This window comes from Mchenga conophoros, linkage group LG15 (genome assembly GCF_057382185.1).
Source record: "Mchenga conophoros isolate Kocher_MC1m ecotype Shallow Benthic linkage group LG15, M_conophoros_male_GT1.1, whole genome shotgun sequence".
In the NCBI taxonomy this organism is placed as follows: Eukaryota; Metazoa; Chordata; class Actinopteri; order Cichliformes; family Cichlidae; genus Mchenga; species Mchenga conophoros.
Genome location: NC_140540.1, coordinates 7,039,001 through 7,327,358, shown reverse-complemented (window position 1 = coordinate 7,327,358; position 288,358 = coordinate 7,039,001). Strand labels below are relative to the sequence as shown.

General features: G+C 40.7%; 13 protein-coding genes and 1 pseudogene across 23 annotated transcripts in view; 7 read left to right on the top strand and 7 right to left on the bottom strand.

Moving 5' to 3' along the window:
* The window catches only part of LOC146557637 (inactive serine protease 35-like), a 1,989-nt gene extending 1,894 nt beyond the window's left edge, over positions 1 to 95 (bottom strand). Inside the window, exon 1 of the mRNA XM_085247513.1 lies at positions 1 to 95. This exon is cut by the window's left edge and continues 110 nt beyond it. Coding sequence (XP_085103639.1) covers positions 1 to 94 — 94 coding nt within the window. The 5' untranslated portion in view covers position 95.
* A 2,681-nt stretch (positions 96 to 2,776) lies between these two features.
* On the top strand, positions 2,777 to 3,760 carry LOC146557636 (leukotriene B4 receptor 1-like). The gene has a single exon (XM_085247689.1). It carries the CDS (start codon positions 2,777 to 2,779, stop codon positions 3,758 to 3,760), a length of 984 nt encoding a protein of 327 aa, XP_085103815.1.
* A 3,133-nt stretch (positions 3,761 to 6,893) lies between these two features.
* LOC146557635 (inactive serine protease 35-like) lies at positions 6,894 to 9,184 on the bottom strand. The gene is made up of 2 exons (XM_085247512.1): positions 8,930 to 9,184; positions 6,894 to 8,464 (listed from the first exon to the last, which is right to left on the bottom strand). The coding sequence occupies exons 1-2, from the start codon at positions 8,956 to 8,958 to the stop codon at positions 7,021 to 7,023; spliced, it is 1,473 nt and encodes a 490-aa protein (XP_085103638.1). The 5' UTR covers positions 8,959 to 9,184; the 3' UTR covers positions 6,894 to 7,020.
* Positions 9,185 to 9,860: 676 nt separating this feature from the next.
* On the top strand, positions 9,861 to 10,767 carry LOC146557634 (leukotriene B4 receptor 1-like; annotated as a pseudogene).
* A 24,007-nt stretch (positions 10,768 to 34,774) lies between these two features.
* Positions 34,775 to 41,280, top strand: LOC146557633 (terminal nucleotidyltransferase 5A-like). Its single transcript, XM_085246838.1, has 2 exons — positions 34,775 to 35,897; positions 36,837 to 41,280. Exons 1-2 carry the CDS (start codon positions 35,472 to 35,474, stop codon positions 37,650 to 37,652), a joined length of 1,242 nt encoding a protein of 413 aa, XP_085102964.1. The 5' UTR covers positions 34,775 to 35,471; the 3' UTR covers positions 37,653 to 41,280.
* Positions 41,281 to 84,959: 43,679 nt separating this feature from the next.
* LOC146557632 (very long chain fatty acid elongase 4-like) lies at positions 84,960 to 92,125 on the top strand. The gene is made up of 7 exons (XM_085248236.1): positions 84,960 to 85,242; positions 86,540 to 86,631; positions 87,225 to 87,412; positions 88,596 to 88,676; positions 89,813 to 89,984; positions 90,108 to 90,235; positions 91,758 to 92,125. The coding sequence occupies exons 2-7, from the start codon at positions 86,565 to 86,567 to the stop codon at positions 92,052 to 92,054; spliced, it is 933 nt and encodes a 310-aa protein (XP_085104362.1). The 5' UTR covers positions 84,960 to 85,242; positions 86,540 to 86,564; the 3' UTR covers positions 92,055 to 92,125.
* Positions 92,126 to 95,941: 3,816 nt separating this feature from the next.
* LOC146557631 (microtubule cross-linking factor 3-like) lies at positions 95,942 to 102,608 on the top strand. Of its 4 annotated transcripts, none has more exons than XM_085246793.1 (9): positions 95,942 to 96,037; positions 96,119 to 97,155; positions 97,729 to 97,953; positions 98,141 to 98,299; positions 98,615 to 98,683; positions 99,262 to 99,531; positions 99,607 to 99,993; positions 101,479 to 102,141; positions 102,479 to 102,608. In XM_085246793.1, the coding sequence occupies exons 2-9, from the start codon at positions 96,412 to 96,414 to the stop codon at positions 102,593 to 102,595; spliced, it is 2,634 nt and encodes an 877-aa protein (XP_085102919.1). In that variant the 5' UTR covers positions 95,942 to 96,037; positions 96,119 to 96,411; the 3' UTR covers positions 102,596 to 102,608. The 4 variants fall into 4 exon arrangements, with proteins under 4 accessions (XP_085102919.1, XP_085102921.1, XP_085102920.1 ...); XM_085246795.1 differs by having other exon boundaries at positions 101,479 to 102,167; positions 102,479 to 102,497; XM_085246794.1 differs by lacking the exon at positions 102,479 to 102,608 and adding an exon at positions 102,277 to 102,414 and having other exon boundaries at positions 95,944 to 96,037.
* Positions 102,609 to 105,767: 3,159 nt separating this feature from the next.
* LOC146557630 (uncharacterized) lies at positions 105,768 to 109,892 on the top strand. The gene is made up of 5 exons (XM_085246797.1): positions 105,768 to 105,921; positions 107,228 to 107,557; positions 107,960 to 108,039; positions 108,131 to 109,028; positions 109,131 to 109,892. Exons 1-5 carry the CDS (start codon positions 105,778 to 105,780, stop codon positions 109,386 to 109,388), a joined length of 1,710 nt encoding a protein of 569 aa, XP_085102923.1. The 5' UTR covers positions 105,768 to 105,777; the 3' UTR covers positions 109,389 to 109,892.
* Positions 109,893 to 118,726: 8,834 nt separating this feature from the next.
* LOC146557629 (E3 ubiquitin-protein ligase rnf146-like) lies at positions 118,727 to 122,046 on the bottom strand. The gene is made up of 2 exons (XM_085248294.1): positions 121,831 to 122,046; positions 118,727 to 121,254 (listed from the first exon to the last, which is right to left on the bottom strand). Exon 2 carries the CDS (start codon positions 121,251 to 121,253, stop codon positions 120,195 to 120,197), a length of 1,059 nt encoding a protein of 352 aa, XP_085104420.1. The 5' UTR covers position 121,254; positions 121,831 to 122,046; the 3' UTR covers positions 118,727 to 120,194.
* A 2,650-nt stretch (positions 122,047 to 124,696) lies between these two features.
* Positions 124,697 to 125,941, bottom strand: cenpw (centromere protein W). The gene is made up of 3 exons (XM_085248301.1): positions 125,740 to 125,941; positions 125,546 to 125,659; positions 124,697 to 124,901 (listed from the first exon to the last, which is right to left on the bottom strand). Exons 1-3 carry the CDS (start codon positions 125,824 to 125,826, stop codon positions 124,875 to 124,877), a joined length of 228 nt encoding a protein of 75 aa, XP_085104427.1. The 5' UTR covers positions 125,827 to 125,941; the 3' UTR covers positions 124,697 to 124,874.
* A 761-nt stretch (positions 125,942 to 126,702) lies between these two features.
* On the top strand, positions 126,703 to 129,925 carry hddc2 (HD domain containing 2). The gene is made up of 6 exons (XM_085248300.1): positions 126,703 to 126,812; positions 127,187 to 127,308; positions 127,565 to 127,667; positions 127,739 to 127,807; positions 127,884 to 128,022; positions 128,097 to 129,925. The coding sequence occupies exons 1-6, from the start codon at positions 126,735 to 126,737 to the stop codon at positions 128,252 to 128,254; spliced, it is 669 nt and encodes a 222-aa protein (XP_085104426.1). The 5' UTR covers positions 126,703 to 126,734; the 3' UTR covers positions 128,255 to 129,925.
* Positions 129,655 to 144,869, bottom strand: tpd52l1 (tpd52 like 1). Of its 5 annotated transcripts, XM_085248295.1 has the most exons (11): positions 144,718 to 144,869; positions 142,783 to 142,881; positions 141,483 to 141,686; positions 139,365 to 139,385; positions 138,193 to 138,308; positions 137,937 to 138,085; positions 135,801 to 135,902; positions 133,682 to 133,696; positions 133,100 to 133,138; positions 132,583 to 132,643; positions 129,655 to 131,423 (listed from the first exon to the last, which is right to left on the bottom strand). In XM_085248295.1, the coding sequence occupies exons 1-11, from the start codon at positions 144,734 to 144,736 to the stop codon at positions 131,301 to 131,303; spliced, it is 948 nt and encodes a 315-aa protein (XP_085104421.1). In that variant the 5' UTR covers positions 144,737 to 144,869; the 3' UTR covers positions 129,655 to 131,300. The 5 variants fall into 5 exon arrangements, with proteins under 5 accessions (XP_085104421.1, XP_085104423.1, XP_085104424.1 ...); XM_085248297.1 differs by lacking the exon at positions 142,783 to 142,881 and having other exon boundaries at positions 144,718 to 144,867; XM_085248298.1 differs by lacking the exon at positions 141,483 to 141,686 and having other exon boundaries at positions 144,718 to 144,866.
* Positions 144,870 to 145,811: 942 nt separating this feature from the next.
* On the bottom strand, positions 145,812 to 162,197 carry rnf217 (ring finger protein 217). Of its 2 annotated transcripts, none has more exons than XM_085247140.1 (7): positions 161,049 to 162,197; positions 156,001 to 156,222; positions 154,825 to 154,989; positions 153,933 to 154,030; positions 153,740 to 153,846; positions 151,408 to 151,479; positions 145,812 to 149,934 (listed from the first exon to the last, which is right to left on the bottom strand). In XM_085247140.1, exons 1-7 carry the CDS (start codon positions 162,015 to 162,017, stop codon positions 149,852 to 149,854), a joined length of 1,716 nt encoding a protein of 571 aa, XP_085103266.1. In that variant the 5' UTR covers positions 162,018 to 162,197; the 3' UTR covers positions 145,812 to 149,851. The 2 variants fall into 2 exon arrangements, with proteins under 2 accessions (XP_085103266.1, XP_085103268.1); XM_085247142.1 differs by having other exon boundaries at positions 153,740 to 153,843; positions 161,049 to 162,194.
* A 3,268-nt stretch (positions 162,198 to 165,465) lies between these two features.
* On the bottom strand, positions 165,466 to 274,787 carry nkain2 (sodium/potassium transporting ATPase interacting 2). Of its 3 annotated transcripts, XR_014888458.1 has the most exons (8): positions 273,339 to 274,783; positions 223,226 to 223,363; positions 221,446 to 221,526; positions 203,240 to 203,440; positions 188,591 to 188,651; positions 173,894 to 173,975; positions 168,537 to 169,412; positions 165,466 to 167,377 (listed from the first exon to the last, which is right to left on the bottom strand). XR_014888458.1 is itself a non-coding variant. In XM_085245795.1 (7 exons), exons 1-7 carry the CDS (start codon positions 273,390 to 273,392, stop codon positions 169,403 to 169,405), a joined length of 627 nt encoding a protein of 208 aa, XP_085101921.1. In that variant the 5' UTR covers positions 273,393 to 274,783; the 3' UTR covers positions 165,466 to 169,402. The 3 variants fall into 3 exon arrangements, 2 of the variants coding, with proteins under 2 accessions (XP_085101921.1, XP_085101923.1); XM_085245795.1 differs by having other exon boundaries at positions 165,466 to 169,412; XM_085245797.1 differs by lacking the exons at positions 165,466 to 167,377; positions 168,537 to 169,412 and having other exon boundaries at positions 173,890 to 173,975; positions 273,339 to 274,787.
* Positions 274,788 to 288,358: the final 13,571 nt, after the last annotated feature.

Genomic DNA, 288,358 nt, shown 5'->3' with positions numbered 1-288,358 from the left:
TGTGCACCTCGTTGCTCTCACTGTTGCCAAAAACACCAGAAGCTGAAAGTGCAGCTACACAGAGCAGCACACACTTCAAATGAGTCAGGGCCATCCCGCTGATAATACAGTAAAAAAAAAAAATATATTTGAGAGTTGGAGAGAAATACCAAAAGATTTTTACACTGAGGCTAGGAGTTAAATGACCAGCAGATGGCGCACAAGCTTTACGTATGAATTGAAAATAGCTCGGCAGCTAAATGTTTAAGATTTCACTTTAAATTAAAATGACATTTTAGTTAGTTATTTCCGTTAACTTTGAAAAATATTTCTAATCTAATCACGAAATATAATCATTACCTTTCCTATAAAACCGAAAACATATTTTCTGGATCCAAACTAATGTATTTATTGCAAAGTTAAGCAGGTCAATAACAAACAACGTGAAAGCTATGAAAATAAATCGACATAACCCGTAAATTTAAAAATATATACATTTTACAGATATTCTTAGGAAGGACATATTAATGTAAATAAGCTAATGTGACCTTTTCGTTGTTAGCGGCATGTAAAAAATGAAAAATATAAAACATTCCTACCTGCAGATAAAATAAATATATTGTCCTTACTGTGGATTTAAAAAAAACTCTCTCTATCCGAAATACTTCCCGCAGACTGCTTCCATCATTTGCTGAGCTCAAAGGAAAAAAAGAGGGGGATCGCAATGAGAGGCAGCGTGCAGGGTCCTCATAGGCATCCACATCCCACTCCGAAGTATAAAAAAAAAAAAAAGTCCGCACCAGGCATGCAGAGGGATGAACCAGCCCAGCAGCACGAAGGCTTTTGTATTTTTAGCAAGTGATGACATCACGTTTGAGGTCAAAGTTGCAGTCGTGTGGACACAGATTCCGGTTTATGTTGCTATTTCGTTCTTTTAGAACTGTATTTAAACATAAACATTTATTGCTCTTACATATAAATCAGCCTCGAGAAACTTTGAGTGTAGGTTTATGTGTGTGTGTGTGTGTGTGTGTGTGTGTGTGTGTGTGTGTGTGTGTGTGTGTGTGTATTAAATGTATTTCAAACGACCTATCAAAGTGTTTCTAGACATGAGTCCAGTGCAGCTCTTACCTGTAGTTTAACCCCTGCTGTTTATGTCAACAAAGACTCTGCTACAGGCAATTACAAGTTATTCCTATCCTATTAGTTGCTGCTACAGAGATTTTATTCTTGTGTTATTCTCATGTTTTGTCAACCTTTGTTTCTATGAAGTGTAACACCCATCCCACGTTCTATTGACAGGGGCCCTGGGTTCCTGTTGTTACTTTCCTATCGATACTCCCTTTTTAATGCTTATGGTATTAAATATGCAATAAAACTACACTATATAGAAATAAATCACACACAAGCAGGTCAATTATAAAGTTAACTCCACTTTAGTGAATGCTTAATTAACAACACAAAAGAAAATAAGTAAAATCAATAAAGTTTGTTAAACAATGGTAAGGTATCTACCTCAACAGAAACAAAATAATCAAATAATATTGTGGGCCCACACGCACTCTCACCAAACACACACACACCTCAAGTGCTACAGTCTTTCTGCTAGCGAACCCCTCGTTGCAGGCCTGAGTCGTGGCTCGGGTGCGTTGGGACCTAAAACAATATGGTCGCTTCACTTGTTGCCAAGCAGTAAAAATAAAAAGCACGTGCAAACAACAGTACTCACACCACCAGGCAGTTCAAGGGGATAGCGGGGAAACTGGGTCACGGCTACCAGCAGGCCGCGGCAGCAGCACTCACAGTCGCCGTTATGTGTTCACGTGCTCCCACGTGAACACATAACTTCAGCACACCAGCAGAAGGGACCTCTCTGACACGCCAGCAAGACGTCCGTCTCCTCCTACTGAATCACACAACCCCGATAAATGCCAGTTCACATGCGATAACATTCAATCTTAGCATTAGCTTATTAAATAAAAACAGAGCAGAACAAGAGCTTAGCGAATATGCTAGGCTACGCTAGCGGCTATGTTAGCAGTTGTGCTAGCGGCTAATCGCGGTTAGCAGTTAGCCCGTTTTACACAATAACATTGGGTACAAGTGTCAGACAAAATTCACACTTACCTCACAGTAGGGTACAACAGTTCTCGACTCCAGTTAACTATCCGTCAACCCGAAAATGCGTCTGTCGCCCTTCTATGAACTCTGCGTTCACTCGACACTGTTCAGCTCTCGTCTCTCTCGCTTCCTGCAGAGTGCACACGGCTCCCCACTTACTCCCACCCCTCTACCTGAGACTACTTCAGGGTTCACTGGAGCTGTAGTACATATCAATACCATACCAAAAATAATGACATAAACCTCAAAACACAAATGAAAAGGTTGTGCATTTAACTGACACACATCACATACTTTGCAGGCATTTGTATACATTCTTGAACACATTAAACATTTGCAATTAACTATCAATATTAATGAACAAATTTAAATAATGAGCTACTTATATAGCCAGGGCTACAGAAGTCAAAATAGCCTGACCAGTTCCGATGAAAGTGGAAAACATCCAGTTTTTTGACGTAAACGCTGAAAATCAGTTCTCAGTCTTTATACATGTGAAATCTATACTTCCTTGGTGTTGTTCCATCTGTTGTGACAATGTGATACTAAGGGATTAATCCTCATTTGCATTAGCATCACAGTTTCTTTGTTATTAGTTCCCCTTTGATTCATCAAAAGGTGAACACCTTCAACATTTATCATTATTAGTGCGTGCCACTCACACCAAGTTTCCAGCATGGCACAAGTCAACTCCACCACGGTTACTTCTAACATCTCTTCCTCTCCTGGATATTCAACTGGGACTGTCTGGTACTCCACCAATCTGGTTCCTGCAGTGGTGCTGTCCATCTGCTTCCTGCTGGGATTCCCTGGAAACATCGCTGTCATCATTCTCAAGCCAAACTGGGAGAACATGTCCAGTCTGAGCCAGAGTTTGATGCTGAGTCTGGCTGTGTCAGACCTGCTCTGCCTGGGTACCCTTCCATTGTGGATTTACTCTTTCCTCTATAGCTGGACCTTCAGCTTGGTGCCCTGCAAACTCATAACATATTTTGTGTATGGCAGTGTTTATGCCAGTCTGCTGACTGTGACGGTGCTCAGTGTCCAGCGATATCTTCAGGTTATTCACCTGCAGAGGAGTTTAAATCAGGTAAGAGCAAGGAAGCTGCTGCTTCCACTCTGGCTGTCTGCAATGACCCTGTCCACTCCTGCTTTACTAGCTCAACAGCTAGTTGAAGTATATCAGCAAAGGATATATTGCAGACCTCAGTACTCATCTGAGGGACAGAGGACGGCAGTACTGTTGACAGAGGCCCTTGTAGGATTTGTGTCCCTTTCGGTCATTGTTTTTTCATACATCAGTCTCTACAGAAAGGTGAATCGGGCAGCCTTTTTCAACAATCCACAGACCACAAAACTGATTACCAGCATCATTGTGACCTTTGTTGTCCTATGGGTCCCATATTTTGTTATCGATGTGCTGGGTGTGGCAGCCATTTTCCTAAAAAATGAGGCCCTGCTAACATTTTGTGAAGACAGCTGGAATACTGTTGGAGCACTAACATTTGTAAATGGTGCAGTCAATCCACTCCTGTATGCCTTTACTTCTGATCGTTTGTCCACAATGTGGCAAAAAATTGCTGAAAATTTAATACAGAAGTTCAGAATAGCTCAAACCCTGCCTGAGTCAAGAGATATCACTACAGAACCAGCATCTTAGAGATTTCCCTGCATGGCAGAGTTCAACCACACTGTTATATTACTAATATTATTATTATAATTATTAATAATAATAAGATAATAATAAGATAACATAATAAGATTATGTATAATGAATATTGTATCTTAAGTGAAGAGATCTCCTCTCTCCTGCTGATGCACACAGGGTGCAGTCCACTCTATCACAGAAAGCTGTTGATGATTGGTGGTTTAATAATAAACTATGAGGTTAAGCAACATCTCCTGTCAAATCGACTGTGTGCTAAACCTGCTAAACAGTGTGTGAATGTGTGTGTGAATGGGTGGATGACAGGTTGTGTAAAACGCTTTGGGGTCCTTAGGGACTAGAAAAGCGCTATACAAATACAGGCCATTTACCATTTAAACCTGATTTTTCCAAAACCAAATCAATGAGTTTTGCTGCCTAACCTAACCAACCACACTACCAATGCTGAAAGCAGCCAAAAAGCCCCAGTATACCCACCACAATGGTCGCTTTCCCCACTGCTGCAAACTCCCTTGTGTTGCAGGACAATTTTCACATCACATCCTGTGTCATGAGACACAATCCTTGCTGTGGTCTGGATCTTTGCACCTTGGCACAATGCGCTGCGGTTGGTTGAAGACACGAGTGCACAATCAAACCGTTCTTTACAGCCATTTTAATGACAATCCTGTTAACTATACCTTTAGATAATTTTAGGTGATGTATGAATAAAGTAAATGAAGTAATTTCCATGTTGCAAGTCATTTAAATTTTTTCATTGGCTTCATTGGCTTATATACTGTTACAGTGGTTAGCACTGTTGCCTCACAGCAAGAAAGTCCTGAGTTCAATTCTAACATGTTTTCCCTGTGTTTGGATGGGTTCTCTCCGGGGACTCCGGTTTCCTTCCCCAGTCCAAAGACATGCAGTTAGTGGGGATAGGTTAATTGGAAACTAAATTGCCTATAGGTGTGAATGTGAGTGCAAATGGTTGCCTGTGTCTATGTGTTAACCCTGCGACAAACCTGTCTGTACCCTGCCTCTTGCCCTAATCCGTTATTTTAAAAGACAGATCAAACATGTTTTTTATTTTGAGTGAAAACTGTAAAAAGTACTTTTTGTTATATCAAATCATATGTTTGAAAAATAGGCAAGTAGACTATAAAGTTTCGCACTGTTAGTACCTATCCTCTTTAGTCACTTTACTTTCTACCTCTAAGATATACTCCCAAAGTCAAAAACCAACAGGCTTAAAAACTCCTTTGTCCCACACGCCATCAGACTGTTTAACTCCTCACTGGAGGGGAGAGGAAGGAGAAACAGGGGGACAAGGGAGGGCGGGAAAAACTGAGTTGTAGGACTTTTCTACACGGTGCAATTTTTGCAATATTATTATTATTTTATTTTATTTTTTTGTCTCTTTCTTATATTTGACTGTGCAATAATCACTGTGCAATATACTCACTCAAATGAGCAATCCTATTTATCCATATTGCATATTCTGTATCTATATATGTGTATATGTGTATATATGGTGTATTTATGCTTATATCCTTACTCTCATTCCCCTTAATGTATCTGTAACATGCAACTTCTTTCGGTGCTTTGCTACTGGAAACTGAATTTCCCGAAGGCACCCACCCGAGGGATTAATAAAGTTTCATCTAATCTAATCTAATCTAATCTAAGATGTAACAAAGGCAGTGATTAATAGAGTGTGTACTGTGTCGCCCTTTGCTGGTGTTGAGTGGTACTGCATCATACAGTGCAACCGGTGAATCTGGTACTCTGAAGAGCTCCTTTCCTTGTTTCTGTTTGCATGTACAGTGAGTTCAAGTTAAGCTGGAAATCAAAGAAACAAGGAAGTTTTTTTGTTGTGTCTGTAATTAGAAAGGGGCCTCAGTTTATTTTGGGTGATTTGTGGTGAAGCAGAAATCAGTACACTGGTTCATGCTGCTGCTGAAGTCTAAAGAGCTCGAGTATATGCTGGATGTCCTGCATATTATTTCCAAGAAGTCACTGTATCTTTATCCAGTGTAGCATAACAAAATTTTGAAAGAAAAATAAAAGAAGTATAAAATGTGGATGAATATGAAATATGAAGGATACATCAATATATTGATCTCAGTGACCCTCGTGGCTCAGACTTGTCTGCTTTGGTTTGTATCAGAAATTTTATTTCATTTCTTTACAGAAAGAATTACACAAGAAAACGTGTTTGTTGCATCAACACTGTCAAAAATCATCAAAAGTACAGTAATAAAAAATCCATACATATGTTATGTAGACCAGTATTTCCTTAACAAGTACAACTAAAACCAACTTCTCTAAATAACCCAATAAATGGCTGAACAGGATACAGATCCAGAATCAGAGACAAATGCAGCAGTCTTCAACTCAAGGTTGGTCTGTCAAACTCTCATTGAAGAGAGAAGCTGATTTCAGATCATATTTTTTTCACATTTTTACAATTTATTAAAAGCTGCAGCTCTTTTAAACCCACAATCCTATTATATACAATTTAGAAATAGAAAAAACAACAACTGTTGCTAAAATTGAAATTAAAGTGACTTAAATAATAAAAAGAAAAGAAAACTCATCCACTCCTTGTCTGTGCTTAAGGTTCATGACTTCAGCCTTTGCAGTTAAAAGTTGCAGTTAAGTTTAAAGACATCACTATTATTCTAACCTCCAACCAGACTGTGGCAGTGGGATTGCATTATGGATCATGTAGGTATTATGTTTTCACATTATTTGATGAAGAATTCTTTTATGGAAATGTTTTACTGGAAACTCTGCTTCTTTTATATGTAAATCAGTATTGTGAATGTATCTGTAAAGAAAACATCCTCAAGTTTTCTTCTTTCTTCCTAGAATGATCTTAAGAACATCTAAAATTGGATACACTGAGAAATATTCAGCTCCATTCTGACATACTGCACTTTGAAGATGTGATTACTTTTAAAAATACTTCTACTAAAATGACTTTTGGGGGGGTGGGTTGTGGGGCTTGTCTATACAAAGCTTCTAAAGCTCTATTTTTTATATTTTTATATATATATATATATATATATATATATATATATATATATATATATATATATATATATATATATAATTTTTATTTATTTTTTTTAATCAAGGATTAATTGTTTAGCACCAATGAGACAGTTTTCTACAGGTTTTATACACAGTGTCCCTGATCTTTGAGTCCCTTTAAAGGTGTCTTCAGCTCTTTGCCTCTCACATACCCTCTGCTCTGTCTCTCTGTATCTTCAGACCTCTTTACAAAGACTTGGATCTCCATGGATCCAGTGGCAGATCTGGGCGTATTTAGGAGGTGTGATCCTCACTGCAACATTAAAGTCCCTCTGCTCACCCCCCTCCACCTTCACCCAATGATGGCCTGAAAACACTCCAATCACCCTCCTCTTCCACTTCCCCTTGCTGCCTGTGTGTCCCGCTTCCTGCCTGAGTCGGATGTAAACACCCGCCCCTGTAGCACCGGTCTGCGCGTCGCAGTGCTGATACATCAGATCATCAGACTCCTTTGCCACTGAGCAGAAGCGATAAACCACCCTCTCATCTCCGATACCGTCAGGCAGGTTTTTGTCAGCATCATAGCCTGAGAAGTGGATCCTTGTGAGGGGTGCAGTCGAGGGTGCTACTCCGAGCTCCATGTGCTTTTGCTTTACTGGTCGTTTCAGCTCCAGAAGGGCGTAGTCATAGTCGGGAGAAAGAGAATTAGTAGAGTTCTGGGTGTGGATCCATCCTTTAGGGATTTTTGTTTGCTTAACTCGAGTCCAGCGAAACACTGGTTCCTGTGTGGCCCCAGTACTGCGGCGGACACGATTGAGGCCTTTTCGTCTCCCTCTTCTCTCAGACTTTTTGTCTCCACCATCAGCTGTTCCCTCCTCAGCCCTTTTTCTCCCTCTACGTCTTCTACCTTCAACTCCCTTTCTCCCTCTCTCCCCAACTAAACTATTCATCTCCCCACCTCCATCCATTAGCTTCTCCTCTCCTTCCTTCTCACCTTTCTCAGCCCCTCCTTTCCTTCCTTGTCTTCTCCTCCCTCCTCTTCTCCTCCCCCCACTTCCTCTTGTAGTTTTCAGCTGTAACAAACCTACTCTAACCTTCCTGGCACCCTCCAGGTAGTCCCTACCATCATGGATGCAGTGTGCTGCTGTTAGCACATGTTTTGAAGATATCAGGACTCCAGAACAGCCCGTAGAGATGCGGACTGCAGCAGAGAACGGGTAGTTGGTGATGAAATGGGAGTCTGAGATCACAAAACGACCATCTGCTCCATAAACCTGCCGTTTCCTGCGGGGAAGACCTGTTGAATGTGCCGGTGGTCTTGTAGACATCTTGTTGATTCCCTGCAAACTCATGTCTGTATGTGTGCGAGTGCCATTTTCATACAGCGTCTCATATCCCAGATTTCTCTCTTGCTCAGTTTGGTCTACAGGTGGTAGGGTGCTTTGACATTCTATTCCACAGAGCATCTTTGCCGCTCTTCTTTCTAATTCTTCTTTTTCCTCTTCCTTCCCTGTGAACAAAGGTGTTCTTAAAAGTGCTGTGCGTGTGGCCACCAGCTCAGGAAGGCTCTGTCTGGTCCACCTGTGCACCTCGTTGCTCTCACTGTTGCCAAAAACACCAGAAGCTGAAAGTGCAGCTACACAGAGCAGCACACACTTCAAATGAGTCAGGGCCATCCCGCTGAAAATACAGTAAAAAATAAATAAATTTGAGAGTTGGAGAGAAATACCAAAAGATTTTTACACTGAGGCTAGGAGTTAAACGACCAGCAGATGGCGCACAAGCTTTACGTATGAATTGAAAATAGCTCGGCAGCTAAATGTTTAAGATTTCACTTTAAATTAAAATGACATGTTAGTTATTTCCGTTAACTTTGAAAAGTATTTCTAATCTAATCACGAAATATAATCATTACCTTTCCTATAAAACCGAAAACATATTTTTTGGATCCAAACTAATGTATTTATTGCAAAGTTAAGCAGGTCAATAACAAACAACGTGAAAGCTATGAAAATAAATCGGCATAACCCGTAAATTTAAAAATATATACATTTTACAGATATTCTTAGGAAGGACATATTAATGTAAATAAGCTAATGTGACCTTTTCGTTGTTAGCGGCATGAAAAATATAAAACATTCCTACCTGCAGATAAAATAAATAAGCACTCCCATTTAGCGTTGTCCTTACTGTGGATTTAAAAAAACTCTCTCTATCCGAAATACTTCCCGCAGACTGCTTCCATCATTTGCTGAGCTCAAAGGAAAAAAAAGAGGGGGATCGCAATGAGAGGCAGCGTGCAGGGTCCTCATAGGCATCCACATCCCACTCCGAAGTATAAAAAAAAAAGTCAGCACCAGGCATGCAGAGGGATGAACCAGCCCAGCAGCACGAAGGCTTTTGTATTTTTAGCAAGTGATGACATCATGTTTGAGGTCAAAGTTGCAGTCGTGTGGACACAGATTCCGGTTTATGTTGCTATTTCGTTCTTTTAGAACTGTATTTAAACATAAACATTTATTGCTCTTACATATAAATCAGCCTCGAGAAACTTTGAGTGTAGGTGTGTGTGTGTGTGTGTGTGTGTGTATTAAATGTATTTCAAACGACCTATCAAAGTGTTTCTAGACATGAGTCCAGTGCAGCTCTTACCTGTAGTTTAACCCCTGCTGTTTATGTCAACAAAGACTCTGCTACAGGCAATTACTCGTTATTCCTATCCTATTAGTTGCTGCTGCAGAGATTTTATTCTTGTGTTATTGTGTTATTCTCATGTTTTGTCAACCTTTGTTGACCTCTATGAAGTCAAAATAGCCTGACCAGTTCCGAGGAAAGTGGAAAACATCCAGTTCTATGACGTAAACGCTGAAAATTAGTTCTCAGTCTTTATACATGTGAAATCTATACTTCCTTGGTGTTGTTCCATCTGTTGTGACAATGTGATACTAAGGGATTAATCCTCATTTGCATTAGCATCACAGTTTCCTTGTTATTAGTTCCCCTTTGATTCCTCAAAAGGTGAACACCTTCAACATTTATCATTATTAGTGCGTGCCACTCACACCAAGTTTCCAGCATGGCACAAGTCAACTCCACCACGGTTACTTCTAACATCTCTTCCTCTCCTGGAGATTCACCTCATCCTTCTTTGGACTCCAGGAGTCTTGTTCCTGCAGTGGTGCTGTCCATCTGCTTTCTGCTGGGATTCCCTGGAAACATTGCTGTCATCGTTCTTAAGCCAAACTGGGAGAACATGTCCAGTCTGAGCCAGAGTTTGATGCTGAATCTGGCTGTGTCAGACCTGCTCTGCTTTGTTACCATTCCACTGTGGATTTACTATTTTCTCTATGGCTGGACCTTCAGCCTGGTAGCCTGCAAGCTCGTAACGTACATTGGGTACTGCAGCATTTATGCCGGTCTGCTGACTGTGACTGTGCTCAGTGTTCAGCGTTACCTTCAGGTGGTTCACCTACAGAGGAGTTTAAATCTAGTGAAAGCAAGGTTGCTGCTGGCTCCTCTCTGGCTGGCTTCGATGACCCTGTCCATCCCTGCTTTAGTGGTTCGATGGCTGGACAAAGATCAGCACTGGACACGTTGCAAACCTCACCTCCAAGGGTCAGAGGGTAGCTGTGGTGTTGACAGGACTCCTGGTAGGAGTTGTGTCATTTTCTGTCATGGCTTTTTCATACATCAGTCTCTACAGAAAGCTGAATCGAGCAGCCTTTTTCAACAATCCACAGACCACCAGACTGATTACCAGCATCATAGTGACTGTATTTGTCCTGTGGGTGCCATATCGTGCCATGAATGTGGTGGAGATTGCAGCTGTTTCCCTCGATAACAAATCCTTGTTAAAGTTTAGCAAGGACACCTGGAACGCTTTTGCCTCTGTAACATTTGTAAACAGTGCCGTAAATCCACTCCTTTATGCCTTTACTTCTAATCGTTTGTTCAGTCTTTGCCAAAAAATGCTGAACATTTAGTGGAGAAGTTCAGATTTCCCCAAAATCTGTCTAAGTCAACAGATGTCACTGAAGAAGCAGCACCTCAATGTTGAACATCTTTGGAGAATAATTTTTGCCCTGCTGATACTGGAAATTATATTTTGAGTCAAAATATCTCCTCTCTCCTTCTGATACGCACAGGGTCCTCTTTATTTGTCACAGGCAACTGTTGATGATTGGTGGTTTAATGATGAATTTCAAGGTTAAGCAACATCTCCCCTCAAATCAATCGTGCGCTGATTACATCTGGTCCTCAGCCAGAGCTTAAAAACACATGATTGTTGAAAAGGAATGAGGCAAACATTCAATAGAATCAAAGTACCTATCAAATTACATATAATTACAAAGAATTTCATCTGAAATTATAATGTAATCTCCATTAATCTGAGACAGCTGGGAAATTGAAGTAATCATATCAATGACAGTGACACCAGCTGATATCAACCATTCACTGGCTTGATGACAATCAAAGCAGTTTCTACATATTTTTAATTTTCTCATGTTGAGTTTGGGTGTTTTTGTGGACTTTATATCCATCAGCCAGTCAGAAGAAACAACAATTAATGAAAAGATTGAATAAATGTTTTCACTGGAGCTCCTTCATCAACAGGAACAGCCTTCTGTCTGTGATGTTACCAACAGAAAGGACAGAGAGAGTGCTGCTCTAATACAGCAAGCAGATGTGTGTAAACTCAATTATCCTTCCATTAACTCATCATTTCACTTTTATTTTGTTAATACATTTGTTTTTATTCATCGGCATTTTAAAATAGTATAAAAATAGGCACATTGTACCATGCCATTAAAAGCATATAAAGGGAATTTTAAAATTCAAAATGGTGAATGGTTTTACCAAAAGTGTAGTTATCACAGGAAGAGGAAGTACCTGTATGTTCTTCCTATTAAGAGTGGGAACACAATGAAAAATGATTTCTCCATAGCTTTAAATGTTCTGTAATAGTTTAAATGTTTATTAGAGAAAGTTTTGTGAATTCTGAATGTTTATATTTATCTAAGTTCATGAGGATTTGATGAGAACACTGAAAGCACCTTCATTTCTGTACTGTAAATGCAAAGCTAGCAGCTGGCTAGCTAGAGACCAACCCAGGTTCAGGTTACCTAACTCAACAATAAGGTAACATATTTCTCAAATACTATATAGTATCATTATGGGTACAGAAAAGTACTTAAATGATCTCCTATAATTCTCAATTGTATTTAATACTGATGTGATATATTTATAAATTAGCTCTAGTTTGTTCCAAAACCATTGCATAGTTTTAGTTCCACAGTTTATCATATTATACAAGAGTGTTACGCACACATATACTGTTACAAGGTAACTGTGTGTGTGTGTGTGTGTGTCCGCTTCATAGTAGTATATATAACCCACAGTTCAGCAAAGATGACTTCCAGAGAAATTGATTTGTATTTTTAAAGGGTTCACTTTGTTACTTCCACAGCATCTGTGATTATATTTGTGGAAATTCTCAATAAAACTCTGCATTGTTCTTCCACTGAAATGTTTCAGGATATTTGCACTGATATGTTTGATTAGCCAAGTCACCCTTTTTATGCTCTCAGGCTTTATGGACAGCTGTCTTGTTCAACCTGTAACCTCAGTACAAAACTCTGTCTAGACACTACTGGTAAATCCATCCCACCCAAAGAGTCAGGACTACTGCAGGAGAGAATGTGGTTGGTGATTCAGTATTTCCCCCAGCTGTTCCTTTGGGCCCAGGCGAGGTTTTCTCCTGCCTCTTGTAAGGAACAGAAGAAACTCTTTCCCATCCAAGTTTGACTTGTCTGGTCTCTGTGCACCCCTGCCAAGATGCTCATTAAAGATTTTCACAATGTGTAACACACACTTTTGGTAATCAAAAGGGGGTTTTCTGGACTGGCAAAGCAGGAAAACATACAAAGCTGAATCATTTTTAAACTTGGATGCAAAGTCTTGAATACAAAACAAAATGACAAAAGTTGATAACTAAACATATCTTGGCAAGAAGTCTGAGAACAGAAAAAACCAAACGATGTATAAAAAATAATAATATAACATTTATTTTAGTCAAAATAAATGTTTCAAGTCCTTTAACTCCTCACTGATCAATAATGCAAAGTTATAAAAAGTCAGCATCATCCGTCAGCTCTCCTAAAGAAAATACTGAAAAAAAATTAGGGAGGACCAAACAAACTTACTATTAAAAACCATTACAAGCTATTAAAAAAAATAAAGAAAACATCAAATTTAAATGTTATTACATGTTTGCTATTTTATTTCATCTAACTGGGACAGTTGCCGGGGGCCAGGTTCAGCTTATTGGTGTGGGCATCCACAGCAGTCCCAGTTTCTTATGTGAGTCAATTTTCTCATTGGGAAAATTTAATTCTCGCCCTTGACACATCTAAAGAGTCGCAGAAAAAGGCTTAAAGTGATGTAGTGACTACAGACTGCACAATATCAATGAAACTCAGTGATTTGTAACAACGAGAGGCAGAACAATTGTCAGCGATGCAAAGTGGGATCAGCTTTGATTGCTGAAGTGACTGCCCATAGGAGTGAATGATACCACTGATTGACAAGTTGTTTAACACATCACAGGTTTACCTTCATGATCAGAGCTTGAACATCCAATAGCAATTTAACCTTTAACTACAAAGCGATGAGAGCGGCTCACTTCATATATGGACAAAGCTTTGAAGGGGACATTACAATGATTCAAATGGGGCTAAAGTGATCCTCGACTTAAAGAGAATCATAAAGGACTATAAAGTGTGAAGACTGGTTCCTTCTTAGATCTCTCCATGCTACCATTTAACCCTTAAGTGCAAAACTAAGCCAGCTAGCTCCTGACTGTAGCAAGATCTTTCTAAAATAATATTTCTATTTTTAAACCGGATGATTAAATTAGTAGAAATAAGGAAACAAGCCATTGACACAAGGTCACAGTTCTCCATATGAAATTATCAAAATGTATTCAGTAAGTGGAGTCCAGTCTATGGGGAGCTAGAGATAACAGCATTTTATTGCCCTGGGACAATTGATGACTCACTGTTGCCTGCTCAGTGCTATCTTCTCACGCATCTCAGATTTGCTTTTCTTTCCCCCACATCCCTCAATTACTAATCTCTCCTCTGCTTTCCAGCCCTTTATTTAACTCTTCTTTCTTTTTGTCTTCAATTCCTCCGTCCCTGAACACCGTCTCTAGAGTCAACAAAACAAAAACAGCAGCCCCCTCTCCCAATAAGAAACTTGCTACAGCTGCCAGGAGAAGAGGTGAGGATAGAAACATGACTGAGGAAAAAGCAAAGAAGAGAAGAGGAGATGGTTTACCTTGGCTCACTCTGTGTCTCATAATAGAGCTTTTTTGTTTTCTGTCCAGCTGTAATTCTTAGTTTTAGTGGGAGACTGCAGTTAAATGGAAATCCCCCCCCACACACACAGCACCAATCTAAGAGATTTCAGGTTCAGTGTGACCTCTTGAGAAACATGAATCTGATAAAGTTTGTCTGAGATCTCCAGCTGTAAGCACAAATCAACAAAGTAAGGTAAATAGAGCGGCAGTAAACTGTTTGGATCTTGACAAAAAGGGTTTGGTTAGGAGAATAGGTTCGTGGGATGAAGCAGACAGAAGAAATGTCTTGCAAGGGTGTGTTTGTCTGTTTGGTTAATCCTTCATGTGCATACATGTCACCGGGTGAGTTAGACAGACATTCCAATTGGTTTGTTTAATAGGTATGAAACTGCTTGCACTGACAGCTATAATTATGCCATAACATGCCTACCAAATATGACCTTAAAATTTTTTGAGATAAATTCATATCATGTTTTCATATTTACCTTTTTTATTGTGGCTCAAACAATCTGACGGCGTCTTAGCTTTTTCTCAGCAGTGCAGAGCTTGAACTTCAATATTTTGTATGACCACCTTTAGCCTTCAACACAGTCTGAACTCTGGCAAATTCTAATGGTGCTTTTGTGCACTCATAATTCCATCACCTTTGACAAGATCCCCAACACCACCGGCTCAAATGAAGCCCCAAACCATGAAAGAGCCTCCACTGTCTGCAGCCATCTTTTACAGATGGCTGCAGACATTCACTGTTGTTCCAGTCTGTTGACCACTGCCTTATATTCTGATGACAATTTGAAATAAAAATGTCAGATTTAATTTATTAGTCGATGAGACCTGTGGCCATGTGGTCAAAGGTCATGACTTTCAGACCGAGTTCATCGACTGTATCTAGTTTTTAGGCCTGCCACTTTTCTTCAGTCCTCCACTTGTTCAGTTTCCTCAAACATTTTAAGGATGCACTACACACCAGAGATATACCAAGTGTTTTCCTAATAGCTCTGTGAGAATCACATTTTTGGTGAAGAAAAAAATAAAATTTTATGCCTGTAAAAATGTGTTATGTTTGGCATTTTTTGTCAGTTCAAATAAACAAGTCAGAACAAATTATTTGTTGTTGCTGTTAGCAAAAAGTACAGAAGGGTATCATTTCAAATCTTTAGAGTTGTCTGTTATGCGTAGGCACAAAACTGGTTCATCCTTTGCGTTAGGGGCAGGGATAGCTCAGTAAGTAGGGTGTTCACCCCATGAACTACCTACTAAGTTGGGGGTTCAAATCCACAGAACGGCTACCCTGAGGTACCCCTAAGCAAGGTACCGTCTCTACACACTGCTCCCCGGTGCTGGATTGGTGGCTGCCCACTGCTTCACTGAGTGAATGGGTTAAATGCAGAAGACTAATTTCCTACAGGATTCAGAATCAGAATCAGAAAGGGTTTTATTGCCAAATGTTGAGCAGGTTTACATTAGGAAATTGCTGCGGTGCTTAGTGCAAACATACTGTCATATAACGCTTAAATAGACATGAAAATAAAAATAAGAGTAAGAATTAAAAGTGCTTTAAAAGATTAATAATGTATACATTATTTAGGCGCTTTTTAATAGTGAATAATTCATAGCTCAGTGTTAAAAGGCTCAAAAAAAGCCCATGAAAAAAAATATCATTCCTCTGCAAATGTTAAGGTTCAAGAACTGGACTTAAAATGATTAAAACAGCAGCCAATGTCCAACTCCTGCTTTTAACTTTTAAAAGCAGGAGTTGGCAGTTTAATGGCCTTGTGTTTCACACTGTATTCTGTCTGTAAATATCAGCACATGTCACTGCTGGTGAAGAAGAATCTCCATGCAGATATACAGATGCATGCATTTGCGTATTCTGTATATTAAATGTATTATTTAAGCCAACCAAAGCTGTTGTTGTTGCATCATCTCCTATCACCATTACTTCGTTCACTTACTGATAGTATCAGCTCATACTGTACTGTGTGAAAGTCTTGCGCCTGCCCTCATTTCTTCATGACTTTCTTGTAATCTTGAAAGTGCTCTTGCGCAATAGTTCTCCAGGCTTTCTTGATGTCTTTAAACTGCAAAGATCAAGTATGATAAATACTTGCCAAAGAGGCTAAGCTGGAAGTCACCCTTCACAGCTCCAAGTCTTTGCAGACAAACCTGATACTGAGAAGTGCAAGTTTAGCACGTAAGAAAAAACTACATGATTAACTATATTTTTCCCCTTCATCAAGTATGCACCGCATGGAAATAACAGAGCAGAGCACTGTAACAATTCTTTCCAGAAATGTTTTGTTTTCATTAAAATGAGGCCTGGCATACTTTAAAAATCAATTCCCAATCTTCAGTGTGACTGTTTGAATCACGCTTATTTCACAGAAGTAAACAAACCTCCTGTAACTCAGAACGTTGGTGCAATGGACAGCTTAGCTCACATGTTTTTGTCTGCAATCTGCAGTCTCAGAGGAGAACGTGCCGAGGGAAGGGCTGTTCTGGACAAATAGGTGTATATTTTCTTGGCTCCACAAAGTTTAATGAGGGCTTAAAGGGAGGAGGGACAGTCTTTTCAAGCAGACACTAAATCCTTTTTTAACAAAAGGTTATGGAAGTTAACTGTTACGTGTCATGTTATGTATTAAGAAAAGGATCTGCATCTAAATTAATAATGTTCATTTTTATTTGATCCTATCTGACTCTATCCATCTCACCTTATCCCCACCATCCTCCTTTGTCACACCAACTCATTGCATGCCCTCCTGCAACAACTGCACCCCATTACACAGCTACAACCTCTTCATCAAATTTGCAGATGACACAACTGTAGTAGGTCACATCAGCAACAATGACGAGACCTACTACAGGAGTGAAGTGAGCCATCTGGCCAAGCCGTGCAGAGACAGCAACCTTTCCCTGAACGTGGAGCCGAATAAAGAGATCATTGTAGACTGTGAAAATCACTCGAACACAAAACACCAGGCGTTGGGGTCGGGAAACACCCATGCCTTCAAAGACTTCAAAGACAATGCTGAAGCTATCCAGGGACCAATGACACTTAGCCAAACGCAACATACTGAAAATCATGTAAATAAATTTGCTCGGTTGAAAATCACCCAGTGTTAGTGTTGTGATATTTTGATACCATGGTAGCATTTACAGGATATTGTTTTATAGTGATATTCACAGGCTGGTACCTCAAGGTTGAAAACACCACAGAGATTACTTCCTTACTCCCATCCTCCCTTCTTTATCTCTTAGAAAAGGGTTTGTTAAAGGCCAGGTGGTTTGTTTCAGAATTCACTAATGAAAGAACTCTGTATTCTATGTCTAGGAGTGTATTTCGCTGGGATAATCATAAATTGTAGCTGAACTGATAAACTATACAAAGGATACTTCTTTGCTCAGAGGGCAGGAAGACGCTTCCTTATTTGATCTGTACCAGTTTGAACTGAGAATCTGCTGACACACGAACCTTTTTCCTCTATATAAACTGTTGTCTGATGAATAAACCTTTGAGTTGATTTTGGGAAAGCAACCTGAAGCAGTCTGTGTTTCCTTGTTCTCCCAAGCTACTCCTGGCGCTGTAACTAACCTGCTGAACGGCATACCTGAGTGTTACTTTGAATAATTTTGAATCTTATAGGGTAAAGACAGAACTCTGCTTATAGGTGCCCATGCCTCGGAGGAAAACCCGATCCACGGATGACCCGGGACGGAGATTTCTTTCAGTTAGCGTTCTACGGTTAATGTATAAATTAATGCAATTTATCAAGTTTAAAATGACAGAAAAGTACTGTTATTATTTGGATTTTATTTGGGGATTTTATGTTAAAAATCCTTTATCTTTAATCCACATTTACTATAATAAAATAATATATCACACACAAAAAACAGGCAGAATACTTTTGTAAAATCAATAACTTGGTTGATAATTACAACAAACTATTGTTAAATTATGATTACGTCAGTATACACAGAGTCTTTAGATGTAATTTTATATAGAAATCTTGTATTTTAATCGATATTTACTTACTTATTTACTGTTAAAAAGATATTCTGGCATAAAGAAAAGTAACACTAAAAATATTATCTTTATTTATTTAATAATATCAGCACTTCTGCAATGCATTACTACAACTTCAGTTTGTTATAACTATCCTTCAAAAAAGTTTTTTTTTAATTAAAAGGAAAAAAAAAATACAATCTACTGCTGTTACAAGACCACTTCATAACTTCATATACATTTTCACATACTCAAAACTACACTGTGGTTGAATGGCAAGAGAGACATTATAATTTACTTTTGTCAATGGGATATTTTGCAGTTTAGTTTGTTTTTAATTCTACATCACAGTTCATTCTAAGTAAACATGCAAGAATTGTCTCTCTGAATTAACGTAAGGAACTTAACCGACATAATCACCTGCAGAAATGTTAAGATCAGTTACTTTGTGCAATAAAGACAATTCAACCTTTGTAAATTTTTGACATTTTTGTACACGGACAAAACAAACTCTGCCTCTCCTTTATCGTTATTTGAATTGAAAGCGACCTGAAATCCAAATAATTGTGACAACATGTGGTGATGTTTGAATCAGGAAACATCTGCGAAGCCTTTATGTCATGTCTCACTGCTATAATAAGCAAAGATCTCATAAACAGGCTGACATGTGCAGTTTCTGTCATCGTGTTAGCGCTCCAACAGGAGGAGGAGGATTTTGTTGTTCTGTTATTCTAAGTGTGTGTGTGTGTGTGTGTGTGTGTGTGTGTGTGTGTGTGTGTGTGTGTGTGTGTGTGTGTGTGTGTGTGTGTAAGCAACCATGTGTTGTGGGCCTTGAACTGGTTGTTTGTTTTGTACATGCTTTACATGTTTTCTCCATTCCAGCACAAATGTGTGGTGCATACTTAGCATTTATTCTGTCTTCCACAGTAAGGGTCACTTGTTTTTTTCTTTGCTCTTTTTCTTTATTCTGTCACTCAGCAATGTGCATTAGAAATCTGAGCACCATGTGTTTACCAATGGGACACAAAAGAAATTAAAACTAAAAAGCTGCGAAGTGATGCATGGCAAGATAGTGAGTACTTGCTGCAAACCAGGTTTGAGGATGACTTCTTTATGCTTGCATGAAATGCTCTCTTAGGCTTTTTGGCCTCTTGCTCTGTTAAGCTAAACAGTACCCATGTACTCCCCTTTGTCTCAGAGTTTCAAATTGCTCATGTTTCACTAAAAAATCTTCATGCTCTCCTTAGGCCTCTGTGGGTTCTCTTTGAGTACTCAGCCTTCTTCCCACAGTCCAAAGACATGCATTTCTAAAATGACTGCATGTATAAATGCAAAGGTGTGAATGATTGTCTGTCCCTTGGTGTTAGTCCTGCGACAGACCCCACCTCGCTCCCTCTGAATGCTGGGATAGAATCCACTTAGATCCTGAATTAGACACATGGGGAAAAAATGGCTGGATGGATGGTCACCAAGACATAAAACCTGTATCCATAGCATTGCTAGTGAAAGTTTGATTAAAAAAAACAAAATGCCTTACAAATTTAACCCCTTAAAGCCTGAAATAATTGCTAGAAAGCTTTTGAAAAATAAGAATCTTTGAAAATGGAGAGTTTATTAAACCACCAATAAACATCACCATATTGACAAATTTGTTCCCATTTATGACTTTTATTTCAGTTAATTTGCTACATCGGGCATTTTTTTAATCGCTTAAAATACATTTTGCAATTTATTTCTGCTGCTGATGAAATTGAAGTCTCAAAAACTCACAAAAGAAAAATTGGTGAAAATCATTTAATCATAAGATCACTTTCCCAAAAACGCTGTTTACGTAGCAGAAAACCTCCAGTGCCAACACACTGAGCCATTTACATGGACACAATACAGCCAAACAGAAACACCTGTCCAGATGTATTTATGGATTTTCTTTTTCCTGGAGGCACTTCCTTATGGTTTGTACTTTGTAACTTTGTAATTTGTTAATCTTAATGCGCACTTGCTAAAGGCCAATCTACACAAACCGATGCCCATGAAGAAGTTAGTTTCTGAGCCTGGTGTGCAGACTGACCTTCGGTCCTGCAGAGCACCACTGGGATAGATTGGAACGCTCTGTTTGAGCCAGGCCCTCTCACCTAAATTCAGCAGGCAACCTCACTGATTTTCTTGCTCATTTTTGATCAAACGACTACTTTAAAACTCACATGTGGGTGTAATATTCAGTGTTTGCATGCTTTTGGACACATATCTCTCTCTCTATTCTGTGGAAATAATGACTCTGCAAGTGTTTCCTAACAGCTGAAAAAGCTGATTAATTAAGCCTTTGTCACTAATTGCAACTCCTGACATCTTGGAAAAAAGAATCAGTGTATTATATTGATAGCAGATGCAATAATTGTATTCCATAAGAAACAAAATGTTGATTTGGAAAAATGGTGGTTAAAGTTTACTTAGTTCTATAGGTATTGCTCTTTGATTTTTACTGTGCAGAAGGCACGCTTTGTTAAACTGCATTTGCCTTCAGGGCGTGGTGCTAAATAACAGGTTGTAAGTAAGATAATGAAGATTTAGCACCTTGAAAAGTAATGCTACCTCATATCATTTATGCTATCAGTGTAAAGTGAGGACAATTATTCTCCACTGTAATCTCACTGCAGACAACACCCTCTGACTGATGGAGCTTTAGGACCAGGAAGTGGAGCGAATGACCTTTCCATCTTGCTTCTGTTTCAGTTGCAACAAAAAAGAGAGACTAACTAATCTGAACGTCTGTGGAAACAGTGCAGTTCATTTAAAGGTTTAAACCATGCCACATGTCTCTTTTATAACTTTATTAACAAGGCACTCCACTCGGGGAGGAATTGGCAAACCTATTGGTGACTATGAGTTGTGTTTACCAGCATGCAGACAGTGCGTGTGGAATCCATGGTGGTGATTGAACTGAGACAGGAGGTTGACTGCTGGTAGGTTTGCTTTTAATGGGGCTAGATTCTATCAATCTGACTTTAACTTAGTGTGTCTGGCATTTCCCCCAGTCCTGGGGCTTAGCATTGCTGTCAGACAATGCTATAAGCTTTCAGATCTTTCCACTTCTTAAAAAAAAAAAAAAAAAAGCCAGATTCACTGTTTCGGGTTGAGGCAGAAAACTTCACTCAGCCATGTGAGACAGTGGGAGGCGGCTTGGCGAAGCCGAGACTTCACACCAAATAGATAATGACACACAGTTAAATCATCCACCTCCCAGCTGTATGTTTATCTCTTCGGTCTTTATCATTTTTGTGTCTGTCTGGATCCATCTGTATGGAAAATATAGTTATTGTATCCAAGTAGCCAACACACAAACAACTGGCTCTAAACCCAGAGATTTTCACTCATCACTTGATTTTTATTCGCAATTTCTCTGTCCTTACACGACCTCTGTATGTCCTGTGCTCAGCTGCTTCAGTGTATGATTCTCTCAGTAATACTCTCACCTACAAACCCCTGCAGCTCGAGGAGGATGATATCGTACTTGTGTAACTATATATAAGTAATATGTAACCTTTGTGTGTGTTCTTACCTTTTAGATTTTAATTGAATTTGCATTTTTGTGCTTTTTTGTTTTGTTTGGGGGGGTTGGTTGTTGGTTTTTTTGCTTTTTGGAAGCAAAACATCACACGTTTTATATTTCATATTATGTCTTCTGGTTCCAATCCTAAACTTTCAACAGCCAAAACACACACACACACAAAACATAATAATAATAATTCCTGCTTTTAAAATGTAGAGTTTAACTGCTTTCTTTCGTGTGGACTGAAAACTGTATTATTTTTAATAAACTGGACAGAGAAACGAGAGTGAATTCATTGCTGTAGGTGGGAAAAAATCAAGCCAATGAATAATAATGCGTATTTCTGCATTCATTGACATCCATACTTAAACTGTAGATATCGCAAGCTTTTTAGTAAGAACAATATTAAAGTGAAATAATGTGCAGCTGCTGATTCTAATCTAACTTTTTATCTACTAGCCTTTGACACATTCCCATGATTGAGTTTCACAAAAACAGCAGCAGCCAGCTGGCAGGAAAGTTTGAGTGATTTAATTGTGCAATGCTGGTGTATTTCAGAGTGACCTGTCTTTCCTTAAGTGAATGCACTTTATGTCACTTTAATAATTTTGTATCTGTACAAAGCTGGGATGAGCTAATTATCTAATTCTCAGCACAGGATCCTTAAAATAGAAGTGGATTGGTGTTATATCAGCTGCTGGTGAAGGTATGGGTCCAACTCGGCTCAGTGTGCACACGCCAGCATCATTAGCTGATTACTTTTGATTAAAGACACATTTCTTATCACTCTGCTCTAAACAGGGAAGGTTCTGATTATAAACACACTGCAACAATTACAGGGAGTGCAGAATTATTAGGCAAATGAGTATTTTGTCCACATCATCCTCTTCATGCATGTTGTCTTACTCCAAGCTGTATAGGCTCAAAAGCCTACTACCAATTAAGCATATTAGGTGATGTGCATCTCTGTAATGAGAAGGGGTGTGGTCTAATGACATCAACACCCTATATCAGGTGTGCATAATTATTAGGCAACGTCCTTTCCTTTGGCAAAATGGGACAAAAGAAGGACTTGACAGGCTCAGAAAAGTCAAAAATAGTGAGATATCTTGCAGAGGGATGCAGCAGTCTCAAAATTGCAAAGCTTCTGAGCGTGATCATCGAACAATCAAGCGTTTCATTCAAAATAGTCAACAGGGTCGCAAGAAGCGTGTGGAAAAACCAAGGCGCAAAATAACTGCCCATGAACTGAGAAAAGTCAAGCGTGCAGCTGCCAAGATGCCACTTGCCACCAGTTTGGCCATATTTCAGAGCTGCAACATCACTGGAGTGCCCAAAAGCACAAGGTGTGCAATACTCAGAGACATGGCCAAGGTAAGAAAGGCTGAAAGACGACCACCACTGAACAAGACACACAAGCTGAAACGTCAAGACTGGGCCAAGAAATATCTCAAGACTGGTTTTTCTAAGGTTTTATGGACTGATGAAATGAGAGTGAGTCTTGATGGGCCAGATGGATGGGCCCGTGGCTGGATTGGTAAAGGGCAGAGAGCTCCAGTCCGACTCAGACGCCAGCAAGGTGGAGGTGGAGTACTGGTTTGGGCTGGTATCATAAAGATGAGCTTGTGGGGCCTTTTCGGGTTGAGGATGGAGTCAAGCTCAACTCCCAGTCCTACTGCCAGTTTCTGGAAGACACCTTCTTCAAGCAGTGGTACAGGAAGAAGTCTGCATCCTTCAAGAAAAACATGATTTTCATGCAGGACAATGCTCCATCACACGCGTCCAAGTACTCCACAGCGTGGCTGGCAAGAAAGGGTATAAAAGAAGAAAAACTAATGACATGGCCACCTTGTTCACCTGATCTGAACCCCATTGAGAACCTGTGGTCCATCATCAAATGTGAGATTTACAAGGAGGGAAAACAGTACACCTCTCTGAACAGTGTCTGGGAGGCTGTGGTTGCTGCTGCACGCAATGTTGATGGTGAACAGATCAAAACACTGACAGAATCCATGGATGGCAGGCTTTTGAGTGTTCTTGCAAAGAAAGGTGGCTATATTGGTCGCTGATTTGTTTTTGTTTTGTTTTTGAATGTCAGAAATGTATATTTGTGAATGTGGAGATGTTATATTGGTTTCACTGGTAAAAATAAATAATTGAAATGGGTATATATTTGTTTTTTGTTAAGTTGCCTAATAATTATGCACAGTAATAGTCACCTGCACACACAGATATCCCCCTAAAATAGCTAAAACTAAAAACTACTTCCAAAAACATTCAGCTTTGATATTAATGAGTTTTTTGGGTTCATTGAGAACATGGTTGTTGTTCAATAATAAAATTATTCCTCAAAAATACAACTTGCCTAATAATTCTGCACTCCCTGTATTGACGGAACAGCAAAGAGTACTTGTTATCTGAGTGCAGGAATGCACGTTCTCAACAGCAAAGAAAGAAATAGCTGAAAGACTTGATTATGAAGTGCAAATGATTGGTGAAATGTTAAAGTTTGGAAATGTTTTGACTGCGTTAGAAATAACAATGATACTATCAGATGAACATGCAGCTGCTTTAAGATTAAGACATGAACCACTGACATCTTTTATCACTATTTAGTGTCTGATTTTCAGAAAACAACAACTTTATTAATGGCACTGGCGGTTTGTCAATACTGGATAGTAGTGTGAAGGTTGTTGCTGAATTTATTAATTGATAGATTAAGACAAATTGCACAAAACTTCTATTTGTGATCAACACTGGTTTTCTTTTTGACCTCCGTTCTCTTTAGGCTATCCTGTTGGTAAAAGAATATCCTTGTTTTACTTCTAGCATGGCTGCAAATTCTTAGATTGCTGTCCAAAAATGCACATGGATCCGTGTGGCCTCAGCCAGCTGAGCCTGTGTGCCATGTGCAGCCCCAGCCCAATGAGTCTGAGTATTCAGAGCCTTCAGTAAGCCACACCCCGAGGATTCCAAGTGTAAAGACCCTCCAATGAGAGTGGGTCCTGTACAGCAACAATGTGAGTGTCCAGAGCCTTTGGTGAGTTCTGTGCAAACTCAGATGGAACCTGAGCCAGAAGGTCCCATATTTCCTGTGTCAGAGGGTCCTGCGTGTACCTTGCAATATCCGAGGCTCAAGAGTCCAAGTACCTAAACCCTTCAGTGGGAGTGGCTCCTGCACAGTCCTACCTTGAATGTCCAAAGCCTTCAGTGCGCTCTGCACAGTCCCAGCCCAAGAATTCCAAGTGTATGGACCCTAAAAGGGGAGTGGGTTCTCCACAGTCCCTGCCTGGGTGTCTAGAGCCTTCAGTGACTTCCCTGCTGCTGCAGCCTGACACTGATTTGGAAGGTTTCAAGCAGTCCAAAGCAGCCAGAGTCAGTCAAGGTCTGTCCCTAGCAGCCATAATATAAGACAGAAAGTCACATGTTGCCTTGATCAGGGGGTCCCGTGTTGCTTGAACCTGTTCCCCAAGTAGAATAGAATAGAATAGAATAGCCTTTATTGTCATTGTACAGAGTACAACGAAATTGGAGTGCCACTCCCTTGGTGCAAGTTTCAATAATAAATATAAATGTAAAATATAAAAAGTACAAAAAAAACAATCGTAAGTACTCAAACAATAGTATGTACAATATATACAGGATAGCAGCATTAATATAATGACAGTATGAATAGCAGCATAATATAATGACAGTGACGGTATGGAATAGGTTCAATTGTTTTTGTGCTTATTTACTACGGTGATAGCTCTGGGAAAGAAGCTATCCCTGAATCTGTTTGTCCTGGTTTTATGTGACCTGTACCGTCGGCCTGACGGTAATAGTTCAAACAGTTGGTTGCTGGGGTGAGAGTGGTCCTTGATGATATTGCCAGCTCTGCTGAGGTACCGAGAGTTTGCAGTGACCTCCAGGCTGGGCAGAGAGCAGCCAGTGATCTTCTGGGCTGTGTTGATGACCCTCTGCAGTACTTTCCTGTCTGCAGCTGAGCACCCTGCATACCATGTTGTTATGCCGTACGTTAGGATGCTCTCTATGGTGGCTCTGTAAAATGTCACCAGCAGCCTCTCCTCCAGGTTGTTCCTCCTGAGCACTCTCAGAAAGTGGAGACGCTGCTGGGCCTTTTTAACCACCGCTGTAGTATTTGCAGTCCAGGAGAGGTCATCAGATATCTGCACGCCCAGAAACCTCATGGAGTGTACCCTCTCCACACAGCTCCCGTGAATGTAAAGTGGGGCCGGGTCTGCTCTGCCCTTCCTGAAGTCCAAGATAAGTTCTTTAGTTTTCGTGGTGTTCAGTTGGAGGTTGTTAACTGAACACCACTCAGTCCTGCATCAGTACTCAGTACCTGCATCCAAAGTAGGCTGCTTCTGGCTATCTTCTTGCCTTTCAGGTTGGCCAACTTTTACCAAGCCTCCACATGGATCCCGTCTCCTACTTTGTCACTGTTTGCCCCTTCAGCCTCCTGATAAGTTCGTCGATGGCCAGACATCAAGCTCTCAGAAGATGGTTGTTTCTGTTGCTGACCACCAGTCCAGCCCCCAAACAATCTCAGCCTTCTCAGCCAGTCTCCAGTGCAACATTTTCACTCCCAGTCTCTTGTCTGATATCCAGAGAGTTCCACCTGCTCTCTTCCATCTCCAAGATGGCTTCCTGAATTATTCCTCTCTGCCCTAAACAGGAAAGGCTCTGATTACAAACAGACTGTAACAATTATTGAGGCAAAAGCAAAGAATACTTTTTGTTATCTGAGTCCAGGAATGCACATTTTTCAAGAGCAAAGAAAGAAATAGTTGAAAGAGTTGATTGTGAAATGTGATTGATCACTGAAATGTTGAATTCTGGCCATTTTTTCAGTGTATTAAAGATTACAAACATGCTGTCACATAAACACACAGCTGCTTTGAAATTGGGACATGAACCACAGACATCCTTTATCACTGTTACATTTAGTGTCAGATTTTCTGAAAACAACACTGGATGGTGGTGGGAAGGTTTTCAGCAATGTTTCTGAATCCAAAGACAAGAGCCAAAGAGTTGTTGCTCACTTTATCAAATAGACTGATTAAGAGAAACTGCAAAAACCTCCATCTGGCCCTGTGATCAATACTTTGGTAATCACTTTTGACCTCATTACCATCAAGATATTGTTTTCCTTAAAAGAACTTATACACCTCCACTCACCAGTCGCTTATTATTACTATTATTATTGCCTTAATTCTTAATGTCATAGATTCAACAAGGAGACATTTCTCAGATATTTTTATCCATATTGGCATGATAGCACACAGCTGATGCAGATTTGTCAGCTGCACATCCACGATATGAATCTCCTGTTCTCAAAGGCAGTTAATTTAGCTGAGATCTTGTGATTGGGGAGGCCATTTGGGTAGAGTTAACTCACTGTTGTGTTCAAGAAACCAGTTTGGCATGATGTGAACTTGTGACATGGAGTGATACCCTGCTGGAAGCAGCCATCAGACGCTGGGTGCCCTGTAGTCATAAAGCCATGGTCAGCCTTATGCACCCTCCTCTTCTCTCAGGTCATCTGATCAGCTACTCCTGCACATACCTAAAACTAAGCATAACCTCAGAGGGGACCGCCTGTGTGTTGAAGTTTCTAAAGTGTGGAACAATTCACCTCTGCACATTAGACAGGCCTCTTCTCTGTCTGTTTTTAAATGTCACTGGATATTTTCTCTCTTTTTCTAATACTCGATTTGGACTTCAGCCACAATGCGTACACATCTAAATGCACTGGGTTGCTGCCATGTTATTTGCTTATAAGATATTTACATTAAAAAGATGGAGTTATTTACAGTTTCAAATGAATAAAAGAGGGCATTAAAGGATTCTGAAGCATATGTATCAGTTTTACTTGCTGTGAAAAACACTTAGTTTCTTAATAAAATCTTGTGCTAACACCTGTGAGGAACAAACTGAGGCATCATGCCACATGTGTGTTATGTGGCTTGTTAAACCTGGATGAGGTCCCTCGGGTGTTTTGGATGTTCTTTTAATCAGAATTTTTCTGATACAATAAATACCTCTCTGAAGGACACAAAGAAAGGAAGGGAGAGTAGGCAGAAGATAAAAGTTGGCTCACAAGGAAGAGGAAAAGGTAGAGAAAAGCTCAAAGCAGAGACATGAGAAACCGCCCAGTATTAGTAAGAATGGAAAGCACTCCCATGTAAGGTAAATGAAAAGAGCTGTGTTGTGTGACATCAGGCTGGATGCTGAATGTGAGGCATTCATGTGGTCTGCAGGGGCTTTGGTTCTCTTTATCATTTATCCACCTCTGCTCATAATGTTTTGTTTATGCTTTCCAACCTCCTCTTCCCCACCCTTCTAAGACATCCAACTGCACGCTTTCTTCCCATCTCCTGCTCTGTATTTCACTCATGTATGTCTTCATCCAAGACCTCAATTACACACCAGAATGCATTTTTCTCTTTTTATCTTCCATTTACTGACCTGCTACCTCACATCTCCCACCACTGCTCTGCTCCGTGGGTGTGAGAAAAGTACACCTCACCCTGAATAAATCACTGCTCAGTCAAGACGTACTCAGAAGAGCAGAGGAGTGGATCTCCACCCTAAACCTTTCATGACAGAGCAAAGTGCCAAATGACTGACCGAGACACAAAATTACTGCCACATCACCTGCAGCTGCACTGAGATCTTCCCACTAAGAACCTCTTTGTTCCTCCGGAGCCCCCAACCAATAAGCCTCAACCTAACTTTGACTTTACATCGTCAATGTTGAGCCTATAAAGCAGACTGACTGCTATCAGCAGCAGGGTGTGACTGCACATGTGCGTTTGTTGTCCTCTTCTTTTTTTTCGATTTCCCCTCTGTATGAGATTTCAACATTCCCTGTCACTGATACTGGAGAAAAAGGGGTTTTCACGCGTAGTGGCAGCTAACCGGTTACAGATGCTTCAAAGTGAAGCTCAATGGAAATATCATTTTTCACTCAATTTTCACATGCACACGCAAGAAATCCTGACTTAAAGATGCTGCTGATCAAAAGCCTTAATTATCATCTGGGAAATATGCCCTCACAGATATCTCAAGGGAATTTCTTTCCTCCCACTTTTGCACAGTTTGTCCCCGTGAATCACGCTGCGGAGCCAAAACGGGGTTGATCCCAAGCATTCGCCTCTGCTGCACGTGCAACTAGTCGTCTGAGTCATCCGACCCACAGAAAAGCAGCAGACAAAGCTACCAAATAACGCTGACACAGGTCTCGTGTATCAAAGTTTAATTGGTTAGGAACAATATTAGAATCAAATGCAACACCAGCAGTGCTCACGCAGATTTCCCACAGCAGATACCCACAGTATCTAGAGCATCAGCACTATCTTAAACAGAACAAGTCACTCTGCACATATGATGCAAATGATGAACAGAGAGAAGAAGAGACGTGCTTCAAAAGATGGATGACTAATGCGCTTGATTGTGTCATAGCTGCGTGCATTTAATTAGTGCATTTCACTCAATCAGCTTTTAATAACGGAATCATCATACACCGCATGAAGGGATCAAATGACCTAACTTGACTCTTGAATGACACTGTTTACCGAGCACAGCTGTGCAATGTGTCTCTGTGCGTGCGGCTATGTGGGAAACTGAGAAACTGACACAGATACGCTTAACTTTAACTTGTAGAAAAGAGCGCCACCTACGGGGGGGTGAATAGAATTGCTGATTGAGTCTCAGATCAGCTCAGCCCGGGCTGTTTGTGGTGGTCCAGCAGATGGCGCTGTGGTACCTTGATGCTGCGTAAGCATGACCTTTGCTGGGATTTGTCAGGGGTTTTCCAGTTTCCTCATGAAAGTAGAAGAACAATGTGAGAAGGAGATCAACGCAAATTTATCAGACAAAGAGTGAGTTTCCTATATGTGTACTGCTTCTGATTGGTCCACTTTATGTCCAGTTTGGTTGCTGCTGACACTTCAGCGTGAGAATGATCAGTCACAAAAAAAGTAGATTTAAAGAAAAAAACATCAGGTACTTTTCTGTTTCCAAACTTTTTGGCTTGTGGCATTTTAATACAACGTAATGTTCTCTTATAATTTTCCGTTTGCATGTGAGGCCATGTAATCAATCTACAGAGGAGTTTAAAAACCTTTATGTCTCACATTTCTTTCTATATAGCTTCTATAATTCCTGACAGTAGAATTTACTCTGTGGCCCTATGATTAAACACGTTAACCTGGGAATATTCAACACATTCAGAGGCTGAATAAAGTGTATACTATAAAAATCATTAGTTCACTTTAGTGTACTACTGCACTGTGCACTGTGGAAACCACCGGTTTAGGGCGGTTTCTAACTAAAGTTGAACTGATGATCATTAACTGGAACTAATAAACCAAGTTTTGTTTTGTGTTTTTAGACTACCCGTGAAAGTTGTTTTAGGAAGGCTGGCCTCATGAGGTGTAAACTGCAACATGTTTGCATGTTGTCACTACTTCCAATTAATTTTAGTCTTTGGCTTCTAATGCACACAATTTTATGTTTATGAATGTGTGTGCAAGCGGTACAACTGTTTACACAGAAACCATCAGAGAAATTTGCTGTGGTATTAACATCTCCAACGACGGTATCATACAGGAAGCTGAGTCACAGATTGGGCGACTCACTTCCTGTTTATTTTATCAGAGCAGTCTTTTGGCCCTTGTTATGACAAGTCAAGAAAGCAGTCGGAAAAACTGCGGGGTGGTGGGCTATTCTGTGATTTTTGGGGGGCTGCACTAAAACATTCACCTGAGTTCAGCTCACAGACATTATTCATTTCATTTTTCCAAAAGCAAAGCAGGAGCCTTGTACAAAAAAAGTCTAATGTGGTCAATCAATTAATCTTTTTTTTCTTTCTTGAGCAATGCACGTCTGTGACACTGTGACACAGTCGATTGTGGTCGGCTTTTTAGTGTGTGTCGTTTTTTACTGATAAGAGAACACATCGTCTATAAGTTAAATTCAAAAATGGAAACTTTTAATCATGAAATCTCTTAATCTATAATCGTATGAAATGCATAAAAGGAGGGGAAAGGTTCATTGTGGTTTTACTGGTAGGGCTTCTTTTCAACAAATTCTTAAACTTGTTGTTAGCACAGTACCATGTGGAGGACCTTCTCCGAGTGCTGCGCTGCATGACTTACACTCCAGCAGTGCAATGAATCTCATTAGTGGCTGTGGAAGAGTTTAGCAGGGGGCTTACGCTACTGAGCATATTCTTTTAGGGTTGATTGAGGCCAACAGAGGTCACTTCAGAAGGTCAAGGTTAAAACTGATTGGAAATACTGCTGAGTTTTGTCTTTGTCGACATTAGCAGATACCCACTATACATCTACAGTGCTATATGTATGTGATCGGGCAATGGGCTAAAGACTGAGCGTTGCATGCCAAGTAGCAGAAACAGGGTGGCCTGCAATTGCATGATTGCATCACCGCCAGTGCTAAAGTGAAGTGTTTGTTAAAAGTTGTAACAGTTATTGTGGGCAAAACAACAGGAACTCATGCAAAATATTTCAGTAGGCCCTGATGTGACATAACAGACAAAAAATGTCATAGAAAATTGAATAAAACACTGAGATACAAGATTCTTTTTTGGTTTAGGAAGGCAAAGGAAGCTTTTTTATATATTTTACTTTTCAGTGACAGATTTAATTTAAGTGGTTCTTTTCGGATGAAGCACTTAAATTAAATTGCTGTTATTAAATACTTTGGTTTTTAAATAAAATGCTTTTCTACTGTTAACGTGCCTGGCAATTTAAATGTATTTCTATCTCTTGACAGGTCGTTTGAATTATAAAGACAACAAATATGACTTGTCTGTGAGGTTTCATGCCTTTGATATCTGGTAAATTGTTTAAAGTGTGGGATACAGGTGTCTTACTTTTGACTTCAGCTTTTTAAAGAAGCCTCAGCTCTAGTAAATAATTTTAGATTCTACTGCTTAACACATATATTATGCAATTGTTTTACTGGTCTGAAACATTTGGGATCCAACTGGGCTGCATATGGCCCATGAGCTAAAACGAGTTTGATGTAATTACAAATGACCCTAAAGCACCTCCCAATAAGCAGCGCCAACACTGAGGTTTTAATGTAGTGTTGATCCTGGCAAAAGAATAAATAAATACTCCAGGAAATAATCCTCATCATAAAAACTTGTATTATTCAATCTCTTTGGGGAACTATTTAGTTCTTTGTGCAAATGTACCAGAAAAAAAAGAAAGAAAAAACACACTGAAGTCACCAGAACTGATGGTGACACAAATAACAATTCAAGAACAAATGCAAACACTCTTGTCGCACATCACAAACTCTTCCCCCTAACTCCCATTCAATGAAGCATAAACAATGTTCAGTAGTGTTAAACGGTCAGTTAAGTACTGTGTGACAAAGTTTAGCTTGTAATTGCGTAATTAGTTTATTTGATAAATACTGTTGCCCTGCAGGCTTCCCGTAGCTCCATTTGCTCACCACAGAGACCATTTAGATAGCCGTACATATCCCTACACTTGACTTAGCTGCCCGTGTAGACAGTAGACTTTATGCCTGTTATCCTGTTACCTTATTATCTTGTTAGCCTAAAGTTTTTATGCCTGGCTGCCTGGGGAAGGTGTTGAATCTTGCAAATGTATTTTGGTTACTTTTGCCATTTTCACACGGTGCACTATAAATGCATATAGGTTTGAATACTTTCATTCAGCCTAGCAGTTTCATGCAGCCTGTGGTATTTTAGGAGATTCTCCAACACCCAGAAAACCAAAACAGCAAATATCCCAGATGGTTGGAGGTCTTTCATCAACATTAATACGCTTATTTTACTTATTTTTCTACACCCTGCTGCTATGTCTGCAGCTACTCACAGAACTGCCATCATAATTGTGCCAGGCTAATTTTCCTGTCAATGTGACCTTCAGCACAGGACAATGTCTCAATGTCTTACATCTGGAGGTGGTCAGCAGGCCTGCACGCTGCTAATACATGTGGGTTAAATGTGGAAATTTTTTTCGTTCTTTTTTTAATGGAAAATCTTTGAGATACTAAAATGATCCAGCATGCTATATATGAAAATAATAGAAGGTGTTAAGAGTGGGAGGAAGCGAGCGGATGGACATTCACCTAACTACTTCACTGTAATCTCTTAATGAACTTCCACGTGTAGTAATGGTAAAAACAGGAAAGGGGAAGAGGATGAGCAAAGAGCAGGAAAGGATAGAGGGACTGAAGACATAGTGGGTTAATAGGAAAACATGGAAACATTTCAAAAGAATATGCAGAAGATATGGAAAGATATTTTAAGTGTGATCAGAATCCTGGGTGCCGAGATTTCTTCATGTGTCTGCATCTGAATTTTTTAATAAAAAAAACTCTCTGATTCATTTACTGTCATGTTCCTGAATAGAAAGAGGGCACTGTGCAATAATAATTCACACATAAACAGATAGGTTACAATTTAGTGCACACCTCAAGATACTCTTGTGTGCATAAATTTGTTTCCATATATGGAGATAAGTTTAGCAGCCAGGCATGCGGTCTGTCTGAAATCCTGGATAGTCGTTAGACATCGGAAACCAATCCGGTGTCATCCACTTGGCAGGTCAAAGGTCAGGTAAGTAGTTGCTTCACAGTAAGCAGTAAGGCTTAAACTGAGCTAAATGGTGAATGGGGAAGTGAAGAGTGTGACTGACCTGCTGTTGTTATGTCTTAACCTACAGAGCTACGTACTGTATTTGCAGTGTGGAAATAATGGCACAGTATTTCCTGTAATGCAGCAGCAGCACTAATGCTGAAAGTTTTGCATTTGCACATAAATGTGATTCTTCCCGTATTATTTAAATGTTAAGTAGCTGCTGTTAATGCATCAACAATACAAAGAAGTGAAAGCAGCTGCCATATGCTTCACTGCATCAACGACTGACAATGATACTGAGGCGAATAGTTAAAGTAAACTTGATCTCAATGCTGCCTATCAGATTGTAAACTGACATGGATTATTCACTCGAGTCATATGTCGGACTTTAAAATAACAAATAGATATTAAACAGATACAAATATCTTATTTTTTTCTGTAAAATGTAGCGTTTTCATATTTACATCCCTCCCTTTTTCTGACAGATGGTATTGGATCTTTGCTTCAGTCTTACTCAAAACTTGGCTCACGGTTATCATCACGTTTCTCCTTCTTTTCGGTGTTTTAGCTTTTTGCGCATGCACAAAAACAATTCTTGGATAACAATACGTTCACCCTCATGTGTGAAAGTGCACTTGCTAACAGCGCATCTTCCTGTGTGTCGGTGTTAACGTGTGTGACACTGCACATAGAGGGTAATCTGCGATAAGCTGGTTTATGGGCTCGTCTGCAGTGACGCAGATATGCGCGCCCAGCTCCGCACTGACAGATTCTTTATGACAACTAACCCGAGAGACTGTGGCCCATACCCAAGCTGGACCGCAGTCAAGAACATGACCGACAACTTTCATCGCACATATATGCTTAAATTAAACATTCATGTTGGGGTTAAGAGGACAAATAAAACAGAAACTGTTGTTAAATTTGCGCATTAAATGTGGTTTCACGATGTGTGACTTTGGAGATAAGATGATAACTAGTGAAGAAAAAACAAACATCTCTAGAGAGGGTGCATGTGAAACCTCGCGTAGTAGTAAAATTGTAGTGTTTTATATTTGTGTAATTTACACAAATTTATCTGTTTGGAAGGTTGGAAAGAATTCTAAGTACCCGATTTTGATAACGTGCATAGATTTATGTCAAACTGAACAGGGGGAGCTGATACTGGACCAGTGAGACCAGGGTTCCCCTCTGCAGGAAGACAAGTGTAGGCTGGCTGCATCTCCGGAATGATGGGATTTTGAGTAAAAGTGACTGTTTGTGGATACGAATCCCCGATTTTGAAGGCTAGAACTTTAATTTAAAAGTTTTTATTCTTCTTTAGACACGCCTCAGCATTCGAGCTTGAAGCCACTGAAATTAACCATGGGAAGCGGAGGGGGTGGAGGGGGTGGTGTTAGTTGGTGTGGGCTGTCAATCAAACCGAGCCGCCCCATCGCTTCTCGGACTGGAAATGATCTGTTCACAACCTCTCCAGCAGCCGTGGAGTGGGACCTCCGTGCATCGCGCAGTATCAGCGAGCTCCAAAACGGCCAAAATGTAAAAGACAAACAGCAGTCGCTCACCGCTTTTGAAAAGTAGGTGGGGATCGGAAACACGCATTGTAAAAACAAAAAAACAAAAAAAAAAAAAAAAAACGGAGCGTAAAGTTGCTCAGCATGGATACGCAATAAGCTGTGCGTATCAAAAAGACAAAAAGCGAGTCAAAGAAGACAGAAGTAAAACTTCTCCAGTGGATTTTTCGGTTGAGATAGCTGCGTCAGAGCACTACTGGGACGTCGCGAAAAGCTGAAACGGAAAGAAAGAACCGACACAGCTGACACCCGCTGTCCAGAGGTTAGACACGGAGACGGATCGGAGCGCGCAGTCTGCCAGCGAAAGCTTGACAAGATCATGAACTGAATTTGTCTGGAGAAGCAGACTTTATGTAAGAAGTGGGGCAACGCCGCCCGACCTGTTCTCTTCGTCATGCGTAAAGACGTTTTGTCGTTCACGGTCTTGTTGGTGTGACAGAGTTCCGCTCCTAAGGGTAATTTCCACAGAACGCTGCCTCCGGCTAATGCCGCAGCTCCGGACGGAGTTAGTAGAAAGTTTTGCCGTTTACATCCTCCTCTACCTCCTGTCAACATGATCGAGAGCGCTGAGTGCGCTGCAGCTGACAGCTACTCGCACGGAGAGAGCATCAACCTCAGCGTGCTCAACTGGGAGCAAGTGCATCGGCTGGACACCATCCTCACGGGCTCCATCCCAATTCACGGGCGATGGAGCTTCCCGACCCTGGAGGTGAAGCCACGAGATATCGTCAAGGTGGTCCGAAGCCGCATGGAGGAGAAGCGGATACATGTTCGGGAGGTGCGGTTAAACGGATCGGCAGCCAGCTACGTCCTGCATGAGGACAGCGGTCTGGGATGGAAAGATCTGGACTTAATATTTTGCGCCGAGCTGAAAGGGGAGATGGAGTTTCAGATAGTGAAAGATATAGTGCTGGACTCACTTCTAGACTTCTTGCCCGAGGGGGTGAATAAAGAAAAGATCACACCAGTGACCTTAAAGGTAGTGTATGAAGAAATGTGACTCACAAACGGAGCAAATTATGATTCTTATGAGAACTGTGAAGCACTGGCGCATATAATGCAGAGCTTCAAAATTACTCAATTCCTGAATTATACATGAAGAAGAATTAGTTAAAATTTCTCAGTCATTGCATACATTTTAGATTTAATAATGCACCCAATTCTAATAAGTCTGAATATGTCAGTGCAGCATAGAGATATAAGCCTACAAATAGTAAAAAGGTTGGTTTCCAGTTCAAAGAGGATTCTGTCTAATCCAATTGGAGTCAGATCCACATTAATCAGTCGGCCCTCAGTTACCTGGATACCAAGGACTACCCAGGCTACTAATGGCCCACCAACAGATGTGATCAGCAAAACATGATGAGTAAAAGGCCAGACAGAGATTTTTATCAGGTGCACATTAATGTGGAGTTGTTGCTCAAACTATGGTCAAAACACATTATATCTCCATTGCTGACCCAGAATGCAGTCGTTCATCTGGTGAGCAGGTCACGGTCAGAAAAAGAAGTTTTTGGTAAACTTTTTGCAAGAACTTCACCTTACCACAGCTGTGAAAAGGACATGGGGGAGGAGGAGGAGTTGAGAGATTGTGAGAGAGGGTTTGAAGGAGGTCCTCGAGTTTTTGAATGATTTGAGCTGATATATACAATTAGTTACTCATCTTATAATGCAGTGCTTTTTGTAAGCCCTTAATGACACACAAATAAAAAAGGTAGAGGGCATATAGAATTCTAGTGTGGATATAAAGTGGGTATAAAACCCTTGTTGTCCACTCTCTTTGTTCCAACAGTGTCTTTAAGTTTTCACTGATGATTTCAGTGTGCTGGTTAAAGCCTGCAAAATATGACATTTACTTGAAGATCATGATTCCTATTGTGTAGAAACTTTTCATGTTTTACTTTGTGTCTGTTTGTAGGAGGCTTATGTGCAGAAGATGGTGAAGGTGTGTAACGACTCAGATCGCTGGAGTCTCATCTCACTGTCCAACAACCGTGGCAAGAACGTGGAGCTCAAGTTTGTGGACTCTCTTCGCCGGCAGTTTGAGTTCAGCGTGGACTCTTTCCAGATCCGCTTGGACTCGCTCCTCCTCTTTTACGAGTGCTCGGAGCACCCAATGGCTGCAACTTTCCACCCCACCATCCTTGGGGAAAGTGTCTATGGTGACTTCCCCACCGCCCTCGATCACCTGCGCAAGCGCCTCATCTGCACGAGGAGCCCCGAGGAGATACGCGGCGGGGGCTTGCTGAAGTACTGCCACCTGCTGGTTCGGGGTTTCCGTGCAGCTTCTGACACCGAGATGAAACTGCTGCAGCGCTACATGTGCTCGCGATTCTTCATAGACTTTCCTGATGTGAGTGAGCAGAGGAGAAAGCTGGAGTCCTATCTGCAGAACCACTTTGTAGACCTGGAGGACAGGAAGTATGACTACCTTGCCACGCTGTACAATGTGGTGCAAGAGAGCACTGTGTGCCTGATGGGCCACGAGAGGCGTCAGACACTCAGCCTCATCTCGTCGCTGGCCCTTCGGGTTCTGGTCCAGCAGAATGCCATACCCAATGCTGCCAATGTCACCTGCTTCTACCAGCCGGCTCCATATGTCTCTGATGGCAACTTCAGCAACTATTACGTAGCACAGGTTCAGCCTGTCTACTCATGCCCACCCTCTCCTCCTCAGCAGTACCTTGCTTCTTTGCAGCACCCCATGTACGCCACTTGGTTGCCCTGTAACTAAACCTTTTTTATGTCCATGCACCACTGTGTAAGTGCTGGGACTCCCACCCACTCATAAATCTCCTCCTTGAGAACGGAAGTTTGTGGAAAGGACAAAAGGAAAGCAAGAGATAAGATTGGGCAAGGAAGAAGAGAATCAAGGAAAGGCAAGAAAATGAAGACAAGGAATCAGGACCAAAGCAGCAAGAGAAAGAAATGTTTTTCCCCCCGGGTTAGGATGCCACAGCAGGAGGTGAGCACACAGGGAGAGATGCCAGTGAGTGGGGCTGGCCTGCCAGTTCGAGGGTTTGCTAGATCAAACCGTCGCTGAGGCTCTGAGTCATAAATAGCCTGGACAGGATAGTGTTCTGGTGTGTTGTGGGTTTTGACATGTGTAATAAGCACATCTTCTTCACATTGCAAACCAAAACATGAGATCACAAATGGCCACAAAGAGCAAAGAGCAGCAAAGGACGCAGAAGATGTTTTCATTCACATATTTACCGTCTGCACTGAGTTTGTGGGAGACTGGAACTTTGTTTTCAAAGAAAATTGCAAAAAAAGGAAGTGAGTACTGTTTACAACCCAAAGATCTGCTTTGTTACTCAAGTTTTTCTTTCTGAACTCTGACAACAACAAAAAAAAACAACAAAAAAACAAACAACAAAAAAAACCCAACAACAAAACAATGCATGCTTTATTTCTGTACAGGAATACATTTTTAAGTGCCTAGATAAAGCCTAAAGGGAAGAGTTGTTTTTTGTCATTCTTTATCTTAGAGTAGTATTGAATTGTCTCATGACATTTTCAAAATGATTATGAATGTACTGATGGTCAGAAAATTTACCAATGCTGACTAAGGTCTCTAACACTGAGGGAGGTATCGGACCACCTGATGTTTTTAACAGTGTTTGGTTCAAGATTATGCTCTTATCAGCAGTGCTGCTGGATAAGTACACATCCTGATTACCAAAGAGGAAGTACCAACATAATCTCATCATCTGTAGGAGGTGGGTGGCGAGAGTGTCTAAAAAATACTTATAAAAATATAATGCATGGTTATTTTAAAATGAGAGATGGGTTGCAAATTAGGGGGGCAGCACGGTGGCACGGTGGTTAGCACTGTTGCCGCACAGCAAGAAGGTCCTGAGTTCAATTCCAACATCAGGCCGGGGTCTTTCTGTGGGGAGTTTGCATGTTCTCCCCGTGTCTGCGTGGGTTCCCTCCGGGTACTCCGGCTTCCTCCCACCGTCCAAAGACATGCAGCTTGAGGGGATAGGTTAATTGGAAAATCCAAATTGCCATTAGGTGTGAATGTGCGAGTGAATGTGAGCGCGAATGGTTGTCTGTCCTTGTGTGTTGGCCCTGCGACAGACTGTTGACCTGTCCAGGGTGTACCCCGCCTCTCGCCCTATGACAGCTGGGATTGGCACCAGCACCCCCCGCGACCCTGAAAAGGATAAGCGGTAGCGGATGGATGGATGGATGGGTTGCAAATTAAGGTGAAGGAGTGTATAGCAACCTATTTCATGTGCAGGGTCAAATGTGACAGAAAGAAATGTATGCCCATTGTGCATTTCAAAATACAGTCTTATTAAAACACATTTTCATGTGTTTTTGTACACTTTGCCAGATGCAAACTGAAATGCAAATTAAAAGAATAGATTTTTCAGATGTACCACTCAAGCTTACTTAAAGGCACCCTGTGGAGTTTCTTTCTTTGTTTACACTATTTCCCTAAGGTCTAAAAAGCTGAAGTGAGTTCATGGCATGAAATCAGCTGCAGCAATCTCATCAGGGCGTAACTGTGAGAAATAGGTCAGGTCCAGCACTTTCACTTAAACTGGCCCACCACAATCATGTCACTCTCTACCCATCTTTGCGTTCCTCTGAATCTGTATATCAACTGTGATGCTCCCGTAAAACACTAAAAGTTTGTAGTGAGGAAAAGGGAATGAAGAACAAGCGAGAGGAACTGCACACTTCATAAAGGGGGCTCTGCAAAAATGCACGACTTTCTGCAGTGAATCCTAAAAAAATCCCAAATGACATCCTGTGTGTGGGAGGGAGAGAGGGAGAAAGTAGACAATAAACTGTAAAGCCAAGGAAAAGTCAGCTCCAAGAAGAGCAACAGCAAGCTCACTGCCTAAAAACGCTGTTAATGATAAACGCTGGCTAACAAAAAATAACCAAAACTTTCCACTGAGACAACTTATCAACATTTAAAGATGGTTTTAGCTCAACAGGGAGAAAATTAAATCTGGAGTTCTCTTCCTGTTAAAAGGGAGTTCTTCTTTTCCACTGTCACCAAGTGATTGCTCGCAGAGGATTGTCTGATCGGCGGGATTCTTGTGCATTCTTGCAATATGAAAATGCCTTGAAGTAAAGCCAAGTCAACTAGTGCTATATAAAACGCTGAATTAAATTAGCTTCTCCTTATTGCAAGTTTTTATTTCGTTTACTGTCCGGCTGTTGGGCCTCTTCTCACAGCACCTGCCACCACAATCATCTACTATGGCCCACAGGTCCTTAATTTGACAAACTTAGCATCTGTGTTTTGGCTTTCAGCTTTCTCCACAAGTGCCTTCCCTTTTACTCCTACCCATTTTGGCCAGCTTACTATTTTTCCTGACGTGTTGTTGAAAAACCGGTGCGTCCACCCAAATGCAAATGCTTATATTGGCTTACAGGAAAAGTGCCCATTCTGCCAGATGGCCAGCCCTGGACCTCATGCATGACATCACATGTATGCATGTTCTCATACACATGCACGATACAACCAAAGATTTTGCTCTATTAGAGCTCCTAAAATCAAACAAACTCTACAAGGTACCTTTGAGTAACAAACACATGTTTAACAGAAAGTTTTGAAACATGGGCGATCAGTTTTCAAAAAATTACACTGGAAAATTGTAAAAGATTTAAAACACTTTTAATTTATTTTTTTTTTTATCAAATGCATTAAGAAATTTTGTATGCAGTTCGAATGCATTTTGCCATAATGTATCTGCTTTAAAATAAAACAACATGTAACAGAAAAAGGGAACAATTGTGTTACAAGCTACAAGCTCTAAATTTGTCAAAGGAGTGGAAGTTGGTTTGTGTGTGCAAGGGTGTCGTAACAGAGCTCGGGCCCAGCAGAGGAGAACACAGTTAACAGCTGCTGAAATTTGTCTCAGTGAGGAAATAATGAGATAAGTAGAACTGAAAATGCACGGATATTTGAAAGGCATTAAAGCGTTTCGTCTGAGATTTAAAGTAGAGTTTTCATAACAATTGTGGAGTGACAGAGTACATTTCCAGTTTTTAACTGCATTCTGCACTTCACTCAGAATGTTCCCTCTCAAACAAGTCAGATCTTCTATTTTTCTATCGATCTCTATTTTTGTACACTTTGTGTTCAGACGAATTAGCAGACAAGGCTGTGTCACTGAATTTAAAGGTGCTTTTCTGTGTATTAGTTTTGGCTGATGGAGACCTGCTTTGGTGAATACAGTGGTTGAGATTTACATTTACACATGTTCATTGTACGTTCTGCTCTGAGCTGTTCCATGTGGATTTCTGTTGCTGTAAAGAGATTGTTTCATTGTTTTTCAGTGTTTTCAACAGCAATCCTGTTTGAACCTGAAAATAAACATCTGATGATTGTGTTCAAGTGCAGCAATTTCTTAATTAAAAGCAAAAGGAGCCCACTGGACATAAGATGTTTTAAGATTTTTCTTTCTTATCACAAACACTACCAGCCGCAGTAGCACTTTGCATGATGATTATTAGACGTTTCACCACCTTGAACTTTAGTTTAGCCGAGGTAAACGGCTCTGGCATTTGGATTTGGTGTCCAGGTTTTGACATTAAGAGAAAAGTCCTCATTAGGTCAATGCTCTGAAGTGCCCGCACATCCACACAAGTGCATGACTCTTGTTGCCAGCAAGTAACAGCTGAACGTGAAGGATTTCCCCTCAGTGAGACGTCACAGATGAGCGTCAACGAACGTCATCACACTGTTTGCCAAGCTAATTAGCTTTAAGTGAATCTGAAACGGCAAGCAGGTATCACGAATTTACAAACCTTACTACCAGCAGAGCCCAGGTCTCCAGGGACACATGGTAACTTGCTGAGTGGATTGGCTCCAGGTCTGCATCACTCTAATGCCCGCAAGCTTCAGCCTCCAGATGTCACTTTCCCTGCTGACAGTGGGGAAAAAACGTTACTCAACTCTGTCTTTCATCTTTTTCCTTTCTTCTGTCTCTCTACTTGGCACTCTGCTTATGTTTTCTCCTCTTTATCTTTTCCTTTTGCTTTCATGCCTGCTTTTGAAAAGATTTCGATGTGCATAACTACTGACTCTTCTATTTTGAGTCACTTGAGATTACAGCTCTCACTCTAGGTGTTTATTATTATTATGATAATTCTGTGTTCACTCATTTCCCTTCATCTCTGCCTCAGTTGGTCTCTTGGTGAATTTAAGCAGCAATGGATGAGCTATGGAAAGAAGAACAGGGCCACTGTTATCCCCTGTTAAGCGGGAGAGAGTGGACACTAAATATAGGCCCCCCTCTCAGCCACTGTAAGGACATTAGCCCATCTGCCAAAAGCTGATTAGCCTCCCTCCATAACCATGCACTCAGGGCTCTAGTGTGGCTGCTGTGGAGAGATTTACTGGCTATTGTGCTGCAACACGTACCTGCCTCATCCCGTCTTTTAGGTCACTCTCGCTTGAAAGAGGAAAAGAGAAGGAGTCCACTTCCTTATCAACGGGCTTAAAGAAAACAACAGATTGAGGCCTTTACTGTGTTGCACAACAAGGAAAATAGCGAACCCAATAACACCGTAAGCTTAGGAAGGGTGTTACTAGCGTGCTATAACAGAGCAGCTTGACAGGTGGGCTGAGCATAGGAAGTATGCCATGCAATTCTTTTGAAGGGAGTCACTGTTAGACTGCAGTAAGGAAAACAAATGCTCTAAAAACGAACTATTTTTGAAACTATCAAACATTGAGTCATTCAGATCTTTATAGTCTTTTCTTCTACAACGATATTTTAAATGAAGTGACAGCTGCCGGTCTCACTGCAGAGCATGAAATAGGAACCAAATGCCACCTCTTTGTTTCTATGCACGGATATTAATTTCCCTTTTTTAATAGCAGCATTTCTTGTATTCCAGTTGAAAGCATTTTTTGTGAATGCATGAAATGTTAATTAAAAATGAAAGCAAAAACAGTTCAACTCAGGTCCCTTCAAAAGCACTACAAACGGTGCCCATGAAAACAAATCAGTGAATTGCATTTAGTGACTATTGAACAACCCGGTGGGATAAAATGTCATAACTAGTTCATAAATTGCTGTTAGACTCTGTGTGGAGAATACTTGCCCTTGTGTTATTTCCTAACAGAAAGCAAGTCCCTCCTACAGCTTCTAATAAAGGCTAGAAACCATTAAAAGCACCGACCTGGCTGTCTCTGAACATATTAGAAGCCACTTTACAGCCCTCACAGAGACAAAGCAGAAGCTGTCATTCATTATGGAAGCAAGGACTGAAACAATAGCAATGCCTTTAGCTGACTAAAAATTACAATTTTGCTGTGTCAAATGACTATGTTAGCAACCCTTCTGTACCATGTGTTTCTTCAGTGTACAAAAGAGTTTGTACACTAAAATAAGAAGAAAAGAAAAAAACTCTGACAGCTGGCTCACTCTTAAATAAAATAGCCTTAAAAACTGGCATATGGCATATTTGACTTGCTTGTGACAACAGGGGCATGTCTAGATGGGGGCCATGGGGTGCCACAGAACATGACTACTAATACTTTTAAACCCCCCTCACCACCACCACTGAATGGATAGGAGAATGTAACTTGGTAATTCAAAATGCAGCTGCGCGTCTTTTAACAGGTACGAGAATTCATGAACACATAACTCCAATTTTAGCCAAATTACATTGGCTCCCTGTTAAATATCGTATAGATTTTAAAATTCTTTTGTTCACTTTTAATATTTTGAATAATTTAGCGCCCAGTTATCTTTCTGATTTACACCATTCATACAATCCCAACAGAGCACTTAGATCGTCCAACCACAGGCTCCTAGGACAACCTAGGACTCGAATGAAGTCGAGAGGCGACCGGGCCTTTGCATCCGTGGCACCCAGACTCTGGAATAACCTCCCCGTTCATATTCGCACTGCCAAGTCTATCCAGTCTTTTAAATTACGTCTTAAAACTTATTTTTTTACTTTGGCTTTTGATTCTGTCTAGTTGGCTGTTTTAGCTTGTTGCGTTGTTACCTATTGTTTGTTGTCCTCTTTTATTGTTTGTTTTAAATGTCTCATGTTTTTAGTGACTGTGAAGCACTATGGTCAACACTGTTGTTTTAATATGTGCTATATAAATAAATTTTGATTTGATTTGATTTGATTTAAATGGTTATATGATGTTACGACTTTATATGAGCTTATGATTCTATACAGCTATGTTTTGGATGCAAATACCTCAGTTTGTACTCTGTACCAGTTATTTGAAATATTTAGTTGCTTATTATTTTGGAGATAGGTTGCATTGTTATACATCAAGCTACTTAGCAATATAAAAAGCAGTATAAAGACATGCATACACATCAATGAATCAACAATTGAGAAATTACCATTTGACATAATGAGTATGTTTATTGCAGGCACTCTAAATATGCATCAAGTATAACAATATGAGCAGTGACAGTTGAAATAAATAGCACTGATTATATTCATCATTGCAACTGTTAGTGGGTGAGATTTATTAAGGAGCAAATGAAGTTTTGTCCTCAAAGTTGATGTGTTTAACACATCAACTAACAGATCAGCAGGAAAAATTTGCAAGCATAAGGTTTTGGGTGAGTTTGACAAGGGGCAAATTGTGATGGCTAGACGACTGGATCAGAGCATCTCCAAAACTGCAGCAGCTTTGGGTTGTTCCTGGTCTGCAGTGGTCAGTATCTATTAAAAGTGGTGCAAGGAAGGAACAGTGGTGAATCAGTGACATGGGTGCCCAGAGCTCACTGGTGCATGTGGAGAGCAAAGGCTGGTCTGTGTGGTTTGATTCAATAGACAAGCTACTGTAGCTCAAATTGCTTAAAGAGGTGATGCTGGTTCTGATAGAAAGGTGTAAGAATGCACAATGCATCACAGTTTGTTCCAGTCAGGAAGTGCGTGCCTACCCTTCTGCACTGCCAAAAGTGAAAACAATGAGCACGTGAGGATCACAACTGGACCACAGAGCAATGGAAGAAGGTGGCCTGGTCTGATTAATCATGTTTTCTTTTAGATTACATGAATGTCCTTGTGCGTGTGGTTCGCTTAGCTGGGTAACACCTGGCACCAGTATCCACCATGGGAAGAAGGAAACTGTGTTCACTGGGATAATGCACCCTGCCACAAAGCAAAGATATTTCAGATTTGAGGTGTTGACTTGGCCTCCAAATTCCTCAGATCTAAATTTGATCAAGCATCTGTGAGATGTGCTGGACAAACAAGACCAACCCACAAAAAGGCTGAAAGGCCTCACCTCTCAGCTTTTAGGACTTCAAGGAGCTGTTGCTAACACCTTGGTGCCAGATACCACAGCACACCTTCAGGGGTATGGTGGAGTCCATGCCTCGATGGATCAGCAACAGCAATAGAGGGACCAACACAATATTAAACAGGTAGTTATAATATTATGGCTAATTGGTGTATTTTTATGATGCAACTAGCTCACTATTAACCTATTTGAGTAGGATTATAATGCTTACTTAAGTAAAAAGTCATTTTGAATTTTCTCACTAGCAGTCAGAATCATTTCCTGCCTGGATGGACTTTGTCTCTAAACAACAAAATTCAGAGTTTTTGGTTTTTTTTCCTGTTTTTTTTTTTTTTTTTTCTTGAACAGAGCCTAGCTGTTTCTCAACTTCCACTCTTGGTCCTGCGTTGAGCTATTATATGAGAGTTCACATACAGATATTAAAATGGAGATATTTTCCACCTCTAACATCAAGCAAGAAAGTGAATAAATGTATTTTCACAATGTCAAACTGTTCCTTTAAGAAGCTGTAATCCAAGGTGACCTTATTAGTTCAAGATGCATGAGTAGGAGAGAGCAGCGGGAATCCCACATCTGTTCAAAAACGCCAAGCTATGAGCTGCCTTCAAAGATTAGACTTATGTTCAAAAAATACCACATCTATGAGTTAAAGAAGCGCCATCAAAGAAGCATAAAGAAAAAAATACATGTGGATTTATGTGTTCAGACAAGCGCTGACAGATTTGTTTACTACAGAGTTAGATATTACTCAGAGTCTAGGTAGATATAAAATGTCTCACCACACTCTTCTTTTCAGGCTCTCCAGGCTCTAATTCATATAGTGCGTATAGCTTAGCGCTAGCCACATTATAGTGAAGGTCATGTTGAGGGCAAGTAAACAGTGAGCCTCTTCAAGACATATGTTTCTAAATGAATACGATCTTTTTTTAACGGACACGTTAAATGTTTCAAAACAGTATGAAAAGGAATCGGGCTAAAGTGCGAACGTGGATGAAAGCCGAAACAAAGTCTTTTTCTTTAGTTTTCTGGTTTTAAAATGAATTATCTGTTGTTTAACTGAATTAATTGGTTTAGAAGACTTTTATTTGGCCCTGGAGTGGTTTAATGAACCGGTCTCTCCCCATTGTTATGCTCTCAGCCTCTTGTGTGAGTATTTTCACAGGAAAAGGTCAGACTGAGTCGAATTACTGTTGCCATCTTTAATTAATTTAGGTTTCACAAAAACAGGAAATGAATAGCACCAAAAGGTCTCTTAGCAGTTTCTAAAACACTGGTATTGTGGCTGCGCTGCTGACAGGAGGTTTTCATTGAATGAGAAGTCACACATGAAGACGACTTTATTTAGTTTAGCTGTTATGTGGAGGCAGCACAGGTGCAGATTTGAGACATATAAACAAGCAGTAATTTAAACAAATATGTAGTACATCAACTTTTTAAAAATATACAGAACTCAAGAAAGGAACTGCGTGTAACTGTTGCAGGTTTTGGGACCACGGAGTGACGTGAAAACAAATGAAGATGTGTGTGTAGGCATTCAAACACAGGCGCACACATGCACGCAGGTCTGGCAGGGTCATGTTGGAGACGAACCAGTTGGAGCTGCAGCAGGGCCGAGAGTCCATCCAGCTCAGCCCAGCTGGGGTCAGAGGTCACCCAGTAAATCAAACAACAGCCAGACTAGACTGTGAGAAACAACGATTTTTGAGTCCGTGCGCGTGTGAAAGAGAACAAGAGAGATAAAGCAGGATGAAGACGAGAAGAGTGTGTATGGGCACACGTGTCTGTGTTCGTGCATTCGCCCTGTCTGTCTGTGTATTTGTGTTACACGAAAACATGAACGAATGTCTAGCGTTCAGTGTCAGACATCTGGGGACGATGTTGCCTTTAGAGATTATGAATACCAGCCATAAGCAAAACTTGATCCCCTTGATTATTAGGCAACACAATAATAATAATTTAGATTTGTCGAACAAACGAACCACTGAGAGAATTTCCCGTGACATCAGATGCCAAACAGCTGGCTGGCTCAAGCACTAAATCAGATTCATCCCTGATCTTAAGTGTTTATGCCTGGTTGTGTAAATAACTTGGACTCCAGTGAAACACAAACTGATTCCTTGCAACGCAGAGATACTAAAGAGACAGAGAGAGTGAGACAAATTGGTGATTTTGCTGCATCAGTGAAAATAATTGGCTAGTTTTCCCAATAGAGGCCAGACATGCTTTTTTTAGAGAAAAATTATAAAACTTTCCATTGATGCACGGACTACTGGAGACTAAACAGCATAACCCTATAAAACAAATACCTTTAACAACTAATCAGTTCAGCTTTTCAACCTGTGGGGGAGTGCTAAGATTTTTCCTTAACTTGATCTTAGGAGTGGAAATCACCTGATGCACATTTAAGAAGTGGATGAATGTAAAACTGATATTGGGCACTATGATTATCTGCTGATCTCTTTTGCTCCAACAAATGCTGCAGCAGTTATTTAGGCCCAGTAAATAATGCTGTCAGGGATTATTTACATTTTTTGTATTTGTATATTTGGATGACATTTCGATTTTTTCCATGTACCCGGAGGGACACGGGCAGCACATCAGAAGAGCACATCAGAAGAGCACTTCAGAGTCTGGTTGAAAACAAGTTGTGTAACGGCTGTAAAATAAGAATTACATATGTCATTTGCTTATGGTCTGAAAGGTGGGCAGCTGAAGACCGATCCAGAGAAAATCTAAGCCCAGTCCTGACGTGTGCAAAAAAAAACAAAGGTTCTCAGCGGTTGCACATTTCTCCAAGAGGTTCATTGAAGTAAAATTCTATTTAAACTCGCCTAAATTGTCACTTGGTCTTCAGAAGCAGCTTTTAAGTGTCTCAAGGAGAAATTCACCTCTGCTCCTGTACTTGTTCAGCCTGATCCAAGCCTTCAGTTTATTGTGAAATTGATGATTCTGATGTCATTGTAGGGCAATGCTGTATCAGTGCTCTTTTCTTTCTTTCCTTATTCCAAGCTTAACTATGATGTAGGTAACAGACCTGCGGAAGAATGGGGGCACTGACTGAAGGAGGCCAAGCAACCTTTGGATGTTTGGACCGACCATAAGAACTTGGCGTAAATGAACCTATCGTCTGGCTAGGTTGGTTTTGTTTTTTGGTCAGTTTAGTTTTCTTCAAGGGATATGTCTCAGACTCCAAAGAAATCATCATTTCCCAGTACTATGTCTTGGGAAGCCTCACTTGGGATGTGCTCTGAATCCAGATTTGCAGCTAAATCAACTTTGTTGTTCAACCCACAGGTTGCAAATAAAATCTACGAACTGTTCCACGACAGTTTGGTCCACCTTTGAGTGTTTCTGTCTGTCCACAATCAGGACAGGACCAAAATCTCCTGATACTTTTCTCTCTTCATAATTGCATAAGATTCCCAACACCACTGGCTGAAATGTAACTCCAAACCATGACAGAGCCTCCACTGTGTTTTACAGATGACTGGTGACACTCGCTGTTATAAAGCCTGTTGTTTTCCTTTTTTAAGAATGTCTTTTTGACAGCCACCCTTCCACTGACACCAATTATGATGAAGCTTTGGTGAACACTAGACGGCTGCATGCATCTCTTTTTTTATGCTGGGATGGGTCATAGGTGAGTGTTTAGTGGCTTAAGAACAAAAAAAATAAAAAATGAAAATGTCAGGTTCAAGGACTGGAAAATCTTTGAAAGGTTTTCAGAAAGTTTGGAGAACTATTGCTCAAGAGTAAGTATGGTTTACTGGAGGCAAAACTTTAAGAAAAAAGGAGTGTCTCTAGACACTCTAGACTTTTGCATAGTACTGTAATATTCTCAATTATACAGTTAATTATAACATATTCACATCCCACGGTGTCAAATACTGACATTCTGTAAGTGATAAGTACAAGGTGTGCTTCAGTGGCAGTTCCTTGGTGGGTCAGCCATGGGTCTATGGGATTCAGAATTATAGCCGTTCAGTTTTAAAGGCCAACAAATAAAATCTACTTGTTAGATTAGTGTTTAGATAGTAGAATGTTATATTTTGTACTGACACACACCTCCACACTTGAAGATTGGAAAAGGACACATATGTGTTTAAATGGAACAGGTATTTCACAGGTATATGTATGTGTTGACTAAAGTGATGTCCGGCATTGACACCTCTGCATATCTATCAGATACCAGAGTCCTTGAAAAAAACGAGTGTGGCTAAATGTTCGGTATAATTATACTGAACCAAAATTAGTAGTTCATTTATAACTACCCATGGGTTTCTGTTTTTGTTATAAACTAAATTATGCATGAATAATTCATTTATTTGCCACAGAGGAATCCATTGAGTGCCTTATTGGAATCTGTGAGAGTTAAAAACGAATTGCAAAGGATTCGGCACATATTTTACACCGGATGAAACCCTCCCATTTATCCAGGGTTGGGACCGGCACTAAGAGTACACTCTACCTTATTATTCCCTCAGGTTGAGTTTGCGATTACTCCTGGAATCAAACCGATGATGTTCTGCATTTAATGAATTAACCACTAAACCACAGCAACATATTTGTTAGAGATTAATAAAGCCATTAATCAAAACACATTAAGGCTGTTGTACTTGAAATGGTTTCCCCCAGTCTGTACAAGAGACTGTGTTTGGCTGGTGTGGCCACAGACACAGTTACATTGTAATCACCAAGGCTGCAACAACTAGTCATGAGAGAGCCGCCTCCTCTGTCCTATAAAATAACATCTGGTGCATTGCTGTCTAAGACACACACCCACACTAACCTGCACAATGCACTACAATACCAATTAACTTGCAAGCAGTCGGAATGAGAAGTGAAGAAAAGACAGAGTACAATGAAAGTACATAGATGAAAAAACCATTAACTTGTCACATAAAGTATTACAGATGCATTACCATTTCACCACATGCCAACTCTGAAAGCACTACAGCTACAAAACAAGCTGCTAAGAGTCTAAAAAGTCGCCCGCTTCAAACGTTCAAGCCCGTCCTGATGAAATCAGTATAATTATAATCAACATTACTACATGCTGTGGGTGATTAGAAAAACATTCAAGCTCTTATCACTGGTGCAGTTGGTGCTGAAATATGCTTTGTTTTGGACCTAGATCCATGGCATTTTGAAAAATCACTTAGAGAATAATGCTTTCTTTGGAGCTTTCCCCAGACTGACTCCAGAACAACAGGTCTCAAACACATGTATGTGTGCAGTAGTGTTTCTGAAGTAATTAAAGTTTTCTTTAACCATAGAAAACCAAGGAAACGTTTTAGACTTATAATAAAGCCTACATGCAGACTTAGAATTCAGGGTCAAAGTGAGCATTTACTCAATTTAGGACGTTAAGATAGCCAGTTAAGCCTTCACAAGTACCATCATTCAAAATGTGTGTTTTGCCAATGTATGTGCACATTTGCACACATCTGCTTCTTTCTGTTTACGGCACCCAAGGAGGCAGTGAAAAGCTGTGATGGATATACCCCATATGGTGAAGTGCAGAAACAGAGAGCAGGCCTGAGAGATTACCCATTTGCTTTCTAAACACAGTTACCTGGATCAGCATGAGTGTGACTTTCTGCAGTGATGTGTGGGGGAAAAGGAGCTCAGATAACTCTGAGGTGAGCCCATATAAACATATGAAATATTACTACGCGTCAAAGTTTAATGTAAAAACATGACTTTTGCAGCATTCATTAAAAATGTTACTTTTTGTAAAAGAGTTTTCTAAAAGTCTACGTGATTAAGAAGCATAAGGTCTGCATTTCATCATTATGTTATATTATAAAACACTAGTTTGCGCTCTCCTCCTGCAGGAAAATAACAGGTATCATTTTATTTTCAGCAGTGATACTTCTGAAGGGTTCATTTGAAGCTAAATTTAAATCAGCAAGGTCCTAATTTATGTGTGTTTCTGTTTGTGTATCTCTTCCTTACTGCTTTGCTGTGTCTGTACCTCTGCATAAGTATGTATTATGACTCTGTGTGTGATTAAGGTGCTGAAATGCCAGTTGTGCACTCACATCCTGATAAAGGCATTATTGCTTTCCTCTTGTCTCCATCTTGGCCTGCTGCTAACAAGCCTGCGCTTACCTGGGGTGTAATGATAGTCATTATCACATTGTAACAGCAAACACACCTGCCAGCTCGCTGCTGGTGCCAAAAACACACCTGTATGTGGTTAAGTATAGCACTGTCACTATATAGGGAAATGGAAAGTTAAAACTGGCCTCAAGAATATGTAAGGTATGTGTGGCATGTTTAATTTTCCGGTTTACAGCATCATATATCATCAGCTCTGGCTGTGTGTGACACTGGTAATGTATGTGTTTCCTGAACATTCACTAAAATCGCTAATTATTTCTTCTTCTCTTCCTTGTAGAAATAAAAACGTGACAGAGGATACAGTGTTATAGCAACCATGTGAAGCAGGATTCTAATTAATCACAGAAACAGTCTTAGTCACAACAGATTGTCTCCACACAGCAAGTGTTTTGATGAGCGCCGCTGTTCAGAAAAGTCACAAGCAGACTGTCCAAGTCTGCAGACTTGGGGTTTATTGTTTCTAGCTACATAGCATTGTTCCTGTCCACAGTAATCCAAAACAAACTCATCCAAAGCTCTACAGCTTGGATAAGTCGCTATTTAAATTCAGCTGCTGCAGCAACACATTTGCAAATGACTTGAATGCATCTAACATCTGAAACATGAAAGCTTAAGATTTTTTATGTGACAAATAAATCTTTAGGGGTGATGCTAAGCACCGTGACATGCATTTAGGTAATGTAAAAGGTATTTGTGCTGTTTGACTCACGTTGTTAGACCCTTGTCAGATAAGTCCCACCAGCCTCAATAAACCCGAGTTTCTCCTTTCACAACATGGCCTGCTTCTCTTGGACTCCAAACACACACACAAAAAATAAATTTTTGTGCAAATAGACTTTTTGTGAAAACTGTATATCAGCCATTGCAAAACTTGTGAAATTATTTATGTATCGGTGTCTGATGATGCTCAGTCTCAGCTGCCATTTGATGACCTTGACGCGGGTACACCTGTGGAGCTTTCAATGAAGATCCGATTAAGATAAAACGTACACTGGGGACATAATTTTTCTTTCCTATTCCAGCTTCAGCCAGTGCATGTCACTTTTGCTCTTTTTTACATGCGTGCAGCCAACACAGCCTCAAAAGCCACTGATCAGTACTACTGGGAAACTAAAAACTTTCAGGTCCCAAAAATTCTTGTCCTTACCTACTGCTTCTGCATTTTCATAGGAATACAGCTTTTTTAAGTGATTAGATATTACCAAAGAATTCTCATTTCCAGAAATGGAAGTGAGTTGAAATGTTTTGCTTCAAATAAAGACTGAGAACAAAGAAAGCTGACATTATGTATTGGTGTATTGGGTTTGACTCTGAATGTCAACTTTAGCAATAATGCTAGACAGCATTAATGCAAAAGAAGCACTATTTATCATCGTGCTGTGAAAGTAGGTGAAATAGATTGATAAAGTCCCAGTAACCTAGGCCTAGGGACTAGTCAATGAGCCCATGGTAACCATAGGTCGCTAAGGAAAAATGTAAATTCCCTAACCGGTTAGCAAATGGGTGCTGGAGGTTCCTGGCAGTCACAACGCAAAATTGGTCCCAAAGAAGCATACAGTGCTGAACTGAAAACAGACAGTGACCTGAAATGGATAGTCTATCTGATATCCTGTGTTGGTGTTGTTCCTGCATCATCATAATAATGTTTGGCCTGGATAAACATTGCAACTGAAAAATAATGTGTGGAAGAAAAAATACCTTTGCTTATATAAAACTCTTTTCTGGAACCAATTGTAAGCATTCCAAGTGTTTTCTTCATTAATTTATACAGTATAATAAATATTATCAGGTTAGATTTGCTGTTAGCCATATTTAGGTTTCATGTGTTTGTTTGCTAGTTACTGTTTTTAATAGCATTACCTAACATCTTGGCTAATGCTAATTGAGTGCTTAGACAGTGTTTTGAGTTTTGGTCTTGTTGTCATTGTTTAGTTTTCCTGTGTCTGTTTCCTGTTTTATTGTGACAGTCTTTTCTCCCATGGGCGTTATGTTTAGTGTTACTTCCTCTCTTTTATTAGTCAGATTTGTTTCAGCTGTTTTTTCACCTGTTTCCAATCCTCTCATTACCTTGCCTATTTAAGCCCTAAGTTTATCTCTGTTCCTTGTCAAGTCGTCGTCAACTGCTCGTGTGTGCCCTGTTTAACGCAGTCATTTGTGTTTATTTCTCTCAGCTCCAGTAAAACATAGTATATTCCAAACCAGCCTGCGAGTCCTGCATTTTGGTCCCCTGTCTCTATTTTCTACACAGCTGAACGTGACATCCTGGACCAACACTGTTGTGATGATGCAGGAACAACACCAACATGGGGATATCAGATAATGCAGAAATGTGCCTGCTAAAACGTTAGCTGCAGTTGTGAGGCACAACTTTTAATTCGCAGGCAAACATTCATCATTTTGAGCTAGCGTTCAACTTTTTCAAGTTTCCCTGCGGCACAGCTAATAGTTAGCAAGTGTTTACAGATGAGCTGGCTTGTTCCATGCAAACTGTAGGCAGCCAACCACAGACAACTACACTTTACTAGAGACTAAAGCAATAGCCAGCAACCTCAAGCAAATAATTACCAACTGGTCAGGGAACACACATTTTTCCCAACTAGCCTCCGGATGTGTGTTTGATTTAAACCTAACAAAGCTCATCTTTGGCACTGTGTCTCCTTTTAGTGAGCAAGATAACTTATAAGTAAGGCTCATAGATGAAGAGGTAGAGTAGAGGTAGGCTGCAGGAACGTGACTAAGGGAGGAGACAGGATTAAATTAGCATGTTCAGAGATCTGTTCATAATGATTAGGCTGCAGAATTACAGTTAAAGATGTAATTACTAAATTTGTAATTTGAATCAGTATATGCATGTATATCCCAATACTGGGAGATGAATTACTCAGCAGACAGCGTTAGTCATTTCAGAATCAGCTAAAAGGATCATATATTAATCAAAGTCTAGCTAGAATGTCACTTGTCACTGTAGCAGGCTAATCTTGTCACCATCAATAGAGTTAGATTACAAGATAATATGCTGAATTAGCACTGGTTGAGAGAAGAGAAGAGAAGAGAAGAGAAGGGCTTATTTGTCAAAAAGAGATAAATGTACCTCCCATTTCCTGGTCTTTGGCAAGCGCTTGCATACATGTAAGTCGTGCAGTGCATGACCGTGTCTGTGTAACAGTGAGTCCTGTGTGCACATGTTGCTGCTACTGCAAGTGCACGTCCTCGATCATGTTTGCAGTGCAAACAAAATGTGTGAGTCGGCTGCTACGTTCCAATCCATAAATCATACAGGCAAGTTGAGTTTTTAAAGCTGCTTTACCTCCATATGAAGCTCAGATATTCAACGTGGAGAAAGATAAACATACCGAGAAGACATAAGGGAGGAATATGACATTTCTACATGACACTTATATTTTTTACTCACATGGACACTTTGAGGGTGAGTTTCACACTAGAAAACAGAACAAAAATGTCTTCATTCGTTTGTTGCTATGTCTGCAAAACAAATATTAAGCCTGGATTTATTAAGTTTCTCAGACCGTTAATTTGTCACAGAAGCTTACAGTGCCAATGTCAGTATTCTCTTTCTGGCCTGTCAGACAAACCAGTGGTTCTATTTCAGCCATCACCAATCTTCCTGATGGTTCCTGTAATATATTTGCTAGTGTTCAGTGTTGGCCAGTTGCAAACCAGATGTATCTGGTTGGGTTTTCTTTTGTTTTTTGTTTTATTTTTTGTTTTTTTAGAGCACTTACAGAAGACAAATCTTCAAAACAGAACAACTAACTGCATAATGATGTGTAATTCAATTGGAGTCAACTAAACTTTAGCCACGCTGTAACCACAATGGTCAGACAATATCCAGTCAACCATACACACCAACATGTTTACATTTCTATGAAGGGAAAAATTTAAATTACCCCCTGACCCCCCCCCCCCCCCCCCCCACACACACACACACACACACACACACACACATAAACACACACACCACTGCCTTGTTTCTTCTTCTTTTCCCCCCTCATTTTGCCTTTTTTCCCCTTCTCTTGTATTTTTGACTGTTTTTGGCATTTTAAATTTTGAATCCTTGGTGTTCCTGCATCATATAATAGGTGGTTTTGGTTAATCAAGGCTGGTTTAGTGATCTACGGAGAAGCTGTTTCTTCTTTATTTTGTTTTGGATCTTTTTTTCTTTTTTTTTACAGACATATGGCATGAATCTGAGGAAAGAACTGTGCTTGTTTTGTGCTGATCCAGTGTTCTCCTATGAAGAAGTGCCTAATGCTCGGAGAGGATCTTTTGTGGTTCGCTCCTGTTCAAAGGTGAAGTTTGAAGAGTTGTTGACCTTTGCTGCCCGTATTTTAGAAAGACTGAGAGTTTTTCTACAAAGAGAAAGGCTATGAAAATCAGTTCAATAAGTTCAAAAGCTTTTGGGCAAAGGTACAGTTTCTGTAGTTTAGCCTCTGTACACCATCACAGACGATTTTACATCAAATTATGAAGATGTGACTGAGGTACATGATCAATAAATATGAGTAAACTGGTTCCACTGGTCTGTGCTGTAACATTTCCTCCACCATATTTGCCAGATGCTATGGCATGCTTAGGATCAGGAGAGGTTCTTGCCAGGCACATGTCATTTCCAATGGGAGGGTCAATTGACCACTGTGACTTTTTGGATGGAGGACCTCTTGAGTTTTATTGTAGATAAACATCTTTAATAATGATTTCAGTCAAACCATGATTCTACCAGGGTGCATCTGGATTGTGTTTAAGATCTCCCACTGATCCTGACTTTTTATTTATTTATTTATTTATTTTTGCTTTTTGAGCCTGCTGCTTCTGTCTGACCGGGTCTGATCTGAGACCGTTTATGCAATAATTGGCAAAATAATGCTCTCAAACACCTCATCCCTGCCTGAATAACAGATGAGGTTTTTTTTATAAGTAAATCAAAAGTAAAAAGAAAACGACGGAATTTATTTCTCTGAATACAGAATGAGAGGAAAAGTAAACTCTATGTAAACTTTACATAGGCCACGCTCGGATAAAATTACCTCATTCATAATATGATCTTTTTTATTTGTTTATTCTTTTTTGTTAGATAAGCTGGTTCCCACCAGCTGATGGATGTGATCTTTTAAAAGTCCTATGCTAGTGAAGGGGAAGTCCGGCATTTTAGCTCACTGAGCTGCTTGTCTTTCTAATACCAGATTTATGCCCTTTGACTGTCGGTTCTTAACTGACCCCGGCAAAGGCTTTAAGGTCTAAGGTTAAAGGTGAGGGTACAACAAAAGGGGACATACTGCTGAGAGAAAAGTGTGTCAGCTTTCTCATGTCTTGACTGACTGGTTGAGCCGATTATTCATCATCATAAAGTTGTGAAATTCAGGTTGATTCAAGAGGGGCTGGTTGTGGAAGAGCTATCCTCGTGTGCATACATGCAGGCGTATTCTCGCATGTCACACTAGAGCTATGTTTACACACGAGGCCCATAATCTTAACATCCTCCAACCTGCTCAGTCTTTCCACCCCGTGACCTCTCTTTCACCTTCCTTCCCCTCATTTCATCACTTAATGAAGAGAAGAGAAGAGAAGAGAAGAGAAGAGAAGAGAAGAGAAGAGAAGAGAAGAGAAGAGAAGAGAAGAGAAGAGAAGAGAAGAGAAGAGAAGAGAAGAGAAGAGAAGAGAAGAGAAGGGCTTATTTGTCAAAAAGAGATAAATGTACCTCCCATTTCCTGGTCTTTGGCAAGCGCTTGCATACATGTAAGTCGTGCAGTGCATGACCGTGTCTGTGTAACAGTGAGTCCTGTGTGCACATGTTGCTGCTACTGCAAGTGCACGTCCTCGATCATGTTTGCAGTGCAAACAAAATGTGTGAGTCGGCTGCTACGTTCCAATCCATAAATCATACAGGCAAGTTGAGTTTTTAAAGCTGCTTGACCTCCATATGACCCCGTGACCTCTCTTTCACCTTCCTTCCCCTCATTTCATCACTTAATGTACCCCTTCCTGACTGACTGGCATTTTCACGCATAGAGACACCCACCTGTCAGCTGTGTGGTTTTCACATGACCCATCCTGTTATGTTAAAAGACAGCGACAGAACTCTGCAGCAGGGCAGCTCATGGTTTTACTCGCTTATCATAATGGCAACATCACAGTTTGGCGACTCAGACTGTAGTTTTTGTGTTTACATGTGAAAAATGAAACCAGTCAACATTTGTTGACACCCCTGCCTCAAATAAGATTTTTTGTCCAGTCACAGACAGTTAGGAAAGTACTCGAGGTCCTGATTGTGCAGGCAAACTTGTCGAAGAATTTTGTCCATATGTTTTTAGGAAATGACAAGTTTTTTTAAAGCTTTGCCTCTGCCACAGTGGAGTTTGAATCAAATTGTCAATATGCAATTGAAGTTCACATTTTCAGCTTTAATTTGGGACGGTTTACAAAAAGTTTTGCAGTGATTGTGAAGGAATTTAAAGCCATTTGGACAAACTATCCTTCCATCCATTCATTCTATTCCACTCGTCCTTATTAGGGTCACAGGAGGGCTGGAGCCTATCCCAGCTGCCATAAATTGAGAGGCGGGGTAAACCCTTGACAGGTCACTAACACAGAGAGACAGACAATTATTTGCATTCAAATTTACATCTACAGACCATTTAACCCAAAACCTCTAACTGCATGTATGTGAACAGTGAGAGGAAGCTGGAGCACCCGGAGAGAACCCATGTAGACTCCACACAAAGATCAAACTTGGGAAGCTCTTCCAGTGAGGTTGCAAGTGCTAACCACTGCGCCACAGCACTGCCTTAAAGAAACTAACATCATTTTAAATATAAGCACTAAATTTAACACTGGGATGGGATTTCCTTTGCAATTTGCAGCAACACAGCTCAGCTTATCACAGCATCCACACCAGGAATCTATTGGAGTTCAGACTTCTTTACTCGTGCTGCACTGCTACAGCCAATCTTAGGGTTCCCACATCTGCCAAATCCCACTTTAATTCTTGCTTACACTTTTTCTGTTACGGAGGCAAAATCACCTATCTTTTTTTTTTTTTTTTTTTTTTGGCCTGTCCCGTTTGGCTCTTTTGCCATCAGAATTATTGTCTAAAGGCGAAGAAAGATGCCCAACGGATTTTCTTTACCAAATTGACCATCCCAGCCTTGCCGTAATGGTCCATTTGATTCACCTTTTATTGTTTATTTTATTTTCACTTACTGAATACGGGACAGACTTGACTGGGGGAAAGAAGGGGAGAAAGAAAGAGGGAAAGAGAAACAGCTGAGAAGAGGGACGGGGGAGAAGGGCAAAAAACAAAAACCAACAGAATGGGCAGAGAGAAAAAAATGCATATATCAATCACCTGGGTCACCTGCTGAGAAAGAAAAAAGAAAACAAGCAGAAGAGAACAAGAGTAATAGAATAAACAACATCACAATGATATATGGGAATATGACAGTAAATACTAAATATTAAACATTATTGTGCAGCACGTAAGATCGACAGCACACAGTGTGCTTTGAGGTAGGAGCCAAAAAGGGTGTAGTTTGTGTGTGTGAGCACCCGTGTGTACACCTGTGAGCATGGACGCGCTTGTTTTTTTAAAAGGTTCCTTCATGTAATGATCTGCTAGAGGGTGTGGGGGGGCCACAGCCCTGTCCTCCAGGGCATGAAGCAGGTATGGAGGAGATCAAAACTCCAGACATCCAGAGGCCCCCAGAACACAAGAGACCAAGGAAGACCAACAGAGGGGCAGCCGCGCCACTGTCCCAGAAAGAGCTGAGGAGAGTCCCAGATGAGGGCTCACTCAGCAGCCGCGGAGCAGAAGCCAGGGGGGGTTGCAGTGACGCGCCCGTGAGCTCCGCCGGCAGCCAGCTGTGCCTGAGTGACCGAGCCCCAGGCCGAGAGGCCGGGGGCACCCCACCTCCGAAGTGGCCCGAGCGAGCCCCAGGCTCCAGGCCCCGATAAGCAGCCGCCAAGGAGTGAGCCGGTGTGTACCTGGACGCCCATCCCCAGACTCAAAGAACCACCAACGCACCGATGTCTGAGGGAGTCCGCCACCGGCAGAGGAAGTGGTGGTAGGGGGAGATAGGCCTCCAAACCTTGGAGGGCCTGAGATGTCCCCAGAGAGGTGGCGTCTGATACCCAACCTGACATATAGACACAGACATACAGGCACACACAGACACAAACATCCATTCCCACCCTCATGCTCTCATATGCACTTACTCCACACTCAACCAACGTGGAGACAGACATAAAGAGACGCTGTACACACGATCACACTCCCCAAGCGTACTCTATGAACCGGGTCTAGGTACCCTTGCCCCTGGAGGGGGGAACTGCACCCAGACCCAGGTGGTGTTACCCTTTTTCCCTGCGGTGGGGAGAAGCAGACCGCCCTGACTCCGCAAAATCACCTATCTAAGACTTAGGCAACTGCAAATAGAGCTGTTTATGTTCTACACAAAAGATGTTCAAGGTTGACACCTTCACTGGACTTACAATTTAGGTTAAAATTGTAAGTCCAGTGAAGTTTTTTTTTCGCATATATAAATATTATTTCATTAGGATATGAATATGGCATGAGCTGCAGTTAGCGGGTAGAACTGTCCTCTGCTTTTTTGCTTCTATGAATGCATGTCAGAGCCTGTGCTTATTCACTTTTACTTGAGTAAAGAATTTGAAACCATCGTTGTTTTTTAACACAAGTATCTGTATTTCTGTTCTGTACTTTTTCCATCCGTGCTGATCAAATATTTTGCTGTCATTTCAGCAGATAAAAAGAAAATCTATTACACTTGGCTAGTTAAGACTGAAGAAATTCAAACAGTATGGGTTTGTGTCAGCACGCAGCAATTTTTGTGCAGTAAGCACCCATGACCTCATTTATTTCTTCTTTGTTAAAGTGATTATTGTTGCTCGGTTAAAAGACCTCTTTTTAAATATTAGATCATAAATACTTGCTGTGGTTGAGCCAAGATTAGCTGACACTGCTGACAGTTTTTTTTATCCTAAAAGCTGGCCTCTTCCTCTGCTAGAGAAAAGGCCTTCCAAAACTGCAGTGAACATGACATAGAAAAAGGAAACATGGCCTTTTTGTCATGAGAGTTCTGAATGAAGTCGATGTTAAACTTTAAAGGATTTGTACTGCGAATAGACAGTCTAATCACTTTCATATTAGCCATGCAAAACGAGAAAGAAAAGAAAAGAAACACTAATCCGATTAGCAGCAGAGAAACAGCCAAATTCCTGACCTTCTCTGACCAAAACCTAAGTTTGTCAGCAGCCACTTGCAAGTATTGATATGGTCTCAAATGGCGAAAAGAAGTGGGTTGTATGGAAGCCCCAAACGCAATTTCATTGTTCTTGACAATGACAATAAATAAATAAATACTTAAATACTTAAATACTGAAAAGGAAGAAAGAGTTTCCAGGCTCATGGGACAAAAGACCTGGATCCCTGCTTTAGCAGGTCGCTCACAACACCCTGTGAATGCATGTGCGTCAGAGCGTGCACTCTATAAAACCCCATTCAGCCTGCTCCTCTCGGCCATCTGAACGCAGCTGGTGAGCAGATATGTGGGGACAGAGAGGAGAGAGAGAGGGGTTGACAGCAGGGATAAAGGTAATTCAGGGTGATACAGACTGAATTTATATAGAGAAACAAAAAGGAGACGTGAGGCAGGGTTCAAGTGACATCTGGAAATGGATACAGCTGCGTTTGAGACTTCGGCTTCCTGTCTAGTGTTTATGAAAGCTGTATTAGCATTGTGCATATCATTTAGCCTTATCGCTTAAAGAAAAACATGTTCTTCTCATCCTCAGGGGGGAGTAGATGTTGGAGAGTTGTCTATTAATACACAACATGAAAACTATAATGCTTTTTTATATAATGTATTTTTCCATCCCTCGCTCTGTTTATGCACATGTCATTTTATTTGGAGGAGAGAGAGTGTAACTGACATGACTGTGGCCTAATCCCTCAACAACAGTTCTCAAAGATACTGCAGAGCAAGAGATTTGACCAACAGCAAGCATTTCCTTTAAGGTCCAACAAAAACCCAACAAGGAATTAATTTCATAATGACATCACAAAACACACATAAATAAAAGTGAGCAAGTGAGGTGCTGCCAGCTGTAACCAGCTGTTTTGTGTGCGTGGGGGGGCACTGCTGTTGAAAATTTACCAAAAAAAAGTTTGAAAGAGATTATGAGTTCCTGCCTCTTAAGCTAAATGAATGAGATCACCGGAGAGGGGTGAAGGAGGGAGAGATGAGGGCGGCATTTATCAGAGAAATGAGATAATTTCGGGGATGATTCATCAATTAAAAAAACTGGTGCTGAAATCGTTGCTAAACCACTTTTCTCTTACAAAGACAGAAAAACATCACACCACCTCAGAAAAAAGCAGACATTTATGGTGTTATTAGAATTTACAGTACTACAATATGTTTGCTGGTTTTTTGTTTTTGGGGAGGGGGTTTGTACATCTTGTGTAAAGTGATTTACTGTTATCTGGTGAGAGTTTTAAACCTACCAAAGTGGTTCTTAAACATACAGCTTCGGCCGCAAAAATTCAGATAAATATATAAATCCTTGAAGACATTTTTATTTTAGTGCAGCTTTTCTGGAAAGTAATTTTTCACGTTTTGTTGCTTTAGTTTTCCCTGAATGGTCATTAAACTCTTTTACATGTTTAACATGTTTAGCAGGTTTAATGTTTCACTGGCAGGATTTAGAGCTATTAAAATAAAAGCCTGTGCTTTAAAAACAAGCATTTTCCAACTGAAATATGGAAAATAGCCGTACATAAAAACGCACATCCTGGCTCTCAGTTTTCATACAGTATGTATTATACATTCATGGGTGTCTTGCCTGACAAGAACATAGTGAAAGTTTTCTAATATAAAAAGCATTTATGTCATTTTTGAAGATTTAAACACACATGGCCTTATGTGTTCAAATGCTCATTAACATACAATCACATGTCAGCAACTCAATTTATTTAGATGTTTAGACATGGCCAAGACCACCAACTAACTAAGTTTAAACCAAGCATCAGAACGGGGAAGAAAGGTGATTTAAGTCACTCTGAACATGGCGCGGTTGTTGGTGCAAGACTTGGCTGGTATTTCAAAAAATGCTGATCTGCTGGGATTTTCTAAAATAATCATATCGATGGTTCACAGAGAACGGTCAAAAAAGAGAAAACATCCGGTGAACGGCAGTTCTGTGGGAGAAAATCCTATAGTTGATGCCAGTTGCCAAAGAGTGCTTCAAATAGAAAACAGCATCCATCCATTTTCTTCCCAATTTTAGGGTTTAAGGAGCCTATCCACTAACTAACCACTAATTACAACTAAGTTATGTAGAAGAGCATCTCTGAATGTATAACACGTCAAACCTTGATAGGCTACAGCGAGAGAAGACCACATCTAGTGACACTCCTGTCAGCTAAGAACAGGAAACTATGGCTACCTTTCAACCAGGCTCACACAAATTGGACAGTAGAGAATTGGAAAATCGTTGCCTGGTCTGATGAGTCTCATTTTCTGCTGCAGCATTTGATCGACAGGGTCAAAACTTGGTATAAAAAAATTCAAAGCATGAATCCATCCTGCCTTGTATCAACAGTTCAGGCTGGTGGTGGTGTTGTAATGATGTGGAGGATATTTTCTTATCACACTTTGGACCCCTTGAGTATTGCTACAGCCTACCTGAGTGTTGTTGGTGACCATGAACTGCAGGATAATGCACCATGTTACAAAGCTCAGAACATCTTAAAAAGAGTTTGGCTTTCTTGCACAAAACTTCCCTTTTCTTTAAATTATTTAGAGTTTCCAGTGGTAGCCACCAAAACAATTATTTGAAGCATACGAACAGATCAAGATCATAGTTTGGGCTAAAATAAAAAACACTGAATTGCTGAACAGATTTTAAAAGGAAGTCTTGAACCAGGTATCGGTTACATAGTATCCCATATCCGTTTAACTTTTTCCCCCTAGATAGTAAGTCAGATTAGCAGATGGCTTCTAAGACTGGTCTCAGATACAGAGCCTATTAGATAGCCTGTTAGGGCTGTGCACTTATGCATTATGGATCCAAGACATGGACCTTACTCAAAACTGACATGTGCAAACTGCAGGTAATCCAAAAAGTTGCCTTGGAAAAAATTTCGGGGTGTCCTTTCTAAACCACCTATGAAATAAGGTGGTATACTTGCAATGTGACAAGCAGTCACCTGCTGAAGATCAAATACAATGACTTTGATTGTTGGGTAACTTGTGCTGAATGAATGCAAATCGATGACCGTTCAAGATCCTATGGCGCAAAAGAAAAAATGGAGAAACCGCATCGAGGATAATATAAAACATCAACGAATGACCATTGAGGTGATACCGTAACCACTGATCACAGGAAACAGAAGGAAATCATAAACAACTCTGAGAATGCCCTCCTCTTCCAACTGCTAGGTAAAGGACAAAAAGATGCAACTAACATTTTGAATGCATAGCCTTGCTTTCTGTTTAAATCCCCCATTTCTCTTCTTTTGTTTCAAGTCATTAAGCAAAATTATTCTCAAAAGAAAAGTAAGACGAAGAATAAGAATAAAAGTAATAAAACTAACCTTAATATTTACTGCAGTATTCTTGACAGCAAAGCTCAACATCTGCAGTAAATATGGTTGCAGATATTTTCTTTACATGAAAACCTGTTCACATCCTCTGAGCAATTTCCACATTTTAATTTACTACAGGTCATTCCGTTTCTGCTTCCAAAGTTAAAATATACATCATTTACCAAAGAATTTCTCCTATGTGCCGCTTACTGACAGAATAATAAATTACACTATAATAGCTGATGTGAAAAGTCATAAAACGACAAGAGTAATTCCCCTCTTCTCCCAAAATTACAGCCTTCTACCTTCTTTCAGCACATGGTCACAATTTGTGCTGTCATCTGTCAGTATAACACACATCATTTATTGCTCCGGAGAAGTCTCTTCCTTTATTCCTTGCTATGATGGCAAACAAGACAGGTATCTGTGAACTAGAAGACTGAGGGCAAAAGAGGGGGGAAACACACTTTAACCACTGGTTTTACACTTTTGAAGCTCAGGAGCTACATTTTTCTAGTCCTATATTCTGCCAGTTGAGTAAACTGAACCTAAAATGAGTAGACCAAACACAAAGGACCACCTCAATTCTAAAACTTTGGGCTATTTTGGCAAGCCATTGTGCAAAAACACAAAGACATATCTGATGTTACAGAATGTTTTACTCATTCAGCTCCTCATCTGGATCCCATTAAATGATTGATGTGGCTCAACGTGAGTTCCGATGTTGTGCCACTTTGTGACGTTTGATCATTTAGTAAGCTTCACAGAGCTTCTGACAGAGGTACTATGGCATAGTCTGACCAGTGTTAGAATATTACTTTGAATAGGTTGCAGATCACGAGTTATCCTGTTAACATGATGAACAATGTTGCTATTTTAAATGACCCAAAGTAAATTGAAACGTTTGAATTTTGATTATGGTTAGAGATCGCAAGTTGTCCTGTCAACTTGTTGAGCAATGTTGCTATTTTAAATGATCCAAAATAACTTAAAATGCTTGAATTTTGATTATTTTGCCAAAGAATGTTTTAAATAGGGCAATAAAGAAGAAAGGTCCCGAATGGGCTGCAGATGCTTCCTCAGTTCTGGCACTCAGCACTTTCATCTTAATATATTTTTTACGGATGCGAAACAAGGTTTACACTTTAACTGTAATGTTAGAGCCCGTTCAGATTTTGGAAGTTAGGGAATGAATGAATTATAGCACTGAAAGGTTTTCTAGACTGACATCATGGCCACATGTCTGGAGTGGCAGGCAGGTCATAGGCACGGCAGCTCAGGTTGTATATAGGAATGGACATGGGGCTCTTTGTAAGTTGTCCAGTCGTTGATGATGTTGTTGGAAATATGCAAAAAGAAGGTAAGCCTGAATGGCAGAAAGACACAAAGCAACTGATTAAATGTTACAACTTTATAAAAACCTTATAAAGAAGGAAAGAAGCACTCCGAGACCAGTATTTAACATGTAGTTTAAACAGTTTTTTTATATGTCCATTTTTGTTATCTTTCTCCTTTTTAATAATAATTTGCAAAGTTTGTAGTTCAGTAAAAATCAGATAAAGGTAGCATAGAGACTTTGTTTACTTTGATTACACAAACATGTAGTAGTAGGTAATGGAAAACAGGTACTGACCTTTTAATAACTGGACACAATTAACTTGATCTTATTATATAATATTATACTACACTATATATTTATAACTAACTAGGGAGCATTTTGTTTCGCTTGACAGTACTTTCTTTAAAGACTTAACATATTTTGGGAACAACTTGAACAAATGGCAGATGTGAAATATAAAAGTGAGGCCAGAGGCCCAAGGTGACGTGATATTTAGAATATCCATATATCATTGTTGATATACCTATACGTTGTCAATGCAAACAATAGCTGTAAGAAACCTAGTTTTAAATAGCTCTATAGAGCATTATATAGAACTCTGATCTTCAGAACAATGTATTGTCCTTGAAGGAGAGGTCAGAGGTCAAATGTGACATGATATTTTACATCTCTATATAGTGCTTTCTACATGTTGACAATACACGCCACACTTATAAAAATTATAGTTTCTAAATTATAAGGCTTTTGGTCGATTTTCGACCAATAAATGGTTAACCTTGAAAACCTTGGTGGATCTAAGCCAAATTGTAATGCATTGTAAGCATGACCCCAGTCTGCACCTCTATAACATTTTATCAGAATTCATTCAAAACTTTATCGTGGTATTGTGTTTTAACACAGAATGACATGCATACGAATGATACCCAAAACATAACCTCTGTAGCAGAGGGGATTATGTTTGGATGTAATTGTTAAGTAAAGATAAGCATTGTCATTAGTAGCTTTAATCGAATGATTAACTGTAACCAGCAATCACTGCAGAAAGCAAAATGCAGAAACCTGAAAAACTCCACAGTCCCGTGAGGGGCAGAGGATATGAGGTCAAAAGGAATTTCTATTTGATGTAGAAGAGCTTAATCTTCAAACATATTATAATTATTGTAATTTATTTTCATGTTATGCTCATTGAAGATGACTGCAAAACTTCCTTTCTGTTTGTGACTGATCTGTTTTGCAAAAGATACTAAATTACCCTGTGGCCACATGCTCCGCTGATTGATCAGATAGAAAGGCCTATCTCTGGTTACGATCATTACTGGGTTTTGAAAATGGACATTTGACCGTAACACAACTTTTCTCTTTTTCTATGGTGGCCATTTAGAAGTCGGCCATCTTGGATACAACTTTTGTTTTTTCAATAGGAAGAGGACCATGTGACACATCAAACATATTGGTAATGTCACAAGAAAAACAATGGTGTGCTTGGTTTCAACGTAACTTTATTCTTTCATGAGTTATTTATAAGTTTCTGACCACTTATAAAATGTGTTCAATGTGCTGCCCATTGTGTTGGATTGTCAATGCAACCCTCACACACTTCACAACACCGCCGGAGAAATGCCAGCACATGCATCCAGTACCCGTAGTTTCAGGTGCTGCACATCTCGTATCTTCACACCATAGACAATTGCCTTCAGATGACCCCAAAGATAAAAGTCAAAGGGGGTCAGATCGGGAGACCTTGGGGGCCATTCAACTGGCCCATGACGACCAATCCACTTTCCAGGAAACTGTTCATCTAGGAATGCTCAGACCTGGCACCCATAATGTGGTGGTGCACCATCTTGCTGGAAAAACTCAGGGACCATGCCAGCTTCAGTGCATACAGAGGGAAACACATCACCATGTAGCAATTTCAAATATCCAGTGGCCTTGAGGTTTCCATTGATGAAGAATGGAGCCACTATTGTTGTACCCCATGTACCACACCAAACCCTCACTTTTGTTGTTCCAACAGTCTTGGAGGGATCCATCCAATGTGGGTTAGTGTCAGACCAATAGCGGTGGTTTTGTTTGTTAACTTCACCATTCACATAAAAGTTTGCCTCATCACTGAACAAAATCTTCTGCGTGAACTGAGGGTCCTGTTCCAATTTTTGTTTTGCCCATTCTGCAAATTCTGTGCACCAATCTGGGTCATCCTCATTGAGATGCTGCAGTAGCTGGAGTTTGTAAGGGTGCCATTTGTGAGTAGCTAATATCCGCCGAAGGGATGTTCGACTAATGCCACTCTCCAGTGACATGCGGCAAGCACTACGCTGTGGGCTCTTGCTGAATGAAGCTGATGTTTCTTCATTAGTGACAGTTTTCTTGCATCCACATTTTGGCAAATCCAACACTGAACCAGTTTCACGAAACTTAGCAAGCAGTTTGCTAACTGTAGCATGGGAGATGGGTGGTCTCGTAGGGTGTCTTGCATTGAAATCTGCTGCAATGACCCGGTTACTGCGTTCACCAGATATCAACACAATTTCGATCCACTCCTCACGTGTTAACTTCTTTGACATGTCAATGGCTGTGAACAAAGAGAAGCTTGTAAATAACTCGTGAAAGAATAAAGTTATGTTGAAACCAAGCACACCATTGTTTTTCTTGTGACATTACCAATAAGTTTGATGTGTCACATGGCCCTCTTCCTATTGAAAAAACAAAAGTTGTATCCAAGATGGCCGACTTCTAAATGGCCACCATGGTCACCACCCATGTTGAGGAGTTTGCCCCCTCACATATACTAATGTGCCACAAGCAGGACTTTAATATCACCAACCATTCCCATGTTATTACGGTGTATCCATATAAATGGCCCACCCTGTATGTATATATATATATATATATATATATATATATATATATATATATATATATATATATATATCCAGAGTTTCCAGATTTTCTCTTTTCACTTAAATTGGCATGGATTTTCACTGCAAACAACACATATTTGAATTTTTTTTATTTCATAAAAGTTACATCTGATGCTGAAACTGTCAAGATCTGCTGTCTGGAGTGTGGACTGCCTTAATCAAGACGCAAACACAAGAAACAGAAGTAACCATAAGATGAGCAAGTCAAAGTCAAGCCAAATAGTCCAGAGATGTCAGAAACAATGTCCAAAAGTACATTGTTTCTGACATGGAACGTAAAACCAATCAATGTAAAAGTACCGAAGACACTAGGAGTGGCAGGGAAACTAGAGGTAGGAAATATAAAGCAACCTAACAAAAAGGCAAAGGAAGAATGAGACAATATATGAACTGGGGGTTAGGGTTATGGGGTAGTGAGAATAGTATGGTAGTGACACAGAGGAGGACAAACGAAATGATGAGTTGGGGAAAGTGAAACTGAACAAAAGACACAGGGAACAGTCACTAAATTAAAACAGGAAGCAAGATACTAAAGACTAACCTGACACAAGGTAAAGCTGAAAGACAAGGAAATGAGACTGATGGAGGGAACACGAGAGGACAGGGCAAAAATATAAACCTAAAGTCATCAGTAACTTAACAGAGTTTTCAAATAAGAACACTAGAAAATCTTCCATAGGGAACAAAATGCAAACATGAATCATACCAAAAGACATAAACTCAAAACCCCTGGGTCCAAGACCCCGGCCACCATGACGTTTCTGTCAAAGAGCATGGCAAACTGACTGCATGTAAATGTGTCTGAATTACGCGATGAACATACAATAGCATATTGCAATATTTGGAGACATTTGCAACATTTGTGAGTGTAGACAGTGTAAAATGTGGACATAGCTTCTGGGTCGTAAAAATGCATCAACCTGCATTCTATCTGAATGCCATTTATGGGTTTGGTCACTCAATTTGGGTCATACTGAAGAAAAAAATTAAGAAGTTTTATAAATCTTGGTCATGCTATGTTTCAAAACAACGTCTAACTGGTAAGTCTTTTGCCAATGAATGTGCAGTTTCACAGTCAGGCCCACCCTCTGATTTCACAGGCTTTTTGCTCATCTTGAGACATCAAAATGGAACTTCAGAAACCAGCGACTTACGTCACAGTAGCTAGCGCCATCTTTTATACTCTATGATTTTGATCAGGCGTTTAGCTATTTTCCATTGTTGAAAACAATGATCCTGCTTCACACAGACCTTCTCAAAGAAGCAGATTATTTTGTAACCTCAAGTTTGGTAATTTGACTGTTGCCAAAATGTGACTATGTTTAGATGAGAGGGTAGAGCTAGAGAAGAGCAAAAGGGAGTGGGGGTGAGGAGCTTAGCCTCTTTTATTTTCCATTTAACTCTAAATAGGACCATAATTTACAAAATTACTATCATGTTGTGCTTTAAACTGTGATCCAAGGCAAAAAACTTCAAGGTCGTCTAATTATCAGCTTTAATGCAATCAGACTTGGATAACATTTTTTAATACAGCTAAAGCTGCAATTCCTCTGTAATTAAAAGGAATTTCAGTATATTATATTTGAAATTACAACATAGTTATATTTACCTACAAATATTTAAAGGTAGGCACACTAAAATAAGGTGGTAAAATACCTGAAGTTATGCAATACAGTGGTCTCTCGCTTTATCACGGTTCACCTTTCACGGCCAATTTTGCGATTTTTCTATTTTTTTTTTGTACAATTTTGCATGCTTTTATTTTTTTACAATGCATTGTGTTCTGTGTCCTGATTGGCTGTAGACCATTGTCAATCAATCTTGTGCCGTGTCTCCTGTACAGTACAGAATGCATTCAGCTTGTCAAATTTACATAAATCAAAATCACTAGCAGTGTGACTCTGAAGTGTTTTCTCCCCAACAAACACAACAATGTCGGTAAAACTTTTTGCACCATCAAAGGCAACTGCAGGTTTTTTCATTCTCTAATACTGGACTTATTTTTCTACGAAGGTTTGAACTTTGCGTTTAAACAAGAGAGAAAAGTATGAAAATGTTCGTGCCTGTCTGAGAAAAATGTATAAAATGTGTAGTGAGGGATTTTACAGCCTTAAAACATCTATAATAATTGTAAAAAATAAAGTTGGGTACTTCGCGGATTTCACCTATTGCGGGTTATTTTTACAACGTAACTCCCGCGATAAACGAGGGACCATTGTACTTAAAATTACTCATGCATTGCATAAATTATTTGCATATCATTTAAAATTACTACTTAAATTTACTCTCATCATAATGACTTCTTTGTTTTCTGTAACAAAAATATTTTCACATGTCTACATGTACAATGTCAAATAAAAGCCATCCATTTCATGACATGGGACTATGCCCTTAGTCACATATTAGAAAGTGTTACCCAGACTTCCTTTGGAGTCTCCCCCTGCTGGACAATAGATCGAATCCACTATCAAGGTGCGTTAGCTTCACTTTTTAGCCTAGCAGTTTGGCATTACAATGAGAGCTACTAGAATACAATTCTGAATCAGTGGAGTACTTCCATATGATATTTACCTAGTAAATGGCTGTAACCGGAAATCTATTCTAAATTTACATGTGATACGAAGAATTGTAACTATTGTTCCCGCAGAGAAACATTGCTTCATTCATTTAGTCAGCAACATCAGGAAAAATCGTGGGAATGAAGAAAACTTGCTGATCGTCCCATGTGGCTGTGAGGGCGGAATCTGAACAAACACAGAAACACTGGTCATTGTTAACCACATCAGACCGCAGATGAATCATCTGTGAAGAAGCTCAAAGGGGTGTCTGGATGGGTTGCATGTGCGTCTGCGTGTGTGTAGGCATGTGGGGATGTGGTTTCTGTAACCACATTTGCAATGGAAAGCTCTGTGTTCTTGTCATTTTGACTGAAGAATTGATTAGCATTTTGTGTGTCTGGCTATGTTTTTGTAAAGGTTGTTCTGACCTTTTATACATCCAATTAGAAAACAAAGAAACTCAGTATTTCTCACCTTTAAAACTTTTTAAGAGAGAATGCTTTAGGGGGCTAAGGTGAGAAAATTAATTCAAAAAAGCAGCCAGGTCTTTGAGCCACTGGCGTATCTGTGCAAGCAACCCTGTTTGTTTCTCAGCAACACCGACCTCTCTAATGAACCGTTCTGCCTGCTGTTTCTGCCAGAGGTCTCGTAATTATCCAATAATTCTTGAGGAACTGTTCTGGCTGATGTTGTAATGACCTGACTGAGTGTTTTTAACAAAGAATGCTTGAATATCAGCATGCACATGTTTCCAATTCAGACTGACAGCAGTTTATTTACATGTTTATTATGCTAAAAATGCTACTAATGATATCATCTCTTTTAGTATTATATATATATCATTTAGTGCGGTTTTGTAAAACTCGTGAAGAAAATGAAACACTTTTGAATGAAAGGACCGTTTCTGCTGTGAAAATCTGGGATGTTTATACATAAACTATTGTGTGTCATTCTGGGGGGGGAAAAAGATCTTAGCAGGCAAATTGAAGTCAGCCCTTTTCCCAAGGAAGCATTACTTTCTTCTCAGTGAGAGCCTAGCAAGTACTTTGTGTTTTCCTGTAGTACACTCACAGTGACACTGCTGCATTCATGTGGTTTTTTAAAACATGTTTCATCATTCTCACATCAGCACACTGAGCATGAGCAGCACTAAACACTGGGGACCAGCCTTACTCTGACCATAATACATTTGACTTTCAGCACCTCTGAAGCTCACTAATTACTTTAAAGACTAATTCAATGTGCTAAATTCCTCAATGATAAATGTTTTAAAATGTCAAACTATACAGTATATGACCGTGGGTTATGTATGGCACTATTTCTTGATTGTGTGTATTAACTTCCTGGAGTCTCCAAGAAAAGTAAAGTTTATTTTTTTAGCATTATTCAACAGCAAAGCAACTCAGTACTTTACTCAACTGGAAAAACTCATTTTAAGAGAATATACGGCATATACAAAAGCTAAAGAACAACAAAAAGAAAACAAGAAATGTGGAAAAGGGAAGCTTTAAGAGGCTTAAAATATATCTCAGAGATTCTCATCCGCATTGGCATGAGATTTGTCAGCCGCACATCCATGATATGAATTTCCTGTTCCACCACATCCCAAAGGTGCTCCACTGGACTGAGAGCTGATGACTGTGAAGGCAATTTGAGGACGGTGAACTCACTGTAATGTTTAAGAAAATAGTTTGAGATTATCTGAGTTTGTGCAAGCGCTTGGGCGACAGTGGGAAGGAAAAACTCCCTTATAACAAGAAGGATCCTCCAGCACAGCCATGACTGTTTGGGTGGTGAGGGGAGGAAGAGAGAATAAAGACACGCTGTGGAAGAGACCCAGAGATTAATAGTAAATAATTATTAAATGTAGAGAGGTATATATATCTTTCATCGCTAGAGACATTAAAGAAACAGGCCTTAAATCATTTAGTGATGTAGGTTTTGTGGTCTTTGCAACTGGAGCAAAAATTGACTTTTTCCACACCTCTGGAACCTTCTGTTGCTGAAGTGATTAGAGAAAGGTGTAAGAAAAGATGCTGCATAATTGCTCAGCACATGTATTTAGCACCTGGCCACATATGTCATCAGTCCCTGGACTCTTATTAGTCTTGGTAAATTTAAAAAGATTGTTGATGTTTTCCTTTAAAAAGCAGCTGAACAGTTGTACAAAGTGACCAGTGAGTGTTATTTGTTAACTATTGTGCTATGCCAAGCTATAGTGCTAGTTGTAACTGGCTAAAATAAAGACACAGAGACAGTAATAACTTCTTCTCTTTTAATTACGACAATAAACCCAATAAGTGCTTTTCACTAAGTGACTAGCCCTTTTATGTTGCTTTTTAGGGCCAACTCTCTCATGTAGATACAAATTTTTTGCTGAATAAAACACATGGGATTCAAAAGGATGCTAATCATATCTTTCCCAGCCACAATCACTCAACCATAACAGAAGTTTTGGTTGCTGGTCAGGAAAGGATCAACATATCTAGTGTAATTAAAATGAGCTATTAGTGGTACATAGTCTCTCATTAAATATTATGAGACAGATTTACTGTATGTAGGTAAAGTGTATGGTTAGTCAAGCAGCTGGCAATGAGCTTGAAAATATGAGCACGCACAAATAAAAGGCATGCACAAATAAGCATGCAAACATTCCTTGTGTGTGTTTGCACTTTATTCCTTTCTTCTTAAACTGTAACTGCAAGAACAACATAATGGCAGTCATCAAATTTACAATGTAAATGTGTTTGTGGGACATCTAAATAGTCTTTAGGACAACTGGAAAATAACTAGACAAACAAAAACTACAAAGCGTGGTTGGTGGATAAACAAATTAAAGTCACTTTTTTAAAGACAAAGACAAAAACTCTAATGATGTCTGCTCAAACTTTTAAATTACATCACGACCACAGACAACAAAGACTTTCTTTAGAGTGACTCACAAAAGAAGCCAGCTTATGCTGATCTAAAAGGGAGATGCATTTTTGTATAAAAGCCCACTTCTTTTTAAATGTCTGTTAAAACATAGTTTCTGAGTCAGACTTAATAGTGAAATATACTAATACACTTAATGACTGTGCAGACACCATTATATCAAAATTGTATATGACAACTCTTTATTGACTCCATTGCTCCTTTGTATTTTTTCTTCAGTCGACTCATTTTTGTTTTTTTATTAGACTCTCACATCAGTCTCACTGTAGTGTAGGCTGGTTTTGTAGTTTATAGAGCTAGAGGTGTCATATGAGTGGATAATGTGGATGCAAAAATGCAGACTTAAAGACTGAGTGACTAAACAAAAGACAAATCTTTATTTAGATGAAGCTGAAAATCCAAAGGGTAAACAAAAAATGGATCCAAAAATCCTGCCAGGGAAACCACTCAGGCAACCAGTATGACGCAACAAGGAACTGAGACAAACTGGGGCCTTAAATAAACACATGATGTAAACAAAGGAAGTGGATACCAGAGCGTGACGAAACAAAGCTGAACTAATTAAACAAAAAAAGGAAATAAAACTGAAAATAAGGCACAAGAGACAAAGACTGCCAAAGTAAAACTGGAATGAACTAAAACATGAGAACACCTACCACAGAGAACAGTATAACAATAAATCTGCAGATGTGGTTCGTAAAGGACCCAGCCACACTCAAGCACGTCTTGGTTGGTTGTAGGACTAGCCTTACTCAGGGCAGATACACATGGAGACACAACTAGGTTCTCAGGTGTCTAGCCGAGAAAGTTGAGCGCAAAAGAAAATCCATCAACGCTCAACTTTCCACGAACCAAGAGGAGCGTCAGTTTTCATTAGTATTTGTCCAGGAGGGAGACAAGCCGAGGATGAGATCCTCAACCCTGGACCTGGGCCCGCTGAAGGTTGCCAGGGATTGGCAGATGCAAGTGGACTTGGACCAGAGGATAATTTTTCCCACAGAGATCGTAACAGCTACTCTGCGACCAGACCTTGTCCTTTGGTCTAACTCCCAAAAACTTGCGTATGTCATTGAGCTGGCGGTACCATGGGAGGAAGCAATTGAAGAGGCATTTGAGCCTTGGCAGCTGAGGCAGAGGACAGAGGCTGAAAGATCAAGGTGCGCCCGGTGGAAGTGGGGTGCAGGGGCTTTGTTGCCAAGACAACAGCCAAACTGCTTAGAGAGATTGGGATCAGAGGACAGGCACAACGGCAGGCTATAAGAGAACTGGCTAACACTGCTGAGAGGACCAGTCACTGGCTATGGCTAAAAAAGGGCTGACATCATTTGGGCAGCTAAGGCAGTCAGCTAACCGCGATACACATGCCAAGGATTGATCGACCCGTGGTGGGCCTGCCTCAGCAGTGGGCAGCCACTGGGCACCCGGGAAGCAGTGTGTTGGGACGGTACCTTGCTCAGGGGTACCCATTCAGTGGATTCGAACCTCAGACCTTCCAATCATAGGGCCACTACTCTACCTACTGAGCTATCCCTGCTCCTGAATGAGGCTCCATAAATGTTAAAGAGGTAAGTATTTCTCAGTTGCATTGAATAAATAGAATAAACTGTAGAAAGACAAAGGTAGATAGCAAAATGAAATCTAAGAATAGGATGTAAACCAAAAACCCAACCATGAATGCTATAGATAACTAGTGCTATAGGTAACACTAGAAAACTTGAAACTAGGACCAAAAACTGAAACTGATAACTCCAGGTCAAAAAACCCAGCACCATGATACTAGGTAAATAATTGGTTGGACAAAGACACACTTTTCAAAGTTTTGCTTACACCACCACAGTCGATTTTACATGAAACAATAAATGGTTGATCGTAATGTAAGCTTTAAGCTTTATTTCAGCGGGTTTTACAAAAAAAATGCTTTAACTGTTTAGGAATTACAAGCATTTTTGCACATATTACCCAACTTCCTTAAAATCAACTGGACTAATTGACTGGCAGACCTGAAAGACCACAGAAGACAACTGAAGTGCATAATGGGAAAATTATTGCTATGGTTAAGAAAAACAACTTCACAAACAAGTCAAGAACACTCTGGAGGACAGAAGTGTATCACTGTTGAAATCTAAATCAAGAGATGCTTTCGTGAATGGAAATACAGAGGGTTTACAATATGATGCGAACTGCTGGTTACGCTCAAGAAAAAGAAAGCCAGATTAGACTTTTCCAGAAAACATCTAAAATAGGCTGCACAGTTCTGAAATTGAGAAATAAATAAATCTTCGGAGAAATCAAGATGAACTTGTACCAGAATGATGTGGAAAAAAAGTATGGAGGAGGAGAGAGACGGCTCATGATCAGAAACATACTACATTATCTGCCAAACATGGTGGAGGCAATGTTTTGGCATGGGCATGTATGACGGCTAGTGGAACTGAGTCACTAATGTTTATTGATTATGTGACTGCTGACAGAAGTAGCAGGATGAGTACAGGGCTACTTTCTCTCTTCAGATTTAGCCGAATGTTGCAAAACGGATCACACAGCACTTCACAATGCAAATTGATAATAATCCAAAGCAAACTACAAAACCAACCCAAGAGTTTCTCAAGGCAAGAGAAAAAAAAATATTGGATTGTTCTTCAATGATCATGTCAATCACACGATTTTAACACAACAGTGCATGTTAAGACTGAAGATAAAACTTTGTCGTTTTGTTTTAACTCAATTAAAAAACAAAATATAAAGAGATTATTTTCACAAAGTACAGGGATTTAGAGGTTCTGGGTCCTTTTGACACAGTATTTTGGGGTTTTGGGGACATTTTGTATTATGGTTTATGATTTTTAGGTTCACTGGGTAGTCCTGAGTTTATTTTGTACATTTAGGCTCCACTTGTGTCTTTGCCTTTTGTGTCCCCCTCTGTGTGTATGTGTTTAGGTGTGTTAGTCCTTGTGCCTTATTTCCCTCTCCTCTGCCTTTCCCCCACTCCTGTGTCACATTCCACCCTTTCCTGTTTTATTGTGAAAGTCTCGTGTTTCCATGTTCATTGTGCTTCCCCTGTGGCGTCATGTTAATTCATGTCAGCTGTGTTCCCTGCATGTTCTGACTTCCCTCATTATCCTTCTGTGTATTTATGTCCGCGTTTCCCTTGGTCCTGTATTGTGATCTCCCTCGTGGTTGTGTGTTTATTGTGTGTTTCCCCGTGTGTTTTGCTCTTATAATTTGCCAGTATAGTTTCGTGTTATTTTCCTTCTACCTAATAAAGCTATGAGTTTTATGAGTTCTAAGTCCCGTCTCCACGAGTCTACATTTGGGTCCTTTCCTGCCTGCCGCACACAGCCGTTTCATGACAACATAACATTAAAGTTGTTAATTCTGTTTAAGAATTTAAATAGCATTAACACCCTTATATAGAGTTATATACCACAACTTGATGGACAGGGGGGTTACCTGTGTTTACTTTCTGCTGACAATATAGTTTGTTGTTACTTTATTAGTAGTATTTACATGTTTGAAATAAAACAGTCAGTCAGTCATAAATGCAGAGAGACCCACAGCCCCAGTGGCAATTCAAAGGAGGAAACACATCATTTGATGATATCCAGAGGACTTTGCATCTCAGTACTTTTAATATAAATATATATATATATATATTGAAAAGTCTGCATTTCAGTCACATCTTAATTGTGTGATTTAAAAACAATTAATTGTGTGATTTAAAATCCACTGTGTCAGTGTACAAATGCAAAAGTACAGGTCTATGTCCAACACACAGACATGGTTATGGATCTAACTATAGCCCTAGATACAGTGAATTATAGTTCCTCAAATATAAAGTTCAATTCTTGAGAAATTTGGAGATTTCTTTCTTCTGTTCTTCTCCTCTTTTAAACCAAACTCTCTCTCTCCCTTTAGAGGAAAGTATCTGAGTTCAACATAATTAGAGATTTAACATTACTCTGGCGCTCTTATCAAGCCAGAACAGTAAACACATAAACATCTAGCTCAGCAACTGACTCACTAAATTGCTGATGAAACTTTTTGTCATTTTTTAACACAAACAAACAAAAATGAACATTTAATACAGTTTAAGTTGTGCAAAATTTACTGAGCAGATTCAAACATGTAGAGAGAGCAACAGATTTTTTAAAAAGTCAGAGATTTACAAATGTTATTACTTTCTAACGTGAAGAAAATATTCATGTTTTTGATTTCTATGCATCCATCCAGTAGCTACTAAGTGATTTTACAAAAACATAAACGGATCTCATAAGAGAAAACGGATGTGACAAAGTTATTAACATACACTATCTATAAATCTGTAAATTGTGTACACCAGTTTTTGAAGAAATCCAGTAGTTATTTAAGTAAAAACCGTAGCCTGGAATTAAAAATTCACCAAGAATCAACTCCTTGGATAGATACACAATTCACGGATCAACCTTACAACAGTCCACACAATCTTCCTTAAAGCCACACTAATCATGCTAAAGAAAAGTGTGGTCTGATAAATATAGGAGCCATTACCTTTTAGCAGCACATCAAGAAAAACAAACCCACATATCTGACTTATTCTGCTGAAATACAGGGTATTTATTTAGCTTAGACATGTCTGAGTGACTGAGTCTGAGTAAGTTGTTGACTTGAACACAGTCTTGAACAAGTTGGTACAAAGTCTGATGGTGGTTGTGGTTTCTAAATGTTATCAAAGGTCATGGGCATGTTAAATCCAGGCTATTGGCAGTAATTATCAAAGGGCACTCCAGCCTCTTCTAGTGACGTAAGACACTGACCTCAGTAAGGCTGCAGGCAGTGGGTCAGCCCCTTGGCAGTGGATCCACTTCAGATTAACATTAAGAGAACGTGACAGCGCTGAGAGACTTTGAGCTCGGTCGGGCAGAGGATTAACTACCTCTATACCTGCAGTGCCTACCTAGAGCTAGTGCGTCCCAATTCCATACTACGTACTAACATAAGCAGGGCTAAAATATGTAATGCATTCACACTGGAAGAGGTACTAAAGGTATACTAATAGATTTGTAAGTCACAGCTCCAAATTGCAATTTCTGACAGTGGTAATCTAAACCCATTTCAGGTCAGCTTACTTATGAAGGAGTGTTAATCAGTGAAAGCTGTTGCATAAAGTCTTCTGTACCTTCTGTGGTCTATTAAACATTATATAACCTCTGGAGCTGTGAAACAAAGCTAACATTAGCTAACATGGAAACAAGCTAGACTTTAGCAACTGAATTAACATGCATGAAGAAGGGGTATTATTGTAAGAATAAATAACAATATTAAAAAGCTTTCTCTTGACTGTTTGTAATTTACATCTGTGAAATACATTATGTATTTGATGCTGATTGTGCACCAGACTGATAGAAAAAGTAAACATTTGCTTAAAGAAAGTTGCTGTTTTGGAATAAGGATCTTGCACGTCTACCAAAATAATAAGTTTTCACATATTTCAGTACTATGTGTGTGATATTTTAAGCTATCTAAGCCAGTCTGGGTTTTGAAGGGTTTTTTTCAACAGATAAAACTATCATTCCATTAAATATCACAGTGAATCATACTGTAGATGCACTCTGCTAACTGAGCTAGCTAGCCGGGGCTCGATTTAGCTGATGGCAGCGCAACCCTCTCGTCCGAATATGATTTAAACTACCCAATGCCATCATGGTGTTCATCTGTCACGTACAGCTTATGGTAAGTTTAGTTTGATGCAGTCTGTAAAGAAAAACACAGCATGATTCACAGCTTTAGTGCATGTTTTTGTGTCATTTCACCCCTAAACATAGTTAAATATGCACATTAATTAGTTGCTTTAAAACTGTGGAAGAAGAATATAGCATATATGGTACTTCTTATTTGTTCAATGATTTAGTGGTAGGTTTGCTGGAAAGAAAACTCAGAGTAGACAGCAGATCTCAAACAAACTTAAAGCCTGTTAGCCTGCCTGCCCATTAACCACATCCCCATTATGGGCTTATTGGCAGAGCTGGTCCTGAACCAGCTGTAAATATAATTAGTGACCATACTGTGCTGGAAGTGCCTCGTGTTGACTCTTGCTTTCCACCCCACAGTTGCAGGCCCTCTCTCTGCTGGCTTTGCTTCTTAAAACTGATCCAATAACTCCTGTTTTGAGTGGCAATACTTGTTTTTATGGATTTACATCACACCAGCCACCATGCACTATGACACATTTTGCTCTGCCCAGTCAAAATATCGGTAGACTTGGTGGCAATGAGGCAAAATCCTGGGAATCAGATTTCCTGTAGTAAGGCCAAGTCAGTGAACCACGTGTAACTGCTTCCAGCTAGCTTTAGTCTACAGAGAAAATATTTTTCCTCAAAATATTGTCATGTGTTACAGCTGTAGAGAAGAATACTGTTCACTTTGTGAACACACATTCATGAAATGTGACTGTATATATGCATACAAAGTAAGTGTAGTAGCTTTCACAGGATGTAATCGCGCTGTCAGTATAATGTAAAGACTTCAATAAGGCAGTGGGGTATGGCTGAAGCAATAAGTGGGGTTTCTTGCTGTATACTATTGAAACTTCCAGCAGTTCTTTAATCAAAAGAACAGGTCTAGATTTCATTAAGTAAATGAAATAGAAGGTTTCTTTTAAGATCACTGCACAGGTGTTCATTATTATAAGAAGTTGCAGTGCAGAGCCAAGTTTTCATCAAAGGCAAAAATGAAGGGAGCAAGCCAACCAGCCCGGCCCCCTCCCACAGAGCACCTTGAGACAACTCCTGTATTATGTCTGTGGTTTCTCACTCAGCAGTGACTGACAGGCTGTAGTATAGGTAACAAAAATATTATAACAGACCATATAGTGTGTTTTCACAATGCTATCAGGAGCAATGATCTTACAAGCTGCTCACATTGCTTGCAGGGAATCTGTTTAATTTATCTGGCTGCCAGTTTCCTAGATGTGATAGCAGCAACAGCCCACTGATATCTGTCTTTCAATAAGAACCGAGCATTTTCTGCATGTCTCCTGTCTCCGAGCGTGTGGAAGTTTCTCAGGGTTTTGCAATTACTGAGACACATTTTTAACAAGTCACTTTTAATGCAACATTTAAACTTTATGTTTTTAACGTGAACTTTACGTTCTGCTCCACAAAAGTAAGAACCGAATGTGATTTCATTAACTCTCTGGGTCTTATCCCGTAAGAGGATTGCTGAAGCAGTCAGTTCTACCTCTATACTTAAACTGGTCTGGTCTTAGAATCAGTGCTGGAGATAATTACAATACTTGGCATTTTAAATTATATGGGGTTGGTCCTCTCTAAATGAGACGTGTAATATATAAGTTTTTCTTTTCTTTTTTTTAATTCTAAATAACTCAGAAAAACCACATCTTACACATTCTAACCACATTCTATAGTGTAAGTATAAATAACATTTAACTTTCCTTAATGAAAGTAATTTAATAGAGGTTATTATAAATTCTAAATGACCCCACTTGTCACTCTAATAATAAAAACATTTTCTCTTTTTAATTATTGAGTCCTGCTTGTGTCTCTTTACAATGTTAACTGCGTCCTTAGCCTCTAAGAATAACTTTGTGTGGATTGCCAAGTGCTGCGCAAGTCAACATGAAGAAAAACAGAAGAGAAACTCTGTCTTTGAAAGATGATGATGAATGAAAATGGCTTGGGTTTCAGAGAAGGGAAACTGAGAAAGAAAGAAAGAAAGAAAGAAAGAAAGAAAGAAAGAAAGAAAGAAAGAAAGAAAGAAAGAAAGAAAGAAAGAAAGAAAGAAAGAAAGAAAGAAAGAAAGAAAAAGAAAAACAGGAGAAATGTTGTTCTATCATCGTCATCGATATGTTTCTGCATGTGGGTTCCCTTAAAGGCCAAATGAGGACAAGTGTGTGTGTGTGTGTGTGTGTGTGTGTGTGTGTGTGTGTGTGTGTGTGTGTGTGTGTGTGTGTGTGTGTGCACGCAGCTGTAGAGAACATATATAAGTGTGCAGCTCAATTCCTGTTTTTATGAGAAGCAGTAAAAAAAGCCCTGTTATCCCCAAAGTGGCACAAGCTGTGACCTAATGCCACATCTAGTGAGCCACTACACACAGAGAGGGATCAGCTACTGAACGAAGCCATTTAAATCTCAGCCTGATGGATATGCCGTCCTAAATTAAAACCATATGAAAGACTCTGATGGAAGATTATCCCGATCCAGATTATACAGAAACAGAGGAAGAAAACGATTCAATGCAATTAGATGTAATTGGAGAAACTGGAGCTAGGGTAGGAGAGCTAATTAAAGGAGCACGAACCTGCGTTGTTTATGGGAAACTGTTGCACTTTGCGCCATGTGAAAAGTTGCTGCACGTGTTTAACCTGAAACAAAAGCACTGGCCTATATGAAATGTGGTGATTTAATCCTGCTTAAGAATGCAGTGACCGCACACCTACAGAAAGAACACACACAGAAACCACTGAGAAAAGTAATATGCACATTCATCTATGAGCTAAATCTCCCTAGGCCTGTAATTTCCTGGCCGCACGTGCTGAAAAAGAGACTCAAAAATACATCTTGACTGAGTTACAGTCTTATTCCCATCTGCCCTCCTCGTCTCACACATTATCATAATTAACTCTGTCAACGTGAGGATGACAATGTGCTTACAGTTAGGGTCTTCCAGTTTTTACTTTTTTCCCAGCAAATAAACGCAAACAGCTACTTCATGCTGGCAGGTTTGACATCAACCTATCCCAGTTACAAGAGCCTCAAGGATGTGAAACTCCCCCTTTATTTAGAGAACGCTTTGGAAAAGCGGTATTCCCAAAAGACTTTTTTTAAAAGCCGCTCCAGAGGTATGTGGAAAATAGTTTATCCCAGGTTGCTGGCTGTGACTGTGCCCTACAGAAGGAAATTTCCCTTCCAGACAGTTCGGTGGTTTGTGCACAGTGTGTTCCAGCATAAATCATAGACTAATATATCTCTGAGAGAGATGGCTGTGCTCTTGCATTTGCTCAGTTTGGAAACGGTGGAATATTTACCCTTTTGAAAATGGCACTGCCAGATGTTACATGAAATATGAAGCCCATAAAGTGCGATAAAAGCGTGTGAGATCAACAGATGGTAACTTTACAAGCTGCGAAAGCACAATATGATATACAGCTGGCCATGCGTGAAGTGAGATGACACTATAGAAAATAGGAAGAGTGAAAACAGGAAGTCTAGTCAGCATATATTCTCTTTAACCCCTACTACGTCACACACTCAGAACCTCAGAGCACTTCACTTCACTTTCTGAATAGGAAGTCTGCAACAGGATATGCTCCTCTGTATGATTATAACATTAGATTGTAATTATGGGATAAATTTACTTAAACGTTTATGGAGTATAAAATGTACATTTTTAAACCCCACAAAGCAAAGCAACCACAGTTTAGTTAGACTTAGCAGGACATTTGGGAATGTCAAATGATAATATTAAATGCATTAGCTTGCATTATTAAAAGCCTAACTTCCAAGTTGCCCTGATGTGCCTCCACACTGGTAGTCATTTCTGATTACGGTCGAGCCCAATTGCCTCCTTCACGTTGTGCATGTGCACAGAAAATGTCAGTGTCAACCAAACTGGAATGCAAATGTGTGTGCAGGATGGTATCTGTGTGCGTTTTCACAACTGAGGTTAAACCCACGGTAAACATCCTGACCTGTGAATTTCAAAAACTGCTTCCTGAATCTTGCGTTTTAATATCGTATGAAACACTTCATACGAGCTACATTGTAACACATACAATTAGCGTCCAGCATGTTGCACAACCTAAAAGATGAAAAAGAAGAAAAAAACAGCAGTTTGGCTGCAGATGCACTATCGATTGCAAATGCTAAAATGTCTAAAGGAAGGAAGAATATGAGCAACTTCCTATATTTCTTTCTTGCAACACTCAAAGAATAAGTATGCAAAAAAAAAAGGGTGGGGGGGCAACTTTGTCCTTTTTGCAATCACAAACACACACTGAAACTATTAGAAAGCACACAAAAACAGTTATTCGTCTCATCCGAGGGAGCGTGGGGGAAGGCAGGCCTGCAAAGAATGTCAATTTTAGAAATTATAGATCTCCTGTTAACGAAGCAAATAACTGCAAGCACCATAATTACAGTGCAACTGGAGCCATGCAAATAAACCATCAAGGCAAATTTGAATAAATTGCACCAGAGGAAGCACACTGTTTCATGCATTGTTTAGACATAATCTACTGTTCAGTTTATTTTGTATATAGTTCAATCGATCAATGCCAAATTCAGACAGCAGTCAAAACTATTTAAATATTAAGGTGTCTATTAGTGACACAGCATCTTGCAGATGTAGACATGATTACCTTCACAGACCTGTGAATGTATATGCAGTTTTTATTTACAGGGTATCATACAGGACTTAACTGTACTGCAGCAATATCAAAACAAATGGACAGAGGACGTCAGTTTACAAGTTGTATTTGGAGAGAAAGGCATTAATCTGAGCCATTACACCTGTTCCTTGTAGCTTGGTTTAAACACAAACAGACACAGGATACGTTCACATCCTTCACTGTTCTGGATGCCTACAGCCTTTTGGTGGTTGGGCCAGGTTAGTGCAGTCCAGCTGGATCTGTCACCCTTCCTCACAGAAAAGCCTATAAATGGCTCTGGCACAGCAATAGAGCCTTTTCAAATGTACTGGATTCTCCAAAACAGCACAGCCTGACACACTAGTCAAAACTAATTTTCACTTGTAGGTTATGCTGTGACAACTAACCTAACAAACGCAGACAGTGACATATAGCCATAATAATTCGATGACTAATGTTGTGACTTGGCAATACATTTTTGATAAAGGAAATGGGAAATTTCGCTCCACCAAAATACATAAACCAGCTTTCCTTCTGAGGAAACCCTCCTAAAGGAGTCTTGAGCCGGTGACGGTGAATTGAAAACTTGAAGATAGCCTAACAGCACCATCTAGTGGAGAAATCCGACAGGGACGTTTTTACGAGTAAGGCAACCTGCAGAGCCAAACCTCTAGGATGTATATAGTTGTTTTAGGCTGTGAATAGAAAGTTATTATCATTTATCTATTTTTATTAAGATATATGAATAGCAACGAAGCTAGTTTGCTTCTTAATTATCTAACTGTTTATATGTACGGTTAGTAAATGCCGAGGTTTATCACAAGTGCGACAACGCGAGCACGGCCACGAGGTGAGCTGCCATCGCCTGATGCGCGTGAGACGGTAGAGTCGATTCCCGCATGCGCAATGCGCTCTGGCTTCCCTGCTTCCAGGAGATTGGGAGAAGAAGATGCGGCTGAGCGGCCGGCACGGACCGACTGCTTAACGGGCAAACCTTAGTCATAGGTTTCCACTTGCCTTTTCTTTTGTTAGTTTCTTGCCAAATTTGCTGCTTGATGTCGAATTTGAACAGGAGCAGCGAATGAACTGATAAGCTGTAAGGGCAGAAGAAGAAGAGGGGGAGCGAAACAGTTACTGACAGGAGTTGGGCATCATATTGCCACCGGATGTCATTATACGCTTTTAAATATCGAGGACGTAAGTAAATGCATCTTTAAAAACTATTGCATGAGTTTTAAGTGTTATTGTAATGCGGTTTTGAGTATACTTTGTTCTTGTGAGTTTATTATACATGAAAATTAAACATTTGAGCTTTAATTTTGGAGTTACTTAGAGAGGGGACGAGCCTTTTGTACACCAGAAATAATGTATTTAACGCTGGCGGATGAAGAATCACATTTCTATGGCTTGCAAGCTACAAAGAACTATAGTATCAGCCCTCAGTGCCTTTCAGCTACCACCTGTTACCACCATCCGAATAAAGCTGACTGGAGTAAATCACTTGTTGGACCCCTTTTAAAATAAAAAGGGCGATGTGTTTATTCTTTTAAATCCCCATCATTGCAAAAATGACAGTATCACTGCTGTGCAGTGTGCAGGTTGTATTGTCTGTTTTCCTTTCTTTCTTTATTTTTATTTTTTGCGTATGTCATAGCACATATAGGCAGATAACCATCCGGCAGGCTGTCAAATGGTTGGGCATTTGTTCTTAGGCCTACATCTAAGCTCGTTGATCAATTGAATGTAAGCCTCTTGAGCGGTCAGGGCGAAACCTGCTGACACATGCGCCCCAGTCTTTTTGTTCTTGCACAGACCCGGTTAACCCTCTCTTATCTGATCTCCCTCCGCGGCCCTCTGCTGCTCAACTAAACCCTGGACCCTGGATTGGATGTGATGCATCCTGCAAATAAAGTTATCCTGATAAAGCTATGAGCAACTCTGTGCTCAACACTCAACACTTTCCTTCCACTGAGCGCTCACTGGTGGGCAGTAGTTACTGTACACTTAGCAATTAATTATTTAAAGGGCAGCTGATCTGACGCATAGGATTAATTATAGATTAATATAGAGACACCTGCTCCCAGCTCTCAAGTGGATAAAAAGGGTTTGTTATGTAATGCTGCCTTATCAATGGGGTGCAAATCGCCCTCTGCATTATTACTGTCTCATATGTGTGCGTTTTTTATTTGTGTGCCCATTATTACTCAGTATCCTCCATCCATTTTCCTGTAGTTATCTGTAACTGATGGGAGTGCCCAGCAATCATAATAATCAACTTCCTGTGGAGGTTTGTGGTGAATAGGTGACTAATGTGCACTTTCAATGGAGAAAAGAGTGAAAAGAAAAAACTTCATCATGCATTTATCATAACATGCATTTAACATATTATTTGAGCTGTTGAAATGTTTGACTTTAGTCCAGACATCGTTTACCAATACAGTGTAACTCTAGCTGATTTTGATATTCTGCTCTTCTCTCTCTCTCTCCACCACAGTGTAATCTAGACCAAAGGCAGAGCCATGGAGGTTGTAACGCATCTTGTGAATGACACTGTAGAGTTTTACAAATGGAGCCTTACTATAGCAGGTAAGCTAGGATCTCTTGCTTGGAAACAACACGCAATAGGAGCTTTCACTACATACGCACATCTGTGGGGTGGCAACATGGTTTGTTCAACAGTGGCTGCATAATCATAATAATGGATTATTATAACTTCACCAAAAGTGATCGATGTCTCTTGTTTTCATCATCATGCAGTCGTGTGTATGTGTAGATGTGCTTGCTGATGGTATATGGAGTGAACAGAAAACTGCAAAAGTAAACATACTTGATGCTTTGCAAGTGTGTTTACAGCTACGTGCGTGTATCAAGTGAAAGAGGAACTGCAAAACTAAACTTGTCAGCTTATTTTTGAGCCGGGAAGAGTATTTTCACCTTCAACTTACATCCTCTGTACTGTTTTTATAGAGCTAATAAATGAATGCCAAACTATAACTTCTGTAGCTTGTGTTCTTAGTAAAAAATAAATAATAAAATTAATAAAGATTATGAGGGTTTGTGGATCAACTTTACAACATATGTTTATTAATGCTTCAGTTGAATCTATCCTGATATTTACAGCTGTAACTTGTGTTTTTCTTCCCCACCCTTAAAATTAACTGTAACCCCTTTACCATCAGACAAGAGGGTTCAGCACTGGCCCATGATGTCCTCTCCCTTCCCTACTCTGGCTATCAGCTGCCTGTACTTGATCTTCCTGTGGGCAGGACCTAAATACATGCAAGATCGCCAGCCCTACACACTCAGGAAGACCCTCATAGTCTACAACTTCAGCATGGTGGTCCTCAACTTCTACATCGCCAAAGAGGTGAGTGCCATTGTAGCCTTTGAAGGACCGATCATAGCTTAAAGTGGAGGTACTAGATGCTTAAAAGAGCCACGATATGGTGCTTGGCAGATTCTGGGCAGAATCTAAATTGAAAATACATTTTTTGTCCATCAAACTTACAAACAAACATAAAAAAATACTTTACAAAGCACTATATATTTTGTATATACATGAAATATACCTTAGAGCTTATTAAAGGAAATGGATGTATGACACAGATTCTGCAGGTCTGTGAATTCAGTTTCCAGCTTTAAAGATTGTGGATCTAATCAAATGAACATTTTATTTCTTTCCCTAATAAAGAGAAAATATTTCAACTTAATCTTACTGTCAAATAACCATTATTTGCACAAGTCAGAAGCGGCTGCAGTATTTTGTGGCTACCTTTTTTGATGTTAGCAATAATGCTCATATAACATGTTTGCAGTGAAGCCCACAGCATGAACATCTGTCACTGAATGCACCAAATAACAGCATTTCAGTCCGCTCAGAGTTTTCAGAACTCTTACCTGAGGGGGTTTAATGTAGCTTCCTTGATCACCCATTTTCTCTGGTAACTCCATTACGTGGATGGAACTGCCTTTACTCCCTACTAGAAGAACCTGGAGGGCAGCCAGTAAGATTAGTGTGGAAACCTTTGTATTGAATAAATAAAGACATTTTTAATTTGGTGCGTCATATATCCAGTCAACTAGAAGCATAAGACGTAGGAGAAATTCGATTTTTGGATATACATATTTTTTAACTGTCTATGTGACTTTAAATGAGTAGGCATCATATTTAGTGATTTACATTACCAAAGTCTTGTATTGCATACATGGCAATGCATCTGCAAAACATGTTCAATTCTACAAGAAAAGAAAGTGGGGAGATTCACGTGAATTATAGGAGCACATAGGCTCTTTCACTAATTTGATCTTTTTGAGTCAAATTTGTGTCTGCTTACATTCTTCATGTATTTTTGGATAAACTGAAGGTCCTATCTGCACAGAATCTCATGTTCAGTCCTGCTCTCTGTGTGCTGTTAATGTTTTAGCAGTGCTTACGTGAAAAAGGGTAATTGAACAGGAGTGACTTGCAGTAGTTGTCGGTCTCTCCAGATCACAGGCAGGATCTGTTGTTCTGCTCTCATCCTTGTTCCGACTTTGTGTCCTCTCATCAGCTCCTACTAGCCTCCAGAGCAGCCGGGTACAGCTACCTCTGTCAGCCTGTAAACTACTCGAATGATGTCAATGAAGTCAGGGTAGGTTCCCTCGCACGCACAGACATCTAAAAAGCAATCTGTGAACATCCTTCGCACACAGTTTACCTCTGCACTGGACATAGTTAGGGTAAAATAACATTAATATGACACTTTTTAGTATGACAATTTTTTTACTACTTTTGCTAATCTTTTGTAAAGCAGTGGGGCTGCAGTATTGACACAGGAAAGAAGAGCCACATTTCTTGACTGTACATATATCACTATAAGCATGAAGGAGAGTGAGGGCTGAGAGATACTGTATATTTCTAATGATTTCAGCACAAAGAGGGTTTGGCTCAACACTCAGAGGGGCGGGACCAGTCAGTCTCACCACCCTTAAGCTCCGCCCCATCTCCACCTTTAGGCTTCACGCTTTCATGATGGCCTTAAGGATAAGAGATGCCAGAGCAAGATGGCTTAGAGAGCAACCTTGTGTGCTGTGTGTCACAAGGGGAGTAATTTGTACTGCGACAGAGTTGAATAGGATAACAGAGAGAGAGATTTTGACATGCTGTGTTAGTATAAAGGAGTTACTAAAAATATTTGATTTGCTGATCTCTCCAAAGATCCTCAGTTGCTACATTTTTCTGTCATCTAAAGATTTTCTATTAGTACAAAGGAAACTCAGGCAAAGAATCTGCTTCATTATTTGTGTACTAGGAAGAATACCACGCTAGAGATCACCACTAAAGAAATATTAATATATATTGTACCAATAACTATGTAAATATATAATTTACATAGTTTACAATAATGTTATTTTATGTGGGATTCTGATGTTGTCTACAGTTGCCATTGGCTTTGTTTACAGTGATCTTAACTCCATATAATCATTATTTGCAGAACATTTGTTACCAGCAATGTTTCACTGAAGAAACCTTCAGAAAAGGAATCAGAAACAGGCTGTAAATAGTTAAATATGACCTACATAGGACCTTAACCTCCTCCGGAGGTCTTGTTTAGGATGCAAGGGATGTAACAGGTCTGTGTTGAGAAGAGTGAAATATAAGATGCAAAAAAGTCAGAGAAGTCAAATGTAATGTCCCATGCATTGTCTCAAAAGGTTTATTGACTTATGTGACGGATTCACCTCGGTGTGCTGTGATAATTCACCTTGCCTCATTTTATATCTTTAGATAGCCTCGGCTCTTTGGTGGTACTACATCTCCAAAGGAGTGGAGTTCCTGGACACTGTCTTTTTCATACTGAGGAAGAAGTTCAACCAAGTCAGCTTCCTCCACGTCTACCATCACTGCACCATGTTCATCCTCTGGTGGATTGGAATCAAATGGGTTCCCGGTGGACAATGTGAGTCAAAGAATCAGACTAGAGCTTGTCTTTGTACTTGGAGCTGGAAAATAGGCACATTACGGCTGTTTAGTAATAACACAGCCACCATCACCTCTGATATAAATGTAACTGTTTCCACAGCATTTTTTGGTGCAACCATCAACTCTTCCATCCACGTCCTCATGTACGGGTACTATGGCTTGGCTGCCTTGGGACCTCAGATGCAGAAGTACCTCTGGTGGAAGAAATACCTCACCATTATCCAGATGGTAAGTGGCACCTTTAGGGATGCATCATATATCAAATAACTTGACGTTATTGATTGCGAAAGTTTAGCCAACAGTTTTTTATGCTAACATGGTGTGATTGGTGTTTTTTGCCTCTCCGAATTACCTGAGCTAATTGTGAGGACAATGAAACACACTTTGGGTTTCACTTGCCTCAGAGTGATTATTAGTGACAATGGTTATCATCTAAAGATCCACTGATCTGCTAATATGTGAAGCCCCTAGATATAGTTTGCACCTTCATCCAGTTATAATAAAGTTTACGCAGAAACGCAGAGCTTATGAAGCTAATAATGAATTGCTATAAATGTGCTACAAATGAGCGCTTAATTAATTTTTTGCTTGTATTTAATTAACTATATCTGAATTTGTTGAACTCTTACAGACTTAATTAGACCTTTCCATCAGCAATGAGTCTTTTGAAGTCTGCCACATTTATGACTGAAAATTGGTTGACAGTGTATTCTTTATTCCACACATAGGGAATATTAATAAGATAGGATAAGACAAGATGACCTTTATTAGTCCCACGTGTGGGAAATTTGTTTTGTTACAGCAGTGGACAGTGCAAAGTTGCATAGAAAAATTAGAGAAAAAACACTGGAATAATATATCTATGAGATACTGTACACAATAATAAAATACTATATACAATCGAATAAAATAGAATACAAATGCTAGATACAATTGATTATAATACAACGATGCCAGAAAAGAGTATTGCACTTAGTGTTATTGCTATTGCACATGTGTGGATGTGTGTGTTTGATCAGTTAAAGTCTTTGTTGTGGAGTCTGACAGCAGTAGGGAGGAAAGACCTGCGAAATCTCTCCGTCCCACATCGTGGGTGCCACAGCCTGCCACTGAAGGAGGCAGGCAGGTTTTAATATAATGTTATATTAAAAAATCAACTTTTAAATCTGTAACTATATTTTCCTCTTAGATCTTCACATTTTAAAGATTAATACAATTGGGTATCATATCAGTATGAAACATTATTTAATTGTTATAAACTTTTAATATAGTGATAATAGGCTTTTAGGAAATGTTATTAGCATTGATTCTAGAGGTTCCATGGTGTAGTAGCGAACACATTAGTCTAGCACAAGGTGGATCCCTGGTTTGATACTGCGAAGAGATGCAATCTCAGGGGATCACAGGCTAGTCCCAGGTCCCAAGACTGGATAAATTGGAGGGTTGCATCAGGAAAAGCATCCGATGTAGAATTTGTGCCAAATCAGATATGCTGATTCATCCACCGTGGTGAACCACTGGGATTAAACTTGGGAACAGGAGTGAAGTCAGCCCTCTGAAACAGCTGTATGCATGAGAAACACAAATATGTAGGCTTTAGTGTTAAGAAGTTAATCTGACAGATCTTCGTTTGTTACTGATTTCTGCCTGTTTCAGTGATAGCTCTGATTTTAGTTGGTAGTTGTATATTCAAAAATTCAGACTGCTTCTTCTGTGTCTTTTTAATCTTTTTTTCTTACATACTCACCAGATCCAGTTCCACGTAACCATCGGCCACGCTGGCCACTCCCTCTACACCGGCTGTCCGTTCCCCTGCTGGATGCAGTGGGCTCTGATTGGCTACGCCGTCACCTTTATCATCCTCTTCGCCAACTTCTACTACCACGCTTATCGACGCAAGCCTGCCTTTTCTCGGAAAGGAGGGAAGCCCATAACAAACGGCTCCTCTGTGGTGGCTAACGGTCATAGCAAAGTGGAGGAAGAGGAGGAGGACGATGAGGAGGACAACGGAAAGAGGCAAAAGAAAGGAAGAGCGAAAAGGGAGTAAAGCAGGAAACGGGGCTTGCTTTGCGAAAAGCAGACAGTTATTTTATAGGCCAGAGAAAGAGGGAGGGGAGGGGAGGGGAGGGGAGGGATAAACAGAGTTCAAACCAGACGATCATCCCTGCAAATAAAGTGGATGGATGTGATTAGGGACCAACTTGATGAAGTGAATGGTTAGCAGTGTGTGTTCACTGGGTGTGTCTGTAAATGGTTCTGGTTTTGAGGGGACGAGAGTGTCGGTTGTCTCCATGACAGCTTTCTTTTGTAATTAAATCCAGATAAGAAAAGAAAATTGCTGTTCGTGTAGGCCCACCCCCCCGTTCCTCTGTCCAGCTCTGTTTTGGACCATAGTAGGACCAAAATATTAAAGGAACCGCATCCTGCTCAGCATCCACTTACTTTCAACCGGAATCCACCTCCAACTTTTGTACTCTGGATTCCAGTACTGTTTAAAAGCTTAATAGTGTTTAATAAGCTAAATTAATTTATTTTCTAGTGCTTTCAATGAGTATCAATTCATTTGGGGCAGGGATAGCTCAGTAGGTAAAGTGGTCGCCCCATGATCGGAAGGTCGGCGGTTCGAATCCACTTAACAGCTACCCTGAGGTACCCCTGAGCAAGGTACCATCCCTACACACTGCTCCCCGGGCGCCTGCTTAGTGGGCTGCCCACTGCTTCACTGAGTGAATGGGTCAAATGCAGAGAAAAACAAGTAATTTCCCCATGGGGATCAATAAAGTATCCATTATTATTATTTAAACTGTTAACAAGGGGAAAAAACATTCAAAACTCTGATCTTTCTTTTTTTTTCTTTTTTGGTTTGGGGGGTAATCATTGTTTACAAATACTTAGTTTACCTTAACATGGCTAGCAAAGAAACAAAAAAACATGTCTCTACATTATCTGCCATCAACTCTTTGCAGTCAGCTGCACCATCTACCAGACTTCAAATTTCACTGTCTTCTCTGATTTTATTTACCTGTGCTGCACTTACAGAGTGATACACTATTTTCTTTATGTGCTTTGTGGATTAAAAACCTGGTTTTAAATACTTTTGAGGGGGGCGGTGAAATTGTAGGTTTTTTTTTATAGAGTCACGCTAATTTATGATTATCTTTGTTATAATACACATTTCTGTGGGTCGTTCTTTCTTTTTGCTGTGCAATGTAGCTGAGGTGCAAGAATAAGAGATTGATGTACAGCTCAGTATTGTCTCACTGCCACGTAGAACGGACGGGGAAAGTCGTCTTGAGAAGAGCTTCGTCTTTTTTTTTTTAAGGAAAAGGATTGTCTTATTAAAACAGAAGTGACACAGCTTTCCCTGGCTGCACATATAACTGAAATAAAGACAATGTCAGCACCCCATAGGTTGCGTTTGTGTGTCTTTGTGCTAGTTTTGGCATTAGCGTCTGTGCATTCAGCTGCAAATCATCTGCTAAACTACCAGAAGCTAGTCTTCCCATCCTCCAACTTTCTCCCTTTGTCCTACTTACTTCATCTCTCCTATTTCCATCTGTACAATGGAAAGAGCTCTTATAGGTGAGTGTGTGTGACAGAGAGAGAGATAGGCAGAGGTAGGATGTGTGTTTGGCCTGCTCAGACAGATCTGCCCTAATCTTTGGGGGCAAATTGGCTTTAGCTCCAAAAGAGCTTATTTCCACGTCACTCCATAGGTTACTCAGGAAAGCGGGTCACTGAAAGAGAAGCCTTCACTAATCTGCCACCAGGTTGCTACTGCAACTCTCAAACTGCGTGGATTAGTTCATATTTGGCCTTGAAAATAGTTGATTTACAATGTGAACCATGTGTATTTAACAACTTCAAGATATTTGAAAAGAAATAGTAAATTCATCAGCCTGAATTATAACTCTGCCATTCTTGTGACACTGCATGATCTTTCCACACACTCACATTAATTTTTTTCATCATCCTGTAACAAGCAAACTACAGCCCACTCTTCTTTCGCCACACCATGAGTCACTAATGGCATCTATTCAATTATTTAGCCCCTATCATTTTCCTCGTCCATGCCTTTTCCTGTGTCCCGCAGCCTCTGCTCATTCTCAGGCCGTCATTTGTGGCTGCATGTCTGGAAAGTCAATTGCAATTCTTTTGCATCCTTTGTTGTATTTTTGCAAGTTCTCTTTATTTCCTCACATAATTTTCCCACATTCTTATCCCTCCTTCCTAGCATACATGCCCTACTCCTAAACTCCTACTTTCTTATAATGGTATACCTGTGGCTATTTTTATCTTTTTTTTTTCCACTGATGTCGTTAGCAAGGAGGTGGAAGGTTGTAGATGTGAATGATAGATTGGGTGAGATGATTGAGAGGAAGTAAATTTGTCCTCCTTGGGGACACAGAAGGATCTAAGCCAGCAACTAATAGGATTGCAGAATTGCCAAGGCTTTTCTATCAAAGGCATTTAGCACAGGACACTATAACCTGCATGCTTGCTGCTGTTGCTGCAGGAAGCAGAAAAAACATGTATGCACATGCATAAAATTGACCACTATTGCTACAGTTTGATGTGGAACTTAAAACATATGCATTCATAAAAACACACTGCTGCTTCCTGAATGTCTTCTTTCCTTTTGTGGCACACACAAACCTTTACACAAAGACAATAGAAGTTGTAGCTGGGATACCCAAGTGGGCCAGTTTGCTGGAAGGGTGAAGGGTCAGTTTTCCGGAGGGGGTTAAATCCTTGCAAACCTGACCTGGGTCTTACTCATCTCATTAGCAATTATATTACTAAGGAGCTCATTCTAGCTGAACAGAGAGTGGAAACAGTCAGCGTTTTACTGGCTCTCTCTCTCTATCTGTGAGGCAGATTACCCTCTGGGCTTCTGCATAGGCAGTTTTGTGTATGTAGAGCACCCTCTGTTGGGCCACGGTTATATTTCTTGATTATTTAGAGGTGAGAGGATGAGCCCAATGATACAAACCTGTTAAAAATGTAAATATAAACCAAATAAAATGCTGTGCAAGGAAGTTAAACTTCAATTCAGAACAGTTTAAAACCAGTGAGAGAGTAAAATGCACAGCCAGTGCGGTTAATTTTCAGCAATTCAGGAATTCAGCTCATGTTTGAGCATTTTCTCCTTGTTTCCTTCCCTTAAAAATGGCTTCTTGGCAGTCACACTTTCACTGAGACCATTTCTGATTAACCTTAAGTGAACAGTCAGGTCTTTACTGGATTGTTTCTTATTTCTTAAGTACATGACCTTCAGATATTGTTCATCTTCTGCTGTTTTTTTTAGGCCTGCCACTTTTTCTTTTTAACTCCTGACTTTAATCAGTTTCTTGAAAATTTTCAAGCACAACTGCGCACCATGAAGAGATATAGCAAGTGTTTGCCAAATAGTTCTTTGGGAATCACTTTGTTGGTGCAAAAGTATAATTTTATGTCCGTTAAATGTGGCTATCATTGGCACTTTTCACAGATTCAACTAAGCAAATGGGAACAACTTCTGTGTTTTTGCAATGGGCTGCTAGCAATAAGTGCCTAAAGATACAATTTTAGCTTTTTGGAGGCAAAATAAAAGGAAATTATGGGTTGACTGAGACTTTTACACAATACTGCAAGTAAAAAGGAGTAATAAATAACAGCAGGACTGGATGTGTCAGGAATCCTTTGCAGCTGGACCCACTGGAGGATTACACCAGCCCTTTCAGCAAACTGGAGCCCCAGAAATCGATGCCTGTTTCAGTATCAGTGAAGTGGACTGTATTCAAACCAACCAAGAGTAGTCTATTTCTTACATTCTTGTTAACATTGTGCAACATATTGTAGTACAACAATATAATGCTCTGAATATGAGACAGAGGAAGAGAGTGGGATATGTCTATAAGCACGAGGCTGTCGGGAGAGGCTGTTTTACTTCCTGTTCTGACGTCCACCATAACGTTTACGCCCCCGTGCCCCTGCCCTGCAGTGCCTGGTGGTACCCCGTGTCAGCGTCTCCTCTCTCAGAGGTCCGCGGTAAGTATTCAGCCACTATGTAAAATTCTAAATAAATGTTAAAACGCATTTGTTTTATTATTATTTTTAATACTTTTACAGAGTCGTGGCACCGCTCATGTGTTCCCCGCCCTCACTGGCTGTGCGTAAAGCTTTCGGGTCATATGCATATGGTTTGGGATGAGAGGATAGGGGCGCTGACAGCAGCGGCACAATAGCGACATCTAGTGGCTCACTGGAGGCAACTTTGAACTTTTAGAGTTTTTATGAATGTTTTGCTCATGTTTCAGTCAGGCTAAGATTTTCAGAAAATCCTTCTGTAGGGCTGCTTCGTTTTTCATCTATAAAAGCACGCAAATGCAGCGTGTGCGTGGAGTTTACTTGAGGTGGAAAAAATGAAGCCGACCGTGAGCGGCGCTGCAGATCCTTCTTCCACAGCACCGGCAGACAACAACGCAGGCAGGAGGAGGAGGCAGCACCGGGCTCCCTCGCCGGCTACAGCCCAGGAGGGGGCATTAAAGATTGTTCCCAGACACCCGGGCAGCTCCAGGCCTCCTGATCGTGCACGGAGAAGCGGGGATCTTGGGTTGAGGGACAGCCTGAGCACCGCACACAGAAGGGAGAGGGAGCCCGAGAGCCGCGGAGGGGCAGCTGTTCACCCGGATGGTGCTGAAGCTGAGCTTGTCAGACCAAACAGGGCGGATGCTGTCGAGGAAGATCCGGCAGATTTCCCTGTACCGACTCTAGGCTCTGCCTTAACCCGCTTTAAAGGTGACTCCACACAGCCTTTGTTTTCCGGCAGAGCTTATTCGCTGAAAGAAAAGGAGAGGAAGCCAGCTGAGAGAAGCGGACACGGGAAGAGAACCGACGTGTCCGCGGCCTGTGGAGCGGGCCTCGGTTTGGGTCTGTGGAAAGGGCGATGCTTACAGGCTGAGCTGATTCACTTCCACCTGCAGAAGAGACTCAAGAGGAGGGGAGCCAAGATGCAAGCCAAAGCGGACAGCACTGGGACGTCGGAGACCGCCGTGGAAGAGCCGGAGCGGGCTGCAGAGGCGACAGAGGCGGGGTCCGTGACACAGCAGGACCAGGCCCTGGAGGAGGAGATGGAGAGGCTGCTGGAGGAAAACGAAGATCTCAAGGTTTGATAGACTTTAACAAAAACATTTTTTTAAATAAAATTAAAATACTTTAAAATACATAATCTCACCTAACCTGAATTGTAGGCCAATGCTAAAGAGGTGAAATCATATTAGAATGACACAATTCAGAAACGTCTTAATTGTCATGAAATGACAGATAGCATATGGGGTCGATTATGTTTGTAGGACAGGCTCTCTGTCTTCAGTGAAAACGCATTCGCTATTGTAACTGTATATCGATCCTGATGCTATTGATTAATACGGATCGATTATATCTTGTGTTTAGAAGGGACTACCCACAATGCCACAGCTGGAATTCATATGTTTGCAATGTTGCATTTATATATCCCTGAAATGAACTGTGGAGTAATAAAGATGATCAGACTCACATCTGGAAAATGATTTTTTTTCAGGTTGTATATTTTAACCTGAACCTGAAAATCTGTAATACGTCTGGAGCTACTAGTCAGACTCTGAACCAATAAAATCTCCTGTTTTCGAAGTATATACACCTCCTGCTGTCAGTGTGACACATGTAGCAATCACATCTTCTGTCTGCTATGATTCTGCTAGTGTGAGATTGAAGAAATGAGGGCTGAGATGGACGAGATGCGAGACACTTTCTATGAAGAAGACACTTGCCAGCTCCAGGAAATGAGGCGTGAGCTAGAGAGAGCCAATAAAAACTGCAGAATCCTGCAGTATCGTCTGCGGAAGGCTGAGAGGAAGAGGCTGCGCTACGCCCAGACAGGAGAGATCGATGAAGAGTTGCTCAGGAGTCTGGAGCAGGACCTAAAGGTAGGGGAGGGGAGGAGATGACTCTGTGTGTTAAGGTTAATATGTTATGTATGGGAGGTTTTAATGTAGGCTAATACGAACCATCACGTTAGTTCAATTATTATGCATTTTACAGCAGCAAAAATCAAGTATAACAGATTATTAGTTATTTCTCCAAAACAGCAGGTTCAGGTTATGATTATTACAGGTAGCAAAGGATGTGTCTGTGAGGCTCCACCATGAGCTGGAAAAAGTGGAGGAGAAACGCACTAAGACGGAGGAGGAGAACGAAAAGCTGAGACAGAAGCTCATAGAGGTGGAAGTGACCAAACAAGCCCTGCAGAATGAACTAGAAAAAACCAAAGAGGTGTGTAAACGCTTCCCCACATCCATCACCATATATCAGAGGAGCATTAAATGTAATGTGTCATAAATGTCCACATATATGAATATTAAATGATCGACCAGCAACTTCATTAGGTAATACCTGAGTTGAACTTCAGCAGGTCGCATTGATCATTCACCGAGTTACTCCCACGTGATTGGCTGAACAGATATTTGCTTTAATCAGCAGTTGAGTGGGTATACTTAACAAAGTGGCCAGTAAGTGTACGCATACAAGTATACTCATAAATACATTAAGAAGTCATAATTTAATTTCAATTGCAATGTCCTCTTATAGTCTCAAAAGAGAAGAGGAAGCAAGGACGTCCAGAAGAGTGACAAGAAAGCAGCACAGACTCCCACTGAGGTGAGATGCTGTTATGATTAAAAATAATTATTTTATTTTGTGTATATTTATACATTTTTGGCATAAATGCTTACCTTGCCTAAACTGATGCAGATAATTGTTAGGAGGTAGTTCTCTTAGGAAAATGTGCAGTCTCATGTGAACTGATGTGTGAATATTTAGTCCTGTATCAGCTATTTTTAAACATGCACTTCAGCCTGGAGACAGCCTGCCCATGTATTGAGCAGTCAGGCCAAAGAATAAACAGCTTTTACCCTGCAAACTCTCAGGGTCCAACCTGAGATTTTGCGTATGAGCTTCTGTGATATCCTGTTGTGTCAAATGTTTGGCTTTTCACTTCCAGCTACAAAGTTTTAGTGAAAGCTGAGGGTTTGCAGAGCTGGAGCAATTTTGTTAGACTTATTACATGCCAAGAATCCGCTGAGTCCGACGAGAGATAACCGTCTGGCTCAGAAAGACTGTGGCTAAAAAATCTGCTCTTCACTTTAATCTTAAGTCTTAGGTCTCAATGCAGAAACCAGCCTTCTTAACAATTTAACAAATTCAATGCACTTGAGTGTATACAGTTTGTGTTTTAGGAGGACAATGAGGACCTGAAGTGCCAACTAGCTTTCATCAAAGAGGAGGCTGTGCTTATGAGGAAGAAAACAGCCAAGATTGACAAGGAGAAGGACCGGCTAGAGCAAGAGCTGCAGAAATACCGCTCGTTCTATGGAGAACTTGACAGTACCCACCCAAAAGGGGAGGCTGGGGGGCCACCCACCACGCGTGAGTCAGAGCTGAAGCTACGCCTTCGGCTGGTGGAGGAGGAAGCCAACATCCTCGGGAGAAAGATAGTTGAGTTAGAGGTAAGAGCAGACTGTGTGAAATTTCTGAATGAAAGATCATGTGATTTTTGCACCCGTCTCCCTTTTTCCTTACAGGTTGAGAACCGTGGCTTGAGGGCTGAGCTTGATGACCTCCGTGGAGAAGGAGAGAGCGGTGGAGGCTCGGGTTGTGGAGCGACAGGTGGGCCGGGCGCAGGCCGAGGCCTGGGGGATGATCTGACAGAGCTCAGACAACAGCTACAGCTGGTGGAGGACGAGGCAGAGCTCCTGAGGAGAAACCTGGCTGATGCTGAGGAACAGAACAAGAGGGTGACAGCTGAGCTGAACAAGTTACGCTTTAAAGCTGGCACTCATGAAGGAGGTGCCAGGCATGGAGGAGGAGGAGGAGTTACAGGAGGAGCAGGCATTGATGGAGCAAAGGCAGAAGCCCTCCAGGAGGAGCTGAAAGCTGCAAGACTGCAGATTAATGATCTAAGTGGCAAGGTAAGAAAGGCGTTAAACACTGACATAATATAAGATGCTGATCCATGTAATTCATTTAATGCTTTTATAATTAGTGTAATTATGATGCATTTAGGTATTAATTAGTAACTCATTCCCAAGACTGAGAGTCCACAAACACAATTCCCTAACAGTCTGTGGTTCCAAATACGTGTGTTGCCATCGGGGAAGGTACTCTAAGAGTACCCTCTCATCTCTTCTTTCCTCTCTTTTTTAGCTTTCATTTATTGGCTACTATAAATATTGATGCTGATAGATCTGCAAACATTTAAAATCAGTCGATAGTATCAGCCTGCTTGGTAAATCAGTTGGGTTTTTGTTATGATCTGCAGCAGCAGATTTTGTGGAGCAGAGAGTGAGGACCTATTTGCAGACAATGTAAGCAGGAACAGAACTATAACAAAAGGCGAGCAGATTATTCGGGCTGATTGGCAAAACAGTACAAAATAAGGAAACTGAACTGAAATCTAAACTGGGAAAGACACTAGAACATGGGAAGCACTGGAAACATAAGCTGTGTCTCAATTTAGGGGCTACTTTAGCCGCGCTCCTAATCCATTGCCGCACATGAAAACTATTTTTATATTATTATAAAAATATTTGAAATACTAATTTAATTAATACAGTATTGCAAAGAGTAATAAAAATAATATTACAACAAAGTAGCTGTCGCCATTGTTGGAAACTGGAATTGGCTGGGCCGCGCTATGAATTCTGGGATAGGTTGGGCCACGAAGGATAGTCCCGACCTATCCTTCAAATTCAGGGAAATGAACGACGCATTTGTCGGCCGCATTTGGAGCAGCCTTCGAATTGGGACAGCCTTCATTGCATTGCTGTGACGTAATTGGCCTTCAAATGCGGCCTCCGAAGGATGCAGCCCCTGAATTGAGACTCAGCCATAGAACCTGAGAGACACAGGGGAAGACAGACAGACACTCAGACAAAGGACTGAGACAATACGTACACTGAGAGGTGATCAGGGAAGTGGAAACACATGGGAACACAGCAGGAACAAATTAGACATAACGAGATAGGGAAAGCAAAACTGACACAATGAACATGAGACAAGGACTATCAAAATAAGACAGGAAGTAGCACGAACACAAAAACTCAAGAGACTCAAGACATACAGAGAGATGTAGGGTGAGAGATACAGAGCGAGGGAAAGACAAGACAGTTTTACATGCACCTTTCACAGTTCTGCATAACTTTAAGTGGGTAAAATAACTGAACAGTTTTTACAACAGGGGAAAATTGCCCATAAAGTCCCAAATCATTTTTTGTACCAGGGTGTAACATGTTCGATCCTGCTGCAAAGCCTGGTATTTTAACATTGCAGCCTATGAGGATTGACTTGCTTTTGGAACCAGCCTGCAATTTATAGTTTTATCTGTCCACCCCAGAGGTCACTGCTTCGCCAAAACATCTTAAAACAGTTCATCTCTCTCCGCCTCTTCCCATCAGGTTATGCAGCTGCAGTATGAGAACCGAGTGCTCCTCTCCAACATGCAACGCTACGATCTGGCTTCTCATCTCTCCCTGCGGCCGAGCCCACGGGACAGCGATGCAGAGAGCGATGCCGGTGGCACGACGAGTGGTCGCCGAGAGAGCGACGAGGACTCCACCTCATCCCGCCTGCTCCCTCCTCACCGCAAACGCGAGGGTCCTGTTGGTGGGGAAAGTGACTCAGATGAGGTGAGAAACAATAACGGCAGCAGTCGCTGCTTGACGCCCACCCGGGGCCTCTACACCCCTACTGGGCCAGAGGGCGCCGCCTCCTCCGCCTTATCCCGCTTCCTGCCTGGTGGCCGGTGCACCCTGCGTGAGCGGCAGCAGATGATAGACATCCGCGTGGAAGCAGAGAGGCTCGTTCGCACCATTGATAGGCTCATCGCCGATACTGCGGCCATCATCTCGGAGGCGAGAGTCTACGTTTCAAATGGCGACTTAATGTTCGGGAGGTCCGGCGAGGAGGGTGGGGAAGAAGATGGGAGCAGAATTAGGGAACATGAGCTGCTATATCGCATTAACGCCCAGATGAAAGCCTTTCGTAAGGAACTGCAGGCCTTCATAGACAGACTGGAAGTGCCGAAGCTAGAGGACAGGGAGTCAGAGGAGCCGCTGTCGGTGAGAATAGAACTGAAATATCTCATGTGAGCACGTAAAATATCCTCGAGAGTTAACTGTATTTCTTCCTTTTTCTCTCTTTATCCATACTCCCGTGTTTCTCATCTGTCGGTTTGCCGCTCCTCCCTCTCCCAGATGTTCCAGCCAATCATTTTACTCATCCTCATACTCGTGTTATTCTCATCCCTCTCTTACGCCACCATCTTCAAGCTCGTCTTTCTTTTCACTCTTTTCTTTGTTCTGTGATGCACACCTCCCTTTAACACACGTCATCCTTTGGTTTGTTTTCCCTCCGTTGATTTTTTTTCTTTCCATCCCCGCATCATTTGTTGCCAAGGTAACCGACAGCACAGTAAAAGCTCAGCACTTACCGAGGTTGCACTCACATTGGAGGAAGTGTGGCCAGCTTCAGCACTGGAATCTGCATTATCATCACGCATTGCCATCTGCATAAGACGCTCGAGACGGTAAGTTACAGACAGGTTACACATTGCAGATAGCGAGTGGAACTCTAACATAATAATGCTTAATTTTAAGCCTTAGTGATGTTTAAACGGTTAAATTGCAAAAATAATAATAATAATAATTCACGCCCCTAAGTTGTCATAAATAGGAAAATTTGTCTTACAGAGAACAAAATTGTTTTCAACTGGACTGTAAAAATGTCTATTTCTGCTAAATGCAATTAAGCATTTTAATGAAGCGGACAGCGGGGATGTAGTTTCAGTCTCAGATGGCCATCTGAGGAGCTGCAACTCCTCGTAGGCTTCATTTGTAAGCACTGGAAGTGTCCACGGGGTTAAAAACAGCCACCTCAGAGACTTATTGTAGTACAAACTTGCAGCACGACAGACATCATCAAAGAGTCCAGTTATATAATATGTCCTGTGTGTGTGTTTGTGTGTGTGGACATTTTAAGATGTGTGCCTGTTTGAATCATAATAATAAATAGTCCAGTTTTTTTGTAGTTCATTCCTCACTGTGCGGGTAATAGCTGTGGATTTAAAGCCAACGGAGATATGTTGGCATATTTGTGCGGAACTTGTTTAAGCCAAAATGAAAGTTTGGTCATATAGGTTTTATTCTGACTGGATGCAATCTGAACCACTTAGTGCTACTTAGTACATTAGCTGTTGTAACAGGACTTGACGGCAGCGACATCGTCTTTAATTTGTAGAACAACACTTGCTGTGCCGCCCTGCTGTTGTTGTTGCCTCAAAGTAAAGTAAGGTGAAAGTTTGTTTCTGTCCCACCCCTGAATTCCTGAAGGGCTTAATTATTCATTTGGGAACACAACAGGTGGAAGACTAAGGCTGATTTCACACTGGAAGGAATTCTGATCATCACCATAAGAAGGGGTCAAGGACCCCAAAATTCCCAACAGGGTCTTGATTAGGGGTTGCTATTAGTAATTGATGGCGTGGCAGATGAACAGTAGCAACTGTCTTCAGATGTTCACCACAGCAGAATGAGTCACAGCTTTAGGTTACTCCAGGACATGGATGAGAGTGTGCATATTTTACTTCTTTGCACCATTTGAAGCATAAATAATGTGATACCTCTAGTGAGTGTGTGGCTTGATTGTTAGTTTGAAGTATTTTATATATGTATGTATATATATATATATATATTAAAGCTTTAAATATTAAATTTAAAGATTTAATATTAAATATTAAATCTCTACAAATTAGATGTAAATGCTGTATTATTATTTTTATTATTGTTTGTGTGTTGTTGTTGTGTTTTTGTGACTGTCTCCAATAAAGATATTACTCCGTGTGACACATTATTACTCACAGTGTCACACGCACTCATTTGGCATCCCTTGGAAAAATGATTTGCAAGCTGGGCACGGTCACAAGGCAAAATCTGCCCAAGCGTCCGAAAGCAGAGTAGCAACAGAGAAGCTGATTGGTCGAGAGACCGCAGCAGCTGAAATAGCTATGTAAACACTTTCCCCTCTCTCCGCGAGCCCCGGTAATTATAGCAGGGATGCTGGTGACGACAGTTTGTCCCATCGAGACTTCAAATGCTGGAATAAGTTTGACAATATGATATTTGACCTCCGCCCCACGTAAACACCCGGGAGCGGTATAAAGTGTGGGTACCCCGGCTGGAACAGAAGTTGTTTACCCTTTAGCTCAACGCTCCCCGAGGAGGAGGACAAGGGGATCCTTTAAATTCAACCCCTGAGGTTTTTTTTTTTTACGTAACACAGTGGAGGCAAAAGCGAGGGGGACGCAGCGGAGAGAGGGCAGTTGAAAATAATTGGCGAGCAGGAACGGTTGAAAGGACCGAAGAGACCAGGGACTAGACTGAGGAGTTACACCCGAGGGCAGATATAACTTTTACGTAGAGGTAGGTAAGAAAAGCTGTAAATTACTAAAGTGGGAAACTTTTTTATTTTATTTTATTTAGTTTTAATTATCAACATATACAAAATGAAAATTGAAAAAATAATAACATGATTTTTTTGTTTTCTTTAAAGATTTATTCTGAGTCATGTTCAGTTTGATCATTTTTCTTTTGGCTTAGTGTCGGGCATACTTTCTGTTCCCCTGTGCCTCTCCCCTGTCCACAGGACGTGCAGTCACTTTACTATGCATAGTTACAAGATTATTAATATCTCTACTCTTACATCACAGATGGGAGGGAAGTGGCTGGTAAATTCGGGCATTTTCTACCAGGATACTTGTAATATTGAGTGGCGGCATCATCAACAACAACAACATCAGAGAAGCCTTGCTGTCTCAGTTTACCACAGCAGTTAGGCTCTTGCTCTTGGCTGGTTTTAGGGAACTGGCTCGCCGTCTTGGATGCATCTGAGGTGTTCCGCAGTTTAATCTCCAGGAGGACGTTTTTAATGTTAAGCCCCACTTAAGAAGCACTGAGCTCAAGTAGGATTTTAAGTGGTTCTTTAAAGGTCAGATGCAGAAGAGATAATGATTTTTTAAACCTTCTTACTAATAGACTCTGTCACAGTTTTGCAATTTTTGTACATTTGTGTTTTTTTTAAATTAGCAAATCTTATTGTAATGATTATCAGTATAAACATGATAGGTGGGTGTAGGATATAGGGTGGATAGAGCAAAATGCCTAACAGGTGACATCATGTGTGCACATGGGCACTCTGATTCATGCGTGAAATGTTTTTTCTTTGAAATGCCCGGTCAGGCTGGAGGTCAAACTGACCAAGAGTTGAAACAGATGGCTGTGGCACTGTCGTGTAATAGTTTTGTCTACACGTGCTGCATTGGTAGTTCTAACATGCCTGCAATTATTGGTGAAGAATTCCAAAAGCAGCTGTAAATATCTGACCTTCCTGAGGATAGAAGTATTCAAGCCAAACCCAGATGAAAAAGCCTTGACTGAAAAAGTAGAAATGGGTTGATCAGCCTTTTGATTTCAGTGTCAGAAACAAAACCAGATTTTGGGCTACTTTATATAGAAATACATTGAAACACATTGAAATTAATCAACAACGCTTGTTGTCTGTCTTCTATTTCTTTGACTTTTTAGTGTTTCCAGGCCATTAATCCTTCTGCCCCTTGCTTGCAACCCTTTGGTGACCTTTGACCGAAAAGTGAAAGGGGGGGAAGTCATTTGAAAGAGTGTCTGGCTATTAAGCAGCCTGTCATGGCAGCTATAGATCTGGAGCGAGGGCTTGAGCACAGTGGTTGTGGCTGGGGGCAAGAGAGACCAGAGCTGATGGACAACTTCGACTCGGAGATGCAGGAGTGGGAGGACCAGCTGCAGGACATCCAGAGGAAAATCGAAGAGGTGAGACGTTACATAAACAATGCAGGACTTTTAAATGTACAGACTGTATATAAAATATGGCAGTGGCCACTGTGATGTCACCCGTTAGCTTGTGGACATGCATTTTGAAACCTCAGCTTTAGTATTGTGATCATCGCTGTATTGTTGTGGAGCCAAACTGACCTTTGGCGTCACTAACCATGCTTGCTAGCATTACCAAGGTGCATTAATGAATAATGAAAGGCAAATTTGGACATTTCATGTGACTGGTGGGTTGTACTGGGATCGTGTGCAGTTTTCTTGAAGGTGTATATCAGCTTTTGATAAAACATATTTATTTTTGCTCTACAGTTGTGCAGTTCAACATGGGTCTATGGCAGGGGTGTCAAACTCCAGGCCTCGAGGGCCGGTGTCCTGCAGGTTTTAGATCTCACCCAGGGTCAACACACCTGAATCAAATGATTAGTTCATTAACAGGCTTCTGGAGAACTTCAAGACATGTTGAGGAGGTAATTTAGCCATTTAAATCAGCTGTCTTGGATCAAGGACACATCTAAAACCTGCAGGACACCGGCCCTCGAGGCCTGGAGTTCGACACCTGTGGTCTATGGGGATTAACTTTTGGTCGCAGCCTCAAGTGGTCATTTGAGGAACTGCACCAATCTCAGGTTAAATTTAGCCAAAATTGATCCTTAATCACACATTGCATCAGCACAAACAGTCGATGTATCTACGCAGTGTTAACTGAATAGATACGTGCAGATTTCTACAGACTCTGGGTCAGTGGGTGTAAATTGTACTTACTAATACTACAACCTACCGGTGTGGAAGTGCAAAAGTAAAATTCAGTAGATTGATTTTGTGATAAATGATGGTCTCGATGTTTAATTTAAAGTGGAGTTATTTTGTTTTTGTTGTTGTTTTTTCTTCCCAGAAAGATGTATCAGTTATCTCTCAACATGACCACGTGTGGTACATGTTGTGTTTTCAGTGAGGAGCTTTTGTGGCCCCTAGAGTGTGTGTTAATTGGAGTAACATGTGTGTTTGTGCTCCATAATAAACTGTTGGCAGCACACAAACTGACACAACCTCTTGGCTTTGTTGGAGCAGTGATGCAGACAAATGTTAACAAGCTGATTAAACTGTGATGTGCTGACAGATATGCTGGACACACACACACACTGTCTGAAAAAGGATACCAAAGTATTGCACATTACAAAGATGCAAATTGAAACAGGTGCATGTGTGTAATGGTATTATGAGCTTGTCAGAAATCTAAGTTAGATTTTAAAGTAGTTTTGTAATCATTAATATCGCTGCTTTCCAGCTGTACAATGAAGTTCAGGCCCGCAGAGGAGCAAACGATATCGCCGCTGACAACCAGAAAAATGGCACCCCGTTGGAGTGTGGCCTGGGTCACCATGGCAATGGCCTTTTTGTGCCTGACCATCACAGAGAGAGCCACACTAGAGCTATAACTGTGCCACATCACTATAGTAACGGCTGCAGCTCCAGTGGGTACAGCTACCCTGTGTCTCATCAGAACGGCTACGGTTTCTGCCACGCCAACAGCGTCTCAGAGATTGGCGACCTGCTGCAGGATTATTTGGGGGCAGGGAAACAAATGGGCCGGAAGAACAATGGAGCTCGCCACGTGGTAAGTAGAGGAAATAAATTCTCTTATTTCCCTTCCATGTGCCTCATGTCGTTGGCATTTGCACGCCCGAAGGAACCCGATCAGTAAAAGTATAAGTAGGGCTTTGGTCAGGAGCATATTGATTACAGTTCCCTGTAAGTCTGCTTACACAGACAAGCTGCCAGATAGGAGCTAGTTTCACATTCTGTCCCTGTACCTGACAGCAGTGGAGAAGAAAGCCAACTTGCCAAGTGCAACATGAAAGTACAGTAGATAAGAATAGATTGAGCTATGCTATATCGAGTGGTGGGGTTCAGTTTTGGTAAAGATACAGTAAAGGGTACCTTGCCAATGATCTTCCAGCAAATATAACAGCACAGGGTGATACAGGGTTATTTTTATGTCACTTCTGATCTCTTTCAGCGCTTCAGTGACACAATCAAAGTGAGCCAGGACATCGCTGCATGCCAGGGTGAGATTGAAAGAGGATCTGGAGATAAAAGGTAAGAGGCTGTATGTGTTTTTCATCAACTCTTTATAGTCTGAGAGGATTTTTGTGCCTTGTTTTGAGTTATTTTCTCTGTGCCGAACCAGGCTTGGTAAAGAACAGTTTTTCGGCAGTTTCGAGGAGACTGAAAACAGAAAGAACAGAGTGTCTCACATGAGAAACTCCCCCTGCAGAGAGAGTTCCCCCAACAAAGAAAACTCAGCCAAGCCCCCTCTTGGACAAAGGGATGCTCCTGCGCAAGCACGCTCGCAACTCCAAGGGACTGCAGAATCTCCCGCTCTGGACAGGAAGTCCTTCAGTGCAGGTGTCATGGGTGACAGGAAATGCAGCAGCCCCTCTGTTCTCAGGAAGTTTGGAGCCATGCTGCAGGAGAATGAAGGTAAAATGCTGACAGAATCTGGAGTGGTTACCCATCGGGGGCAAGCTCCAGAAGCAAAGTGTCCCACTCCCAGCTGTCAGCGCAGAACTCTGGGAGCCGCTGCAGTCGCCGGCAGGTTGCCCACCCGCGTGCCTACCCAGAAGTGCCAAACGGATTCTGACGTGCTGACAGCAGAGATAGAGCCCAGCCAAGATCGGGGGTTAGCATTAGACCCTGGAAGGCAGAACTACAAGGATCAAAGAGGAGGGTACAGCAGTTCCAAAGGATCCCAGTCTGGTCCCCAGCAGTCTCAGAGGAGATCACAGGTGGCAGGGAGCCCAAAGATTAGACCCAGAGCTCACAGTGGGGCAGACAGAGATGGAGGACTGGCTCGAGAGAAATCAAGAAAGGCTACAGTGGAGCAAGCGGAGCCCAAAATGGAGCACAGGGTTTCAAGTGCTCCCTCTGTAATCCATAGGGGAATGTTATCAGGACAGGAGTCGACTCGTTATGGCCAGTTGAGGGATGAAGGACTCATTGAACTGCTGGACATGCTGGAGATCCAACACGAGTACAGCTCCAATCCCAGAACAGGATACAAACCCTACAGACAGGAGCCACAACAGGTAGGTAAATTTCTGCTTCTTTTTTTACTATAAATTTGATAAACCTGTAAAAAAAAAAACTGTAGTACACCCTAACACGCGTACCACTGTGTTTGTAACCAGACAAACCAAGCTGAGTTGTCACCAGCCACGCCTAAGAAGAGCTTCTCTCGCCCTGCACGGCCGGCCAACCAGCGACCTCCTTCCAGATGGGCCAGCCGCACCCCTCCTGCCAGAATCACCGCCCCCTCAGGCCCAATTTACCGCCCACCAAGCCCACTCACTCACCCCCCTAGCCCCATGACCAGAACCCCAAGCCCTGCCATGAAGCACCGGCTTCTTATTTCTTACTCTCTTCCTACTGAGACCGTCATTATGTAATAGTTCCATTCGAACTGAGCTTGTTCCCTTCCTCTTTTTTTGTAAATAATTTCTATCAAACAAGAGCGCTTCGTTTTTGTTGTGAGATAAAACACATCCACTACATTCTCCAGTGCTGCTGTGGCTTTTAAATCCTTCTGTGCCTAAACTTTGCCAACACATCACCATATCGGCTTTGTTGTAATCCTGCATCGTATCTATAAACTTCTTTATTTTTTTTTTTTTTGTATTGAATTTCAGGTGTTTTCTGTGTAACGTGACGAAGCATGCAGCCCTGTTTTGAGGGTGCATGCCCGTGTGTTTGATCCTTACGGCTGCTGTATTATCGACCGTTCTCCGTTCTTCCAGCGGCCACTCCTCTAACTGTCAACAACAGTGTGTTGTACTGTATCACATTGTCAAAATATATTTAAGATGTCGAAATAACAGCTGTGACAAATGACTATAATATGCCTTTAATGTCTTTTTTTCTTGGTAATAAATATGACAGTGCTTTGACATAAAGACTCGTCTCTCTCTGCGTTGAAGGACTGCATTGTCTCACTCCATTAATATTGGCTCATATTGCAGGACGTTGCCCGCTGATGCCTGCTGATATCCAATCATAGCATGCCAGTGAGATGGCAGCTCGTCCAGAGCTAGGCGGCTTTGCAACGTGACATAAGCTATTTGAAACAAGCTATGTGATTACTTCCAGCTTCCAGATTGGCATATGACACAGTTTTGATTTGTTGGGTTTAATCATGTTCTTAAAAAAAAAAAAAAAGTGAAATGATGATGCTGTTAAGCACATAAACACCGTGCAGCGTCCGTTCAAGGGCAGTTACGTTACCTGCCGTTATCGGGATATTCAGCGTGCGGCACAGGCAGAGATGACGTCGCATGCTTTGTGTTTCTCACCTCATCATTCTCCCATCAACAACCTCTGGGGCACCTGACACCTGCTTTGGAGCAGAGGAAGGAAACACATTGACACACTCACAAGTTTACACACTGGCGCTGAAAGAACATTTGCATTGCATAAAAAAAGCATTCATATCACACAGTTTCTGCACCAACCAACATCATTTTTAGACGTATGCACATATGTTCGTGCCCTGCTATGCCTTTTGCCCCATTTTACAGGGTATTTGAAGTGTGAAATGTCATTTAAAAGCTGCATTGGTGCGTGGAAGACTCTTGGGCCTGTGTTTCATTTCATGCCTGTCACCCAACCTCTCAGTGCTATGTGGCACCTCAGACAGAAATAGCAAGCGTGACGTGTGTTTTGGTGCCAGAAATCTTATCCTGCTGTCTTTAGGAGTATAAATAAAGAGCAGGAAGGGGGTTTTGGCTCCTCTCTCTGTCTCCTTAGCTCTTTATCTTTTAGCTTATTTATCTCCTTTTCTGCCTCCTCAGGTAGAAATGCCTTTAGATTCTGGGTTTCAACTGCTCATCTGGGACATAATTTTGCCCCTCACTCATTTTCTTTTTTAAGTAATTTTATTTAGTGGTTTTTGGGTTCATTTGTGTGTGTCTGTGTGTATTTTGCTTTTTTAGGCACATTACAATAGTTCCCCTTATTATTCCTCTGTCTGGTATCAAAATTACATCTCTCTTCCTGTATCCCTGTTACAGCATTACTCATTGGTCTTCCCGCCTCTGCTTCCAGGTTCTTTGTGTGAGTAAATGACAGCCCGTCTTACAGGTTGGCGCCTCCACATGCTGCAAGATGCTGGCCATCTCCGCTACCCTCATCAGGCCCCCTACTAACTCGACCTCCCACCTGCATAAGCGAGCTTTTAAACAGGAAATCCGCACTAGAAAGTGTGAAAAAGCAGTGTTCTTTGCCATGTACGTCTTCTCCTTCTTCACCCTCCTAGTCCAGCCTGCTCCCCCTTTATCCCTGCCGCCCTGAATGAAAGACACTGCTATCAGACCGACACAGCATGGCAGAGCCTGGCACAACATGCTCTCCACCGGAAAGGCTATTCATGTGAGCAGAAGCAGACACATGCCAGTGGGGAGAAAGGAAGAGAACACAGGAGCAGACAGCTGAAGTGTCGCCTTGGCTTACTTGACGTCAGCAACCAAGTTAACATACCCAAGGGGGTTACGCCCACTAAAAGATACTTTTAGTTTTACATCATCACACCTCGGACAGCCTCTACTTTACGCAACTACTTTACGAGCTATGCAACTTTTATTATATGCTATAAAAGTGCAGTCCTGTCCAAACACATTCATTCATGACACATGTACAATGCTGAACTGCCCTTTTCAATGGTTTGCTATTGTGTACATGCGTGTGTGTGCTGAGATCCTGGGAGCAGCCCAGACAAGGCAGCACTTGTACCCCCTTAGAGAATCGAACCTGTGGCAGTGATTGCCAACATTTACATCTATCCTCACTTCTGTTAAGAGAAAACACGTGTATCAGTCTTTCAGACATTTATCCAGACTTGGACTGAGCGTAATCTTGGACTAAAAAGAAAAGGTAAAAGAAAAAAGGTTTTACAGACCAATTTACAACTGGTCTAAATCAATGTCTGGAAAACTGAGTTTATTTTACAGGAGCAACTTATAGTTGTTTCATAGTTAATATTGCTTTATTCAAAAATAAATCCTGCTTGCTTTACAGCATATCACAGTCAGCCACGGTCATGTCATGATGCTCTTTAATGCAAGGTTGAAGACCATACAATAGAGAGAAAACATGAACAATCAGATGACCACATATGAGTAAATGCTTGGTGACAGTGGGAACAAAAAACTCCCTTTTAACAGGAAGAAACCTCCCGTAGCACCAGACTCAGGGAGGTGCAGCCATCTGCCACTACCAGTTGATGGCGAAGGTGTAATTAATAAAATTACAGATGTCTTCCTGATGGAACTGAGGCATCAATATTGTTAAAACACCTCTGTTTATCTTGCAGTCTCCAATCAGAACGTGGTTAAAATGATCTATGATATGCATAATTTGCACACACAACTATTTTGCTGTACATGTACTTTTAATGTCAGAGCTCATCTAAAACAGGGATTATCTAGAAGAAATGGTCTTCCATCCCTCTAGGAGGACTGATGATGTTCTATGTGCACATGTGCCGGTTTTAGTTCTTTTGTCCAGTAATTTTTCAGCACCCACAACAAAAAGACCAAGAAACTGGGTCACATAAAAGGAATGTGGTCGTTTTTAATGTTACCTTTCCACAGAACGCATGCCAGGATTTCCGCTGTGGAAAAATGCCTATTACAAGTGTTAAATATATCTCACTGAGTCCCTGGTTGATGACATAATGTTTTCTTAGATGTCTGAAGAATGTGAGAATCTCACATTCCTTCCTGTCACTTCTTAGCCACATCCACCTGTCCTCTGTCCTCTGCTCTCCACCCCTGTCCCGCCTCTCTAAAGCTGGGCTTGGGGAGTCTTCAATGAAATCCCCAGCATGTGTCAGTTGCTCCTGCAACAGACTCAAAATAGTTGACTGTCATTAATTTTGAGTTCATCTCACAAAATTGTGAACAGGAGAGCAGCAGGGCCAAAATAAGTGTAAAGGAGAACAGATCAGCTGAAACTGAGCCGTTTTACAGCCGTTTTCACAAGCTCTCTCATTGCATTATATAGCTGGATTTCTCGTGTTAAAATTTAACAGACAAGAAATGTTTGCATGTCTCAAACAACAGGCATGTCTCTGTCCTCTCATTGGCATCCACCTGCCACTGCACACGTGAGCGCACAGCTGCAGAAACGAGCAGGGTTCGACTGACACCTGTTTTGTTCAGTCTTTTCAGACCTTTTGCGAAATGCTCTTTCAGAGATCTATGCGAACCTGAAATTTCTTGTCACACATTTGTAAATAAAGTTATCTTCTTGTCTCTCAAAGATATTGGGTGATAAGAATTCACACATTTTCAGCAGCTGCTGAACCTGCTCCTCTCGAATCCCTGTATCGGTAACACGTAAAAAATGGATTTCAAAGCTGCTGTACATCTCCCAGGAGTGTTGACAGCCTAAATTATGAATTTGAGGGTCAACTCTGTTAGGCCAGAGGTGTAATTTCAAATTCCACTGCTCCACGCTTCCATTTTGTGCTCCTTTTAACCATATGGCACAAAATGTCCCGTTAGACTGGAGGTGGTGTCACAGTTTGTTCTGCTCTATCTTCGTCCACCTGTCCACACTGTCAGTGTGCCTGCATCTGTCCATTGAACCAGCCGTCTCAAATGCTAGATGATGAGTGCAGCAGTACAAGAGGTTGGACCATTAAGGACAGCCAGGGGGGAGCCTAAAGTGTTCTTGAAAATTCCAGAACCCTTCATTAAAATAGAATGGGGCCCAAATATCTCCCCTTTGAAAGACGACCCACGAGGGTCGTCTTTCAAAACAAGAGCGGGGCGCTCTCGTGGGATTAGCTGGTGTTGCTTGGCAGAGGTGACTATAGTGGTCCATTTATCGTGTGACAAATGACCAATTTTAATTTGGTGGTCAGCTGGGAGCGGCAACATGGCTGCAGGACTGGCCTGTGGCCCATTCATGTGCCCATGTTCGCATCAGATAAATGTTCCTGGACATACACATCACCAAGGAATGTCATCTGTTTTGCAGGTACATGCACCTGGCTGCTGCTGTTGACTGCAGTAATGCATTGGTACAATGTTGTCATGGACTTTTTTCCCTGAAGAAAGATTCTCAACCAAGATTTTATGCTTCATGGCTCTGTCCATTGGCCCCTGATTTTGGTAAAATCGTTCTGTACCATTAGTGGAAAATGACACCAAAGCATGTTTCCAACCCTATGCTTGACTGTGGGGATGGTGATCTTTGGGTCATACTCAGCATTTCTAAAACCAAAGAGCCCAATTTTGATTTCATCTGATCACAGCACTTTCTTTCAAGCTCTTTCTGAATCATTTATTTGCTCACCTAAAAGCAGAGTGACCTTGCAGCCACTGGAAGATTCAGTCTATTGCAGTCTAGTGTATTATTAATGGCATTCTTGGTCACTGTGATCCCGAATGTCATTAGATCATTAACAAGCTACAGGGGAGTTTTAGAGTGTTCTGCCACCTTTCTCGTGATCATTCTCACCCCAGAAGGAACAATCTTGCATGGGAGATGAATTTATTTAAGTTTTATGAACTTTGTTAATGTGGATTTTTGGTTGATATTGTGTTTCTCTCCATTGAAATGAAACTTTTTTCATTTCATTTTTCATTTAATTTATTTAGAAAAGGGCAAACTTACAAATTCATTGGATGACCAAATAATTATTTCCCACACTGTATAAACTAGAGAGCAGCTAGATCTCTAAAGAACATTTCTTCCTGTGCAAAAGCTAATATCAGTACCTTAAACTGTCAGCTCAGTACTAACCTGTCTAGTTCTCCCTTTAGCCTTCATTTGGTAGCAAGTAGACACCAAATGGAAAATACAGTGTGCAATCACATTAAACTGTTTTTAGAAATGGAGAAGACTCATAATATAAACTTTACGATCTTCATAGTAATAATGTGATACGTCACTGTTATAAATGGTTCAGTAGCACTGGGCTTAGTGAGGCATGTTACTTGATAGGCTAATGGTGTTAGGTCGATGAGCGTTACAGTAGAAGTGAAGTCATTTTTGGCTCCTGCATGAGTGAGGTACCTTGTCTGTGAATCTCTGCATTATAGTTAGAAATACTGATGACCTACTGTGCATATATGCATAGACACATCATGCACAGCTGCAAGACAGAGGCCACATGCTAATGGTTCTTGTAACAGTCTAAACAGTGTACTAACATCTTTTATTCTCTTACAAAATAAACATTTTAATATTCAATAGAATTTGTATAAGAAAACCTGAGCCTGTATTTAATGGACTCAACCAATCCACCATGTTCAACAAAATAAGGTTAGAAACAATCCCCACAATAACAATGCTCCACTTTGGGCCTCAGGGTGGCGAGAGTGATGAGACTATTTGTGGATGTATTGGAGACAGGGTATGTATTTTATGTAGTGTGAAAAGTTAGGCTACAGAAGGCATTTGACCAGTATATGAGGTTCACGTGAGATCGTTAGAGGGCAGCTACGTGTCTGAAAACATATAGCAGGCTTGTCTCCCGTCTGTCTGCCTGCACTCAGCAATAGCCATATCATATAGTGCATGCCCAGACCAGAAGTAGCCATGGACTCTCATCATAGATGCAATGAGACTCACAGTCAGGTTTTAAAAAAAATAAATTCAGAAAGACATCTTTGTTTCTATGTCAACATCATGTCTGCTCTTCTTCATTTGTCCTTCATGCTGTTTTCACGCTAATGTCACATCTCATCTTCCGCCCCAGCAGATGTTCCATCTAAACACAGTCTCTGTTTCTGTGTAAAAGCAAAAGAGCACAATGTAATATCCACGTTATTATTCATGTGCATCACATTAGTTGTTCAGTGATTATATTTATGATGTTTTGACTGTTGCACAACAACATATACAAAAATATATCAGTCAGAAAAGAATACACTGCTACAGTGGTGAGGTAATGCAAGTTTTTTTTAAGTACTTGACAGAGTTTAGCCTTCATGTGTAAATGAATGGAACACACACAAGACAAGTATCAGCTGTGTTCAGGTATAGATCTCCAAAAAATTGAAAGCTACTGAAATCAATATTTTCATAGAAACAATAGATCAAATTGCATGTAATGTAAATGCAACTGGTTGTGGTGACAAGCACCCATAGATATACTCCTGAGCTTGCGGAGCCTCTCGGTTCCAAGCAGGCGTTGTGTTTCAGTTATGTGGAAAACTGATTTACTGTATTGGTTTGGTTGTCGGCTACAGCTGGAAGGTATTTTTAGAGAACAAGAAAATCATAAAACTCACCATAAACTACCTTCTCAGCAACACGTGATACTTTGGTGAATACTATTTTTTGCAATACACATAAAAGGGAAAAGAAAAGGAAATATACTGACCTCAGAAGGTGGTAAGGCCCAGTCTACCCATCAATCTGTCAATGTTACGCAGTATTTAAAGCTTTAATTTTGGGGGGTACATCTCTTGGCACCACAGGATTCAGGCACACTTTCTTGATATGCACTCAACTGTAGTGTTGTAGTGAGGCTCACTGCTATATTGATAACTGCACTGTTGCACTCAGGTCATTTCTTTCAGAAACTCTTTAGCTGGATCCCTGCACATTTTGCTGAACTGCACCTCCACAGCTTGAAGATTATTGGTGATGCAACTCCTGGCAAAAATTTGCAGTCACCACAATTGGAGGATGTTCAGTCAAGATAGCGATATTAAAAATTAGTACTTTAGCTCAGGTTGAGCGGTTTGTAGGAATGTTAGAGAGGCATCCTGAGATGGTTTGGACAGTGGATATACTGGGCAAAGGATGATGAAAAGATTCATGGATGCAGTGAAGGAGGACACGCAGAAGGTCGGTGTGACAGAATAGGAAGCTAGGAATGGGGTGACATGGAGGTAGATGATATGTGAACAACTATTATATATAATTATTTTAATTAATGGAATATTTCTGTCCAGATCCAAAGTTAAACCATTATCAACAAAACCAGAAAAACATCAAAGCCTGACATCCCTGGTTGACGTATGGGCTTTACTAATAAAAGCAATTTTCTCAATCAAACCGAGTCCAACTTTCTCAAAGAGCAGTTGATGGATAAACTTGGAGCCAGAATGGATGTTTTGGGGTTTTTTTAATCAGATTAAAATCTTCAGCCAATACGAATTTATGATTAACTTCTGAACATTCACAGGCCATGCTTCATTTTCATTGTTTTCTGGTTTTCATTTGATCACATTTCTTACAGTTCTGTCAAAACGCCAATGTTTCATGAAGTCAGAATGTCCAGCATTTGAATACAAAAATGTTTTTGTCATATTGGCTTTGTTTATTTCATAAAGTCAAACAGCTAAATGAACATCCTCTAAGTGTGGCGATTCCATATTTTTCTTGTATTTCTTTAGTGCTAAGCATTGCCAGAAACAGAATGGAGCCTGCCAACACATATGAATGGCAAGTCATTTGTATTCCAATCAGGGTATCCTCTATCTGGCTTATTTGCCATAAAGGCCCGTATGATGGTGGTTATCTATGAGCAGGTTTTCCTGTCTCTGCAGAGGACTCCTGAAGCCCTTTTAGAGTGACAGCTAGTTCTTGCTCACCTCCTGAAACAAAACACACCTTACATAGTCACTTATCATGGTCAGAAGTTTGTTTTGTTTAACTGTTAACATGACTAAAAACTACAAACTGAGTGTTAAGTTTTTACCCATTTACAACTCGATAAAGTATACAAAATTGTGTTTGAATGCTTTCTAAAACTGCTGAAAGAATGAAGATGTTCTTTTTTCAAAAACAAAACAAAATTGCATTCACTTATTTTCCAGGCTGCAGATGAAAATTATTTTACCCAGGAACAGAAACACGACATCTGGCCACCATCGCCACTGACTAAAGAGTGCACATAGCTTTGTGAAAGCTCTGAAAAGACACAGACAAAGTCTGGCCCACAGAGCCATGTTTCTAATTCAAGTCACAGTCCAACTGCACGCATCAAGCCTGCAGTTTTCTTCACTTGGCAAATGCTGCAGCTCAGCGGCTTTGGTGGGGTTTCAGAGCATCATATAAATAAATCCAAAGGGCAGAAGGGTCCGGAGCCCAGTGTTTAAGTCACAGTCTTTAGTGATGCATACAGACTAATGCGTCAAACCAAAGCAAATGTGAGCAAGACTTTGATGGAGATACAGTGGGAGTGCAGTGGTGTTAACTGTTAGTCTGTTTGTACCTTTTAAAGGCTGTGAATAAGTTGATGTTTTGGATTGGATCAGCTCCATTTTACTGAAAAATGTGCAGAGAACCCAGAATTTATACAAATAAATTTACATGTTGCTCATGGATTATAGAAAAGGCAGTAATGATTTTAAACACACAAACTGAATATTTCTGTCCACTTAAGATTCGTAATCATTTAAGAACAAATAAATGTTAAATAAAAACTCAAGTATTCACTTTGACACAAACTGCAGCTGAATTCAGCAACTTTCCAGTACAATGTATGCTTGAGTTAGTAATTCCAATGTTAAAAATGTTATTATTCACAATAGGCACAAAAATACTCTTAGTTGCATCACGGGCAAGGTTTCAACCACCCAGTCTGTATGGAGCTGCTTAAGGGTTTCAGAAATCTGAGCAACACCTCCATCTTGTGGACTCTTGAAACATTAAATCCAGGACACTCCTTGCAAGCAAGTCCATGGATCAGAGCTTCCAGTCATCCCACAATCCTCTAATGCACTGAATTACATATTCATCCATCATAAATGAAAATCAACACACCCCATTATGTGACTTTAAATCACAGATAAACAATTTTAATAACTTGACAAAAACACCACAAGGGAAACATTCAGACTTCAGTAAGACAGGTACAGCAAAAACTTAAAAGCTGAAGCAAGAACATGGGGAGGGAAGGCGTCGTGAGGGTGACAGAGCTTGTGAGGACAGTGTGAGCTCATTCAAGTACACGTCAATGCCAAAGCTTTGATAGTAGCCCTGTGACAAGAAATAGAAATCCAAATGTGTCTCTCTACATATATAACCCAACACTTTCCAGTGGTTCTGCCAATAGCTTTTCAACACCCAACAGTGCTCACAACAAAAGAAAAAACACATCATTATTAAATAAGACTATCACACCAAACCAGGGGGGGAAATGGCCTCCCTCCTCTAATACACACACGCGCGCACGCGCACACACACACACACACACACACACAATCTCAAATTTAAATAGCTAATAATTAGATCCTGATTAAGCTTTAAAAATAAAAAACCTAATCATCACAGCAAGGAAGCAGTTTCAATCCTCTGTAACTTTTGCTACATTTTAGGCTTGATTTTTAAACCATCACTCTAAAAATGGAGAAAAGAGGAAAAAACATTTAGATATACATAAATCAGCCACATTAACAATGAGCTCATAAAATTGGTAAATAGAGAATCACTGAATTTCAAAAGGGCTGTATTACACTGTCACATCTTATGATAAGGCAGTGAGCTTATGGTAGTTTATAGACTGGATAGCTTTCTAAAGCACGTCACTTTTTTGTTTTAGGAACAAGCCTGCTGTTGCATAACCACTGAGCCATGAACTGCAAACTGTTTACGACTATAACAACGACCTTAAAAAAAAATTATATTCCTTTCTAAGGTTTTAGTTGTTTCTGCTCATGAGAGAGTACAACAAAGGTAACATGAAACATCAACCTATATCAGAGGTGTTATGATGATGTTAGCTATTACATTATCCCACACGTAGCAATTTCATATAATGTCTATGTAAAAATGTTAATTTGCTTCAGGTGACATGAACTGGGGAAAGTATGCAAGTCTGCAAGCTAAATTACTTGCATTACAACTTCAGTGGAAATTTTGCTAAGAGTCATAAAATGGATTCTCTAAACTCTCTCAAAACTGGAGGACCTGATTCCAGCTACTGCCTGTAATCCTTCTTCTCGCTTTTACTACTCTCTATATTTTCATGAATTTGGTCTGAACACAGCTCAACAGACACAGGGCCACCGACAGAATGAAGTTTACATTAAAGTGGAGGGAGAATTTTAATTATTCCAACAATAATTTCAGGATAATGTTTGGCACATCAGTCAACAGGTTAATCACCCAGTGACACAGGCAACAACACATTCAAAAGGTATTGCTCTATCCATGGGATCTTTTAAAGATGCATACTGGTTTTTAAACTTTTTTGCTGAACTGATGAGAGTTTGAGAACTTTTCAAATGTTCCAGTCACACTTCTGTCACAGTGCACTGCCCATCAGGACTACGTGAACGGAGACTGAGTGTAGAACTAGAAGGCCTGCCCCTTGGAGGGACTCTGGTTGGCTGGATCTCTCTTAGCGGCCTCTGCCTATGTCTTCTTCGTGCCACTGATTCTTCTCGATCTCTCTCGCACTTCTTCTCGTCCTCACTCTCACTGTTGCCAGATCCAGATTCATACATCTGAAGCTCGTCATCTCCTTCCACCTCTTCACCCTCAGGCTGGCTGATTAGAAGCTGAGAAAAAGATGCCTCCAGGGTCGAAGGTGACAGAGGACTGGTGAGATGATGACGCCCCAGGAGTGTTTGAGGTCTAACAGGGGGACAAGACACAATAACCGGAAAGGAAGACTGCGATTGGCCAGCAGAGTCCGATCCATGAGCTGAGCTGACACGCTCTGTTGCTGCCGGAGCAATGACAGGTAAAGCAGGAACAGGGGTAGGTTCAGGGTCTAACCTTAATCCCGCCACCCCCTTTTTAGGAATATCTAGAATGTCCCTCTTTATCTTGCGCCTGCGACCATGCTCATTTCTGCGGTACTGGACCATGTTTTCCAGATCAGCCACATAAAGAAACCCCGCAATCAGCATCTCTGTGCTCTTTCTGCCCTTGGCGAAGGCCTCCTCTAGCTCTCGGCTTGTCCTCTCATCGTACTGCCACCAACCGTTGCGTCCTTCATAGTACCATGCATAGTCTCCGCAGGATTCACCTCCTACTCCCCCGCTTCGGCTCAACCCAGAAGCCGCTGCCTTCAGTTCTTCAGGTGACAGGAGAACAGGCCGCTCCAGGAAGTCCTCAGGGATTTCCTGTCGGCAGAGAGCACAGCGCTTGCTATGCCAGGAGGCACCTTTCACGCACAGGAAGCAGAAGACATGGCAGCACGGGAGGCGTACAGGATGGACGCAGCTCTGCAGGCAGATGGCACACTCCGGGGTAGTGCTGGTGGAGGCAGCATCCCCCACTTCCTCAATGAGCTTGGAAGGTCGCAGGGCGTTTGCTGAGAGGTCCACTTCTCCACAGCCTGCCATGCTGCAGGGAGAGAGTCACAGCACAGCAAATGGGACATGCATGCTACAAGCTAAACAGATTTAGTGACTCACTGACAAAAACATGGGAATGCAGCCCAAGTTAGCATACACTGCACTGCTCTGCTGACACTTCTGGGAACGCCCTCGTTCGCATATAGCACAAAACTGTTTTCAGGGCAAATATCCCCCTTTGAACATTACTTCCCAAATAACTGTAGCTTTGAAAGCCTAAATATTACAAACAACAGACAGGCCAGCATACTTCTCGTGACTTTATCGGTCTGCAAATAGAACAACAAAGGCCTCTCTGTTTGGCAGAGCTAATGTAGCCACCCAGCTAGGCTACTGTTGTGCTAACGTTAGCTTTTCAGCCCCAAGTTGTATAAACAGATATTAAACTACTTGTCATAATGTTAAACTCTGGCATTGCTTTTGTGGCTGTAACCAATCTACAGTCGAATAAGTTAAATCATTCATTCAGCCAAAGTTGGCCTGCTAGCTCCAGCAGTGCATGTAGCTAGCCTGCTAGCTGTCAGTGTGTCTCCGGGCTGCTAAAGTGGCCTATAAATACACTCACCTGAACTCGGGGTACCTCGAGAAGCGTCCTCAGCTGAAGGCCAGGTTGAGATATTTCCACAGCTGCATTTATATTTGGTTATGAAGTTATGTATGACAGGAAACGACTGTGTTGCTACGTTAGTTGAGCTCTGTGCCCTGCCCAGCTAACTTCAGTACTGCTGGATGTGCTGCAAACACTTTCCAGCGGTGATACATATGTTGTGTAGATCTGGTGTGTGTGGCTGCACAAAGTAGGTAAAAAAGGAGTGTATTTCACAGTAAAAGGAGGGCTTCATTAAACCTGTTATGGTTTAGTATGTTGTACACCATAAAAAAGAACTAACTTTATTTAATTTTTTAAAATAACTGCGATTTACTTAAGAAAAACAAATAATAAACCGTAAAAAAAAACAAACATTTGTCCTACTCAGGTATAATATTTTCACTTTTAATTAGACATTGTAGTTACTGTGTGTTGTGCTTGGCGCAACCCTGTTACCAGAACTCTAAAAAACTGAACCCAGAGTTAAAAAACTATTGTTTGATAAATTCTTACTCATCAAGTTAAAGATATACACGGTCATACTGAATACTCATTCCCTATGGTGTTAACACCCAGCTCAAACACATTTTTAAAGAAATAATCAAAAAAGTAATTTGCATATATGCCTTTAAATTTGCATAATATTTGCTACAGCTTTTGTCTTAAAAATGTCTTTATTTAGGTTTACCAGGCAAAGAAAAAAAATCACACTAATGAAGCCTCAAAAAGTCATGTCTCAAATATAATGCACTTGGCATCAAGGGGTTAAAATATGTTGGAAAAAAAGTTACAAATAAATATGTTTAGAAAAAGGTTTAATATGGTTCACATTTTGTCTGAGCCCAAATGTCATTTATACAACAAGTGCATGTTTTAATATTTTGTGCAGGGATTAGTTTCACATTTATCAGTGGCACAGAAAATGTCCTGCAGCAGTAGAATGGCAGTGATTCTATAACATTTTCATGCAGTTGCTACATCTGGTGATTATATTTGCTATATTATTTAGCAAATACAATCAAATTATCTGAACTTTATTATCTGTGTTAACAGTTCAGTAGGAAAGCGGTGAAATTTTTGCACAGGAATGAGAGATAGACACACAGGATGACAAAATTACAAACTGTAAATATAAACCAATCAGCAGCAGGATTAAAACCACTGGCATAATAGAAGATCCTTAGGGTCATGTTTGAGTCTCTTTTGTTGTCAGGGAGATCCATGGCGGGTGGGAGTTGGTGTTGGTTTTGTGGCTTATCTCAGTGCATGGAGAACCTTGAAGTGTTTAAGGAATCCACAGCACTGGTGCATCTTTTTGTATGCATTAAACATTTTGCATTTCTCAGCCATTTTGAGCTTCTAACAAGCACAAACACAAAGTTTTCATCATTAAATGTGAAAGTATAATTTGCCCCATACTTGCCCCAGGCTCTTGTGTTGATTTTAGTCCCCAAAAGAGTAGTGTTCGAGTGAGGCATAAACTGAAGCACAGATGAACCTTGGAAATTAATAGCTAACATACAAGCATGTCCAGATGAAGATGTACACAAGCACTTTAATAAAGTTAGTCATATCCATCCACTTCAGTCATAACTGTCGGGCTGTATAGAAAAATCTGGCTTCTTTTAGATGAAAGAGTTTCAATACATTGATGAACTTTCATGGTGCTATCACTTACTTTGTTTTTCTCTACCCTTTCCAGCTTTTGTTTGTTTGTTTATTTACTGTGTGTTATTTATGCTTTAAGGGCTGATTTATAGAACATTTCTATCCCAAAATTGTGGAAAAGTGATCAATTTCTTATGGTATCTTGTAATTGTTTGTTTACTTGCTTGCTTGCTTCTTTATTGGAAATGTATGCACATTTGTGCGTTTTTACACATAAGATATCTCATTTGTAGAGGTAAAAAGAATAGTTAAAATTAAAAGAAAAACAGAAAAACTGTAATATAAAAAAAAAAAAAAAAACCAAACAGATTTTTTTTTGTGACAGGTGAACACACCTATCAGGACATACTTTTCTACATACATTTACAAATGTATGTATAAATATATATCTCCATATCTAGGGTAATATAACAAAGATAATAAAACATGATAAATTAACATGTCTTTTGCCTCATACATGAACAAAGTTGGTTATAATTAAGTTTATGTAAATGAGGCAAAATAAGTAGCCCCATATTTGGAGTATAAATCAGCCCATTCCAACTCATTTTTTCAAAAATGCTTAATTCCCACCCCTGACTCTTGGTTGTTGGGTGTTATGTAGATGACTTTGAACCCCCTCCCCCGCTACATCTGCTGTCAGGGTGCCGGTTGAGCAAACATGACACTCTTTTCATTAGTAACTTAGCAGATACTGTAAAAGAACAATCAGGCACTTTTACGACTTCAACCTTTTGGCTCACTATGAGGAACCCTGTAGTGACGTGGAACCAGTAGGATATCACTTCATCACACTAACACATGTAGTGTGAAGAAGTGAGGAATTTGAAGAATCATGGGATATAATGGGAGAACAAAACAGATTCGAGAGAGCTCATCTGCACACATACAGCTTTTTAAAACCTTATTTTGGGATCAAGTCAGCAAACTTAATCAGGTCTTATCAGGACTGACTGGTGATTATGTATATGCAGGTTTGATGAATCACTGGCCACTGAAATTTAACTACATTTAGGTAGGGAGTGATTTAATTTGGCTTCCAAATGAATGCCCAAATAACTGCCTGCAGGCATTTCAATGTGGACTTTCTAAAAGAATTTGATCCCAAATGTTTTCAGATAAGAATAACAATTATTTTCTATATTTTAAGTTGTCATACATAAATTAGGCAGTGTAAAATTCATGAATGTTTAATACAGAACAATGAAAGGACAGTGTTTACTTGCACGGAAATACAATTTTAAAAAAAAACTCAAAAAAGGAATTTCAGATCAAAACAAGACATTAAAAATATGAAAGAATATTGCCACTGCCTTCCAAAATAATCTTTATGATGCTCTTCACCGTCTTCATCATCCTCTCGCCTTTTTCAATACTTTCTGTAAAGAAAGAACGGAAATATTTTAGAGTGAGCTCAATTTGACACAACACTGAAATTTCTAACTTCTGTACAGTACGTTTAAAATATCTTTAATAATATGAAGAAGAAGTGCCAGCATACTGAGGGAATAAAATTATGTCTGTTTTATGTAGTTTCAATTACAATGATTAAAAGAAAAACTTCGTAATGTAACAAGATGATAGCTGTTATTATTTTACAGTAGCAGAAACTACCTAGCGTGGAGCAATTCTTTAAAAGTCTTTGAAATGTTAACATGTGATTTGATTGTGTGTGCAGAGAAATAATGTTTGTTTGTTTATTTTAATATTAAATAATGTGTATTTTCTGCTGTAAGGGCTGATTTATGTATATAAGTTATTCAATCAAGACCCCTCCAATAAGGGAAAAAAACGTAGTTTACTCTTTTACATTTAGTGCTTTACAGTTATATACAGTGATGGAAATATTGAAAATAATTCAATCTCTAATTTTAAGGTTGTTTAGTTAAACGGAGAGACAGAACCAAACGATTAATCGGGAATCAATAGATTAACTAATGATTTACTAATGAATAGTAAATCTCTAATCACTGGTTGGTTACATGATTGTGTTGTTAATGCAGTTATGTGAACATAAACCGACCTTGGAGACTGCCCTGACGTGCTGAGCTCTGATCGTCGCAGATTTCTCCTCAAACGCTTTGGCCTTCGCCTCTTCAGCCAGGCTGTTCAGGAACAGCAGTGTCAGCAGTTCGATCTGAGCACACAGGAGCAAAAACCAGCTGTTATTTAGCGTCGCTCATCTACCGGTCAGCTGCGGACAAAGCGATAGCCTACCATCGCCTCTGACGCCGGCCTCACGTTTATGTTGCCCTTCGCCTTCGTTTTAATTGTACTTTTCAGTCTGGGCGCTTTGTTCAACATGTCGATGAAGTTTCTCTGTGAAACAAGAAAGGAACACCCCACGAAAAACGTTTGTTTATGTTTTCTAATCTCCCGCTTTGTTGACTTCCGGTGTAGATTCTTCTTCGTGGTCTTATAAGCCGTTTGCCTCCTTGCTTGTTTCATCCGCGCCATCTAGAGTTTTGTACTCATTACTGCGCAAAGCAGTAAATGCTTTCTCACCTTGTATTAACATACCAAAACATAAATAAATAAATAAATAGATAAATAAATAAAAATGCAGAAGATTTAAGGCAAACATGACAAAATATTAGGGTTGAAACTTAGATAAAAGTAAAAGTAACATGCACATGCAGGAAATCTTATAATTTGATGTTCACCTGTCACAATTTTTTTTACCTCTACAAATTAGGTATCTTCTGTGTAAAAGCGCACAAATGTGGATACATTCTGAATAAAGAATCGATCAAGCAAGCAAGCAAACAAACAATTAAAAGATATCATAAGAAATGAATCACTTTTCCACCAATTTTGGGATACAAATCAGCCCTTACAGCATAAGTACCACATTATTTAACAGTAAATAAACAAACAAACAAAAGATGGAAAGGGTAAAGAAAAACAAACTAAGTGATAGCACTTTGAAGGTTCATCAATGTATTTCCTTTTTTAAAATGTTCTGCATAGATGTGCAGATGACATTATATAATATCCATAAATCTGCATAAACTCCTAAAACACAAACTGCAGGATTTTAAAGACCTGAATGTGTATTTTGAGGACAGGAGGAGAGGCAGTGCTTCCTGAATAAACAGATACAAGTGTGTCCTTCGACTCGGTATCTTTACGTTGTGTATGCTGCCATCCAGCGGCTGCTTTGCGCTATTACATCAGCAAACTCAGTCTTTCTGTATCCGGGTCGGCGGATCATGATGGCGGCCACCGCGGACAAAACAGCCGGCATGAGTAAAATGCTGCAGTTTATGAAACTTATCGGACAATTGAAAGTGAGTTATTATAGAAAGAGAACCAAGACACCTCTATGTTGTTATTGTAGATGTGTACATATGATATGTTCCTGCAGCTTCGTGTGTTTTTTGCCACCAAACCTTTAGTGTACAGTATTTCCCCACAACGGAAAGCCAGAAAAATCTATCACCAGAAGCCAGAGATATATTATCTTTTAGGTCTGCTTACCCGCTTTACCTGCAAAAACAAACAAACAAAAAACTTAAAACTATTCCTACTTGCACTCATGACGAGTTATCAAACACAGTGAAGTCAGTATCTGCACACAGAGTGTCCCCCAAAAAACCCCTGATGAACCAGTTATGAGACAGATATCTGCATGTGTGTCACTGATGGCTGATATTACTCGCAGAGGGTGCCGCGGACCGGCTGGGTGTACAGGAATGTGAAGAAGCCGGAGAGTGTGTCTGACCACATGTACCGCATGGCCATGATGTCTCTGACCATCACTGACCCCACAGTGGACAGGGACAGGTGGGTCCCATACACCTGAAAATCAGTTTTTACACCATTATCTAAAAGGAAAGCTGAAAAACATATAAATGTTCCTCTTTTTATGTGCTCTGGGTCTCTTCCTGTTAAAAGGGACTTCTTCCTTTCCGACATGGCGACAGCTGTCGCCATGTACTTGCTCATAGGAGATCACAAGGAATTGCTCTTTCATATTGCAAGGTTTTTAGCTTGCAGTATAAAGGACCTTGACTGTTGTTGTGAACTCTTGTGTCTCCAGGTGCATAAAGCTGGCTCTGGTTCACGACATGGCAGAGTGCATTGTGGGAGACATCGCGCCATCAGATAACATCAGCAAAGCAGAGAAACACAGGAGAGAAGAGGCAAGCGACTTCATCATAAAGGAGGCAAATACTAAACTTCGCTGTAGTTGTAACTTCTCCTTGCCTTTCAGGAAGCGATGAAGCAACTAACGAGTCTTCTTCCGGAGGCTCTCAGACAGGAAATCTACACACTGTGGGAAGTACGTCTCTGCAAACATGGCATTTGTTGCTTCCTGGCCATGTGCTTTATAATCGGGATGCTTTGTCCTTGTGCAGGAATATGAAACTCAGAGCAGCGCAGAGGCCCGGCTGGTGAAACAGTTTGACCAGCTGGAGATGATCCTGCAGGCGCACGAGTATGAGGAGCTGGAGGGAACACCAGGAAGACTGCAGGAGTTCTTTGACTCCACAGCCGGTACGTCTCCAGCACGTCTATCGTAGCATTTACCCATTTTTCTACTCGCTCTGATCTTGCTGGGCTGTCTTTAGGTCGTTTCCACCACCCGGACGTTCTCCAGCTGGTCAGCTCTATGAACAAAGAGCGAGAAAGTCACATGACCAACACAGATGGCACAAAGACGTCTGAGCCATCGCAGGCTGCTGATTCGGTGCCTGAAAAAGACCACACAACGTCACACGCTTCCTGACTGTAACACGCACACAGTGAACAGGACTTCTCAGGTAGACAGAGATGCTGGATTCAGACAAACAGTCTGTACAGGGACGCACAAGCTGTAATATTGTTTTTGTTTTTTTTGTCTAAATCACACCAGTTCATTGTTTTAGTCATTGTTTTATATGTTTTCAGTTTACACACATTATTGCGTATTTTAAACCAAGACAAAGTTAAAGCAAAGACTGAAGATTTGAAGTAGCAAATGACTTTTAAGGAACCGCTACGTTTACATATTATCTAGTAACGCCATTTCTTGATCTTGTATTTGTGACAGCTTGTGTTTTTCAGTTATTTGATATACATGTACATCTTTAGTGTTTGATACTTGAATGTGAATCAGGTATGAATCTAAAAAAGATGCGCTCACACTTGGCTCCTGAAAGTAAACTTAGAGGCTTCAAAACCCAAGTTTGGCATCACATTTATAACTATGGCGAGGGCTCTCATCTTAACTAATTTGGTGCTTTAAACTTTTCACCTGTGCTGGTGTGATTAGATCTGTGATTGGCTGAACAAATAAGGTGGTGGAGTAGGTCTGATATCAGTTATTGTCAAAGATTCCTTCAGACTGATCTCAGTCGTTCTGCATTTTTAAATTAGACAGAAATTATCTGCAAACCTTCCACAGTCTCTGAGACTGACTGGCGGATGCGACTGTTTGCAGACAGCTTGCCTCCTAAAAGCTGACGTGTGCAATTATCGTGCAATCAAGCAGTTGCGTGTATGCAACACCTTCAAGCTTTGAGCAAGCATTTAATCACCTCAAGCTGCAGCTGGTTTAAGAAAATGAAAAAATCAATACCAGACACTGATAGATGGAAGGAGGTTGTGGTCTTATTTTTATTCATGACTGAGCTCTTGGCTTGCTCTGAATTAGAAGGTAGCTTTGTCGAGCTAAGTGTGTCCAGTGATTTTCTTTTGAGCTGATTTAATATCAGTTTGCTCACCAAACGTTGTCTCGTTACGATTGTGCACAACAACACATGAATTGAGCTGTGGTTTGGGTAAGGCCTTGAAGGGGACTGGCGGCGGCTCCCGGGCCTGGCAGATCCTGGCAGATCCTGGCAGAAGTGAAAGAATTGAAAAATGGCAGGTAGGATGGGGCATGAAAACAGCTTGCAGAACTGGGTGATCATATATAGATAAGAACAGGAAGTGGCGTGTTTAGAGACGTGGTCCTGGTTCTGAAATTCAGATACTTTAATGCAACAGTGTCGCTGCACCATTACATTGTAGTCCATAAATGATAGGTGTGTTTTAGAAACAATGCTGCAGATAAACGATTATTTTAGTATTCTGCAGGTATTAATGTTTGTTCTGTTTTCCTCATGCTTTTCCAGAGTGCTGTTGAAACTGTAGAGTGACATCAGGTTTGGTTCAAACAATCTTTATTATACATACTAAAGTCATAAAAACAGTTATTGATCATTCACATACAGTGTTATTGTACATGATGGTCACAGTTATGTCTTTTTGTGTTTATGCTGTAAAGACATTTATTACATAAAAGGTTTATTGAAATCAATTTTCCAAAGACAGAACAGAACGAGTTATTTTTAGTGAGTCTGTTTCTGTTTATGGATTTTATTGAATGTATTTCAAGGGCCAAGCATCTTCTCATGGGAGAGGACCAAAAACAAAAGTTTAACACATGGAAGAGAAAGTAAAAACTACAAAACACAAACGATTATTTACTGCAAATAATACAAAGACAAAGTAATGAGTTTGCCACACAGAGCAGATTTGAATAGTTGCAAAGATCATTCTCATCGTTTACGGCACCAACATTTTAGTTATAGTGACACTGAATTCAATTTTTCAGCGTTAAAATGTTCGTTAAAATCTGAGCTCATGTAGTTTCACTACATGCGTAACAGCATTCGCTGGATTAATGCGTCACATTTACAGCCAAGAATTGTGCTCCCGATGATACATCATGTCGCACTGATGCTTTTTCACATATACACCACTGCTTCCTGTAGTTGCTCTCACAGTTTGCATTTAGATATTCAAACAGACCCCAGCTGCAACTCCCAGCTGACTGCTGGCTGCGCCTCCCCAACCCCATGTGTATATCAGTACACTGAGTATATATCGTGAAATGCCGACGACAAAATGTTTTTAGATGCCACAGTGAAACCCGAGGAGCTAGATCTTCTGTAGTAGTGTAAAATCCTTTATACAAATGTCACCCAGGATGTTCAGGTTGATCGGTCACATTTTTACAGCATTAAGTAATAAAATTACTTAATTTTTTAAATCACAAACATATTTCTAGTAAAGATGTGAAACAGCAGTTTTCTGCTGTCCTAATAAAGAAAGGTAGCTGTTTTAAAACTCTCATACTGATGCGGTGTTGAACATCTACTGTCACTTTTTCCACTTGTCTTAAATTTACACATCTCACGGAGGAATCGGCCTTTTGTTTTGTGTCTGGGGAAACCCAGCTGTGATCTGACAGCCGAGTGAACTACATGAGCACAAATGTGCCAAATAGAAGAAGAAGAAAGTACCAGCTCGATATGCGGGGTTTAGGTTCAGTCTGTCTCCTGAAGTTGATGTGTAATCAGCTCAGACTCGTTTCATGTCGTGTTTCAGGTCATTTAAGGCCTATCTGCTAGCTGCTCCTCCCCAACCCAATCTCATCAACATCTGTGGTCTAACGTGGTTAGGAAACCTCTGGAGGACAGATGGCATTCATCAAATCCACTAAAAACCCTTCAACACTATAAATAGAAGGAAAACATTATAGGCTCCTTGCTCTCATTAGTCCCCGTATCATATGAGGTTTAGAGTTGATCTTTTAAAATAAAAGAAGACGACTGCAGCCTTAGGGGTCATTTTGGGTAAATGTAATTATTTAGGTTTTAAGACAATCTGTATTCTGCAAAAGCGCCTTGACACTAAGGATCAAAAGGTGTTGTGCACTGTTTCAGTCAGAGCTTTGAGTTAAAGTGCTGCGACACATCGGCAGCGGAGTTCCCGTTTAAGCCCTGGCTCGTGGTCCGGGTGGAGCCTTAACACTGCCTCTCAGAGCTGTCCATCAAGTTGTTGGTGGGCGTGTCCTGTGAGCTGGCGTGCGCTGCGGATGACAGGACGTCCTCAAAGCTGCCCCCACTCCCGGTGCCGCCAACCTTTGTCTGGGACAAGAAACAAAGGCACAAAAGTGTCACTGAAGCTGTCGTTCTTGTTCTGTGGTGCTACAGAGTCGACTCAAGGTGGCAGACTTTTACAAAGACTGAAGCTGTCGGGCATTTGCAGGGCGTGTACATGGAAACAGGAGTCATTTCACCAGCTTTTGTTCCAACTTTGCCGACCACCACAGCAGATTTCAAATCAAATAATCAACATGTGATTAAAGTACAGATATTCAACTTTGATTCAAAATGCCATTAACTGTTTAAGAATTTACATTTTCAGAGGCTCATAAAGTAACTGGACAAACTAACAAATTTGTATAACCCGTGAACATCACCACATCCTGGATAACTTTGAGATGCTCTGGTGGGCCTTTACACTTTGAAACTTCAGCTATTGTGTCTGCTTTGTTTGTCATTAAATAAGGGAACACGAGTCACCTGATTACAGAACCGCTTGTCAGTGAATTTTCCAGTTACTTTTCAGCCACTGTTTGTAATTCATGAACCGTTAATGCAGCTGTTTTGTAAAGCCTCTTGAATTAAAGCTGAAAGTCTGCACTTCAATCACAGCTTTATTGTTTGATTTAAAATCCTCTGTGATGGTGTACAGCGGAAAACATACAAAAATTGTGTCTTAGGCCAAGAAATCATGTACCAAACTGATCATTTACATCACATTTAAAGCATCCATACATGAATGAGTGAAAATGTGCTTTCAGTCAATTTGAAAACCAAAACTCTTAATGTAAACCTCTCTGGTGATCTAGTTGGGTAAAAACAGGGTCAGTTTCACAGCTTACTAACCCATGAATGTTGCTTCCTAGTACACTCCTCTGGACTCTTAGGACTTGTTTTGGTATCACTATAAATGTCAGTAATCAGTGGGTTCCCTGTCAGAGTGTAGGCTCATAATTACACACTAATTATAGTACTTTGTTTTATGCGTCAGTACTTAGAAGCTGCAACCTGACCAGCTTCTTTATGTGCAGCGTTCACATGAAATAGTTTTTAGTTTATCTTGAAAAACATTCAAAAGTGCCCCTAAATGCCTCGGATTAAGTGAGACTACTTTTAAGGCAAACACACTCTGTTTGAGGCTTTTCACATGTTATCACTTTATAATGCTAAATCTCTCTCTCACACACACACACATGGTTACCTTGATAGTGGAAACTGTGTTCTCAACTTTCTCTTCAAAAGACCTGAAGCTGGGAGAGTTTCTGTGAAAAAGGGAGGGAAAGATTATTAAAAAATAAACCACATTTTGCTGTCTTATCACATGAGCACACAATTATTTGTGAAATCCTCTTCTGAAATAGAAGAAGCTACTTTTGGCAGCGCCCTTATTCAAAAAGGGGTCATGTTTGATTTGTAAAATATTCTGAAATAACACAATGGGGGTTTTTTGGTACTGCAACACAAAAAAGTCAAAATGACCTGAAGAAGTGAGCATGTGGAAAAAAACACACCAGGTATTTTTCCAGGTGTGTCAGGGTCAGAGTGCCTTTAACTAAATACAAAGCAGTGCAAGCGTTGCATTAACTCCTAAAGACTGCACAGGATTTTTTTGTGTTAATACACAAAAACTTCAAATTTTAAATGATCATCTCACATATAAACATCTCTCTCTCACTCACACACACACAAAGACACGCACAAAAGCACAGAGTGGTTACCTCATAGCGGGCATGCTCATAGAGTGTTTGATAGAGTAACTGTCCCCGGAGAGCGTGGTGAGAGAAGAGTTAATGATTAACACAGGTTACACGCACTCACCAAACCAGAAACAAAGCCAAGAGTCAGAGCAGTGCTTAGCTGTTCTGTCCTGATGCTGTGCATGTGCAGAGTGTGACAGAGGATTACGTACAGGAAAGCAGTTACATGTCAAAAGATATGCAAGCAAGGAATTAGCAGCAGCCACTCCAGAGTTTCTCGTGTATTTTCATTAATCTCTCTTCAATAGATTTATTAAATAAAGCTATTAATTTAAAACTGAAAAATCCAATGTGGTCCTAAATTTGTTTTTTATTAGCTTAGCTTTAGCACTCTCTGCACAGGGAAGTGCAGCCACTCATGTGACTCAGTCAGGAAGACAGTTTCTCTCCCCGAAAACAAAACTGATGTGATTCTGGGCTCAGACCAGAACCTGACTGAGTCCATACTGTGCTGTCCAGTTAGTGCTATCAGCTGATCTGACTGAGATCTACTCACTGCAACAGACTCCTTACTTTGATAAAATCTACTGTGTGGCTCCTTACCCTATGGAGTTGGATCTTAGGAAGCATGAAAAAAGACGGAAAAACATTTTAGGATACTTGGACAAGCCGATGTCAGCATTACAGTCACACTCTGTCAAATTCACTTTACCAAACATTAATATCAATACAAAACTATTTAACTACAAAAGGCAAACTACCACTACTACACTTATTTTAGGTAACACAAGTAACCAACTCTTTGAAACTTGACTCTTAAAACATGTGTAAACAATCTGTGTTAGAAGAAGAAAACAGAAGAAGAACAAGGGAAACAGTGTCACAGTGACTGGAAACCCAGCTGTGGAACTCGGTTGACAAACAACAGTGTAAATCATCTTTGTAACTGTGTTACAGACTGACTTGATTTGACAGTTTGTTTCTATTAATCTACCTGTAACGTGATTTTCTGTAGGTTGTGGGTTGCTTTTTTTGGCGTCATTGGTCAGTGTTAATTGCACAGCATTAACACATGTTATACCAGACAGGCAGCTCCTATTCATATTTGCATGAACATTTTGTGGCACATCCAGTATTTATAGTTCATTACTAAATGTTGCAAGTTAAACCTTTCAACATTTTTTTGTTAATGATCATGATAGATAGATAGATAGATAGATAGATAGATAGATAGATAGATAGATATCCACAGCAAAAATATTCGAATAAGTTCATGCCCACACAAACCAAACCTGTGTAGAGTGTGAGAACATACCTCCGTGGGAACAGTAACTCTAGACCAAACATGCTGGAATATACCAAAGATAATAAGTTGTTGCTTTTCTGCAATTGATATCCTCAAAAAAGGATACATTAAATTACACAGGGAAGTACTGAAAGTATAGTATAATTTTAATTGTATAATTAGAATAGTATAAAAAGTATATAAGTACAGTATTGGTATAGAATAATTAAGTGTAATTGTGCTTCCACTTAAAGCCAAAGAAAGCCAAACTGTCTGCAGAAAAGACTTCTGATTGATTTCACCACTATTACATTATTAATATGAACTATTATTATTATGAAGCACTAGCAACATGGGCCTGGTGACATTGTGATGTCCTCACTGGGCTTTTGGTTCCTAACCTTCAAAAGCTTTTTTTGTTTTCACCTGCACATCCTGGAAATACTTTCTGCATCACCATTGCGCTGTCACGCAGTCATCTGTGCACATTTAACACAGGGACACATGCTTTCCTGCAAAACACCCCAACATTGTGTGTGTGTGTGTGTGTGTGTGTGTGTGTGTGTGTGTGTGTGTGTCCGTCTCTCAAACAGAGCAATGCAGACTGTCAGCTCAACAACAACAGAAAGTGACCGAGGGAGACAGCTGCTGCCTCGAGCCCTTTGACTCAGAAAGCAGCTTAGTGCTTCTTACATAATCTGATGCTGCCTTGAACTGTTTAGACCAAGAGTCAAAACTCTGCTGTCTGAGACACAGAGATGGGTAGCACAGATAGAAAGTGTCACCGAGCTGGTTAAAAGTGGAGGCGCACGCGGGGCAGATGGGTTCAACCGGAATGCTTGTGTAAGTTACACAGATGAGCCGATAATGGAGCTTTAAGATGATCAAGTGCCTGCAACGGGCACATTTAAATGGTATCTTTTGTGAGCTACAAGCACACATGAACAACATTTAAAGACTGAATGGTGAAAAAGTTCAAAGACTAAAGCAATTAATGGGATCAATCCATGTGTTTAGACAAAGGAAGCCTGGTTTAATACAAGATGCTCTTGACCTGTCAGCAGAACTACTAGCACAGCTTTTATTAAGATAAAATCCACTTTTAGACAAACAATGACTGAAAACCTTCACAAACAAGGGCTTCGATTCATTAGCACATATTCCTCTGCAGAAGGACGACATTTATCACACTATTTGGCGAACATGCTTCACTGAAGAGGCAAGATGACTTTAGACATTTGAAACAGTTTATCTAATCTATGTTTAAAACCGTTTGCAGATCGGGTGTCACAGAAGGCAACGCCATGTGTCCACAGAACAACCAAATTCATTGGGTGACTGTGGCCACACGGTTTGCATACAACTACTGTCACTGTTAAAGCTGTTTGGCAAGTGTGAAGCAGGAAATTCAATGAACATGTGACCATCAGTCTGTACCTCATATCTCCAATCTTCCTGGTGATGGTGCTGCCGAGCGTGCTGAAGGCTGCCGAGGTTCTCTGTCCCGCTGTGGAAAGCGTCTCTGATGTCTTCTTGTAGCTGCCAAAAAACCCCAAAACAAAACACACAAAGGTGCGTGCAGTGAAAGATAAAGACGCATACACAACACAGGCTTGTTCGGAGAAAACAAAAGCATGAACATGCTGTAATTAAAACTTGCACTACTGAGGTTTTACAGGAGCAAATGGAATAAGTCACAGTTCATGTTGGGTGATTCCTTTAGCTGATAATTCATATGTGCAATTATTTTTACAAAGCCTCACTTCAATCACTGGTAATAAAAATAACCATCTAGCTTATTTTGAAATTATTTGTTAGCGTTAAGTAAAAAGGCGAACACATCACTTTAAGGCCCTACTTTGCTTTTTTGTATTGTAGAAATTTGACATGAATTTATGTTGGGCCTGTTTGCTTCCAGATCGTCTATCACAGCTTCTCGCATGTCTGTGTTGCCCAGTTTCTCTAACACCACACATTGCTGTGGTCACCCTGGTTCATTATAGATGAGGATGGAGTCTGTGTGTAAGGTGATCTTCGGTGAAAAGTGTAACTGGATAAGAAAGCTGGCCTTCAGAGACTATCCTCTTGCTCTTCTTTGTCTCTTGCTGTCTGGATAAAAGCTCAGTGCTGACCATCTGATCAGAAAATTTGATTGTTTCTCTGGAGACAGAGACACTAAAAGATCTTACAGAAACAACATTTTGGAGATGAGAAGATGGCTCTTTAGCTTAGTATTCCCATCAAGAGACTTACCAAGTATCTTTGGAGCTAACTATTATCACCTGGTCTTGTACAGATGAATGAAAAATTAAAAGGAAAACCCAACACAATAGTATTTGGGTTCCTGCTAAGGTGTTAGGTTAATACATGCTGCCAGAACAGCTTCAGTCTGTCCTAGCATGTCTCTGAAGGTCTAGTGAAGGGATAAAAATAATTCTTATAGAAAACATTCCCGATCACAGTGATAAGGAACGCAGTGTAACAAGCACCGGATTCACATGAGATGTGGTGACTGGGCACGATTCACTACTTTTCATTTTATCCAACCATCTGGATGTTATCTTTGAAAAAAAAAACACTCCTTTTGAGATAGAAATGTAGGATCACTGGGTAAATTTGATCACTTTGCACTTAACTGCTAAACCATCATGTTTTTCCATCCGTTAACTATCCCTGCTTGTCCTACAAGCCTGAGTCGATCGCAGTGCCATGCATGCAGAGCATTACAGAACCACCAGATCTTCTTACTATGGAGGTCGAGGCTTTCTGTTTTCCTTTTAATTTGTCACCCTCTGAGATTTTTTGGAAAGAACAGAAAACCAGCACATTTCCCCAAACTCCAAACTATTCCTATTAATCTTTAAATAAGATCAACTCCTGCAGATCTGCATGAACATCAAAGCCCCGGTAAAATCAAACCTAAAACCTGCAGGGCTGCACGTTTTGTACCATTTCATTCACTATTAGGTTGGTAGATAGTTGTACACTTTTTAAAGCACACAGTTGAAATCAATATTTCTTTAAGGGAATTTTTTTTTCAGAAATACACCGACAACTTCTCTTTAAAAAAAAGAGAAGTACACAAACAAATGTTTCCTGTTACAGGTAGGGAAGTGACATTTAAAAGAAAATCATAGTACAGTACAATGACTTCCAGCTGCTAAAGGGAACATGTACTACTAATTGTGCACTGAGGACAACCATAGCCTTCAGCACTGGGTGATGTGTTTTGATCAGGTTTATGGTGTCTGTTACAGTGAGCACAACAAAGATAACAAATCACACACATGCTGTGCAGCCAGGAGCAGAACATTATGTTTTTTTAATTAGCTTTTTGATATCTGGCACTCGTTTTGGATAGTCAATGCTGGCTGTTAAGAAGAGAGAAACCTGCTCTTTGTGTGATTACTTTGAGTGTGTCCTATGAAGGGCATCAGTGTTTACAGCTAACATAAAAGCCATTCTGCCGTGTACACTTCGAAACACACACCTTATTAAGCACACAAATTCTTTCTTTGTTTCTTAGCTGTGTGATGTAGCCTCTCTCTCTCACACACACACACTGTAACTTACGCTACTGAGCTCTGCATGTCGTGCCAGCCTCTGCTGAAGTTGGTTTTGAGCTCGCTCAGAGGAGTGATGCCCAGTTTCTGTTTGAGCTCCGCATGCTGCTTCTCTTTGGAAGACAAAACCTGCCTCAGTGTGCCGATCTCCTCTTCCAGCTGGACATGCACAGAAAGACACAGCTTCTAAAGTGACTTCATAGACCGAGATAAAAAAGTCATCATCCTAATGCTAAAGATATATTTGTGTTCTTGTGTGTGTTTACTTTAGCTAACTCTTGCTGAATCTCCTCCCTCTCTTCCTCCGTCATGGAGGCGCTCAGGTTGACGTCTGACACAAAGTCTTCATCAGCCTCTCTCAGTGGCTCCGAATCTAGAAAACCTGTGTGAAACACACACAAAGGCACCATAAATGCACTTTAGCGTGTCCATGTGTGACCTTAAAACTGACGACACCCTAATGACAAGGTGTGAATTCAACATTTCAAGGTGAAAATCTGGTCTCTGACCACCAGTAAATCTGTACTTGGCGCCGATTTATTTCCTGGTATTGTTACTTGTTTTGTTGCCATCGTGTATTTTTAAATGAGCCATGTCAGAGACAATCTGGCATCCATGCCTCATTCTGCCTTTTTCTGCTTCATTGTTTTTTTGACTCTGCTTTTTCCACGTTTTCTGTGTCTGTCTCCATCTCTGATCGTGTCTCTGACAGTTATGTAATCTGAGGCTGCAGCCTGTAGTGCCCTAATCTGGCTTAACTGATGTGGATTATCGTGCTTAAACTCTGCTGACCAACACCACGGGCAAACACAAACACTAACGCACACTCAAACAAGATGGGTTGAGACTTCGGGGAGGAGAGCAAATTTTAAGTTGCAGTGATTGATTTTCAGTTTTGTAGCAAATGAAAAACATGCGCTTGGGGAAAAGCGTTGAATTGAGATTAAAGACATTATGTAAAACCTCCGCTTGCTTACAAGAGCAGCATCGCAGCCATCTGCCCAACTTACGAGCTATAAGAAATGAAATATGATTAGACAGGACAGAACACACACATAATTCAGATACACAAACAGAATGAAACAACTACAGTAAATGACGCTTTCTGATTAGCAATGTTTATTTACCTTTTAATTCTATTGAAATAATAGTTGCAGAGAGGTGCAAACACCCAAAATAAAGCATGAGCTGAAGGTGAACTCGCTTAGACTATTTTAGTATGATCCGTCTTATACTGTTGCACCATTTGCTTTTATGATATTTGTAAAGGGCTTAACAGCAGCACACAGTACCAGGAAACAGCAGGAGGGCAGTGTACACACAACGCAAGAAAGGTAAATACACGCAAGTCGTGTGTCAATGAACACTTAAAGTTATCCCTTTAAATGCTGACTCAGACGCCATTTCGACAGGATGGAAGTAAAACGTTTTCACGTACCTGCGGTGAGGTGTCCCCTCTCTTGATGTGGCCGCATTATAAGACAGGTGAGGGGACAGTGAGGTTAGTAAAGACTAATGTACTGCACTGTGTCGCCACTCTCCACTGACTGTAGTGGCTACTTTAACATATCAGCAGTTCAGTTCTTTGAAAACTAAGGTTAAAGGGGACACAGCAGCAGCTCATGCAGCAAACTCACACACAAAAACAGCGTACAGCACGAAACTCAAGCACAGCTTGCAGCAGTTCAGTCCGTTGCAGGTCTTTCTACAGTAAAGAGCTTTTTCTGCTAACATTACACAGCAGGAGGACAATGAGATTTTAAACCCCTGCGGTTTCAATAGAAGCTTTTCATGTCTGTCTTAAGTGCACTCAGAAAGCAGTGTCCCTGTTTACACAGCCTTAAAAAGCCAGGCAGAGCCCCGGTTTAGATATTTTCTACCAGAGTTGGTAAAGCTTGGGAAACAAAACACTACACAACACAACACACCATCTCTGCTGAAGTTCGTCTGCAAGGTACAGATTATGTTTTCTTTTCAAAGTGCTTTTGAATATAAAGGTAAAAACCACTGCAAGGTAGCTATGAATGACCACATTTGAGTGCTGTTCTTTACTTGTTAGCTGATGATTTTTGCAATTTTTTGGCTAACCTTGATTTCCTTTTAGCTAACTTTTTTTTAAAGACCTAAGCTATGTCTGTCTGTCCAAAACCTTTGAGGTCCACCAAAATATTGCTTTAGCTAAGAAATACCCTGGTTAAGAGTAGTTATAAGGCATCTTATGCCTTTATTTGACAGTGAAATATAGATAAGAGTGAAAGGGGAATAACCTGCAGAAAGGTTAATGTTCATTGGGTAAAATCAAACAGACAGACATTGAAAACAAGATTCAGTGTAAGATCAGGTACTGACAATCTCAATTTCCCAGGTCTTCACACAGGTCTAGAGACCAGTTGGGGATCCTCAAACAAGCAGTGGTTGCAAAGGAAAAATGTGTATTCTCTGACTGGCTGGCAAGTGGTTGCTGGCAGTCGCTAGCAAGAAACTGGTTTCAAAGAAACGGTGCTACTGCAGTAGAGGCGATGATTGGTCGCCTTCAAAGTAAAAGTTTTGCGATAATACACAGCATTTGATTTCTCCGTGTCTAATTGCTGTCACACTTTTTCAAATGTTGCTGAAGCTCGGTGGTTTGTTAGCAAGTGTTTGCAGGCAAGTCTGTGTCTTCCATGCAAACTACAGTGGACGGTGACAACCTGCTAGTGACAAAAGCAATCACAAGCAAGTTTTAGCTGTGGGACGTTCTCCGCGACTGACTTCACCTGGCAACAGCAACCAGTTCAGAAAAACACGTTTCCCTAGCAACCAGAGGTTGCCAGGTGTCAAAAACTGGTCTCTAGGCCTGTGTGACTGACACTTTTTAATTAAACAGGAGCAGTGGGCCACTAGAAATGTGCAGGCAACATCTAACAACGAGAAGATTAAACTTTGTGAAAAGTTACAATGCTAATTTCATGTTGTTTTTATAATACAATATACAATATAAAAACTATGTTCTACAACAAAAAAAACTTTTGATTGAACACTTAACATATTGTAGACACTTGGTAACAGAAAGAAAATAAATTCCCCAAAAAATTGCAGGAATTTGGATTTATTAAATTTATCTGATTGGTTAATTGTTTGATTGCATTTTCCTTGTTGCTGCTGTTAGGCTGAGTGTGGTCTATATTTGAGACTAAATGCAAACTGTATTATATACAGTGGGGTCTGTGTGTTTGCTTTTTAATTATAACCGCTAGGGATACATCCCATGTGAAATTCTAGATGGCTATTATGTTAACGTGACACGAGTGATAAACAACAGTCACTGCCACCTCTGAGTGCATTCTCATTTGAGGACACCACAAAAATCATGTATCGGCAGATACAAATAATTCAATCGTTACTGAGATAAAAGACTGAATTTAGTTTTTAATAGCTTTGTCACAGATCAGATTGCCTGATGCTTACCATGTTGCTTGTGCCAACAGAAGCCCTAGGGGTAGCTGTAGGTTTAAATGTTCAGCCAAAGTGAACGACTGATCTAATCTACAGGCTCTATATCTACATCCCTTGTCACCTGTGCTGTCCAGCTGCATATCCCAAGCGGTGGACGTGGCCCAGGTGTCAGACACTGATGTGTGACCCCACCGGCTGTCCCCTGAGGGTGAAGTTTTACCCCATTCTGTCAGGTTTTCCCCATTTTGGACGACGGAGGTAAAACCATATGAGCTTTTCCTAAGGGACTCCTCATCAGAGGGGTAAAGCTTACCTTGATTCAAACCTGAGTAAAGTCACAGTTTAAAACATGTTCAGTACCTGACGAAAACAGAATTTTTAATTTTGCAAGCAATTAGTTCTTATTTAATATTTTAGCTTAAGGAAGGGGAAAAAGGCAAAAGTGGGAAAGCTCACAGGCTGTGAAACTGCCTGTAAGCATACAGGAAGTTCCTGCAGACAGAACAGAGTGCTTACTGGTTTAAGGGAAACACAGGAATGTGAGTAATTTCATACTAAGGAAATCATCCTATCAGTCAGCAACATCTCATATAACTGCCAACGTTTTTTGCTAGTGGTTTTACGTATACAGTATATCCCTCAAATGGTTTGCACTGTAACAGAATTGCATTTTCTTCCAAAACTGATGAAAGACGTCGAAACTTCACCCAGCAGACACAATGTTAGCATTTACAAGGTTTCATAAAACCTATGGAGGCTTTTTAAAGGAGACAGCTGCATGTGGTGGAAGAAAACACAATTGGTGAGAGCTGAGAGTGTTAAATGAAACGGTAACGTTGTGTACCGCGATACCGAAACAATCCACCGAAGATGTTAAAATGCTCTGAAGGGCTGAGGTGGACCATAATTTTCTGTAGCTATGAGCAAAAACCTGTCATATTACACGTAGTATATCTTTTTCTGTTCTATTGCAGAAACATTTCGTGTGGTTTAAATGCATTCCCACATATACATTCATATTTCAGGTCTTTGAAAAAATAGATTATTTGTGATTTAACAGGTATCATGCACTCAAATCAGCCTGATCACTGCTGCTTTGGGTAAAGTTATATCAAATTCAATGAAAGGAATGACTTTCCCTTCAATTTAAGGAATAAAATTCCAGTCTTTTTGTCTTTTTACTTGTTGGTTTATTCACACAGACCAAACTCACTCATCTGACTGTTCATTAAATCAACACTGAATAACAGAAGGGCAATAAGTGCTCCAGTAATTCCTATAGACAGGCACCTTTAAACATTCTGCACCTTTACTGCTTCAGCATTGCTCAGAGCACCACTGCATGACGTGGTTTTATGCTTTTTGTGATTCAGGGTGGATTTACGGGTTTCTTTTGCTTTACTGGGAGAGTTGAGTCTTACCCTGCTCTCCCTCGTGTATGGCTGAATCAACCCATTCCTCTCCGGGGCCCATGCTGCCCCAGTCCACCACTGATCCACTCAGAACACTAGAGTACATCTCTGCAGCGGAGCAAGGCAGCAGGGTGAGGGGACACAAGAAATCCGGTTATACATGCAAACATGGAGACTTCTCCTCCCTGACAGCTGTAGTTAGGCCCAGCTCAGTGCAGGAACAGGAAACCTGACTTTTGACCCTATGTGCCACTGATATGAACTTCTCCGAGCTCTTTAAACATGATGTAGCTCCTTCTTATTATTTAGAGACCCAGACCAAGAAGAAATCAGTGCCACAGAGGGTTCACAATGGGATCTTGTATAACTTTGAAACAATCCAGAAAGAATATCTGAAGCTATTAGGCAATACAAGCTCCCTTCTTGCAGATGAAATCTCATTACACCACACTCCAGCACTACAGGAGGAAGTTGGCCAGGATAAGGCCAGTTTCACTTACAATATGTCCCTCTGGTTCCACATTTTGACAATGAGGCAAAGCTGACTGGCAAAAACAGTTTTTCCAGGGAAGAAAAAGATCACGTACTTGGGTGGAAAAACACTGAGCATACATTTTAATCTAAAAAGCATGTTTTATGGTAATAAAGAAGAATAATTTCCTCAGAGGTGGGTCTTATACAGCAACATGTGTGATTTTAGCTACTCAAAGCAGGTCATACCAGACTGTGAGGGTCTTTTAGCACTAACACTGATTTATGTCATAGGGTGCTCAGAAGAAAATTGTCTCCTTCTTTACTGTCCATTCTGTGTGTCTCCTCCCTCCCCCTGCTTTTTTGTGGGGGTGAAATACCTTTGGTCACAAGATTACCATTCGGCCCAGCGGTCATGTGGCTATGCTAAATCAGAGGCTTGGGGATGGTCATACGGCTGAAAAAATTAATTAAAGCTGGCAAACAGTAGATACTGCACATAACATTTACAGCAGTTAACACAAAAAAAATCCCTGTTCCAGACATTACAGCTGCTTGTACATGGGTAACCATGAAATATAACCAAAAGTATTGCTTTATAAAAAACAAATAAGTTGATTATAAAGTTCATATTCCCATATCAGAGTCTTTTCCCCCCTTTTTCCTCCCTCTCTAAGCCTTTCCGGCTTCCTGTTAGCTGTAACAGGTACCTATTTAGAATCAGACTGCAAAAGAATGCAATTACCTACCTGAATAAGCAATCCTTTATATCCCACACAAGCAGAGCTACTGCTCGAGCTCCAGCTTTCATTTTCACAATTCATTTGGTCTGAGCAGTCAGTCAACGTTATTTATCTATAGCTTGGAGTCACTCTGTACTCTAAAAACAACACAGATTCTTTGCACTGCTGTAGAAAACGAAAGCAATGCGTCTTCTGTAAAGCCTTTTGCAGCAGTGATTTTATCTCCTGCAGTACCTGCAGCAGACCAAAGCGCAAAGGTAGTGGACAGGGGAAGGATGGAGGGGGGCTAAGCCAATTCCTGAGGTGAATAGAAAGCATTCTGGCTTTGCAGAACTTCCACAAATAGCCTGAAAGTCACCACATAGAGGGGGTAAACAGTAGCCAGCCCAGGATTTGGTCAGGAGTTTCCATGTCGTCTTACAGTGTGCGTGCGTGTGTGTGCATGAAGCTTCTTAACTGTTGCACTGCTTCTTAAAAACGCAGCACCCTCAACAAACAGTCTTTACACTGAAGGCGCCATGCAGCAACAGATGAAGCTGACATAAGCAGCAGCAGATGCTCCGCTTTATACACTTCCCCCCCCCCCCTCTTCTCCATTCCCACAGCGACGTCATAACAGTGGCGCGTGCAACACTCAAGTTCAACTCATTATCAGATCAACTGGAAACAAAAAGTAACGCTGCGGATTCAGTTATCCCGGTCTGAGAGGTAAGAAACGGCACTCACTCACCTTGCTGCCTGGTTTCCATGAGCGACGCACAGGTGAGCTTCACAACAAATAATAATAATAAAAAAACGCGCTCTGAGTCAACAAGGATCGGCCGCACGGGCAGCTGCACCGCTCCTCGGGTCAGTCTGTGTGTCAAGTTTCCTTGGATGTCACGCGCGCTGGGCCAGTTCCCGGGCGGAGCCTGCAGCGCGAGCCAATGAGCGCGCGCAGTTTTAATGTAGTTAATTTGCTCCGTGCACAGGAAGCTGCGCTCGGTGGACACAACGAAGATGCCACAGCGACAAAGGTCCAGAAAATAAATGTGTTTGTTGGAGGTGGAGAAATATTTTCATTTTCATTATTAAAAAACAAACAAACCGGAACATAAAAATACAAATAAAGAGATAAAAATAAGGTAAATATTTAAATGTAACCATCTTGGATGTTGTGAGCTACTAGTACATATAAAGTAGTGCATGTACTACACCTCTGCACTGTCTGTGCACTTATTATTTCACTCATGTCTAATTGTACATTTTTTAATCGATTTCATTTTGTGCTGTAATTTAATTATATTTATTCATGTAATTTTTTCTAATGTATTTTTATTCCCGTGTTCAACACTTTGGTCAGTGGTTTCTGTTTTTAAAGTACTTAAGTAAAGTAAATAAGGTTGGCTTTGCTCTTACTGGTGTGTTTGTACCACTCCTGACACGACTACTCACACTTCAGTTGAACACTAAATAAGCCACTTACACTTAATGTTATTACTTGTTTTTAAGCCATTAATGAATCTGTCATTTTTTTTTCAGAATTCATTACACCGCTGTTTTAGTGTCTACTTGTTCATAGGAAATAATGAGGTTTTGGCCTTAGACTGCCCATGGTTATGTTGGCTTCACCTCCTCTGGTGCACTTATGACCCCTGCTGACATAAAACTGCAGTCACAGCCGTGCTTACACGAATACACAGACTGTAGCCACTTAAACACCCTGTCAAACAGACCTCAGAAAGAGCTGCATAATTGAGAGAGGCCTCCACTTTATCTACGAACAAAGAAGCAGAGTGTTTCGGTGATGCGTTAATATAAAAAAGAATCAGGCAAACCGGGGCATTTTGGCATTTGACTTACTTTACTTTATTCTCCGTTAATAAAGCAAATGTTCAGGAGAAAACAGTGTTTGTGCCTGGCTAAGTGAGCAACAATAACAAATATTACTAGCAGATGTTTCAGCAGGTGGAAGAAGGTTTTCCTGGTGAAAACAAGGAACATACTCATCAAGCGTCTCTAACATTTCCTTGAATAGGAATACCCGTGGATAACTGTGTGGCGTGTACACATAAACCTGCTGCTGTTGTCGTTCCAACAACTTTGCATGTCTAGATAGGGAAAACCCAACCCGATGTTACTGATAGTACACCACCATATTGCAACATCACTTGTCCTGAGTCAAACTTATGCTGAAATGACACTGAAATCGTTTTTTTTTTTTGGCGTGATTAACTCTTTCATCGAGACAGGGTTAGTCCCGTGTTGGCCTTAAATTGTATTCATCTGATGAGTGCAATAGCCTCCTCGAATTAATCCAAAGAGCGAGTCGGAAACATGGTGACAGAGTAACTTGTGCAAAAAGGTACAAAGAGTATTTGGGATGTAGCGAAACCCACTGCATTGTGGCACTTATAAAATTTCAGAAGTTTAGTTTAATCTGAAGCTATAAAACATATTTTTAGCAGGAAAACACTGAGTCATCTGCATATCTTCTGTGTGGTATGGGTAAGACATCCATAAATATATATTCCTTCAACAGTAGTTTCAGACAAATTTATTTTACATCAAGAAGCCTGTTGTACTGCTCTATTAACTGTTCTAATAAATAACACATACAACAGCAGGCTGATAAGACTGCACCCTTGTCTGTAATATTTGCAGGACCCTGAATAAAAAGTTGGTAATCTGATCTATTGTTGATGTGAAGGCACCATTGCATATTTATGCCAATAAAACCGGGAATGTCATATAAACAAAACAAAGACCATGGGTGTCAACCAGCCAATGCTTCCCAGCAAGGGGAAAAAAATCATGACCTGAAACAACTCTAATGTCACTAAATGAATATACAGAGCAGCTTCTGGTTACAGCTTTAACCAAAGAGCTCCTGGCTATAGTAACACAACAACAGTAACAACAAAGATGGGATTTCTGCATGGCATTAGCACTGGGCAGAGTTATGCAACACAGATGTGTATAAAAGGGTAAAAACCTGATGTGACATGGAAAAGAACCATCCCATAAGACCTCAATTATCTGTATTTACAAAAAAACCCCAAAAACAAAAGGCAAATTTGCCATCTTTTTTTTTCTACGAGCTAACCATTAAAGAAAAATTTAAATTTAGGAAAATGCTAAAGGACAATAGTCTAAAGGACATATTCTCTGTCAATCATTTAATAACTTTAAAAAAAAAACAAAAAAAACAAGCAGCAATTCAATACACCAGTGTAGCTGAAACGTGCCTGCATGAAATGCATGTGAGTAAATGTTAAAAGCATTCAGTTTGGCCCATTCATTGCACATCCGCCTCCATGCTGCTGATTTACTAATACATATTGTAATGTACAGGTTTAACCCGTGACCAGAGTGCAGACCGGACAGTGGCGGCTGCACCCAGACAGTTTGATCTTCTTTTGACACTACAGTGGTTTTACTTCCTGGAATTTAAACCAGGGTTTCTAATCCCTGAAGCTCCAGGCATCAGGAAGAGCTGCGACTCTAGAGTGCAGTTGAGGATATCTGTGGCACAGCTCAGGTAAGATGGGAGTCTCTGGGTTACAGTGAAGAGAAAAGCAAACTTCCTGAGAACAGATTCAAACCCAGAATCGTGACCCTGTTGTGGTTGTTCAGATCGGGTGTGTAACAATCTGTGTATGTATATTGCGCCTACAGCTGACACGTTGTATGTGTTAACTCCCAGATGTAGAAAAGAGATCAGGTCATGGGATAAATCCCAGTTAATGGCATTGCACTGCAAATCATCCAATCATCTGCTTCAGTGATGAAACGTGCTGTAATATTCGCTCCGACAGCAACTGCTACGGATGCACAGACACAAACTTTCCACCTGTACTGTAATCACCCGCCTCTCCACATCCACTCACAGCTGAGGTCAGAGTCCAGTCACACCTCACGGGGCAGCGGCACGGACAAAAGATGTTAAAGGACAATCACGAGGCATCAAAGGTATATATAAAAAAAAATGAAATAAAGCAAAAAACAAAAAGAGTGACAGGATAAGTGGAGAGAGCAGCTGGCTGACTGCTGCCAGGTGGCGACCTTTAAAGCTCTTAAAAATCTGTCGTTTCCTGGCAGCGCTCGCTGTGCGCACTCTCTCTCGTGCCAGTGCGAATGAATTCAGAGGTTTGCATCAAAACTGCTTTGTCACTATCCAAACTGTCAAGCAGGCAGACAGCTTCAAACAAACAAACAAACAAACAAAAAAAACCAAACACAAAACTGATCCACATACAGCTGACATCCAAATAAACTGGATGACCTTAAGAACAATAACACCCTGTTTAGCTCTTTGGTAAACCGCGGGCCTAACTCTACATTCTATTCTCTGTCTTTTCAGTCAGTTTCTGGTCTTCTGAGCACTTTCCAACTATCTACCGTACTTCTACAGCTTGTTTTGATCCCCATTTCTTGTGCACACTCCATTACACCTCATCGACACCCCTGCAAAAGTTCACGTCTAAAAGAACAATAAAAACAAAACAAATAACAAAGGGAAACGGTAAACCGTCTATCCCGCCATATTCAGCGCTTTGTTTTGGCACAGCAGCTCCTTTTTTTTTGATGATGCAGATACTGGCATACAGCATGTAGGCTCACTGGAAACAACATGCCATGCAGAGAGGGAGAGTGTAAACCAGCATCAGCTCAGACAGACAGACAGAGAGGTGGGACAAAAAGACAGCGAGAGAGACGGGGACAGACAGGATGAAGGTTTGATGGAAAACCATAACAGAAAACAACAGAGGCTTGTTAGAACTCCAAAGGGCCTTCCAAAGTTTCACTTTCGTGTGTGTTAGTGTGTGTGCGGTCTTTAACACCAGACGTCACTCTTAAGGTTGGGTACACACCCAATCTTCAAACCTTCTAGCGAGAATTTGAGAGGCAGTCGCTGTTACCCAGAATAGTCAAGTATCATCCTTCCTTTGACATTATTGTCCACGCTGTCGGTTTGCCAGATACTCAAACTGCGATGGAAATTTTTCCAAATATCTGACCTACGCTGGGAAAAATTGAGGTCCAGCTTGCGTTGCATCGGTGAGAACTTGATATCAGTGCTTGTTTCAAATTCATTTCCATTTCTCACCCTTTTTTCCTGCAGCCAACAGCGGCAAAAACAACCTTTGCAAATGAATAAAAACGTATTTCCTTCTTTTTCATCCGCGAGGCTCTGCTATCACCGTGCAGCCGGCATTTCTGGCACCTTCATAATTACCGGTATCCGACACAATCAAAGCCTCGTGTCCACAGTATTCCTACATCTCAGCGTCAAACTAACCGCAGGTAGGAAAGCAAGGGCGCAAACCGAACTGCAGCTGTTTAAGCTGCGATTTATGGTTGTTCTCCTTTAAAATAATGAAATAAAAAGTGTGACATTCGTGGAAAATGTGCACTGATTTAAACTTCCTGCAGTGTATCCAAGAAAGTCCTCAGAAGTTCCTGCATTTAACATCCTCTATGTGACGAGCACTGTGCAAGACAGCAGCTGATCGGGGGGGGGGGGTTGCTTTTTTTTTTTTTTTTTTTTTACTTTTTTTTTTTTTTAATTACTCTTCTGCGTAAATATCCAGCATTCATTTTGCAGTAGTCCCACTTGAGAGCAATAATCCAGATGTAAAGATGTGCATTCATGTAGTCCTCACGTTATAGATTTAGGTACATCATTCCACCTGAGGTCCTTCCTAACTGCCAGTGTTTAGTTTGTGTTGCTCATCTCAAGAGTTTTGTGATGACTCAGGCTGGGAGGTCTGTCCCTGAGGAGGTGCGGGTGTTGTCTTTCCAAACCGTGTGTGTGTGTGTGTGTGTGTGTGTGTGTGTGTGTGTGTGTGTGTGTGAGGTCTGCGTGGAAAGAAGGACGAGCTTCAGATCCATCGTCCGGAGCCTCTGGTGCGCTGCTGCTTCTTCCTCTTCTTGCACACGTAATAAATCGGGAAAACAACCAACCCTACAAACAGAGAAGGCAGAAAGTGCAAGAGAGGTCAAACCGCTGTCTTATCTACAAGCATTAAATATTCTCTGTTGTGCAGCGCTGCAAACAAATGTGGAGCTGAAAGGCATCGGAGAGAGACGGCAGCACAACACTGATTCTATTAATGATGAACCCGCCAGCATGACTATCAGTCTGCAGAGGACCATCAGTCGGACTTACAGACGCAGGAAACAGATTAACAATAATTACACTAATAACTACAGGTCAGCTGAGGCATGAGCAGTTCACAGTGCAGTCTGATTAGTCTGTAGCTGGATGTTCCTACAAATGTACAGCACTGTGCAAGTCTTGAGCCCCTGACCTTCCTCATTTCTTTATATTTTGCAGGGAAAACTGGAGCAATGAATTAAAACCTGCAAACATACACGAAGCTTAAAGGGCTTTAAAGTCAATATTTGGCATGACCACCTTTGTTCTTCAACACAGACTGAACTCTCTTAGGCAGCTTTCTTTAAGTAGTCTTTAGGAATAGTTCTTCTAGAAGGACATTTAAAGCTCTTATGCTGATGTTGGCTGACGTTTGTTCCATGACTGATAGTGTTCCACTGTGTGCTTTTTATTTAAATCAGGATATGTTTTTACTGCATTGGCAGTGTGTTTGGGATCATTTTCATGCTGCAAAATGAAGATGAGGCTTCAGTGAAAAAAAATTCTGAAGGGGAGCTGCATCTCTCGGGTCCCTCTTGTCAGGTCTGTGTTGAATTTCTAGCTATTTCTTAAGTTACTGTTCATCCGCTGTAAATCTCGTCTCCCTCAAATCTTTAGGGGCACAACTTCCAGCTAAAATCTCTTTGGGAATCACTTTGCTGGTGCAAAAATATTATTTCATACCTGTGAAACTGCCTTATCTTTCTTATCTATAAAAAATAGGAACAAATGATATGTTTTTTCTATAACAAAGTGCAAATTTTAAAGATAAAACTGAAATTGGTCCATTGCTAGGTTGTCTCTTCTGTGTAGACACTGAACTCTAGTTCATCCTTTGTGTTAGCTATATTTTTAAGCTTCAGGTCAGGTACAGGGACTGGACTGAAAAAGAGTGAAGAAGCAGCCCAATGTCCTATGACAACCTTCAGAAAGCCCAGAGAACTGATGCTCAAAACCACCATAAAAAGTTACTAGAAAGCTTTGTTCATTGGAAGCCAAATACAAAGAAATTAGGGGTGACTAAACACTTGCACAGTCCTGTCCTTCCAGGAAGCAATAGTTACTCCATTATAGTGTTTCTCTGGATCAACAGCTTTGTCCTTTTTGAACAGAAAAAGTGAACTTTTACAGAAAATAAAAAGATGCCCATGACCGAAAACAGATGATAAGAGAGCTCCTTAGCAGCCTGGAGGAAAACAACAAGGCGAACCATCTCGCTGATAAGTGTTAAATGCTCTCACCGAAGCAGATTAGAGCTCACGTGTGTTTGTAATATGTTACCTATCACCAGTGCGAGAGCTCCGAGCACCACGACCAGCAGAATGACCACAGGAGCTATCAGCACCTTAGAGGCTGCAGAGAGACACAGGCAGAGGAAAAGATGATTGTCATTTTTTTTTCTCTTCATAAATTGCGACATTTGGTCATCGGTGAATAGCTGCGGGATGGAAGTTACTGTAACTACAAATTACTTCATCCGCAGTGTAATGTTCTTTATTAAATGCTACATCTTTGCCGCTAGCAGTGCATGGCACGAGAGCAGTTATGAGCGCTGTAATGGGCCAGTGGCTCGTGTTAAGCGACAAATTAGCTCCCGGTTCACGGGCACCCTGCTGACATAACGAGCTGAAGCTGTCGCTGAGAGCAGAGTGAAAGAGAGCTATCAGAGGGGATTGCATGTATTTGATAACCGTGAATGGATAATAAGAATGAACATCTGATATGTGATTCTAATCATGCTTCATCAGGAATCTCACGAATGAAGTACAGAGGTAGATGTGGATATGTTCACTTCTGTTGTTATTGGGTGGTGAATTCACATCAATCACTTAGAAACCAGAGAATCTGGTTTCTAAGTGCAGGAGCCCCAGGAAAGGCTTTTTCATTAAAGTGATGCAAGCAGTGGAGCTTTAGGGATGGCAAGTTTGCTTAATTCCGGCTGTTCCGCCACTCTGATCCAAACTGTAATAGCTTCAAACTGTTAAAAGTACAAATACCTCTATTCTTCTCTGTGTTTAATACTTCTTAGCAATCGCGCTAAAACACTAAGACAGGATGCTGAACGTGGTAAGGAGTATCCCTACTAATTCTTCCTGCTTCAGTGCAGCCCATAGACGGTTATAAAGCCTCAGTCTGAGCGTCTTCGCTGTGGTTTCAAGGCGCCGATCTGACTGTGAAGCTGACTTGTGATCAACAAGTCCTTAGCACATGAGGATAGCCTGGATCATCCTCCTTTCTGACTCTCAGAATGACCATAATTTACAAAATGGACTGCGTGTTTTGTTCAGTATGACCTGAAAGTAACAACTTAGACCATAAATAAAGGTGATGATGATGATGATGATGATAAAGTCAACAGGAGCGTGATGACTGAGGTCACAGAGAAACAGCAGGCGAGGGCTGTTTGTCCACACACTTCTTTACAGCCAAAGATCTTTGTGCAGCCACAGGAGTCGGCCCCTGCTGGCCATTAAAAAGACTGCAACTCAAAGGCACCTAACGCTAACCCTGATTGAATTTACAGGCTCAATCACTCATTTCAGGTCACACCAAAATAAAAATTAAGCGTATTTTGTAAATCTCGGTCATACTGTGTTTCAAAATGGAGACTTATCCGTGGAGGAAAACACACCTTCATTTTCTAACAAGAGGCCAAAAACAACTCCAGATTGGTTCAAACAACTATACTTTCAGTACAAGCATTTGTGCCACTTTGAAGACCCAAACTGTCACCCTCAGATGAGAGGGGATTGGTTAGGATGTTCAGGAACCATCAAGGCTCAACCCTGCCGTAAACAGGTAACTGTCCACAGTGAAGTTTTACATCACCAGGAACTGAGAGGATGCTTTCCAAAAGTTAAAAAATCAACACTTTCAAACTCGACTGAAATTTACAGCTACAAGGACAAGTGCCTTCTGGAGAAAAGTTTCATGATCAGACAAAACAAAGAGTGAGTTATTTTGCCTCAATTACAGGAGGTCTGATAGCAGGAGTAAAGCACGGTGGTAGTAGCAGCTGCACTGGCACTCCATACACTGAACAAAGCGCATGGGATAATAAAGAAGGAGGACTACCTCCAAATACTTCGACAGCTTGACATTTGAAACTTGGACACAACAGCTAAATGAAACCTTGTGCTGTACATATGAGGGAAAAGAAATCATTTCCAATAATATTCTTGAAACTTTCAGGGAATGTACTGGTTCTCTGTAATTTCAAAAGCACTGTCCAACTGTCCAAAGCATCAACACATTACTTGAAAGTAGAAAATTGGGGTACGGTGCAGTCAAGCACACATACGGTACTTCCCCTGAGTTTTCTGGATGTAAGGTGTCTGTTACTCGTCTTGCACACACTTGTGTAACGAGCAGAGGACATTGTCCTAGTCTGACACTACTGTTGTGTGACAAAGCCAGTGACCAGAGTTCACTCTCATCACAGCTTGAGCAAACAGCTCTGTTGTTTAAATCTGTGGCAGAACACACGGTAACTGCCATAACGGGCCACTCCTAGTTGTAGACATGCAGCTGTGTTAGCATAAAGCTCACTATAGCTGAAAAGAGCAAACATGCTATGAAAACATCTCTTTATCAATTACACGCAGCAACTTACCACAGACAGAGCCTCTAATTAGCCGTCTCAGATGAGGTTTATCGGGGAGATAGCGATACTTGCAGCCAAACACACTGAGGTTGGATGTGTGGTCCCCAAAAAATCTGCTGGCAAAATGAAGCGAAAGATGAAATCGGAGAGAAGAGATGGGCGGACAAAGCAGCCAGAATGAAGAAAGTGGAGCACAACACACCTCAGGTGTCTGTAGCGCTCTCCGCAGCGGTAACAGAAGTTGGTGTTGCACTGCACACAGGTCATGTGATCGCATCCCTCCGTACGCTGAATATGAATCTACAGACGAAGATTAAAACAAAGAGAGGTGATGTAACATTAACTGAATCTCAATAGTGCAGCTTATCCACTATCGCTTTAGTGCAATACCTGAAGTCTCGTTCGGTTTCGAGCTGTACACTATAAGCATCTAACAGCATCCGCAGTAGTACAGTACATCAGCAGTACGCATCAGGGAGCAGACTTTCTATAACCTCAGCAATAACTAGCTTTGAGCAGCTTCTTTTACTTGACACCAATCTGCTGTCTTCATCAAACATGAGCTCCTCTTCCTGCTTCCAGAGCCATGGAGCACCAGTGTGACAAACACAGATGGAAAGTGTTTACTGCTGTGAGCAAACAGTTCCCATATACCGGTAATTAGCTTAATTTATGTCTTCCTTTAGTCATCTGACAGTCAAATTAGATATTGCGTAGACCAACTTGGTCGTAATGAGACTGCACGATAAGACCAGGCTGGTATTATGGCTAGCAGGGAGATGCCAGTGAGTCTACCAGATATGGTTTTGTGCAGCACACATGGCCATCATTTTTCAGCGTGGACTGCCGCTGCCACACGTGCTTTTTTTTTTTTACATCTATGCATCCATCCTGTTCTCTACAGCGCTCCATCCATCATCTACAGCTGCTTCAATGCTTCTTAACCTTCATTGAGTCATTCATCTACACCGATAACACCCTCCATCAGTCAAATCCCTTTCTGTTTACAGACACTGTGGCTGCTTTCAGGAGTCCTCTTCCCAAAATGTTGGAAACTAAAAGCTTGTGGCGTGTGTCGTTCATCAGTGTCTCACCTTGCACTTGGGGCATTTCTGGGCGTTTCTCTGTCCGTGCTCAATGACGCTCGCCCAGGTACGTAGCAGCTTGTCTCCTTTCCTGTAGTCGCGGCATTTGAGCCCGTCGTGCCAAGGTGCGTGGCATTTAAAGCACCACACAAACTGGCAATTGCTACACTGGATCTGCAGAGGAGACAGAAGACAGACATGTTTACCCACAAATAACCAACATGCTTAGCCTTAAAAATGGACAACTGCAGTTTGACCAATCACATTGAATGTGGTACTTTTGAGCAGAGGTGCAGATTTAGTACAGGCTATTAATCCTTAAACCAAAATGCATTATTTTAGTAGCCAGTTATTTATATTCATATATACACATGACCCTTAATGAAATCCCAGGTTTATCTATTTTCCAACCGATCTGATCTTTTAGTTCCTGTCTCCTAAAGCATGGAACTCCAGAAAGCCCCTTTTGATTGGTTCCCCCTCGCCTGGCTTCAGCAAACAGAACCTGCTGCTTTTAAGCTCCGCCTTCTCACCGAGGGCTCACCCAAACCCACACCTCCAGCTGTGTAATAGATGACTACAAGAGGAAAATATATGTCGAGCTGATGTCAGATAGGCACAGGCTGGAAACCAAGGCTTAGGTCTTACTTCCCACTGATTACCTTATTATTTTAAAACTCTGCCCAATTTCATAAGAGCATTTGACATTATAATACACAAATAAACACACATCACACAAAAGTATTATTTAAGACCTTTAGGTTTTTGAATTTGCCTGTTTTTTTCCCCAGGATTGTGAGGCATTTTATTCCTAAATATAAGAGTTTGCCAGTAGGGAGATGACAGGGAATGGGGGAAGAGAGATGGGAAACGATAAGCAGCAAATATCTCTGTGCAGATGTGAACTATGGATGTGGTTTCGGTTGAACAAATAAAATCATACATCAATAGGGGACCCTGGTCTTTGTTGCTCTTGACGTGAATAAAGGCTTGGGATCTGATTTGATCCACTCGCAGTTAACCAAAGCAATTACTTTTACCCCAGCTCTGCTTTTGTTGCCTAGTGCACACACCAGCGGCACGAGGCACTTCTTTTTAATCACACAGCTCACTGCGACTCGCTGCGAGCATCCCTTTTTACTGTACAACATTACGGCAACTGTCAACGCCGGCACGTCAACTTACTTTATACTTGTGCTCGGAGCGGTTGGGGGTGTGCGTCTTGAGAGAAGTGAACTGACTGCACTGGGGGCAGGGCTTTGTGCTCGAATCCAGCTGACTCAGCTCCAAGAAGTAACGATATTTTGCCACCTCCTCTTTGGTCAAATGGGAAATCACCAGTCCTTCCTCCAGGTTGCCACTACACTCCGTGATCGGACAGCTGATAAGAGCTTTCCCCACTCGCACCTGGGGAAAGAACACAGACAGATGACATGGCATCGTGGAAAAAGCTGCTTTTAATGCACGCAGAGGCTCAGAGGAGGGTGTTCTACTTTTAAATGTTACTGATAAACCTGTCAAAGGCTCCACAAAGAAATCGGTAAGCTTCATAAAACGTGTGTCACCACTCGGCGGTTTGTTATGGTGTGTTTCTCTGGCCCAAATCTACATGCTGAATATATTTACACCACTGATGAGAGATGGTAAATAATTCACCAAAGACCAGAAGGACTGAGGGGCAGAGGGAGGTCGTGCAGCCGCTGGAGGTTAATCTACGACAAAGCGTGTGCACGTGGGCACATTAGTGCAGCGTGAGTGCCTGGAACTTGGTAACTCTGAGTGGAACTGAACCACAGTCTGGTGATCCAGTAAAACACTAACTAACCATAAGGTCACGCACTCTGGAAGAAGTGCACTCTTTTATTTAGACTTCTCTTGAAGGTGTGTGAGGCTAAGGTAAACAAACCTGCTCACCAAAAGGTGAGCCGGATATTTTGACTGTCTGACTAAGCGATTTCAGGAGGCTGACATGTAATCCTGGAAATTTCACAATCTGTTATTATCATGAGTCATTAATTTAGCCTTTACAGTGCTACGTGCAAATGTCCGGCAAACACAAACTCATGTCATCTAACCCTGCCTATAATGCAGTATGTGATGCAGTAAATGTCACGGGCAGGATTAGAGACAACTCAAATCCCACTGGAAATATTGCCTCCTATTCTTTTACCATCTTTCGTTTCAAACTTTTTTCAATGTGCTTCCTCCCAGCTAGGGCTGATCTTCTCTAGTTCCATTCATCTTTCATTTCCTCATTTTTCGCTCTCTCTGTCTCCTCAACACATTAAATCCATCAAACCCTGCGAGACCTGTTATACTGACACATGATCAGGTCTTTTCTCCCTTTGTGTGTGTGTGTGAGAAATGGCAGGCCGAAAACAAAGCACAATAGCATCAACTTCTGATGGTGTCACACCCATATCACCCACCCCTCAAAAACCCAATATTGCATATAAAGTTAGCATATATCATCCAAAGCTATATTGATATTGTTGCCACAACAGCAGCGCAGGGATGACCAGCACAGACTGGTTTGACTGGTTATTTCTCACCTCCACGTGTCACAGAGTGTGGTCTGCTGAAAATACAGGTGACTTTGTTCTGTGGTTTTAATGTCTTGAGTGAAAACATAATCAAATATAACCAGAAACCTGATTTTACCACATAAGCAGTGAACCGTTCACCTACCTGAGCCAGTCCGAGCACGTAAACTGCCACGTGCTGCACGTATTTGAAAACTAGCTGACTGAGGCTGGGTTGTAAACTAACAGCATTGGGTTACATCCAGCTTTGAATAACAGATTCGTAAGAGCAGCAGATGATGTCAGCATGACGTGGACCAAAATGAGATCATGCTGCCTTAAAGTAAAACAACTGGTAGTAAGTGTTTAGGAATGTAGGAGGCTTTAAAAGGGACCTGTGTTTGGCAATCTGTGATTCAGTATTTGTATTCTGTACTCTACTGGGGTAGCTTTGCACGATTCACAGCCCTGTCCCCCTTCCCTCATACCCAACCAGTCAAGGCAGATGGCTGCTCCGTCCTTAGCCTAATTCTGCCAGAGGTTTCTTCCTGTTAAAAGGGAGTTTTTCCATCCCACTGTCACCAAGTGCTTGCTCAAAGGGGGCTATTTGCTTGTTGGGGTACTCTCTGTATTATTGTCAGGTCTCTACCTTACAATATAAACTCCCTTGACGTGGCTGTTGTTGTGAATTGGTGCTATAGAAATAAAGCTGAATCGAATTCACAGTAAAACAATTTGTCTCACAGGTTCAGCCAGCTTATCAACTGTATGAAAAAACTGTTTTAGCGCTCTCTTCCTGTTCCCTTTAAGCCGACTTTCAGCTGAGTGCCTGCCTCTGCTGAACTGAACATTTGAAGAGCAGATGGGTGGATGTGTCCCTGAGATGATTGATTAGGGATTTCCACTTTTGCTGACATCATACAGAGCACAGAGTACAAAATAATGTCTAGAACTTACTATTATGGGCAATGTGAAGCCTGAGGTTTTGGCTCATAGGGTTTTCCCATAGTTAATCTGACCTCATGAAACCTCTCGTCACTATTTGTTTAATAACACTAAGCTAAAATTGAGAAGCAGTGTATGAAAAACTAAATAAGACCCATACTGCTTCTGTCATATGTCTAAGCGGGTAAGTAGCAGCCAGGTGCTGGTAATCAAATGAACCCCATTAATGGATCTTTAGGAAGTGCGAGCACCTCTATGAAAGCAGAGGTTCTGGCAGTTTGCTGGTCTGAAGCATTCAGCTGTGTCTTAACATGCATCAGTAATGATCTCAGAGGAGCGACTACTGCTGCCCGTTAGCCTGGAAAAGGTTATAAGGCCATTTCCAAACAATCTGGAACCCATCATCCCACACTGAGAAAGACTAAACATGTAAAATGTTGAAGAGATTTTTCCCAGGAGTGGATGATGCAGCGCATTCACCTCAACGTTTGACCCCCCAAAACAAAAACTAAAAAACAAGTTCAACTTCTCAGACTCTAAAGTGCCACATTTTTCAAAAACCCAACACAGCCTATCAGCACCTCATAACAACTGATGATGGAGGGGTGATGATTTGAGTCAACCATGAACTCCTCTGTACACCAAAGTATTCTAGAGTGAAATGTGAGAACATCAGTGCAACAGCTGAAGCTTGGCTCAAACTGGATCACCAACAAGACAATGATCTCAAGCAGAGCAGCAAATCTACAGCATGATGACCGAAAAAGAAAAGAATCAATGTGTTGCAATGGCCCAGCCAAAGTCCAGACCTCGACCTGATTGAAATGACCATTGTAAAGACCAACGGGCTGAAAGTTCCTCCACAATCATGTGAGACAAACAGAAAACAAACACTTCAACTTACTGCCGCTAAAGGTGACTCCACTGAATCACGTAGGATACTCAGCTTTTCACACTCTGCTTCTGCATTTTGGCTTAATTTTTGTTATATAAATGACGACACAGTGTAATATATCGTGTGCTGGTGTTCATTTAAGAACATGCTAATGTCCTGATACATATAACCTTGGAAATGAAAGCGATTACACTGCCTAGATTTCATTAGGTCTTTATTTAGCACAACAGGAAAGTTGCAGGTTTAATCCCTGTTATAACAACTGTCATAACAACACGGCTGGCAGCGGTTCAGTGCAACATCCATCCATCCTGCAAAGCCTGACCAAGATCCCAGGAGCAAAAACAAAAACACAGAAAAACAAAACAAAAAAACCACCAATTCCCAAGTGTCTGTGACCACATCCATCTGACATACCGCTTCTACTGAGGGTAAGCGCCAAGCATGTGTGCTAAAAATTCCACCTCCACAGGATAATGTACATGACCCTTTAAAAAAAAAATAATAATAATAATTCACAGTGTGCTCATCAGAGAGCCGGCTTGGTTCTGTATTTGCATGAATGTTCATGCCCTGTTATCAAAGCAAGGCAACTGCAGATAAAAATGAGCCTCAATGACTGATAAAAAGTGTGTTATCTACACAGATTAAAGCCAGTCTTGGCAACAGTAGCAAGGAGATGATAGTGCAGCTCCTCCCTGGGCTGCAAAAGCAACAGGGATTATGACTGAAAGATTGCTGACCAGAACAGCCTGATGAAGAAGCCACAAAAAGGCAGAAAATCCATCCTGAAACACTTTACCTCTGGTAGAAAGCATCGCGGGCTGGCAAATTGTAATTTTACTGTCAGTGCAGTGAACATGTACAATAAACGGTTATTTAATTTATCTGTTCAGTGGACTAGTCAGTGTTTCGGGGTCTGTGTTAGCAGTGGAGCTATTAAAGCAGAAAATAACTGCTAATACGCACAATTTTATATTTGCTTATTTATCACAGGTCACACAGTCATGGCAGCGCTGACCACTGTTACTGAACACTGCAGAGCTTCCTTACATCGTGCAGGCCTGGTAGGAAGCAGCAATGTGCCTTGTGCTGCAGTCTGATAGCTGTTTATACTGGAGAGTAATCAATCTATCAATTATTAATTCTCTTAATGGATCAGCATAAAGCAACAGAGACTCCACACTGATATTTATTATAGTGGAAGAACTCATTCGTCAACTATGACGTTGTTGCTTCTGTGTTGACTGCTGCAGCTGTTTTTATCCATCTTATTCCTCCAGATACCAAAAGGCATTCTGGGAATGTAGGAATCAACCCAGAAGGGGATGATCCCACACTTTGTGCCCCTTTGGGATGCAACTGGACATACTAATGCACATAAGAATAAAGGTCTTCTATCTGAAGGTGGGATCCTTCTTAGAGCCTGAGAGAAAGACGCTGAATAAGCCAAAGAGCTCTCACAAAGTCCTCTATTGTGAAAACCACCGCTGCCAGGTCCCAATTTTGGTGTGGCATGCGTCTGTGACCCAGATTCACCGAAAAAGTACTCATCACAAGACAAGAAGACCTGTAGATTCTCGCACTCACTCGTTAATTAACCCTTAACGTGGATCTTTTTGGACGCATGCGAAACACGTGGGGTTGGGGGTCACCACCTGGTATGCTCGAAAGCCAAGCCCGTGCTTCTAAATGTGGATAAAATGCCAAATATAGCCCCAGAAAAGGGTGACGGAGAAGACTGCAAAGTTACTGCTGCTCAAGGACACCTCGGCCAGCTGCTGCTGACCGACCCAGCGAGGCCTGCTTCTGGGACAGGCCCCTTTTGTTTTCACTGAGATACCCCCCCACTGATCCCTAACCCAACCAACCTGGGAGCTGACGTAGAGTTTCAGACACTCGTCACACACGGCCTTCCTGCAGCAGGGCAGGGATGCGATGGTTTTCTCTTCCATGCACACCCGGCAACTCTGCATCGCACCCTCGGCGCCGGCCTGCTCCGCGGACAGCCGGTGGGACAAGTCCCCGAAAGGATCCACCAGGTCGTCCACTGTGTACGGTTGCGGCTCGAGACTCGAACCCGCATCCTGCCCAGTCTCCAAGTCCCGTTCTGACGCGTCTGGTGCGACCGTGTCATCGGAGCGGTCCGTGATTTCGGCGTCTTGTCTATGGCTGTCGTTGGCAATGCAGTAAACGGTGCAGTAGACGTGCTCTTTGGCACTGACAGACCCCTCCGGAGTGGCCGTGCTGCCGCTGTTGTCACACGTATGATGGTGCTGACCTGTAACGGTTAACAATTCAACTGCCCGAACACCCAAACTCGGTAACTCGCTCGAGGTTGGTTCGTTTTCCACCTCGGCTTCGCCCGTTTCTACGTCCGACTTTGTAGACCCGCTACAATCAGGTACATAATCTTGAGTGTCGTTAACGTTTCCTTCGTGGTTTTCAAGCTCGGCTCCGTACTGCATCCGACTGCCTCTGTTAAGACGGAAAGAGGGAGATTTTGAATCCCCGAAATTCTTCCTCAGGATGTCGACAGCGCTCGCCCTCCTCCTCGCTCTCCCTCCGCCGTTGCAGTTGTTGTTGTTGTTGCCCTCCGCATCCTTCCCCCCCGGGTCCCTGTCGCTTTCGTCCAGCGATAGCCGAGAGTTTGACCTGGTGACACGTCGGCTCAAATCTCCGAGCGTCCGCTCAACTTTACCGTCCGTGAGGGAAGTTTGTGTCGGCAGGTTGCGGGACAATTTCACCCTCCCCTCCTCGATGCCGCTGATGAAACTCGGCATTTTACAGGCGTCAGCTATCGGGCCGTCATTTTCCATTCCCGATTTAGCTCTCCCCATTTAGAGAGCGGCTCTCTCCCATGCGTACCGCCGCCTGCTCGTCTGTCTGCCTCTCACCCAACTCCCACTACCAAAACAAAACAAAGCAGTCAGGTCGCTGCTTCCGGGTGTCGTCGTAAGCGTGAAGGAGAGCAGCGATAGGCCGATGGAAAGCCTAGTGGTGGAGATCGGAGAGAGCCTAACTCCCCTTTAATCTATGCCACCAAATAAAAACAGTGCTCCCGGTACTAAGTGTGAGGAAGAGGAGCCAGAAGGGCTGGCCCACTGGTTATTTTGTTTTTTGTTTTTTTGTCCTAGGCCTCTGTACATGGGTGTCAAACATAACGCCAGGATCGGCCCACTAAAGACTCTAATCTGGCCCACTGGATGGTTTAGAACAGCGGTCCCCAACCCCCGGGCCTCGGACCGGTACCGGTCCGTGAGTCGTTTGGTACCGGGCCGCGAGAGTTGAGGCTCAGGTGTGAAATGTATGGCTTTCAGGGTTTTTTTTTTTTATCGGTTTTTAGCGTTTACTGTGTTTCCCACTGATAAAGACCTCCTCCATTAACATCCACGAAGTAAAAAGTAAGTAATAGATAAACATTTAAATGACAGAAAGTTCCTCTTTTTTTCACTAGTTGAAATAAATTATTTTTACTGTAAAAAGAAAAGACAGAAAAAAATCAGTTTTTCTCCCAATCCAGCCTACTGTACAGTTTTAGCAAATGTGAAGGAGTGCACAGATTTTGAACTTTTAACTGTATTTCATAGGTTTTACAGCTTTTCCTGATAAAGACTCGCCCATTGACATTCATACTACACCAAAGTACTTAACTAACAGATAAACAATTTCAAGACAGTAAAGTTCATGTGTTTCCATTACTACAGCGAGTCTACAGTTTAACAGAAACTTTATCTTTTATCATTACAGGACAACCTGTGCAATGAACTGCCATAACCTTTTTTGTAATTTTACACATTTATCATTCAGTTTCACTTAAGATTAAAGCGGCCCTCTTATGCGGCACATAGTATAAAACAAGTGACATCCCTGCCCTCGTAGGTTCTTCAACCTGTCCTTGTAACGACTGCAGCTCTGCAGCTGGATCTTATAATGTGCAGTTAAAATAATTAAATGAAAAAAATCCATCACATTTCTTTGACATTTCAGCATTAAATTAATATAAAATTACAGCCTTCTTTTATAACTATTGTTTGTAAATCTAAAGAAAATGTTCAGTTTAATAAGTTTTGCTTGTAAAAAATCTGAGCTATGATCACATTTAGCAAATACAATATTAAAACATTAAAAATCGTGAGCATTTATTGTCTGAACAATTTTCCATTTTGTCCCATTACGACAGAGAATTGGACCATAATTTAATTTATTTTTTCCTGCCACATTTCAGCTTTTCATAAATGTTCATAAATGTAAAAAGCCATTAGTCTGTATTTTTACAATAACTGCTGAGCAATCCAAACCATTGAAGCATATAATCATCATTCTGGTAATGTAAAAATATTAACAGTCCTTCTGACCAAGGTTTGTGTATCTTAATTCATAATAATGTGTTTTTGTAATACAAAAAAATACAGATAATGTCTGTATTTTCTTACTGTACCCCCCCAAGAGTCTAACAGGTCTTTGGGCAATTCATTTCTGGGAAATTTTATTGAAGGAGAACAAAAAACTTCAGATTGCTGTGTATCTGCTGTGGCAATGTCCTTGAGCAAGATACTGAATCTTTGTCAGCTTCGTTTACAAGAAACTGAATACATCACTTTGTACTGCTGTGCAAATCATTATAACAACTCAGAGAAGAAAGAATCGAGCAATAGCACTTGTTGTAGACCACTTACTCTTTGTTGCATCACACTCACAGTTCCCCTCTTTATAAAAATCCAGCTCTGGTTAAAATTCATCAGGAAAAGTGAAGAATGAAAGCAGTTTGAATGGACACATTTTTACTGCAGTAGAACTTTCAAATGAATCTAAGTAGGGTACCTGTAAAATGGGTTGTTAGCTTTGTTACAACTTCTCATTAATGCCACAGGGCTGGGGCCACACACTAATTAGTTTTCTTGTTCTGGTTGTGCCCAATTGGTTTTAATGGAGAATGCCAACAATGTTCAGAGAGGAAAAAAAATCTTTACAAGTGCACGTTTATTACATAAGGCCTCAAACCCAATCAGGAAGGTGCTGTTTTACACAAAACAGGTCAAAAAGTAACTAGTGTGCAGGGTATAAAATAGTTCAACTACTTGCATTCTTCAGCATTTCTTCAGCCTTACAATTAACTGGCCTTGCTCACTCCGGGAATGTTTTCCCATATAAGTGGGTAGATGTGTCATTCCTTCCTTTAACATTGATATGTTGAAATGACTGTTGTAGTTTTTTGGAACAGGAACAACAGCTTCCCAGTTTTGACTGCATGTGGGAGTTAAACAGGCGTAGTTGTTGATGACAGGGTGCACTGAATATTTCAGAATCTGCTGATCAGCTGCAGTTTTCCGACATAAGCATTGCTAGGGTTTACAGATAATGGTTGGAAAAAGATAAACTATCAAGTAAGCAAAAGGTCTCTGGGTGAAAATGTCTTCTTGATGCCAAAGGTCTTAGGAGAATGGACAGACTGCTATGAGCTCACATGAAGGCAAAAATAACCTAATTATCAATCATTATAATCGGGGTAAGCAGAAGAGCATCTCTGAATGAGCAACACACTGAACCTTGAAGCAGCAGAAGACTAAACTGGGCCAGTTATGAATAGAATACTAATACTACAGTTCAAATTCATACAATAGACAAATGTCATTTGTCTATTAATAAATAATAAATCCACCCTACCTTGTGTTAATGGTTCAGATTGTTGTTGGTGGCGTAATGTTGTGAAGGATATTTTCCAACATACTTAGTACCAACTGAGCATCATTTAAAGGCCACGGCCTACCCAAGCACTGTTGCTGACCATGTCTGTACCTTTATGACTATAGTGCACCCATCTTCTCATGGCTGCTTCCAGCAGGATAACACACCATGTCACAAAGTTCAGCTAATCTCAAACTGGTTTCTTGAACATGACGATGTGTACTCCAATGGCCTCCACAGTCACCAGATCTCAATCCAATAGAGCACCTTTGGGATGTGGTGGAACGGGAGGTTGACATCCTGGATGTGCAGCTGATAAATCTGGAGCAACTGTGTGATGCTTGCATGTCAATATGAAGCAAAACTTTCTAGCACCTTGTTGAAGCTGTGCTACAACAAACGAAGGCAGTGCCAAAGGCTAAATTGGGTCCAACCCAGTCCCAGCAAAGTGTGAGCGTATACTTGATAAGAAACCCTGAAGTCCACAGAAATAGCCCGGTCTGTAAATGCTAAACTAATTTACATGCATAATATAGCTGGGATGAATAATCTGAGCTAATGTCTAAAAGGAATCAAAGAATAGAGGACACAGTACAGACGTTCCTTCTCCACACTCTACTTTAATCCCAGCTGTCTAGTTTATGTACAGTCAGTCACCTGTGGGAAACCCATCATATGAAGAGAAGGCGCTAACATACATACATGGTACATTCTAGTCAGTGGTGAACTTCAACAAATCAACCCAGAGCCACAGAGAAAAGACTGGACGTCTCTGCTCCCACTTTCAGTAAGTGGCACATTTCCGTAACATTGTACTGTGAAAATAGTTGCTAAATATAAGATGATCATGTCTTATTGCATTTTCAAACACTCGTCTAACAGAAGATTATCTGTTTCAACAAACCAATTTCCCTCCAGAATGTATGCTTTTTTAAATTAAAGCGCAAATTTCCACCTAAATCAATTATCTAAGAGAACTCAGCTAACTGGTATCTCATACCACACAGAGTATCTTGGAGCTTTTTTATTGCAGTGTCAAGAGTTTTACACTGGCTTGATTGAATGTTTATTTACACTGATCAACACAATAATGGCTTGGCTCAATTCTTCTACAAATTCTTTTTTCCTTTTATCACACAAAAGCTCTATTGACTGTTCCAAAGTCTAAATGGGCTCAACCAGCTCTCAAGATAAATAACAAACAGTGTAGCTGCTGTCTTCCTTTTTACTTTAAAAATGTATTATTACTGTTGTTATTGCTGTTTTTTCACCTTTAACAAGCGCTTCCTTCAGCTTAAAGTGGCACCTCGCTTTAGAGCAGAGCGTGTGTTTTTTTAATTGTCTTTTTGTTAGGTTCGGGGTTCAAGTCTGCATAGTTCACCATGACATAGAAAACAATGCACTGCAGTACACAGTCCCACATGTGGTCTCACACACACACACACACACACACACACACACACACACACACACACACACACACACACACACACACACACACACACACATACACACACGGGTCACATTATATTTCTGAAATCCTTTCTCGCTTGTTAAATGTACCAAATTAGGACTTTCTAGATCACTGATTACACAGCGTGGTCAAAGACAAATTTATTAACAAATAAAATCCACTTTCAGTTCAAATAAAGTCATTTCATAATGCTGCGACTGACCAGCTCTTTCAATTAAGCTTCACAATAATGGAACATTTTCACAGTTTCCCGATTTGAACTGTGCAAAACAAACCAAGCTGTCAGAAAGCCACATGTGCATGTGTTTGGTTGACAGTTCAAATACAAATGAATATTAGTTAATTTAATTATGTGTTGAATTGAAAGTGAATTTTAAGGCCTAACAGACCAGTTAATTAAACAATTACAGCCTATAGTGCAACTAATACTCTCCCTCCGCCTTGTCCTCTCTTTCCCGCTCTGATTTCAAATATACTATACAGTTAGAAGAAGTAAAACATAGTAGTCCCACTTATACACAACATCATACAGTATTAGTCAACTAGAAAAAACAGTAAACACAGCCACATGTGAATAAAAAACGTCTAGAAGGTCAAAGTTACATTTCATAGTTTTACATCGTAGTAGCTATTTTTCTCCCTTTACTCAGCAGACATTTCAGACTGTGTTATTTATAGAAAAAACCCCACAAAGTTCACATTTAGGACTCTTGGAGGAGCTTTTGAGGAGCATTCGACAAACCAAACAGTTCCCATTTTTAAGTAGCTAGTTAGTCACACGCAGCATGAGATTAAATATGCAACAGTTTGGGAAACACCTCATGCAAACACACAAAATGCTGTTTCTGTCCTCCGGAGCGACCGTCGGCGGAGCCCCTCAGGGCAGCGATTTGAAACGCCTGGAGTTTCATTACAAAACGGATATACTGCTGAAGATACTGGCCGAGGGGGTGCTTAAGGTGGATTTTGAGACAAATTTTGTTGAGGAAAACAGTCTGACCTTGTCCATCCTTCTTTCGTGAGAAGCCAGTGTTTTTCCTACCAGAAAAAAAAAAAGAGTTTCTCAGTAAAAGAAAAAGGCCTCAAAACATTTGGTCCAGTGATTACAATACAAATGCAACATCAGTCACATTTCCAGGAGGAGTCAGTTGAATAAAAATAAAACATAAAATAAAAAAACCTGCTGGCTATCTGGAATGCCAATATAATTTTAATTTGTGATTTCTTTTATCAGTTTTCTTTCATGGAAACCCTGCAAAGTAAACTTGAGACCTACTATTATTGGTCCCAGTGTGCGGCTCTCTGAAACCGAGGTCTACAGAGGTCTATGTGATGGTACAGTTGGCACTTTAAGCATTAAAAGTGGAGCAATGAAGTGAAAGAGGAGAACTGCTAAATGTCTTTCTCTGTTTTTTTGTCCTCATCAGGCTGCTGGCGAGGGTGTGCAAGGATACGGCAAACCTTGCTTTCCCCATTTGTTCCTTTCAATCTTTTATCATTCACCACAAAGGCGAAACATCAAATAATGCATCAAAGAATATCATTTAAAGGCTTCCCTGTTCTCCAGTGACGGTGACCACCATCTTTCGGGAAGGTTTCCTTCTCTAACATCCAGCTCCCTGAACTGACAGAAAAATGCCAATTCACGACACGACAGGCTGCTCTGACTGTGATTGTCATTTATATAAAGTGTTGCCTGCAGAAGATTTTGGCTGCTTTTGAATTATTATTAAAAAGAGCTGGATATTGCAAAAAATGGTGATTTGCCATTCTTTCTTTAAAAAAACAAAAGAGTCTAATTAAGAAAAAGAGAATCGATTGTTCGGTGACAGATATGGGGTAGTCTACACAAGGACTGAGACGGATGGGAACCTGTCGCTCTCCTGTGACATTTTCTGTCTTTGTTGCCATCTCTGTATGTGTCTTGGGTGGAAGACGAAATATTTATACAGCAAGAGACACAGCTGTTTTTTTTTCCTTGTATGGCTGAAAACACCCCGACCTTTGGGGTGCTGCAGCTAAGAAGTGTGGGTCATCTCTACCTGCTGCGTCAGTCAAGTGTTCAGTCTCTCAATTGTAAACATTAAGATTCACATTAGCAGTAAAAAAAAAAAAAAAAGTGAAGTGCTAAGATTTGTCCTAAGTTTGTGTGCGTGTGTGTGTGTGTGTTTGTGTGCATGCATGCGTTCACATGTACATTACTCAACGCCTGTCTGTGAATGCGTCTGCTTCCTGTACGCATGCACAGATGAGAGGACGGTAAAATCAACGCTGTTGGATAACATTCAACATTTTTTTGCCAGAGTAAAATGTGTCCTCCTGCCGTCTTGGCCATCACCGTTAGAAAACCAGATCCTGAAATTCACCGAAAATAAATAAATAAATAACTAAAACAAAATAAAAAAAAACTTTGAAAGGTGTTTAACATTCCTTAATCGGTAGTCATGTTCGGAGATTCTTCGCTGGACTTTTCCAAGTGTTAATCAGTCAGGCACAAAGAGCAAAAAGTTCCAGAGAAGGTTAAACAGGCTCTGTTGTGTGCACGGGGATGGTTTTTAAACTCTTTGGTGAGGCGCAAGAGCTGTTAGATACCAACACACTTAACCAGCGCTCCTGAAACATGTTTTTTTTTTCTTTTGACAGCAGAAAATTGAACGAGTTCTCATTGGAAGCTCGCAGGAACACGTGACCGTCGACCGTCGAGCGTGGCCTCTTTGCATCCCTTCGGTTTCCCTCGTAAAGCAGACGCCCAGCAGCACAAGGGAGAAGCAAGTCACTGGCTACTGACCGGGTCTGAGGAAGGAATGAAAAATGTCCTGCAGTTACCATGCTGAGCCACATGAGGCCAATGTTTCATCAGGAACTCCACTGAAAGACAGGCTAGTGGGAAGCCATCTGACCAAGTGTTTGGGGAGATTTGTGAGCTGAATCGCAGAGAGTCATCTGTTCCCTGTCTACTTGTCTGTGTCTCTGTTGTTTATTAAAAGACAGTTGGGAGTAATAAAAACAGGATTTTAAGCAGGAATCGTTGGTAAGGCAGCACTCTTGGAGTCGCTTCTGGGCTTATTTTGACCTGTGGGGGGAAAAAAAGACAAGATGAAGAAAACCCAAAACAATGCCAATGATTTTATTTCTATTCTAACTGGTAAGTAGTTATTTTTAAGGTGCGATAAGACATGAAAACATAAAGTGTATGTGACACGGTCAAATCTTCCGTAAAAATGAGAACACTGAAGGTTAAGAGGTTTATGCTGAAATGCTAAGCAGTACATTGTGTTCAGTACGCTCCCTGACTTAGTCATTTACTCATGATAATGTTGCTGGATGAGAACATCATGAGCACTTGTCCCATGTGTTTTGTGAAAGATAACACTCGAGAGAGAGCCTGACAATCTCAAGGGTACACTGGCTCTGTGATACCCCACACCCCCTTTTTGTTGCCAAAACAATCATCTGACATTAATGCAATCATATTACATCATCTTTAATGCAGTGATGTCTAACTGTAAGAGTAAGACTAAGATTTGGTAGCCGTGTAACCTGTACTTTGAAAAAGTCTTGAGCCATCTGTTCTTGTCTTTTTTTTTTCTTTTTAGAGCACTCTTGAGCAACAGCTCTCCAGATTTTTCTGAAAAAAGTTTTTCTTTGGGCAGTGGCTGCTTTTTCACTATTTCGTATCAGCCCATTTCTTTTACCTGACCATTTTCAGAGAAGTGTTTTTCTTCTGTTAGGCCCTTTAACACTGACCCTTGAAACATTCAAGTACAAAAAAACCTCCCCTCACTCAAGTGATAAACCAGTGGTGTATCTACACATAACAGACAACTTAGCTAAGAAACCATTTTAAAATGCATCTTGAGGCACTTTGTTACCAAAACACATTATTTGTTCCCATTTCTTCAGTTTCTAGTCTTTAGCTGAAAACATATCATATTTTAGCACACTGTGCAGTGTTTTCAATCCATCCATCTTCTTCCACTTTTAGGGCGTTACAGGTTACACTCTTTACAGGTCGCCAATCTATTGCAGGGCTAACACAGAGAGACAGACATCCATTCACACTGACATGTGTACCCTGTCAATTTAGAATGACCAATGAATCTAACCCTCTGCATGTGGAGCTATGAGAGGAAGCTGGTGTGCTAGGACCAACTCGTGGGGAACATGCAAACTCCACACAGAACAGCCCTAGACAGCTGACGAATTCAAACTCAGGATCTTGCTGCTGTGCAGTGACGATACATGATGGTGAACCACGCCTTCAAGAGTTATTCCTGAAGACTAATTTAAAAAAAATAATACAAGAAAGATTGCCTGAGCGAAATCAGGCAATGTTTAAAAATAAGGTTATACCAAGGTTGCTAGAATTGTACAAACTCATGTATGTTTGCACACAATTCAGTAAATCACTCCAAGTTTTCCCTATTTTTCTAGCAAAACATAAAGAAATGGTGGATGGCTCAAGACTTGTAATTTCTCATTCTAAGGATAACAAATATTACAAAGCGTCGGATGTAGTGGTTTAAAGTATGCCACCACTGGACTCTAGAGCATTAGAGATGTGTTCTCTGGAGTCTCGACTCACACTTCTCTGTCTGGCAATCCCATGATGAGTCTGGGTTTGGCAGTTGCCAGGACAACAGTGCTTGTCTGACTGCATTGTGGCAAGTGTAAAATTGAATGGAGCGGTGATAATGGTGTTTGTTGTTCATGAGTCAGGTTCGGCCCCTTAGTTCCAGTGAAAGAAACTCTTAATGCTTCAGCATCCCAAGACTCTTGGACAATTTCATTCTCCCAACTTTGTGGGAGCAGTTTGGGGACAACCCCTTCCTGTTCCAACATAGTTGCTCACAAGTGCAAAGCAAGGTCCATAAAGACATGGATGAGCCAGTTTGGAGTGGAAGAACTTGACTGGCCTGCACAGAGTCCTGACCTCAACCCAAATACTTTTGGCAATACAGCGCACTGTACTCACAGCAGTCACTGCTGGTCTTATGCTACCTACCAGCAACCACGTAAAAATTGAATCCCCTCTTTCTAACAGAACGTGTTTTAAATATTACAAGTGAATGCTGTCAAAATAAAGCACTTTGAAATCAGATGATTCTTGGCGATACAGCCTATCATTCAAAACTATGCCACAATGCAATAGAGGTCAGCTGCGTTAGGAATGGGAACCAAGAACTGGTTCTTGTAAACAACTGGTTCCCAATTGTTAGTCTGCTTGCCTCGATTCCACTTATTGGTTCCACTTGTACTCGTTCTACAGTCGGCTGATTTCAGTTTGCGTGTCAGAGGAGCAAATTAGCGTCAAAGTCTGCAGCGTGGATATGGACACTACTTTTATTTCTATTACAGAAACGTATGAGAGCATGATAAAAAGAGCCGGAGCAAATGAAGTGCAAACTGCATCGAGAACAGAAAGAAGATGCATTACACTGCTAACACAACTTTGCCTCTTTGCAAGCACCTGTGCAGAGAACATGCTAACATTAAGCTAGCCAAGAACCCAGAATGATGTTAAAGCTGATAAGTGAATACTAACCCCAGCTCAGCTGTCAGACCCTGAACTTCAACACGTAGCAACCTGATGAGCAGTCAGACTTCTCAAAATGTCTTTGTGCTGGTTTTCATCTTTGCTTAGCGCTGTCAGTTTTGTGTTCATAACCAAATACTAAGAGAAAGATCGTATGTGTGTTCTCATTAGGACAGGGGTTTGTGTTGATGTATGGGGCTGTAGCCTAAAGAGACTTTGAGACAATGTGTTTCAGGTCATTTTACAGAGTAAAAAGCAATGTAACAAATTATTTTCTTCTAGGAGTTATTAAGTATCGTACTGCAATACCTCCAGCATGCACAAACATTTGACCACATAGCACTGCAATCAATTTGCATGAATGTAATGTCTTTGATATGCTGCTTAGCAATGGCAGAGCCAATGAGAACCCACTGAAAATCAATAAGAGAATGGATAAGGAATCAAATAGATAAGTGTTATTGATAATGGAATCAGAATTGCTAAATTCTTATCAATTTCCACCCCTAATTAGCGTGAGACAAAAAGATGAGGACTAAATAAAATGTGTAATAAATTCACTCCAAGAGTTTCAGCTCTGTATATTTTTTTCTATCATAAAACCACAAAAGTCATTTTTTTCTTTGTAAAAAGAAAGACATTTCTACAGAAGGCTGGAGGGGTGACTGTTGTGCGTGTGTGTGTGTGTAGGTGTGTGTTTGTGTGTTTTTCCTTTGGGATGGTACAGCTGATGCTTTTTTATTGGTCCCTTTGGCCAGAGCCAATAAACACCAAACTGAAGGGACAACAGCTGGAGAACAATGATAGCATATTGATGACGTTTGTGTCAGTATGTGTGCATATACTGTAAAGTACGTTTGTGTGTCCATATGTGTACAAGCACAACTACTGTCTGGATGTTTCTGCGTATGAGTTTGTGTGTACTCATGCTTCAGCTCTCGTGTGTATGTTTATGTGTGTTTGTGTTTCCAGCAATTATCTTGGGTGGGGAGGTGTGTGTGTGTGTGTGTGTGGAGGGTTTTTTGATGATTTATGACCCGTGTTATGGCTTCCACAGGGGAGATATAAAACTACAGAATGGTCCTTTATTGCCTTTCTTCTTTGTTTAGTCCTATGTTTCATCCATCACTCTCTGTTTCTCTTTTTAGCCACTCCTCTCTCTTTTTCTTTCTCTTCATCTACTAGCCTCTCACCCATCTCTCTCTCTCTCTCTCTCTCTCTCTCTCTCTCTCTCTCTCTCTAATTTGCTCTGGCTCTTTTCTAATAAAAACTGTTATTGATAACCTGCCCGCTGCACATCAGTGGAATCACCATTACTTTTCCTCGCTGTTTGTTACACTGGTGGACCTCTTTCCTGCGTTCGCTCGGCGCCTTCCCCACAACAAACCGAGACAGTGAGATTGATGCACGGTTGTCTGAGCCTGGACTCGTCTTGTGATCTCCTATTGGCTTCGCTGCCTAAGAGCAGCCGAGGATTTCGATGAAACTGCAATCCACAGTTTGAGTCTAGGGAAATTACCATATAAACTAGGATCTATCCTGCAAATACGCAAAAGAAAAACCTTGCAACAACAACAAAGGCCACTCCATGAGACAAAAATAATACTCTGGTAGGTGCTCGTTCCAGTCAGAGTGGAAAAGATGGTTAAGAGCTAATTATCAAAAACAGTGTAGTGGTTTTCACTACATGGCTCACCTTTATTTGTGAGGGGAGTGATAAAAGCACCACAGTGGTGATAACTGATGAGACCTGAGCTGGTAAATGATAAGCCCTTATGCTGATAGAGCAAGAACGTGCCTATATCCACCTCTGCAGAATGCATGATATCAAACCCAGATGAAAATGAACCCCTAAACAGACTGTTGGAGTTGAATTTTAGAGGGTGAGAGCTTTTCGGGGTTTAAAAAAGTGAGGAATGACCATGGCACTGATGTTGTTGGTACAACATATGATAAAATTAACCTCAAAGCATTTTAGCCAGGCATCTGCAGAAGAGACAGAGTGTCCCCATACTTACATGTACATGGGTTGTAGTTGAAGGTGGGAGGTCTTCTGAGGCCCCTGGTAGCCATACGAGTCAAACCCTCCTATAAAATCAACTGCACAAAAAAACAAAAGCAATTAGAGAAAGCGTATGTCACCGTGGTTATCAAGTGGGAACATCCCACAACAGATGATTCATGCCTTTAAACCTACTCCACCTACAGAGGTCTCAGCAGTACATTTTGAACCAGAACCACCATCTCTGTTGCTTCTATTCCTGCTAATCAGGATTGTAAGCATGAAACGGCTTCAAGTAAAAATTCTGCAATGCAAATTTCCTATCTATTTTTAGGTGCAAGACTAAGACTTATGCAGCGATATATATTTATGCCTTGAGAATACGCTTAACTCCTAAATTATCTAGGATAGCTCCACAGATTCCTGAGCTGAGGAGCTGCCAGCAGGTGGTTGCTTTCCTCACACAGAGGCAAAAAGCCTGGACTTTTGAAGCGAGGGAGCCATGATATTTCTTTTACTTTGATGTTGCAGAGCTCATAAAATGATACTTCCCTGCCTTGATCAGCAGCATACATTCCTATTTATTCTGTGAGATTTCATAACTTCAAGTACAATGCAGAGTTTTGGCTGTCACTGCATAGAGCAAACGTAGCTGTGAATTTACCTTAAACCTGCAGAAAACAAGTCTAAATAACATTTTACAGCAAGTACCACATACAGTCAGGCATCTTTATTCCCAAAACAAGCCCTCATTATGGCAGATAGCTTTTATGTCTATTACTAAGATAATAACATACATACATTGCATGTATGTATTGCATCGTGCATTAGATGAGAAGATTGATGTAAATCTTTATGCAACCCAATAAGCTTAGCTCTACAATTATCAGATAGATAATCAACATGTTAACTCTTGTTTAGTTAATCTATATTAAAAAAAATGTAAAAAAAAAGAAAAGAAAAAAAAGGCAGGTTTTTTTTAGCAACTTAGATTATTTGATTATGTACAGTTAGCCATCCTTTAATCACTAAAATATTATATTTTTAAAATCAAATAAAAAAGAGATAATGTGTTACTAAAATTGTAGATGTAGATGTTTTTGTTTGAGAAAAATTTCTCCTGTTTCAAAGATTTTGCTATGCTAACTCGCAGCTAGCTTTAGCCTCAACAGCTAAGCACTTGTTTAGTACTGAAATAATAAATATAATTTCTGTATTAAGTCGCACCTGTATTGCATGGAAGCCTGTAACTCAAAATTTCAAGAAAATCTATCGGTAACTTGAAATTGTGACTTTTTTTCAGTGGGTTAAGGCCCTACCAGGACCTCCCCTTGTGTGGGTGTGGCGTTCTCTCTCAGCCTCCTCCTCCTTTGCTCCACCCCTTTGTCTTTCTCACTCTTCTCTCTCCCCAGGACACAGCTGGTGTTCATTGGCCTAGTTTACCACCTGGGCCCAGTCAGCAATCACCTCTCTGAGATTATATAGGCTGGGGAAGAACTGTGTGATGGTGGTGATTTTTCTGGTGTTTCTTCATTGTGTTCTAGATGTCGAAAGAGGTCCTACTGTGTGATTGTCCTGCCTGTGGCGTGGAGTTGTGGGAGCAGTGGGGAGAGTAGCTGCTTCATGTGAGTAGTGTGGACTTGTGGGCCTCAACAGCAGCAGAAGCAGCAGTAGTGGAACTTGCTGCTGCTAGTGATAGGGTGGGCTTGTGGGCCCCCGGAAGTGCCTGTTTGGTTGTTGTGTCCTTTGTTCTTGCGAGCTTTTTCTTTTTCTAGTGTTATTGGTAAAACGGCTTTGCCGTCTCTGTCAGTTCAAATTATTTGTAATAAAACTATATTATATACTGAACACCTCTGTCTGGTTTCCTTTTCATTCCATTCTGGACCCATTTGTTACGGGTCCCCACACTCACAACCCAAGACCTCTTCGTGGGGATGTAACACAGTGGTGGAAACAAAGTGTTGGATGGTTTTAATATTCGCTAGCTCTGAAGCTAGCGAATAATTTTCGATCAGCTTAACTAACTTCAGTAACCCTTCAAAACTTAGTTTTACATCTTTATTTTGCTTGTGACCGGCTGGATGTGGGAAGAAAGACAAGAGGCATAAAGATGTTAACTAGCCAGCTAACTTAGTGCAATCGTCTTGGCTCTATGAATCCTGATTTTCATGCCTCGAGATTTATTGCAATATCAGCTGCAAAAGACACTGATCATTATTGGACTTGAAAGAATTTAGACTGCTGCTTTAATGGTCAATGGCAACTCTGTTTGCTTTTGGAAGTTGAGGAACATTTCAATACGGAAATGGATAATGATGCTGGACTTAACAACCAGACTGTAATTGCTTTTATTAAAAAAAAAAAAAGTTGAAATATGCCTGTGCACATAACTAAATCTTCACGTTAAATTAAAAATAATCAATTAATATAGATCTTGCAACACTGAGACATTTAAAATTTTACTTTAAAGACAACCATACTCTACATTATCAGTAAAGAATATGAAAATCTAACACTGATTATTATTAAAAGCTATTTAGTATTTTAGGAATTTGGCATGACATACTTTTCTTGATTGTTTATTTCACTTAAAATCTTAATCTTTAGTCTTAATTAGTTGTAAAACAAGTTGTCCTTTATTTTTTCACATTGCTTGCATGAGAAATTTGAATATCAGCCTAACACACAACAGAAAAGCAGATGGAACAGTTTCTGGTGGTCATTCAGTTGATTGTGACTGTTCAGAAAGACAAGACAGAGCCTCTGTTGGTGCATGGAGCTTTCCTTCTTTGTGTGGATCCTTTTGTGGAGGAATGGCCTGGTGTAAACCGTAAGGGTTTCCTGCTGATTCATGCTGCAGTCAAATAGCCTCAGCAGAGTTTCTGCCATGCTCGACCCTTTGAACACTAGAGAAAATGGAGCCTCTGAGCTTGTCAGCGTGCTGCCTGTCAAGCTGTAGCTACCCAATTTAAAAATTCAGATTTGTTATTCATAAGGCTCAAGACTGTCCAGTAAGAGTGTAAGCACATAAGCAACTCTCTCAAAAAATGTTGCAAAACTTTATATTTCTTTACATTTATTACTGGTCAAACATTTCTATGATGACTGTTAAATAAAAAGTTGCTGTTGCTATGTTAAAGTGTTCATTCATAACTGCGTGTCGTTTGTGTGTACGAATGCGTTTGATAAAAATCTGTCTGGCACATTTGAGTAGCTCTGAGACAGATAACACTTACTATCTTGATTAATACACATGTGCACACACACACCTACACTTATGCTCAGGCAAGCACAGAATAATTATCAAGGTAATGAGCTTTCTCAGCAACTCAAATTATTATTGGTCCTGAGTTTTCACTTCTTCACCCAAGGCTGATTTCCACCAAGCTCCCTTATTGTTTATTCACCCAGGATGGATCATTGTGTACCACTTTCCACAGCTAAAATTTGGGACTCACTGCTTAGCATCACTATCATTGTTTTTTATATATTAAATCTGATGGATTTATCAATGCTTTATCTGGAGTTCAAGCCTAGCTTTTCCAATTCAAAGTCAGATAATTATTGTTTCACCACAATGTACCTCCAAGGACTTGTGATTGACTAAAAAAAAGACACAGAGCTTGAATTACAATATCCTGAAAGGTTTTTATGGTTTTCAAAACATGTTGCCTATCCCTACTTTAACAGAGGGCTGAGACTTTAATTTGAATCCTGATTCTTTCTGATAGCATTTTCCCCTTGAGAAGTATTAAAATCTTCCATGCAGTTTATTATCTCTCATCTGTGTGCAGTTTGAAGGTTTTCCTCATGTCTGCAGGAATTTCCTCTGTGCCCTTGTTTGCTCCCACAGTCCAAAGACATGCAATTTCGATAGACTGAAAGCTCTAAATTGCCTGTTGGTGTGAACGTGAGTGCGAATGCATTTGTCAACATGCATTAACAATTTCATAGACTAGCAACCTGGCCAGACTCTACCTTGTGCCTCCTTCTCAGTGTACACTATAATAGGCTCCAGCTCCCATCACTTTTAATATCATAATTGATTTAGAAAATGGATGAATGTATGGGTCAGCTGTTAATATGTGGAGGTGAAATTTGCCCAGATTTGTTAAAGTCCCTCACAACATGGTTTCAAATTATAGCTTTTCTATCTACTGTGAAATGTTCATGAATAAATAAGTAATGAAAAGGGCCCCACTACACTCATCATGTGTTGATTGATGAGTTTTTTTCATTATGCTGTTAATGTCAACAGAGCCATTAAAGGAAAGGAAATATGGCACTCAACGAATCCTGTCTAGAAATATATAAAGGACTATTCTGTTACCCAAAGAATTCCCATCTTTGCTACCAAAAGGCCAATCAACAGCTAAATAATATTTAAAAAATTCAACGATACAATCACCATGCAGTTCAGACTCATTTATAATGGTTCATGACCGTTTCAACAGTTTGGTAGAAGATATTATTCCTTACTATATAAAGTTATAGAGATATATCTTTCTCAGGTTACTGTGACATTATTTAGAATGCTCTCCATTCCTTAGTACTGATGTGGTGAGAGACTCAACTGTAAATGAAATTATAATGATGTTCAGGTAGTACATGTGTAATCAGCAGGGGAACAGAAGCTCAGAAAAAAACGTATTTTGGGGCAAAGACACCAAACTTTTTAAGAACTTTTAATAGGAATCTCTTTTGATTCTATCCATGCAGTTTTTATGTCTCATGTTTATCTATTTAGGGACTTTGTCTTGTTAACATGAAATAATTGTCCAAAAAAGTCCTGCCACTTGTCAGCCTTCTTGCTAATGCCTCTAGACAGTTATTCTGAACATCCTGTTTAGATAAATGGGAAGAGATCCTGCATGTATACAATGTATAGATAATTGGCGTTCTGCAAGGGCAAGCAAGGCAAGCAGGGCTTGGCCTGTGAAATCTCAAAAGAGGTATCAATTAAAGTGAAAGCAATCTCTCTTTTTGTATCTCAAACAGCGTTTTGTCTTGAACTTTCCACCATCCTATAAATTACTGCCATTTTGTAGATGTTGCAGGCTATTAGGAGGCTTGCCTCCAACCATTATTGGCTAATGCCATGTAGACAGAGTACATAAGCCTGCCACAACATAGCAGAAACTACTGTGAAAATGTATGACAACAACACAACTGACTCTCAGGTTTCCTGGTTTGACTGTTGCTCTTTTGAGGTAAGGGTGGGATAATTACCATCCTTGCCACTACAGAATTTTCTCAGATTTCTATTCAAGAGTCTCTCGGTGACATCTTTCTCTTAGTCTCTGTTAGTGCATGAAAATACTGTGAACTCTGACATCTTTTAGCTGAGCCCTATCAGCTCAAACCAATGAAAAGTAAGAACAGGCACTAAAATGTGAAAAAATAAAGCTGTTGCACTTTGACAGAAACATGTGCTCAGACAGGACTACATAACTCATGGATGAGTAAATGTTATTTAAACTTTTTCCAGGGACTGGATTTGTTACCTTAAAAACTAAGAATGTTTGTTTTTGGCAACATTTCACGCCACTAAGCACAGTGATGGCAACACATTTCTCTCATCAAAGTCTGCTGCTTAGTTCTGTCAAACTCTCTCTCGGGGTGCAGCATCAGGAGGAATGTGCAGTATCGAAAGCCAACGGCCAAAATGCAGTTAACAAAAGGGCAAATACTAAATGTTGCACATCAATTATTTAGACATGGAGATGAAGGCAAAGTGGCATTTTAGGTTTACTGTCATCACTGAGCTTATTAAAATGCAGTATTAAAAAAACCTCTCAAAAACAACCCCTGAAACTCAATTATTTTCCTTTAAAGTCTCATAAATGTAACATTACATTACTCTCAGCTGTTCTTAAATTTTTACACTATGATGATTTCACTTTTCGCTGTGACCTCGTTTAACATAGAGGTCGTCCTGTCCCAGTACTGATCCACACTTTTATAACAGACGGGATAAATTTGCCCCCTTCAATCTCGACTCCCAATCTGTTCAGGGCAGGAAGGAAAGCAGAAAAATGTGTCTAGTCTCGAGGCTTCAAACTATTTCCACTGATCTAGTCTGCATTTATTACCTATCAATATTTATGCGTTAACAAGCAGCCTCCATGGTTCACTGTTGAATAAGACATGCCACGGTATTGATCTTTGGGAAAAACGGCTGCGTCTACTTTAACGGAATAACTTAACTGATGGCCTCAGGTAAATGGGCTCATTCAAGTAAATGCACAAGGATGCACACTGCATTTTAAAAGCAACAAAAACTGAATTAACATGTTGATGTGCCACATTTTCATCTTCTGCGCCACATGCAAAGGCAACTATTTAGACTCACATCTTACATAAAACGCTTACTATATAGTAGTCAGTGTCACCTCTGGAAAACCAGCCCAATTCCAAATCAGCATGGTTGTATTAATGAATTGATGTATCGATAAAAGCCTCAATAAAGACAAATACTTTGTGAATTGACTGATGAACATCTTTTAGTTCCCTTTCTCTTCACACATTTTTCCCTCCATGACTGTTGCTTGGTGATGGTGGTTGAAAGTGGGAAGCATGAGGGAGAGACCTGCAGTATGAATGAAAAGCAACTTTGATCTAGCAGAAATGTGCTCAGCTATCTTCATCCTCCACACGTTCTCTCACGTCTTTTTCTCTGCATGTTGCTGTAAAATGAATGAGCCCGGCTGTTAAGTCTGTGGGCTACAAGTTTCACTGTGAATTTGTGTCGGTAAAGTAGTGGTAACGACCCTCAACGAGACAATGGCTCCATTCAAACCTTCTGCTTTTTTTTATTAAGAGAATAAACAAGATGGACAGGAGGAGTGTAGTGAGAGGGCGACAGATTGAATTTATTTTAGAAGCCTGACCCTTCAAAGCAACTTTACCCAGTATATTAGAAATCAACCACTCACTGAACCTTGCCAAACAGAGTTTAGTCAGAGCTTAGCAACCGTAACCAGGAACAGCCGGTTTGTCAACCTTTGGATTTCTACACACGCTAAAAGCAGCCAGAGAAACAATTAAAATCCTCAGTTTAAATGGCTACAGTTTTTGAAAAAATCTTTTCAAACGAACAAATAAAAAAAATTCAGAACAGATTAAACCATTCGACAGAACAAAAAAACTGCAATTTTTTCTTTTTTCTCATTGTTCAAGGTTCAAGGTTCAAGGTTCTTTATTTGTCATATGCATAGCACACAGTGAAATGTAGCCTGACACGCTCCTCGACATGTTCAAAAATGTGGGGGGGGGGGCTGTAGAGGAAGAACATTATATATATATATTAGGGGTGCAACGATACACAAAATTCACGGTTCGGTTCGATACTTTGGTGTCACGGTTCGATATTTTTTCGATACAAAAACAATGTTCATGCCTTTTTAATTTGTCATTTATTAAAATTATAAATTTATATTTTAACTCAAAAGTACAGTTTTTAAGTTTTATGTTGCTGAGACAAAAGTAATTAAAAAAATAAATATATCTCAGGGCTCTCAAAATTTCAAAATCCCTGGTAGCCCTTCAGGCAGGGACTCTTCAGTTTTTGGTAGCCCAAAATAAATTTAAGTAGCCCAAATAAAAAAGAGAGCAATTTTTTGATTGATGTTTTGTTTCCTTTACAATATTATACTTTAGGAAACAAAACATTAATCAAAAAATTGTTGAAACACAAATCACAACATTGTATAAAAATTACAATCATCAACTCAAATACTTGGTTCTAATTGAACAGAAATTTCTATGAACTTGTAAGAACTGTGTAGGACATGAATCAGTCTGTGTCAAATCCTGAATTTGAAATTTCCACTGAAGTCACGGGTAAGAGACAAGTGGAACCAAGATCTAGGCCATTTGCTTTTTGAAGTTTGCAAAGACTGCTAAATTTTTCCAGTGGTAGTTCACTCTTTGCAACATAGTACACTGTTCTAAAGAGATTTTTCAGGTTTATTTTTAGTATGTTATTTGCAATTGGTGTTTGTTCTGGGAAAGATATTGCAGACTGAGCAATAATGCGTTTCTTGCATTTCTCATGCGTTCTAATGGGGGCCTTTCTTAAAATGACTGGTCCCAGTAACAAAGGCGCTTGTCGACTCAGAAATCGAGAGAAAACCAACAACACACCCGGCAGAACATTATGTTATTTACACGGGTGCACATAAGTGGTCCGCATGTGCGCATTCGCTGTCAAAATAAAAGACGCGCACCAGATAAGAAGTTGCAACGCGCGTTTGCGTCCATATAAAAGGCAGTGTTTTTGTCCGCTAGAGTGGGATTTTCACGGCACATTCCGCACCACATCTCTGTGCGTTCATCATTTGCAACCACTTTTCTGAGAATACGTGCTTCTTTTGTGGTTCGGACTCCTTCTGACATTTGTTTGGAGATGGAGGAACACCAAAGTAATTGCTTAAAGGAGCTTGCTTCTTCGACATCTTTAAGAGTTCTAAACAAATGTCTGTCCTCCTCCAGAAAATCTTATGTATGCAAACACGCATTGCAACTTCATATCTTGTGCGCGTTTGTTTTTTTTTTGACAGCGAATGTGCACCTGCAGACCACTTATGTGCAGCCCTGGTTATTTAGCTCGTCATATTGCAGCCACAGAAATTATTTTGTCCATGAAACCATAAAGCTGCACTTTCTTTTTGCCTTGTAGTCTGATTTGTCCTAACTTTTCCGTTTTGTGGTAAGCTTTTCTTTGGCTGTCACTTCTTCACCCTGACCTGTCTTATTTGGCTCAGCAGAACTAAAATATCCTGCTGCTTTTACACACGCACTCAACCTCTGCGCGATCAACCTCTCATATGTTTAAGCTTGCTGCGGGAGATTTCACAGGTCATATTTGCATAGTAAGCTAACGATTGTTAAGACGATGTCAGAGGAATTGGTGCGCAAATTATCATCACTCACCAATCAGTGCTGTCGCTCTCTATACACAGTTCGCGCGATTGCAAAGTGAAAGCAAAAAAACAAGCGCAAATTCAAACGCGATTTCAATATGTCACATATTGACAGTGGCTCACCGATGCCAATGACATAATTACCCAGCTACATTTCCGAAAGAATGCAAAAGCATTGGCATATTGTAGCGGGTCAGGGCTGTTCGGGGTTCTGTTTGTACAGTTATGTTTTGTGTATGTTGCCATGGTGACGGGTGACGCCCTCTCGATGCGACAGTGTGTCCTTCCGGGGTCAGAGGGCGCCCTGTGTGTTGTTGTTGTTGCTGTGCGGTTGCCGCGCTGAGCAGTTAGCTAGCGGCAGTGTTCTTCTGCAGATGTCAATAAACGGCTGTGCTCCCTGGCTAGTGTAACAGTGTTTATGTGGTATTATTCCACTTGCCACAAATATCAGTGTAATGGGGAAACAGCGCCCCCCCTCTCGGTGTGGCTGGTTAGGTGAGGCTGGCTGCAGTAATCGCTGCCAGTCTGCCGTAGCCATACAAGAGGTGAGTTGTATTGTTCCGCACACGATATAGCTAAGTAGTACAGACACATAAAACATGTTTGATTAGCTGACGAGCACCGAGTGTAATAAGTGCTTAGCGGACACATGTCTAACATCAGTTTTATGTACTTTTCATTTGTTTATTATTGTGTAAAACTGTATGCTAAAGCGGAATGCTAATGAGATGTTCTGCCGTAGTGTGCTGTGCGGAGTGGTGTGTGGCGAGCCTGTGCACTGATAATACACCGTTGTTTCCATTCAGGTACATCATTTGTTGTTGCTGTTATTTTATTGTATATTAGAAATCGTAATATTGCTGCAGTAATCGCTGCCAGTCTGCCGTAGCCATACGAGAGTGTGCTGTGCGGAGTGGTGTGTGGCGAGCCTGTGCACTGATAATACACCGTTGTTTCCATTCAGGAAATAAAGTGGCAACGATCGATCAGAGACTCCTTGTCTTTTTAAAAACACTACACAACGCAGCGTCGAGGAGTCTGTTTGGGCCGAACTGTTGCAGCGGGATGAAGCAGAAACCGGTTACACTAGCTCACGGGAAGCAAGACCAAACGATACCTCCGTCTCCTCCTTGTCTGAGCTCGCCACATTGGTGTCAGAAGTGGGATGATGGTGGAACCCCATGTTCTGACCCGAGTGACTTTTCCCCCGCCGGTCGTGACCAGACGGTGCGCCAAAAGAAGGCACCTGGACATTTGCAGGACTTTGTGTCGGGTAATGGGGTCGTCGGGGACGACTGACCCCTTAGGTGGGGGCTATGTAGTGGGTCAGGGCTGTTCGGGATTCTGTTTGTACAGTTATGTTTTGTTTATGTTGCCATAGAGACGGGTGATGCCCTTTCGCTGCAACGGTGTGTCCTTCCGGGAGCAGTTAGCTAGCGGCAGTGTTCTTCTGCAGATGTCAATAAATGTCTGTGCTCCCTGGCTAGCTCACGGGAAGCAAGACCAAACGATACCGCCTCGCCACAATATTAAACATATCAGGTCCCCATAAGGAGAATCATGTGCTAACGGCTGTCTAAATGACTCGGGTAAAGTTTGTAGCATGCATGCTTGTTGTTTTTGTCTGCTTCCACTTGTCTTTGCACTAGGATGATGTCGGTGTAAATGTGCAGTCATATTCGTTGTGTTCCCACTAGTGCTGTCAGCGTTAATCTCGTTGAAATGACGTTAACGCCACAACAAGGCAAATCTCCGTTAACGAGCTACCCCTGATCGCTGTGCTGGGGCTAGACGGCCAACACGTTAACGAGCTAACTGCGCTAACACACTAGTTCCCACCCATGTAATTGAGCATTGCGTGGCACATCCAACATACTGTTTTACTTTAGTCCATGACGCGCTTACCTTCAGGGTCATACGTCACATGAAAACCAAAATAATTCCAAACGCCACATCTGAATGAGAGTGGGGGAGGTTCAATTTGCCATGTTATAAGGAGAGCTTAACTTCTGTCTCGCTAGCTTGCCCTGCGCTCTTCCTTCTGATGATGCTGTCTGTGTTGAGCGCTCAGTGGATCTGCGCTAGACAGTGCAGCCTAGGCGGAGTAGTCGAACGCAGATTCACTGAGCGCTCAACACAGACAGCATCGTCAGAAGGAAAGTTGATAAAATAAATTACAAATTTTGTATTGTTCGATACATATGCGTACCGAACCGAAAGCACTGTATCAAACGGTTCAATATCGATACGAGTATCGTTGCACCCCTAGTATGTGTGTGTGTGTGTGTGTGTGTGTAAATATATATATATATATATGTGTGTGTGTGTGTAAAAAAAAATATATATATATATATATATATATATATATATATATATATATATATATATATATATATATGTGTGTGTGTGTGTGTGTGTGTAAAAAAAAAAAAAAAAAAAAAAAAAAAAAAAAATATATATATATATATATATATATATATATATATATATATATAAAACACCCAGCACGCCCCTGCGGGCGGTTTATCCTTCAAGCTCGGGTCCTCTACCAGAGGCCTGGGAGCTTGAGGGTCCTGCGCAGTATCTTAGCTGTTCCCAGGACTGCGCTCTTCTGGACAGAGATCTCCGATGTTATTCCCGGGATCTGCTGGAGCCACTCGCCTAGCTTGGGAGTCACCGCACCTAGTGCTCCGATTACCACGGGGACCACCGTTACCTTCACCCTCCACATCCTCTCGAGCTCTTCTCTGAGCCCTTGGTATTTCTCCAGCTTCTCGTGTTCCTTCTTCCTGATATTGCTGTCATTCGGAACCGCTACATCGATCACTATATCATATATATATATATATATATATATATATATATATATTAGGGGTGCAACGATATTCGTATCGATATTGAACCGTTTGATACAGTGCTTTCGGTTCGGTACGCATATGTATCGAACAATACAACATTTTTAATTTATTTTATCAACTTTCCTTCTGACGATGCTGTCTGTGTTGAGCGCTCAGTGAATGTGCGTTCGACTACTCCGCCTAGGCTCGACAGTGCAGCCTAGGCGGAGTAGGTGAGCGCAGATCCACTGAGCGCTCAACACAGACAGCATAGTTAGAAGGAAGAGCGCAGGGCAAGCTAGCGAGACAGAAGTTAAGCTCTCCTTGCAACATGGACCTCCCCCACCCTCATTCAGATCTGGCGTTTGGAATTATTTTGGTTTTCATGTGACGTATGACCCTGAAGGTAAGCGAGTCATGCACTAAAGTAAAACAGTATGTTGGATGTGCCATGCAATGCTCAATTACATGGGTGGGAACTAGTGTGTTAGCGCAGTTAGCTCGTTAACGTGTTGGCCGTCTAGCCCCATGCACGGGGCGATCGGCGGTAGCTCGTTAACGGAGATTTGCCGTGTTGTGGCGTTAAGGTCATTTCAACGAGATTAACCTGAAAGCACTAGTGGGAACACGACGAATATGACTGCACATTTACGCCGACATCATCCTAGTGCAAAGACAAGTGGAAGCAGACACAAAAAAGCAAGCATGCTACTAACTTTAGCCGAGTCATTTAGACAGCTGTTAGCACATGATTCTCCTTATGCTGCTGAGAATATAGCCCAGAAGAAGCGGATAGTATAGCTTTTATTTTGGAAAGAGCCATTTCTCTGTAATAAACTCTCTTTTCCAAAGATGAGTGATTCCTCAATCAGATACAGGGCTTGCAATATCGCTAGCCCGACGTCCCGGTGCTAGCGATTTTTTCAGTCGGGCTACCAAAATCTATCTCTACCCTGCCCGTCGGGCTATTGTAGGAAAAATATATGTCAATGCTTTTGCATTCTTTCAGAAATGTAGCTGGGTAATTATGTCATTGGCATCGGTGAGCCACTGTCAATATGTGACATATTGAAGTCGCGTTTGAATTTGCGCTCGTTTTTTTGCTTTCACTTTGCAATCGTGCGAACTGTGTATAGAGAGCGACAGCACTGATCTGTGAGTGATGATAATTTGTGCACCAATTCCTCTGACATCGTCTTATTAATCGTTAGCTTACTATGCAAACATGACAAGTGAAATCTCCCGCAGCAAGCTTAAACATGTGAGAGGTTGATCGCGCAGAGAATCGCTGAGCTTATGTGAGTCCGTGTGTAAAAGCATTTCAGTTCTGCTGAGCCAAATAAGAGAGGTCAGGGTGAAGAAGTGACAGCCAAAGAAAAGCCTACCACAAAACGGAGAAGTTATGACAAATCAGACTATAAGGCAAAAAGAAAGTGCAGCTTTATGGTTTCATGGACAAAAGAATTTCTGTGGCTGCGATATGACGAGCTAAATAACCAGGGCTGCACATAAGTGGTCCGCAGGTGCGCATTCGCTGTCAAAATAAAAAACACGCACAAGGGTTAGGGTTAAATTTAAAAACTGTACTTTTGAGTTAAAATATATATTTATAATTTGAATAAATGACAAATTAAAAATGCATGAACATTTTTTGTATCGAAAAAATATCGAACCGTGACACCAAAGTACCGAACCGAACCATGAATTTTGTGTATCGTTGCACCCCTTATATATATATATATATATATATATATATATATATATATATATATATATATATATATATATATATATATATATATACACACACATACAACGTCATTGGTTGTAGACCCAGAGTTTTGAGTATCTGCTGACATTCAATTCTTTGATGATTTATTTGTGTGTATATATATATATTTATTTTTTTTTATTTTTTTTATTTTTTTTTTTGATTGTCATGCTCCTTTGTATTTGTAGCCTTAAGTACTTTGTTTCAGATCCCATGTATTTACATTTGTTTTTTGGCTTGAGGCTATTCTGTATACTTGTTATTTTTCTAGCCCTTTTCCTTATATACTTCTGTGTCAAGTGTGTCTTAGGGTTTAGTCTCTGTGTATAATCACTTTCTTTTTTCATTTTGATACTCTCCTGACTTCTGTTTCTCAATTCTAGGTTAGTCTACTTCCTGTCTCATTATCTTTGATTAGTTTCAATTGTTTCTTGTTCCCCAGCTGTTTCCACTCAACTCCGTAACCTTCAGTGTGTTCCTGTGGCATTTCCCTGTCTTTCAATTAAACCTCGTCATGTCATTCTGTTTCCATACCTGCCTGTTTCACGGTGTTTTTCACTGTGCTGCCTGTATTTTATTGTTTTGTATCGTGGACTTTGTTTTACTTCTGTTTTGTGAAGATTTATGAATTTTACAAACAGTAAACTAAAAATACCTCAGGAGTTGGAATGTGGCTCAGTGCTCAAACCTGAGGATGTGTGCTTTGTGACAAATGGTACGACTGGTGTTTATAAACTCTGAGTGAGACAGCTCACCTGTCTGAAGCAGAGAATTAAATCTGATGGTAGAATCTCACTAATCCTGTCTCCATGTTAGAGATAATTAATAGTTTGAAATATTTAATAAAGTCACAGCTGCTGTGCAACTCGTGTAAATACTTGCAACTCCCTCTACTCATATGGATCCCGCAGATGCGATTCTGCAGGTATTTAATGAATGTTGAAAAGATTGATATTTCAGAAGTCGCATATTTTTATGTGAATCAATTATAACTTTTGTTTGTGGATCTCAATGTAACTCCCCATATGTAATCATTTATTCCTCGCACACACTTAAAAGAGATGAAAGTACTCATTTAAATAGAGGATTATGTAAGTTTCAAAAAACAAAAACATAATTTTGCTTTCAAGGTATTTTTCGTGTATGACCATGTGACTGCAGGTGTGTGACTGTGTACTTACAGCTATCCTCCTCTTCAGAAATAAGCTTGACCACGTAACAGGCGTAGATAAACCCCACCAACTAGAGACAAAGACAAAGGAAAAAAGATAAAAAATAGAGGAACATTACTCTTTTGTGCAACACAGAGAGAAAGCGGAAAACATGTGAGGGTGAACAAATAGTTGGAACAGACAGAGAAAACAGGTGTTGGTGGAAGTGGAGCGGAACAGCACTGTGGTATTTTGCTCCAAAATAGAGCGCTGTGTGTGTGTGTGTGCAAAAACATATTTTCAATGACAACCACAAGGTTATCCCAAATTTTCATGGTTTTAGAGCTCCACAGACACTGTTTTAATGCACATGCTGTGGGTAAACATGTGCCGTCTATTGCCTCGGTCACAAGCAATAACTCTAGCTTACAAAGTCAAGGCAGATAATGCTACATTTGTGATTATCATCAGAATGAAAACCTTACACCACCGCTGTGGGGTAGGGCTTTGTAAGCGTACAACCAGAGGTGAACCTCACAGTCTTCCATCTCATCATGTCATGTCCGTTTGAAGCCATTCACATACCTGGAAATAATGAGGGCCAAACAATCAAAAAAGGATGCTGCAGCTCTGTGCTGTGATTGTTACAGGGAGAAGCTTACATTAAACATGTGTGTATCTGTGTGGGTTATGTTTAGACTGTGGTACAGCAATCCACACCAGCAAAACACCTTTTGCTATCTGATCTGCTTTCCCATTGGCTGTCTGTTTCCTAGGAGACCGATAGGAGGTGGCCGATTGGAGCAAAGATGCAGGAAGGTGCAGTCGATGTAAGGTCGGGATTTTAGTGACCTTATTACCCCGCGATGACAGAGGAGGAGAAGAGGATGGAGGGAAGAGATAAAACGTGGGATGGGAGGAAAAATAGGTATACACGTGTGTTTGTATGAGGCATTAATTTAACCTATTACCCTGAATAAAGAGGACTTATTGCTGAAATATGGCTTTAAGTGTTGGGAAAATGACATTGACCTGGTTGGTATTCTATTGACTACATGGACGGATGCCAACACACACACACACACACACACACACACACACACACACACACACACACACACACACACACACACACACAAGCGCATAAACACTCAGCTAGCTGCAAATGTGAGGAGCTACATTTGAGATTCAGTGTATATCTCAAGGTCCTGACCTCATTTACTCTAAATAATGTTCAGCTCCCAAAGCTCCCCTCCGTTTCTCACACTGACTATTCCTTCCAGCTTCTCTTCCTTTTTCTCTTGCCATTATACATCCCATTTCCTTCCACCTTGTACTCGCTCTCTCCTCTGCCTCACACAAGGAAATGAGTCAGGAATACAGTGTTTCGCTGCGCGGTAGATGAATTTACTTAAAGCTAAGCCACATACAGGAGGAGGAAACTGCTGCCGGTATCAGCGGGGGGATCAAAACTGATGAGAAAACAAATGTGCTTTGTGCAGCAGATATGCCATGAGAAATATCCACTGGTCAAAGATGCTGATAAGTTTACGTCCTACAACATCGCAGCTGTCGGTACTACTGACAGCATCATTTCAAAGATTAGGATGACCTCGACCTCAGGCTGCGTCTCCTGTCTGCCGCCAATCCAGCTTGAAATGATTTTTATATTAGTATTCACTTGAAGCAGACTTTTTGCATTGCAAAGTCAAAATGTTGCTTAAAAGACTATGAAGAGTTTAGGGAGTTTTCCACCAATGATCGGGAGCTTGTTCTGTCTTCTTCTGCAGGCTCATTGGCTCTGAAAATGACTTTTGGGTGCAGTTGTGTTAGCGCGACTGAACAGGGAGCGGAGAGCCATGCCCGCCCCGCGATAGGGAACATTCTGATTAGCTGTGACGGAGTACGTTTCTCTGCACATCAATATCCTGTTAATATTCGTGAAACTCAAGTATTCCGTTTTTGGTGTTTGCTGCATATAAACATAATATCCTGTTTACAATAAGTCTGATTATATCTCGTCCTGGAGTCAAGAAATCCAAATAAGATAGCTGGGGTTCACCAATATTAGCTATGGGGCTGTAAGCATGTGTGTTCCTTATCTTGTTTATTGCTGGAGTTCTGGGTGTGTCTATGTTTGATCCCTGCAGTTATATTTGGACTTTCCTGCTCATGAACCCTGGAAAATAGCATATTTGTTATTTTAGGTTTTGCAGGGCCAAACACTTCCAAACCACATTTTTAGTTTTGACTAAGATTTTGATTAAAAAGTGCCAATAGCAACCAACTAGAAACACATTGTCAGTGTAAGATACAACTCACAGACAATTACAAAACAGGTGTGTGTATAAATAAAAACTGAATGGCATGATTTGCAACTCTCATAAACACCTATGTTATTCACAAACAAGAATAGAAATCACATCAAATGTTTGAGCTGTGAAAATGTACCATTTTAAGGAAAAAAAGAGGTCATTTTAAACATGTCTCCAAAACATTGGGACAGGGCCATGTTTAGCAGTTTGTAGCATCACCTCTTTTTGACAGTCTGTAACCATCTGGGAACTGATAAGAGTAGTTGCTGGGCTTAGTGGATCGCAGGCCGACCAGTTCAGCACCCGCGATCCACTAAGAACATTATTCTGAAAGTGTTCAACAATTGAAAGACACAATTTTTTTGCAGATTGGTAAAACCTTGCCCATCTTTACTTCTCAGAAACTAGGCCTCTCTAAAATCAACTTTTTTTTTTAATCGGGGATTGTAAAAAGAAAGAAATACGGTGTTTTAGCTTCTCCACAGTACATGCTTTCTGCCTTTTAGTGAGCTATACCCCCAGGTTTCTCAGACAGACTCTGGCTCCTTTTTTTCATTTTGTCTGTGGATTTAGGTTTCCTAGTTACTGAGCGATGTTCAGTGTGACGAGTGGAAATGGAAAAAGCACCACTTCAGCATCAACTCAGACAGGATCCCTGCCCCTGATCAGCCTGACAAGCAATAACTTGTACAAGCTCACCATTTCGCCGCACAGCACCGTGCACCTCACTCAGAGCAGAAGCCCTTTATTCTTATTAGGTTTTATGAGCACAAGGGCGCATGCAATCCCAGGAGGCAGGAGTTTGTCCCATTTCTTAAACATACCGTTTATCGAATGCCTGTTGCCATGGTAAACACTGCAAATGTAGTTAGTTATGCAACAGTAAGTCCGTAAAACCTAGTTGCATTATTCCAAGGTAGAGAAAAGTAATGGTATGGGTGATAAATTGTGAGATATGCATGTTCTTCCCGCTTCGATGTAGTTGACTGCAACATTTCTCCCCTTCAGAGCTTGAACAGAGTGTTCTGAACAAATGTTTGCAATGATAACGATGGCAAAGTGGCCTTCCTGCACTGCAGTTACACCTCCTAGTTTCACAGTGTCTGTGAGTGGCTGATACACATGCACGTGCATGTTTTTAATCTCAACTCTTCTTCTTGGTGTATTTGTTTTACGGCTCCCATTTGGCATTTATAACAGATTAGTCCATGTTAACAATGATTCAATTAATTTATTAAATGAAGTAAGAATGAAATGGGGTGTTGCGATGGTAAATGCCATTATCTGGCAAGGCCTGGACTCAGCTACCCACAGGTGTGATTGTTAAGTGTGAAGTTGTCAATACTACTAATCTGCAAATAAACCCAAAGTACAAAATAATAGGATGTAAGATTTACTAATGATATTTAATAAAGACGTGCAGTGAGCTCCACATGTATTTGTAGATTCCCATTCATGAGTTCCTCTTTTATGGAAAGAAGAGAAAGAAAAGTCATACAACATGAATATCAAGGCTTGCAGTTGGCAATTTCTAGCTAATTGCACCATTATTTGATACAGAAAAAAAAATCATGTCTTACCTAATTTTCTATTGACATCATCCTGGTAGTGGTTATAAGTACAAGTGCATAATAACAGTTTAAGAGCAGCTCATAGCTCAAATGTTTAGAGCCATATCTGCATATCTCTGTTCCTTTTAAATGGCTAAATTGTTTGCAGTGAAGCCGCTTTTCTACGTATAAATCCTGAAATTTGAGATGTCAGAAATTAGCCAGAGAAGGAGTCAAAACACCCCTGATGGAGGATTTTGTCCACCATTCTATTCATGCTGTTCATAAGCAAAAACCTAAGCAAACACTTAGCTGTGTCTGTCAGATTATAAGTAGCAAGCTGTGCAAGTGTTATTAGTTGGTCTGTCTGCTTTACAATCTGCTAATTGGAGAAACTCCTGCTAGATTTTGGTTGTTATCACTTGAATAAACTAGCTCCATCTGTGATCATAGATGGTAGTGGATCACCCAAAGAACTTTCAACTTCCATCTGCACTTTTTCCGGGCTCTTGCTTAATAAATCTTGCACTAAGAGTCTACAGCTATATGAGAGGTTCTGTGAGCTGGGGTGAGAAATGATATGGAAAACCACAAATATCAACCTCTAGTGGCGCCAAAGGAAAAGTAAATGTCAGTGGCAGTGCATTGTCAGGATATCTGAACTTTTACCAGGTCTTTGTTTTTCTTTCAACAGGCCAAAATCCTCAGGAACATTGCCACATTGCTAAAATCACTTTCATTGCCGCTGTGTGCTACGCAGGCAAAGAAATCCCATTAGACAAAAGGAAGATAAGTGAATCATCATACTTTTCTACAATCATGATGCTCCAAATGTTCCCTTAGCAGTGATTCTGATAACACCTGGAAGTTTTGAACGGAGCGCAGGGAGAAATTAGTTGAATGTCAAGCAGCTGGTGTTCGGTAAGGATGGAAACTCTACGTTCTGCATGGCCTGAGAGCAATAATTCACTGATACCATCACGGGATGAGACCTGTTAGAAAAGCAAGGACAGATGCCATGGACGTGCATGCATAAGTCAGTCTCCCAGTGACGCAGTCAGTTCTACACCAGAAATGAAGAGGAGTTAACATTTTGAATGAAGCACAGTGCTTTTTAAGTAGATCTTAAACCAGCTGAGTAGATCCGCAGGTTAATACATGACCACCACCACCAATTACCCCTCCCATTCACTGTTGCTTTATTCTCATAACATTCACAGTGTTCATTCTGAATCTTAACGATAGAGCTGTTGTCTATTTGTCTGCTAATCTTGCCTTGTGTTGTGGATGTATTGCTCTTTGATGAGAAATGAATTCATCTCCAATGAGCAAATCCATTACAGCTGTCTGTGGAATTGTACTGAAGATAAATTGTGTTGTGACGAAGATGTCGCATCCATTGGATTAAATCTATTTACGTGCTGATGATGTCCTCTAAAACTTAAACAAATGCTGGGGGAGTTGAGGGTGTGGCGAGGGTGTGGTGTATTATATTTTGTCACCAAGAGCAGGAGTGAAAATTTACAGCTTTAATTAATACTTAATTTGTTTTAAACAAAACAAAAACCAAAAAAAGAGACACCATCAAGAAAACAGAGATGTGGTTCATCAGGAGAAGGATGACAATATCATACATACAAGACCAAAAGAACACTGTGTCAGAAGACCACGTTGAAACAAGGAGGATTCTTTGGACACATTATGAAAAGAGCAGGAATGCAATATAATGATATATTTTGAAAAGGGTGGAGGAAAGTGTTTTAGTCCATCATAATAATAATAAATGCCCAGTCTCTTTCTCAAAGTGAAGAATAAAGATAAAATCAATTCCCTGGTTTTAAGTGCTCCTGATTTAAGCATATTCTCTGTGCAGAGTTGTAACATGCAAACAAGCCGACATAGCTAATGGTAATTTTCATCAGTCGATTATGTCTCAGAGACAGGGTTACTCAGCTGTGTGTGGGGACCAGGCTATATGCAGCCATTCCTCCCAATCAGAGAAAGAAAACAAAAAACAACAGTAGGTGATTTCACTGATTAGTATCTCCACTTTAGATGAAGTTATGCTAATCACTGAAATTACTTGCAGGCATGCACTTTAGACCACGGAGCCAGCAGACAGCCTCTTAGATAATGTTGTTTAATATAATTATCACTTTGTTTGTGCTATTAGGATGTACAATAGCGCTGAGGGGGAAAAAAAACGTAATTAAAGAAGTAACGCTCGTGCATTTCCCCACTGTGCTATCGTCTGGGATTGAAGGCCTACATTTCACTGAGCACGCTCCAGTTCTCCCCGGAGAAGCCTTATGCTCTACGTCAGTACAGCTGATATTCACTCTGTGGAACAAACTGTAAAGGAATTGAAAGTTTAGAAAGCTAATTAGTCCACTCTTCAAAATTAACACAGTAATTCACTGTAAAAGTCAGGCAGCAAACCAATTAACGATTTATCATATACACTTTATGAAATAAATGAACCATGGGACAAAGCCCAACGAGACTGACTGTGGAACGAGTTGTTTTCTTATGAGACAAATATTCTCATCTGTTGTAGGGAGAAAAAAAAAACTAAGATTTGCGGTCACAGTTGTTACATCACATGAAGTCAGTAAACTGGAGACGAAAATCCAACTGCTGCGAGACACTTAGAAAAGCAAACTAGTCCATCACACACCCAACTAACCACCCAGACAAACAAAAACATGCAGTGTTGAAGAACCTGACAGCTGCAATGCTTCAGTGGCTATTTGTCTTCCTCACACTGTCCAGACTTGTCTACATTTAGATTCCCCCCACCATCGAAACACGAGAGCCTTTAATTCTTGAAAACACAAGCATTACCCCTTTTTGTCAGGTTGTCAGATATTACCTGTTAGTATTGATCCAGCACCATTAACGTTGCTCCAGGATCCAATCACCTGGGGTGTGTAAGTTCAAACTTGACAAGAGCAAATAATGAGATTAACCTGTTCATGTTCATTTTTTGGTGTTTTCTTTAATGAGGTCCTCTGAGCTCTTTTTCAGTCGAATGTCATCCAATCATCCATGCACACCCCCAATCATTATCACCTTTCAAACATGCTTTGCCACTTAAATAATGTGTCATAAAGTAGGACATTTCAAAACAGGTGAGTTTACAAATGTAATTCAACTCTTTCTGAACTTTTGGCTCATGCTCTTGCCTTTCGTTAATGACTCTTTAATGTTATGGGAGCTTGAGATGCCATAAACATCAAGGAAAAAGATCATAATTGTGGTGTTTCGACAGAAGAACGGAGACGGCTTGGTTTGTAATGGAACGTATATATTCAGCAGTAGTTCGCCATTTTACATCTCACCATACACTTCACTTCTTCTCTCCTTCCATCATCCTTAGTCACAGAGCCCCCTACTGGTAACTGAGTATATGTTCATATTCAGTCCCCCTTGTAAGCAACCCTTCACCATCTTAGCAGTGTATGTAAACACAACATCTCTCCTCATTCTCACAGAATTCTACTACCTCAGTATTACTTACTTAGTATGGCAACATTACTATTTGCACAGAACATTATCAGTAGTAAACTTTGCAACCAGACAGCATTTTCAATACCTATTTCACTTATAACATTACTGGGTGTTTGAACTATACCCGTGATCTTAACATACAATCTTGTTATGGTGCCTAAATCGTCCTTTATAATGAATACTTGTACCGTTAAGGTTACTGTAGTAACTTAACAACCTTAAGTCACAAAACTCACAAATAAATCACAGTAAATCAATCCTCTATTATACTTGGACCTCAGAACTAGCAGTATGGAACTTAACATTAGCACCCAACAGCTCAAGCGTGTTTTTTTCACTTTTTTTTCTTTTCATTTTTTTTTTTTTTTTTAACTCATTTCATAACATAATCCTTGGTCCAAGCTGGTAACTGTCTCGGTCTGTTAGGAACAGAAGGTCTTTTAGGAGTTTCTCTTGTGTTATTTTCAACCTCGTCACCAGCCTGCAACGGCTCAGCATTCTCTGCGCGGCAGAGTGAGAGACGGGCTGCATTCCATCTCTTTCCATCACTCAAGATGAAGGTGCTCAGTCCAGTCTGTTGCTGCACTGACAGTGGATCAGTGAACTGTCTCTCTCCCTTCCCCACTCGGAAAGGTTTACGTATCCGCACCCTGTCACCGACCACAAGCTGGGGAGGTTTTGCCCCCCTCTTTGCATCAGTGTAGCGTTTACTCTTACGTTGCTGGTGAGAGACTCTGGCCCTGCATTGGTCATACTGTCCTGTGTCTTTGGGAAACGGCAGGACATTTAGCTTTGTTCTCATGGGTCTCCCTCTGAGAAGCTGGAACGGAGCTGCTCCAGTCGTTGCATGAGCTGTAGCACGGTAATTCTGTAGCATCTCTGTCACGGCGGGCTTCCACAGCTTCTGGGACACCTGTGCAGCCTGAACACAGTCCTTCAGCACTCTGTTGAATCTTTCAACACACCCGTTCGCTTGAGGGTGATACACACTTGTTCTGATGTGCTTGATGCCCCTTTCCGTCAGGAAATCAGCAAAGGCAGATGAAGTGAATTGTGGTCCATTATCTGTGGTAAGCTCACAAGGGTTTCCCTCCCGTGCAAAAACTGAAGACAAGAACCTAATCACAGTGTCTGTAGTAGCTGATGAAGTAAAGGCTACTTCTGGCCATTTGCTGAAGTAATCGACCAGTGTGATGGCAAACCTGCAGTCCTGCGACCCGCGGTCAAAAGGTCCAACAATGTCAACGGCCACATGCTGAAAGGGACCATCTGGAAACTGAACCGGCTGTAAGGGAGTAGGAGCAGTTTTGGCCGTTTTGTCACACAATTGACAGATTGAGCACGATGACAGAATCGCATGGACTTGAGTATCCATGCATGGCCACCAGTAAAGCTCTCTGAGCCGCTGCTTTGTGCGAACTATGCCCTGGTGACCTTCGTGTGCGAGGCATATCACCTTTTCCCGCAGGGACCTTGGGACCACCAGACGTGTCCCCCGGAAAACCAACGGTGATTCCACAGCAAGTTCATGTCGCACCAGGAAATACGGCTGTATCTCAGGTGGGAGAGACCTTTTCACCTTAGGCCAGCCTGAGCGGATAACCTGTTGCAGCAGAGAAAGGTCAGGGCAGTCCTCACATTCAGCTTTAAAATCCGTCAACGGTGTCGCTGTCAAGAGAGGAGAAACTTCAGCTATCTCCAAGAGAAGGTCTTTTTCAGCATCAATGTAAGTGCTGGAGTACATCAGGGGAACCCGTGAGAGGCAGTCTGCGATGACATTCTGAACACCAGGACGGTACTGCACATCATACTGAAAACACATCAGCCTTGCAGACCATCGTGCGATTCTCATGCCCGCTCTGTTCATACCTTTGGTGCTGAGAAGGGTAGTAAGAGCTTGGTGGTCAGTACGAAGTGTGAATCTGCGGCCCCATACATATGTACGCCATCTTTCCACCGCCCAGACACAGGCTAACGCCTCCTTTTCTGTGGTGGAGTACTTTCTTTCAGCAGGAGACAGTGTTCGGGAGGCGAACGCCACAACCCGCTCCACTTGATCTGGATGTAACTGTGTCAACACAGCGCCTAGCCCATAGTCTGATGCGTCTGTGGTGATAAAAGCAGGTAAGTCAGGGTCATAGACGGCAAGTGCGGGACTTTCCAGAAGGAGTTTTTTCAGGTCACTGAAGCTCTCACGCGCTGTATCGTTCCACTGGAGTTCAACTTTGATGTCTGTTTTCAGCAGCTGTCGCAGTGGTTCCACCAGTGTAGCATAATCTGGAATAAATTTACTGAACCAGGATGACAAACCCAGGAACGAGCGCAATGCAGCCATATCCTTTGGAGCAGGAGCCTCGGCAATAGCAGTAAGGTGATGTTGGCTTGGACGTAGGCCTTCCTTTGAGATTACATGGCCCAGGAATGTGATGTGTGACTGGCAAAAGGAACTTTTCCCAGCATTAATCTGCAGGCCGACATCTCTGAGACGTTGGAGAACAGCTTGCAGGCGTGTATCATGCACCTCCTTTGATGTTCCGTAGACGATGATGTCATCCAAGTAGTTGCGAACACCAGGCAGATCTTTCAGGACCGTTTGCATCATTTTCTGGAACGCCGAAGGTGCTGATGCTAGGCCAAATGGGACACGTGTGAACTGGAACAGTCCCTCATGAGTGATGAAAGCAGTCAGCTTGCGGCTCTCCGGATGCAAAGGTAATTGGTGGTATGCTGAGCTGAGGTCAATCTGGCTGTAGTGAGTGGCACCTGCCAAGTCAGAAAACAGATCCTCCATATGAGGAAGAGGATGGCAGTCAGCAATAATGCTCTTATTGGGTTCACGAAGGTCAACACACAGTCTCAACTCCTTTTTTCGCTTTCTGGCCACGACCAAAGGACTCACCCACTCAGCTGCATCGATCCTTTCAATTATGCCAGCTTTGAGTAAGCGAGAGAGTTCTGCTGACACCTCTGTACGTACACTTAATGGCAGGCGTCTCAGCTTTTGGCGTACAGGCCGCACATTGTTGTTTACCTGTACTTTATGGATGAACCCTTTAACACATCCAAGTTGAGCTGGTGGAATAGGATCAACATTGTACACAGCAGACTTCTGGTTAGACGAATCCGGCTCATCTGCAGTTTCATCCTGAATACGGTCCACTTTGCCTCCGACGATGCAGACGTTCAGTGCTCTAATGAGGTCGAGGCCTAATAGCGGGGAACCAGCTTTGACAATGTAGAAGGAAGCAGGAACTTTTTCATTCTGTGCATGCAGTGCAACTGATGCAGGCAGACAACCCATCACAGCCAACTCATCTTTAGCATAAGTAACTAGTTTGACTTTAGGTCGCACCAGTGAACAGTCTGCAAAATACTGTCTGTAGATAGTTTCTGGCAGAATAGACACAGAAGCTCCAGTGTCTACTATCAGCTCTACTGTCTTAGAGCCACCTTGTACAGTTTCAATGTCGACAGTGCAGGTAAGCTTATCTTGAATAGCTGCCATCATTTTAGCATCTTGCACGCACAGTACTGCCAATTCTGGAACCACTACTTCTCTCACTTCACTGACTGACGACTTACATACCTTGGCAAAATGTCCCTTTTCCCCGCAGTTATTGCATTTTGAAGAAGCAGCCGGGCAGTTTTTATCATTAGCTAAGTGCTTGTGAGAACCACACCTGAAGCACTTCCGCTGCTGCTGCTTTGAACCTCCCCGTTTGCGTTGGTCTGGAGTGCAGCCTTTAGCGGGGCGAGGTCCTCTCCTCTGGTGAGAGTGGGAATTTGCCGCGTCGACTGTCTGAACAGGCGCGGTCGGACACGAGCCGGGTGTGGAGAGTAGAGTAGCGTTTTTGACTGCTGCTTCTACCTGGCTCGCAATAGTTAGAGCCTTATCCAGTGTGAGTTCATCCTCCAGTAACAGTTTGTCTTTCACAGCGCTGAGATGAGCATTGGAGATCAACTGATCTCTTATCATTTCACTTTCCATTTGTCCAAAGTTACAAGATGAAGCTAACGCTCTCAGAGCCACCACATACTGAGAAACAGTCTCATCCGCTCGTTGCATACGCTGTCTGAATGTATGACGGCACGCCACGACATTCACTTTCGGCACAAAGTGCTTCTCCAGTGTGCTCATGGCGTCAGCATATGTATCACCTTGCTCCGGTAACGTGTAGAATAACCGCTGTCCCTCCGGGCCCAAGCAGTGTAGCAAAACAGCGCGTTTCCTAGCATCCGGCCATGCGTCTCCCGTGGCATTGATTACTAGCATGTAATTGTCGAATATTTTCCGCCATGTAGTAAATGGAATCGGCGGCTCACCTACATGTGGAAGAAAAGATGGTGGACTCGGAACTGATGCACTCATCCTCGTCGCCAATTTGTGGTGTTTCGACAGAAGAACGGAGACGGCTTGGTTTGTAATGGAACGTATATATTCAGCAGTAGTTCGCCATTTTACATCTCACCATACACTTCACTTCTTCTCTCCTTCCATCATCCTTAGTCACAGAGCCCCCTACTGGTAACTGAGTATATGTTCATATTCAGTCCCCCTTGTAAGCAACCCTTCACCATCTTAGCAGTGTATGTAAACACAACAATAATGATACTCAATAATAATTTGTTTATTAGCAGTAAGAAAGTAAGGAGTAAACTTCACATTGCAAATGTTTCAGTTTGCGTGCTTGATTTAAATATTCTCTGCTTTATAATTTGCCCCTTGAGAAAGATGCTCCTAGAAATCCAACAGAGTCAGTCTGAAAAATCTCTTACATGTAACCTTGCGCTCTTTTTTTAAATACAGATGATTCTTTTATAACAGTAATTTTCTTTAACGTCAAAACCCAGTTTGCACAAGTGCAATGCATACATAAATCTGGCCCATAGTTTAGTCCCATTTAGATTTTTGCAAAACAATATAGTTCGATTATAAGACACCTTTTTCACAATGTTAGTCACATGTTAGAAAGCCTTTGTGCCAGAAAAGGAAGTAACAATAAATACGAAGCTTTAATGACACCAACAGACCAATGCTGGATTATGTGCCAAGCATCGGTTATTCAGACAATCAACCTGATAACGACCAGTCATTTAGTTTAGGGTGTAATTCAAGCAAACTCTAACCCACACTTAGTCAATTACACCAAACAAGGCTGGCGGTCGCCTGGTGAACCTGTCAGACTGTTGAGTTTGTGCTCATGGAGCATGACAGTGTTTCAACACACCAATTACAGTGAGACAGTGGTACAGCTGTGCGGCGGCTTGGCACTCAGCCACACTATAAGCACCACTATCGATTGTCAGAGAGACACAGAGTAGGCATGAGAAGGGGACAGTCATGCACTGCAAGAGAGCAAGATGCAGAATGAAACCGAAAAGACGGAGAGTCACTCGCTTCCGAAACCTTTTCCCTGTTCTTTGTTGGCGTAATGATGCACGGCCGTGGCATTAAAGCTCTGACTTGTTTATTGCGTGCACTTCCTTATTTGAATGTATGTGTACAAACAGAGCTACAGTACAGAGGAAACTGATATGAGAAGTGGCAGGCCTCCCTCATTCTCGCTTTTTACTTCTCTCTGTATGTTCTCTCTTCTGATCCTCCTAATTATCACAGTTTGACAGTGCAGGAGAGGAAGAAATACTGAGGGCAGAGAGAAACAGAGAGGAAAACTATCACGTTTGCAAAAATGAAATAAAACAGAGAGACAGGCAGAAAACCGAGATAGAGGAACGGTTTCTAAAGCAGCTTATCCAGCCTATTCTATGTTAATGAGGGTATGAGTTATTAACTTAATGGAGACTCATTTTAGTCTAAAACAGGTACTAAAAAGGCCCAACCCGCTGCAGCAGACAAAGGAGCTGTCATGGCTGTGGTACACTTTAGAATACGTTCAACTTATAGCCGAATATAATTTGAATAATTGCAATTTTAAAAGCACCGTGTCACATATCCATACACAGACAAAAAAAGTACAAAGCCTAGGATGTAATTGCCGCATATGTTAATACTTACCTGGACATGTAAACTAATGCAGAGATAGACAAATTTTTTCTTTTTAGTCAAATAAAAGAACCATGTAATTATTTATGATCAAAAAGATTTATTTATGGTTGGAAACAAGAAAGGCTCGATGTACTTTAATCTAACAACACCCTTAAATATGATGGTTTAACTCATTTTACTTAATTTTCTAAGACAGCGGTCCCTAACCTTTTTTGCGCCACGGTCTGGTTTAATGACAGACAATATTTTCACGGACTGGCTTTTAAGGTGAGGCGGATAAACACAACAAAATAAAATGATATGACCAAGGCAAAAACTGTGGTATTTTGTAAATATAAAAATAAACGCGAATTCACTGTGTAATTGCGTAACATTATTATTACCAGCGTCCTCCTGAAATGCGCCAACAACATTGAGAGTAACGTTCTCCTCTCTGCTCGCTATGGTAATGCGTAAATATTTCTTTCAAAATAAGACACCCAACTACAACACGGGAAAAGACCCAGGGAAACCAAGTTAACGATAAAAACCCTGAAAACCATAAAGCCTCAACTCTCGCGGCCTGGTACCAAATGACTCACGAACCGGTACCGGTCCGTGGCCCGGGGGTGGGGACCTCTGTTCTAAGACATACACAAAAAGTTCTTTTGTGGGTTTTTTTGCTTGTGTTAGGAGTTTTTTTGATCACTAGCAGACCTAATCAGCTCTAGCTAGGTCATTCTACCGCTGAAATGACAGAAAAATATTCATAAACTCTTTCCTCTTGTTGCTTGGGTTTGAAAATGTGATAAAAAGACACAAACCCTATTAAAAATATTACATTTACTAGAACTCTATGGAAATAATAATAAGAATGTTGACAAATGCAAAAAGAATGGATGAATCTGCTAGGTAGGACAGGATTAGCACACTTTTGAAGAGTTAATGGTGGACAGCTGCATTCATTTAAATCCATTTCCTTATCTCCAAATATTCTTTACCAGTACTGACCAGCTATCACTGGACAGAGCCTTACTGTTCTCGTGGTGCGAAGTTGCAGGTTAAGCATAGGTGAATGCAGCCACCTGTACGCAGGCCCACTCAATGCACAGGCATTAGGTTTTTCCTTTGGAGGCTGCCTGATGTTCCCCTCATAATTATGGCAAATTTAGTCGGCTCTAAACTGCTACAGTTGTATCTACAGTACCAGCAGGTCATGACTGCCTTTTAAAGCAATAAACCCCGAGTATGTCTACTACATGCAGGCACTTGAGTTTGAAATTACAGTGCATTGTACTTATTCATCTCAAGTACTTACAGCCAGGAGTATCTGCAGCGAGGAATGAGCCACCTCTATGAACTGAAAATCCATCAGACAGCCAGATATAGATATATATCGGTGGTCCTCGGGTGCCCAGGAGGGAGGAGGGGTGATGGGCGTCACCCTGCATCCTGGGCCATTCTCCATCCACCAGGAGCGGTGCATGGACAGGTTAAATGTCAGGACAAGGTCAGAGTCCTGGCAAACAGAGAGAGACAGACAGAAAGAGGTTGATTACATCCTCAGACAGAACACGAACAAGGAGCAAAGAAGAGGCCGTCTGAATATGTTGCACCCTGAGAGCTAGACAGAAATGTAAGGAGAGAGGTTTGATCTAAGATTTAGATTTAAACTCACCAGCAACTTTATTAGGTATACCTGTTCAGCTGCTCATTGATGCATATGTCTATTTAGACACATGGCAGCACCTCAGTGCATTTAGGCATGTAGGCATGGTAAAGACGACCTGCTGAAGTTTAAACTGAGTGTCAGAGTAGGGTAGAAAGGTGATTTTAAGGGAATTTGAGCGTGGCATGGTTGCAAATGCCAGACGGGCAGACAGTCAGAGTAGTTCAGAAGCTGCTGATCTGCTGGGATTTTCCCACACAGCCATCTTTTAGAGATGAGAAAAGGGCAAATTTGGCATAAACAACATGAAAGCGTGGAACCATCCTGCTTCGTAGTGGAAATATTTTCTTCCTGTGCACGAGCTGAGCATCATTTAAACTGGTTTCTTAAACATGACAATGAGTTCAGTGTAATCAAATGATCTCCACAGCCAGCAGATCTCAATCTAATAGAGCACCTTTGAGATGCGGTGGAGTGGGAGATTTGCATGATGGATATGCAGCCGGCAAATCTGCAGCAACTGTGTGATGCTATCAAGTAAACATGGATCAAAATCTCAGAGCCATGTTTCTAGCAACTTGTTGTGCCACGAAGAGTTAAGGTAGTCCAATCTGGTGCTAGCAAGGCGTACCTAATAAAAAGTCATTCCAGTGATTCTGGGCCTGGATGTGAATTGTGCACATGCAGCTACTGTCATCATTATCACTATGACAATGATGACTTGGAAACTTAACCAGAATCAGAACCAACCTATCAGTAATTAGCATCTGTGATTTTTGCCTTGCTAATCATGGGACGAAGGAATAAATATTCACTAATACTCACTAAAACACATTAAAAGCCCCCCCGGCCCCAAACCACACATGCACACACACAAAAAAGTCATTTTTTTATGATCTGAAACTTAAGGTTAGGTTTATGGTAGGGTCACTAGAGCGTTAACTTTACTGTGGGGGTTTATAGCTGCACTGCCAACGTGGCTCCATAAATGTCAGCAACATCATTCACTATACCACTCTGACCCAGATTTAATTATCTTTTCACATACTGCCATGTATTTCCATAAAACTGCAGAAACTCATTTGAGTGGAAGAGCCCTAATGACTGGCGATTCCTTAACTTTTCTTCTAGCATCAGCAGCAGGTTTCTACATCTCTGGATGACTTTCGCTCGCAGACCTTTACTGCGCTGCCACTTTGATTTAAAACTTTCCAGCTCTAACTGCACCACTGTTGTGTCGTACTTTGTGTTTAGAGTTAAACGGCAACTTACTGTAATGCTAATTTGCAAGAAGAGAACACGGTAAGCGTGCTAGCAGCTGACGTCAGCATTTTACCTACATAACTGCACAACATCACAAAGCCACTAGCTACAGTCTGATAGCGTGTACTCATATGAGGCAGGATTGCCTTATATCGTACAGATTTGTTAATTACCTAAAACAGAGAAAGCAGCTGTCACACTTTATGTCCAAATAAGCATGAATAGTCCCCTCACTGATGGAACAAACTCTAAACTTTTACATTTTCTGTGGTAAGTCATTTCAGTTCAGCAACGCTGAAACGGGCCCAGTGTGGAGCATCTGTAGAGGCTCCTCGTCATTACATTTTCTAAAAGCCTCAAAGACGCACAATGAATCAGCTATGATTGTCGTCTCGGATTAAACAATGCACATATTAACGACTCCATTTAGCAAGAGGAGGCATAGATCATTAAACAGACAACCATGCGAACCACACGGGCGTCTGTCCATGTGTTACTTCGCCATTAGCCGAATGAGAGGCCCTAATGCTCTTTAAAAGCACCATAAATCTTTATACTAAGATATAGAAAGAAAAAAAACATCATAAAACCGATTTTCTTGTGTGTGCCACTCAGATTTAGAAAAAAAAATCTATTAGTTTTTGTTGCAAGAAAGTGTGCCTATTGTGGTTTGATGTTACCCAAGAAGAAGATGAAACAAAGTCTACATAGCATCCTCACAACAGTCCCATAAGTACACTGTCTGCATTTAAAGTCACTTCTATTGAAGCACATAAATCCTTAAAGAGAGCTTTAAATAGAAACCCTGTTCTTACATTACCTGTTTCTACTCCATATATCCCACCTTATCTTGTCCTTGCCTGTCCCTCTTAACCTCCCACCACATCCGCACTTGGCTCTGTCACCTCTTTCTGTACCGTTACTTAATTTTTTCCTGCTCTCTCTTTTTCTCTCTCCATTCATTTATATTGTGATCTCACCCCCCTTCCCCCCTTTTCTCCCCTTCTTATTCTTCTTCTTTCCGTGGCCTCTCTCTATTTCAGCATAATGAGTAAATGCCTCATTAGCGCAGAGCTCTGATTAATGCCATCTCCCCTTGTTGTGCTCCTCTTTTTAATGAGTAAAATCTCTCTAATTTTCTCTCTTGCTCCCTCTCTGCCATCACTCTCCCCGTGCCTGTCACTGCGTCGCCGCAGCTTTCTCTCTGTCTTCTTCTTTTTCACTATATTTCTTCATTCTTCGCACCTCCTCCCTCCCCCCCGTTTCCGTCAATGCTCCTCTCACTCTATACACCTGCTGAAATGCTGGGGAAACAGGTAATAATGATTCCAGCACAGCATCATCCATCAGTACTTTCATAACAGGCATTTTCAAATCACAAGTAATTCTCGTTAAAAGGCTGAATTTGGCAAAATGTTATGAAGACCCGAGAGAATGCGATGCCAACTCTTCTCATTCTGTGAAGGAAGCATTTATGGACATGACAAGAATAATGCGTTAAGATGCTTGGCTAAATTAGTTTGGCTAAATCGCTAACCACTCGGGGAATGAGCAAACAGAAGGAGCTGTGGTGTTTAATTTTAGATAAGGGAAATACATTTTACAAAAAGTAGTTTGGAAAAAGCTTTACTTTTTTTAGCTTTGATTATAAAATATATGAAATGTTTCCTTTAGAAAACTGACGTTGAGAAAGAAAAGGAGTCATGTCTAATTCTAAATGGCATCCTCTCAGACATCGATTTTAGCCGTTAATCTTGCTTGTTATATTCAACAAGGAATATTTAGACACTTTAAGAAAAGTTTTATTTTATTTTATTGTTTTGGACCTTGTGAGAATCTGATGAGAAAATTGATACCATTCCTATATCTGTATGTTAAATATGAGTCTGCAGCAAGGGTGTGGTTAAGGGGGGCCAGGGGCCTGGGGGGTACTGCCCCTGGCCATCAAAATTTCAATGTCCCCCCTGCTGCCTCCCCAAAAAAGAGGTCAGCAGTGAGGTTCTGGAAGTAAAAAATCCCATTAATATTCTCCAAAAGGGCTTTTAATTATGAGCCACATAATTATGTCGACCATCAAAACCATATTTACTATAAGCTATCACGTTATGAATTGATAGTATGCGTGTGACATCAATCATTTTATTCACAGTGCTACAGAAAACAACTACTCTACCTAATCCTGAAATAAAACAGTGACCTCTCTAATTGGTTATGTTGGCTGGTTGCTTTTGTGAAACTCCAGAAACCGCCCGAGCGGTGACTCGAGTCAGGCTCGAAGTGCAATACCACATCCATAACTGAGCTATATTTTAGTACACATAGGGGGCACTGCGTTACTGTACACACACAAACACAAAAAAAAATCCAAAGATATTACAACACAGTATTATCATTAACCATAAAAAACACTGATGATAAAAAGGATTCAATCAGAGAAGGGTGGAAGTCGTTCGCTTTGGACTCTGTTTGCAATTCATTATGTGACGAACAGTTCTTTCACCAATAAAAGTAACTACAAATGCTGTCTTGTACTTTTTGTTTTTAAAAAATTTCCATTATTTTATTTATTGACTTTTTTCCCCCAAATCAAATATTTTTCTACTCATGATTCACCCCACAGCTGGTTAGCTTGGTTCAAGGCTACAAACTCTTCATATAAAAGATTTTCTGAAACGTCAGTAGAAAAAAAATGAATGAATAATTCTTTAACTAGTGGACGTCAATTTGAGCTCTACTGTACTGTAATATTAATGCAATCATGGGTGGAAATGAGAGGGAGGGGGTCTAGCTCTCCTTATACCTCATTGTAAAGTCCATTACTCCATTACATTTTTTTAGTGTATGCTGGTTCTTGTACTGGTTCCTGTAGCCAGAAGAAGGTTAACTAGCTTAGCAATGAGCAACAGCTAGCCTAGCTAGTCTGAGCTAAGAAAACCCACCTTACAAAATCTCTAAGTTAATAAATGTTAACAGGAAATATGTATTAGTGAGCTTTAAGTTTTGATATGTATTTTAATATTTCTTTAGAAGGAACCAAGATAACTGTTTTCCCTCAGTTTTACGCGTACATGCTAACCTAAGCTAATCACCTAAAAAAAATCAACTATACTAAAGCAGAGCCATTATGAAATTATGTGGTAATACTCCTCCAAAATAAACAAACAAATAAACAAAAAAGAGACTTTTCTGTTTTCTCTTTTTTCTATTGAGCCCTGTTTCAGGATTTTGTGCATGTGTATCACAAAGGTTACAGCATTTCTAATATAGCTCGGCCCCAGACTGGAACTAATAATAAAAAGCGTATTATCCCCTTTGTATTCATCCAGCTGCAGTGAGCTCTCTCAACAAGGCTCCACCACCACAGGAAGAGAAAATGTGACACATTAGAGATTAAGCTCATTTTTCCAAACCCATAAATAATGCAGATATTAAGAGTCGTAGAGTTCACAACCTGTTCAACACACTGGGAGGCGAAAAAGAAAAAAAAGATTACTCCATGTTCACCAGTAGAACACAAAACAATTAAATTGCAGCCTGCACTGGCATTGATGTATTGAACTTGAGGAATGTATTTATCAGTGCACTATTTAACCCAGTAAAAAGATGAAGCTGCAGCTCCAAAATAATCTTGAGATCTGTGTGGTGATGAATGGGCTGTTTGGCTTGCAAGCCTAAACAAAACCCCTGGCTGAAGCTGTATTAATATTTCTAACCCAGTGTGTGTGTCTGTGTGCATGTACAAAGCACCATTCTGGCTGTTCTTAGTCTCCCTATATTGTTCCTCCTCTCTTCCTGTCTCTCATCCCCCTCTCTCTCTGGCACACACACATGCAATAGCACATACAGTCTATAATTTCCAGTGTTCTAGTTAAGGATCACGCACTCATGCTCTCAGGTCTTTGTCTCTGACTGTGGGCTAGTGCCGCTTCAATGAACCAGATCTGTTTTTTCCACCACCTTCCTCTCCATCTCTACTTTTCCCCTTCTGCCTCCGCTCTTCACTCCAACCCCCTCCCACACCTTCAGTCTTTCTCAATTTCCCCTCAATTTCCCACCTTCATATTTTCCTTTGTCTTCATCTCCCAAGAGGGAGAGGGGGGGGGAGACCATTCAGAGTGGTCGTTCCTCTGATGGTCTTACAGTTAACAGGGGAAGAGTGCTGCCATTGTGACATGAAACTACAGAGACTATTTCAACGACTCGAATAACAACACATGCAATCAGGCAAAAATTACATTTCATATTTTTTCACATTTTCAACTAAAAAAACAAAAGAAAAGGAAGGAAAAGTATAAGCCTTTAAAATGAATTTTGAATACCTTAGAGTCAGTTCTAACCAAAATCGATGTGTTTTTGTTTTTATTCATACAGCATGTTGAATTTCCAGTTTAATAAATGTGCCTACTTATTTCTTCTAAGTTAATCAGAAAAATATCATATGGCTGGCTGGATGGATGATGGGCAGAATAAGATGAGGGTGAAAGTAGTAGATTTTTCCCATTTGTACCCCAAGCAATAGTAGATTGTATCACAAATGCAAATATCTCGTCAGACAATCACATGGAAGAAACTTAATACATTTAAGCATGGAGCTGTGGTCAACAGGACATGCTGAAGTTCAAACTGAGCATCAGAATGGGCAAGAAACAAGCCTGGTCTGATGAGTGCATCCCTTTATGACCACAGTGTACCCATCTTCTGATGGCTGCTTCCAGCAGAATAATGTGTCATGTCATAAAGTTCAGATCATCTCAAACTGGTTTCTTGAACATGACACTGAGTTCTCTGCACTCAAATGTCCTCCACAGTCACCAGATCTCAGTCCAACAAAACCTTTTTGGGATGTGGTTGAATAGGAGATTTTTGGATGCAGCAAATGTGTGACACCATAATACCAACATGGGCCATGTTGGCAATGTTTCCAGCATATTCTTAGAACAATGCTACAAGCAAGTTTGGCAATTATGAAGGCAAGAAGGGGTCAAACCAGGTACTAACAATGTGTGGTTAGTAAAGAGTCTGGTGAGTGTATATTAGTTTATAGCTACCTTATAGCTTTCTAGTCTAAACATACCATACTAGCTCCAGCAGTTTTGTAGCAAATAAAAAGGTTTAACAGTCTAACAGACAAACCAGTCACCCAGACAGTCAGTTGCCTCAGCAGGCCACCACAAAGATCAGCAGATCATCACACTAAAAGGCAGAAAATCAGTGATGGGACGATATTAGCTTTATTCTCTCTAAAGTCAATTTTTCACTCTATTTAACTGAACCTCACTCTCTGGCTGTATCCACTTTTCTGTCATTTTCTCTCACTGTGTCTCTCTCTCTGTTATTTCACACCAACATAATCAGTCACTGTGCATCTCCCTGCCTTGTTTTGCCATAATTTCCCACGGGTGTTAGATGAGGCCTTAACCCATAATGCTTGAAGCACTTTTCTCCTATCAGATTGGATGGGGTTTTGGGGGAATTGTTTGTGTGTGAGTGTGCTGGGGGGTAGATAGTGATGAGGTCTGTTCCAGATCATAACCCTGACCTTAACCGTACCAAACCTATTACCATTTCTAATCAAATGCCTCAACAAAGTCACTCTAACCTCTTCAATCTCTCTGATCGGTGGGCCAATTATAGTGCTTCTACCCCAGGTGGAATCCATAATTTCATGAAAGGGAGGGGCTGCTAAGAGAAGCATGGAGCGAGTAAACTATTTCATCCAGCCACACCTTAAGGAATAATTCAGAATCCTGTCAGAGCTTTATACTTGTGAATTCCAAAACAAAGAAGAAGAAAAAAAGAGAAAGAAACCCTAAACAATATTTTCACACGGAAACAGAACAGCTGAATTGTTAAAGCTGCGCTAATCATTATTCGTATATTAAGAAATGATCAAATTGCTGTGTGAGAAGTGAAAAGGTGTTACTTGTAAAGAAGAATGCAAAAATTCCATGCAAATTCTGCATATCCCATGGACTGTAAGGGGCTCGTTTTGGCTCTTACAAGGCCATGCACAATATCTGACTCTTTAAAGTGAAACATAACCAGATTTCTCACATATATTTAAGAAGACGTCCCCTGTCAAACCAAGACAAAGCATCTACTGATCTCAGTTAGTCCTGAGATTCATGTTATTTGAATTTTTTTAACAACACCCGATAAAATAAATTACTTTTAAAAATGTGTGACTTTGGCTCTGATGCAGCCCCCACACTTTCTCTGAAGCCACCATTCGGTGGTCTCAGGCAACATCCCACCCACACAACTTGGTTGCATGTCACAAGTAATAGTCAACACTGAAGGCTGCTGTGCCACAGACGGGCACAGAGGGGCTCATTTGCAGACTAGAGCCTCTCTGGTGTGCAAGCAGAGGTATGTTTTGAAGGTAAAAAACAGATACTGGAGAGGTTGCAAAAAAACCCAAAAAACCCAACAAAACCCCACTGCAATGCTTTAACCTGAACTCGCCATTAGCAGCAAAACCTTATGAGCTATACTTATGATGTTTCCCAGTACAAGTGAAAGCTTACAAATAACACACTTTATGCACTTCCTACTGATAAAAGAGTAATGGTATATTTGCATAGACATATGGGTAACTAAAGCAAATTTCAGTCAGCACGTTTATTTTAATCGTGGCTCAAGAGTTGGCAGTTCGTCTTGTAATCGGAAGGTTGCCGGTTCGAGCCCCGGCTCCGACAGTCTTGGTCGTTGATAAGAAGTACACTGTAAATTACAAGTTGAAGGCTAGGCAGATTAGCAGTTTAGCATTTACAGTGAAATCAAACTCTATCGCTAACATAGTTGAGCTAAATCCATTAAGACTTGAAAATAACACAAGCTGCCATCTGGGCCCTGGGACAAGTTTGACTGCAGCAGGCAAGTCAATCAAATCCATTATCTACTGTGGCATTAAGCCAATCTGTGCTCTGCTCATTTCACATGAAACTGTACAGTAAAAACGAGTAACAATCAAATGGAATCACCAGTAATAATAGCTCAGGGCTCAAGCAATAGAATTGGTGGGGTAGAAATGTCCCACTAGAGATGTGTTGAATGGGGAAGGGGGGAAAAAAAGCAATTTCATGCCACAATTTCAACAAATGCATCCATTGATCAAACACAGACGGGGCAGATGGATTAAGTCAGTGACTCAGGGTGGATGTTTTAACTAGAACGCCTATGATTAAATGTGTGGGGATCCCCTCATTCATCGTCTCAATGCAACTATTAGCATAGAAGCTGGAAACCTGTTTTCAACTTTCTTCAGCAATGAATTGGGTGGCTTGGAGTTTGATTTACTGTCATATTTCTACTGCAATTCATCCCGGAGTAAAAAGCCCACCGCATGCTGACAACAGGCGCATCTGATGTTAATATGAAATTGATATGAAAGCCACATTTGATATTTTTTCTTCTTCTTTTTTTCCTGCTCCTCTGTTAGATAAGCGATCCTATCTTGTTAAGAGGTTTTGTTGAACCAACTTTTTCCGTGTTTCGACTTCTTTTTTCCCCCTTGTCCCCGCTTCACCTCTTTTTCCGCGTTGAAAGACACCCGTTGATTCACTTGTGGCTCCATCTCGCAGCACATCATCATCTTCTACAGCTCTTATCACACTTTCTCATGTCTCATCCTCTCAGTCTCTCTCTTCACCCCCGATGCCTCGCTTTTCTTCTTTTCGTCACCAAAACTTTTGGCCTTCTTTAATTTTTTTCCTCCACACGTTTTATTTTGTCGCTGCTTCACTGTGTATGTGGAAATCAAAACGTTTTAAGGCAGTCTGGATTTAGTCCATGCACATAAACAAATATGCATCCCTCATGCACACACACTTTCACAAATTTAAAAAGTATGCAGGACACCCTCCCACACAGTACCCCCTCCCCACCCCGACCACCAATAAATGACTGACAGTTGGTGCGTGTGCAGTTCTACGAGCCACTATCTGTGCGTTGCCCAGGGGGGTGGCTGCATCTTTTATATGACACAGTGGACTTTTCTGACACTTAGCTGTCTGAGAGTGTGCATGCATATGTGTGAGAGCGTGAATATGCGAGTGTGCGTTCGCAACATGGTGACAGTTCTCTCTCTCTCTCTCTCCACAGGCTCCTCTCCAAAACTGTCAGGGATGCCACATCAGAAATCTTTTTAAAGATTAATTTTATGGCATTGCTGCTATATTAGATAGTGCAGCAGCGAGTGACAGGAAGGATGGGACTGTGACAGACTGATATATGGTATGAATCTTGGGCTTAAACTCAAATTACTGTCAAGACAGGATGTACACCTTATCTTGCCTCTGGGGCTCCACGGGGGCCTCGTGGAAGGCAAAGATACACGTTAGATAGAAAGTTTTATCAAACACAAATGTTAGAAAAGCCAAAAAAGAAGGCTTCACAGAAAGGCAGACACAGTTATTTAGCAGAAATTTAAACATAAACAAATATAAACTGTCTGCTTATAATACGCAATTCTAATACATCTGAAAATCAGCTTGTATAAAGTGAAAACATCCATAGGTGTGTTGTTCTAGGATTTGTACACAAAAACCTGCCTCGTGCTGACATATGTTAGCAGACATGCATCAGTGTACTGTGTGTCTACTTGGAAGCAGCGTCCAAAATGAACTGTTTGACTCAGCAGTCAATAGGAGTGGTTAAAAAAAAATCATCTTTTTTTAGCTCAATAAAGTAATTTTTTTTCGGCCTTGTTTGTGTCACATTCGTATTTATTTCAGTACACTGATTTTAGATAACCAAATATCTAGTTGAATATTAACATAAAAAGAGGCTAGAGTGAAATTATTTCAATATTCATTCATTAGTACAAGCATTAATAGAACCAAAGACACGTGGATCTCAAAATTCTACTTATCTGTTTTTTATGTGCCATGTAGAGCCTAACACTACACGCCTAACACGCCGACTCTGGCAAAAAGTAATTAAGTCACTGAAGATTAAAGTGACGGGCTGTTCATGCATCTGTTTGTCTACTTAGGTTTCTCATTGCTCAAGAGTTGTCTGCCATATTGGATGTGATACAACAACTGTTTGCTAGTGGAAAATGTATATTCCCCAACTTGCTTGCTGTGTTTCCTGGATGTTGCTAGCTGTTGCTGGGTGAAAGTGGTTGCAAAAATGGTGCTGCACCGAAAAACCTGGTTGCTAGCAGATAACCACGGTTGACTGCAGGTTTTCGTATTTGTCAGTAAATATTTGTTAACTACTAGATGAATAAGTGCGATGCAAACTAGAGATGGCAAAGTAAAAGTTGTGCCTCAGCTCTTATGCTGCACCCAGTGTGTTTTCGAACGGTGCCACTTTTACTTGCAGGTGAATGGTCTCTATGCCCATTTTGTGTTGCACTCTTCAAAGTTTCAGTACAACTCAGAGATAGCATTTGTGGTTTTTGCCACTTATTTGGAGAATACATATTTTTTCCTAGCCACAGATGGTTGTCACGGGATTACCGCCTGGTCTGTAGGCCTGTGTGACTCAAACTTTAGCAGTCATCTCCCTACAACTGCCATTCACCTCCACCATACACTAGCATCCAGTTGGGGAATACTCATTTTTCCTATTACATCCAATGGTTGCCAGATGGCTACAGACCAGTCTCTGAATGAGTAGTGCCTTATTCACTTGATCCTACGTTGTCACCATGATTGTCACATGTCCAACATGGCGGACAAGTTAATGTCATGTGGTTAGTACTCACTTGCCTGTGAAACCTCAACACATTTGCACTGTTTGCCTGCAACAAACAATCCTGATGCAGGCAAACAGTCAGGCATTATTTTACACAATGCAAAATCTCAAGTTCTGAAAGCAGCTTCCTTCTGTGACCGGTGCCAAATTATAATGGCTGCTCTGCCATTATAATTTGATCTAATTCCTAAGTCCAGTAACAAATAATTCATTCTACATTTTAAGAATCGCTTTACACCAATATTTTAAAAAGAATAATATTGTTTAACCCTAACCCTAAAAAATCTGGGCATGTCCCCAATTAGTCTAAGGCTACAGGTTAAGATGTACTGTGTGAATATCCCACTACTTTGCATCTGATTGGCTAATATTCACTGCTTGGCTATGTTTATGGCTAAACGGTTAGGGCTGGTAAAAAAGCCAAACTCTATCACAGAAAGAAGAGCACAGTAGCATCACCCCTGTTAATGACATCGTCCTAGCGTTTTGTTAGTGTGGCAAAGACAACCTTTTGAAATTTACTCAAAGAATCGGAAAACATACCCCACCTGGTCCTGGTACAATCTAATATTAGATTGTATTAAATGGTACTTGCTACTATTGGTCAGAATGGATAAAGACCATCATTGGCTTGATTGCTCACACACTGAAACAGATACCTGTAGAGTCATGTAATATGTAATTTTTCTTGGTATTTTATAGACAAAATTCAGTTCAGTTCAGTTCATTTTTATTTCAAACATGTGCCTTCACAATCATTACAAAATATGATTCCATTATTTGTTTGAAAAGGAGTAGGCAGAAGTATTTACTTATTTGCAGAAAATAATGCAACCGTTGCTGTCTCTAGATTCATGAAAGATCAAGGAAGGTCAGCTTTGGTCAACATAAATGAGAAGACTTAGAGGATGTTCAGTTTAGTTAAATAAAAAGGAGAATTTTTTAATGTAGTATCAGTGCTTCCCATAGGCCTGAAAAATAAAGCTAACATATCAAAGGAGGCAAACTGAAGTTTCTCTCAGTGCCAATTGAGGTTGGTTCCAAAAGGGAGTCAATGCCCATAGACTCCATTCTAAAATGGCCAACTTTACAGCATTAAAATTATATTTACAGGCCGCAAAAAAAAAAAAAAAACTAAAAAAAAAAGAAAGAAAAATCATTTTCTCATCCCGCAGCAACTCTGAGTGGGGTCATCCACCTGGATAATTGAGTTAGGCAGCCTATCAGCATCTGCTAGGCCTCATCCACTCTTCACTGTGTGTGTGCTGCTGGAGCATTTTTAATGGATTGGCTGGCTAATATTATGGCTTGTTGTGCAGAACAGACCATCCAAAAAGCGTCTACCTTGGATTTACTGGGGGAAATACTAGTATTTTATCAGTCTGTTACTTTAGCCAATAACATGGCACTCCACTCTTTAAGTTCATAAAGCTTGGCTTCAAAAAGCCAGCATAGCAGTAACATCTCAGTGATTCCTAGCATTATACGAGGCACAGCATTGATTTTAATGAAACAAACACGCTGGATACAACTGCATTTCCATTAAATATGGGTAACCTTAATCTGCTGATGAAATCTGTGTGATACTGTTGAAATCTCCAGAAGAAGAGAATAAGCCAGCTGTCAACTGCTGTTCCCACCGTTAATAAAAACTGTCAAGCTCAAAATAATTCAGGAATAAAAAAGTGAGTTCCCCCTAACTTTGATTTACGGGCTTGCTGTGTGTTTGTGTGTGCATGTCTGTAAGCGTGGGACAATGTCAGTGAGTCATCGCTGACGTGCACCATGCTCCCACAATGTCCTGTTAGCTCTCAGTGTCATGATGTCTCATCAAACCCACTTTGCCGTAATCTCAGTCATGATAATGATCTGCCTGTTCTTTCAGCGTCTGTCCATCTGGTTGCCTGGTTTTAGGACGTCAAACTGAGCTGACAAACGCGGACACCGCCCACCCATCCACCCCCACCCCACCCCCATCCACCCCAACCACTCGGTGTCTCTCCTACTTTTCCACTCACTTTCATGGGGGTTTACTTTCCTTATCAAGAAGAAATGTCATGGGCATTTGGCAAATGCCATACCTTTACAGGCCTAATATTTCTGACTTTTCCTGCTGTTGTACTACAAAACACCAAGAACATTTGCAGTTAGCAGAACATCAAACAGCCTGTGTGCCGTGCACCGCATGGTTAAAATGAAATCTGTCATCAGGAAGGAATTGAGAAGATTCGATGCCTTTGCCTGCAATATTTCCCCTAGTTTAAAACATATCATGCAGAAAAAATATATAAAATGAAGGCAGGCCCCTAAGCGCACACTTATTTCCCTGATAGGCTGATAAACGTACAATCTGCATATCAAGTCTATTAATGGTTAAAACTGAGTGTTGGGCTGAAAAAAATGACATCAAAGCTACATTACAAATCCAAGTGTCAGTGATAACATAGCGTAAATCAAAGGACTGTCACCCTCTTTCATTTGGAGACGCCAGATGGCTTTTATGAAGAAAAATGCAGCGTGTCACAATCAGTTTTGTCCCGTGACCCCGCAGTAATGGTGTGAGTGTATAAAGTAATGGGCTGTACACAAATCCCTGCCCTGTATTGTCCACTAATAGGAGTGCCTTCTCAACAGGGCCACGTTTCCCCGTGTCTCTACAAAAGAAATTTGAAGGAGGAGGGGGAATGAAGAACGAGGCGAGAGATGAAGATGTGCGAGACAGAAGAGGAGCATGGGACTTTGGAAAGCAACTTGAAAAAGACTTGATTATAGGGTGAGCAGAGGGAGAGGAGGGATGACTTACATGGAGACAGAGAGAGTGAGGCGCAGGAGGAGGGAGAGAGAGAGACTGAGCGAGAGAGTGGCATTGAGAAGCAAATGAGAGAGAGAGTTTCAAAGAAATTTCATTTATATCATGGCATTCTTGAAGCGCGTGCCAACCTCAGCCTTATCAAATACCGACAAGTGGCAGCGTGATACATAAATAGAGGCAGCAGGAAAAGAACATGTCACGATGATACTCATCTCACTCTCTGGTAAATATACTGTACAAACCATGTATTATTGATACACTCGTATTCAAATCTGAGCTTGAAGTCTGTTTTCGCTGGGCTGTCATGATATTATATCAACTTTTATCAGCTGCTGGTTGGGATCCAATTAAATCTGGCGCTAACATCTAGTTTCCCTCAGGGTGATTAAACCGGAGAGTGTTATAGACCAGGAAGCCCACAGCTGACCAGCTAAAAGGTCAGCTGGGACTCCTCTACATGTGGAACTGGTTATTCTACACACCTGCAATCCACTTTGCAACCCACCTTCATCTCCAGCCTCTATATATATAAAGGCAGGGAGGTGCATTGTCTGCTCTGAGGCCATTTACACAAAGCATGAATTTCTGAGTTTTTAGGATGAGAACTTCTCCTTTAATGCAGCGGTCCCCAACCTTTTTTGCCAGTTAAACCAGTACAATACCAAAAAACAGAAAATTTATTCATAAAGACCCAGGGAAACCGAGTTAACGATAAAAACGATGTTTTAAAAAAAGGATAAAAACTGGTAAAGACCCTGAAAACCATAAATTTTACACCCAAGCCTCAACTCTCGTGGCCCAGTACCGGCCCGTGAGTCACCCGTAGGTTGGGGACTGCTGCTGTAATGTATATACACACCAAAACTGAGCGCCAAGCTATCAAACCAGCATCAGAAACAAGACGAGCTGGTTCTGATGTTTCTAAACAACAGAAAGAAAAACTGAGATTCTGGGTTCATCTAATCCTCCCGAGAGGTAAGAAGCAGGGAGAATTTCATGGTTTGGTCCAGGAGTTGAAGTTATATCGGAGCTGCTTTTGTACATATTTCAGGGTAGTTTAAGCTCTTTGGCGGAGTTGGGACCACCTCTGAGGAGGCAGAGAAATAATTTCAAAGCTGACTGACCCTTACCTGCGTCTAGCTGTGTCTGAAGTAAAACAGTATTATATTACTATTTGTATATTCAGTACCGATGAGTGTTTTGAGATAAGAGCGCACTTGTTGCCAAATGCAGTGATCTGATTGGTCAGATCTGTTTATTTGCATCTGAAAATCTTTAAAAATCAAGCTTAATCTTAAAAAGCAAAATGCAGCACGCCTGCATTAAAGATAGATGAATCTGAAAAATATTTTTAACATACAATATATTTGTACAGATTTACAGTTAATGCAGAAGGGATGAGAGGGTCCAAAACAGAACCATACCAATATAAATCAGTATAGATGGAAGTATCCAAGTTAAATAGCTTTGGGGATTCAGTGGTTGCTGGAAGTTGAGAGAAGTTTATGTTGGGACCTGCTCACTTCAAGTCACTGAGCATAATTTACCTCCCACTGTTCACCACATCGCTGCAAATCACTTCCAGTGTTTAAAGCTGTTCTAAGATCTTAATTTTGTAAAAAATTTTGAGGCCTGTTGCCAAATTTGTTGTTATTCTGGCGTTGACTACCACTCACAATGCGGGGGTACAGAAATCAGTTTTCTTATGTTTTAAACTGGATGTGTACACCTGTGGAAACAATATCAGACTTGTACTTGTTTTACATGTGGACCAGAATAATAATAGCCCTCAGGTCAGAAATTAAGCCTCAGAACGGTTGGTGATGGATTTATATCTCACACTGTATAACAGCTGGTGGAGCCGATCGGAGGAGAAGCGGGACTTTGTGGTTTTCTCTGCTGCGGTAACTGGGTCAAGGAGGATGTGTCCTTGAGGCACGTGCAAACTGTTCTGGTCATAAAAGCAAAGCTGTTTAGCATCTGGTTTGTGTGTGCTTCTGTACGATTGGTCAGCGGGTAATTGATGACGGTATTGCTAATTAACTGGCTGCTTTGCCCTCATTAGAAACCAGATGTGTTGATTTTGGTCAGGAGAGCTGAAGCCTTTTAAATGACTTTATCTTACAGAACACAGACTAATAATTTTAACCCAAAGAAAAGTGATCCACACTATTTATTTTGCTGTGCCATTTCCGCATGTTTCTACCTTCCACTCTATCCGTTTAAAATGACAGACTTGCTCGTTTTTCCCGTGTGATAAAAACGAAACCCAAACAGTAGTCCCCTGTTCTCTCAGTTTCAGTGGTTTCTGTTACAACTAGGCCATGGGGATATTGAGAGGTATATACCAATCAGCCACTGACCCACTGTCGAATGCGGTGAATAAAATTTATCGCCCTGCTATTTGGATTTCTGAACAGAAGGCGGATTTTAGACAACTTTCAACTCAAAATTGAAATGTGTAAAAATTTGTGAAAAAGGCTGAGAGTGTAGACTGTGTGCTTGTGTGGGAAGAGCAGAAACGGTATGAGTATATGCAACAAGTACCAGATATAAAAGAAATTGTACTCCCAAATATCATTAATTGATTGATGGATGACTGATGGAAAAACCAATAAGATGTAGATTAGAACAGATTAAGACAGATGGTATGAGGCGGCTGTAACCGCAGTCCTGTGTCAGATATTAAACTGATAGCAAGCATGTTGTGAAACTGTCCAATAAAATAAGTAAATTACAGAGAAGTGAGGCAAATTTTTTTTTTCAACAGCCACACACCCGAGTGTGTAATCAGCAATAATCAGCACTCACATCAACTGATTTCTTCTGTTTATGGAAGCACTGATTAGCCTTAATAAATCATCGAATCTGATAAAATACATTTAAATCAACAAATTTGGAGTTTAGATAAGGCTAACTTTTGAAAAACACATCAAAAAGAATTTGAAAACCCTCCAGTCATCTCTAATATTTATTAGTGGATAATAGCAACATAGTGATTTTAAAATCAAACCAATGACGGCTGAAAGGAAATAATTTCACTACAATGCAATGTTCCACTAAGAAATCTTTGGTCTTGACATTCATGCACATTTTGCTTTGGCACATACCACCAATCTCACCACTGTTGCACTCAAAGTACCCCAACACTCCATATAGCAGTGCTCCCCAATGGCCGCTGCCTTCCCCTAGCGGGACGATATATCCTGGCCACAGAAAAAGCTCAGCAACAGCTCAAGAAACATAACAAACCATCCAGCCTTGCCAGACCCCAATCGATCAATCAGTCAACCAAGCATCTACAAAATGCACTGGAACAAGCCCGATCCGCAGAGGCCAAAATCCATATTTCACAAGACCCAAAGGGTGCCAGAGACTGCAGGACATCCCCAGAAGAATTACAACTAGCTTGGTGACACAAGGGGAACCAACGTACATGTAATGGCAGACGGTTTTAAAGTTGATTAAACCCTCACAAATAATCAGCTTATTTAGTGAGTTAATTCTTTTCTTAATATTTGTGTGACTCATATAGCATGCTGGGAGTAAACAAAGCCATATCTAAATGCAAAAAATAAAATAAAATAAATAATAATAATAATTAAGTTCCCTACACCACTTGAATGTGTGTTATCAGATTTATATCCATATTTTGCAATGGTGCTCCCTCCCCTCTACGTGATGGTTGAGAGGTGCTTCATCAGAGGCGGAAGTTTGACCGAGGTCCTGGTGGTGATCGTCTCTGCTGAGACCCGGGACAGCAGTACAGTGCTGAATTTCAGTTAACCTGAAGGAGAAAGGTCAACCCTTTCTCCTTCAGGTTGAGGGATTTTGGCTTAATACATTTTCATGGGACTGCGTTCAAACTTTGTGAACAAGTAAACAAGTTTGAGAACACGTTACCCAAATGAACAGTGTGGCTCAAGTCACTGTGTCTAACCTGTGTGTATAACACAATATGTATTAAACTTGCAGGCAACTTGAACTTGTTTAGAGAATCAATGCATTGCTAGTTTGGGCCTTTTTTTGTGTTAACGCTGGCACATTAAGACTTGACAAAGAAAAATGTTCTTACTCTGGACAGGTCTCCAACCTCCAGGTAAAAACAGATGATGAAAACGTTCCAGGTCATCCAGACTACGAGCCAGGCTGCATACTGCGGAGAAACAGGCAGAGAGATACGCAGAGAGGAAAGTGAGATGCCGACAAGACTTGACAAGCCTTTGTTAGAGAATTTAAAATGCATCTTCGTGTCTTGCATTGGGACTGGGTGAGACGGAGAGAAAGACAGAGGGCGGCTTCACTTTTGATGTCGTTGAGATGCAAAGAAACAGAAACAACGGCAAATAGTACAACAGATCACCTGAATCAAACCAGACAGGAAGAGAAAATGGATAGGGGTGTTGTGTGTATGTGTTTGTGCAAGTTATAAGAAAGCGAGAATGATTTTACAAGCTTTGATACAACTTTCAGTCTCTTTCATTAACTGAATCTTCTTACTAAACCTTGTGTGTCTACTTGAAGGTCTTCTGATTGGATTAATACAATGTGGCAATGTGAAGGGGAGCTTTGCACTAATCTGCTAATTCCTCCTCAAAAGTTCTTCCTACTCCCACTCTGTTCACACCATCTTTTTACACACACACACACACACACACACACATATATATATATATATATATATATATACCGATCAGCCACATCACCACCTCTAACCTATTAGAGCGTGAACATGGGACCTCTGGAGTCTGATGGCACCAGGATTCTGGTATAGACTGGGTGGAGCTGCTTTACATTTGGCTTCTGTCTGCACATCCCACAGAAGCTTGATTAGACTGGGATCTTGGGAGTGTGCAGGCTCTGATAATGCCTTAGGTCCTTGGGTTCTTTGTTTTAAAAAAAAAGTTTTGCTAGCAATGTTCCAGGTTTTTGATTTGCTATTCAATTAAACAGGAGAAAACCCAGGAGTAGTCTGAAAGCCAGAAAAATGAGGTTAAAATTGGTCCATACAAATAGATTTTATGTATTTAATGTCTGTTTAAAACCATTATTCAAACTCTTTAATAATCAAATTGTATTTTAAATCCCTTAAAAACACGTCTGCAACACGGCGGTACAGTCACATGGAAAACAAAGTGTTCACTGTGCAGTCCTGTGAAAAACTAATTACACTCCATAATTCTAGCTTGTAGAAGCACCTTTAGCAGCAATAAGTTGAAGTAATTGTTTTATGTATGACTTCATCAGTCTCTCACACTGTTGTGAGGGAAATTTTGGACCACTCTTCTTTACAACATTGCTCGAGTGCCTTGAGGTTTGCGAGCATTCGTCTATGCACTCCTCGCTTAAATTTCTGCCACAGCATTTCAGTCAGGTTAACTCGTACTAGGGCACTGCAGCACCTTGATTCTTTTTTTCTTCAGCAATTCTATAGTAAATGTGCGAAATGCACGTGTCAAAATAACATGAACATGAATGCCTGGAACCAGATTTCCCAGCAACACTTTACATTGTGATGAGATAATCAGAGTTATTCACTCAAACTGTCAATTTTAATGTAGTGGCTCATCGGTATATAAAATAAATACAGTACATGGTCTTCCATCAATCTTGCATCCACCAGCAGATGCGTTTTTATTAATTATTAATGCAAACTGTTTAAATTTTCTCTGTTATCCATTCAAGTGGATTTCATAGTGCATCCTCCAGGTATGAATGAAGTTTTCACTGTCCTGAACTTTTTTTTAATGAAAGGTTGTGAAAACATCAAACATACTACTTATATAAGTTATAAAGCTTTAAAAAGAGAGAGAGCAGAGTATACGTAAAATGCTTGTTTTGAGTGCAAAACTCACCCCAGTGACATATCTCGGCCTGAACTGAATGGTGCCAAAAAGGCCCAGGATGACAACAATGATGTGCAGGAAGTTGGTCAGGATGGGAGCCCACTGGTATCCCAGGAAATCTATCACCTGGCGCTCCAGCACACTGACCTGATAGAAAAAAGAAGCAAAGGAGTGAGATTAGACGCAAGAAAACAAAGGCATGTTTTCTGTAAAACATTTGACTGTTAAAGGTAAAACTACCAACAGTGACAGAAATGACATAAAACTCTAGTTACAGCTTTGCAGTATGGTACACCTCTACCAACCACGATGGCTTTTCAATAAAAAAAAGGTATTAAGTGTATTTATGTTTGGGAAATGCACTGTAGACACGACACTAGTGATCCTTCACCCACAGAAAGCCACAAATTCTAAAACACAGATGCTTTACAAGCATCTTGAATCCCAGCAGGACCTATTAATCACCACAGTTTGTAGTTTCATCAATCAGTCTTCTGACCATATGGTCATGACCTTTGTTCCTAAGTAATGGTGTTGCAGAATAAGTGTTTTTACACAATGTTATGATGTCACATTGAAGATGATGCCCTTCTGGATCTAAATGATCCGACTTAGTGTTTTCACCCGTCTGGACATTTGAGAGAAAATTGTGTCATTATCCTTGAAAAACTTCCAAAAACATGTTTCATAAGCCCACAGTGAGCTTGCCCCTTGACTGCCACGTTCAGATCCGTTCATTCTTGAGTCCAAGTCAACATTTGTGCCAGATGTAATTAAATCCCTTGCAGCTGCTCCTGAAATATCACTTTCACGAGACAGCAACGGACATGAGATTACTGGGACCTTGGTCTTTTGACCTCTGACCACAAAAATCTAATCAGTTCACCTCTGAGTCCAAAGTGAACGTCTGTGCCACACTGGGAGAAACCCGTTTAAAGCTTTCAAAAGGACAGCTTGGCATAGAGATCGGCACCGTTTTTCCTAATTATTGCAGACATGCTGTGAAACCTCAAACAACTGGTCGACCAACAGAAAATTAATCATTAGTCATTAATCATGGCTAACTCCCTCAAATGTAAGGATTTGCTGTGGTTCTTTGTTAAATGCAGAAAACAATTTTGCAGATGAATCGCAGCCTAACTCTGACGTAATATTTGAACTAACGGTGGCTGTTTTTTTGTTTTTTTAATTCACCCCCTTTCTTCAATCAGCTGATTTTTCTGTCTTCTTTACACAGATTTATTTGGGACTCTTAATGATGAACTCACTGATGGGTCTGATAGGGTTAGAGAGGTCATTTATCATAATAACAAATATAAAATGCTTTGTCATAATGAAGTAAACTGTAATCAGTTATACATGCATTACTGTTAAGCTCTCAGGGCTGTGTGTGTGTGTGTGTGTGTGTGTGTGTGTGTGTGTGTGTGTGTGTGTGTGTGTGTGTGTGTGTGTGTGTGTGTGCGCGTGTGTGTGTGGTAGAGCCAGTGAGTCTGGGGGGTGAGGGTTATTATCATTCAGTCACTGTAGGCTCATGCTGAGATAGTTAATGAAGTTAGCACAGCGTATGATATGGCACTGCTAAATATATTAACGCACACAGACAAAGACAGGGACAGGGAGATGGTGAGGGGGGAACAAAGAGAGAGCATGAGACAAAGAAAAGGTGTGCACTAAAAAGAAATAGGAAAAAAATATAACATGAAAGCTAAGGATGCCATTATTAGCTTCATTTAGTGCAAATGAGACTGATATTTACTGTTCTACGCTCTCAGCTAGAAGAGATTACACATCATCGACTTACATATCAAATCAAGGGCTTCATTACCAGCCATGACTGTGTAGCTGGTATTGTTTTCAGCTTGTGAGGCTGCCTGTCTGTGAGTGTCTCTCATTTAAATGAATACTGTAGCAGGAGGTAACACAAAGGTGGTCTGTCTGCACAGATTTTGTCAAGATAGCATTGCAACCCTGCAAAATACTGTCCCGAATCATTATGGGTGTGTCGTTGAGTTTAAAATGAACTTTGTTTACACCTGATCTCTTCTCACACACATGCAGGCAAATTTCTGGACGGCTGAGTTCAGAGTGCCCTAAAGGTAAGCCATACGGCAGCACTACAGACAAAGCTAGAGACCGTGTTGAGCTGGGATCACACCAGCAGCGAAGCCTGGGTGTTCTTGGACAAAAACCCATTATGAAAATATTACATGTTCGTACATCAACTAAAGGTGTAGTGTAGTGGTTTACGCATTTGCCTAGCAAGCGAAAGATCCCCAGACGTGACACCAATCTCTTTGGGGTTGCATCAAACAGGGCATGCGCTGTAAAAAGAAATCTGCCAAATGAAACATGTAGACCTGCTGTCTGTGGTAATCCATGTGAATAACAAAGCAGCTGAAAGGTATCTGATACAGAATATTTAATATAAGCATTAAAAATACAAATGATTGTGTAACCATGGTTGTTTGTTTGTTCGGTGTTAATGTTCTAGCGCTAGCATGAGGCTATGAACCCATTGTGGTACATTTTTGGCTGCACCAAAAGCCTCTTTTGAAATATACTTTGGTCATTCTCAGATCATCTCAGTCACTTGTACTTTTGAAAAGCTGAAAAAGAGCAACACTACTGGGAAACGTAAAAATGTTTGCCTTGAAAGTAAAAGTTGTGATTCAATTGTGTTCCAAAAGGTGCAAGTTTTACTTTGAAGAAACTTTTTGCAGTTTCTTTCAAATTTAGCAAGTAGTTGGGGAGTTTTTTGGTACAACATCAACCTAGCATCTGCCACCATCCTCCCATAAATGCTCGCCAACCAGTTGTTTTTTCCGTGGTTGCCAGGGGTTACTGACTGATAGGCCTGTGTAAACGCAGCTTTAAGCAATAACTTACAATAACAATGACCAAATCCTCATTTTTTCCTAGCAACCTCATTGGTCACCAGGTGGTCGCCAACTTGTCTCTAGGCGTGAGGACTAACCTAATTGGTAAACACAAGTAATCAAATTTCAACTAAACATTAAAGCATCAAAGTTCTTTTGACTCTTTCAAGCTGATTCTATATTTGTAAAACTGTAGCAGAAGGCTGGTCACTGGTCATTGTTATTTTATATCTCTATATAAATAAAATCATATTTAATACACTTTTTTTAAAATCCCAAAGTTTACGCTCAATATTTAACATAAAGTAGGGCTGATGGGCACTGGAGGAAGTCCTGCACAGATGGGAACATCCCAACAGTACCAGGCACGCTGTCATGACTACAACCGTAACAGTGCATAAACTTCACCAATCAGACCGTCGTTTTAAAAATGAGTTACTGAATGTGAGGGCTACACGGAAAAGGAAGGTGTATGAATGAGTGTGCGGCGTGCTGACATATGTGCATCCATCCATGTGTGGGTTTCTGTGTCAGGGCAGGTCTGCTGTGCTTGCACTTGACAGCACCTGCTGTTATTGGACACACTGGGCTCAGATGGCTCAACAATGTGTGTGTGTGTGTGTGTGTGTGTGTGTGTGTGTGTGTGTGTGTGTGTGTGTGTGTGTGTGTGTGTGAGATAGAGAGAGAGCGAGAGACTGTGCCTCTCTGTGTGAGTGCCTTTATGTTTGGATAGACTCTCTCTCTCTCTTTCTTTGTGTATCTGTATTATGTAAAAGTGTGTCCTCCCATTGACAATTATATAGTGGTACAATTGTGTCTCTCTCACAAGCAGGCACACACAACCATACAGACCATTATAAAAAGTCAGAGGCCTCCCAGCCTATTATAGAGGCCTCTTGGGGCCCCTCTTTCATCACCAATAATATAAACAGTCTTCACTCCAGCTGGGACACACACAGACACACACACACACAGAGACACAGACACACACACACAGACACACAGACAGAGACACACACACACACACACACGCACTCACACAAGCAAGAGAAGTCACAGAAAGGAGTATCCAGTGGAGAAAATCTGAGAAATGAAGTAAAGAATTTCTATAGTTTAACTGTCAGTCACTTAAAAAAACAGTTGTCGGGGTTTATTGCTCTAACCTGGGTTCATATAGGAACCAATGAAAGGAATATTCAAATTCAGACCATCTGTTCGTGCACTGCACTCGTCTTTTCATGTGAAACTCTCATTACATGTCTCAGCTGCAAAACAACTAACATCAGCTGCCCCAGTAGATCATCCTTTGTATTTCACTTCTTCAATTCTCCTAACAGAAAGGAGACATGTAAGCACCCCCTCTCACCTCCCTACCCTCCTAACGCCTGCATCCTTTTTCATGAATCGTATGACAGAAGAAACAGTTTGAGTTTCTTCTGCTTTTCAACAACTTTAACTCTGGGGGAAGGGAGATGAAGAGCTGTGCATAGGAGCCTCGTTCCCAGCAGCAGTTTATGGCCTGCATGTAAGCAGATATGGCAGTTTTGTGATACGTGCAGCTGATGAAAGCTTCAGTGGTGTGCAGGTGGAGCTCCAAGCTGGCTAGCCGGGTCCTTTGGGATTAGATGCAGCTCGCTTTGATGCTGCTGACAGATTTGGACATTTCAGAGCCAATGCTTAGGCCAGGTATGCATGCACACTAGGGTTATTTTAAATGCTGTACATATGTACTGTAAATCTGCAGGTGGACACAGCAAATTACTCTCGATATGTTCTGGTCTAGCACATAAGAATACTTGGAGCTCTGGAGAGCCAATGCTTGCATCTATGAATGCGTGGAAAATAAAGTGGGTACTCCATTTCTCTGTTTAACAATGGTTCACAAAACACAGAAAACAACTTTATATTCAGCCTTCTGTCAATCTATCTAATGCCAGCACAAATTCCCTCAGGGACCAAGAATGTTTATTCCACCTACTGTTTTGTTAGCATAGACTGATGCGTGTGCTCTTCCTGGCATCAGCTTCCCAAATGCAGACGGAGTCTAAGTAGAGCTACAGTGAATCTATCACTCCCCTGCTATCCATTTACGTGGAGAGAGGCCAAATTCCTGAGAAAAAATAAAATAGATTCTGGGCTGCGTTTAAAGGGAAAGTAATCTAACTGCCAAAGTAACAAAGACCAATCACCTGCTTGTCTCAAACAATGATTTGAAGCTTTGCAAAAAACGTGATTTTTATTTGTTACCAAGCTGCAGGAGGTGAAAGGTGGCATCGACAGCAGTTTTCCACAAACGACACTGTGACCTCTGTTGCCGGCTAATTTACTCTCCTGTCGTTGATTAGCGCCGTTAATGAAACTCTGTCAGTTACACACACACACACACACTGGGGTGCAAAACCATCATAGCGTTTCGAACATTTAGGTTTTAGTGGTGAGTAAAGATACACAACCTACAACACTATCCATGTATCCAGGTTACTCCAGGCCAGTGTTAACTGTGCATATTTAAAGTGTCAGAAACAATAAACGTGTGGATTTTTATTGTTGTTTTTGTAGGCAGGTTATTTGTGGCTGATGTGATTAACACTACGGGCAGATAGGTGCAACATTTGACAGTCACAGCAAATCTGTAGAACGGTTGGCAGCGGCTGTTCTTAACTTGATTATGCAATTGAATGTTTAAAAAAATGTGACATTTGGTTGGGAAAACTAATGATTGATTGTGTAAAAAAAAGCAGGAATACTGCCAGCCGCCTGGTCTCTGGAGACGCACAGAATGCAAAGCAAGGTTTCTGCAATAAAGGTTCATAGGTCGAGAGCTGCTGGGAAGTCTGGGTAAAGTCCAGAAAACTGTGTGGTGTTGCCGAACGCATCGTACTGCTGCTAATGAATGATGATGAACAAATATCAGCTGAACAACTGAGCAAAACTGAATGGTGCCCACTCTTTTACATGTATAAACAGAGGTTATTGTACTGGACTAATTCCATGCACTCACTAAGTGTTAAGCTAAAAATAAATAAATGAATGAATAAAATCCCAATGCTTTGTACTAATAGTGCTTCTGACAGAGTCTGTCAGAGTCTGACAGACATAGGATTTTTAAGACAGATACCATTATTTCGTGATTTGAAAATCGAATATTCTTTCAGACACATGACACATAAACACATTTCCCTAATATTTACTATTATTCGCTCATTTACGCTCTGCCCGACTACCCGCTGGTTTTCGTGTTTCTGGCGTTCCAAACACGGGTGTTGTAAATAGGGACATGTAGAGTGCCCTTTGTTGGACAAACGATGGCAATGTCAACATTTGCAACATGGCTAAAAGAAGTTTCTCACAATTCATTTTTTTCCTTTTTAATTTTTAATTTATCGGCTGTTACAAATGCTGACATAGATCAGCATAGGTCAATAGTACTGGTTGCCGACATATCTAGTAGAAGTAAATATGCCTTTTGTTGAATTGTTTATCTCTGTTGTGACCATAACATTCTATTCAAATTGTCTTCCATTTCTTTTCTTTAGTTACTTTTTTAATGAATTAACTTAACTATCTGTTTGGTAAACTAAGCCTGGCAAACTGGAGACGGACTGAAAAAACCCATGAAGTAAGGTGACATAAGCGAAGCATATCTGCTAAAATATCTACCCACGTCCTCATTTTAGGTTTGGAAGCATTTTTAGTAGATAAAGGCGAATGGCTTAAGCAAGAAACGAGCTGTCGTTTGGGGCAGGCCTCGAAGGGGACTGGTAGCGGCTCCCGGGCCTGGCAGATCCCCATGTACTAAATAGAAGCGAAGAAGTGAAAGGATTGAAAAGGGGAGGGAGGGTGAGGCACATAAATGAGAACAAACAGCTTGTAGAACTGGGGGGGTCATAAGACTCGGAAGGGGCGTGTTTTGAGACGTGGTCCCGCTCCTGATATTCATAAATTTATCTCCAACAAAGATGTATTCCAACACAGCTCATAGCAGGGGAATGTGTATAAAAATGGCTGTAATGCCTGAGCAATAAATGCACAGGTTTTGTAACACCCCTTGAATTAAAGCTGAAAATCTGCACTTCAATCACGTATTGACTAACTGATTTAAACTCTACTGTGGTGGTGTACAGAGGCAAGTCTACAAAGGTTGTGTCTGTGTCCAACAAATTGTGGAGCTAATGATGCCATCAACGTAGTTTCCATCTTCAAATATTTAACTAGTTCAGCCTTATCGATCATATTTAGGTTAAAACACAGCTTATTCGGCTTTGTTCTCACTCTCCCGCTATGCTATGAGTTCAGTTGACTTTAGGCTTGTTGCTTTAGTTTTTACACTATGCAACACCACCCACTTAACATTCAGCCATCCAACTACTGACTAACACACTTCGTGAAGTCAAATATGTTTTTGCTTCTCTTTGGTTAATAAATTGGTAAAAGCTTTGCCTTTCCCATTATTTGTCATGCCTCATGGAGGTGGACAACGAAACACGCAACAGCAGGAAAAGTGTGTGTGCCGCATGGTTGTGGTTCTTGACGATGCTGTGCGCATTCCTCTGGGAGTGCTGGTGGAGGATAGTGACGTGGTGTCAGCAACTTATCGATGCTGCAGCTGTGCAAAGATGCCACACTTCCTCAGCCTCCTCGGAAAACAGACCCACTCCTGATGATGTCATATGCATACTGCGACTGTGGGGGTCCCCGCTATGTGCACACAGTGAAACATGAAACTGCTGACCCTTTTAACCTCAACAAAGCCAGTGTGGACAGAGGAAGGTTTCCACCCCTCTGCTGTCTTCTGCAGTTCATTTGTGCTGCAAATTGTTTCTGCCACACACGCGCGCACACACACTCGTACACACACGCAACACAGTGATGCAGATGCAGTGAGGGCAAAGACGCACCGAAATACTTCAGGAATAGATTAGCAGCAGAAAGAAATATGAAGCTGATGAAAGGGACAGCAGAGAGGCAGAGCAGGAAAGGGTCTTCGGTGAGGTGGAAAGAGTTGGGTCTATTTGATGATGAATGATAGATGGAAATCAAAGAATGAGCCTCGCTGCCGACAGGAGGACATCTGCACTGCGTGACTATTATGAGACACTGCCGAGCGACGAGTGTCTTTTATCTTAAACACAAGACGAAGAGAAAGAGAGAGAATGAGACAGTGAAGGATGGAGAGAGGGATCTGATGAGAGAACATGAGGAGATGGAGAGGTGATTAGGATCCCACTGTTACTGAGCAAAGAGATGAGTGGCACTGGGTGATAGAAATGAAAATATCTCCATTCCTCCTTCCTCACCGTCTTTCCTTTCCCGACCTCCCTTTCCTTGCTCTCATCTCCTCATTTCCTCCCATCCTTTTCCTTTTCTCATCATCATCTCCCAGCCTTCTTCCTTCCTTCATCTCTCCTGCATATTTAATATGTATTCATCTGTTAACAGATCTGTTATGTCACAAAACTGCAAATTACCTCATCTGCCCCCTCCCTCTTTTCCCCCCCATTACCTCACTACCTCCCACTTCCGTGCTCGCTTCCCATATTCTCTCCACCGTCTCCCTCTTTGTCCTCTATCTCCTCGTGAAGTTTTTCCTTCCTGTCCCGCCTGCTAGACTCCTCCACCCTCACCTACTTGCTCCCTCGGCTCTTTGGCTGACAGTTTTCGCTTGGTTGTGTGACCTTTAAAAAACTGCTGATCAAATTCTGCCGCTCATCCCATTAGGAACGACAGCGAGGGAAGGAAAGCAGAGAGGGATGAAGGGGAGGAGATCAGGTCAGATGGGCTGTGGTGAGACAACAAGAAGAAGCTGGAGAACGAGCTGGCAGAGAGAAGAGGCAGTATGGAAAGCAGCAGGGATGGAGCAGAGAGAAAAATAAACAGGGAGAGAAAAAATGTGAGAAAATGCCCAGAAACATCATATATGAGTCACGCAGGGAGCATCACGACCGAGTAGCAACATCCAAGCAAATCACAAACACGGTGAAACAAATACGTCCTTTTTTTCTTTACACAACTTTCCTTTTCTGTTTCTCTAATCACCCGAAACTTATTTTTGCAATAAACCTCAGAAGCATTCGTGGTTTTACTGTTAACTTAATTAAGGCCGCCTGCCTGCGCAGTGCCCTACTGTGTACAGCAAAAGCAATCTCCCATCGATTCGGTTCGCACAACGATCAATTCATCTCCATTGGAGGCTATTAGGGACCATTTGTGGCTACTTAGAGCTCGGAGAGAGAGAGAGAAAAGACGGCGGGGAAAGGTGGAGCGAGCAGAGGAGAAGGAAAAAGATGAAAGGATGTCGTGATCCGAAGAAAGGGAGGGAGAGCAAAAGAGTGGAAGAGGAGGAAAGAAAGAGGAAGGGGAAAGGAGCCGTGATGGAAAGAGACAATGATGATCACAGGTGAAAATCTCTATTAAATATCCAATTTCCTCCATTCAGGCCTACTCATTGTCATCACAGCTGTTCAGTTATAGCTGTAATAGCCATAATATCCTTAGTCACTCAGCCATACACGGACTATGCACTATTCCAAGTGGAAGTCCCACTTGAATTAACACTGCAGGATGGCCATAGTCATAAGCCATGCCGCTTTAGTGGAAACGGGCACTGAAAAAACATACCTGTGACTCACACAGGTGACGTGTTGCCTTTATATGAGTTGGATGAACTTTTAGGAGACTTGTGTTAAGCTACTGCTGAGCCTTCAGGTGCACCTATTATTTTTCCTGATCTTATGGGCTTTTGAGGCTGGTGAATAAGATTATGAAACTACAGCAGGAGATATGGCTTCATATTTAGTTCTGCCATAGCGTTTCGTCATGTGGATCTGAAGCTTGCATGCAGAGGTGAGGCTTAAGAATCACAGCAGGGTGTGTATTTCAGCTCCTGGTGATCATATTTCAGAGAAAAGGTGTAGAAAAGTTTAATTAGAATCCGCGACCTGCGACCAGTGTATCCCGGCTGGGATGAGCTCCAGTCACTTGTGACCGTGAGTTGGATAGAAGGTTAAGAAAATGGATGGATGGATGGAAATTGTATTAGAATTTGTCTTCAAAGGTAAAGCCATTGCTGTTATTCTGTTTTCAATGCTGATGTACTGTTTGGTATACCAAAATAGCATGCGAGAATCTTCAGTTACAGTGGAATACTGGAGCATGCAAGCCTAGGACATTACATTGGCAAAATATTTCCACAGTTGAGTCACCTTACATACAATCAGACAATATAAAACATGTACACAGCTTCCAGGTCTAAAATAAAGGCAACATGGAAGCTGAATCGTTAAACTTGTATACTTTTTTGTGGCCAGCAGGGGGTGATTCCTCTGGTTGTAAAAAAAATAAAAATAAAATAAAAACCTATTGGAGAATGGCACCAGGCTTATGACCTTTATGACCTCTATTACTATTTTCGGGTCAGATTATCCAATATATGCTCATTTGCCCTCCCTCTCATATGCTGTCTATGCCCATATTGCAGAACAGTGGCCCATGTTAAACAAATTTGGGCTATGACTGTAATGTGTCTCCAAGTGCAAATGGACTTCTCTGTAAATGACATGAATGCACTAAGAAGTCCAATCACAAAGACATCCTACTCCAAGGTGCACAGTTTGGGATGCAGACCCCCTTGCAGATTCTGCCAAAGATTATAGTTATTCTGAAAGCATTCAAAAGGTTCTCGGGTGAAAAGCTGCTGGAGTAGGGACTTTTAAGAGATTTAGGATTTTAAGCAAAGGAGAAACTGGCGGAAAGACAAAGAGGTGAGGCGAAATTATTCCCCAAACACTGAATGACAGTGAGTTAATGAAACGCTACAGATTAGACTGTGCAGGGATAATGTTTGTGGTCGATCTCATTAGAGATTCGCTCACATCTCCCACCCAACACATTAACGCTATAATGCCGGAAATGAAAATGATCATCGCAACACGAAGATATCTGGCAGCTGGAAAAATGCAACAGTGCAGCACTGATGTCTGTCGCAACCTTTGATCAGCAGACTGATCGCACACAACAAAAAATAACGACGTCTCCGCCTGAGACACACTTCATTGTATCACAGAAACTGAAAGCAGAACAATTTATTTTAGTCAGTAAAGACAAGAAAAATACTATCAGCGTGTGAAGAGGCTACACTGCAAGTAGGTGGGACTCCTAGTTTATTAGTAATTTTGAATGTTGTCAATTCAATTCTATTTATATAGCGTCAATCACAACAGTCGGCCTCTGTGGACTTTAACATTGTAAGCTAAAGACCCTACAATAATACAGAGAACCCTGTATGAGCAAGCACCCGGTGACAGTGGGAAGGAAAATCTCGTTTCTAACGGGAAGAAACCTCCAGCACTCAGGGAGGGGCAAGTTTTCTAATAAAGCCTAAATTATATGATTAGGTATATCAACTTGAATGGCCAAAGTAAGCCAATCATCACAAAAAGTGTATTTTTCTCTTAAAAATGTATCAAACTTTAAAAAGGAACCAGGTCAAGCCCTCCTTCTCAGAACCTTTTTACCTGCTAGAACTCTTTGGCAGAAAGTTTGTGGCTTAGCAGCTCTATGAGAGGATTCCCTCAATGTTTGTCTACAGGTAGATACTTCAAAGACAAAGTCTCCTTTGAGCCTGAAGTGAGGAGGCAAGCAGAAAACCTTGATCAAATGACCTCAGAGATCTACTGGTGTTACAAGGCCTCGGTGTGTCTCTTATTACAGACAGAGCTCTAAAAATGATCACAAGAATTTCTAAATGAATTCAAAATATTTTCGACAGCCAAGATGACAGATCATAATCATGGTTACATGAGAGATTTAAGTGTCGCATAAATTTTGAAATGAATACAGTGGAGTGTCATTGGCCACACTGGAAAAGTGTCTGGAGCTGTTTGGTCACACCTGAAGGTGGGATGAAAGGCCAGCACTCACAGGATCGTGTACGAATCAACCATTTAAATAACAGCCTAGAAAAAGCTTGAAGGAGGAGTCCAAACCTTCATCAAAAAGTGACACAATAAGTCAACGTATTTTCTTGGCTGGGAATGATGCCGGAAATGACACTCATGAAAGTCAAGAGAAAGTTTCAGGTCCAAGAGAATGTTTGAACGCTGGTTTTCCATGCCAGAAAGTGCTCAGGTTTACATTAGTGGCTCTTACACTTTTATATATGAAGTGATTTGCTCAGAGCTGGTAGTTTGGTCTCCAGGAGGCATTTCAGACTCTCAGACAACACTCCATCAAATGTCAGTCAGAAGTGTACAAGACTTATATTGATACGCACTATTGGACTGAACCATCCATCCTCTTCCATTTATTCAATTAACTGTTGCAGGGGGATCCTGCTGCAATTGCACCACATCACATATTAATTCAACTCAGGACCTGCTGGCTTAGCAACCCCTGTGGTTATTTTACGTGTCATCACATCAGGTCATGGTCTCTCACCACCACATTCATGTTCTGGTTTCTTCCTGTGTGCACACCTCTTTAGTCTTTTAAAGGTCTTTTCTAGTGATCAGAGACTAGAAATTAATCAATTCATTTTATTAAAGACAGGCTACAAGAAACAAAAAGGACATCATAATGTGTACAACAACAAAATGCAACCACAACTTCCTTGTGACCAGGAAAAATCAGTGGTTGCCCAATGAAGTTTTATGATTCTGGTGACTGATTACAAGTAGTTGCAGCAAAAGGTATTCAATCAAACGTAACGGCACAGATTACCTGGTGAGAGAGGAATTATTTTGGTCGTTCCACAATTTTCAGGCACTGTTTTCCCTATTGTAACTGTAGCACAAGGAAGACCTGCAGTCACTCATCTACCTGGATGTGTGGACTGCTTGACTATTCTTTACATCACTTCCACTTTCCCACGCTTTCAGACTCATTTCTCTCACCATTATTCTGGCAATCAGTCATTTTCTCGCCCACGTTCTGCAAGCCGATCAGCCCCTATTCCATGTGCTTTAAATCTCAGGGCTCCTCTTTCATTCTCCCCTTTCAGGCTCATTCATGTGATCATCCTTGTCCCCACCTCCACCTCATCTCCAACTGCTTCATCTCCCCCACCATCAGCATCAGCACTCTGGGGGGCGCTGTCCTATTTCTTCATCATTGGACTCCGCTCTGCTGCGAAGTTTCATCTGAGTCTAATCGCCGAATAATTTATTACTCAAGCTTTGTACTTAAATAAAATATGTTGAGTTCTTCCAAATTATCTTTCCTTATTGAAACAAGATATTTTTTTAAAATGTGGGTGGTAAAACTGTGCACACAGAAGAAGCCAAAAGAAACCGAGTACACTGGCAAAGGTTCAAGACCTGACTTCAGGCAGTTTCTACACTGAGTTTAAATGTCACTGCTCTGACCTGCCCAAAAAACTAGTGGTAGTACGTTTCAGGCTCCAGGGCTCCCAGTAATCGATGATTAGTGTTCCCAAAAACATGCGTCACTGTGAACTCAGACTCGAGTAAGTATTTCAAACTATATGGCCAACTATGGTTATATAAGTCTACTGTTAATCTATTGCAGCTTAATGAGGGATTTCATTTCACAAAGAATGAATGCAGTATCTAAAATATCACAGTTTAGATAAACTAAACTGTTTTTACCTGTCACAGATGGCCAGCAGTCACAATAAAAGTGTGCTGCACGACTGCCCAGCATCTCACATTAAAAATACTGGCCCAACACTTGTCACGTCTCATAGATTCTTGTCCAAATTATATGCATTTGGTTCATCTGTTTTGCACTTTTGTTGGCCTGTCATAATGTCAGTTTTTATAAATCTGGCTGCCGTGGCTGTCAGCAGATGGAAAAAGAGGACGGGAGCAGTGTTAGCCAGTTAGCAACACGCTGTAAGTGCTCTGATGTGTCATGTGGAACAACTGAGATGGATCAAGATGGCAGTGTGTTAATGAAAGCTGCGCTGCCGAGGAGCACTCGTAGGCTGTTATTATGGTCACACATCTTCACACTACAGCTCAAGACAGGCTACCTGGAAATATGATGAGTAACTACTAGCCCACAGGCAAAAATCCATTTTCCCACCTAATTTGCAGTAATAAGCCCCAGCACCTGAGCAAATTGGAACTGCAATTTGGATCCCACGGACATCTGACATTCTCAAAATGGAACGTCATTGGAAAAACAGACAGATAGATAGACGGTGCTGAAATCCTATTTCTGCAACATAATCAGAAATACCACCGAGGGGGGATTTCCCTCGTTTTGTTCTTTTTGTCATTTTTTATTCGCAGCTCAGAGCGGCACTGACAAAGTACCTCAGTGATGAAATACATTCAGGTTCTCGCTCACTTCATACAAGATGCCACGGAGCCACTTGCTGGGAAGCTGTTTCATCCCAGCAGTCAAGATAAAAGTTTCTTAGATAGACTGCAGTACATGATTTCACCTCTTAACTCAATGGGTTGTTCCACATTGGGACCACTGATTTGAAAGATGAAGTTCTCAATGCTGAAAAGACCTGCACTGGCATTCTACTGTGGGACTTCTTATAACTACAACTTTGAACCAGAGCTTCCACAAAGCCATTCAAGCTTTGCCCAGCAACTGGGGTTCAGTCTCTTGTCCAGGGACTCTCCAGGACTGGCCAAATTCTAACCCTGCGATCAATGGAGCACCCACACCACCACCTGAGCCCCCTCTATTTATTGCTGGCCTTTTATTCTAATAATAACAATAATAATATGATGGGTAAGAAGTGCAGCAGACAACTGACTACTAAACTTACATTGCAGTAGTTTCTATCAGTGGTGGGGCAAAATTACCAAAGTGCAGGACTTATTCATTGGTGCTTATTCCTTTTCAGTTGCACACAGTCATGCAACGTATCAAACAGAATCGCTGCATTTGCTTAGTGCGGGCAATGAAATGAGACGCTACCGTATCATGAGCTACTCTGTGACTTCTTCCCCTTGGTTTCTATTTTTGTAGCATTGCTGCTAATATCATTAACTTCTGCAATTGCTCCACCTGAATTCGTTCCTCACCTCCCTTCCCTCTGTCCCTCTCTTCTGCCACGAGCACCACGGATCCGGTACACATCTCCTCGTGAATTAACTAAAGTGATTAATATTCCTTGGAAACATTTCTCTATGTAAACGTGGCATTTAAATGTCAGAAACACCGACTAATCAGTTTGGTATTTCAACAGATCTTCCCTCTCTGCCTGTGACTGTCCGCCCCTCCGTCTTTGCCTCTTTCTGCCGCTGCTCTTTTGTTTTTCTGTCAGCTGGGTGCTGCTCTCCCTCTTTCTCTCTCTCTTTGCCTGGAAACAACATCCAAAAAAGTCTGGCTGAAAAGTCTTGCTTCTGTTATCATCATCTCCTTTTTTAACAGTCAAATTGTCCCTATTATCAGTAAACCCCAGTGTAGGATAACACAGATAAAACAATGTATATTAGCTCAGCTTGCCAAGAAAAGACAAAAAAGCCCATTCTAATCTCAAACTGTGAGGCACAATTGATCCCAATTCCCAAAATATAGACAGCATGAGGGTTATTTATAGCAGCGATATCAGAGGGGTGCACACGGCACATCTGTGCGAGACGGAGTACACACACACAGGTAGGCAGACTGCATGGATACACAGGCGCACACACGACTGGGGGGGACATCCTCTCTCTTAGACTATCAATCAGATATCATTAGGCTGCCTAAAACAAGTGCACGTGTGTCTGAGTGCCTATGACAGTGTGTGTGTGTGTGTGTGTGTGTGTGTGTGTGTGTGTGTGTGTGTGTGTGTGTGTGCTTGTTTGATGGCCGTGTGCCGATCCTGAGCTGAATGTGTCATTAGCGATAATTGCAGGTTGCAGCCGAAGCTCTTTGCAGTCATTTAGCGTGATTGACCATTTGATTATGATTAATATTATACACATAAACTCAATAAATGCACCTGTCCCGTCTTTTTCCACCGTCTCTTCTCCCCAACCATCTCACTTTCTTTCCCTCCACATCTTCCACTTCTTTACCGTCCGCGTCCTTTTCCCCAACTCCCAGTCCGGTCACCTTCTTTCTGATGCTCTATCCTTTTTAATATACTTATTAAGTGCTGAATTTAAGGCCTTTGATGGAAACCTTGTCCATCTGTTTGTCTTCCTGCAGCTCCCTTTGAAAGCTTTCTCTTCCTCTAACTGTCTGTCAGATTGCCTTTTTTTTCTGTCTGATCCGGCCAGACCAAAGAAACGCTGACATTATCAGAGGAGACCAGAAAGAGTGAAATGCTCGGATTTATCTCAATATGTTTTATCTGCCCTGCCGCTTTGATCTAAACTGGACTGACTTTGACAAAAGCACATAAGAGAGGGGGAAGACAACAGAGCTGGGGGAAATTTAAAAAAAAACAAAAAAACTTGTAGAAGCGATGAGGTTATATTTGAAATCATATTTCCAATACACTGCTCCAATATCATGATAGTTTAGCTGGGGTTTTTTTGGGAACCAGTATGGGTAATTCCTTGTTATATCTTGTGGTTATACACTGAAGAACTTGAAGGTAATCGTGCAGCTGTGGTAATTTCAAACTGATGTCAAGAGTTGTACGTTTTGTGCAAATGGCTCTCTTCTCCTGCTTTTCCTCTCCTGGCTCCTTAATGGCATTGGCTTTCTCTGCTTATTGCCTTCTCCCTCCTTCTTTATCTTCTCTCCTGGTGGCTCTCTCCCGCTCTCCCCTCTCACTCTTTCTTCTTCCCTTTATCACAAACTTTTCTTCTCCATCTTGCTTTTAGCTTGTCAATTCTGCTTCCACTTTCTTTGGCTTTCTGTCTCCCTTGCTCCTCCATGAGTTCTTCTTCTTCTCTCCCCTCTCTCACTCCTTGCCTCTGCTTCCATTATCTCATCTTCCTCATCTCTCCTCCTCCTCCATTCACCCCACACCTCATTCCCTCCTTCTCTTAATCGGTTTCTGTGTCACTATTCAACGCACACACACACACACAAATGCAGTAGCATCCCTCCTCAGTCAATCTGTAAATGAATTATCAGCCCACCAATGGTTTTCCCTTCGTAGACTCTGATATCTTAATGGACGATCTATGCAGGCAGTGCTTTTATGAGAATAAAACGTGTGTGTGCGTGTACGTGCATGTGTGTTGGTTAGTTCAACTGCTGCATGATAAATAGGGAGTATTAGAAGGCAACCTCTATCGTACCCAGGGGCTCTCGTTTTGTGTGCGCTTGTGTGTTAAGTGCATGTCTGCATGCAGCGTGTGTGGTTCACTGTATGAGACCCGGTTTTGTCAGGTTACTGCGTGTGTGTGTGTGTGTGCGTGAGCGAAAGTGAGAGCAGTGCATGAAGTGTGTGTTTAGTGCAGTTTTTTGTATTGTAAGTGTGTGTGTGTGTGTGTGTGTGTGTGTGTGTGTGTGTGTGTGTGTGTGTGTGTGTGTGTGTGTGTGTGTGTGTGTGTGTGAGAGAGAGAGCGCGCGCGAGAGCGAGACAAAGCGGGAGTGGAAATGACAACAGATAAACCCACAGATGGACGCCCAGCGGGCTAAGAAACATTAAGACTGCACAAACACATTAACACACACACACACACGCACACGCACACACACACACACACAGAATGGTAAGTAGATATTGGCCTCTCCCTCTCTCTGAATAACCTCATGGGAGCCGAATGAAATCAACCACATCATTGGTGGTTGTGGCGTGCATGTCTGTATACACACAAGCAGAATGTAACATGAGTGTGTGTGTGTGTGTGTGTGTGTGTGTGTGTGTGTGTGTAACTGGTAACAAAAAGGATTACTTTGAGGAAAAATATATAAAACAAAGGAAGTAGCTTGTGTGTTAGTTTATTGTACTGTGTTATATGAGGGCTGACTGCAGCGTGAAAATAACCAGGTAGAGGTTTTAAACACAAGCTGTGTCCCAAAATGTTTCAGCTGCCTCAGTAAGACCGTAGACAATAGCATCAGTGCGGTTTATTGTGTCTGTGTCGGGGCCAAAACTAAATTAACTTTGTGTCCTGGGCTGAATGGGAGACATGAAAAGAACCCGCAGTGTCCCAGCTGACAATGAACTGCCGGCCATCTTTGTCACCTTATTTAAATGAGCTTCATTGTGCTCACGGCGCTCATAGCATCAATGGGCGCCAGGCACTTTATTTCCTCCTGCTCACTGTTATGAAGCAGAAAATATGGCCATATTTCCATAATATTACTCTGGCTGCTATCACTGAGGCTGCATTGCTGATCACCCATTCAGTGTCAGTGGAGCACATCCAGGCAGCATTCACTCCCGGTGCATGTGGACACGAAAGCTCGTCTGTGTGTTTACCGTACAGAAACACCCACGAGCAGATTGCACTTAAGCTATTTAAGATGCAGTGAATCTGGAGCCTCTGTAAGTTTCCATTGCAGGGTTAGGTGCTACTAGAGGCCAAAGAGACTTTAAAATAAGGGCATGATTACCGTTCTGGGCTGGGCTGAGAAAACTTAGTTTATCTGTCAAGCAGTCCATAATTTACCTGTGATTTATTTTTTACTCTTTTTTTCATGCTGGTGCTGGCATATATTCAAAACTGTAGGTGCTTACTGAGTCATAGCAAGGTTAATTCAGTGCACTAATATAAAACATAATATCAAGGAAATATTTTGTTCTTTGGTTGCCACAAGCAGTTGTTTTCATTATTGAACTGCTTGCCACCTATCTTTTGTTTTTCCCATTAATAGATTAGCTTATAAAATGCCTGTAAACATTAAGACATGACCAATCAAACACAGATCATAAAATAGTCACTTTAAAAATACTGATTCTTGTTTGTGGACACAAATTTCCCACACTAAGTTCGTGTCTGTGAACATGACAGGTCTCATATGTCCATGTACACGTCCAAGTGAATAGGTTCCACTTTTAAAGCCCGAAAAAGATGACATTTTGGGATGTAGAGTGGATTATTTTGCAGCTTAGTTTGCATAGTAGGAGTTACACAAGTAACAAGTTACACTTCACTTATATTATGATATTATTTTAGCTATGATATTAATTCAAAAATACAATTTTCAACTTATCAACTTGTTAAATAATGATTTGGTTGGGTTTAAGCACCAACCATGACTTGGTTAGATATTTGGTTAATTAAGGGAGACCCTGGTAACACACTGCTTTGTCGTTGGCAGTCATTGGCTAGTAGCAAAGCGACCAAAACTGCTAGCTACTTTCTTTTTATACCAAAAATTTAAAAATGCGAATACTTTTTTGTTTTTTGTTTTTTGTTTTTTTTTGTACAAGTCTAGTCACCGTAGGCAATACATATATTGAGGCTTTTTCTCAGAAGTGTTCTTGTCTATCATTAAATGTTGTGGCTAAAACACAGGAAAAGCTACAGCTACCCCAATAGTTCCACCTAAACTTCTTGATAAGAAAGGCAATATGAGCCAGTTGGTAATAAAACATAATGTTAACATTTTAAATAAAGGATCTACCACGACTATTGACTTTTCAACATTTTAAGCTCATGGGATAATCATTTTTGTTTTCTACAATTGGGTGTAGAGAATAATGTAATTCTACTGGTATTGGTACTAACTACTAAACCTCTGGTATTGTCCCAAGTTATAGTTTGGGCTTTCTAGGCAATCCTTTAATGTAATTACCACCCTTCATACATCAGTTTGCGATGTTCTTTGCTGTCATTGGTGGAGTTTAACTCATTGTGTTGCCAGTGGTTATTTCGCCCAACATCATTTGAAGTCCCCAAATGTCTTATACTGTGGTCTTTGGTTGCCACATTGCTGCAAAGTGCTTCCCATTTATCTTTAGAAGATTGTGGTTTGGTTTCTAATCCAGCAGCTCTGTACAAAAGCTCTGTTTTCTTGGTCGACATGGTGACCAGGTGAATGAAGAGCCTGGACACAAAATTACCTATTTTGTGTCCAGGCACAAAATATTATTATTACCTATACATAATATAGGTAATATTATATAACTATAAGTTTCAAAGAAGGCTAACTGTCATGAAAAAATTTAGCATGCTCATTAGCACGAGCAACCACAGTTAATTACTTTTTCTCAAGCATTACAGCTTCACAGCAAAAGGCGAGGTTTTCAGGTGAGGTTTTGTGTGAGAAAAGTTCATTCTAAAAGGTAATTATAAGCCCTCACATTTCAGTGAAAAAACTAAATGACTGGTTTAGTTGGAACTGATCTTAAACCCTGATAAAGTTTTTGTATTTGTGTGCGTGTTGAGTTGCACCCTTTTGTACTTTTTGTGCACGGTCCTCGAAATGTAATTTGTGTACCACTTCAATCTATTAAATGAGTGTGCGATCACGTGTGTGTGTTTCTTCCCTTAAGTCAACTAGCCACTTCAACTGTCCCACTACACAAAGGCATTTCTTTTGAGACTTCAAAAACAAAAATCTCATTTTTAGCATTGTCTGGCTGCTGAATGAAAGCTCTTACAAAAACTCAAAGAGCTTCTTTTCTCTACACACAGAGAACAAGCATTTGTCTTTGTGTGCATTTCTACCCCTACGTGTTTGCTTTTCATTTAACTAATGGCATGAAAAAAGCGTCAGCACTTCATTTTAGTGGCAGTTTGGGAAGGGACTGGTAACTTTAGTGATTTTAAATCAATGATCATTAGCAGGGTTGGAGGGGTGTTTGTAATGACGCTGGTATTATCCTTGCTGCCAAACACTCGTTGCCATCACACTGATCACTACACTGCCTAGTGTCCACTATTAATAGTCTGAATAATATTGAATCACTAATTTGCAATACTGCTGGGAAACAGATTATAATGTTTATTAAATGCAGAAGTTGTTACCGCTAAATGCTACGAGTAAAAAGCATGGATCGGAGTGCTGTAACAGGCTCAGTTTGCTGGGTTAGTGCTCCGCTTTCTTTATTGAATAAAAGTTCACAGCATTACAGCCAACAGACACTCACACCAGCTTTATATCAAATGCATTACACAGAGTGTTGAGCACTGAAAAATGTCTCTAAAATGACAATCTCTAAAACGTATCGCAATGTTTTCTGGGTGCTCCAGCTAACGTAATGTGATCCTGGCGCCTGAAAGTCACATGAATATAAATCAGTTCATTTACACAAACAACATAAACAAATTCACTTTATGCGTGCTAAAACACAGAAGCTTGGTTATGTTCTAAAAAAAATCATAATTACAATTATTTTGGTCATGACTCAGATCACGGTTATGTAGCATGATTAACTTATAAAAAAATAATGTGTGAAACTCAACTCAACTATTATTAGGCTGAATTTTTTTTTCTATTTTCATGAACTATGAGTATACTTTGAATACACTTTCAGTGAAAACTAAACAAGAAAATGACAAGAAATGAAGTGGAGGTGGTGGAGATTGTGAGGCCCTTCCTGTAAGGGCAGCTTTCACACTTGGAGGCTTTGTCTGTTATCAGGAGACATCCCCACCTCAGGAGACAACCGGTAAGTGACAGCAGGTTTCCTCGAGTTCACCTACAGAAACCTTGTTATGACTTTTACTTCTTCTAGGTAGACCTTGTTGGCTCTCTTTCGGTCACACTGGCTCAAGCTCAATTAAATAGTGAGTGAGTTGGGTTTTTAGGAAGGGATGAAAGCATGCCAATGTAAAGAAAAGAGATCTGCTAAATTTACAACACAAGAACTAAAGCAAGCATCATCACCTTCTTTACTATAATGATCGTAATGTATGTATGAAAGTATGTACCCCATCTCCTCCCTAAGGGGTGGGCCAATCTGAACAAAACTTTCCATGAACTTTGCCACACTTACAGCAATCATTAACGGCTCTATGCTTTAAAAAAAATCCCAGTTTTGATTTTTGCATCTATGATGTTCATCATCATGAATGCGATGTTACATTTTCTGTTTATGTTAGTTTCACGCGTCACGTTCAGCGAACATCACCAGAATGTAAATTAACGCTCACTAAAATTTGCATTCTTGGTGGCATTTTGTTGCTACTGACAGGTGATCAGAAAGACAATGAATAAAACTCGGAATAGAACAAAAGCAATGACATACTGTATAACATTGGTCTATTTTTAGACACTTTAATGAGGATCATTCATCATTAATCACTGTTTTGTCTTAAGCATTTACTTGTGCCATTTTTCAAATTTCCTGGAAGAGAAGTGATCAACTCTAAAAGAGAAACTCCAGCACCAGCTAATGTTTTGGTGGCAAAAGCACACAGGTATGAATGCTGGCAACACCATCGCGAACTTCGGCTGGCTACATTGTAGCCTCTAGATAATTTATACTTATGCATTTAATCTGAGCTTCATAATGTGAAGTGATGGCATCAACTTAATGGATGTGGAGCTTTTGCAAACCTTCTCTGCACAGTGTGATCAAACTTAATGCTGAAAACATTGATATTAATATAAAATTGCATTAATTTACTCCTACCACTGTATCGTAACAGTGCTGGAAATATCTGAGTGTGGTGTGATATGGTTTCTTTGTATCCTGCCAGCAAGCTACGGAAAATAAAACCACCCACAACTCTTCTTATAGCTTGAACATACAGGTGTCTGTACACAGCATGTGGGCCTGGCACTAGGAACTTGGGAGTCAGTGACCTGACAGGCGTACTCACTCACACAGACACATAATAGTCAAATAACATCTGACCTAGCCCGCTGTGTCCTCTTGACTCTGCTAAAAACCACACATATAAACACAGCGGTCTTGATTATCCTGCAGTTTGCCCTGCCACTGACCTTACATCTAAAACCACACACACACACACACACACACACACACACACACACACACACACACACACACACACACACACACACACACACACACACACACACACACACACACACGCAATGATGCATTTATACCCACACACAGAGCTCAGGATGATTTATGCCCTCGCAGTGCCTTTGAAGATCACATTTTACATTTTAGATGGAGTGTGTGTATGTGCTTGTGTGTGTAGTGGTGGGGTGACTGGAAATCTAAAATAATAATGTTGAGGGTTTGTAAAAGCATAACTTTGCCTCATTATTCGAGGGGACTGCTGTTATGACACAAAAGAACAAAGCAAAAACGATTTTACAAGAAAAAAAAAGAAAGAAAAAGAAAATATTATTTGGACCTTGAAAACTTAACTATGCGAAACAGCTTCTGATGACTGTGAACAAACTTTCATTAATACAGAGCGCCATATAAATTATAGTCAGAGTATTTGTCTTTTGTCTACAACACGAACATGATGATAAGTCTTTTCTCGGCTTGTGTGGGAATCTTCACGAGTCAGTTTGTATAAGGATACAGTATACAGGTGTTACACAGATTTACAGTGCATTTACTACCAAATCAATCTGCTGACACGCTTAGCCATTACATTAAGTGTTTAAGCATCGACACTCCTTTACAAGCTTGCTGTCATCGAAAGAGCCACTCCAAGGAGGTTAATGCTTCAGATTGCTGAGGACACCCAGCAGCACAGAGACAAAGCTTAAAGGATGGTTTATTTATTTATATACAGATCAGGACAAAATCATTAACTTTACTTGGGAAAATCCTGCTAAGATATTAGTGAATGAGTTAGCCAACTGTAGAACTGTAGTCTCAAAGAAGGCAATCACTAGAGCTCTGAACAGGAATAGACTGCAAAGTTACAGACCAAGAAATTCTCCACTGCTGCAGAAGAGACACCTTCGGCCAAACTGAGGTCTGCTAAGGAGACTGGAAGCATGTCCTTTGGACAGATGAGACAAAGCTAGAGCTGGAGATGGAGAAAGAAGGGTGAGGTGCACAACCCAAAGAACACCACCTTGTTTGACAGCTACAGCGACAGTTATATTGAGGGGATGCTTCAGTAGGTCAGGAACTAGGAAGCTCTTTAAGTTGGAATGAATCAACAAGAAAGAAGGATTTGTGAAGATTTTAAGTCAGAAGGTGAACTCAGTCTGAGTAATTGCTTTGCCTTCCAATCCGTCAACAACACAACGTAACCTGGTGAAGAACTGCCGCCAGAAGACGAAAGTAAACGTTACTGACTGGCCTGCATGAAACCCTGACTTGAATCCCATTGACGATCTGTGGGGTGAACAGAAGATTTGTGCCAGAAGACCTTCAAATCTGAAGTAGCTTGAGAGATTAATCAAAGAAGAATGATCTGGGATTGCACAGGAGATGTTTGTGAGGCTGTTTGTGATATAGCAAAAGTTTATACTAATTTCCACATGAAGAAAATATGTGTATTTGTGGGTTGCAGAATGATTCGTTATTGTCAGTGGTTCAAACTTTGGAACCCAACAAATCTTGTGCCAGTGTCAGGCTTTTGCCATTTTCTTCCAGTGGAAATGTGTGAAACCAGTTAAAGATTCAGGACTGGTGCAGTAGTGGTGGCGATAAGTACATGACCCATGTTTTCATGGCTGAAAGTCGAGGTTTTCATTTACCTCCATCTATTCCTCACTTCATCCTTACATGCTTCTTCGTCCTTTTCTCCCTTCTATATAACCTTGTCTCCCCCTGTCCCTGTCTGCCACAGCTTTATTTAACCATCCATCCATCCTTGCCTCCTTCCATTTCTTCTTTGGACCTTGCCTGGTACGTATTTATTTGTCTTTCCCATCTTATACATCCCTCAGCACCTGACTTACTCCTGCTGCCATCTATCCCTTTTTTTTATTTCTTGCTACATCCTCAGTTGTCCTTCACTAGCTTCCTCCCTCCTTTAGTCCCACATTATCACAACCAGCACTCAGGTTTCCACAGCAACTCTCTCTCTCACTCACACACACACACACACACTCAATCAGAGAATCACACATGGACAGCCAGCAACGTCACCTTTGCACACACACAAACGCACACACATATAAATGCATGCAAGCAGACGGGCACTTGCCACTGTAATCAACCCCACACATGCAAACCGGCGCACAAACATTACAGCTCTGTTCCCCTTGTTCCTGTGTCTCTCGGTTGACACACACATGCACACACACAAATGCGCACACACTCAGATGTAATCACCGTGAGTGCTGAGAGTGCAGTGCAGAGGTGTGAGAGTTCTAAAAGCTACCGCCTGCCATCAATCATAAAATCCTTTCTGGGGATTGGACAGCTGACAGTGTCGGCATTACGCATCGTCTCCCTTTATTTCAATCAATCATGTCCTCCGCTGCAAAAAGGCCTACAGATTGCCAAATGATATTGGCTTGCTTTCATTAGACCCGATGAATGATTATGTCGGATTCAGGGGAGTGATTTGCTTTGTGTTCATGTTTGTACGCTCCATGGGGTTTTTTGTGTTTCAGAGAAACTTTTTTCAAATTTACCGCTTCAACGTGCAAAGGCGCGGGCTAATAACTACCTCACACTGGCAGACATGCTTCAAGACGATTTAGGCAAACAATTTTTTATCATTAAATGCAGCTGCTAATGTTGGCAACGCCACTGAACGAACACGGCGATACGTACGCAGCTTGATCTTTGGTTTCAAAAGCTGCGTGTACAATTAGCAGACCAAGAATCTGTTGCCAAAAGTGGCACATAAAAAAATATTTAAAAAGCAGCCTATATTATCACATCCTCTGAAACTAGCAGAGTGGGAGGAAAAAGGTGAGAAGGAAAATTTGTAAATATAGAAAATAACTGAGACTATGCTCAGTAAAAAATAACAGCACAGCCTGTTGGGTTACCATAGAAAAAGTGACGTGGATTACATCCTGACAAGCAACCTGTTATATATATATATATGTTGCCTTTGAAATGGTTGCTTCAAAGATGGGGGACCATCTGCATCACACATAAACACACACACACACACACACACACACACACATACACACACACTCAATCAGAGAATCACACATGGACAGCCTGCACCGTCACCTTTGCACACACACAAACGCATCTGCATAGTGACTTTGATAGAAGACTGCAATAAGATCGAGTCATTCTGCTGTCAAACTTAACCATGCAGTTAGTGGGGTTAGGTTAATTGGTAACTTGAAATTGCCCATAGGTGTGAATGTGAGTGCGAATGGTTGTCTGTCTCTATGTGTTAGCCCTGCTGCAGACTGGCGACCTGTCCAGGGTGTACCCTGCCTCTCGCCCTATGACAGTTGGGATTGGCTCCGGACAAGGATAAGCGAATGGATGAATGGATGGATGGCATTCTGCTATCAGATTGTGACAACTGGGGTCAAGTTGGCAATTACATGCAAGCAGTTTGTGATAATATGGCAATTAACAGTTTTTGCTCCATACATACAGATAAATTCCCATTAAACAGAAATTCATATTAACTACTTACATTCAGCACCTCACACAGTAGATTTGTCGTGTCTTTCTTAACTCTCCCCCCACCAGCCATGGCAGATGGCTACCCCGCCCTGAGCATGGTTCTGCCAGAAGTTTCTTCATGTTAAAAGGGATTTTTCCCTTCCCACTTTTGCCAAGTGCTTACTCATAGGGGGCTGTCTGATTGTTGGGGTTGTCTCTCTTTTATTGTATGGTCTTCACCTCGCTTTGAGGTGACTGTTGTTGTGATTTGGTACTATATAAAAAAGCTAAATTGAACATGAAATGAAAATTCTTCTACGAACAGTGATCCAGTTTGAGCAGCACAGTGGTTTAACTGCAAAATGACATAGGCACTGGGCAACCTTATATAAACATAACCAGAATACAACCAGTTGGCAACAACCTGAGTCGAGTCCCCTATTACACAGAGATGTGTTGCAGGAGACTGACTCAGATTGATTACAATGTGTTGGCAGTATGTCTGTCGGCAATTATTTGCAATCTGTCTGAGTGTGCAGTCAATCTGAGTCAGACCCTAATTGTTGGGAGACAGGTTGCCTTCTACCAGGAAAGCTGTGCAACTGCCGAATGCAATGCCATCCCACTTCTACTCTAGTCCGACAAGATAATAAACATTTAAAATAAATTATTATGGAAGCCGATCAATAAACTGCTGGTACTGTATCAGTATAGAACTGGAAAACTGGTACATCCAGTTCATCAGGGATTGTGACTGCACCCCTAAAGGCTGTCCAATTTACCCAGAGCACATAACCGAAGTTCCAAGATCCAATCCAACCGAACACTGGGGATAGAGAAAAGGACTGAACTCCTCACATTTCACAACTCAGTAATGACTGCACTGTCTTTGTCTCTGGCAAACTTCGATGTAGCACAGCGGCGTTACATCGATGCTTGAAGTTTAAGGGCAGGAAGATGGGAGGGTATAAGTGACTCTGACATGTAAGATGGTCTAAAACAGTAATGTGAGTCATTTAACATTTTCTCTCTACACAAGACTCCCCCACACACAGAGAGACTGAACACTACTGCCACCATAATGTCTGTTACATTCAAGAGCGCACTGAGCTCCTATTTTGGTGAGACGTGACTGCAGTTTGGCTGATATGCTGATACGGAGCCGGGCTGCGAGCTGACACTGTATCCGTATCTCACTTTAGCTGCCGTATTCAAAAATACAAGAGATTGGCGGATCTGATTACTGTGTCTGAGTGTGTTTGTGTATGTGTGGGTATGACAGTAAGAGCAATAGAAGGCAGTAGTTGGTATGTGTGTGTGTCTGTCTATGTGAAAAGGAGACAAGTGGAGCCAAACCAAAGGGCAGGTGTGTAAGGTAATAAGACTAAATCAATCCATACTTAGAGAGAGGAAGAGGGAAGAGGAGGGTTTTGAGTGGTGGAGGGTAAAAAATGATTACAGGTAAAGATGAAAGTGTAACACGCTGTGCTCTTACTGCTCTCACACATTACGCCTCTCTGTTCCTTCAAGGGATTCAAAACTGAATCAAAACTGTTCTTCTGTTGTGCCTTTAGGAGTCATGTGTGAAGACTCTCTGGATTCCTACTGTTAACATATCAGAGGAAAGTACAGAAAAACTGCATCTGCATGTCTGTGTTTACATGCCGGGTAGGGCATAGATATGAGTCTGTGCCCAGCCTGACAGTGTGTGTTCATTTGTGTGTAAAGAGAACAAAGAGCAAAGTAACATATTTATAGATCAGAATAATGGCAGCTTTTGGAGAAGTGATAGAAGACCTTGGCAGGCAGCAGTAAACATGTGACCCATATCAGATAAGACAGCCCCTGCCAAAACTTCTGTGCTCTTTTTCATGCAACAGAAACAGTGAGGCTAACAAGAATCAGTGATGCAAAATGATGTTTTGGCTTCTGTTTTTTAATCACAAAAGTGCTTGTCAAAATGGAACCAATCTGCATGCCTGAGTATTTGAAAAATGTGAGAATCACAAGGAACAGAAAAGTAGTTTTTACAAGGTTTTTTTTTCTATCAGAGTTGTGTATAGCTGGTGTGTTAATTAAATAATAATAAGTAAGATTAAACTATGAGATGTTAGTTAATTAGTATGAAATATCCACCCATCCACTCCATTATGTTCTTTAACACTTAGGCTTCAGTCACCCCCAGTTACAGGGCCACTTCCCATCTGAGCTTACCCCAATGCAGCTATACTTTAGGTCAGGGGGGTGACTGATATTGCTATTTAGTAGGGGTGGGGGGGGGGGAAATCGATACTGTGTAGTATCGTGATATTTTGTTTGCTAATAATGTATCGATACAGGGACAGCAGAAATCGATATTTTGTTACAAAAAGGTTTTTGTGGACTGGAACATGCTCTGACTTCAGAGCATGTTGATCCTTTTTCTGAGCAAGAATCCTGACATTCCTTCACTGTCCAAATGTGTTCAACTTTTTTTTTGGCAGCAATAAACATGACAGTTTACTTATTTTAATTTAAGACATGTTTTATTTTAATTAAGTTTAAAACTTTTTTATTTAATGTTAAATTATATTTTGTTTTAATTTACTTTCAAATTCTTCAGTTGCTGAAGGGGCTGCATAGTTTTCATAAATTGCATAGTTCAGAATAGCTATAATTGTACCAGATGGTTGGATTCAGTTAAGTTGGACTAGACTGTAATACAAACCGTTCAGTTTGTCAACAATAAAACTGACTAAAATGAGAGAAAGACTAAGTGCGAGACTTTGTTATTAGATAAAATGAATATTGATAAAGTTTACCTTTATGTACAGAATCTGAATATTGCAAAATATTTTTAAAAAATTGCAATAATATCGTATTGTGCGTTAAGTATTGTGATAATATCGTATTGTGGGATGTATGGTGATTCCCACCTCTACTATTTAGCAATAACCCTGAGATAACATCACTAAAATACATGGGCAGAGGTTTTGTCTTAAAATGAGTCTCCCATCCACCCATTAACACATCCATCCATCCATCCATCCATCCATCCATCCATCCACCCATCCATTTTTTTAAGCCTATCCAAAGCCTGGTTGTGGGGGTAGTCCGTCTCCACGAGGCATCCTAGTCACATGCCCAAACTACCTCAACTGGCTCCTTTTGATTTGGAAGAGTAGCGGGTCTACTCTAAACCCCTCTCAGATGACTGAGCCCCTCAGCCTATCTCTAACAGAGAGACCAGCCACCCTTCGGAGAAAGCTCAAGTAAGAGCAAGATCTGATTTTGTTGTGTGAAACTGCCTGTTAAGACAGCTTCTTATTTACATGATTTTCTGAATGAATTCATGTGATATTCTCTTTATGATAAAAGCCTTAATGCTTCTAATGCTTCTCTCTAGTTGCCTAAAGCAACCACCTCCTTCCCATCAACACTGGGTGCACTCAGTGGCACACGTATTGCATAAGTCATATGAGATGTGTTCATTGTATATTTAGAATTACTGAATGATTAATACTTCATTTGCACAAGAACTGAACAATCCGCATCACTACTGATCTGTGTGTGCCACAACAGGGGGTGTGTGAAAATGTATGCAGTCTCGTATTCTATGAAAAGACACAAAAGATGTAGGCAGGTTTATGATCTCTGATTCTTCTGTGCATCGAGCCTCTTAACCTGAGCAAAGTCTACAGTGATCAAATAATGGTAAAACATTAGCAGATCAGCTAAGGTCAAAACTATCTTTTCCAGGAGGCCTTGCCCAGTTTATTTCCAACCTTTGGTTTTATTGTTTGTGGATAAAGTTCACTCGCTCAAAACTGCCAGTTACTACATTAAAGGAAAGTCTCAACATAAAATATTAGACATTTACAAATGAGTCATGACAGTTGAACATGTCTGCTTACCCTGTACACTCAGATTGTAGGAAGTTAATTAGTAAAGAATTGCTCAAAAATGCAGTTTCGTTGGAAAACCACTAGAACACTGCAAAGTGACAAATAAGTTGAATCAACTAATCTTTATTCTTTCACCCATGTTCAGTTTTGAAACACCATAGTTGTGGCTTCTCACTGCAATCACTTCTCCTTAATCCAAACCCTCTAAAGTGTAAGAGGATGATTGTAAGACTGCAGTTCTAATATCACCTCACTTTCTTAAGGTCCTTTAATATAGGCTTGACTTGCAGATTTGTTCAGGATTTCTGCCGAGAGAAAAATCACATAATGAAGAGCATACAGTTGAATGCTGCTGTGGTAAAAAAAAAAAAAAAAAAAAAAAAAAAAGAGAGAAAGGACAAAATCAAAGCAAAACCCTGCATGTGGAAGAGGTTAGGGCAGGGGTGTCCAACTCCAGGCCTCAAGGGCTGGTGTCCTGCAGGTTTTATATATAACCCTGGGTCAACACACCTGAATCAAATGATTAGTTCATTACCAGGCCTCTGGAGAACTTCAAGACATGTTGAGGAGGTAATTTAGCAATTTAAATCAGTTTGTTGGATCAAAGACACATCTAAAACCTGCAGGACACCGGCCCCTGAGGCCTGGAGTTGGACACCCCTGGGTTAGGGTATGCAGATGGGTTGATACAACATCAGATTTGAACACATGTGACTTTGACCATAAACTCGAAACTCGAAGCTTTACTGTTGAGGGTGTGAGACTGAATTTAAAGTAACCACACTGCTCAACTTTTTATTCATTAATTTATTTATTCAGAGCCAAATACTTTTTATACCACTTCTTTTATACGATTACTTCAGGTACTTATTTTCCTGGGACTAATAATATTAAATATAATATAAAATACAGAGTTACTGTAGGAAAATGATACATATCCTTGACTTGTATTTAGATCATAACACTGAACTTTTGCTTAAAGATGAACTTGCAGGTTAGTTTTTCTTGAAAATAAAAAGTTAAAAAGTTAATTAAGTTCTACACATTATACAGCACAAAGACAGTAAAATTCAGATGATGTTCTATGATATCACGTATGGTTGTAGGCCATGCGTTATTAGTAAATGGCCATTTTTGTTATCTCATAACACAACATTAGCTCGGTTAGGAGGCCTGCACCAAAAACCTCATTGTGGCTGCTTTGGTTAGTAGCAGACTGCTGTGGTCACTGATAGTTTACTCATTAGCAACAGCCAATGAGTAAACTTGCCTCCTCCCGATGACATACAAAGACAGGCAGGCACATAGTCCCTCCCCTCACTAACAAGTAACAACACTGAACACTTTAGGAGGAATTTCCCAAAGTCAGTAAAGCTCCCATTTTAACAACACTGAAGTATTAAACCATTATCATAAATGCTAACCTGACCAGTGAACGTGGTAACATTAGCCATTTCACTATTAGCAATTACATGGTAGCAAGTTTAGCTGTCTGTTATCATTAACATAATGCCTAGCGGGCTGCAGTTAGATAAGAGCAGAATACTTAATGCACGCTGCTAGAATTTTGTGCCGTGACAGAACGGATTACGGACACGTGAAGAACCTGGCAGATTGCTGGCTGTGCAGAGCAGCGGGGTAACTGTAGATGAACTGAGCAGAGTCCAGAGTGTGGAGAACTAATCCGAGCAAATAACGAGTGAAATCCAGAGCAGAGCTGAGGATGTGAAGAGCTGCAGAGTGATGTGAAGCAGTGAGAACAGTGAAACAGGCTGCAGGCAGATGTGGACGAGATGAAAAAGTTAACTTTTCTACTTAACTTATTAAAATGGGTTTCTTTTTTTGTTGAAGCCAGCTGTGAGGTTTTTCACAGTGAGCGCAATGAGAGTAACTTTTCCATAATGCTGCATTCATTAAATGATTTAGACGTTAGGTATTGTGTTATTTTACCTTTACACTCTGTGTGTAATGATCTGTTTTTTGTAAAACGAATAAAACCTCTAAACTCAATCCTGACTACTTATTTTGTTTAAGCTAAGTTAAGATGTGACTTCTTTGCCATTACTTCTGTTCTTACAGAATGGGATCAAAAGTTTCCCCATAGTATCGAAAATGGTATCGAGCATCTAGTATTTTCATAGGTATCAGTATCGAATTTGACATTCTAATATCGTGACAACCAGCAACCACTCACCTACCAGTTGGCACTCAGTTTGTGTAACATGAGAACCAAGCTCTGAGTTTTTTTTAATGCATATATAAACTTTTTTTCAGAATAATCTAGGTATTGTTTAACTTTCTTATAATTTTATTTACTGAGGTTGCCAACCTGCTAGTCGGTCTTTAATTGGAATCCTGACTGCATGACTTTTAATTCTATGATAATATTTCTACTCTGATTACTGCTTTTATTTATTTCCTCCACCCCTGCTCTTAGTAATACTTACTGATTACTCACATTTAAATACATTATCTAGTCGGGTGTACAGAGTAGCATGAAGGGCCTTAAAGTGCTTGATTTTATTCTTAAATATAAGTTTAGTAAGCCTTATTACTATTAGAGTCTCCAGACAGTATCTGCTCCATTATAACAAAGTCAATGCACAACATATTTGGCTTTCTGTCTGCCATCTATGGTCTTTACTAATAACTCTGCACTATTAAAAGGTCTATTCATTCCTTAATCATCTGTTCATCCATATATCTTGGGTATCCATACATCATCGATCCATCCTCTCTTGTTATCATCTGTTCTTCCCCTCCTGCCCCAACTCATCTCTCTCTCTGCCCTCTCTACATCTATTCATTCATCCAAATCTCAATCCCTCCATCCCAATATCGATCCATGCACACAAACATTCATCTATCCACTATGAATATATCTATCCAACCATCCTTCCTTCCTGCTCTCCCTCCTTCCTCCCTTGGCTCCTTATCCCAGTCGAAAGGCTTCTACAGCAAGACTTAACACGCTCCACTACCTCCCCGTCCCTGCATGTGAACACACACACACACACACACACACACAAAGGCAGTCCCTACAGGATGCAGACTCAAAGACACACAGACATCGTTTTCACAGCTCCCTGAGCAACTCAAATGGCCCGGGAGACTCTGCAGAGCAGCAACAGAGAGAATAAAAGAGAGAGTGAGCTTGAGAGAAAGATTGAGAGACGCAGAGAGAAAAATTACAAGACAACAAGGCCAACAATGACACAGAGAAAGAAAAGAGTGAAACAGCATAAGAAACCAGAGGAAAGACAAATGGTGAATATGATAAAAGAAGACGTAGCAGAGGTTTAGCTGCAGCCGATAAGATAAAGCTTTCAGGCAATATAACAAGATGTTTTATCAGAAGTAGGTTTGTTGCTGTTGAAAGGATGGTTACATTGTTGGTAGAAAGAGAATTCGCTTCTGTAGAAAGAAGAAAACAGCTAAATTGAATTTTCATCACTTCCTTCTTGTAACTGATTTTTTACCTTTTTTCATCTAAATATTGAGCGCTGATAACTCTAGTTTCTTCTGTGCAGAGCAACTTCGCCCAAAATCCATTAGACTCGACCAAATACCAATGTCACTCCGAAAATATGGTTGTTTTCTCTCCAAATAGCAGTTCTTAATCTGACACCGGTCGTATCTCCACATTATAATTATGTGAAATGAAGCTGGAAGCATTGCTCTGCAGCCGCTCGCCATTATAATTCAAGCACTCCTTTGATGTAATAAGATCAAAACGACTGCGCAGGCGGAATATCAGGATTCACGGTAACAACAATAGCAACAACTACATCAACAGGATATGAGTTCTCTGAGAACAATGGGGAGCGTTTCACCTTGAGGGGTAAATAACGATCCCGGAGCAGCAACGAGCAGAAAGTCAGCAGCACAACAATTTGGAGCGCTTTAAAATGAAGCACAGAGAAGCAAGTGTCTGTGGCGGCCTGTCTGTCTGCCTGAGTGTAAATATTGAGGCTGCAGTATCTGACCAAACACCATCTCGGCTCATCCGTCAGCGGTGGTCGTGCACAAGGTCAGCTTCCAGCGCCGTCGATACGGATCTTGGCAGCTCAGCAGGCCTGTGATATCTGTGATATCGCTCGCTCAAATCCAGTACATGACCTTTGTTGCCTGTCGTCGCCTCACTTTCCTCTTGCTCGCCACTGCTTAGTGTCGATATGAAACCGGCGGCAATTTTCAAAGATAGGGTCAGGACTCAGGAGTATGATGCAGGGAGATTGAAATTGGCCACCAGATTGCTCTGAAGAAACAACAGCAATCCAATATAACTGGCTGCAGTGGCCTTCATGGTGTTTTCCACAGCTGCAATTTAAGATGAAAGGTTTGGACAATTACTTTGAAAATCTAGATCTATAAGTGCACTCGCTAATGTTCTGCATTAAAGGAAGCTTTCAAGGATTCTAAACATTATTCACCATTTGTTGTTTTTCCTCATGCGCTAAAGGAACTAATTTGTTTGCCGAGGAGTGATGTGAATAAATATCATTGCAGACTAGTTTCGTGCTCAGCTAGGACTGCTCAATTAATCGAATTTTAATCACGATTACGATCTGGGCTTTCAACGATCATTAAAAATAACTGAGCCGATTATTAGCCCCTCCCTCATTTATCCGCGACACCTTAAAGGCCGGTCCGTGAAAATATTGTCGGGCATAAACCGGTCCGTGGCGCAAAAAAGGTTGGAGACCGCTGATTAAGAGGACCCGAGGGAAGCTCGGAAAGCTAAGCAGAAGTTATTTGGAGAGGAGAGTGACTGCCGTTGGTTGAAAAGAGAGGTAAAAAAAAAAAAAAAACTTCAGTGGTGTTGCACACTATTTTATATTATTTTTTAAAGTCATTGTTAACCCTTTAAATCCGGTCAGAGCAGCACGCTCCGTTTTGTGTAACTACTTTTAAATCCCTGTAGAATCTGAACCACGTAAGCTAGCGCAATAATTTGTTTTGCATATGAAACCGGAGGAGTTGTACTTACATCTGATGCCATCAGCTTGTCCTCGGTCACGGTTTCCTTCCACATAAAGCTTTGCAAAAATTGCATAAAAAGCGCTTGCAGGAACAAAAACATAATATTCCAGAAACACGCTTTGCCGATCCGATCAGCTGTTCATAACACTTCCCACAGTGAAACAGATGTCAGCGCGAACTGTCTCATGTCCGCCATTTCCTGGCCGAAACCGGAAGTGACGCCATTTTCGCGGAAATGTAGTTTTTTACTTGTAGACCTTAAAAACCTCTACTGGTCATGTTTGACTTTTCTGAATAGTTTCTGGGATGCTTAGAACTCGAACTGCACAGCTGGAAATAGTTTATTTTGATGCACCTGCTGTTTTCTTTGCAAATTTGCATCATAGGATTGTTTTTTTTGTTTTACCTGCAGTGTATATAAAAATTGGTGTATCTCCAAAATAAAACTATGAAGACACTCAAAATAAATTTCCTGTTGTTGTAAACTATTTTTTGCAACTTTTTTGTATTTAAAGTTTTGAAGGATAAGCCTCTTAAATTTCTCCAAGTAGAAATATATGTAAAAAAAACAAAACAAAAACGATTTTCAATTTTTTTGTAGTTTATTGCACTTTTTTGCAATTAATGTAGTTACTATGGACTTAATGCATACATATTATTAAAATATGGGCTATAACAGTTATTTAGCAACTTGAAATGCTCCCACAAATGGCACTACAACATGTAAAAAAATAATATAAGCTCTGGCGGACTTGGTTCTATAGTAGGTCTTAAAGGGTTAAATAAATATCGTCAAATAATCGCGATCTCAATTTCAGTGAAAATAATCGTGATTATCATTTTTGCCATAATCGAGCAGCCCTATGCTCAGCAGTGAGCCACTGTGAACTTTGCTGTTCCTCGCATTATCTTTGATACATTGCCTCTGTCTTTCTTGTATTGTGTATGAAATAATCACCTCTGGTTTTAAAAAGGAAAAACCTGGAATTAAAATGTATGTTTCAAGGGAAACAGTGCACACTAAGGACTTTCAGTTAGAGAGTTTCCAATCATTCTCCCCACAGACAATAATAGCTGACTCACAGATGGAGTGTTTCTTTGTCTTGGATGACTATGAAATTCTCTGGCTCAAATCATCAAGTAGAAAAGCTACATCAATTAAGCTAAATCAAGCAAGAAAAAAAAATCAATGAGGCAAACGTGTACAAAATATATATATAATTGGAGCACCAAGAGATGTACAGTTTCCAACTTTAGGTTTGTCATATTCAAGTGCCACCAAATAGCTTTTTTCCTCTCCACATGATTTTTTATTACCAAAGAACTTTGGAAAAAAGCATCTAATTCTGGCCAGTTGTGACTGGTTAATGATCAGCAGCGGCTTAGATGAACTGTTGCTAATTTTAGTTCATTAGATGTTCGGCTGGAATGAGCTAAAAATATATTATGGAATCAAGAATCCTGAGTCCAGATGAAATGTTGTGTCGAGCCTCGTAGAGGGTTGTTCAATAAAGACATCTCAATACTGCTGATGAAAACCTGTTTTTTACTGTGAGCAATTATTAATGTGTTTGAAAAAGACACCAAAAGTAAACATGAACAATACAGGATTTTTATGACCAATACCAATATTTGTCATTTAAAGGTCTGATATGCTGATATACTAGCCAATATTTTCTTTCTTTCAGACACACAAACATAAGCAGATTTCCATAAAATTTGTTATGTGCAGTGATTTACGTACTTGTTTACAGTCTACTCGAATGTGCTTGGATGGCCAAACTGCTGAAAACACATGCTTTCCCCAAAATATTAAAACTGAGGCAAGTGTGTTTCTGTGATGAGCACTGTTGATATGAAAAAAAGAAAAATAAGTGAAGAAAAGCAGCATGCTGCCACATGAACGTACACAACAAACCCACCACACAGTGGATTTCAGTTTTGGTTTGCAGCTGTGATTTCACAATATGCGTGTCAGTATCAGTAAGAATATAGAACAAACAATCCAACTGTGTAAGAGTTCAATTTAAAGCCTCCACTGAGCTGTGCAGGAATATAGATTGAGTCAGCTTTTCTAAGTCGAACAAAAAAAAAAATCACTCTTTACTGATGCCATTCTTTCACACTTTCACAGACTTTGTTATGATGACAACGTGAGTTGATACACTATCATTGTGTTGCACTCCTTTTTTAAGCCTCCAAGACATGTTGTGTTCACAACTAAGAGAAGAACCCTGCTTTTTACAATAACATTTTTTTCATATGTATATTTACAAACAGTTTTGGTCAGAAGTTTACATCCATGCATCTTGGTCATGAATGTCATGGTAATTTTAATCATTTTTTTTTTAGCTGTTCTTTTTCTTAATGTTACCACCGGTCAGGGTGGAATGATTTCACAGCATAGTGTGGGAGAAATATTTATTTATTCCCCTGCTGAATTTGTAACTCTGCTCATGTAAAAGAAATGAAAACTCTGTCATTTTATGCTAGTTTTATTTTAACAGAGAGCTTCTGGAATGGCCTTCCCAAAGCTCTGACCTCAATCCTATTGAAAAGCTGGGTCTGTGCTAGGAAACCAATCAATTTAAATGAACTCCACCAATCCTGCCAAGAAGAGTGCTCAAATATCCAGCCAGAATTGTGGCAGAAGCTTGTTGATGGCAACCAAAAATCTCTGGTTGAGGTGCAACTTTCTGAGGGACATTTAACCAAACATCAGTCACAGTGTATATATATATTAGATCCTGTATGGATTACACAAAATCCAAAATAAATTCAAACTTTTATTAATTTATTAAAGGTGTATGCTGTACATTAACCCATTTCACCATAAAAAAAGAACAGTTTAAAATAAATTGTTAAAAATTACCATGACAACAACTTTATATCTCGATATAAATCAAGCTTACTCCAGCTGTCGTAGGGTGAGAGGTGGAGTATACCATGAACAAGTCGCTAGAAATGTTTATGGCCAGTTGGTTATGAGAGTCACTTGCTTTATTAAGCAGCTAAAATCCAACATTTTCGACCGTGCTCACTGGCATAATGACTTTCACAATAAAGTAGGCTGTTGCTTTGTTTTTTGTCATAAGGCATGTTGCAGGAAAAATTGCTTGAGACTCCAACATCTTGCATTGTGCGGCTAAACAATGAGCTGTGCACTGTGTGAGAATGGCGCTGTGATCCGTGATGTCACCTGCCATTTGTGGAAACATGCTTTCGACACAGTTTGCTGCTCTGCTTCTTTATTGGACAAAGTTATTTTGCAATAATTCTGTTTATATGTTTTTGTCCAGCTCTATGACTGAGAAAGTGTTTCTTTCGATTTCTTTTAGAAACACTTTACATCAAGTGGCTATTGAACATCGGACATGACGACGACATTAAATTTCAGCATCATCAGGACTCATCACCTGAATGTTATTTAACAATAACTGGCAGGAATTTGTGCCTGTGTGATGTATTCGCAGTCTGTGGCTGCACCTTGCTCCCACAGGTCTACTAGCATTAGACTCTCATCTAAATCTGGCAATTAATACAGTCTTCGACTTTAATTTAGAAATCCAGCAAAGCCTTCTAAAGCAAGATGCTTAACATGCTAAGGCCTGTTTAAAACAGTATCTACGCATTGTTTTTGTGCTGATATTAGTGTTAGGATTTAGCTCAAAACACAGGTGTGCCTAAGTAGTACATCCTTCCAGAAGATTTAAGTATGACTACAGATACTTTCAGAGGTGTTATAGTTTCTCTGAAGCTGCTAGGGTCCACTTGTGTCCGAGTGATTCATGCTGCTCTGTTTGTATAACTGCGTAGAGTTGTCTGGGGAGACGGGCACTAAAGTACAATGCACCAACTACACAGTCGCTCTTCGAGAAGACTTCAAGTGGACTTCAAAGAAGTATAACAGGAAGGACTACGCCTCTGTGATGTCTGCAGCTGTCTGTGTCTGCAACTGTAACATACAGAGTATAATCCACACTTTCTTCTTGCTATACATGCTGAGTGAGTCTGCATCTCGTGAACTAAGTTTTAATAATGTTTAAAATATTTGCTATTCAGTAAACTAGTAGATGTAGTAGCTTTAGCTTAGAATCTAGACAGAAAGCAGGGCGACATGTTTCAACCTTTCAGAAAATATTTATCAAAAAGAAACATGTAAATAGCATTAAAAGGCTCTTTTATGTTGTCCACGAGACTTCTTCCCTTAAATCAACATAAGCAAAGAGATGAGTGGTAGACCACCACAGAGCACCCACACATTTTTCATTTGGTGTTAGTCCAAACCTTAATGAACTAAACAAATTTTGCAAAATGATGTGCTGTTTGGTGACAGCTATTTAATAGACATCTTTGGCTAATGAATGGCTCCACAAAAATTTGTCCCACATTAACAACCAAATAGAAAATTATAGTCCAGGTGCTCACCACTTGAGTAAAATTACTTTCTTTCTAATTTTCACAGCACTAAAATTCCAGAAGTTAAAATTTCACATTCATTTTGACAACTTCAGTAAAATGTAAGTATGGTGCTGCATCCATCCATTTTCTCAACTGCTTATCCAATTTAGAATTGCAGGGGGGGTGGGGCCTAGCCCAGCTGTCATAGGAGAAGAGGCAGGGTACACCCTGTGTAAGGCAGTTAGGAATGGACCCAAAGATGCAGCGTACAAAGGCAAAACTGGACATGAATGCGGCTTTATTGCTGAATTACCAAATACAATAACTAAGTTAGTCACAGGGTGCCTAATCTGCATCTACTAATAAGATTCAGACCGACAAAATAAGGGGAATGGAGGGAGGAGACAGACACAAGACTAGAAGACACAATACGAAGGTGAGAGACCAGGGACACAGAGCAAGAGCAGGGGACCAAGAGAAAACAGAGGAAGCAAACAGACACAGAAACAAGACTGGGGGAACAGACAAATAACTAACAGGAATCCAGAAACAAGAGGACAGGGAACACTTAATAATGAAATACTGAATAACAACAAATTCAAAATAATAACTAAAATAAAGATAACAAACTAGAAAAAACTTAAACATTCCCAAAACGCAAAACCCTGGGTCACAGACCAGGTACCACGATACCCTGGATATTTCACAGGGCTAACACAAAGAGACAGACAACCATTCACTCACGCTCACACCTATGGATAATTTAGAATGCATTCCTTTGTGAGTACTGAGTACCTGAGAACTCGGCAAAAACCCACCCAGGAACATGGAGAAAACTCAAAAAGGCCAGAGTCAGGCAGTGAATTTGAACCCAAAACCTTCCTGTTGTGAAGGGACTCTGTTGCTACCTGTTGTTAGCTACAGCTCAAGAATGTGGAGCTCATCAACCTCAGACTACAACTGAGTGGAGAGACAGTTGAATAGGTCAGTAAAGAATGAAGCAAAAAAAACAGATATACTATAGTACATATATACTATAGAAGTACTACACTAGTACAAAAAGTATTATTTATTACTGTATTGAAGAAGGCGGTGGTGAGCCTGCTGGAATTCTGCTGGAACTACTGCAGTGTTACAACAGGCCACCTTGCTTCCGCCTTAAAGTTGTTTCTTCATAGCTTAAGCGGTCATTTGGTGTCTAAAGGATGAGCCTTTAAAACAATTAGGCATTTGGTGGATGCAAGTAAGCACAAATGTGAAGATCAATGCTGGAAACAAAGAAAGGGAGAGGTAGATATGCTGGGTGTTAGCGTTTGGCTGTATAGGAGGCGGAGGTTCTAACTGAGTAATTAAAAATATCTGCTTGAACAGAGCTGATCCATTGTCTGACCGGAGATAATTTGTATCACACCACAGTGCAGAGTGCCCTGAAATCTGTTAGTGAGGTTGACTGTCAGTAGCAGTGTAATTATGCTGGGAGAGTTCAGTTACTGCAGATGTAAGTCTTACAGCAGAAAAATTACTTCGGCACGGTTGCAAAAAATACTCACAATATACGCACTATTTCTTAGTACTGGTTGACTGATCTATTGTTTTCCTGTCTGTACCTTCATTATACTGTCTGCACATTAATTGGACTGGGATAGCTTATATAGGTTATTATTAGGGGTGCAACGATACACAAAATTCACGGTTCGGTTCGATTCGATCAGGGTCATTCTTCACATGAAAACCAAAATAGTTCCAAACGCCACATCTGAATGAGGGTGGGGGAGGTTCAATTTGCCATGTTGCAACGAGCTTAGCTTCTGTCTTGCTAGCTTGCGCTGCGCTCAGTGGATCTGCACTGACAGTGCAGCCTAGGTGGAGTAGTCCAACGCAGATCCACTGAGCGCAAAACACAGACAGCATCGTCAGAAGAAAAGTTGATAAAATAAATAAAAAATTTTGTATTGTTCGATACATATGCGTACCGAACCGAAAGCACTGTATCGAACGGTTCAATATCGATACGAGTATTGTTGCACCCCTAGTTGTTATGTATCTGGTAATAATCTGCTAGTTCAAGTGTGTGACTTCAAGGTCAAGGTCAAGGTCAGATTTATTTATATAGCACATTTCCAACAGCCGATGCTGCACAAAGTGCTTAACAATAACAATAAAATTAAAAAATACAGTGTAATACAATAATAACAATAGAAACAATAGAATAGAAGAATTAAAACAATACTAACTAAATCAGATAAATCCAAAATGCTTGGGTCATAATGTGTTAAAAGCCAGAGCGTAAAAGTGTGTCTTTAGTAAAGATTTAAATTGCTCAAGAGTTTGAGCAGATCTAATATTAAAGGGGAGACTATTCCAAAGTCTGGGACCTGCCACAGAGAAGGATCTATCACCACGAGATTTGAGGTTAGTCCGTGGAATGGACAACAATAGTTTTGAACTAGATCTCGTGGGTTTTCCTGGAGCATAGGCAGAGAGGAGCTCTGACAAGTAGGGGGGGGCTCGGGCGTTGAGTGACTTAAAAACAAAAAGTAAGAGTTTAAATTGGATCCTGTAAGGGACAGGGAGCCAGTGTAAAGAGGCTAAAATTGGGGTTATATGCTTGTGGGACTTCAAACAATGCACTCAATCAGACTTTGCATACACAACATGGAACTGACCACTCAGTAGATTAGAAAGAGCAAAAACCTATTGACATACTCGATACCCTATCAAAAGAGTTTAGAAATATGTCACTCTTTGTTAATTCAGTTCAATTCAATTTTATTTTTCATTATATTGTGCCAAATAACAACAACAGTCTCCTCAAGGCACCTCATATTAAAAGGTAAAGACCCTGCAATAATACAGAGAAAACCCCAACAATCACACAATCCCCTATGAGCAAGGACTTGGCAAGAGTGGGAAGGAAAAACTCCCTCATAATAGGAAGAAACCTCCAGGGGGGCGACAGCCATCTGCTGTTGCCACTCGGGGAATGAGGGGAGGAAGACAGGACAAAAGACACACTGTGGAAAAGAGCCAAGCCAGAAATACTAATGAATAATTATTAAATGTAGAGTGATGTGAAAGGAGGTACACCCTGTGTCATGATGCTGTGTAAGGAGTGAGTGGAGATGAAACCCTTAGTGCATCATGGGAAGCCACTATCAGCCTAGGCCTATTGCAGCATAACTAAGGTAAGGTTCAGGGTCACCTGATTCAGACCTAACTGTCAGTTTTATCAAAAAGTAAAGTTTTAAGCCTAAAACGTAACCTTTTGCACACAGCATACCTTCACAGAAAATCACAGAACAGAAAATCACAGAATATGACACTATCATTCATGAATGTATGAGCAATACAGATGCAGCTTGGATTGATCTACAAAGACTGAGATTCAGTGTGGGACTGATTTGGCACACTGAAACTACCTCATCAGATCAGTGAGTGAAGACTTACTTTGTGTTCAGACTATTGAAATACAGTGAATGAGCTGTCAGTCAAGTCCCTGGCCAAGGTGTGATGGCCGCATTCTTGCAAGCAGAGCCAGACAGCGAGAGGAGGTGGAGATAAAGAAATGAAATGGCCAGAAAGACATACACACAGAGGGTGGGCATATATAAAAAGATGGAGACCTGGGGCAAGGGAGACTGACAAATTAGAGAGTGTGAAAAAGAAAGAGCGACAGAAAATCTATAGACTCAGAGCTGAGATTGTGTGTGGCCTTTGTTGAAAGCAGTGTTGTACATAAAGGATAGGAAAGCCTTTTTATCTCGCTGAGTTGCTGCGATGAGGAAGGAGGTCTGAAGATTGTTTGTTGCCAAAGAGCAGAGCTCTGTTCACTTTGAAAACTCAACCCATTCTAAAAGTGGATTTTCTTTAAAATGCTGAAAAAAACCAACAGCGGGAGATGGTGCACACTACAAAATAGTTGCAACTAAAGATCACTAATAAAAAAAATGGGATATACGATACAATCAAACTGAGTGGGAGAACATTTTTGCCAAATTGCAATGCTGAATTGATATTGACTGTTTATATCAATCTACAAACCAGTTCTGCTGAAGTTATTAAGCCAGCTTCAAGATAAAATGAGTTCTATTAAACTCCCAAAACATCTTGGTTAAGTACTAGTTTCTGAGTTTTGATGGTTACAAAGTCTTTTTTTTTTTTCAAACATGTGGTGCACATGCTGAGATACCATTTCTGCATCCATTTTGCAGCTTCTAAAAGGTAAATTATTCAGTATGTCCCTCAGTGGTGGAAATGTCACATGATCGTACTGTCACAGTAAGATAAACACTGCCTCTGATAGCCTACAGTCATTCTCTGCATAACCTCATTCCATATAAAACTGTAGTTGCAAAATTACACAAAAATACATGTGTGTCTGGTCAAATGTTTTAAAAAAAAACTTCAAATGAAATGGGTGTTGTTGGCAGCAAGCTAAAATGGGTATTTCATGCATCATATGACTTTTCTTCCACAGAAAATGATCCCTATGAGCGCCACCCACTCCAGAGATGTTATCAAAATCAAATGGTGATTAAAAATGAAAAAGATGATAAAAAATATACCAGTACTACAATAACTACTGTAAAAAAGACAAGAAATGAATGCTGCAGCAAACCCTAATCTGGTGCTGTAGCACACAGAGCGACATCAACTTTCAACAATCAACATTTTAATTCCAATTAAATATTTTATGTCTGATGTCTTGCTCTTTGTTGCTGTTTAATTCTAAGGTGCTGGGACGCACAGCTCAGCTTTGAAAGCGCTGAACGCTTACTGTCCCACAGCCTCATAAAGGAGACATGAAAATAACTTTAGTTTGCCAGGAGATCAAAGTCAAATATTCTTGGTATGTGCCTTAGTATCTGCAATTCCAGTCGTGTAAAAGAGATTTTTTTTTAAGAAAAAGCACTTACCTCAGTTTCTGGGAAAATTTATTTTAGGTTAATGTTCTCCTGTTGTGACAGTCTGAGAGATCAATTACATTTCTCTGGATTACCAGTTATTATCTCACTATAATTGTGCACTACACTGAATTACAAGCCCATCATTTTACTCCATTACCTCAATTCAATTAACGTACACATCAACAACATAATTACCGTTCCATCAACATTAACACCCACCGGCCGACTTCAAAAGCTCGACTGAACCAGCCAATGGTGGGAGGCCACGGTTGCAGTCCTGTTACCCGTCACGCCCTTAGATAATTTAGTCATCACTTCTGTGGCAGCAGCTGATGGTTGCTGTGGGCTGTTATAGCAACATAGACCTGAACCATCGCCACAGGCAGTGAGTCACCAGTGGCATGGCATGTATCTGTGTGTTTATGTTTGTGTGTGTGTGTACTCTATGGCTGTTTTGTTCAATTCAGCTGTATGATCTTCCTCTTATAACACAGCTTGCTCACAGCACCATGAAACTTTATGCATGTAATACAACATGACAACGCTGTTGCTATGGGCTCATTAGGACGCCACTTTTATAGTCAACAAGACTTTATTTTGAGAAAGTCTCTCATTTGCTCATTTTTTTAGTCACTAGAGACGACAAAACCACTTTTGTCTTTAGAATAAATCTGCACTCAACAGCCACATTATTAGATACACGTGTTCAGCTACTTGGTAATGCAAATATACAATTAGCCAGTCATTTGGCACCAACTCTAGGCATTTAGGCATGTGGACACGTTGAAGAGGACCTGCTGAAGTTCAACTCGAATAGGGAAGAAAGGTGATTGAAGTGATTTGTTGGTGCCAGACGGGCTACTCTATTTCAGAAACCGCCGCTCTGCTGGGATTTCTCATATAACCGTCTCTAGGGTTTACAGAAAATTGTCCAAAAAAGAGGAAATATCCAATGAGTGTCAGTTGACTGGGAGGAAAAAAATGACTTGCCTTCAGAAGAGAATGGCCAGACTGTTTCGCTCTGACAGTAAGGGTACAGTAATTGAAATAACTACTTGTTACAACCAAGGTATGCTGAAGAGCATCTCTAAATGTGCACGATACATTGAATCTTGAAATAGCTGGCCACAGAAGCAGAAGACCACACCTGCGGCCACTCCTGACAGCTAAGAACAGGAAATCGAGGCTACACCATATTTGAATTGGACATTAAAAGACTGGAAAAATGCTGCCTGGTTTGATGAATCTTTGTTTCTTCTATAATACTCAGATGGTGGGGTCAGAATTTGGTGTAAACAACACAACAGCATTGATTCTCCCTGTCTTCTACTGACAGTTCAGCTTGGTGATGGTGGTGTACGGATGGTGGGAGGGGGGGGGGGGGGGGGCAGCCAAATCAAGGGATATGAAGCCATCACCTTGGACGTAATTACATTTTACGTTTTTTTTCTTTAGAGGTTGCTTGATTCACTGAGAATATAACCATTTATTCAATCCCCCAAAGTCAATAGTCCCTTTAGCTTTACTTACTAAGTGTGGCTGTGAGGAAAAGAAAGAAAAAGATTTAGACTGGCACCGAGCGCTATCAGAAAAGCAGCACACTTTTTTCTTTGAACTAACTGCTGACATTAAATTACACATTACTAATAAAAGCAAGACCAATGAAAACAATCAGGCAAATATATACATTTGGCTGATAGAATCAATTAAACTCTGCACGCTTTGACGTCAGCTGTGAAGTAGACATATCTCCAACCTGGATCATTGATCTCTGCTCAGGTGTGGCGACATCAGCTTTTAGCAATTAACCTAGCTAATGAAGCAGGGGGAAAAACTGCTGCTAGGAGTTACATAAGACATCAGTTCCCCTGCATAAGACACACTGACCAGTCAACCCGATATTGCACCAAAACTTGCAACAGACATGCCGGTCCACTGTTTTTTTTTTACACTTTGGAGAGGCAAAGCGTGAAAAAGACATGGTGGAGCGCTGTGTCTATTACATGTTTTGCCGTGATACTGGGTTGGACCAGTGCTGCTTCCTACTCTACAAGCTCCCCAATTAGGCGGAGGCTCACTTAGCAAAAACAATTACTTCTAACAGGGGGGCGTCTGAGGCAGGGTAAGAGGCTGTCTTTAATCTGTGGTCAATGTGGTTAACTCACAGCAGAGAGGACTGAGAGCAGCGTGCCTTCTGGTGAGGGAACCGCAGGAATGAAATATCTTCACATGTATGTCTTTGAAGAGTGGAAATGAGCACTTTTTGTGATGCTTCACGAGCCCTCTGCTCCAATAGCTGCAGATGCTAACCGTGCATGGCCAAGCTGAAACATACAGTAGTGTTAGACCTCCAGCTCATCAGCTGGGTTAGCTATTACAACGGTTAACAGAGCAAAACATGTTGTTGACTATGGCATAGCATTAGTTCCACCACATTAGATACAATGACTATCTCTGTGACAGCATCTCATTCACAAGCACTCTCTCTCTCTCTCTCTCTCTCACACACACACAGAGTCACTCGTGGCCTTTATTTCACACAGGGAAATACACAGCATCCCCATTTACAGCACAGCGGTGTGTTTCTTCGCGTACAGTGTGTGCACCGCATTTGGTAAACTCATCGGCATTCTGCTGCGGGCGTGTTCACTTACAGAACTGTCTTTATTTGAATGGAAACGAGCAGAGCAACGTCCTATTTCACAGCACAATAGGCCTACAAGCACACGCTCGCTCAAAGAGGGTCATGCACATAATATCTTTATGGTAAATTGGATAGGTTTTTTTTCTCTATATTTTCCTTTTGTATTGAAAACAGAGTGCTTCGTGCTGCCGCTAACAGCTTCCTATTCATCATCACAATAGCTTTTTACTTTTGCACACAGTCACTGTACATGACTGCAAAGGCTGCAACAGCCAAAGCGTTTCACCTCATGTTTATGCATTTCTGTTCACATGCGTGTTCACTGTCCCATTCTATATCATAGCCTGTCTTTGGCTACCATACACGCGGCAGACAAAAGCTCCACAGCGAGATCCTCTAACAGCAACATTTCATAAATCTTTAGAAAATGCAGGATTTATTCTGTGATGAGTGGTACCGCTTTGCCTAAAGGGAATGATTTCCTTTATTTCCCCGGGTTAGCGTCTGGAGAATCTTTGCCTGGAATTATTGCTCTGCTGTGGCTGTTAGTCTTATAGCTACTATGTACAGTAGCAATAATAATCCTTTAGTATAAAATGTAGCTAGAATGAGCAGCTTAAATATAACAGTATTAGAAAGAAAAGTAAAGGCATCTACTTTCCCACAACTGGGGATCAATTAAAGGCATGCTCTCAGCTTAAAAAGTCTGTTTGAGGACTTAAAAGGGAGCCATTAGAAACAGCGTTTCTTTTTGTCTTATTCTTAAAGGAACATTTTTTAATTACAATCTCCAAAACTGAACTTTCACCACCAAGCAGCAGCATTTTAACAAGCAAGTGTTTAAATGTTTTAGATGTGTCCTGCTGTCCTTTTTGGAACTGTTTCTATACAAACAGTGCCGTCTTTGCCTCCTCCAGCCGATCTTCACGCACAGTCATCCATGCAGCCCCTTCAAGTAGTTAACGTTCATAAGAGTGAACAACATTTTAGGAGGAATTTCAGAGGTCAGTAAAGCTCCCGTTTTACAGCACTGAATTATTAAACAAGTATTGTGAATGTTAACCTAGCCAGTACACATGTTGGTGCTACCTGTTTAACTGTTAGCAATTGCCCAATGGCCACATTATGCATCTGAAACCATTAATGCAGCAGCTTGTGGACTGTAGCCAGATAAAAGATGAATATTTCTTGCAGCAGAACGAATACCACACTTCATCCAAAGTTTATCTTTAAATTTTCTTTAATGCTCTTCTTCTACAACAATTAAGTTACTTACATATGGTAGGTATTATGCTGTTGGTTGTACCCTAGGTTTATTATGAGTAATACATATATAAAATACATTTTAACTTCATGGTCTGTAGTGAAATTGTCTAAATAATTTATAAAATAAGTAAAATCTCTAAAATTAATCCTAAATACTTATGTTGTTAAATCAAATTTATAATTGGGGAAATTAGTTGAAAATTAACAAGTTAACTTTTTCAAGATTTTGATCGAGTCTTCACTTCTACAGTTGCACTACTGGGTCAAAACATTGCCTTTGGTTTCAAAAGTGGCATCAAGTATCAAGTATTGTCTTGGGCATCGGTATTGATATTGAAATTCTATTATCGAGTCAACCCTAGTACAAATTGGTATTGGAACGTACAGCCAGGTCCTACTAGAAATTCCTGATTATCTCTTCACCACAACACAGCACTCAGTCACTTACAACATAAAGTTTGTTCACGTTCTTAATGCCCTTCCTGACACCAGCCCTCGGTGGTCTGGAAGGGCATCCAATGTAAAAATCTGCCAAATCAAAGCTGCACAGCTACCTGTTGTGGCGACCCTTTGTGAATAAAGGGAGGAACCAGAAGTAGGATTTAACTGTTTCGCTTGGAAATTCACAATAAATACCTTTAAGCTGCCAAGAGTAACACAGATGCCGTAGGTACAAGAGATGCTTGCAATAACACCAAGTGGAAAAATGTTTACATATCGCTCAACTTTATTGAAAGAGATGCGATGCAAACAGTGGAACGGCCTTACTGAAGAAACAACAGCCTATATTTATATTTCCTATAGTATCCTCCTAACTAAGGTTGGGCAAATAGACTGTATTCTTGTACACACACACACACACACACACACACACACACACACACACACACACACACACACAGATATAAAACTACAAAATGATAAAAGACAAAATAAAATGCAAAAGCTGGGTTTCCACAGGTAGTTTACAGGAGATTTATGTGTAGTGACTTTATATAGTGGTATACAGAAACCAAGGTGGCAACAAGCTTGTCACAAACTAACCAAAACAAGGCTAAAAAAGCCTGAAAATCTAATCAAATTTAATTTAAAAAAACAAAACAAAAAACGTTAACTGAATTCCAACAATGTTTATTCACATGCTACCTAAAAAAATGTTATCCACTTTGCCTCTTTAATAAGAAATGTCATGATCTACCAGCAGGTCATCCACATTAAACCATTTGGCAGCTCTTGCTGCTTCATTACATCGTTCTGCTCCTGGGAAAAAATTTCCTCATATTATGCAGAAGCTACAAGACAGAACTAATAAAACTGTTTGTGCTGCTCCTCACACTTCCTCACATGTATGCACACATACACACCTACAGACCATCCCTCCTCCCAGTTGTCTTGCCTGGCACCAGTTTCCACTGACACAGATGGTGTAAAAGAGAGATACACCGGGAGACAGACAGACACAGAATGGCAGCGTCTGATGCTGCAACCTTATAATGGGTCTTTACCTTCTTTGCTTTACATGTACCTGCTTCATATATCTATCCATCTGCCATCCACCCATACCTCGTTTCTCTACAGTGCCTCAATCTATCACTCTCCACCTCCATCAATCCCTCTATATGGACTCTTAGTACAGCCCCAGAGCTCCAGGCAACAGTATTCATCTATTCAGTCCTCATATTCGTCATTCAACATCATTCCTTGTATCATGACCTTTTATTAACTTCTGAAATGTGACCTTTGAGTAATCCATCTCTCCCTCTCTCCAGCCACCCACCTCTCCTCCTGCTCCACCTCCAGATAAAGATGCCTTTTTTTCTTCTTTCCCATCAGAACCTGTCTGTTTGTGGAGCTTTTCAAAGATTTAACCCAGACTTTCCTCCCCTTACAGGATCAATAGTAATGTAAACACTCACCAGCTGCATGCCACAGATGAAGGCCAAGGTGCACCTGCCACTGCAGCACCCCATGATGTCCTCCTGGCTCTCTCTGGAGGTCCACGTGGAGCAGAAACTCCCCAAGATCTCTCCTTCAAAATCCAAAAGCTCCCAAAGGGCCGTCTGGCTGGCCTCCAGCCCAGGTAGAAGCACTCCCTTCTCGGGCTCAGAGGACAGGGTACCAGCTCCCCCCTTGTACTCTCTGGAGCTGAAGGGAATGAAAGGCAACTACTTAAGCCCGTAACAGTACGTCCTTTGGGGAGGGGGATGATTCAAGTCCACAGAGCTGGATATGTAGATAAACCCTCTCCAAGCCTCAGCAACTGAGGGCACTTTAGTAGCCTGCTAAATCAGCTGCATTTCAATACATGTGACACAAACGAAGTCAGATCCAGCTCCTTCATTCATTCATCCAGCAGAGGTTACAGCGACTTTCCAGTGATTTCTACACAGTTTGCACTTGTCCAGACATCACCTGCGATCACCTCGATTAGTCGCATCATCATCACCATCATCATCACAACGCTGAGCACACTGGAAGTGACACAGTCCAGCACACCAGCAGCAGCCACTTAAAGACACTGAAGGGCTGGGGGGGGAAGAGAGACGGTGAGATTAGATGGATGTATTCCCCTCCAGATTAAATCCCTCGTTTAGTAATCCGATTAAGAGCCACTTGCATTCGTGTGAGTGAAACAGCCTAATTTGTTGTAGGGTGGAGAAAACAAGCGAAAGTGGTCCCTGCCTCTTTTCACACAGGCGAGCTCCTCTCCTCTCAGGGGAAGTAACGGACATGTAGCGGCAACATCCTTCACCAAAAACCGCGTTTTATTTATTTATATATTTATTTCAAATCTCCAACACGTAGGTCCCAAACCTGTCTTATATCTTCCGATAGCTGTGGTGTTTTATCCAGTGAGAAAACGGTCATTGATAAAAATGTTGTGAGGTGTCAACAGCCGCTGGAAGCTGATTTCGGGGGGCGCTTTTTGGCTAATGAGTCCTCCTCCTCCTTCGGTTCATCTCCCCATCAGATCCATGGCACAACTGCTGTCTTGTCAAGCCCGTCAGCCGGTGGTTGTTTCAGTCGGTGCTGTCTCCGTTACTGCCAACGCGTTTATACAATGTTTTTTTTAAAAAACAAAAACAAAAACAAGAAAACAGAAGAGCATGTCCAAATTTCATACACAGAGGGAAGGGGTAAATTTTCAGGTCGAGGTAAGTCTCCAAACGTAAAGCATAGTGTGTGGTGTGAGCGGGAAAAAAACGGCTAAGTTTAGTTGGTCGTCTCGGGGTTGTCTTCAAGGAGTGAACAGGGGAGACAATGAGAACCGGGATGGACCAACGGACCGAGAGAGACAGCCGAGAGAGGAGCGTCTCCCGCCTGCCATCTGTCAAGTCAAATACCTCGGTACAGTGGTGCTGTTCCGGTGGGGATTTTCAAAATAAAAGCGAACAGGATTGGAAAAACTTTCACTTGCCATTAATTAAGTACACGTAGTTATTACCAGGTTGGCCTCTCTCTTGCTTTTAGTACTACCTTAATTCTCCACAGATTCAAAAAGGTGCTGAAAACGTTCATCAGATTGGGTCTGGATTGACATGATAGCATCACAGACCTGCTGCACATCCATGACTTGAAGCTGCAGTTTGAAATGATTTGAGCTTAGTGGCATGATGATTTGTCCTGTTGGAAGCAGCCATCAAGAGATGGGTGCACTGTGGTCATAAAGGGATGGGCCTGGTCGGAGACAAATACTTACTTACATGGTCAGTTAATTTAAGTTACTTTAAATCATCTTTCTAATAACTGCCGCAATGATCAAAAAAGCAAAAGCACAGTTTAAATGCAAACAGCATAGCAAATATCAGACTACACTGGTAACAGTTTAAGTGTAGCAAACAGCGCAAAGCAAACAGTATCTTAGTGTGTGCTAAGTGATGTAAGGGTGCAGGGTTCAGTTTAAACTGTTTACTGTCTGTCCTTCACATTACCTATTCCCAACCTTTAACCTGCATACTCAGCAGTTTACAGAGTGCATCACAGTTACACTAGACATGAAAGACATTTCAATTCCTTTAATTTTAAATATGTTTATATTGTCTATCCTGTAAAATAGTCAGATGTCTATTCATATTAATGTACAGAATTCACCTGCTTGCTGCTACTACTGCACATTCACCCAATGTGTGTGTATATATATATATATATATATATATATATATATATATATATATATATATATATATATATATATATATATATATATATATATATATATATATATATATATATATATGTTCTTCCTCTACACCCCCCCCCCAATTTTTTTGCACATGTCGAGGAGCGTGTCAGGCTACATTTCACTGTGTGTTATACTTGTATAACTATGCATGTGACAAATAAAGAACCTTGAACCTTGAACCTGAAAGTGTTTTTACTATAAAGCAGGTGGAGTACCACGCTGCTATCAGGGCTAATAGCACTTTATAATATTCTCGCGACTAAGGGTGTAATTCCCCAAGAATTAACTGGAAATTTTATGTATTTTCTGATGTAATTATATTTACCTGCAAATACTTACCAGTATATACACTAAAATAAGTAGGTAACGTATCAAGTATTTCCAAGAAAGAGCAAATAATACTGCAAGTAATTTCAAAAATGGTAAATGGTAAATAACATCTGGCTAATTTAGTATAAAAACAAATTTTCCCATCTTGTATTGTAAATATGCTGTATTATGAAGTGGCTTCACTTTGCTTTTATTTGCATATTTATTGTACATCATACTGATGTGCATCATGGATGTTGCACTATTCAACTGACCTTTTATATCACATATAAAATGTTGTAAGGACTGATCTTCCTTTCCTCCTTATAAGGATATAAAAAATTAACACCAGCATGCATTGGGCATAGGTATAGGACCATTTGATCTTATAAAGACAGATCCAAGTGAGATTTGATTTTCTTCTTTCACAACAGTTCAACAGCTGTGGGAAAAAGAAAACAAAAAAATAAACAAAACAAAAAAAAAGTCCCTTAAAATGCAATGTATTAATTATTACCCCCCCCCCCCCCCCATTCTATTGAATATACTGCTAAGTATTTGTAGGTAAATTAAAAAAAAAATGGGATAGTTTGTGCAGTGACCTGCAAGAACTTTTTTCAGCAATTTTACACATTCATCATGTAGAAAAGCTGAGATATGCTGTTGAAGCTGCACTTCTTTACCCTACATTAAGGTACCTTATTAAATGTGCAGTTAAACGCCTTTACGCTGACAGAAAGTGGAGTTTCACTCGTCTTGCATGCTTAAGATCAAAGGGGGCTGCGTGTGACCTTCTTTTTAAAATGACTTTGACTTCCCTGCCCTACGATAACAGGGATGATACATTATAATACAGTACCTGTGATAGTGTCGACATTAACTACTTTTAATCAGCTTCAGTCAGTCCAAAATTTAAAACCAGTATAGTGTTTACAGTGGCATGTTTTTAAGCACACAATGCGTACTGTATGCGGAAGGTCTCTTCCGCGTACAGTACGCATTATAATAATAATTATTATTTTATAATAATAAAATATTTTTATATTTTAAAAGTTGAAATCATTCAAGCAAATTTTGCTTAGTACAACAAATTTCAGTGCATTAGGTGTTCCCGTTTTTAAACATTGGTTTTATTTATTGGACTTTTATTTTGAAGGCAGCCTAAGCCATCCTGCCGCCGTGCTGTATCTGAGCCCGGCGGACTTGATGAGGCTGATGTTCTGCTCGGCAGGGGAGCGGCGCGGTTCTTTCACTCCCTGAAACACAAACATGTAGAGAGAGACGTAGCCCTGGTCGGTGTGCAGCTGCTCATGAGCATGGCCTTTAACCATCATCGTGAATCTCTCTCTCTCTCAGTCGGCTGTCCTCTCTGAGCTGTCAAGATAATCATTTTATCCTCATTTTTCATTCACTTAATTGAAGTCTGAATGGTTTTCTGATAACCTGCTATTAAGTCTAAACATTTTAAAGAGGAGGGGGAAATGGTGTAGCTTATTAAAATAACTCGCAAATATCTATAAATTGTTGGAAAGAGCCTTGGGTGAACACTTTGGAGGGTTATTGTCTAATTTATAAATGACACTTAGTTTCTGCTCAGCGGCTCTGTGTTGTTTTCACAGTGCCTGTGCAATCCAGCAGAAGCTTTCCAGCTACCAACTGCAGCCAAATGAAGCTTCAAGAAGCTCCTCGAAATAAGCAGTTTGTTCCTAATTAAAGACTTATAGAATCTGTGTGTGTACATGTGTGTGTGTGCGTGTGTTGTGGGGTCGCTTGTGCCACGCCTATAAAATGGCCAGCAGTTTAAGCGGACACAGAGGTGGAGAGGCTATCACTCCTTTTGCTAGACAACATAATGGCCCGCTTTCCCCTCACCATCAATCTCTGTCACAGTCTGCCCCTCCCACACGCACCCAAAACAACACACACATCCAGGTACACACCAAGCATGCACAAACAAATGCAAACACACACTCGTTCCAGCCACACGCAGTGGGACAGGAGTTTAATTATGCCTCTAATCTTGAGTGACAGTAGCATGTATAATGGCTGACTCCCTGGGGCCATGTGTCGAGGCATCCACCCATTCATCCACCCAGCCCTCCTTCTATTTATCATTTACTTACTTAGTCATCCATCACTCCATCCACCAATATTTCCACTCAGGTTCTCGCTTATAGTCAGCCTCCTTTTTCTTAACCACTCCCAGCTCCTTCTCAACCTTTCCTTGTGCCTTTTCTGAGGCCTTTGTAGAAGTCAGCTTTCCTAATTCTCCCTGTCACACATCATCTGCTCTTTAGAAAAGCCTTCTGGACGGGGTCAGTTGGGCCTGTACCCACAGAGGCTCTGACCACTGAAAGCGAGGCCCCGTGTGGTTCAGGGGTGAGTAAATAACAAATCTCCCCTGCGCGTGTGTACACATCTTATATGTGATTTTAGCAGATATGGGAGGTAAGAGTAAAGTCTGAAATGAGGAGCTGTGAAATAGTTAATCCAGAGGTAAATTACAAATTCATCAGCAAGCGATTATTTGCAGAAACTGTGGAAAAACAGGAAGAAAACCCCCCCCAACAGATTCCAGCTCATTAAATGTGAATATTTTCTGGTGTTCTTTGTTGTCTCTGATTGGAAATGGGATATCTTGGGGTTTTAAACCTCCAAACAAAACAAGAGGCATCATTTGATTAAGCAAAAAATAATCTGAAGATTAAACCTTAATGAAGAAAAACAAAATCATCAGACTTTAACTACGGGAAAAGGCCAATTTTGCTGTGAAAAAGTCTGCATGACTTTTTTCCTCAAAACTGAAAAGCAAGAACAATTGTGAGTTGAATTTAATTTTATGGTTTGGTAAACGAAATATTGCAAGGATATCTTGCCCATGTTGGCAGAAAGATTTCATTTGTTTTTCAAGATTTCTTGCTGTTTCAGAGAGGGTAATCAATCGTATGGAAAATAAAATTCATTGGACTGTGTGGTGTTTACCCACTGATCAGGTTCCAGCTTTCCTTCCATCAGTCTATCTGGATTCAGTGAAATAGTGGGTTTAAACTTCAAAAGAAACCACACACACAAAAAGAAGGAAATCAAGAAGAAGAGGAGGACAAAAAGCAAGCATAACAACGCTAATTTAAAAGAAGTGCAGACACAGATGTGTTAGATAGCACCTTGCACCCTGTCTGTTGGAGAAAATTGAGTACACATCACCCAAACTGTGCGGGTACGGTTGTGAAGTAGTATTTATGCTAATGCACTTACTGTGGTACTACCTTCTTGTTAGACAGCTTTGGTTGGATATTACTGAAAACTTGTCATGTGGTGATCAAACCTCGTCCACTGGGGGGGAAAAAAACTGCATATATTGTTATAGCACTAGTCTTCCTGCCAAAAAAGTTATTTTAATGAAGAAGAGGCAAACAAAAGGATTTCAGTTTGGACTTCAAGAGTTGTTATCAGTGGAAGAGCCCCCAGAGCCCTTTAGTTCATCTCCAGTAATTCCCTGTAACTGCGATAAAAACCAAATGATAATGGAAATTGTTTTTAAACATTTTTTTAGTTTTATTTGTCATAGCATTAGTAAGTCTTTACATTCTCCAGTTTTAAAAATGTGTGACATAGCCTTTGTCTGCCGCCTGGTGTCTTATCCTCTTAGTTTTTATTAAAGCTTCACTGTCAGGGGCTAGCATGGATGAATAGACATCCGTGACTAGTCCTGAGTCTCCTTAGATATGGATTTGAAATCCAAATAAACAAATGTCACCACAAAAAATACAGTATTTTACCATTTTGGGCAGATTTTTATGCTTTTAATCAACACTGCTGGATTACTGGTATTCTGCTTCAGGACTTCAGTGAAAAATTAAATTGAAAGTGGCCTGTTTTTATTTATTTATCTTTAACTTATATCACTTTTAAAGCTATTGGGCTGTCGTTCGGTTTCTTTATATGTTTTTTTTATATTTTCTTTATATGTTATTATTTTATCAAAGCAAAGCAAAGCTTTTAATTTGATTCATTTGTACTTGAAAAGATAAGATTCATAATGCTGGTTGGTTTTAAAGTAAGCCTTAGCATTTTAATAAATACTTTTCACCACCTGAACAACTTAATTGTTCAGTTTCTTTGTTAAAAAACATTATTTTAATTCTAGTTCTATACTTAAATAATGCATCAAAGACTGTGATGAAAGGGGAGAATTATTTGCACAGTTTTGATGGGCTAATTTATACCTATTAGGCTTTGCCATCTTCATCAAAAGGCTGAAATATGTTTTGCAGCTACATGCAAATTTGTTTGTTGGAAACATTGCTCAAATATAGCTCCTTTGATATAAAAGGTTGCTGAACCCTGTGATAAATGAGGATGCAGTAGGAGAAATAATTATTTGAAGTAAGTTTGCTCACTTCCAAAGGAATGAACAGTCTCTAATTTTAATGGTAGTTTCATTTTAATGGAGAGACATAATATCAAACAAAAATTAAGAAGAAACACATTGCAGGAAGTTATAAACTGCGTGTCATTGAGTGAAATAAGTGCTTGATCTCTGTAATCTGATTACAATCAGCTGATTACAGATACTAATGATCCCAACTTGTCATTTGTATACAGTACATCTGTCCACTATCATGCAAAACCAAATGACCACAAAGAACACCATCCTGGGAGGGAAGCGTGGAGCTGGAAACATCATGCTTTGGGGTGTTTTTTATGTTAAGGGTACAGGATGACTTCACCAAATTAAAGGGCCAATGAACAGGGCCATTTATTGTAAAATCTTGGATGAGAAAATTGGGCTCCTTCCCTCAGCCAGAACCCTGAAGATGGGTCGTAGATGGATCTTCCAGGATGGCAATGACCCAAAACATGCCGCTGAGATTTTGTTGGTTTTGTCCTTTTGTCTCTTAGATCTTGTCAAAAGGAAGCGTAAACAGATTATGGCTCAGGGGATGGGAAGCTCATCTGTAACCGGAAGAGCAAGGGGATTGAACCCCCTGCTCTCTCTGTCCTGGTTGGTGTGTCCTTGGGCAAGACACTTTACCCTTCCGCCTACTGGTGATGGCCAGAGGGGCCAGAGGGGCCGATGGCGCGATATGGCAGCCTCGCTTCTGTCAGTCTGCCCCAGGGCAGCTGTGGCTACAACTGTAGCTGCCTCCACCAGTGTGTGAATGTGAGAGTGAATGAATAGTGGCATTGTACAGTGCTTTGGGTGCCTAGAAAAGCGCTATATAAATGCAATCCATTATTATTATTATTATTATTATTATTATTATTATTATTATTACTGCACCTTTTCAAATTCAAATTCAAATTTATTTGTCACGTACACAGTCATACACAGTACGATATGTAGTGAAATGCTTGGACAACTGCTCGTGACCTAAAGAAAACAAAAAAGGAAAAGGCTATGAATAAGATAGGAAATAAATATGAAAAATTAAAAAGGGTAAATTTAACTAAGAAGGAATAAAATATAAATTAAGGTTAAAAATGAAATAACTGTACAACACAAATTAGAATGAAGGGTAAATTTAACTGGGAAGGAATAAGATAAAATATATAAATTAAAGTTGAAAATAAAATAACTGTACAACAAAATACACAATACACACTTTTTTTTATTACATTCATGACAATTTCCACTATTAAAAATAGTAAAATAAATAGATAAAAGATTCATTAGTTTAGAATGCATACTTGGTTATTTTACCTGTTATCGTTTCCATCCTGATTTTAAACACTGCTTTGCCAGTATTTGCTGATTCCTGTCCTATCAGTGATTCTGACACATGTCAAAAGTGATATAAAAGAAAAAACGGAGTGACAACGAAAGAGAAAGAGAAGGTGCGATAGGCTACACCTTGCTGATAGAGAGATAGTGTGTGTTTATTACTTTATCTGTCTGGACCAGATGTCACCAGATGCCTGCTGCTGCCAGCCTATCTCAGCCCACACACACACACACTTGCATCCGCACACACTAATGCAAGGAAAACACAGACACACACACACTATCCTTCTGCCACTTTGACATGCAATACCTCCTACACCGTGTCCTATGTGAAAACAATCTAACTGCAGACCCGTGATAGTTGAAAAGATGTGATTGTAAAATATCAGTTACAGTGAGTGAACTACTGAAGACTCATATACACTGTTTACACCCTGTAAAATTGAGGATGGACAGAAATGAGATCAAATAGAGGGGAAAACAAGACATGGGTGGAAAAAACAGAGGAAAGGCAATGACAGCGACAGACAAGAAGGGCGAGCATGGGAAGTGCAACACAAGAGGGTCACAGGGGGATAATGCGCTGTTCTGAAAAAGGGAACCTCCATGTTAATGGTCCTGATGTAAAAATAGAAGAAAAATGCAGATCACAGCAGCAAAAACATGAAAGCGCATACCGAGTTAGACTAAGGCATCTTAGGAGATCTCTGCACACTGCTGCAGCAAACAGGCTGAAATAAAGCGCGTTAAAATGGAGGACTGTCACATGCATTTTGTCTTACTGACAAGAACGTGGCTTTGCATCAATGAAACAATAACAAAAATATATTTTAAAAAAAGGAAGAAGAAAGAAACTGAAGAGAACGCTGACATGCTCTAGGAATATTTTTTGGCAAAAGTACGAGCCAGATATTTGATCTTTTTCCCCCCTATCTTAAGCAACTAAATACACATTTTAGTTTCACAATCAAGGTTCTCAACATAAGAAATATTACTCTCTGTGGTACAAGTCAAACCTTACACTTTTACTCAGGAGGTCTATCAGTTCCTGTTTTGCTAACTAAGACAACAAAATTGCTTGGTTTCTGTCAGGTTATGCTGTGTGGCTGTGGATGTAGGACCCAAATGCAGGACTTATAGACACGAAAGGAAAATGCAGCTTTATTACGCTGGAGCAAAAACATACTAGAAGCAAAATCCAAAAGGAGAAAATTAAAAACTAAGGACGAGGAACAAAGACACTAGGAAACTATAAACTGGGACGCTAGAAACTAGGTGCGAGGATGGTGAGGAACATAGAGAAAACACACAGCACAACCAAAGACACAACAAAGACACAAGGTTTAAATATACAAGGGTGTAATGAGGGAAACAGGAGGGAAACACAGCTGGGACTAATCTAAGCTGGGACTGAGCAAAACTAGATACACTGACATAGGATACAAACTTTCAAAGTAAAACAGGAAACACGAGACAATCAAAAAGATGCAGACTAGACACTGACTGGAAAAACAGAGGGAACATGGAGACAAGAGTGACAAGGCAAAGTAACAGAAACCAAAATCCTAGGACTAAAAGTACAACACAAGCAGAACCAAAACCCATGAATAACAATAATCAAAGAATATAACTAAAACACACACAAAACACTGGGTCACAGACCCCCTACCGTGACAGTTACATACATGGAAAAAACTACTTGGTTTGCTTAGGAAAAGATCATTCATCATGTTGAAATGGTAAATGGACTGGTTCTTATATAATGCTTTTTCACTCTACTTGAGAACTTAATACACCTTACTTCATTCACTTTTTTTCTGTGGAAGTGCTTTCTATCTAGCATTCACACACATTCATACTCATGCATCAGAGAGCAACGTGGGGTTAGTATCTCACCCAAGGATATTCAGCATGCAGACTGGAGCAGCCAGGCATCGAACCACCAACCTGCTCTATACCGTCTGAGCTACAGCCATCCCTACAAACATCTTAAAATGTTAAACAAGTTAGAAAACAAGCTTCCCTAAGCATACTTTTTTGCAACATAGCAGTGTAGCTCAGCTGCTGAAGCTGAGAGAACCCACTTTAAATATATAGGTGGTAACATGGTCCATTGTTCAGGTCTGCATTTGTAGATTATAAAATAAAGAGAAAAACAGAAAAGCTCGCTGTTGTTGTTGTCGATCCCATAGATATTGTCAGTAGACAGCCTCCTCCGCCAGCTAGTAGGCTCAGAAGGTCATTATCACCTCATGTAATGGTGTTTGTGCAGAGCTGCTGAAAATCCATTTAGGAGAAGTTGGCACAAGGAGGCTGGATGGGTGGTAGAAGAAAAAATCTGATGAGTTTCACACAGATTTGACCAACGGATTAGGAAAAAAATCCTGATTTGTGTCCTGCAGTGCACCTATGTGAGAAAACTCAATTTTAGAGGTTAGAGTATTAACGAGTCTCCTGGAGGTATTACACGCACTTTCTCCTGAGCACTGGAGGTCACCTACATCATACGTTCTGTTTATAATTGACCAGAATGGATGATAACACACCTGCTGGCCTGCAAATCATTCCACAAGGACGCCTACTCTCCATGTCAGAGTAATCACAACTGATGGCCATTTAATAGGCTGTTAACATTTGAATTGGGTGAAGAGAAAGTTTGCCTTCTGTGAGAAAAAAATATTGTTCAGAGCATTTCAGTGTGACTTCATGCTCACTGGCTCAGCTGTCCTTAAAACTCTGCTATGTTGATGCATGAACAAAGATGAAAACGTGATTAAAACGTATGCTTACACTGAAAGGGGCGTGTCTGTATAGGTTCTCTGCCGTCATGCTAGTGTTAAGAGCATGATAAATGAAAGCAATTGGACTTCATAACATTTGTGCCCTTTACCTCTCATCGAAGATGTTTCTTCAGTTCTAAAAACAAAAGGTGGAGAGTCCTTGGTATTTACTTACAAGGAAGTCTTGAGATCCCTTCTCTCCCCACCTCACACCTTGCTGCAGGTGACCCCAATAGGTCACATGATAGGGTAGGGCAAGGGCTACCTCATGATCAAAAATAGGTCAGCAACAAACTCCAAAGGGGACAACATGCACTTGGGTTTAAATATGAGGAGATGGTTTAAATACCACTTTTTTTCATTTCATTTCATTGCAATTCAGTTCAGTTTAATTCAGTTTTATTTATACAGCTCCAAGTTACAGAAACAGTCACCTCAAGATGCTATTTTAAGCTAAAGAACCTACAATAATACAGAGAATACCCCAACAATCAGAATGCCATCTATGAGCAAACACTTGGTGACAGTAGGAAGAAAGAACTCCATTTTAACAGGAAGAAACCTCCCGCAGAAACAGGCTCAGGCAGTGGCAGCAATCTGCTGAGATTAATTGGGGTGATCTGAAGTGAAGAACCCTCCTGGCTTCAAGCTCTTAAGACACTGAAAGAAATATTATTTAGCTTTCCATCATTTCTAATCCAATCAGTACTTGGATGATGCTCTCATGTCATGTTTGTTATATACACTGTTGGTAAAACCATCGTTTCACATGGGCACCGTGACAGGAAAAAACCCCAACACATTTTCCCAATCATGGCCTTTGGTGCAGAGCCATATTGATTTGTTCTCTGAGAGGCACTGCCACCTGTCCCGTTTCTCTAATTATGGACAGTGTGGTGGAGAGCTTGTTGCTTGATAAAAGCAGAAACATTTTCAGTTCAGCAGCAGGAAAAATATTTCAGGCAGAGCCGGGAAATACAGACACCTGTCACCTACCAGGGTGAGGAGGTGGAGATGCCAGGCTCTCACATTTTTTGCACATTTATCTCAACAGTATGGGCATCTCTAACAACAGGAATTCACTCTGCTTAATACAACAGATGAGCCACAATGCGGAAAGCACAGCATGGATCGGGTGGTGGTAGAAGGTCGAATCTATCACCTAATCTGTTGATGTGCTCGGGCAACAAAACGGAGCAGTTTTTAGCTCGTGGTTTGCCCTTTCAAGACACTGCATAAAGACTTTTATTTAAACAGAATCATGACACTGACAGCAACAAATGCCTGTAAATTCTCATATTTTCCAAGAGAACATACAAACCTCAAAGTCTCAATGCTGTCAGGTTCTGTTTTTAACATCAGGAATTAGCTTTTATTTTCACAGAAGCGTTTCAAGTTTTCGAGGTCAAATAAATTTCCTAAAATTAAAAAACAAACAAAAAAACAAAACACTTTAATTTTCACAAACACTCATTTATTACCTTGAAACATAATGGTAACCTTTAAGAAGCTTTGATGACATAAAATAAGTAACAGTAACCCTAAAATAAAAGCTTCCTTTCTTGTCTTCAAAGAATTTTATTGTGACTGTGCACCAAACAAAGACACCCTCACAGTGTGGATGCAGACATTTACGTCATAAACACACACTAATTCAGCTTTTTTCCTCCTTTCTTTTAGTGCTTCTTATCTTTGAAAGCATTTTCCCTTCTTAATAGGCTGGCCTCAAGTGTTTGTCTATGTGTGAGGGCTCATGATAGTGCATGTACTCAGTCGTGTGTGTGTGTGTGTGTGTGTGCCTGGAGGCACAACAGTAAGTGCTATTAGATCTTGATATTGCAGCAGTAGCTCACGGGAGCCCAATACGATTCACTGCGTTTGTCATTTTTATCAAGAACAGGGGCTAAATGTATAATGTAAACCACAACAAGCTTGATGTCCCGTTATCAAATTCCGCTCTGGTTGAGTTTCTGTTTAATACATTTAATTCTGCCATTCCTAGTTTTTTTTCCATAACAATTATAAAATCTGAAGGGCAGCCTTCCTTCTTACATCACCACTTGAAAACCAAGTAGAAACACATCTAAGAACGCTGCTATCAAACGTGTCACTTTTTTCATTTTGCAAAGACTTGCCTTGTAATTTCACAAGGATCACCGACTGTACACTTAACGGCCTCATTTAGGCATGCAGACATGGTAAAGGCAACACTCTGAACCTCAAACTGAGCATCAAAATGGGAAAGAAAAGTGATTTAAGTGACTCTTAGCTTGACATGAGTATTTCAGAAACTGCTGATCTACTGGGATTTTTCTACACAATCATTTTTAGGGTTTACAGAGAATGGTCTAAAAAAGAGAGAATACTCAGTGAGCTGCAGTTCTCTGGGTGAAAATGCTTTGTTGATGCCAGAGATCAGAGAAAAATTCCAAGGCTGCTTCAAGCTGATAGGAAGTTAACAGTAACTCAAATAATCAGTTGTTACAAACAAGGTATGCAGAAGGGCATCTCTGAATGGGCGACGCGTTAAACTTTGAAGCAGATGTACTGCAGCAGCAAAAGCCATACCACTCCTGTTAGCTATGTAAAGCTACAATTCAACAACAGAAGATTGCTTGGTCTGATGAGTCTTTCTGCTGGAACATTTGGATAGTAGAGTCACGATTTAGCATGAACAATGTGAAAACATGGACCTTATGTCATCAGTTCAGGCTAGTGGTTGGGTAATGGTATTGGGGAACAGTTTGGGCCCCTTAGAAACAACTGAGCATCGTACTTGTAAGCACATGTAAAAAGCCATGCCCCATGTTAAAGTATAATAATTTCAAGCTGATTTCTTGACATGACAGTGAGGTCACTGTAGTGAAATGGCTTCCACAGTCATCAGATCTCAATTCAGTAGAGCACCTTTAGGATTTGGTGGAATGTGAGATTCACATCATGGATGAATGACATGATTCTAAATGTCCAACACCTTTCTGAGTTTGTGCCTCATTAAGAATGAATTAACAGAGTTTGAAGGCAAAAAAAGGAGGGTTCAACCCAGGACTTGCAAGGTGTACTAATAAAGCATCTGATGGGTTTCTATACAGTCCTGGTGGACAGTAACATGAGAAGGAAGGAGCAGAAGAAAACAGAGCAGATGTGGAATGTAAAGTCCAAAGTTGTCCCAGAGGAAACAGGAGCATTAGGAGTTACAGTGGGGCAAAAAAGTATTTTGTCAGCCACCGATTGTGCAAGTTCCCCCACTTAAAATGATGACAGAGGTCAGTAATTTGCACCAGAGGTACACTTCAACTGTGAGAGACAGAATGTGAAAAAAAAATCCATGAATTCACATGGTAGGATTTGTAAAGAATCTATTCGTAAATCAGGGTGGAAAATAAGTATTTGGTCACCTCAAACAAGGAAAATCTCTGGCTCTCACAGACCTGTAACGTCTTCTGTAAGAAGCTTTTCTGTCCCCCACTCGTTGAACTCATCATCTGTATAAAAGACACCTGTCCACAGCCTCAAACAGTCAGACTCCAAACTCCGCCATGCCAAGACCAAAGAGCTTTCGAAGGACACCAGGAAAAGTATTGTAGACCTGCACCAGACTGGGAAGAGTGAATCTACAATAGGCAAGCAGCTTGGTGTGAAAAAATCAACTGTGGGAGCAATCATCAGAAAATGGAAGACATACAAGACCACTGATAATCTCCCTCGATCTGGGGCTCCACGCAAGATCTCATCCCGTGGGGTCAAAATGATCATGAGAACGGTGAGCAAAGATCCCAGAACCACACGGGGGGACCTGGTGAATGACCTGCAGAGAGCTGGGACCAAAGTAACAAAGGTCACCATCAGTAACACACTACAATGGCAGGGAATCAAATCCCGCAGTGCCAGACGTGTTCCGCTGCTGAAGCCAGTGCATGTCCAGGCCCGTCTGAAGTT

Excerpts from the sequence above, each read along its gene's own strand:
- hddc2 (XM_085248300.1), top strand. The coding sequence starts at position 126,735 with ATGATGGCGGCCACCGCGGACAAAACAGCCGGCATGAGTAAAATGCTG. Across the intron at positions 127,668-127,738 it reads AGAAACACAGGAGAGAAGAG|GAAGCGATGAAGCAACTAAC; the intron begins GCAAGCGACTTC and ends CTTGCCTTTCAG. Across the intron at positions 127,808-127,883 it reads AAATCTACACACTGTGGGAA|GAATATGAAACTCAGAGCAG; the intron begins GTACGTCTCTGC and ends GTCCTTGTGCAG.
- cenpw (XM_085248301.1), bottom strand. The coding sequence starts at position 125,826 with ATGTTGAACAAAGCGCCCAGACTGAAAAGTACAATTAAAACGAAGGCG. Across the intron at positions 125,660-125,739 it reads GGCCGGCGTCAGAGGCGATG|ATCGAACTGCTGACACTGCT; the intron begins GTAGGCTATCGC and ends CTGTGTGCTCAG. Across the intron at positions 124,902-125,545 it reads ACGTCAGGGCAGTCTCCAAG|AAAGTATTGAAAAAGGCGAG; the intron begins GTCGGTTTATGT and ends CTTTCTTTACAG.
- LOC146557632 (XM_085248236.1), top strand. The coding sequence starts at position 86,565 with ATGGAGGTTGTAACGCATCTTGTGAATGACACTGTAGAGTTTTACAAA. Across the intron at positions 86,632-87,224 it reads ATGGAGCCTTACTATAGCAG|ACAAGAGGGTTCAGCACTGG; the intron begins GTAAGCTAGGAT and ends CTTTACCATCAG. Across the intron at positions 88,677-89,812 it reads ATGATGTCAATGAAGTCAGG|ATAGCCTCGGCTCTTTGGTG; the intron begins GTAGGTTCCCTC and ends TTATATCTTTAG.
- tpd52l1 (XM_085248295.1), bottom strand. Across the intron at positions 141,687-142,782 it reads CATACACGAGGGAGAGCAGG|GTTTGAATCAAGGTAAGCTT; the intron begins GTAAGACTCAAC and ends GACTTTACTCAG. Across the intron at positions 138,086-138,192 it reads TTCAGCAAGAGTTAGCTAAA|CTGGAAGAGGAGATCGGCAC; the intron begins GTAAACACACAC and ends GTGCATGTCCAG.
- LOC146557636 (XM_085247689.1), top strand. The coding sequence starts at position 2,777 with ATGGCACAAGTCAACTCCACCACGGTTACTTCTAACATCTCTTCCTCT.
- nkain2 (XM_085245795.1), bottom strand. The coding sequence starts at position 273,392 with ATGGGGTGCTGCAGTGGCAGGTGCACCTTGGCCTTCATCTGTGGCATG. Across the intron at positions 203,441-221,445 it reads AGGTTGGAGACCTGTCCAGA|GACTCTGACCTTGTCCTGAC; the intron begins GTAAGAACATTT and ends TCTGTTTGCCAG. Across the intron at positions 173,976-188,590 it reads TTCTGAAGAGGAGGATAGCT|TTGATTTTATAGGAGGGTTT; the intron begins GTAAGTACACAG and ends TTTTTTGTGCAG.
- rnf217 (XM_085247140.1), bottom strand. The coding sequence starts at position 162,017 with ATGGGGAGAGCTAAATCGGGAATGGAAAATGACGGCCCGATAGCTGAC. Across the intron at positions 154,990-156,000 it reads GCTCCGAGCACAAGTATAAA|ATCCAGTGTAGCAATTGCCA; the intron begins GTAAGTTGACGT and ends TCTCCTCTGCAG. Across the intron at positions 151,480-153,739 it reads AATTAGAGGCTCTGTCTGTG|CCTCTAAGGTGCTGATAGCT; the intron begins GTAAGTTGCTGC and ends GTCTCTCTGCAG.
- LOC146557631 (XM_085246793.1), top strand. The coding sequence starts at position 96,412 with ATGAAGCCGACCGTGAGCGGCGCTGCAGATCCTTCTTCCACAGCACCG. Across the intron at positions 97,156-97,728 it reads AGGAAAACGAAGATCTCAAG|TGTGAGATTGAAGAAATGAG; the intron begins GTTTGATAGACT and ends TGATTCTGCTAG. Across the intron at positions 97,954-98,140 it reads GTCTGGAGCAGGACCTAAAG|GTAGCAAAGGATGTGTCTGT; the intron begins GTAGGGGAGGGG and ends TGATTATTACAG.
- LOC146557629 (XM_085248294.1), bottom strand. The coding sequence starts at position 121,253 with ATGGCAGGCTGTGGAGAAGTGGACCTCTCAGCAAACGCCCTGCGACCT.
- LOC146557633 (XM_085246838.1), top strand. The coding sequence starts at position 35,472 with ATGATCGAGAGCGCTGAGTGCGCTGCAGCTGACAGCTACTCGCACGGA. Across the intron at positions 35,898-36,836 it reads TCACACCAGTGACCTTAAAG|GAGGCTTATGTGCAGAAGAT; the intron begins GTAGTGTATGAA and ends GTCTGTTTGTAG.
- LOC146557635 (XM_085247512.1), bottom strand. The coding sequence starts at position 8,958 with ATGGGAGTGCTTATTTATTTTATCTGCAG. Across the intron at positions 8,465-8,929 it reads CTTATTTATTTTATCTGCAG|CGGGATGGCCCTGACTCATT; the intron begins GTAGGAATGTTT and ends CTGTATTTTCAG.
- LOC146557630 (XM_085246797.1), top strand. The coding sequence starts at position 105,778 with ATGGCAGCTATAGATCTGGAGCGAGGGCTTGAGCACAGTGGTTGTGGC. Across the intron at positions 105,922-107,227 it reads TCCAGAGGAAAATCGAAGAG|CTGTACAATGAAGTTCAGGC; the intron begins GTGAGACGTTAC and ends GCTGCTTTCCAG. Across the intron at positions 107,558-107,959 it reads ACAATGGAGCTCGCCACGTG|CGCTTCAGTGACACAATCAA; the intron begins GTAAGTAGAGGA and ends GATCTCTTTCAG.